The 238,361-nt window shown below is 34.9% G+C and overlaps 2 protein-coding genes and 1 long non-coding RNA gene across 9 annotated transcripts; 2 read left to right on the top strand and 1 right to left on the bottom strand.

Annotated features, from left to right (window-relative positions):
* Window positions 1-16,166: 16,166 nt before the first annotated feature.
* Window positions 16,167-45,759, bottom strand: LOC149807894 (syntenin-1-like). Its single transcript, XM_089971756.1, has 8 exons — window positions 45,628-45,759; window positions 32,927-33,011; window positions 31,719-31,919; window positions 28,780-28,950; window positions 27,697-27,872; window positions 25,224-25,395; window positions 22,406-22,497; window positions 16,167-21,719 (listed from the first exon to the last, which is right to left on the bottom strand). Exons 2-8 carry the CDS (start codon window positions 32,975-32,977, stop codon window positions 21,665-21,667), a joined length of 918 nt encoding a protein of 305 aa, XP_089827882.1. The 5' UTR covers window positions 32,978-33,011; window positions 45,628-45,759; the 3' UTR covers window positions 16,167-21,664.
* A 175-nt stretch (window positions 45,760-45,934) lies between these two features.
* LOC149807893 (phosphatase and actin regulator 2-like) lies at window positions 45,935-221,138 on the top strand. 7 transcript variants are annotated; one of them, XM_089971703.1, is made up of 14 exons: window positions 45,935-46,061; window positions 124,494-124,658; window positions 127,745-127,936; window positions 152,808-153,002; window positions 159,335-159,412; window positions 161,024-161,368; window positions 180,006-180,282; window positions 191,552-191,703; window positions 198,376-198,532; window positions 201,795-201,850; window positions 203,408-203,469; window positions 205,393-205,530; window positions 208,023-208,099; window positions 213,283-221,138. In XM_089971703.1, the coding sequence occupies exons 1-14, from the start codon at window positions 45,959-45,961 to the stop codon at window positions 213,296-213,298; spliced, it is 2,013 nt and encodes a 670-aa protein (XP_089827829.1). In that variant the 5' UTR covers window positions 45,935-45,958; the 3' UTR covers window positions 213,299-221,138. The 7 variants fall into 7 exon arrangements, with proteins under 7 accessions (XP_089827829.1, XP_089827837.1, XP_089827833.1 ...); XM_089971707.1 differs by lacking the exon at window positions 45,935-46,061 and adding an exon at window positions 62,901-63,242; XM_089971727.1 differs by lacking the exon at window positions 45,935-46,061 and adding an exon at window positions 89,414-89,565.
* Window positions 221,139-228,238: 7,100 nt separating this feature from the next.
* LOC149807892 (uncharacterized) lies at window positions 228,239-230,745 on the top strand. Its single transcript, XR_016418069.1, has 2 exons — window positions 228,239-228,332; window positions 229,878-230,745. It is a non-coding gene; the product is annotated as an uncharacterized LOC149807892 (long non-coding RNA).
* Window positions 230,746-238,361: the final 7,616 nt, after the last annotated feature.

Genomic DNA, 238,361 nt, shown 5'->3' with positions numbered 1-238,361 from the left:
AAATCAGATTTCTCTAATCTGTGTGTCAATTTACCTATTGCCTGTGTAGAGAAAACCATGCCTATTAAATTAGCATAACACACTATATACCCTGTGTTCAATATTTTTGCTCTGTGTGTCAAATGACCTATTGCCAGTGTAGAGAAAACCATGCCTATTAAATTAGCATAACACACGATATACCCTGTGTGGATCATTTTAATATTTCTGCTCTGTGCATCAATTAACCTATTGCCAAAGTATAGTAAAACGTACATACTCATTCAGCGTAACACACGATATAAAGTCAGAGTATTTTGTATTTTGTTCTGACAACAATTATCCATCATATATTACTATAAATTTTGTGGTATATACTGAAAATTGCATGAAGAATATATATATATATATATATATATATATATATATATATATATATATATATATATATATATAGCCACTCACATAGATGATAGTCGCTAGGCTTTAATGTCCGAACTCTAAATGATTTCGATGGTGTTCAGGCTTGAATGTCTGATATCTGAATGAGTTGAATGATATTCATGACTGAATGTATGATATCTGAATGAGTTGTATGATATTCATTTTTGAATGTCTTATACCTGAACGAGTTGGATGATATTCTGGCTCGAATATCTGATATCTCAATCAGTTGGATATATTCAGGCTTTAGTGACTAATATCTGAATGAACTGCAGAGGCGTAGCTATGATATTTTGCGCCCGGGGACGAACTATAAAATTGGCGCCCCAGCCCCCTCCCCGTTTAATCACATTTTTGAATATTACCCTTGTTTACTTATTATAATGTAACGTTGTAAGCCTCATTTTGGCGCCCCTGTACCTTGGCACCCGGGGACATATGTACCCACCCCCCTGCCCCCCCCCCCCCCCCAGCTACGCCTCTGATGGGTTGGATGGTATTCAGAACTAAATTGTATATCTGAATGATTTGGATGATTTACAGGCTTGAATGTCCGATATCTGAATGAGTTGGATGATATTCATGCTTGAATGTCTGATATCTGAATGAGTTGGATGATATTCATGCTTGAATGTCCGATATCTGAATGAATTGGATGATATTCAGGCTTAAATGTCTTATATCTGAATGAACTGGATGGTGTTCAGACTTGAATGTCGATATCTGAATGAATTGGATGATATTCATGCTTGAATGTCTGATATCTGAATGAGTTGGATTATATTCAGGCTTGAATGTCCGATATCTGAATGAATTGGATGATATTCATGCTTGAATGCCTGATATCTGAATGAATTGGATGGTGTTCAGGCTTAAATGTCTTATATCTGAATGAACTGGATGGTGTTCAGGCTTGAATGTCGATATCTGAATGAGTTGGATGATATTCATGCTTGAATATATCATATCTCAATGAGTTGGATGGAATTCAGGCCTGAATGTGATTTCTGAATGAGTTGGATTACGTTCATGCTTGAATGTCTGATATCTCAATGAGTTGAATGATATTGAGCAAGAAAAACATTAGTCATGTTTCGAGCAATGCGATCTCGGCTAACTCTCTGTCTGTCTGTCTTAATGTAAACGAAAAACAGCTTTCTGTTTTAAATGTATTAGACTAACATAATTTATCTAAACGGAGAATCAGTATATTAACTTGACCGATTGTCCAGGCGATTTTCCTATATTTGTATCAGCCAATAATAGCCTTAGCATGGCTGAATGAATTAAGTATCTACTTCTTCATTCTCTGGCAGCGCATCGACACGACAATCAAAGCTGATCATTTCAAAATCTTTAAAAAGCATAAAGAACATGATTTTAATCAATTATGGAAATACCACGACAAGTCTCAAAAAGTATTAATATGTTCAAGTAAGGACACGTGAACTCCTTTAGAACCATAGTTGATATTATTGCTAACATTTCAACCACATACACAAACAATATAGAGAAAGCTAACCTGAAGTTTTCTTCTTAACGCTAAGGACATCATCCGCATACTAACTTAATCTCTACTGACTGTCAACATTGCTCGATGGAATGGTGAGCGATGTTAATAGATGGTCCCAGATATGCCGCAGGCTGTAACGGCCGCCGTCCCTGTTCAACGTCGTTTTGTGCGCATGGATGTAGATCGATTGATTTGCCCATAGCTCAGCCCAAGCCTTTTCTTGATCTAGGATTTTACTGAGTTCCAGGTTACAGAATGGCCGGGGTAAACATTGTGGATGTGTCGTGATACTTCAGACGAGCTTGAACTCCGAAGCGCATTTTCCAACGACACAAAATTAATGTGTTTCAAACCGCACCTGACCCTAAGACAGACGTTAGTTCACCTTAAGGATAAGTCCGATAAGAGACATATGTGTGGACCTATCTATCGCATTAAGTGTGAAGGACAGGGTGAACGTCAGTGCCAACACGACTACACTGGGGGAAACAGAAAGAACATTGAAAGAGAGATTTAATGAACATAGAAGACTAGGCTCAAGCTCATACTGGTTGCAAGAGACAAGGGTGTTGACGAAATACTGTTTGGACCGACTTCAGAAACAAACAAATCGGCTAACTCCACTTACACAATTTCCAAATCAAAACAGCACTGCAGCGCCACCGATTGACCAAGTGTTGGTACTGGATCAACACAATAATACATAAATAGACCTTATACATTTGAGGGGGCTTTATGGCGATGATCGACGAAGAGGTAACAAGCACGTGGGATATATACGAGACGAACATGTTATGTTCAGACAGTACGTATACGTTTTAAGCCAGTCTTTCCTATCGCTAACCTCAAAAGTCTTGCGAGTGACTTGGACAATGATCCAGTCATCGATACCTCTTTGTCAAACTTAGCAGCCACCCTTATTTTAGTTACGGTGCGGTACATGCAACTAATGCAGCTGGCATGATTACCTATAGACATGTCGATTCGAAAAGAAGCAACAATAAATAACAAATAATGCAGGTCACCAACGTTAAACACCCCGGTAGAGTTACTGATAAAATATTTGCCTTGAAAAGGAGATAACGTCGACAGAGACTGATGACGCGCAGGAGATGATGTCATCTTATGTCCTCTGGGGTTCTTCGGCTTTGGTAGCTGGCCTTCATTATACATCACCCAACACTGCACCAGCAGCATCAACGCAAGTATCAGTGCAAGAGCAATCAAAATATCAACATCTGGGGACCAGCCAGTACCACAGTTTCAGCAGCATGTCGTTGACATGCGCCTGACCCCTTCCATGAATATTGAATGGTAGTATGTTTGTTAAAATCAGCACCAACATGTTGACGTTGCATCACGGTTCAAAGCCGCAGTGTTACTGACAGGTAAATCAGCGGCACAAGTGGTGTCTGGGCTCCACGAGCGTGGACTGCTTAAGTGACCCTATCGCGAAGTACTGAAGAAAAGCACTGCTAGAGTCTGGCACAGTGAAGCCGCCAACCACCAAGAAATGTTGACTTCTGGCGTGTGTTAGTGGATGTGTCGTTCAGGCGGCTGCTTGAGGAAATCACCGCTCTTAATAAGGTGACAGACAAAAATCCCTCAATGCCATCAAAGAGCACGCAGCTTCGTATAGGTACTCATTGCCTGTAGTATTGAAAGATCCTCGGCTTCTGTCCAGTGTAGTTCTCCATTATTTGCAAGCTCCTGATGCGCTGTAAGGCAAGCAAAGCACCACGCCACCAACTCTGTTCAAGCACTTAATATCGGACAAATGTTTTGTACGCCCGATACAGCATTTTCAGCCCGTATTGTTCACGCAAGGCTAAACATCAGGCCATCTAGCATGCTTAGTTCTTTGTCGAGGACAGCTGGTAAATTAAGCGACATAACATTGAGAAATACAGAAGCGTTATTTTCGAGCCTGTGCTTTCTGACACAATGGCCTGATAATCTGTCGCAAACCTCATCGCTGTGCAAACACTGAAGCAAAACATCAGCATCAATTTCGTCATCTGGTACAACACTATCCTGCCTTAAAGACGTCACTGGTGTCAAACACAATCAGCCAAAGAGTGTATTGAGATTCATGGAAAATTACCGAGAGTCTTTTAGTCTAAAGAAGCCAAGATCGAGAACACATAAAACCAAAAAGTAAACTTTTGCACCAGCGAAATCAAAATGTGGAGGACTTGTCCGGTTGTTTCTCTAAAAAAAATGTCAAGTTAGTCTTATTTATTTATTGAGTTTGCGGCCGCTCTATCTCACACTTTTTCACAGATGCTGTTAATCAAAAATACAGTTTATTAATCAGTCTGAATTTTTATCACACCTTGTAGTGACGTTATTGTGTGTTTTCCCAATGCTGTAATTTATTTAGCGCAAGTTAGCTTATTGCAGTGATGGATCCAATTGAAATGAACATCCAATAAAAGTGCCCATACAGTCATTTTACATGGTATTTGAAACAATTAAGCAATACAAATTTGCGCACGTTAGACCACAGACGAATCAATAAAGTATACTAATTTGTACAGATTAAGGTGAAACGAGAAGGACAATTGCATCGGATATGACATAATAGTTTTAATCATTGATATCACAATGCTTTAAGAAAAACTGATTACTTTGAAGATGTTCAAATAGCCATGCCACAACTTCAGTCATCAGTATTACACCAAATTAAATAGAAGAAAGTGAACGACAGGGTTAAAGACTTAGCGGATTATCAAATTACAGCTATGACGAAGGTTTTCGTAGTACTTTATGAACTATTCATAATTAGCAAGAAGAATATGTGTGTGTGTGTGTGTGTGTGTGTGTGTGTGTGTGTGTGTTTTTCATAAAAGTAATAAATTGTATCCCATGCATCACAAAAATCTGAACGGACTTTGGGGTCTTCCGTTTAAATACAAATAATCTCTAGGAATCTTATCTTCATAGTAACCAGATTCGTTAGTTTTAAGAAAGGAATCAAATATTGTTGCCTTAGGCCCCGCCCCATCCACCCCCTCCGACTCTTCTCCAGCTCATAGGTAATATTTTCCCGCACCCGACTTCAATCCAAAGCAAAATTTGTGTAACAAATGACCTGATATTTGGATCAGACGTTGGACAGAATATGTTACCCAATTCTTACAAACTTTTAACACCTTACAGCGAGAATTGCGAAAAATGTTGAGACTGTTTTCTGAGAGCAGCATATCTGCGCTTGGCAAAGAAAGATTATGATACCCACTCAATTCAATCTTCTGCAGATTTTAAGAGAGCGGATTCCACACGACAATGCGATTCTTTTGAATTTTGGACGACATATCGCGTGTGTGTGTGTGTGTTTGTGTGTGTGTGTGTGCGAGTGGCTACTTTTCTTGGATTTGTTCTAATGAAATATCACTTTTGGTTAATGGTAGCAACTTTATGAAAATAACGTGAAAAAAGAAAAATTGTGACTGCAAGAAAACATACTACCTAGCCTTTTTCCAAAGTTAGACAAAGATAACTGTCGGTGGGCAATTATGGAGTAATTGATTCACGTGTAACCTGCGGTGAGATTCAGAGAACCCAGATCTGCATAACAATGTCTGACTATTTGAATAAAAACGTGTATAGATATAAAATTGAAAGCTCGTAAACATCATTTATTAAAATGAAGAAAAAAAAACAGTTTATCTCAGAGTGGCCATTGTGAGATCTGTTTTCATTGTCTTCAGCTTATTGCAAAGTAGATTTTCATAATGCATTTGGACCGAGACCTTGTTGTAAAGTGGAATATTTGAAGAGCATTGACTCTTCTTGGGAAAATGGGATGTACATCATCAAAGATCAAGGCAGGAATGGGCAAATAAAGCAGTCAAAGCCGCCCAGCACTTACTTATTTCCCAGTGGAATACGTCTACTTTTATATAAATCAGCGTGTTCTTTATGCTTTTTAAAATAGGTAGATTTATATCCACAGACAAACATTTAAACAACACACCCACTATTGGAGAGGGCATACCTTGTACAGCAGAAGTAGCAAAGATGGTGATGGGGTGTTGTGCCGAACACATATTAGACAGTGTAAATAAGTGTAAATATTCTTGCCAAGTTTATCGACTTTCCCCATGGGAGACAGACAGATTTTGATACGAGGACAATAAAGAAACGTTATGATTTTGTAATACACAAGAAAATGTTTGACTTTTTGAAGGATGTCAGTTTATATTTTATACTTGTGTGATATGTGTAAGGAATGTTACACGTTTAACCTTTATCTTGTATATTATTTACCCCTTACAGAATTTTAACATCTTTATTTTTGTATTTCATCTTGAAATACTTCATGTTTACATTTATTTCGTAGGGTTTATTGTCCTCAATGTTGGTGTTATTCTTTGTATGTTACTTTTTCGAACCATACTTTCAACTGTATTGTCCTGAGGTGTTGTTAAATGTTAATACATTATAATGCATAGATATATCAGTTTACATTTGTGACATTTTAACATCTTTTTTGGGGGTGGGGGGTTAAATCTTGCCGAAAATAATTCTCTACTATAAATAGGTTTCTCTATAGTGGTAAACCTTACGTGAGGAAAGCTAAAACTCACAGAAATCGTCACTATGTTATTGGAACTTACCACAATACATGTCCGACATCTCGCTACATCACTTAATGGGCTAAATCAGTCTGCAATATGAATTTAACGTGTGTGAGCTTTATTCAGTTTTATGATATTGAGAGAACTAAAGTAGAGAGCTCCTGACACATACAAAATGGAGATAATTTGTGTGTACACGAATAGTACGAGAATATCTTATATAATTAGACTAGTGTTCAGGTTTCATGATCGTTATAAAAAAAAATGGGGAAAGCTAGCCTCTGAAATGTGCTCATGTTGGAATGAATCCTGAAGATACTGTCGCCGATTCATATTTTATGATGCCAAATTTTGGAGTCAAAGTGTTCTCTTGCTGAAATTACTATCTATTGTTAGATTCGTTGGGTTTCTCAGATGTTGAGGTCGATTGTTAACTATTTTCCCTACAACCCGTGTCAGCATTATAACTTGCATGATGATTTAATAAAATCCAAAAGACAAAAGGTGTCCTTGTTGGGATTGCCAGGCAGAATGCTAAGTTCATTCGTTCTCATTGTACACTCGCCACAGTTTGGATAATAGTGACTATTAATTTACAATTTCAGTATTTATCTAAGGGTTAGATCAGATTAAGAATGTTGGGTTGAGTGACTCATGAAGGGAGAAGTAATAGAAAAAAGTGTGTGATCTGTTTGATGTCAAATTTTTTAATAACACTGGTATTTGTATAGATCTACTAGTCAAGTAGTTTTAAACGGCACACAAAACTCTTCAACTTTATGAAATTTCAAAAGCATTTGATCCATAAGCAGTACAGCTGCCAAATGAATTTATCAATAGCATAAAACAGTAACCAAAAAATAGTTAACAATTTCTCTTCAGAGGTAAATTAGCTCATTGTATATTTATGTGAAATGTGTGATAAAATACATTAACCTCCTCATTATATATTTTAGTTTCAAAACAATTTTAAAGAGAGTTTTGTGCATAAACAATTTTTTCAGTGTCTAACTTCCAAACATTTATCATAATGCAACCAAACTTGATACACATTCAGGGCCTTTTAGGATAAGGTACCTTATATGCTTAATAATTTTAATTGTTTAGAACATTTTATGTTAATATGGAATTATTATGATGCAATTATTTTATAAATTGGATGTATATGACAATAGGGTAATTTTGGTTGTAGTTTTGCATAACATTCCTATGTTGTTGCCTATATTACCGGTAATATAAATTGAGTGCATAGCACCATTGTGTACATGCTGTCGCAGTCTTTAATTTTTATAATGCTGCTTAATTCATGTAATGTTGGCTGAATAAACAAATACATTTTGTAGGCAGCACATCCTCTCTCTCATATTACGGAACTGTTGTGCAACATAATACATTGTTTTACTACATTACGTCTGCTACAGAAAAGCACATTCTCTACAAATCAAGAACACAATTATATAACTAATACTGGTTTACACTATACACAAATCATTTTAATATTAATGCTTTAGTCCCATATACAGGGGCATGAGAAAAAGACGCAACAAAAAGTACAGGAGTGATGAAAGATTGTAGGTGAGGAACACAAGAAGCATGAGTTACTAATTGCCAAAAAGTAGTTTTCCGCGATTTACGAATTTCCCAATTCTAAGAATCGGGTCCACAAAGGTATATCTGACGAAATCACTGCCGTGGTCCATGACAGAGAAAGATGGTTTTCGCACTATGCTACGTACTAGACGCAAAAGGATAGAATGATGATGATGCACTTCCAGCTCCCTTACAGGGTCAAGTTTATTCCATCCCAGAGATGACACGTAAAGAGAGGTTGCATTTTGTTTTCAATACGTTCAATAAATAATTTACAAATTCGGGTCATTTTTGTTCTTTGCAGACATTCCAGTGCAAAGGAATGCTCAGTTTATTGCTGTTTCATCGTATATCTAACTTGATTTTTCTACACCTGCACACAATTTCTAACAGCTCAAAAAGTTAGTACATTTAATATTAAAAACACAATTATTAATTCCATGTTCTGGCAGCATCCTTTTCTATGCTTGTGCGAAGGTTCATTTAAATATATAACATAGATATTCTCAATGTTTAGACTCTTCATCATCTGGATTATCAGCAAAATGGAAACCTGTCCCTAAAAGCAGAAAAGCTTCAATATTAGGAGTGGGTAAATTATTGAGGAAAGAATCTCGCCCGATCTGCCGATAAGGCGAAACTAAAAAGGGTTCACCTAAAAGTGAATAAGTCAGTCTGTGAGAATGAAAGGAACAGTGTTTTCATCAACACGTCTTTTTGTCTCATCGCTTTTAACTCATTCTCTACTAAGTCACCAGCAATACAGTATGGATAATATAACTGTTGCTGTATTCAGCTGGCATTATGATCATGGAAGCACGATGTAGCCTAAATAGTATAGAAATGGCCCAAATACGCTTATCACAAATAGAACAGTGTGGAGAAGAACGAAACAATTTTCTGATTTAAGTTTCTTTATTGCATCTTTATCTTTCATGCAATAATCTAAGCAGTTTGGCCCTTTCTTTTGGCAGATCCTGTTAGACAATGATGACTATAGTGGTGTCTTCGGAAGCAACAAGGCCAGTGTATATCTCCTTTACAGCAACATGAACATTTGCATCTCAGTTGCAGGGTGAATTCTTGTTTTAGAGCAAAGCAGTACCTAGCATATGCTAGTATAGCATTAATCTTAATATGTACACATTCGCATCTTTGTTTCTGTGAAGTATGAGGAATACACGGATATGTGTTCCTTGACAATGTGTTAACTGGTGATGTCGTACAGGTCAACATGATATTTTCACGTCACGCATTGTTTCCCATTAACTCCTTAAACTGACGCACCAACACTTTTCTCAACACTACATAATTTGATGTACACCCAGGAGAAGATTCGATATCATTAGTGACTCCCGCATCCGTGGTCCCTGTCAAAGGTAAAATGTGTAAAAGGTTTAGTCAGAAAGACAGTTTCAAATATTTCTGACCAAACTAAGCGTATGAAGCCACAGCAGAAAGACACAGCAAAATATGCAACGGATTTTACATCATGATCATGGTTCGCTGATAGTTATGTAGTGGTCGTGGGAAAAAGGGGGTGGAATATTCATGTTCCGGTTCGTCATCGCCTAAAAAGCTAGAGGCAGCTGCTCTCATTTTATTGTGCGTATTTTATCGTCTCTATCAGTAGTTTTTATTATATCCGTCATGTTTTACTCTTCATTTTAGCACATATTATTTTTCATTTACTTGTTTTGGAAGCGAGAACAATCTGAGAACACCGGAAGGCCGAGAAACAGTGGCTGTCATCTGATCTGACAAAACATAAGCAGACTGATGAAGCTACCAAAAGCATTGTTACAAATTATAGTTCATGAAACAAAATTCACCTTCTTAAGTACAAAAGGTACTGAGAGTACCAACTGCAAATAGGTATTCTGTATCATGGATAAATTATTGGCGAGGAATAAGTCTACACCACTTCCAGACACAATATCCCCTGACAGTCAACGAGATAAGTTTGCTAATTTCTTCCGTGATAAGCGAAACCTATCAAAAATCAACTTGACCGGATCATACAACCATACCAATCTTCACCTTGCTACCAAGATACAGAATTCGACAACTCACATTCACAACATTACAGCCTATATTTACGGATTGTCTTCAAACAGTTCAAAAGAAAGTGTGCCGCCAAGTTATGTGAACTGGATCCAATTCATACATCACTGCTGTTTTACTGTTTGAATGCTACATTGCCTGCTTTGACTGACGTCATAAATACATATTTTTCAACTGTTTTCTTCTGCATCACGTTTTAAAATTGCTATTGTAAAGCCACTTTTCAAAATACCGATATTTGACCCCAACGACATTTTAAAAAAATGTCGCACTGTCTCTAGCCTAATATTTACGTTAAAAGTCTTAGAAAAGGTTGTTCTGTACCTAATAGCATATCAATTAAATTTACATAATCTCTTCAGCAATTTCCAGTCGGATTATTTCCCCTGTCACAGCACTGAAACTGCGCTAATGACCTTCTCTCTGATTTGGATGATGTTAAGATTTCAATTCTTACACTCCTGTACTTATCCACGGCCTTTAATAAAATTTCCTCACATATCTTCACTGTCTGCAGTTTGTTTTTGGGCATCCGCAGTACTGCTTTATCAAGGTTCAACTCATCCTTAACTGAAAGAAGACAAATTATTTCAATAAATGGTAAATATTACAACCCAGTTAGTCTTTGTTATGGTACCGACAGGGTTCTGTTCTGGGACCAATTCTATTTATTCTATACACACATCCCCTATTAAGTATTATAAACCGCCATCCTGTGTCCCATCAGTTTTATGCTGACGACACTCAACTATACAAATCTAGCTGACCAAAAGAAGTTGCTTCCACCATTCAAAGCATAGAGAAGTGCGCCTCTGATGTTAAGTCTAGGATGATGTTTAATAAGCTACAAATGAACGATGATAAAACTAAAGCCATGCAAGTTGCCTGACAAAAAATGTTTTCAAGCCCAGCATTTACCAGAATCAAATTAATATCAGTGACACACCCATTAAATTGAGGCAATCAATTAGAAATATAGGTGTTACTTTTGATAACTTTCAGCCACAGTATCATTATGTCCTGAACACTTATTGAGCATCATACCTGGAGCTGAGACGCAACGGCTCTATTCACAATCTTCTCACAGCTGATGACACAAAAATACTTTTTGTGTTCATCGGTGCTCTCTAGACATGATTATTGTAACAGTTTTCTTCTGGTCTGCCACGGTATCTTCCGCAGAAACTTTGAAAGGTCCAAATCACTGCAGTTAGGACCATTCTTCGAGCACAAAGAACTGCCATAACCAGCCACTTCTTCACAAACTCCGCTGGAGGCCTGTTGGTAGTAGAATGAAACACAAAATATCTTCCCCTCTGTTACAGTTCATTGGTCCTAAATACCTATCTGATCTCACCCATGTGTATATATCTGCTAGAAGCTTGCACTCATCATCTGACACTCGTATTCTTCGTGTTCCCAAGGTAAAATATTAAATCCTATGGACAATGTGCATTTACATGTCAGGGCCCAGCTACTGGAATTGAAATGCTTTTTTATTTCAGAGATAAAGAATCCATGATTACATTCAAGAGTGCTCTCAAGACATATTTTCCAACAGCAAGAACATATTTGACATTCATCCATATTGTCATTATTTTTCGACGGAAACTGTATTGTAAACTCATCTTTTGTTTTTAGATTATTTTTGTAAACCATTGATATGTTTTATGTTGTTATTTTGTGTAATATTTTATGTTTTTATAGTGTTTTTGAGATAGTTTCATGTGTTTTTGTTGCCTATATGCAAACTGTTCTTTTGCCCTTATGTGTGAACTTGATGTTGTAGAGCGCTTAGAGTTTTTCATACGATTAAGTGCTCCATTAAGTGATGATGATGATTATTATTATCATTATTATTATTATTAATTTTCGGGGTTACTGTGAATGGTGATTCTTTGCAATTGCTTCTATTGAGCGCTTGTATGTTTAACAATAATTTCATGTTTATACCATTGCTAACCGTTTTATCTCATCACCATCCGGCTCCGAAGGTAAAACACATGACCACAATAGAACTGTCCGTTCGGTGATGAAAATATTCAGTGACCTTTGGGGTAAGGAACATAATCGTTTTATAAGTGTGGGCAGACACATGGGCTTACGTTACGAGGCTAAATACATAATGTACATTTCAAATTAAATATTCATAATGCACCTTTAGATTTGTTGCATTTCCCAGCTGATTTCTGACTGGCATCCAGCTTTAAATAGCTTCCATACTGATATGTGAGCAGCATCACTAAACCCCAGAAGTTACCATTGGCCTAAGATAAATAATTATATGGTTTAACAAATTAATTGTGAAAAAGTTGTATATTTCAAAGTGAGATGAATGGTGACAATGCTTGTCCATCTAAAAGATAGAATATGTAATGCACCATGTATCTTGCACATGTCCTATAGTAAATTCAGATATAAATGGTTGTCACGTGCAGAATCATTCAGAAAATAGAAACCTCCATATGTGTAGTTGATATGTATTAAACTTACATTTTGTTTCCTTTTGAGTCAATTTTTCCATTGCTAGAACCGCATATATTTTGTCCAAATGCTACCTTATGTTTATCTTCCGGGGGGGGGGGGGGGGGGGGGCACGTATGGCCGGTTGATCTAAAGCGTTCACCGTTACGGATCACTGCCATCTCACCTCTGTCTGATTGGGTTCGAGTCTCAAGTTCGGCCAATGTGGGTATGTGAGAAAGGTTGCCAGTACCTTATCGTGGGTGGGTGTTTTTTTCTGGGGTTCGAAATGGTTCTTCCTCCACCATTAATACTGGCCGCTATGTATAGCTTATCTTGTGCTGAAAATAATGGCGTTATACCCTACAACAACAACAATCTTCGATTAGAACAAATTTTAAAATACCCTACAGATTACAGACCGTGCCATAATCCTTGTGCATGTCATAATTTGGTACTCAAAAGTTTTCTTTTCTATACAGATTTGCTCAAAGATTAATACAGACGGAGGAATTAATTGAAAACCATTAACAAAAGTTGCAATGTGTAAAGACAGGTCTCGAAGATTTATAGTATCTCGTTTGTAGCCTTCGTACATTGCAAGACAATATTGCAAACAATTTTGATCATTTTTACGCTAGTATGCAAATGAAATGTGCTTTACTTAACAGCGGCGTTACGTTTTGTATTACTCATTGTGGAGTTATATTTGTATCTTGCATTTAATTGTACATTACAAGTTTGTTTACCTTTAAAAGCAGATGTTGATTTACAACTTTCAAGCTGAAAAGAATCTTTAACCTTACAGGGATCCTAGCTGCATAGATTGTCACACTGAAGAAAGGCATCAGTGTAAAGATATTGAAATCATTGTATTAAGTTGAATATTCTTGCCTTCATCAAATACCATAAGTTCTCTTCCCTTAATGTTTTACTTTGTAGTCTAGGGATTTCAATCATTTGCTAAATTTTACAAAGCTTGTTGTCTTCACTCTTTTCTGTAACTTATTTTAAGAGCATTGATTCGTAACATAAACTTGGGGTGCTCGTCCTTGGGATACGAACCTTTGCTAAAATATTTCAGAAAACTTTGCTTTTGAAATTTAAATTCCCCAAGTTTCTGAAAAAAATTTAATCCCAAGTATTATTTCACATTTTAGAAATCTTTAGTGAAATCAACAGGCCTTTTTTACAATGTCATCAAAGATGGAGATCATTCTTTCAAATCCTACCCAAGAGCAGTCAGACTGTTTGAAAAGAGATAAATTGATTCAGCTTGCCAGAAAATATAGTCTTTCTGTGGCAAAAGCTTCTTTAACGAAGCAAGAAATAAAAAACATTTTGGTCCAGTATTTTGTAGAAAAGAATGTTTAGGATCAAAGTGCCTTGGTTTCGATCAGTAAGCTTGTATCAGACTCTGACATAAAAGTAAAGGAATTAAAATTAAAATACAAGATGGAATTAGAGTTAGGAAAGCTGGAACTTCAGAAAGAAAAAGAGGAGAAACAGATAAAAATGCAGTTACATAAAGAACAAATGCAGTTACAAGCGGAGAAACAGGAGACAGAAAGACAAATGCAGTTACAGAAAGAACAAATGCAGTGACAGAAAGAAGAGAAACAAATGCAGCTGCAGTTGGATAAAGAGGAGAGAGAAAAACAAATGATGTTACAATCGGAGAAAGATGAAAGAGAGAGGGATGCAAATGCAAATGCAAAGAGAGGAGGAAGAGAGGGAATATCAATTTAGAATAAAAGAAGTAGAGGTGGCAAGTAAAATGCACGTTCCCACTTCACGTACAAATTCAAGTTTTGATGTTACTAAGAATAGGAGGTTAATGTCCCCTTTTAGAGAAAAAAGTAGACAAATTCTTTCCTTATTTTGAAACAATTGCTGAAAATTTGAAATGGCCAAGGGAGCATTGGACTCCATTATTAGTGTGCATTTTTTGGCAAAGCCCAAGACATCTATGCATCCCTGTTAGTACAGTAGAGTGCTGGCTATGATCTGGTGAAGGAATGCATTTTAAAGGGTTATGAGTTAGTCACTGAGGCTTATCGGCAAAATGTCAGGAAATATAAAAAAGAAGCAGGACAAACTTATGTCGAATTTGCAAGAGAAAAAGAGCAGTTATTTGATAGGTGGTACTTAGCCAAGAAAGTTGATGGAGAATATGAAAATCTAAGACAACTTATATTACTGGAAGAGTTCAAGAACTGAGTCCATACTTAAATTAAGACTTATCCTGATGACCATAAGGTCGAAACCATAGAAAAAGCTGCTAGTGCTGCTGACGAGTATACCTTAATTCATAAAGTAAGCAAGTCTTCCACTCAGCAGACTTCTGGCAGAAAAGTATTTAAGCCTAATACAAGCCCTTCTAAATTTCAATCTGGCACAACTCATAGAATTCAAGTTTCTGATAAGAATGATCAAAAATCCTTATCTCGTCTTACGTCTACCTATTGCAAGAAGAAAGGACACGTTATTTCTGATTGCAACAAAGTGAAAAAATAGCAACATAATCAAGACAGAAATATTCCAAATGCTCTTATTTCTAAGAGGTCAAGGTCACGGTCGGGTATTGACAGTAATACATTTGTTGGGTCTAATAAACCCCCGTCTGATTTTATTATGGGGATTTATGAACCATTCATGTCGGATGGTTATATATCACTCTTGGGCGATTTGGCCATTCTCATCCCTATTAAAATTTTAGGGGACGCAGAAGCTTCTCAAGAGTCTTTCATTATCAGGTACTTTGCCTTCTTCTGAGAAGTCTTCTTCTAATGAGAGTGTTCTTATTCAGGGGGTAGAGTGCGACTTTACTAATGTTCCTCTCCATTGTGTAAATTTGTCATTAGGCTTAATCTCAGGACCAGTGACAGTCCGAGCAGTGTTTGCTTTACCCGTCGATGGCAATAATTTATTACTAGGCAACGACCTAGTTGGAGACTAGGTTGTTTAATCCACTTATAATGGCAAACCTTATTTTGATCAGAAAGTCGATCCTATTGAAAAGGAATTTCCTGATTTATACCCAATTTGTGCAATCACTAGAGCTATGGCAAAGAAAGTTCATGAGAATGATGTTGATCACGAAAGTATTCCTTTTGCTGACAAATGTATTGGTCAGGCTTTTGATGAGGTCACTTTCATTTCATGTTTGGATCAATCAGGATACATCACCACCTTCCATTTTGGATTTTTTGTCGGGACTCGAATTCAAATTTCATTAAACATTTTGTTACTAGGAGTTTCTAAAATTTAATTTGTGGATTATTTTTGGATTTGATTCTTAAATCCGTAACTTCTTATTTTTTCATTTATATAGTGTTTTCCAGAGAAACAAATTATGTTACATTTTTCAAAGCTTGTTGTTTTCACTCTTTCTTTTGTTACTGTTTATTAGAGCCTAAACATGTAACATAAGACCATACAAATATAATCTGGATCTGAACAGAGGCCAAATTTTACTCTTACACAACCTAATCCTATTGTTTGAATAAACTGAACAAAGAACCCAAAGCTGTGACAATCCATAAGAAAATGGATTTTATTGAGCCAATAATGAATGTAACAAATACAAACAAAAACAATAAAATCATTGACGAGACCTTTAGTACATGAACGTACTTGAGGATATGGGCTATCGTTTAAACTTTCGTAAAGGAATTATTCTGTGATGTAACAGTTCTTGCCCAGTGGTGGAAATATCTATTGTCTGGCAATTTGTGGTAGATATTATGTGAGAAAAATAAATGTATAATCAAATGCTGATCAGTTAGCAGAAAGTAAAAATCTTTCATGAAGATTTTATTCAATTTCAAACACGTTATCAAAAATTGACTTACAAGTATTCACTTATTTTATTTACACGAGATTTCCAATAATATAAAGAATAGAAAAATCTATTACCTGAAATTGACAGTGGAGAAAACTTATTTTTCAAAGTTGACTGTGGAATAAAAACTTGAGTAAGCAATAATATGACCATAATAGTGGTGTAATAGTTTTCAACAGTGAGAAGCTTGTGCACTTCATGATAAGGATCTATATAAAGTGACCATATGCAAGGTACAACTAGGGCAGTCACGTGTACCATTACTAAGGAGCTTATAATTAAGCCACTTCAAGCCCTGGAGAATTAAGGCCAGGTTGAAAGATTGTTCAAGGGAGTTTGTGCTTGCCAGGAATCCTGCCACAAGGTTGGACAAAATCGGGATGAGAGCCCCAGTCACATGAAGTACCAATAATTTACTATACAGTGAAGAAGCTACTGGATGGTATAACTATACAGTGAATAAGCCAAAAGAGGGTGTACATATGTAGTGAGAAATCCATTCAAGGGCATACCATTCAAGGGCATACATATATAGAGGGAGAAAGCCATTCGAGGGTAATCTAAGAGAGTGCCATTAGAGGGAAAATAATTTAATGCAAGGAGTATCAGTGAACCATAAAGTGCTCTTAAGAACTTTAAGAACAGACAATAACATTTATGAATGGTTTACCTGCTGTTATTTTCTTTTACTATTGTGCAATAAAAAAATTTAAATCATCATAAACATTTTATTAAATCATCTCTATTTTTTTGAGTGTTGTCTCTATGTATTTCAAAAGTAGCAATCCAACCATTCTATTGATCCATTCTGTCACACGCATCATTTCTTTTGGAAATGCGTTCATAGAGGGTAAAATAAATACTTTTAATAAAAAATATCTCATTATTAAAAGATGTCTCTGAGGGCTAAATTTATAAGCTGTACAAATATGGCAAAAACAAGATTCCTTTTTTTTTTAATACAGTAAACATGCAGGTTATATGTTAATTGCTACAATATTATTATTCTAAATCTTCTGCCTTGTACATTATCATCTTAAGTATTATTTGAAGAATGACTGCCAAATTTCCTTGGAAAATATTTGTTTACTCTTGTTAGAACTTTTACCATCACTACAAAAAAAATCCATGGTAGATAACTGATGTATGGTCAAATAATTTACCTGGCTGTGTTGCTTCCCTTAGCCTACTATTTTACCTGATATACGTAAAATTGGATTTTATACTGAAATTAAATGGCATAATATGAATCAATTACATCTTGAAATTTGGCAAACTAAGATCACATTAAATGACCAAATTAGCAGTACAAGTGGCACAATGTATTTTAACTTCTGTAACATAATCAAGTGGCCACATTTACTAATCAAGAAAGACCTGTCTCCGACCCTTGATCAATATATACTTATTTTAGATCTGATTCACCTCTGACTGATCAAACCAAGCTTTTTAAGAAATCATTTATAACTAAAATGGATATTTTTTTCAGTGCTCTTACAATGTAATCAAAAATGCCAAAAGTTCACAATATTACAAATGTGGATAAAATTTAGGTTTATTTAAACTGACAATTTCGGACATTTACTATGTTTAAGGTTTTTAATTTCACAAGCTTGGTGGCACACGTTTTCATTACTAACATTTACACTAGTTAAATTTTTACAATTTAAACATGCTTGTTTTGTATCAACTGCAGCAATGGTGAAAATAAAACCATGTGGAAATTACCCTGGTATACAATATATAATGAACGCAAGAAAATATAACTTGTCTTTTCCATACAATCTGAACCCAAATTTTCAGTTTGGTTGCTGCTAAAAAATATATTTATTCTTTTTACAATATTTGATTACATTCAAATTTATATTTTATTGAGCTGACAAGCACAATTACTAGTCCAAATTCCAAAAATAAGAATGTAAAGCAGTCACCTGACTACAGAGGACCACATGGTTTTCTTTAAGAGGCCAGTACCTAAACTGATGGCAAATCATAGATTGGATTGCTCTTAGCAAACTGTACATGTTTAACCACTTCATGTATTTCAAGTCTTCTTTTAACTGTTATGGTAACTATCAAACAATATGAGGTTTTGACTAGAGATGAAAACTATCTACATGTTGAATAGTTATAAATACTTTGGCAAAATTTACACTGAATGACTAAGTCGCAAGATGTTTAGTTCATTGAGTTTTATTGCTTTGCTAACCAAACAAATAGGTAAGAAAAGAAAAATGAAAAGAACCCATTTTGTTAAGAATCACTACAATGGTTGCAGTTTCTTTTGTCACTGCTTTAACAATATATAATGAACTCATGCAATGACAAATGGTACTCTAAAACACAATGGTCCATTTTTGGAAAGAATTCTATGGTATCCAAAATTATTTATTTTTACTGGCTATGTGTGATAATAATAAACTATTTTACAAAACCTGATAAAGTTGCGATAAAACCAGAATGGTGCATCCATGAGTCACTGTCTGTAATGAATAACATCCCAAAATGTTAAGAGAATAGTAAACAATATGATCATTTTGTGTATGAGACAAAAGATTATTTTCTTTTATCAAATAACACTGAAGCAAAAGCTTGAAACAGGAAAAATATATTTCCTTAAAGATGAACAGATAGTATTGGGTTGAAATTAATTATAAATATGAAGGTATGGGTATGATTCCAGATGTTCACTGTGGAAAAAAAACCAAAAAAAAAAACATGATAAGCATGACAATCAAGAAAATAAAATAGCATATAAAACTAAATGAAAAAGACATTTTAACAAAATAATATTTTGTGGTTAAAGATAATGCTTTTTCAAAAAATACTACCTGAAAAGCTGGAAAAACACAATTACAAGACAATGATTTATCCCATAAAATTAACAATGGCTCTAAAGAAAAATATATCTGGCTATTTTGTGCAGGTGTACAAGATAAATGAAAGTGAAACGAACAGACATATCCTAAAAAAGATTTCTTTCATGTCAAATTTATACTTTACACACTTTCAGACATCTAGTAAAATCGAGAACAAAAATATTCACATTTAATTTGAAATGACTTTAGAAACTGAAATACTAAAATATTTAGAAAATATATTTTCCAAATTCTCGCATGAAAATCTTTACATTGTATTTACCTCAAAGTTATATGAACATACATAAACCATAAAAATAAAGACAAATATAAATAGTAAACAATCACAAACTCAATTATTTTCTTTGCATCTTTTGTAATTAAATGTATCCTAAAATTACTCAATTCTAGGGCAAGCTAATCTGTAATTAGAAATCATGTTCACAGAAATCGTGTTCATTTTGTGCAGGAATGGAAAATAAAACCTGATAACAAGGAAATTATGAAAGACGTTCCTCAACTTTTCTAGATTAATATGAATTTCCACCCATCAAACCTTAAGCTGTAATAAATAAAGACCAATTATTTTCAGTGCTGTAATTAATCATGGTCTATGGTAATTTCTTGGAAACATCTAATGACTGCAGCATCATGCCAACCCCTGGCAATGAAAAAGTGTAATCCAAGTGGACAAAAAGAGTAATCCAAGAAGAAAAAGAGTAATCCACATATAACATGATATAAATTCAATTAGCATATGTACAAATTGATTTTTTACCCCTATTGTCTATTAAAATCAATTACTGCTTCAAGTTTTCATAGTAACGTTTTTAGATTTAAAAAGCAACAGACTCTCATGTTGCATTTCAAAACACTTTGTGTTAGCTAAGACTATCAATGTTTTGCACACCAGTAGAGCACTAAGTGCTGGGTTACAGAGTCTGGATCTGAATTCAGTTTTATTTTTGTTAACAATACTGAACAATCTCTCACAGTCAGCATTAGAATGATAAAGAACCATTATTCCTTTGATAACCTGACAAAAAAGAGGAAATTTATATCTTCCAGTTATTCGGTTGTTTAGCTCGGAAATAAGATGAAAAAAATCAACTTTGTCTGCATGAATTGCATTGTCAGGTAGAATGCCAACTTGATACATCAGGCATTCTCCTTATAATTAATTGGCAGCCTTTCATGCAGCAAGGTGCATCAAATGACAGAGACAACCTGTGATGTACACTGATGATACATTTTTCAAAATATAGAATGCAACTCCTTTATGAATTCCACTTATCACTGATGCATTATCAGCTGAAAACCCCCATACAGTTCTGCCAATTAATATCATGTTCATTCAAAATATTATTATGCAAATCAAAATGTTTTCTACAGTGGAATTTACTGTTAATTCTGGTAATGAAATAAGAAAACGGACTTTGCCCATTTGGTTGTCAAAGTCTCTTACGCAGAGTAAAAGAGCTTAACTTTCTGTCATCGTATTTGCTACTCCCATCTGTGGCAATACTAAATAGCCCAATTTTCATGGCTTCTGCATAATGAAGTGAAGTACCTTCAGCTAAACACAGAACAATATTAGATGATTTTGCTCTTGCACATGCATGTATTATGCAATTTTGGAATCAGGAATCACCCATTTGATTAAAGGACCAAAGAAGTCTTCTACCACTAGGGGCAGTCCATGTTCTATTAAGAACTCTGTAAATAACACCTCTGCATGTATTATTACTGATAGGAAAGTACATGCAAGTTAATGGACAAGCTTACTCTTTTATCTTAGTTACGTAGAAGCAGTCTTTTCTAGAATACGGTCTTTGGGATTAACGAGATGTTAATAAAAATGAGAAAACAAATTATTGATTTTTCTGGAAGGGGGATATACCGAAATCTCATAATCCATATATGTTTATGTGCAAGGCGTAATTTAGTGAAAAACGCATAATGGCTGGCATGTATGCTGCAGGATTCATGGTCCAACTAGGTAAGTAACCATCTCCAAAAAAAAGACCACACATTTATGAAGCCCAAGTTTTTAGATCATTTATACAAAACCAATAAATATTTACATGGATAATCACAAACTCTGTTCATAAGACCACTTCTAGATGTCCACCCCAAGTGGCAATTATACACAGGCGTGGCTGAATGACATATACATAAAAATCATGTGTCATCTGCTAAAAGGTCACCAAAGTTATCTTCAAATCCACTGAATTAGGCATGCCAATTATTTGAACTTTTATACATCTTATGTCATTAAGCAGGTCTTTCCTTAATGAAGGTTTACTGTATCACATGTAAGTCCCCTTTACACATCTGGAATGGAATGATCCATCAACTTCTTCACTATGCTATTTCCCATGCTGAAATTAAATATAAAAGAGAGATGAATACATAAAGTTGAAAAAAGAAAGAAGCTTTCTGAACCAGAAATGTGTTTACAGAAAATGACTGCCTGAAAATTGATACAAATACAAAACTTAATCAAGTTATGGCCAAATGATGAATCAAAAGATAAGGGTACAATTATATATCTCTTCCACTGTCGTGGTGATGTGTAGTAAGTGACTGAACTTGACGTTATCATGAATAATTTAACAGCATCTACATTATATATACACAGCCATTAAATTTACACAAGTTCTATCAAATATAATCATATGCTTATTAAAATTAAAACACTGTGCCTGCTATTCTCTAACATAAGAAGATATAATCAAATTAAAAGTACTGCCTCACCTTGTGCCAGACCACGTTGAATCTATTCCCATTTCACTAAAACAAGTGCTGTTTACAATGTACCAATTACAATCCTCACTTTTAAAATCAGCTTACTACATATACCAAAATAACGTGCAACCAAATCTGAATGCAGTTTGTTACAAATAATCAGCAAAACAAAGACCTTGATCTGCAGAAGCATTATGCGACGGCAAATCTGGGACTACGTTGTTTGCAGTTGGACCTAACTGATGAGTATATACATAAATAGGATCTACGCTAGTGAACCACTATTGGAATAATATTTGTGACGCGGTGCTACACTTACCATTTGACAATGTGGTCGTAAAGGAAGCTAGGCATAACTGTGACTGTAACAGTTCTCCCGCCAGCATCTATGATAGCACTAATCTGTTCATCCTGGAATTAAAATTATAAATGTTGTAATTAAATGCAAGAGAATATCTAGGAGCAAAGTTATTCATTTCAACATCTCACATTTTGTGAATTAAGGAGTCAGTCTAGACACTAACTCTAGCCATTTTTACAAAACTTTATTTCTTTGGTAAGATATCACTGTCTCATATTTCTATATGACATTAAAGCCCAACCAACAAGTGCCATTATAAAAATTTGGATTTAACAGATTATTATTGACCTTTCAAGTGATGACTGTATCAACAGACCTGCCAACCCTGACAAGTCCATCTCAGTAAGGCAGTTTATTTTTTCCCTTAAGTTTGACTAGTTTTCAGTAAGATTTAAAAAAAAAAACATGAACTGCTATTGTAAAGCTCAAAAACGTAATTAAAAGTTCAGCATTCAAAACATGCTGAAAATAAACATTATGTGCAACTTAAAAGTTTGAAAAGTAAGCGTAGACTTTATTTACCTCTAGTACAGTTGCACAAACCCAAGTTCCAAACCCTACACAGCTCAATGGCTTGTTGCTATCTCTCAACTTGACGTAATTCTCAACTTTTTCCATTTCACATGATGATGACAATTATATCTTGCCACGAGTCATATAAAAAATGGCATGTGATGTCAAATAAACTGAATCCCTTCCAGCTTTTATTCACAAGAATCTGAATATTCATATTTATTCTTCAGTGTTGATTATTAACACTTTTCAAGAGGCTTATTTTCCCTTTCGTCTTAAATATGCAGCACTTGCTGGACGCCATTTAAAAAAAATCTTAAATCAAGTTTTATCATGCAGACGCTTCACATGAACAAACAGGTGCAGTTTCAAGCATCTGAGGTGCTGCTGTAAAGTTAGTCTGGTTCCCTGACTAATTTCACTAATTCTAATATGATATCCAAATCAATCACGGATGAACAAATTTTCCGGATTTATCGGCAATGATCATTTCTCCATAGTTTTTTGCTTTTATGCCTTAAGTCTGTATTTTACGGGTAATTTTCGTAATACTTACGGCAAAATCTTAAGGGTTGGCAGGTCTGTATCAACAGTGAATGCATTTAATAAAAGGTGCGTCAAGAGTAACTGCAAATGAAACTCGAGAAGTACTAAAAATCTTGTCATATCCAGACAATAAATCTTCTGTTCAAGAAGCCATGTGCTCACAGACTGAACCTTTTTCATACATTTCACTGCTTTCATTTGCATAATTGCTTTATGGCATAGCAATACTTTTAATGTTATACTGTGCTAAGGCAAGTAGAGAAATGTGTCTTACCCAAGGTTACACTACAGCAGATAGCTATGTGGAGTAGCAACTACTATATTTTCAAAATGGCCACCACAGAAGCCATAGTGAGAGGTCAGACAGACACCATTTTAATTTAGAATTGACTTGATATCATAATAAATCTTCAGGTAAAAATCCCATGACATTATGACTTTCTGTTGAGAAGTAGCAATAAGTAGATATCAAAAGAAGTCTTGGGGAAAATCCTATAACAATATGACCATCCATATAGGAAGAGATGTGATAACAAACATTTTCAAGATGACCATACTGGAGGTCAGATCATTTTTATTTTGTGAAAAACATGTCAACATTACTTTCCATTCAGGAGGAACAGAAACAACAACAAAAATAATTTCAAGATGGCTACTGTGGTGGCCATACTGGATGTTAGATTGGTACCATTTTCATTTCAAACATACTAGATATCATCTGAAGTCTTTTATTGAAACAAAAAAAAATGTCAATATGACCATCTCTTTTGGAATTACTGATATCAAAATTTTCATAACAGCCTTATTGGATGTCAAAGCAGCATCATTTTCATTCTGCATCAACTACACATCACATGAAGTCTTTTGGTGAAAAACCCATATCGATATGACCATCCATTTAGGTGTGGTAGCAAGAACAAGATGGCCACTGAGTCATATTTAATACCAATGCAGCGTTTTCACTTGGGATCAACATGACATCATACGAAGTCTTTAGTGAAAACCCTGGGTCAGATTACCATCATTTTCATTTGGTTCAAACTCCATGATGATAAGACATCTAGTCAGGAGGCATAACACTAAAATTTTCAAGATAACTGCTATGGCTGCCATACTGGACATCAGATCAGCACCAATTTTATTTAGATACCATTCAAAGTCTTATATTGAAAATGCCATGCTGATATGCCTAGCCATTCAGTAGGAGTAATATTACCAAATTTTCAAGATAACCACTGTGTCTGCCATATAGTCTGAGTGGCACCATTTTAATTTATAGCCAATTAGACATTCTGAGAAGCCTTCAGGTAAAATCCCACATCAATATGACCATCTGTTTAGTTGTAGTGAAAACGATATTTTCAAGACAGCTGCCATACTGAATGTTAGATTGGCACTATTTTCATTTAGGACATCATACAAGTCTTTTCGTGAAAACCCCATGCAGATATGACCATCCACTAAAGGCAAGTAGCAATAAGATATTCAAGATGGCCACAATGGAAGTCTAAGCAGCACCATTTTCATTTCAGACCAACCAGATCTGGAATGAATGTGTGTGTACGCCTCCGAGCAGTGTAGGAGTAGCAATAACAAACTTGTGATAATGGGCAAACCCAAGTCAGATGATGATGACTGTCCATCCCTTAAGCTTTTCTGGTCTATGACCTGTACCGCTAATGTGACTCAGGTTTTTATATCTGCCAGCAGAGCATACCTTTAGTCCAACAACATTCTGTCCATTGACCTCAATCAACTGATGCTCAGTAAGAAGGCCATTTCGGCAGGCTGAAGAGTCTTTGACCAGGGACTTGATGCGGCCATCTTTGAAAATGAATCCAATATATCCATGGCTGTCCTTCTGCAATGTGATGGTCCTCTCAAATGGTCTGAAAGGAGGAAATGAAGCTCTTTGTTTACAATGGCTAATGTTATCACACACAGCTTTGTATTCAACTTTTTTCAGCTAATACCAATTTTTTTCCTCCTTGAGATTCAATTACACTTGAACTCATTCCACAGCCGTATTGTGATTCAATTACTTGAAACTCATTCCACAGCCTAACTGTGATTCATTTACACTTAAACCTCATTTCCCAGCCTAATTGTAATTCAATTTTACACTTAAACCTCATTTTACAACCAGACTCTGATTCAATTAAACTTAAACCTCATTTTACAACTTGACTGTGATTCAGTTACAATCTCATTTCACAGCCTAATTGTGATTCTTTTAAACTTGAACATCATTTCACTGACTGATTGTCATTCAGTTATACTTAAAACCTCATTTCAGAGCCCGATTGTGATTCAGTTACACTTAAGCTGCATTTTACAGCCTGCTTGTTGAATTACACTTGAACCTCATTTCCCAGCCTGAATGTGATTCAGTTCCACTTGAACCTCATTTTACAGCCTGAATGTGATTCAGTTACACTCGAACCTCATTTCCCAGCCTGAATGTGATTCAGTTACACTTGAACCTCATTTTACAGCCTGAATGTGATTCAATTACACTTGAACCTCATTTCGCATCCTGATTGTGATTCAGTTACACTTGACCATCATTTCCCAGCCTGAATGTGATTCAGTTACACATGAACCTCATTTTACGGCCTGAATGTGATTCAATTACACTTGAACCTCATTTTGCATCCTGACTGATTCAATTAAACTTGATTGCAAGTTCATATAAATAAATTTGAATGTTTATTGGTAGTTATAATACAAGTAGTTTTGCAAATCAACCAAGACTGTATGGCTCTCTTCAGGAGAATTTACTCAACAGTTTAGATATATTCAAACGTCATGTTCATTGACAAGCATAAATGATGGCTTTTATAAAGAGACTTTGTTTGCATATATCATGCCAATAATTTATATGTACATGTATTTAGGTGCAGACATAATGTTTTGACAGTGTTGCATAAGATGAACTACATTCTTGTCCATTAAGAAGTTGTAGAATTTCACAAAAAGCACTAATTTGTCAACAGCTGTTCAAGTATTAAACAAAAACCCTTTCACGTACTGTAATATTGTTTATTTTCATGGGCTCAGTCTTCGTGGTTTTGTAAATAAAAGACACGTTTGTGGGAGCATAAATCTGTGCTTTTGCCTGTCTAGTATGCATATTTGTAGGCATTTATTTTTGTGGTTTAACTTCTATAAATACCCAAAATAAAGAATACAAAAGAATAAAACTATGCCGATGTGAATGGAGGTCACCTGAATGTATAAAACAATACTACCACATGTATGAGCACAAATGAAAGACCTGACAAGTTCAATACTTACTTGCTTTCATCCAAGTGAATATCAATGGAAGCCCACGCAGCCAACAACAACACTAAAACAATACTACCACGTCTATGAGCACAAATAAAATACGTCTTGAACAATTAGTTAACACTATGTTTTTGTCCGAGTGCTCAACATCAAAGGAAGTGAACACCACAAAAGTGCAAAGATGCTAAATAAATTTTAAGTAAATTTTAAGACAGTGGAATCACGCCTTTGCTTGTGCCTGACATATGTACAAACTTCAACCACTCCACTTGACAATAAGTAAAAAGTACAAAGAAGACTTAAAATCCTGCTTCCACAGCTGGTATGTTAAACAGGTCATGGAGACCATCACGGAAATGAAAGATGTTTTTGGTGACGATCAGTGCTATGTATTAGTGAACACTGAAACCATCATCAAGCTAATTCATTCTGAATGGAAAACTGCAGCTCACACAACAGAAGAGTGAAATATTGGACTTAAAAGGTATCAGTGGTTTTTGATAAAACTGGACTTGTTTAATTATGCAACTTGTGGATTATTTACCTGACAAGCATTTGTGTTTAAAATGAGATTTAACTGAAAGGATGCAGTGACTCTGTCCTAAAATCAGTAAAGTGCGAGCATGAATACTCTGCTGTAACTAGTGAATATAGTGTTTTATTAGTAATTAGTGATTAGACAAAGTGCTTCATTAGTACTCAGTGTATATGCAGTGTTTCATTAATAATTAGTGTCATTACAATAGTGTTTCATTTGTAATTTGTGTATATACATAGTATTTCATTAATAATTGTGTTTCAAGCAACAGTTCCAGTATTTGCAGGCTTGACTACCACAATTCAAACCCAGTATGTGACACAATGCTTGAATCCTTCTCTATCAAGACAATTTTGTCAGTTACCTGTCTCTGACAGCAAAAGTGATTCTGTCTCCACTGGCCTTCTTGAGAACCTTGTGGGCTTTGTCTGTGTCCCACCCTGCAACGTTTTCTCCATTTATCTGAAGAATCTGATCTCCAAACCTCAGACCAGCAAGGGCTGCCGGGGAATTGTTTTGTACCAAGGCTACAAATAACCCCTGAAAAATCAAAATGTTTTACTATATGTTATTTTCTTCTTTAGTTAGTGTTTAACTCATAATTTATCAGAGGTGAAGAAAAAAAACATTATGTTAACAATATATGTTGCAGACTAAGAGACTTTAGGGTGTCATTTATTTACAAGTTTTAGCTAATCAATGCCAACCAAATTTAAATAGATTCAATACATTTTGAAAATTTCATATGCACGTTAACAAAGTATAGAGGAACAGTAAGTATATCTTGACTCCAAACATCAATATAATGTAGGACTTAAAGTCATAACAACCACCACCATCACTACAATAAATGTGATATCTTTGTCTAAAGTGAAGCAACAATGATCTGCTATGAAAGTAAATAACCACAATATATTTGGTCTAATTTACCAAATTTAAAAATTACTTTAACAAAAATGACTATGACCTTCATGTTGGACCCAAGATTAAAGCACTGCTGGAAAACTTTAACCAAAATCTAAACGAAAACTGCTCACTACACTTCCACTGCTGTAAATGTGACTGCTATATCTCACTTGATAACAGCTGTACAAGAAATATAAAAAGAAACCTGCTAAAATGAAAGACCATACAAGAAAAACTAACTTTATAAAGTCCGGAAATGGATTCCTTGAGAGATTCCAACTCGAATGAATACAGTGGACAGTGTAAACCATGTAAATTTATGGAATTCTTCAACGTCATCATCATCATGAAAATTGCTGCTACTGCTAATATCTGAGATGCAGTTTTGTACAGGAGTTATGCAGGACATTATTTCTTTTCTAACAAACATTTTATTAGATATAAAACTTTCACAGAAAACTTTAACTCTCAATGATAATACTTAAGGTATTCTACAACAAAAGTTTACCTATCAGTTAGCACTGGCAAGAAACAAAATTACCTTGTTAACATCTCTTATTCTGAGACCAATCTTGCCCTCTTGATCTTTGCAGCACACAAGCTCTCGGATGCCCTGTTTGATCTCTGCCCTTTTTATACCCTTGTCACTACCTGACACTGGTGCCACTTGCATGTTATTGCTTCCTGTCCTTGAAGTTGCTACCTGCATATTCTGAAACAGATAAAAGGGAAAGATTACCGTATTTGAAGTTGCTACCTGCATATTCTGACACAGATAGCAGGGAAAGATGACCTTATTTGAAGTTTCAGGACTACTGGAATGGTATATAAACTGTTTATATAAAGGATGCATGGTTGAAGTCAACTGCGTGTTTTTAAAGTTAATAAAGTATGAACAAAGACAAGCATAAACTTGTATATTCATATCAAAAGTTTTCTACATACAATTACCAATTGTGATGTGTACATAAGACACAGCATTTAACTATCATCCAGATCACTAAAGAGTAGTCTGAGTAGAGAATGAAACATTATTTATTATTTACCAATTTCAACTTATATGCATGAATACTGTATTGTTTACAATTGTTTGTATACATCTGTTTTATTTTTGTAGTGTACATATCATTATGGGAATAAAAAAATAATTATAATTATCATGTGATACTTAAGTATATAAATATATATAACTTTCGAAGACCACAAACATATATTATATGAGAAAACAACAAATGCAAAATACTAAAATATTGTTTAATGATGAAATTCAAATTATAATTTCCTAAATTTGCTTTATAATGATGTGGAAGATAGATTGACATTTATTGTTATTTCAGAAATATGTAACTTACGCATCAGATTTAATATAAAATAAATTGTTCTCATAACAGACATCAGCACTGCTTTAAATGCATTATTATAGTTGCTGTTTTTCCTTTCAATCATTTTGGAAAGAGAAGCCACCGCTGTGATTATAGAATGAAATTAAAATGTTTGGATTTATTTCAATTTTCAAAGACTTTTAAAGACCTCAGGGTAATCTGCTCGAGTTTCCCAGTCCCTATCCAGATTAGTATCAGGAAGTGAATCAAACTGGCCAGGGGAAACTTTATATAATTTTGTTTAAAGATCATATAATTAGGTGTATTATGAACTACTTAGGGCAGTACGAATACTGTTCAAAATTATAAAATGATAAACTCGAGGGATGTGTATTCTAAATATAAAACTGGAATGACATATTATAATTCAAACTCTTATTTAGTTTGCAAATAAAACCACATCCCATTTACTAAAATTTTTAAGGTTTCCAGGCTTTTACTTCCAGTAAAATGAAGAAGATTACTGTAGCAATTACATTTTACCTTTACATTCATGTGATTGGCAGATCTTTCATGCGTGCATTATTACTGGCATAAATGTAAACCGACTTTAAACATCATTACTGCATGCATTATTACTGGCATAAATGTAAACCGACTTTAAACATCATTTCTGTATGCATTATCAATGGTATATATATAAACTTATAATCTCAATGTACAGCATAGAAAATAAGATTGGTTCTTTGGTGTCTTTGCTATCACACAAATACAACATGAGCTGGACATGTTCAATGACTTATAAAAATGTAGGACATTCGTGTCTTACATTAAATTTATAAACTTGTAAAAACACTGGTGTCTTACATTAAATCTTTTGCTGAACCAGTCACCTGTTTTTAATTAAAAGTGGCCTACGCAGTGTGACAAATTCAGCAAACAGGGAAAGATATTGTTTTCTTTTGGTAATTCAAATGAAAGTGTTTACATGATTATATTGCAATCTTGATAAATACTGGGAAGGGAAATCAGTCAAATTCATTATTTTACATAATTTTCATCATAATAACTGCCTGTGATAATGTCCATTAATTGCATTCTGGTACCATTTAGTCCCACTTAATAATTAAGATCTATTTTTTGGAACATCTATAAGATACAGGTACTTCTGCTCATTTATTTTCATACATATATTACATGATAACCAAATTAAATAGCAATCATATCAAAACACAATTGGTGGCAATTATTTGCTCTCTAACTTCAATATTATCCTTTAAAGTGCAGAATCAAGAATGACAACTACTTCTGTTCTTCATGGTACATTTTAAGGATTCAATGAAGCATGGATACCAGTTTTAACTCAAAAAAGCCACAAAGAATACCAGTATTTTACTGGTAACTGGTTAGCTGTTTATATAGGTACCATACATACCATATTGAGATTGGAAGCTTTGTGTCAAAGATGGTCAAATCCTGCTGAGCATATTTCAGTAACAAAGCATTTATGTGTTTTTCTTTTCTTTTTTTTCAATTTTGGAAAACAAGAAATAAAGTGAAATTGGGATGAATTATTAAAGAAAACAATACATGAAGGGTATAAACTCAAGATAAATTACAATAAACTTGTTAAATAAATGATCTTTTTGCTCATATTAAAACAATATATTATATTCAAGCTGTTCCTCTGATTCACTTGCAATCCATTTTATCTGATACTGCTCCTCCTTTTACTCCTTTTATTTTCTGATCCTCTGAAAAATAGACATGCTGTCACACTGTCCTCTGAAAAATAGACATGCTGTCACACTGACCTCTGAAAAATAGACATGCTGTCACACTGTCCTCTGAAAAATAGACATGCTGTCACACTGTCCTCTGAAAAATAGACATGCTGTCACACTGTCCTCTGAAAAATAGACATGCTGTCACACTGTCCTCTGAAAAATAGACATGCTGTCACACTGTCCTCTGAAAAATAGACATGCTGTCACACTGACCTCTGAAAAATAGACATGCTGTCACACTGACCTCTGAAAAATAGACATGCTGTCACACTGTCCTTCTGGAAAAATATATTGAGTGTCACACTGACCTCTGAAAAAACATATGCATGCATACGAGCTCTATACAACAATAGTTCATAGATTATAAATACCTGTGCAACTAATGGCATATTCTGGGAAACAAATTCAGGTGTGAGTTGTAGTCCCATGTATTCATCCAGTGCAGGATAAAGAGAACTTGTCATTGGTACCCCTGGGGCAGGAGCTGCGGGATAACCCTGGGGTGGGTACTGTGGTACCCCCTGTGTTGGGTACTGTATGGAATGTGCAGCCTGCTCATACTGACGCTGGGCCTGAAATTAAATCCAATACTTCAATGTAGTATTTGGCATATGGAACTCTGTGAAATCAAAATTTCCTAACATACATAATATCTTTTTAATTTAAACAAAATTAAGTCAATAAAGTATAATGCACTGACATCTCTTCCAGACGATAATCTGGCTTATATCAGCTGTACATTTTAAAGTTTAATTACTATGGCATAATTAATGCCCAATTCATCCAAAAGTACATTAATGATGGCAAACAAATAAATTTGCTGCCTATCTCTTAAGCCACACAGAAATCTCCATTATACCAAGTTGGCATATATATATATATATATATATATATATATATATATATATATATATATATATATATATATATAATATGTGGATGGAAAAAGACCCACAGTACTTGAGTCGAGAGGGCGTGGAAAAAAAATTCTTGAAATTAACAGTTCATTTTTTTCACAAGACTTACCCAGGTTCATTTATATAAGAATAGTGACTAATTTCCTGTTACATTTCATTCTCAAAGATATGATACATATTTAAGAAGACTATAACACAGTTATTATATAGTGGATATTTTGCTCTCAGGTTTTGTACTAGTTGCATTTTAAAATGTCGAGTTCTAGGTGAACACAAATCCATGACAGACTGAGTCTGAATCATCAAGATGCTAATCATATTTTTTTAAATGTATCAAACAGCTTAGTGATCAAGACCAATTCACAGCAAATTTTATATGAGTCTTTTCAAATCAGTGTTCTCCGAATTATCATATACAAATATTCCACAATGAATAATCTTCTGACTGCAGTAATATGCTGACAGAGATCAAATGCTTCAAATTGAAATACTTTGTTTTGCATGATCTGGATGCATAAAAAAGTCATTATTTGCTTTTAGTCAAACTGCTGGTGTAAAATAAGCAAGTAAATGATTGTTTCATGTTTTGTCTCTCAAAAATCTTGACAGACGAACCAGTTAACCATTTCCATCACATTAAAAGTTCAACTGGTTTTTATTACCTGCTGCATCTGGTCCACCTTCATATCTTCTAGTGATGGGTACAGCGACATCTTGGCAAATGTATTTAATAATTATTTTCTGTTTCTGAAAGAAAATAAGAATACTGTCAATCTTTCATGAAGATAAGCAGTCTGAATTTGATATCTTGTCTTCTAATATTAGTTTCCTGAAACTTGTCACCCCATTATTGATATTTGGACACTGTAGTTGGGGCCACCCCATGCCGACACCAAATGGTGTCGGTGAATTCCAACTTTTCGATAGGGAATGGACTCTGACCCTACAACACAACATAAATGTCCAAATATCAAAAATGGGGTGACAATAGTCAGAGGAAACTCATACTAGAAGATAAGAAATCATGAGACATATATATCTGAGCAACAGTCATATATATCCACAGGGTTAAGTCTAGAATTCAGGGTTATGGGGAAAATTGCCCTTGATGTTTTAAAGGGGAACAGGTCAGATTGTGGGGGGCCACAATTTCTTCTTTTACACTGTAAATACCTGTATAAAAAATATAATTTTAAGTTTTAGCAACTCTACACTTTGCAATTTTTTTATCACCAGCATAAATCAACATTACCAATCTTTTTCCATCAGTGTCCATTCTTTGCATGATAACATATGCATTCTTCATACAATTGACAAAAGGATCAAATCCACCACTTATTTCACAGCAACATTAGGTGTTTGTGATAGACTGCTTGTTGAAGACAGTAAAGCTGACCAAAAAAAAAAATTAAAATTTCTAGCGCTGATCCTAATAATCAGTTACCCAAGTACCTTAAGGGACCAAAGGGAATTTACATTAAATGTGTACAAACCTGAAGTCCAAATTTTTTTGTTCAGTGTTCAATAAATATCACTACCTAATGTTATCTGGTACAAAACCCAAGACTTATCCTCGTTGTTTGATAAAGTTTTGAAATCCTCCATCATCATATAGTAAATCTTCATCCTCCATCATCATCTAGTAAATCATCATTGTCATCATAAATATCATCTGACTCCCTTTCCTTTGGACTGTCATATATATGCAGATGATTATTTAGAGACTGAAACTGAGCCCTGTAAGTAACACTTTGATCATACAATTTGTGAAATCTATTCAAGGTTGCAACTGAACAGTCACTACTGCGGCAAGATCAAATAAACACCCTATGTTACTTGTCACTGTACCAATTGCGGCTCAATCAAAGAGTTGTCGGTGGGGAAACAAGGTACAGGATTAAGATCAATTATTTACTGGAAGACGCAGACCTCTACTTGGCACAGGTAAAAGTACATGTATTTGAGGCTCAATCAAAAGGATTATCAATCTGAAAACAAGGCCAGTGCTGCCTTTATAAGCACTTGCAAAACCTATATAATTACGGTAAACAGGTACCCTATGTTTATTTTACAACCCAGATTATTATCAATGGGCAGGTAGGTACCTGAGCACCAAGATACCCGTTGGCATCTTTGGAAGACAGTCTGGCCTTGTACAGAGAAGTTAAAGTTAATATTCAATTAAATTTACTTAGGGCACTAATACCAGCCATTATGCTGCATTCATTCTCATGTGTTCTTTTTGTGTAAGAAAGCATTCTAAATAGCAACTGAAGCCATTTTGCAAAGCAAACATCTCCTGCGAGTAAATAAGTATCGCTTCATGTATATCTATATATACACGTATAAATCTTTCGTTGTCGATGCCAGTTCCTTTCATAATTGTTCGGATTAACTCATTAACTCTTGCCACTATCTGAAAACTGACACCCCATTTGATTTACCGGTAGTTATGATCTACAGTGATAATGAATTTTTTCCCATCATCTTAAATGGCTCTGTAATATAAGTGTGCAGACAAATCGAAAAATTCAGTACCGTATACATCACCTTTAACACTGACCCTGATCACAAGATCCCAATGTGCTACACAATACGCCTGCTAATGGGTGCATATATATGTATATATGCCAAGGTGCATCCCTAACTCTCAAACAGCTCTATAGTTAACTGAGTGTAAATAAAATGTGGTGAAAAGTTTTTAAATAACTGAACCAAGACAATGAATTGAGGGTAGGAATCCCAAGATGCATCTTGTAAAGGTGATATATAAAAGTACACCAAATTTTATCCTTTAATCACAAAATGTTCACAATTATACAGTAGAAGGACCTTCGAGAAAGAACCCAAAATGGGGTATTTGACATACATTCCAATAATGCAGTAAAAAAAAGTTGCATAATTTAATCTAAAGAAGCTCTAAAGTTACACAACTGAATGGAATATGCTATGGAAAATACAAATACTCAGCAATGATCTTGGCCCTTAATTAAAAGACATGAAACCTACTCTTGAATAAAAGTGAGGATATTTATGTATAAAAAGTTATAGTCATTCATCTCCAACAGCTTGAAAGTTATAGAGCAGCTGGGGAAAGTGTAATGTACTATAAAAACTGAGTCTAATTACACTGGTCAACAGTGAAATCATTAATGACTTGAAAAGGCCCTAATCTGTAGTATTTTGGTGTGCCGAACACGAATATAACCGTGAAAAATTTGTATTGGCTCTCGTTTTGAAGATATTTATATACCTCATTTTCTATGTTTCACTGTGTAAATTTCTCCAGTAGGACTGCAGCAACATCCGGAATAATGATGTAACATTGCATAATACCATCATGCTCACATCATCCACAGTTGAATGCATCATTTTCTGATGCAATGCAATACTAATGCCATGCGGCTGCTGAAGTAAGTTGACGTCAGCAGTGTACTATACATGTGTAGGCCTATTATACTAATGCCAGGCGGCTGCTGAAGCTGACGTAAGCAGTGTACTATATAAAGCCCAATCAGATAGGTTCAGCATTTAAAATATTTTAGACGTTGTGCGAGACAGTTCAAGCTACTGTTACATAAAACTTATTATTTTATCCATTTACGTACAATAAAGAACAGTAATGCCTCGAAAGTGTGTTAATACCGCGGACAATTTTTGCTATATTTGTGGGGAAGTGACATTTGCCAACCAGAAGAAAAGTATCAATTCTCAAGTGAAGAAGGCATATCATCTTTACTTCGGATGCAAGGTTGGTGACCAAGACAAGCCTTGGGCTCCGCATATATGCTGTGCTACATGTACAACACAGCTTTCACAGTGGTTGAATTGCAAAAGGTCATCAATGCCGTTTGCAGTCCCAATGGTGTGGAGAGAGCCAAGCAACCACCTAAATGACTGTTACTTCTGCTTGGTTCCTCCTCTTTCCGGCGGAATAACGAAGCGAAAGAAGTCGAGAATAGTCTACCCAAACATTCTGTCTGCATTGAGACCAGTTCCACATGGTGAGGGACTTCCTATTCCAGAACCTCCAGCAGAATATTCTCTTGATTCATCTGACGAAGACAAAGGTGAGTCGACCTGTTCTTCTCCTGGTCCATCAGCATGCAGTGATCCAGATTTTCACTGTGGTGCATCATCAACCCCACACAGAATAACACAGGAAGAACTAAATGACCTGATTCGTGATTTGGACTTATCAAAGAACAAGGCAGAATTGCTAGGATCAAGACTCCAACAATGGAATCTTCTAGAAGAAGATGTCACAATTACTGCATATCGAACTCTTCTATGTGGACTCTTCGAAACTGAGTCTCAAGGCTGTGCTTTTGCACAATGGAAACATTCTTCCATCTATTCCAGTAGTGTATGCTGTCCACATGAAAGAGACATACGATAACTTAAGGCAGCTACTGAATTCCATTGAGTATAACAAGTACAGCTGGCACCTCTGTGGTGATTTGAAGGTAGTTGCCCTTTTAATGGGACTGCAGCAAGGATATACAAAATACATGTGTTTCTTATGCGAGTGGGATAGCCGAGCAAGGGAAATGCACTACATGAGGAAGGAATGGACTCACAGGCAGAATGTAGCCATTGGAGAGAAGAATATCCAACACCCAGCTCTGGTTGAGGCTCAGAAAATCTTGCTACCACCCCTTCACATCAAACTAGGTTTGATGAAGAACTTCGTGAAAGCCATTGACCGGACTTTGCCAGCATTCTGATACCTGCATGAAAAATTCCCTCGACTCAGCGAAGCAAAGATTAAAGAGGGAGTTTTTGTGGGTCCTCAGATTCGAGAGCTTTTCAAAGATGACCGGTTCAACAACTTGCTGGAAGGTGACGCGAAACAAGCATGGAATGCTTTTCGCCTAGTTTCTACAAACTTCCTCGGAAATGTTAGGTCAGAAAACTATAAGGAACTAGTAGAAGACATGTTGATGAAGTATAAGAAACTTGGCTGCAATATGTCTCTAAAGATTCACTTCCTTCATTCCCATTTGGATTTCTTTCCTAGCAACTGTGGTATTGTTAGTGATGAACACGGCGAACGTTTTCATCAAGATATCGCAACAATGGAACAAAGATACCAGGGAAAATGGTCCACTACAATGCTGGCTGACTACTGCTGGACACTCCTCAGAGATGCTCCCGAACAGCTGTACAAGTGACAGGCGAAGAAATCTAAGATGTAGTCAATGACTTGATTTTTTATAGGTAGGCTATTACAGTTGACCTTTTACTATTGGAATGCATTTCGTTATGTAAACATTAATTTCTTGCAGATTACAAAAAAACTAGAGCCAATTTTGCAATTTGACTGTCATATTCGTGTTCAGCACATAAAAATTGATAAGAATTGACTAATTTTATTTCAGTAACATGACTTTTGTAAAAATTTGTTGTCCAGTGTTATCTTGGCCTTGGAAGATAGGACACCATATACACATGCACTGTCACATATGACACCCATTCAAATGATTACGTACAAGTATACCAAGCTTCATCGTTTAATCTTAAAATGACTTTCAAACTGGAGTGGAAGGTAAAGTGTGATAGAGAACAAAGAATACTGAGCCATGACCTCAACTATGAAGGCATCACTACACACCTTCTAGTGATGATGTATGTGTGTGTGTGTGTGATTTGGATTTTTAACGTAGCTTTAACAATTTTTCAGTCACATCGCTATTATGTATGCAGTGTGAGTTTATAGTGATGCACTTGGGCATCATCCTGTCCCTCCCTGAGTCACAATATCCTGACACCAGGCCAACCAGTCCTAATACTAACCTCTAAATGCTGAGTGCCAAGCCAGGCAGCTGTTAGTGATGATGTATACAAAGAATCAATCTCAAATGACTTTAAAGAAGGAAGAGTGTAAAGAATATGTAAAAATATTGAAACATGACCTTGACACTGAAAATAGGACACCCAATGAGTTATGCAACACACCTTCTAAATACCATGCATTCAAATTCACCTTGTTTCATTCCAAGTCTTCAAAAGGGGATAAAAATAGCAAATTTAACCAAAACATCTTATTTCATTTATGTCCTGGTCATGCTCGTATTTGGTATTGTAAGGGCACTTACATGAAATGTTCCCCCAATACATACGTATTTTTAAACCTGTACTAATACAGACAAACATGAAACCTCTACATTGACAACCCATGCACAGAAGCTATCATGTACATACCTGATAACAGATTACAAAAAAATATTCATACAAAGGTAGGTAGGTAGGTCCTTGTGCAAACTGGTGATTCACGAACTAAAAGCATACTGGTAAACATATGGAGTCCATATTGAGACTTTGTCACATGTTTGATTTGCAGCAAAATGTTTCATTTGATCAAGAACATCAACATCTACATGTGTACTTTATGTCATTAAATGCAAGATGTTTGTGTTATTGATCGTTCATGTAAATATCATTTTAATATGAACAGTTTAAAGTCTGGACAGGTGACTAATATCCCATGATCACATTACTACCTGCATATCATATGACTGTATTCATCAGGATGTCAACAATTATGTACATATATATTTATCTAAATACTGGGCTAAAATGGGAGAGGGGATTTTATGGAGTGATATTCATGAATGAAAATATGAGGATTATGCTACTGTCTAACTGGGCTTATTTGACAATGATTGATTGATTACAATCACTCAATATTCATTTTGGCCTAAAAAAAACATGTTTCATTTTTTAACAATCAAACAAAAAACACATTTGACATTATTAAATTAAAGGCCTAAATAAAGGACTTGAAGATTAATACACAAACAACTGGGGAATCCACTTATTCATAGTACTTAACATTTTGAATGCTCTGATCATGTGACTTTAGAGTCCCTGGACTTTGACAACACCAACTTTCAAATGAGCGAATGAGAGAAGTCATATCTGACTGGTTGCTGTATCAGACAAAACAAACCGCATGTAGCCATGAAAATCCGAAATGGTCACAGTGGTAGGGCTGTGTTATTACACACAGAAGTTGTGAAATATAGAAGATATCCGGAAATATTATTTATATATCCAGGGCTCGTCATTAACACCAATCCACAATGTAGCGGTTGGTGATTCTGTGAATGGATCACTAAAACCCAGCTAGAATTAATCAACTGATGCATAGTGATACAGTAAAACCTGTCTTGAGAGACCACTGCTATGAGAGACCAGGTTCTCCATGTACAGATTTAGAGATTATATAGTGTTATAACCTGTTATGAGAGACCACCTGTCATGAGAGACCATTATGTTTTGGCAGAAGGGGTGGTCTTTCAAGACAGGTTCCACTGTAGTTCTAATTTAACTCATTACCTTCTGCTAACAATATATGCATAGATTAAAAATAGCCTTGTTCCCCCTGACATATATACATGTTGCTCGCAATATTTTCTAAGTACTCGTTGACTAATATGCATGTTTTTCCATCATGGATTGGGAAACTTCATTGATGCATATATGCATTCTATATTAAACTCTGCAATAGATGAAACTGCAAACATTCAGTCTCTTTACAAATATCTGGCTAATGAAAGTTGTCCTTACATACAATTATGAAAGTGTTCTATTAATAGTTTTACAGCCTATAAGCAGGAATTAGCACTGAAAATGAGGTCGATTGTAGAAAGTAAACAAAATGGCCTCCTTCATGTATATTTGAAGATTGTGAGGCAAGTTTTGAAGGATCTGAATGTGATAAAAGTGCAATTAAATCGACTTCAATAATCAAGTTCCGTGTCTAAAATAGACATTTTAGTTTTATCTACATCTGAGGACGAAACAATCTAATTAAAATTAGATCTCCATTGCCCTAGGTGAAGATCTGATGGTGACCACTTAGGGGTAATGTTTCAGTGACCTTTGATTGAGCCAACAGAAATGGAACTTTCAAAAACCCAAAAGTAAATCAAAAATTTTGAAACACACTGTTGAGCTTTAACACTGACTGCAAAGATATCAGACTTATCTGATTCGCTGATAAAATTTGCAATTATAATAACATAGGTCACTAGAACAAAACCCCTAAGCGGTCCCTGTCAGAACTTAACCTATATCAGTGGAGATCTCATTTTAATCAGACTGAGGATGAAACATATGACAATCTTTTATGGTCAGAGCACATGAGGCCAGTACATGACAATGACTTTATAGTGGCTTCAAGCCCAACATTTCATTTATTACTTGCAATGCATCAATATTTTCCAAACAGAAAAAAATATAAAAAATGTACCGGTAGACTGTGGCCATTGATGGTTGTTTCACAAAATAAATGTCAGTAGTTTTTTGAAAAAAAAAAGAATCTTGTTTTGTCGTGAATCACCAACAACAAAAGGAAGTAATGTAATAACGTTGAAACCTCTGAGTACCGTAATATTGTCAACAGTCTTTCAGAGTTTAGGTATCTTGAAAATAAAGATAATTTATCAATTACAAAAACAAATTTATTTGAAAAAGTTCTGGATTGACAATTATTCCCAATGTGATTATAAAACAAGTATTCAACCATAAAATAGCCCCATCACACATCAGGTTTACTCAATGTCCAGAGGGAATGGCATCCCCTTCTTAATTTTACCAATGGCACTCCATAACTTGTGCCCTCGCTTACAGTGCAGTCTACGTTTCTGGACAGTGTTGTTTGCGATCTATTGAGGCATGTGTGTACTTTAAATTAGCAAAACTGTAAAGGATTTAATATTGAATTCTAGTGTAAAAGCCTGTGGTGATCCTGTAAATTTGCACAAACTGTAAAGGGTGCTGATTTAATAGTGAAATCTACTGTAAAAGCATGTGTTGATTTTGTAAATTTGCACAAACTGTAATAACAAAGAGCCAACTCTTATTATCAATAATGTGAGATCCACATAAAACTTTTCAGACATACACTTTTCTGAATAATGTTACTGGTACAAGTTACCAGCAGTGAGCGTTGCTATCGCATGCTGAGCAACAGATCGAATTCCTATTATGGCAGGAAGTTGAATTTTGATCTACCAAAATTGTTATAGGATTTATGGTGAAAGGGGCTAGTTTCATAAATTGGCCCCTGGTGAATTTCTTAACAGTTGTAAGTGAATTGGTGTCAGAGAAGAAATTTCTGTTAAACTGTATTAAGTAATTATATATATGTATGGTCAATTTCTGTGGCTATGTATCAATGAATTTATTTGATATGTCACTTTGTAAGTTTACCAGGGTCCCACACATTAGTATATCAATATTTCAGCATGGTCTAATGTTAATTGATTAAACTTTGATCTCTCCAGATAAGCTAGACTGTTGTTGTGATTACCCACCCCACCCCACCAACACATACACACAACACAGATGCTGTTATTAGCATCTCCAGAATAATAATGAAAGGTTAGGAACTGTTCGTTTTAAAAGTACTTCTAAAACGCATTATTTACTTGGATGTATGATTCCTTTGCTAGAAGAGTTTATACAAACTTTTCACTTCTGTCACTGACAACTAACATAGCATTTATCTCATTCACTCTTAAAACTGATAACTTCCAAATCTCTTCTTGACATTCATGAAACATTGTAAAGGAATTTTGATTCTGTCCAGATGCTAAAACAAAGACCAAAAGCATATGAGGTTGCAAACAATTTGAAATCTTTCAAGAAATGCAGTCAGTCATAACTCACAATGTTAACAATGCAATGCTTTTTGCCACAAAGTTTAACTTTTCTAAAAGCATAATACTGTACCATTTTAAGTTTTGCACACAAAAAGTTTTTTTAAATACCATTTTACTAGATAATGTCTAAATATGTGATATGTACACAACTTTTGACATAAACCATTTCATTTTCAGCCAAATTCTTAAGGTGGCATAGGGCTAATTTTGTAAATTGGACCCAAGCAAATTTCTTAACTTAAGGCTATGGTGTGACTTTTTCAGCAATTTATTTTTACTAAAGCTATGGATATATTTGTTATCTATGTGTTTTGGGCTTGTGTTGTTCTTGAAATTGATGTCAGGCATGTTATACCTTCCACAGTAACTCTGTAGTATGTATGTAATGAAATACCAATACTGTAGTTGGCTAGGAAGAAGATCTAGCTTCCCATAGCACTAAACACTGGTTTGGGGCAAGCAGAATATCTCAAAACGGGCTTGGATGACAACTATTTTCAACTGCATCAGCCAGTTTAGTACACACAGTTTTCCAGAAATATCATATAGCAAAAGGGCTTGTGTATGCACTGTGAGCATAACATGGTGTCAAAAATGACCTTCAGACATGAAAACTGCAAGTATAAATTTGGGATAGGTGTGCATAAACTTCTTCTGCTATGAACTGCCATTGATTTCCCTGGTCAAGTTGATAATATAGGTAATCAAATACAAGGTGTACAATCACAACAAACAGATAATAATAATAATAACAATAATAATGAGGACTTTGTATAGCGCTTAATCTTTAGAAGCTCTAAGCGCTTTACAACATTAGACAACACCTATAACATAAAAAACATATAATGATATGATTACAAAAAACAAACACCATGAAATTGGAAAACATAAAAAACAAAAAAACATGCTGAGAATATTTCAGGTAGGAAACATTATTAGGTCTTTAAGTTTGTTCTTGCAGTTGAAATAAGTGAGTTTTGAGAGCCCTCTTGAATGGGATCACTGTGTCTTTGTGTTTAAGTTCACTGGGCAATTCATTCCACACTGCTGGACCCTGGTATGCAAAAGAACGCTGTCCATATGACTTTGTTTTTAGAGTGGGAATAACGAGTATATGATTGTCACAAGAGGAGCATAAGTATCTTGCTGTTGTGTACACACAGGTGAGGTCAGATAGGTATGTTGGACTAGAGAGAGACACTGAAATGGAGCACAGAGAACAAATTTTGTGTTTGATTCTGGAATGAATGGATAGCCAGTGTAGGGTACAGAGCAGAGGGGAGGTGTGCTCTGATCGTGGTACTATAAGTATGATCCGAGCAGCTGTGTTTTGAACTTTATGAAGTTTCTGGAGTAGATATTGAGATGAACCAGACAGAATTGAGTTACAATAGTCCAGTCTTGAAAGTACTAATGAACACACAAGTGTTTGAGTGGCATCAACTGAAAGATATTTGCAAATGGAGCTGATGCATCTCAGCTCAAGATATGCAGCCTTGCATATGTTCATGACATGTTGGTGCAATGTGAGAGTACTGTCCAGAGTAGCACCTAGGTTTGTGCTGATTGTGTGAATTTAATGATGGTGTTGCTGATATTTATTGTTTGAGGTAAAGGATGTGAATAAGAAAGTCTTTGTGTTGTGATCAGAATGGCCTCAGTTTTAACATCATTCATCTGCAGCTTGTTACATGTCATTCATGATTTCACATCAGAAATGCACCCCTCTACACCTTTGATGGTAGCATCAACTTCAATTGGGTGGCTAGATTTGTATATTTGGGTGTCATCAACGTACAATTGGTTAGACACTGGATGATGATCTATGACATTTGAGAGTGACTGAGTGTACAGAATGAAGAGAACAGGTCCAAGAACAGACCCCTTTGGAACACCACAACACAGATCAACTGGGCTGGAGTGTATTCCATTTGCAGATACAATTTGTGTCCTGTTAACCAAGTAGAACTTGAACCACAGTAAGGCTGTTACCATGAATGCCAAATAGATGCTACATGCTGGGGACGGTGAAGTAATATATCATGGTCTATTGTGTCAAATGCTGCACACAAATCAAGGAGGCTGAGGACTGTAATCTTTCTGCTATCCAATGCAGAAAATGTCATTAACTACTTTTAGAAGAGCAGTTTCAGTACTGTGGCAAGGGCGATTTGCAGATTGTACATTGCTAAAAAGACTGTTTGAATTCAGATGAGATACAAGCTGGGATAGAACAACCTTTTCTAAGATTTTTTATATGAATGGGAGATTAGAAACTGGTCGGTAGTTCTTTAAATCGTTATGGTCTAGTGATGGTTTCTTCAGCAGAGGCTTTACAATGGCAGTTTTGAAAAATGATGGGAATTCCCCTGATGAGAGAGAGGTATTAATAACATCAGTTAGTGAAGGCAATACTGGATCTAAGCACTCAAGCAGCAGTGATGCTGGAATTGGATCAAGTTCACATGACTTTGGTGCACTCTTCATCAGGATTGTGCGTATGAAATCCATAGAGACAGGTTCAAATGCTGCTAATGGCTGCCGCTCAAATTCTGTATCCCAACTGTATGGTGATGACGAGTCAACTGAAATTGTGGTGTCAAGCTTATCTCTAATGGTTTGTACTTTGTCACGGAAGAAATTTGCAAACATGTCCGGAAGGTCCACTGGAGAGAAGGTAGTTGGAATTGGTGTTGATTTGTTCCTTGACATTAGCTTGTTAGTAATCTCGAAGAGCTCTTTGCAGCTGGAACTTTCCATGATCTTAGTACTGTAGTGTGCTGATTTCGCTGCATGGGCTATATTTGTGTCATTCTTCTTAGTGGCTTCATAGATTTGCTTATGAATAGTGAGTCTGGTGGAAAGCCAAAGCCTCTCAGCTTTACGGCGGTCTCTTTTAGCAGTGCGAAGCTGGTCCCTAACACTGCTTTACCATGGAGAACACTTTTGAATTGATACTCTGCACTTGTTAGTGGGGCATGTTTGTCGCACAATGAACGCAGGCAGTTATCGAGTTGTTCTGCTGTAGGAGGTAAGCAAGTTGTTGGGTTTGCTTGGAACTGGATCTAAAATACTTATCCTAAACTCAACGGTTTCAATAAGTATAAAGCCCAAATATTGCATCCGCTGATTGTGGATTCCATCTTTCATTTTGAATCGAAGGAAGAGCGTTTCTTGACCAGATAAGTTAATATAATAACATTTAGCATATTTGTCTTCGTTGTAACATGACATGATCAACCAACAAACAAACAAAAACTGCCCATACAATATCTACACAAGACCAATACTTTACTGATAATATTGTGATATTCCAGTGCCTACTCCTACAATGTAAGACGTATCACATGTTATTTATGTTTTATTGCTACGCCCAAAACATGAATATCAGCGTCGAGGTCTTACCACACGAGTCTCACGTTTGATCTCTCTGACAACATGAAATCACCTTATTGGTAATATACATTTACATTACCGATTAGGTGATTTTATGTTTTCAGAGATTTCGCCGTACTTTACTGATAAAACGTCAGACTCCTGTGGTCTTACATTAGGACTATTCCAGTGCCATGTTAATTTGTCGAGATAAGTCAGCTGACCAGACAGTTAGATGCGTTAATATGAAAGTACGATGCAATTTCATCGTATATTTATATTGGACATAAAATAGTATCATCTGTACAAAATCTTACCTGTATCGTTGGCAAATTGCGAATTTCACAAATAACTGAATAAGTACTCAAGTATCTTCGTTGTTTTTATACTGTATACTTTCCTGAATCACCAACAACTGGTTATGACGTCAACAGTCATGGGGCTCTGATATCATTACAATGTCTATTTTTAGCAACAAAACTCTCGAATGCAAAACATGCTCCAGCAAATGTTGTAAATATATTTTAGTAAAATATATCCTATCAACTTTTTTTAGTAAATAAATGAACCTCCAATACAAATAATTATCAATAAAACGTTCGCTATAAATGAAAATACCAGGTAACCGGAAGTGAGAGCAATTGAGCAATGGACACCAAAACAGAGGAATCAACTAATACGGTTTTTCCTCGGCACAGAAGTAACAGCGATCCACAACCAAGACTGGACGAGGCAGTAATCCCTCGTAAAGGTGAGGCAGTTTGCCTAATATTGATATTTAATATTAGACACGATATACAATATATTAAGCGACTGGTACAGCCCCAATAAAAACTTGAAAAAGCGCCTTTCTCCTACGATAAAAACCTGTCTCGATATCGAATTTTTATTTCGATGGTCGATGAATCGGACTATGGACTATATTTTATCTTGTCAGCGGAACGAATTCCATTTTGCCATTAATTCTGGTCTTTCTATTGCTGTTTAAGCACTGCAGTTGGTGGCATGTAATATAATACCGGCATTTTTCTTCCATTAATTGTGTAGATTATTTGAGCTATGATTTAAGCCCCAATGCCACCGTTTATCATAAATTTCAGAATTCTTCCAATGTAACTAAAGTTTGGAAGGAAGAAAATGATTTGGTAAAAAGGCTATCTGACATAAAACGTTCCTTGAAATAATCAAGATTTTAGGTTTATAGTAGTCCTACATGTAAGACCTGATGCTGATATTTATGTTATGGGCGTCAGTGTCTTGCAGCCTAACTAACGGCGCTGTGTAGCGTGTTTTGATGTCGACTAACATCGTTACGAAAGTCAGATTTTCAGGAATAAACAACTGACCTAAAATAACGACACTTTTCTACAAAGTGAAGTCATAATGTTTTAGTCGGACTTGACTTACTCTGATGTCTTGTCTCTAATAAATTCAAATTCTGACAAAAGAAATGGACCTATTTTCAAGTTTTGTTGGCCTACATTTCATTTGGCTGGAAAGGGATGAAAACCTGGAATGCCGAAATCAGGTTAAGTTGAAGTATTATTCTTTAATGAAACGAATAAAAAATATATTATGCCTATTGGAACTGTAAGTAATGGTTCGTTTCATTCAAGAAACTTATCCCAAACATGTACCTACATGAACTTACTTCGGCATACCTCAACTACTGTCGCATTGCAACAAATTCAAATGTATGTCAATGGAAAGTGAAAATGCATCCATTTGCTAGTATCATATTTTCATTCCGCCAGGATAAAGACTGCACAGTAAGTATATTAATTACATAAAATTAGTGGAAGAGTGTCGACATAGGCTGGCAGGTTTGTGAGATGTTCCTGAAACTTTGATTACTCATTCCGATGTCAACGACATCGGAACACGCTGTACAAGGCCGTTATTTGGATAGTAAGACATAGCACCTAAACAAAGTCAACATGTGCTAGCCTATGTAGGACTAGGTTTATATGTGCTTTTAAGAAGTTTCAGTTATTTCACTATGTCCGCAGTTTTTTTGTACCCCCTATTGATTTCAGATACGGTAATCTTTAATGTGATAAAACATGCACATAACTTAGTCAATTCATTCATTGATTTATAATTTCTAACCTGAATTTGACAATAACGCTGGCGTCCTCTTAGCCTTTTCATGCTTAACAGACTTTTTATACTAACACGTCACCATGTTACGTACACAATGGGCAAGTTGATTTCCTCAGACAGTGTTGTGACATAGCTCATCCTATTCGGTAACTGCCGGATATTTCCTTAAATTGCCATAATGTTGCGAGTTTAGAGGTATATCCTTTGCACACATGTACAAAGAAATTACACCTCTTGTTAAATTCATGTGGACAGGTCGTGTTTTGCACTGAAAAGTTCCATTTGGAATTAAACTCGCAGATGATAATGGTCTTAGGGTCCCACCTGGGCATAATCAGGTTTGAAATTATGAATCAATAAATGAACTGAGTTCTTTGCATCTTTTATCTCATTTGTGTTTTTCATCTTTTAAATCAGTAGGGGGGATACAAACAAACGGGTGGTATATTCAGACTTTACCACTGTGACATGATGCCAAAGACATGTAGCGTCATGTACCACCCAGTCACATTATCTTGATACAAGGCCTACTGGTCCGAACACAAACCTCTTAATGCTGAGCACAAAGTGAGGCAGATGCTAGTACCAATTTATGTATCTTTTTAGCATGACTTCATTGAGGTTTGAACCTGCGACCTCCTGCATCCGAGGTAGATGCTCGTACCACTTAGGCCACATGTTGGGTTTAATCGACGTTCAGATATTAAGTTTAGATTTAAGATGTTGCACCCGTTCATTCAGTCAGTGAACTTGCTTGTAATTCTGATCTTTTCCTGGAATGCTTCAAAAGTAGTAATATGATACGTTTGACAAATTCTGTTAGTGATGAATCTGATAACAACAACATTTGCACATGGGACAAACATTGGATGAAGAGCAAATAAAGAAAGGTATACGTGCCTATTTTAAGCAGATTCGAGATGAAAAAGCATGCATTAGATATTAATAAAACTGTGAATATTGGTGATCAGCTAGGGAGCTGGAATATACATTGATGTGTGCACTTGGGATAAAGGCAATTCGACATAGTTTGGTTTTAGCTTCATATGTTTACAATGGTAATGTCATCATATCTTGTGTTGAGTTTTCAAATGATATTGGTTCACCCATGAATGTCACTGATCAACATTGGATTAATTTGTACACATTAGAAAAATGGCCACGTTGCGCAGTTAGAAGGAAAAATTACATAGTTCATAATAAAATGAAACAAAAATATCTGGTTTTAATGGAATGATGTTTAGAACTGATATCTGTTAAGATTCCTTATAATTCAGATAATTTGGAACATACGCCTTTTTGCGCATAATGGTAGCATTGGGGCTTTAAAAAAACATCAGATATACAATGATCAATTCACTGATTAATAACTTGGAATATCTTGTTAGAATTATACCACAGTTATTATAGTATGTGAAACAAAGAAATGGATGGCAATCATATCCAAGTTGGTGTAGAAATTTCAGGGACTTTTACAACTGTAAAATGTTCAGGCCTCATCCCTTTATATGCAGTATCATATCACTTAGCAATTACATTTTGGAATTTTTAACACAGAGGATTCCGATGTGTCTTTATAACTCCTATCCTTCAACATGGCTATTGTTGCAATTTTTTCAAATGTCCTATTATAGTTGCAATGGTGGCGGGGGGGGATTTTTTTCAGAATTATAGAATGTATGAAAATGGTTGTTTTCTGTGTAATTTGAATGTGCAGAATTTAAAAATGAATTGAACTTTGTGATATCTTTTGAAAAAAATTGCAGGAAGCATTTGAGCACCATCCATGATTTTTAATATTGGTCTTTGGTCACTTTTTACAAAGTCTTGACCTCATATATTTCATGCGGAAATTTGCACGTCTCATACATATGGCTGCAGAGAAATGTTTTGTGAACATCCAGCTTAGGAATATATTGACCTTTTATTTTATCTTCCAGGTATTTTTGAAGTCTCTCTTTGTCTTTTTATCAAGTGCCCTCCTGTAACATTTTTTATTGTACAAAATGGTTGAACTTTTACTTCTTATTTCTTATTATTTGCCTATACTAAATATGAAAATTTTAATTTGAATATCAGTGTCTCTAAAGGAAGAATCTTGCATATAGTTGATGGCCTAAGAATGATATCATAGCAATTCGCAAATGCACATACAGTGTATGTCAAGTCTAACCTCTAAAATACATTTCACAACAAAAGTTTTACTAAACTTTTGTTAATAAACTTAGCATAATTACTAACATTACATTTGTATAATCAGATTCCTTCCTATAAATGTCTACTTTTTTAACTGAATCAAGATTTTGTTATCATTGTCATTGTTTACATTTCTATATAGCCACATGCCAGAAAGAGTTATTATTCTTGCTGTCATGGTGACCTTTAAAAAAGACATAATTTGGAGGTCTTGCATAATATTCAGAAACATTTTACCATTATTCTATTGAGAAAAAAAAGTATTTTAAAAGGTTAGCATATATATTCGTTTTATGAATTTTTCATCATTTTGAAAAATTCTGTTGTCATTTATTTCTACCAAATGTGTTCTGGAAATTCCCAGATATAAGATAAGCAAAATATAGACAGTTAATCTTTGAAGTATTAATACATTCAGTTATAATAATGTTGGCTTTTTACATATAAAAGTGGAAAAAATATGAGGTGTAGTTTGATCACCAGCTCTGTCTAGCAGTTGCACCTGTTGCTAATTATAGCAGATTTTTAAAAAAAATTCATTACAAAGTGAAGGTGGGGGGAATAGTGTAAAGCAAACTTAGTTATATAATTTCTATCTTTTTTTTCATATAAAAGTTCAATTTTGGTATAGTTTTAATGGTATTAGTTGTGTTCTTTGTTATGAAACAGCTTTTTTAGAACATGTCGTTGATATTATAAGCTATCAAATGTATCTCTTGTCAAGTAGGCATTCAGTACCAACTGTTTCACTAATGTAATTTTGTTTAGAATTTTCTGACATACCTTTAAATTGTAATTATTTACTTTATTTGGCTCCTCATTCTTCCATATTTATTTGGAAGGTTATTATTTACACACATACACACACACCGAAAAATACTTAAGGCATAATCAACATTAAACTTCTTTTTGCATATTTGGACGCGATCTACCAATAAGTGTGATCTGGTACAGATTGGAGTGATTCATACACTGTGATGTCACAATGAAAGCATTATGTACTGAATATCAAATTGTATTGCCCTGTTCTTTGTTATGATAGACCTTGTGTCCTCTTTTTGTGACCCAGTTTCGCACATTACCACCATTGTAAAAGTCCAGTGTGATCAATAATTTTCACCTGGAATGTTATGGATCACATTTAAGGTGTAGAGCATTCAACAATCAGGACTGAATAGACTTTAGTTAAACTATATTAATTGGTATTAATTTTAGCAAAAATAATTAACATTTAATTTATGTAAATTCACCTGCATGACCATATTTTGACAATGCAGCATCAATTTAGGCTGCATTGTAACAATTGTGTGTTGCTTAAACATGTGTTATTAAAAATGAGAGTGCTCTATAATCATATGGTAACTTTAGCTAGCTTTGCATTGAATAAAGTTTTGTTTTGTTCTAAAGGATTTAAGTATAGTGCAGCATGTTTACCAAGCAGTCCTGGGTCAACAAACTAGAATTAAGACCTAGGTCAACATACTATACTAGAATTAAGACCTAGGTCAACATACTAGAATTAAGACCTAGGTCAACATGCTATACTAGAATTAAGACCTCAGTCAACATACTATACTAGAATTAAGACCTAGGTCAACATACTAGAATTAAGACTTAGGTCAACATACTAGAATTAAGACCTAGGTCAACATACTAGAACTAAAGCATTGGTCAGCATAGTAGAATAATGAACACTTTTAAAAATTATTTTCTTTTCAATAAAAAACATTAAATAGAATGTCATAAAAAATATTATTCATTTCAACAGAAGTAAAGTTGTTGAAAATGTAATTTAGCATTTCACACTAAATCATATGGTTCCATGTGTATCTTGACAGATAAGTAATTCAGAGCACAAAATGTATAGTTATTACCAGAATATATTGTCAACTATCCAAACAGTATAAAAGATGTGCTGATCAAGGAAGTAATACATATCCATCTGAGTGAAAATGAAGAGCTGTCTGTTGTTCACTTGTCTGATCATTGATGATGCACATAATACCCAGCTGTTCTGGTGGTCTAGTGGTTAGAACATCCACCTCAAATTTGGAGGTTGTGGGTTCGATCCCTGGCTGACACGTACCAAAGGCTTACTTAAATGGTACTAACAGCTGAATCGCTTGGCGCTCAGCATCAAGAGGTTGGTGTTAGGACTGGTCGACCTGGTGTCAGGATAATGTGACTGGGTGGGACATCATGCTACATGTCTGCAGCATGATGACCCAGTGCTGGACATCACTATAAACTGTCACACTGCAGACATCATAGCAATATAACTAAAAAATTGTTAAAGCTACATTAAAAAAAATCTAAATCACAGACACACATAATACCCAAAATGAGCTTAGAAAAGCAAGCTTGTGTATGGTGATGGTCACTTCCAGTGAGGATAAAAGTAAAATCAGTGTTTGATCCAGTAACATGTGTTACAGATATTAATGGAATAAGAGAAAATGCCAGCAAGCAAATTTTTCTAACATTAGATTGTAGTATTTATAAAAAAAATTCTGAGGCTACCAATGAAATATGGTCAGGCAGCCCAAATTAATTACAGCAGAATCATCTCGGGGGCTGCAGTAGTCTTTGCATGATTGTATGGAAGGATGTTTTAAAAAATAATTCAAAATATTTAAAAGAAATAAATTATTTTCATGTAAATGTTGGCATTATTGTAATTATTGTGTTTTTTTATCAATGTAGATATAGGTACTTCAGAGCATTTGTTCTAAAATTACAAAAAGGAAAGCAGGCAGTCTAAAATAATTCAGTTGGAATAATAGAATGTGCATGGGTAAAACAAGAAGAATATCCAAACATCATAAACATTTGTATTGTGGATACCAGTACAATCTTAGTGTAAGGAACAATGACTGTACAAAAAAAATCATGATTATCACAGTGTTTTATACAATGTTGTTATCTGTTGGCCTTGTAGAGTTAAGGCCACTATCCTCTGAGATTCTAGTTGGCAAAGTAAGATAACCCTAATGTATTTGGTATTAAATGTTGCTTTATTTTTTATGAAGTAAGGTTTTCTGTCATCCTTATCCTTATGTTCATTCAATATGTAGAGCTGATTTGAAATTGCTGAAATAGGGATAGTTTCATGAAAAATCAGATTTGTGTTGTTAGTCATTGGTGGTTTGGGATCCTGTGGGTAAGCATGGTACAAGCAGGTATATCCTGTTCAGTATCTAAGAGTACATATGGGCCTAAAGAGAGATATAGTTACATTTTCAATAACTATGTTTATCTGAAAGGCAATACAGTCTGGAATTTTCTGTTTTTAATTTTACTCTCATTTGCTTTTATTCTTAGGTATTATTAAACCACGGTCTTTTGGCAATTTCTCAGAAGCTTTTTTATGGAATGGATAACTAAATTACTTTCATTAATCTTTAAATGATGTTATCCTGTAGGTTTGTATAAAGAAATTCTCTTGTGTCATTAACACAATTTCAAAAGGCATTCCTCTTGTCTTTGCCAATAACATTCTGGACCAGAACTGCACTGCAGTTGAAATGTTCACTTCTGTTTCATGTAGATTTGCTTTAGGATGTGTGCAATAATCTTTTAGTGAGCTATGATGAAAAAACGTGATGATATAAAATACCTTTAAAAAAATTTAGTTGCTGAATAGGAATTTGGAGGAAATTAATAGCCATATAAGAAGTATGTTCATCTTTGGGAATTTTTTAAATCACTAATGCCAGCCTACTACACTGTTATGTTCCAAATAAAAATTTACATAATTAGCCAAAGTTGTTTTAAAAAGATCAAAATTTTATTGGTAAAACAATAGATGTCTTGCTTTTTCAATGGATAAAGAATATAAAATTGGTATGCAAAATAGACTGCCACAAAATGTATCAACTAACTAGCCTAATTTTCAGCCAATTAGTATTTCGAATACCACTAATGGAAACAGAGAATTAGACAGATAGCCCGCAAAATAAATGCCAGTGAAAGTTTAGCTGATCAGTCATGTTTAAAATAGAGTTAAAGCACAGTTGGAAAATGTGAGAATTGGAATAGTCATAATTAGAAACCATAATATCTTTTGTTCCATAAAGAATGATGATGTCCATCTGGTGTTATTTCCCTTGGTATTTCTGCATACTATGCCTCTCTTAGAAAACGTTAATTTTGTCAACCTTACTGTTGTGTTTGCACGAGACAGGCATATCTTAGTGCTACCAGGTGATCAGTGTGATTAAAGATCAAATAATAACCCTCAGCATTTCATATCTTGATCATTTGTCATTATTAAACTGCGACCTTTAAGTGTTGTGCTCCCTGTCAATACTGTATTGATTGTTGTAAAGATATAAATCAATATATCAACCTAACTTACCTTTAGTGAACAACATTAGAGGCTCATTTGTGCAACGTCAACAGCATTAACATTCAGGCTTTCTTCATTACATTTTTAATGTGCCATTGTGATCAGAACATTAATAAGGTACAAGTTAATTTGATTGTTAATTGTTTTCGCCTTGCACATTGCAAGCTTGGCATGCTGTCTGCCCGCTACAGACAGCTGATGCAAGTCGTCCAGTAGCACTGATATTGGAGTATACATACCTCCGAATAGCAGTTTTCAATGGTCAGAAAATTAGATTAAATTGTCTCTTCTGGTGTAGAAAACAAATTATTATGAAATTGTATCTTGTCTTTTATTTCCATTTTTAAAATATTAGAAAGTTGTTCAAAATTAAGCTTGTCAGACAGATTTTTCTTTTCACTTTTCATAATTTGCAGAAATATTTTTTTATTTTATTTCTTTGGTTTGCAGTATTGTGTTTTAAACTATATTGGTCTAAATGGGGCTGCTGTGGCTAGGGTGCAGGTTCCAGTTGTATGCAGTCAGTCTGAATCAGTTGCCATGTTATGCCTTGGGCAAGGCACTTTACTCTAATTGTTTTGACACTAAATTATGTGTTACTGTGCCATAAAACATCAAATCCTTTTAGCTTTCCTAGCCATAAGGACAGGTGAATGTGTGGCATTGCCCTCCATTTGTTGTGCATCATCCATTGTGCATCTTCTGTCCCATAAAACTCTGGAGTCCCTATTTGTGATCTAGTTTCAATAAAACTTGGAATGTGTTTGTTTGTTTCTTTATTTATATGATCACAGTCTCAGGGAAGTTTGATAATGAGTGTTATTGAGATAATTTTGCATCTGATTGTCGAAAATTGTTGCCACCCTGGAGGTCATATTTCTGATCTGAATTAGATCAAACTTGAATGATTGGCTGATATCGAGATCTTGGATTTATAGTTTTTACACACAGGCTACAGCAAGCTTGATGCCCATATCTGATGGACAAAAATATTTGATTTACTCAGGTCTTATCCTTCATAATTCCTAATTTTGCCATAAAAGAATTTCTCAAACTGAATGTAGCAAAATCTTGGGAATGCATATCAGCATGTTATTGGATATAAATATTTAGTACTAAAACAAAACAAAAATAGCATGCTAGAAGGATTTTTTCCTTGCTATCAAACAAAAAGGTCTGAATGGATCAAAACAGTCAATTACATACTTATATGGGTCAGTAGTGTTTGATTGGTTGAATGCCAGTGATGATGTCTGTTCAAAATGATCAAAAGGTTCAATGACTGAGATCTACACAGACTAAAGATTTGAGTATCAGATTGACAGATCTAGTTAATACTCAGGAAGTTGAATTTCTGATCTGATTTTCATCAAGCTTGGAATACATGTATATCCTTTTATGATCACGTTCTTGACTTAGCTCAGTAATTATAGGTTACTGCATTTGTATGGGAAAATATGAACGAGTTTTTCAGATGGAAATACTGCACAACCTTGGGGCTGCAGTATATCCATCCGACAAAATGAATTCATATTTTACCTTACAAATGCAGTAACCTTTTTATTATATGCTAATTTTTTTAATTCTACCAAATGCTTAATTATATTAACAAAATAAACTACACAAAACAAAGTAACCGAATGTATGCCGCATTCCAAACTAAATACACAAGCTCATATTCATCATTACACAACAACAACATTATTACTGTGCACATAACTCTGATTGATTCTACAAAATTTCCTGATCATGGACTGGATTTATATGTGACAATTCCACATGAAATACATGGGATTGAAGAAGCTAGGGAGGAGCTTGTTGACATCTGCAAATGTGTTTCTCTTTCTGTCATTGAATGTTTGAAATCATAATGTGGGAAAAATATGAACTCTTTCAACTGCAATTATCAAAAAGACACTATAGAATTTAATCCTTATTTCATTTTGAGTGCAGTAACGAGGATGTAATTGCACTTATCATCGAAATTACAGTACAATTTTGAAATGTGTAATGAAGATTGAGAACCTATGACATGGCTCATGTAATTCAGATTTGCAGAACTAAAGTACATTTTGAGGAAATTCAGGATGTAAAACTGTAAGTATATATTTTTTTGCCATTCTTATCACCAGCTAAAGAAGACAGTATTTGACTTGTCACTTGTATGTTATTTGTAAGGACCCTTTCTTAGGTCTGTTGTATACTGTAGCTAGCCTAAATCAGAAACATTATATCAATGTGGAATGTGCCAAAGCAGCTGGTATGTGGCAGTCCACGAAACATCTGTTTTAGTTCATTCAGAAACAAATTTAAACAACTACAACATAAAGCACCTCTTATGCAAGTGTACATGATTTGTTTACAATAGAATGTAGTTCCTTTATACACGTGAATGCTGTATTTATTTCTCATCCAGTTTCAGTAAAATTAGGGAAATTTATATACATCATCTTGTACTTGGATTGTGAGCAGGAGACTGCATGCATGTATTACTCACCATTAATAGTATGTTTAGAGCAAATTTGTATTGGGCAGTTGTCATTCCAGAAAAGGGAAAAATGGGACCCAATGGGCCCTACCCATCTGCTATGAATATTCAGTTTTGAATCAGCCATTATGGAGTCTAACCACAGCATGGTTTTCTGTAATTTCCTTGTCTGCTAAAATAACCATGTCCACCATTCATGATAAGATTGCTTTCATTGACAACAAAACCGTAGCAAACCATGCTTTAGTCTGAAACAACAGTGACTGATTCAAGATGCATGATGCAGGAAAGGTGAAAATTTACTTAATCCACGACTTAAGCACCTGTGATCATCATCAGCCTCCTCAATTGTGAACATTCCTTACTGGGATTTCAATTCCTCATGCTCAAGTAACTATTCCCCTGTATTTGTTTTTTCCTGCCCATATACTACATGCAAGCTGAAGATTTTATCTTCACATCTTTACAGGGAGCCAGAATAGCTCAGTTGGTACAACATCAGATTCTTAAAGCTAGGGTTGTGGGTTCAGTGCCTGCTTAGGTCAGCCCTGTTGGCCCCACAGGTTTGCCCTTGGGAAAGGCACTTGGCTCCAAATTCTTTTCCATTATATACTGGTAGCCAGTAATTTATTCAATTTGCCATTTAAACAAAGAAACAAAAAAAAAATCCATCTTCTTTACATATTCTATCAATGACCTGGAATATGCACTCCCCTTGCATCAAACTAATCAAAAGACATTTCTGTCAACCAATTATATAGATTAGTTTATGATTATTTGGCGATAAGTGGATTCTGTTCAATAAACTTGGTAAGCGCTCAATTCAGTCTGATGTATGCCATAACATTTATTATTCTTTATGTTATTTTGTTTGTTTTCTCCGTCTGTGAGTGCCATCTAGGTAAATTTTATGTCCAAGATGAAAATTAAGGGTCATTTGCGCAAAGGAGCAGCCTAGAATAGACCATGATCAGGATATGCAAAAAAATGATAAAATTAACAGTATATAAAATTTTGGAGTTAGTTTACTTAGTTTACGCTACTACATACATGTGAGCCTGCTTTGTGAAATGGTAAACTCAAGTTATGCATGTTGTGTTTGTGATACTGAGTCCATTGGTTTCTCATGTTTATTAACTCTGTATATTTTCCATGTATAGTATTTTTGAAGACATGACAAATGCAATGAAAATTAAAGCAAGCAAGCTCAGTTCTTTATATGAACACATATTAGATCTCAAAAATGGTGAATGCAATTGAGTTTAGTTAATGTTAAGTACTAGTTCTGAGTAGGTAAGATATGGGCCTTGATAGGGGAGGTAACTATCCTATGCTTGTTAGGTATCCAGGCATAAAGAATTATCTAACTTTCATTGAGTCGGGTAATAGTTGTCAGTTTACAGTCTACTTTGGCAAAGACACTAGTAGAATTTTCAGTTATATTTACATGAAGGATGTGTATACTAAGCACAGTGGTCATCATGCATGATGATTGAGTGACTACAGCACATGATTTTAAATACAAAAACTCTTACAAGCATTTCTGAATACATTTTTAACAGTACATGTAAGGTGATCTACAGCCTGCAACCATATGATTTGTTAGTGGGAGATTTTAATAAACAGAATCGTATATTTTTTCTGATTTTATAATTTGCAAATAATCTGGTGAAACAAACAGACTTTAGTTTTTAATGCATATTGAGTTTTGATGAGTTAAGATGATAACGTGTCACAGAAGGGGAAGAAAATTTACAGAAATACATTGTGGACATATGATTTTGTATTCTACCACCTCACAAAAGAGTCAAGGTTATTTTGATGTTCCATGTTTGTCTCCATGTACATTAGCACATTTGCCAAATCACTGGTTGGAAATTCAGAAAACTTGGTCGTTTCCTTGATGCTGTTCATGTGGTAACATCTGCATGACTGGTATCATCTGTGCCTCCATGTCACTTGGTTCCATGTGAGAAGATTAAGTGGATGAAAGAAACAAAAATCAGTTACAAGAACATTTTCAAATCTTTTCTGACAAAACTCAAAACCTTAACAACTGTTACCTGGATTAATCAGAAAGAATTTGGTAATCATAACATCAGTCATATGATTGATATATATATATATATATATATATATATATATATATATATATATATATATATATATATATATATATATACTAAAAAGCTGTAGCCAGCATTGATTATTTCATCAAATTTAGTAGTCATTTACAGACATTGTAATCATCTGGGGACATTAGAAGCCATTGGCTGTTTTGATTATCACAAATAGAACGATGAAAAATTTCAAACGATATATACTGGCATGTTAGTTGGACCAAAACTGCATATACTGAGATCTTTTCTCACATGAAGCACTGATAGACTGGTGTCTTTCCAGTTTGTCAGGCCTAATCAGTAGAACAAACAACATAGGTCCGGATCTGCCAATGCATTATGTATGATGGTTAAATAAGGTTCAGTGTTCTTTGCAGTTAGGTCATTGTCTGGGAATGAGGCAGAGTAAAAGAGGTGAGTGAGTTTAGAATATACTGCACAAAAATAATCATGGGAATTCGTGACGGTAGGCCATTGTACCCATTTTATGTCTCACCAGGTGGTAAGGTCAAGTGAGGTTATGGTATCGAACTTCATATACCATGTATTAGCAGTTGTCTTTTTCAACTTTTTCCCTGAAAATTGCCAGACCGTTTTCAACCGAACTTGGCATGGTGCATCATGGCCTAGAGTTGCTTCAGGTTGTACAGATGATGCAGATTTATCATAAAACATGGCCACTGTCAGTAAAACTGCAAATACTTTTAAATGATTTCTTCCTCAAAACAGCTTTTCTCAGAGAGCATCCTGGTAGGAGTTCTTTCAAATTTTTATAAATGATGCTGCTAAGCCATCATATGCTAACGACCTAAAGTTCCTTTTAACAACTCGATAGCTGAATAGTATTTTATCAAATTTAACATAAATTACTAGCTGAACAGTGTCGGTCGACACATGCCCATTTTCCTCGATTAAGTGAATTCACAACTTAATTACACAAATGAAGTAATGGACTTAATGTCATGTCTTACCTATGTTACTTGCTAACTCTCATAGACATGTGAAAAGTCAATTCTTATCATTCATAGTACATATCATTTAAGACAGATAAATTAATTCTCACAGTTCGTATTAGAGTAGTGCCTGAATCTCCTACAATACATGATTTCAGTTACATACAAACCACTAAATCTGAACACATTCATATCAATGAAATATTTTGCGACATTCTTACAATACATGAATTGTATAACATTAATGACAATGAATGCATGATTAACTTCTGAACTGAAGAAAAATTGAAGTATGTGTTTAAAATGAATAAATTCAACAAATAATTACAAACTTACATCAATGAGCATATTATATATGATTGAAACAATACCTTTGTGCCTTCTCAAGACTTGTTCATTCTGTGCAAATGAATCTCTCTCTCTGGTTCCTGGTCTCTTAGATTCTTCCAGACCCCATCCCTTGGACGATTTAACAAGAAATGCTAATTATTTCCCAGAGCTAAATTCTGGCTTCCCACAGAAACTTTGACTAAATTTGTGAGGTGAGATTACATAAAACCTTGAATTTTGTCTGGGAATACACCCCACCTTGTTTAGCAAAGCCAGACAGGATTAACTTTATCTAAATGACAAAATTTTAACACTCCCATCAAAGTCAGAATAATTCTGTTGGTCAGCTGTTCTTGCATTTAGCTGTTGGAAAGACGTTTGTAAGATGTCAGGCCCCAGTGGACCTCTAACATATATTGATGATTTGGTCCTTGTATACTGTCTTAGGTTGGACATGGTTTATTGATTGTGAACAAGAGACTAATTATACATATTGACTTTGCTTTGATATTTGGAAATGATTTTGTTCAAACCTGAAATAGGTATAATCGACTTGATGCAAAGTTTGAGATATAGTTTACATACATTATGTTGCAATCCTACAATACTACATAAGCCTGCTGATTAAAATGTTAAGCTGTTATGTCAGTAATGTCACGTCCACTTACGCCTCTCGTTTAAAATAGTACTCGTTTTGAATTTCGCCAAGCATCAAAGAGTTTTTGGAACCATTTATATTCAGTGGTCATATCAAATTTAACGAATGTGTTTTTCAGTAGGAGTTGGCAGATGTTAAGTCCAGGGCCTTATTTTTTCAAAATTGTTGACAATATTTTGAAAACTGAGTCTGGAAGCAGCAGCTTGAGGTCTTGAGAGCAGGGAGTCTTCATAGAGCTTTGGTAATCTTTTCATTTCAGTCACAAATAACTCGTTGACAACTTTGAGGTGAATCCCATGAATCATACCTTAAATGTATGTTGATACCTGCCATTCTGATGAGTTGTTATTTATGAATTGACAAAGTTACCAATGATATGTTGGTTTTTGGAGGATTTGTTTTATTCATGCCTTCTTGGTCAATCCAATCATAGAGATAGCCAAAGTGGTCTAAATTGATTGGGGGTGGGGGTTCCAAAGAAATTTCTGGTGAACGACAAATATGATTTTCATTAAATTACTGCATCAGCATACATCTGAGATGTATGTTTGCCTTAGGCAGAAGTAGCCAAACTAGTTCTGAATGACAAATATGTAAGTCTGCCATCTAGTTACACATTTCCAAATGGAAGATTCCATACTAAGTTTAAATATTGTATTGACATGTTCGTAACACTTGCAGTGCCCTGGATAAGAAGCTTATACACATATATCACTCAATTGCAGCGGTAGAATAACTAAAAAAATTCTTCCAGTATGCATACCAGATATATATATCCAGTTTATTGTCAGTCAAAACATAAATGTTTCTGTGCGTAATAGTGTCAACAGTTTTAAATTTCCAGTCTGATTTTATTGTCTGGTGCCACTTACATTATAGATGAAATAATCTATAAAAAAAGCACATTTTAATTTTTAAATAATCATGGTAAAACAGTCTAACTTTTATTATCAAAAGTGGCAAGGTGCTTGTTTGCTCATTAATTGCATTGAATTGAGCATTCAGATAATATCAGACACTCAAAATGTCAGGACTATGACAGAAAATCTTCCATTCCTGAATTACTTTTGAAAAATTCAACAAAAAAATCAGCCTTTTACCAATCAAGTGACAGTTCATTTTCAACATCAGTAGTATGATGCATTGTCTAAGATACAACTGATACATATGTTGAAACATACTCTTATTAAAATATCCTAAAAAGACATACTCTATTAAAATATCCTAAAAAAACATACTCTATTAAAATATCCTAAAAAACATACTCTATTAAAATATCCTAAAAAACATACTCTATTAAGATATCCTAAAAAACATACTCTATTAAAATATCCTTAAAAACACATACTCTATTAAAATATCCAAAAAAAACATTATTAAAATATCCTTAAAAAACATACTCTATTAAAGTATCCTTAAAAAAAACATACTCTATTAAAATATCCTAGAAAAACATACTCTATTAAAATATCCGAAAAACCTAGTGGATATGAGATCTCATAAAAAACATGATTTGCAGGGTCATTGACTTCAAAGTAATAAAACTGCGATCCATCAAAAACAAGGCAGTAAATGTGACATGAAAAGATAATGTTGAATTAATCGTTTTGGTGTTTGCTTGAAGAATTAAAACTGAAAATTACACAATTATTTTTTGTAAAATCAAATTATACTCAATTAATTTTGATTTTTTAGTGAAATACCCATAGGTCCAAAAGTTTGTCTTGGGCACTGATTTGGTATTGTGCCAGTCAGAACAAAATGCAAACCATACCAATGTCCACTGACAGTAGAACACATTCCTGTCAAGTGTGACAACTTCCTCCTTGTCAGACAGAAGCATTTTACATGTGTTACCTTTATCTTTTATTCTATATACAATTTACAGACTTGTAATATTTTTATATTTTATATTTCATCTTGCACTTTATGTTTACATTTATTTGGTGGGTGTTATCTTTCGAATTTTTTTATGTAATTCATGTGTTCATATATTTTACATTTACCTATAGTTGTATGATGCTTCCTTATGTATACCTAATACTTGATAGTATGTAAATTATTGTGTTGATGGTGGTGGTGGTGTTAGTGATAGTCTTGTTTGGGATGTCTATGCATAAATTGATTTTTTTTTTAAACCATCATTTGAACGGTTTTTATTTTTCTCTTAAGTGTTTACATTTAATTAATTATGAATTGAAAATTTCTTTCTTTTCTTTGTTTTATTGGTTGGTAGAGAGGCAGAAAAATAAAATGAGTAACAAATGTATTCTGGTTGAAATTATCTCACTGCTTCTTGGGGTCATTTGAAACTCTTTAATTACATTACATTATTCTGGATAACCTACAAGGCTGGAACTTTAAAACTTTGTTACAATATTCATCTTGCACAGACTACGATGTTGATATCGGGATGTATCAGGTTCCTTTCCAATTTTCAGAGCAGTCACGTGACTCTGGCATATCCAACCATTGAGTTAGAGAAAAAAATTCCTATGTAGTTTATCTTCGTCGGACAGGGGATGTGTATTGAACTGTATACAATGTGAAATGTACAACATAGGCACAGTGGGTGAAAATCAGCCAACCGTACAGTAGAGACTAGTGTTAGGTTCCTCTTGTGACGTTCTTGAAGTAGAAAGGAACATCTGCCTTTAAAACTTAAAAAGGGTTTGGGATTAATCATCACATAGGAGTAATAGAAAAATATGAGGCTACGGAGAAAAAAGGGAAAAAGTAAGTGTGCCAGTTAATAGACAAGTTAAACATTAGCTTGTTTTGTATTCTCAGTTTCTTGTTCATTGCAGAGATGGATAATGGCAAACGTAATGATATGTTAGGTGTGTTGCTATCTCGGTAGTACGAGAGATAATTATTTGTACATTATTTAAATCTAGTTTTGGAGCTGGTAACTTGTGTCTGCTGCACTGTCAGATATAAATAGAATTACTGTTTTGTAGGCAAATGTTTACTGGTTGGAAAATTAGACCCAGCTATAGAAAATGGCTAAATATAGTGTACATTTCGGTTGTGGAATTTAATATTGAGGATCTTTGCTCATCATACCATTGGAACCTACGTGATTTTCTTTTGTTTCGTTGAATCTACGCAGCGGAGCTGATTTTTTTTTATTAAAAAATGATTTCATTGTTTACCTTTTTGTCCTTACGTGGATTAACAGACTCTGGTCAATTTTATTGATTTCCTTGTCCTCATTTAAAGGCCCACCGACCGAAGTCTAAATAAATAACTTTGAACTACACAGGTTTCGTTAACTTGTTTGTCATCTATCTTTGAGGATGTGAAGTGAAAGATAACTTCTCAATGTTAACTTGATACTCTCAATGTTAACGTGATACACACTAGAGTTGCGAGTCCAGCTGCAAACTGCACAGACCTAGATCTGCAATCCCAGAATCCACCAGCAGATCTGGGTCTGAACAGTTTGTTTGGAGTAATCAACTACATACGCCCTGATCAGCTGGCACAGTATGTGATGGCATCGACTTTTAAAGCACGTGTATACAGTAAATGGATTGCACAACTCATTCTAATAATTTGTAAATCAGTCAGTACCATGATTGACTTGCATAGACCTCTATAGTGGACAATTCTTACATCATTACTTCCCCTTTGTCCCCTTTGTGTCTCTTCACAAGTCCCCAATGAAAGTACTTATTACAAGTGCAGATTCTTTATGCCAGACATAATGAAGACAAAAACTGGATATTCATTAACAAATGCCTGCATTTTTCCATTTCACTTATGCACACAGACTTAAGGTCCATATTATGTACAGGTTTTATGATTATGTTTCCCCTTTTCTGGAAAATTTAAAGAACACTGTCTATAATAGACTATTTTGAAATGTCTACATATTTTTTATGATTTTATAATATAAGTTGGTGTGAAGAAATATCATCTTTCTTTCATATTGTTTGTGATAAGTTAATAAGTAAATAATTACCTGTATAACTTCATAGGAAAGGATCATACAGGTTTAACTGATGTTCCTGATAAGCACAATTATCGATACTTTTTATGTCTGAAAATTTTCTAATTTGACATTCACTGATGTAGTGAATCAAATTTTTGTTATTTTTGCAGTTATTTGTTGAAATTAATAACTATTTATTTATTTATTTGTTTGTTTATTTATCGGTATATGTAATTTAATTATGCACATATATTAAATATGAGAAGTGGTAAATGAAGAAATACATTAACAAAAGTGAAGACACAAAAAGTATAACCATTTTTAGCTTGCGTAATTATTTGGGGCCCATAAATTTAAACAAATATTTACTTTTAAACAGTTTGATAAAATTTGTTAAATAATTCAAAATTTTAAGCTACAAAATAGAAAACTGAGGAAAATATTAACGATTCCATGAATTGTATCCCAGATTTAAAAAAATAAATAATTATTCAAAATTGAATGTAAAACGTTTAAATTGAAACAAAAATGAAGTTTTACTCTATTCACCAGATATTTTTGGTGACCGCTCTGTTGGCCCAGTGGTTAGAGCATCCGCCTCGGATGTGGGAGGTTGTGGATTCAATCCCCAGCCACATCATACCAAAGACTTACAAAAATGGTACTAACAGCTGCCTCGCTTGGTGCTTGGCATTAAGAGGTTAGCGTTAGGACTGGTTGGCCTGGTGTCAGGATAACGTGACTGGGTGGGACATCATGCTACATGTCTGCGGCATGATGCCCCAGTGCTAGACATCACTATAAATTGTCACGCTGCACACATCATAGCGATATGACTGAAAAATTGTTAAAGCTACGTTAAAAATCCAAATCGCACACACACACCGAATCTTTTTGTCACATTTGTGTGTCATTTCCCTAAATACTTGTGAAGCTGATTGACAGTTACATTAAATGAGTATAAATATTGATTACACAGTACTTATCACCGTGCAAAAAGTACTATAATGGAGGATTGTCACTTGATACAAGCATGGCACAGCCCATGAAAAATGTAATGGAAAGATCTATGTGGACCTTCTGGTTTTCATGACAACATACTTTCAGAACTTGTAATAATTTTCAATACAGTGTAGCAGATGAATTTTCTGGATGCCAAGTACTTTGTTTTAAGCCTATGGAAAGAAATCAGATTGGAATGTAAGCTGAGGAATGATTTCCCCATACTAAAAAAACATGATTGAATAGGTGACTGTCAAACCTTTGAAATCACTTTGAAGAGCCTATTTATAATTGAAGGTTTTCTGCCCATCCCAGTTGTTATTTGTAATTTTTCTTTTCTTTCTACAGGCTTATAGTGTCATAGCCCCCCTCCCCCCCCCCCCCCCCCCATTTTCCCAGACCATTCCCACAAAATATTTGGATTTTTGGACTTATGTTGCGGCATGAGGTCAAACTGTATTCCATACCAAAACCATTAAATTCATCAAAACCATTTGCTGGAAGCAAGGGGTACTTGCTTTATACAGGTTTGCCAAATTAATTGAACCATACCTGCATGATATCAGTAAGTAGAACTTTTCTCAGACATATAGCAATTAACACACAAATTGTAACTTTGAGAAGTAAAAAAAATGAGCCCAGTATCAGGCATTTTCTAACAGTCTACATTTCTGCACATCATTTCTTGTCACAAGATAACAGAATCTTGTGGCATTTGTATCTGTTCATGATCTGCCTGGACTGTCACGATGGTGTGAGGTCAGGCTGTATTTCTTGTGGGAAACATTGAATTCACCAAATCCACACAGTGGAGTATTGGGTGGTCACTTTAAACAGGCAATTCAGAATGGTGAATCCCACTAGCCTGATGATCAATAAGATATCATTCATTCCCTGGCAACACCTTGATTGTCACATTTTCCATTTACAGTTCTGCAACTTGGATACTGATGAGTGAGGGGTTGGATACTGGTGAGATGGGGAGTTGGATAATGTGGAATTGTGAGGGGTTGGATACTGGGGAGTAGGGGAGTTTGATACTTGGTAGTGAGAGGTTGGATGCTGGGAGTAGGGGAGTTTGATACTGAGGAGTGGGGAAGTTGGATACTGGGGAGTAGGGGAATTTGATACTGGGGAGTTGTTGAGTGAGGGAGTTGGATACAGAAGAGTGAGGGGACGGATACTGGGGAGTGGGGGAGTTGGATACTGAGGAGTGGGAGATTGCTTATTGCATGTATGCAGGTGACAAACCAGGTTGTGCTAAACACTCTTTGTTTTTTCTTTTTTTTATTTATTTGATCATAAACCACTTAAATAGATACACATGTCTTAATTGACAAAATCATTGTAGGAATTGGGTGGATCAGATAGTATTTGGAAGCAAATGTGTTGGCCAAAAAACATTAGGTAAAAAACCATGATATGCTGTATGGTGTGTTGTTTGAGCATGAGAAAATGTTAGTTGCTTTTAGTCTGTCACTTACAAAAATACAAAATGATGAAGAAAAAAATTATGGAACTTACCAGTTGGTCTTAGCCACTATGAGACATTATTTTACTTCAGATGTAGAAGGTATGTTTTTGTGTGTGTGTGTATGTGTAATAGAGGGGGTTATGACTATGACTGACAAATTAGGCTTTATGGGAGTTAACTCAGCCACTTGTATATTATAATAATGAAAACATAGATTTACTTTAAGGCTATAGTCTGTATGATTTATTAAATCAAAAATTTATTTACAGGTAGTTACACAAGGTTTAAAACTTTAAAGTTTATAACAAAAATCAAGAAGAGAGATTACTGGAGAGAGAGAAGGGGTGGGGTGGAGGTATTCATGACAATAGTAAATTTGTAGCTCTCATCTAAAACTGCATACTTTCACAGTGTCTCCCTCTCAGTCAGTTACACAAAAGAGTTCACACTTTGATTGTTTGATAATATTTGTTCCATCAGATGGCTTTATGCTGACAAATTGAGGGGTTAATAAGTACATTTTACTGCATGTTGTCATGTAAAACATGCCCATCTGCAACAGCGTAGATCCCTGCCACTACATCAGAGTCCAATCATACGTTGAACAAATAGTATGGATCTACACCATTTGTTACATGTATTGACTGATCAGGGTTGACATATATGCAGTTTGATGCATGTTATATATGTGAACTGGGCCAGACAAATCCGCTTGTCTGAAATGTGGCACAAGCACAAATTCAGCTTGGGCAAGCTTAATTTTTCAAGGTATATATTCTTGCCCATAGGGCAAATAAAAAATTAAGAGGATTATATCGAAGTTTTTAATACCTTATATTGTCTACTCTGGGATCTAATTGCCTCAGTACATGTACTAAACACCTTTATATAGTGATTATATGTAGGACATGCTTCTACTTCATACATGTAAATGCGTTCAGTTTCCTTCATCTGTTGACCCATTCTTTCACACAAAGTCTGTCACATCTTTTTGTCCAGGTCAGCCTCTTATTTTCTTGTGCAAATGTGATAATAGATACCATGCTAAGTTTTGAAACAGGCGTTAACATACAGTGCATAGGGAACAAATATCTATATTTTAACTTGTTATCAGTTACATTTTAAATGCGCTATGTATGAGTATACAGGATTCACCTAGCAGGGGTTAGTGGTTGAGTAGGTTATCCCAAATCATTATGTTGGTAAGCGCAACTACAAATAAAATTTGCAGAGTTTTGACTCTAAAAAGTTGGCTTTTGTTGGTGATTTGTTCGATACATATCGCCCATTTCAAGATGACTTAGAGATTATTGTTAATGTGATAACTTGCAAGATTTTCTTATGTGTGTGTTTTGAAGTAAAATGATTAGACACATGGATTTCTCTAAATGCATTTTTGATGTCTTGAAACATAATCACACATGAGTAGTGTTTATCATCTTGTGTTTACAAAGTAATTGTGCACAAACAGGGCCTTCCATTAGATTTAAAATTGGAGGGTGAGTTACCACATTAGGCAGAGGTTTGGGGGATACATTTTTTTTAAAAAGGTAGCCAAGTATAAAGTGTATGACTGATTTGCTTTTTTAACTTAACTGTAACAAGCTTTCAGGTGTATCACTATGATGTCTGCATTGTGGCAGTTTATAGCATGTCTATCACTGGGACATCATGTTGCAGATGTGGCATCATGTCCCACCCAATTACATTATCTTGACACCAGGCTGACCAGTCCTAACACTAACCTGTTAACTCATTACCCCCTAGAGGATTTTGTCGTTTTTTGCCTGAAATGCGAGTAGGAAACACATTCTGGGGGCTATTTCTGAATACATCCAAATACATCGACCTCTAAGAGATTTCCCATTAACCTAATGCCTAGGTGTGTTAGAAACATTGTTTTTCATTGGCTGTTTTGCTCACGCATGAACATAAGGGTAAAAGTTAGAGTTCTTTTTTATCTTTTCTTTTGCTTAATAGACCCATCATTTTCATATCGAGACCACTCTTTATTCCAAATGTCCATCTTATCCAACTTTTTTCAGAGGTGCATCTATCTGTGTGTAGTTGAGACCGGTCTGCCTTAGATCTGAGACCAAGAGGTCTAAAATCCAGACACAAAATTGGATTCCAACCACGGGCGATTTTCAGATGGAAAAAAATTGGATCCAAAAAATTAGGTTTTCCCCTCTGTATTTTGTAGTGCAACTAGAACTTCCAAATTATTTGATATCATTGTAGAGCTACATCTGTCTACCTTTCTATAATACCACCCACTTTACCGTATCATACATAATTGTGAAGAACATGAGACATATCCAGCCATTTTATTCATCCTGCTGCTTGAATGAAAAAACTTCAACTATCAAAATTTTTTAGAAACCTATTTACATTTGCTGCTGCTGGATATTATTGAAGTATTTGACTGTTTATTTACAATATCACAAACAATCAATAGTTTATGCTCTCCCCCCCTCTACTTGGAATAAACCCTAAAACCCAACAAATGTTCTGATTGGAGTATTTTTAATACAGGTATGTTGAGATTAGCTGAAATAAACAGCCGAATATTGAATCAAAATACCATTTTGCAAATATTCGAATAGGAAATTGGTATTAGGATATTATTTTGTTTACCTTGTGAACAGCAGGATATAAAATCATGCCTAGCACTCGGCTGCTTTGTGATGAATGAGAAAAATATCCTGGTTGAAAGGTCAACCCCAGGAAAGTTTCATATGATGATTGAGATCCATTGTCAAGAACAGTCTATTAAAAAAAACTAATGACTTTCACAAGTCTGTGTTGTTTTTCAGCCCTACTTCAGACCTGTATTGTGTGCATCAGAATGCGGATATGATACATTTTCTCGTTCTGTATTGATGATAGTATGAGACATGCTTGGAAACCTATCATTGCAACATTAAAAGAAAATTCTTCATTAACATTTCATCAAGCTCCATGAATTACTGACTCTCTATTGTCAACTACTTAGAAGTTGTATTTGCAATCATGCATTTCTGCCCCATATTAAATGTCTTGAAAATATGGGTGTTGCTCTAGACAAAACATAAATCCACTTTTAGGTGACATACTGAGGTACGGTTGAAGTATTGTAAAGGTTGCAATTAAATTTCAGTATTCATAGTTATTGTTCTTTGCTTCTGTATTAGGAGCCTATCTTCCTACACATAATTAAGTGCCATTTCTTGCATTACACTATGCAGCCGACTTGCAGGAAGAATGAAAGCAGTATTGTTTAAGAGGTCTCACCTAATATGGGGACATAGGCAAAAGTTCCTTTATTCCTGTTACCATATATATGCGTGTGTGTGTGATTTAGATTTTTAATGTAGCTTTAACAATTAGGCTAACATGCATTGAACAGATGGATCTTCCTTGTGCAGGAAAAGGATTGGGTTCTTGAGGTGATACTGCAGTGAATGTCAAGTACAATTTAAAAATTTTTTAAAATAAAATTTAAGTTTGTGTTTATATTATAATGTGTACATTGTTCCCATGCTACTGGAAAATCGTGAAAAAGTCAGGAGAAATGATAATTTTTTCTGACCGTGAAAAGTCCTTGAATTTTGCAAATATTGATGAAAGTCTGGAAAAATCCGGAAATTTTCTGCCACCACTTGACACTCAAAACAATCACTTAATTGAGTCGTAACTAAACTGATCATGAGTTAAATTTATCAAGTTCTAACCAGAATATTCAGAGGGTGCAGTATGGATCATTTGGGTGCTTGCAATAAACATACATGCTGAGTCAATCCAAATGCTCAATGGATTACATTCATCTAGTAGACATTTATTTTCAAACTCGGCTTGATACCATATCTTTCATTACATAGAAAGTATAAAAACCAGTCTAGCATCACAAGAGGATAACATGGTCGTGGCAAAGCGCAAACTTAAACGTTGTTAGATCGAGTGATACATGCATGAAATCGATATGAAAATTACTCATTTTCTCAGAAATTGAGAGTATTAAAATCGTTATGTCTTTAATCTGCTGAAAGACAAGATAAAACTATGGCATCGATGAAATATTACCTGGTACTCGCGATTTATACTGTTTAAGTCGCATGAGTACACATATCTAACAACCCACATTTTCGAATGTAGAGAAAAAAATATTGAATTAAAGTCGTATGCTGGTTGTAATAAAAATACATAAATGAAATTACACAAAACTCTCCATATTTATATATTCCAAGAACAATTTCAAGAGTTTTGTTGTATCACATGACTACCATGTTGACATGTGCTCTCTGATTGATAAATCAGACTGACCAGATTGCTGGATTTTACAAAAAGTGTATGACTTTCATTTAATATAATTGAATTTCTGTACAACAACATTAAAAAGGAGTTTGTTATTGATATCATGTGACTATTAAACTTCTGATGTTGTCTTTGAGATTTGTGAAGTCATGTGACTAGTAATGCAGATGGCGAGTACAGGGTCAGGTTTCATCTATGCCATAGTTTCACCTAGTCTGTCAGCAGGTCAAAGATGTAACATAATACTTGCCATTTTCCTATCGATTTCATGCAGGTATGAGTCAGTACAAGTTTAAATTTGCTAAGCCCACTGGTAAGCAACTACCATATGTCGCTACGCATGGTGGCAGCAAATTCCAAATTTTCAATATGCAATTGCAATGACCTCACACCCCAACCTAAATGTCCAAATATGAAAAATGGGGAGGGAATATTCGGAGGAAACCCGGATTAGAAAATGGACTGCTATTCGTTTGAAGCCAAAGTTGTAGTCCAAATTCTTGACTGAGTCGCAGAGCTGAAATTAGATATTGTCATCCATTGTATTATATATTAAAAAATTATTTGAGCCCCTGTATCAATACAGGTTTGGGGACTGGTTTAACGAATTACAAGAAGACAAGTTGATTTTACAGAAAATTCAGTCCTTGTTTATGCAACAGTATATAATTTTGAAGGTCTTTTGTCAAAATTTAAATTGACCCATTTCAAATGTTTTTTAAATGATGGATTTTTAACCAGATCATCTTAAGAAGATTGGTTGTTTGAAAAATCTTGTTTGGGATTTTATTGGCGCAGATAAATTTGGGGTTAAACTCTTTTCTTTACAAGACAAGATTTTAATTATTTGTGTTTATTGTTTTTTATACTGTAATAAGAAGTGTTTACTTTCTATAAGATGCATTTATATATATATATATATATATATATATATATATATATATATATATATATATATATATATATATATATATATATATATATAAATTCTTTATATTTAAAAGTTTGAAAGGAAACAAAACTAATTTATGTTCATTATGTTGTTCCTACTTGGCAACATAATGCAGGTCAGCAAAATAATGTTAAAATTTGTATTCTGTACGTTGAAATGACTTTACATGCCAATTTAATGGAATTTAATCAAACTTGTTTCATGTGATACATTTTGTGGTTTTGTACATGATCATCTTTTGCGACTTAGATGTTTTGGAGAGTCTTTAAAGAGAAACATCTTTAGATTTAGAAAATGCATGTTTTACAATTTAAAATGTTCTTTAGTTCCATTCAGCAATTATCACATGTGAACCTTGAAAAATATAATTTCATCCTGGAAATGACCTGGAAATTTATCTTTAGAAAGCATGAGAACCATGTATGTAATTTTCAAGCGATTTGAAAGGTTCTTCACAACTTATGACTCCAAAAAAAATCTGAGGTATCCCAGAACATACAAATACACACAAAAAAATGTACTTTAAAAATTCATTTATGTTGTCCCCATATATATATATATATATATATATAGTAGGTTTCTTAAAAATTATGTATATTTTAATAATTAGTATATATAATGTAATAGGCACTTAAAGTACTGAGCAAAACCAGCTCAGATGAACAAATCATTTTTTGGAATTACTTTTCATTAAAAAAAATTTTACTCGGGTGGAAAGAAAAGGTGCTATGGTCAGGAATTAAAAAAACTGGGACACTCGGATGACCAGAAACACGTTATTGAGGTGGAGGGGGCCTAATCCAGATTTCTTGACCAACTTCATTTTATTGTCAGCCATGTGGGCAATCATAGATTTGCATGAGCCTCTTGTTTCTCCAGTTTTTATGCTTTTACTTAGGTGTCCTGTGATACGGAACAATTAGACTTGTTTGTTTTTTCTTTACTGTCAAGGAATTCTACAGGTTTTTCACAAGTGTCAGAGATAGATTTTATTATTGTTTCTTCACCATGGATTGGTGTGGTGGGGATCTATGTACACAGTTCATTAGCATATTGCTGTATATTTGATTGGGTGCAAAGATTTGCTGCTCTTTATACTGGCAGCCCTGTCTAATTGTGACAGATTTAGCAGGAACTGGCTGTCAGAAGGTCAGCTCAGCTCATGAAAGGGACAACTTGGTTACAATGTGCTCTTAGTTCTGTCATTATCTGACAGTGCATAGGTACAGGTGACCAAGTGCAAGGTGTAATTATGGGGAGAGGGATTGGTTTTCCTCACATTTCTATCAGCAAGATGCATGTTTATTGAACTTGCCCTGCCCATCTTACCAAGGGCATTTGCCATCCATTCAGCAAATATCAAGTAAATATGGTTTGGAGCGATTACACAAGTGACTTGGGATGCAGAAACAACAAGAAGAACTTGTGCAGTCATTGTTTTGATTTTCTCATTTTTAATTGGCAGTACATGTGTATAGCATTTTCGCTGGCAGCAGTGGCATTGTAAGTGTGAAAAGTGATAAAGTACATACTATGGTGAAGTTTTCAGCTGTCATATCTTCTTCACGAATGGCTGTATTAAAACTTCAACTTGGACCAATATTAATGTCAGCAGGGCCCCAGGTGGCTGAATGGTCAAAAGCACTTGCGTTTTAAGATCGCTGACATCTCATCCCTATTCACGTTGTTCAAGTCTCGGGCTCTGCCATCACTAGTGCGAGAAAGCTTGCTAGTTGTTTCTTGTGGGTTGGTGTTTTTTCCAGGGTTTTCCTAGGTTCTTCCTCCACCAGATATACTAGATGTCATTTATAGCCTGTCATGGGCTGAAAATAGCATTTAAGCAATGACAGCTTTATGTCTGGAGTTTGTACCATAATGTAATGTGTTTCTGTTTCACTTGCATAAGCAGAATTCTGTTTACAGGTAATAAATGCATTCAGTGGAATAAATTTGTAACTTGTATGTAGATCATAAGCAGAATTATAAAATTATTCAGAGACAAGACTGTATTCTGTGGAACAAATTTTTTTTGCACCTAACTGTACATCATTGTTGGTTTTAACTGCAATTTTAAGACATTGTCATCATCCAGAGAAAATTGGGGCTAATTGAATTTCCTCAATGACAAAGAGAGAGGGAACCGACATAGGCTCAGACCTGGGCCATGTATTGAACTCACGACTCTTGAATCACAAGTCTGGTGCTCTACTAAGTGAGCTACTGTGGCTCCATTATGTACAACATAAACTAAATTATAATACCTCTCATGCAAAATATGACATTCAGTGGACAGCATTGACTATGTCATTGGCCTTGATTTATAAACAAGAAAAAAAGTAACTACACTATATATGCTCTTTTATACTAAAATGAGAAAAGTGATTTAGTTTTCCTAAATTTAAACCTACCTGTAATAGTCTTTGATGAATGAGTGTTTAGATTCATCAGTACTAAACAATGAAAAATATCCTTTCTGTTAACATACACACAATTTGCTGTATAATAACTTGGCAAAATAATACAAATGTTATGCACGAAAAATAACATACAATTCAAAAAATATTTTGATAAAGTCAGGAAAAAAGTGTTCAGAATCTATTTGGGCTTGAATGTTTTAGGAAATCATGTACTGCACCTAAGTACAAGTCAGCTACTGAATATTCCTCTGTCAATTTTATTAAATCAGGGACTGATATTTTATCTTCCCCTGAAACCAAACGATTTTCCTGTTCAAGGTCAGATGTCATCTTGATCCATTTTTTACCCTACTGGTCATAGCTCAGCCAAACAAAACAAACAATAGTGATTCATCATCAGGTTCATATCAACATCAGACCTTAAACATGGTGGCATAATGCTTTATTGTGCACCTGTCTGGGCACTCATTTTCTCCTCTTTTTGTGAAGATTATCATTTTTTAGCTCGTCTGGCCTTAAGGTCAAATGGGCTTATGTTGTGGCCCAGCATGTCATCTATTGTCAACATTTACTTTTTACCACTCACAAGTCCATATTCTGATGCCATTTTAATAAAACTTGGAATATGGGTTTATAATCAGAATATTTTACAAGTTTGATAACAAGCAAGGTCTGTGCATATTGATGAATTGATTTTGTATCTGATTGGTTATACTTGTTACTAATCAAAAGGCTATATTTCTGATCCAATTTTGATAAAACTTGGATTGTATGCTTATCTCATTAAATTCGCAAATGAGTTACGTAATGAGCATAATTCATGTGTACAAATGGGTGACATTGCATCAGAGTCACTGAGCTTGTTACCACTACTGTATGTAGACATCATTTCTGATCTGATTTTGATCAAACATGGTGTTTCAGTTTATCTTAGGGGTTTAACTATGTAACAAGACAAAAATAAAACCCAAGAAGCATTCAGTTTTCCAAAATATACATTTATTTCCCTAAAATATAAGATAAAACAAAGCAAAAGAATTAAAATAACTTAGAATATGGTATGAATTGATGTGTTTCCTGAATGTACTATCAATTTCACATTAACCCAGAAACAATCCATAGGTATTCCAAATGAAAGTACTAACGTGCTTATGTGCTAGCACCAAAGAGAATAAATGTTCTAAAGCTTTTTCTTTGAAGTGACTCCAATGAACTTTGAATATCAAAAAGTCCATGAATGTTTCATATTATCCAATGAAATTATTAAATATCCAAGTTCATGAATGTTTCATGTTATCCAGTGAAATTAAGAAATATCCAACTCCATGAATGTTTCTTGTTATCCAGTGAAATAAGAAATATCCAACTCCATGAATGTTTCATGTTATCCAGTGAAATTAAGAAATATCCAAGTCCATGAATGTTTCATGTTATCCAATGAAATTATTAAATATTCAAGTCCATGAATGTTTTTCACAATAATCCAGCAAGGTGCTGTCTGTTTAGATTAAATGATTTTCTGCTCTGCGGTTTCAATGAACAAATTATTAATAAGTCACAATTCCTCTCTTCACTCTTACAAAATTGGAATACAACTTAAGAATGAAACACTGTGCATTTAATTCTAGTCTATAGCCACTATACACACATTGAATCAACAGTTCTGAATCACTAGAAAAGATACCAGATATTTAATTATTCAGTATTTATAGGTTACTTCATTTGTATGGGAAAATATGAATGAGTTTTTCGAATGGAAATACTGCATGACCTTGGGAGTGCAGTATATCCATCCGACAAAACGAGTTCATGTTTTCCCATACAAATGCAGTAACCTTTTTATTATATTCTATTTTTTTTAATTCTACCTAATGCTTAATTAAATTAACAAAATATACTACACGAAACAAAGTTAATGAATGTATGCCACATTCCAAACTAAATACACAAGTGTATATTCATCATTACCCTGTCACAAAAGGATTATTCACTTTTGCAGTCTTCACAACCACGCTATCAGAAGTCACACTGGTAATCCTAATGTATGTGCCATATTCCAGTCAAGGGAATTATTTTCTCCATTTTCCATTAAAGTTAGATCCACAGTTAGGGGGCGCTCACCAATTAATATCTACTTTACAGAGAGTGACATATGTAAGGTGAAGTAGTTTGCATTTAAAACATGCACAATGGAGAGAATGTTGGCATACCTATATGCTGCAGTAATGTAATGTGGATGATATTTCTTTGGATATTGTACTTTTGGAAATTTTACATGATTTAAGCACACTGCTAACTAAAATGACTGCTCCCTTGTGTTAAAAATCAGCCTGAATTAGTCTAAAGTACACTATACATAGCAGCTATTAAAATAGGGAAAATGAATTTTGCCAGACTAGACAATACCAGCTTCTGAAAGTGCAATGAATGAATTACCAAATATGTAAAATGTAAAAAAAGTTATCAGCTCTTTTTTATACAATTTACCTCTGAAGTTCAGGAAGTGAAAATGACCAAGTAGAGCTAGCACTTTTTTGAAAGGTTCACATTTAAAGTAAGGCCAAGCTGTATACTCTATAACCCATAGTACACCCATCAATCATACATCAAAATAAAGGGAATTAAAGGTTCTTTTAATTATACGTAAGATATACAAGGTCTTTTTTAAATAGCCAGTATAACCAGTGAGGAAGGCTCAGGAAATTCTTTTTCTTTAAAATCTTAACCCTATGGAAATTGTGAAACTGTATAGCACCACCTTACTCTCTTGTGTTCTGCTTCTTTCACTTTCTTCGCTAATGATTTTTAGTGCACGACGTTTTAATCTGGAGATCACTTTCTAGTGCAACAAGCATTGAGGTTAAACATCAAGATGACATCTTGCTGAGCCCAATGGAAATCGCATGAGAGCTTGAGAGATTACGAGAAGCTACTCCGTCATAACATTGCCTGTGCTAGCCTGGTTTCATTATTTCGTATGTTCCCTGCGTTCCACTCCGCTATACAAATAGAGGAGCCCAACGCAGGGAGTAAACAAGGTGGGGAACCAGTCAGTGCCTATGCTCGAAGTATACATGATGCCACCCTTCGTCCAACGTATTGGATATTAAATAAATCCTGATCGCATTATGTGAATCCCTTGTGTCAAGAAAACGCACGGCAACAAAATGTGTGCTTCAGTTTTCAACAGCGTGCGTCCCTGACGCACAAATGTGCGTAAAGGGAAACACTGATAATATTAAAATAATATATGATATAAATCTATAAAGTAACAGTTGGAATATATTTGCTTTTATCATAAGGATCTGAGATGAGCTTGATAATGAGTGAGATTGACACGTGCTACTTCGATGATTTGCATTTGGTGCTAGTTTGATGATTTGCGTCTGGTGCTAGTTTGATGATTTGCGTCTGGTGCTAGTTTGATGATTTGTTCTTGTGCTAGTTTGATGATTTGAATTTAAAAACCAGGCAGATACTTTTAGTGGGATTTTGATGCATACCAGAGAAGCGTGATGGCATAGTGTATAGCTTGCTGGCTTCTGTAAATCCCTATTTTTGCCAGACTTGACAACCAGTTCAAAGTTTCGACTGGGGCACATTCTAAGCAACTGGTCATTGGTCATAGTGTATCCTAAATATCATAATGAGAAAAAACTTGTAATGTCACTGTATCCAGTTTACAGATTATTTCTTTGCTGAACAGTCAATGTGTTGTTGGGTAAGCTCAGTTCAACTGGGTTGAGTTAACACATTGTTGCTTCTTAGGCAATCAATAGAGATGTCATCAAGTATTGTTACAACTCAACTTCCCGAAGGCTATCCTGCTCACAGTTAGCTGTTTACATCGAGGTAGAGAATGGCAACGTAATATTTAGGTGAACAGTAGTGCAGTAAAATTCAAATAACGGTTTCTCACTGGAAGACAAATAAAATGCCTAGATGAGACAGTGATAAGTATGAGTTTTACTGCTTGAGAGAGCTCTAGCCACCATGTGAAACTACTAACGTATAACTAACCACCACCCCACCCCCTTAGCTGGTGGTATTTGCAGAAAAGAGATTTGCCATACATTGCTGTGAAGCAACATGTCTTTGACATTATACACAGGTACTTAACACATTAACCCTAGGAGGTTTTTGTCATTTTTGTCTGAAATTCGAGTAGGAAACACATTTTGAAAGCTATTTCTGGATAAATCCTAAAACACCAGTAACATACTGCCTAGTTGTGTTAGAAACATCATTTTTCATTGGCTATTTGGCTCATGCATGAGCAGAAGGGTAAAAGTTCTTTTTTCTTTTCTTTTTGAGACCACTGTTTATTCCAAATGGAGCCCCGAGTGGTCTAAAGTGCTCTCCGTTACGGATCACTACCATCTCACCTCCGTCTGCATGGGTTCGAGACTAGAATTCGGCCAATGTGGGTATGTGAGAAAGCTTGCCAGTAGCTTCTCATGGGTCGGTGGTTCTTCCTGGGGTTTTCCCGGGTTCTTCCTCCACCATTAATACTGGCCGCCATGCATAGCCTATCATGTGCTGAAAAATGGTGTTAAACCCCACAACAACAACAACAACAACAACTTTATTCCAAATGGCCATCTTGTCCTACTTTTTGTCATGCAACTAGAAATTCCAGATTTTTTGTTATCATTGTAGAGCTACATCTGTCTACCTTTCTATAATACAACCCACTTTAGTGTATCATACATGACCTTGATGCTACAGAGATGGCAGTAGGCTACTTACTACCTCCTGCATCTTAAACTCATCATCAGAGCTTAATGTATTAATGGAAACTGTATACATCAGAGATGCACCCCATTTGGGGCTCCTGTGCAATGAGAGTCTAGCCACATTCAATATTGGTCACTTCAGAGGGATAGAACTGAAGTGTTTGCTACATGACAGTGACTTTCCAGCTAAAGCAGTACAGTTTATATGGATTATACATGCAGACATATGTGATAGATTCCTGAACATGCAAATGTGAATGATTCACATTGTTTGGGATTACCACTTTTCCAGCAAATGTGAATGATTCACAATATTTGGGCTTGCCACTTTTCCAGCAAATGTTTGTGATCACTCACTAGAAAACAATAGTGAGAATTATCAGTGCTGATAATAGAGTTGGAGGTTTTCATTTACTGTCTGTACTCGCTTACAAGTCGAGTCAAACCGCAAACAACAAAGATCCTGATCTGCCATAGCATAATTTGCCTGTAGATCAGGGTCTATGCTGTTTGTTCTACTGATTACTCCCAAAAATCTGCACAGCCCCAGATCTATCAGCACATTATGCGATGGGAGATTTGGGTTTGTGCAGTTTGCAGTTGAATTTGACTTAAAAGTGAGAATACGTGGTACCTTGTGTAGAACAGTTATAGAGGACTGTCAGCAGCAGAATTACTCACAAAAATATTTCCAATGAAAGTACAGTACCTAATGTTTTTGTTTGACAGAAATTTCACAGGAACCTCTGGTGTAAAGTATGGAGGGTGAGCACAGAATTCTGAGCTTCAGTTTATCAAAAGAAAGCAGTCTGTATTTATATCTTGAGAAATGTGTGTGAGAATGAATCTTGTAGGTGTTGATATAAAAGACTGATCCACTGCCAGCAGTCAGGAAGTGGAAAGAAAATGAAACAAACATCTGTATAAATAAAATAAAGATAATAATTTCGCCCAACTGATGAACTTTGATGTGTGGATTTACCATTGTGCAGTGTGGCAACCTTATCATTGATGACAAGAATGCTGTGTAAAAAAAACGCAAAAAAACTTGTGCAGAAATATGTAGCAAAGCATAGGGACAAACTTCTGGTTGGCTGATATCACCAGATGAGACTTATGGAGGTGTCAGCACATCTTGTTTTAGGGAATATATGTTGCAGTATTCATGTGTATCTATGTGAGGTGTCTCAAACACGTGTCATGCAGACCACACATAGCGTGCGAAGCCATATCCTGTAGCATGCAAAATGATTGGCATCACAAGGTGTCATGAGAGATAACATCGGTGGTGCAGCATTTGGGCCATCGAAAATACCCTCATGTGGCCCTTGGGATGGTTTGAGTTTGAGACCCCTGGTCAATGGAGTCTGTCAAAATGTTTGGTTGAACTTGGGAAACCGTAAGAATCCCTTATATATGTGGTATACTCCTTGGTTTCCATGGACAGTGTTATGGTGATGGAGTTACTGTAATTTAGCATCAGGATACATGTTACTCCTACAATGTAAGATGTATCACATATTTTTGTTTTGGTGCAACAAAAACATAACATGATACTTCTTACATTGTTGGACTATATACTTGTGCTAATTGGCAGGTATTGTGAATTAATTATTTGCAAATGGTTGGGGTTTTTTTGCATTATAGAGGTATCTTTTACCATAAAAAAATAATATCATGAAATTGCTATCCAGGCTAAATTCACAAAATATTTTTTCCCATTGAAAATGTTTGCATTTTCAGTTATTACCCAAAAGAGAAATATTGGAGTCTTGTAGCTTGCAGTTTCATGCTAAATTAGAGTTAGCCTACCAAGTTCTTTTACAAATGGCCTGTGTTGGATCCCAGTGATGAAGCCAATGATGACCTTTGTGCTTTACACCTGGACTTTTCTCATGTTTACTCTGTGGAAAACATTCATGCATGTTTTTCATTATTGACCAGATTAAAACAGAAGACACTGAGTTAGCCTGAATTTTATGAAGGAAAAAAATAATTCTTGTTGGACATTCATAAAATTGGCAGTCTTGCCAGCTCTCTCTCTCTCTCTATGTGTATGTGTGTGTGTGTGTGTGTATATATATATATATATATACACACACACACACACACACTTCATTTAAAGGCGACCCAGACTTCAAACAACAAAGATCCTGATCTGCCACAGCATAATTTGCCTGCAGAACAGGGTATTGGGGGCAGGGGACAGTTTGATGCACAAATTTGATATTGCATACACCTGCCTAATATGAAATCAAAAAGGTCCATATTTTTGGATAGGCATAATAAAACAACACATAAGAATATTATTCACTTGATCTCATAAGTCAGTGGAAATTCATATAATAAAAAGTTGATGTACCACACCCCCAAATTTATACATGGTGCTCACAGTGCAAACACAAGCACCTTCCCTGGGTAATAATTCTGAAAAATAATATGTACTTATTATTTTGCTGCTATTCAAAATAGTTGTCATCCAGTCAGGTTTTGAGATATTCTGCTTGCCTTGAATCAACATGTCTGCTGCTAAAGTAGTTGGTTGAGCTTTCTTGCTGACTTGGTATTTCTCTGTCTACATACTATGCAGTGACTACGTGAGGTGTAAATGCCTAACATCAGTTTCAAGAACAACACAAGGCGGAAGGACCAAAGTCACAAATATGTCCATATCTTTAATTATTTCACAATAATAGCCCAAAAAGTCACACTATATATACCCTTAAGTTAAGAAATTTGCCTAGGGGTCAATAGGCAAAACTGTCCCCTGTCACCTTAAACATTTTGTGCAAAATAATTTCTATTAAAAGTTTTGTACATATCACATATTTAGACATTATCTAGCAAAATGGTATGAAGGAAATTATATTTTATGCAAAAATAATAATGTTATTTAGAAAAGTGATCACATTGCACCAAAAAGCATTTCATTGTATATATTGTGTGCTAAGACTGCCTTGAAAATCAAAATTGTGTGCAATGGAAGATGTTTTCTGTGTTTTCTTTTGCCGTCATAGTCAGGAAAATACTAAAATTCCTTGACAATGTTGACTGAATGCTAAGAATTGATTTTACATTTCCAAAAGGTGACCGACTATGAGACAGGCTCATTATAAGTTATCCATGATAGAACTTCTCTAATCTGGAAGCAAATATTTGTTGAATATTTTTTTCAAAAAGATGTGTCCGAAGTAAGAAAAATGGCACCAGACATTTACACTTATAATGGACTGTAAAAGTAATTTTAATCTGACACACACACAAAAATTCCTGACCTGTTATTCTTGCTCTAGTGATGATGATATGAAGGGGTGGGTGGTACACCATGGCCTAGCTAACTTAGAAACCGGGCAAAAATGGACAGAGAAAGGAAATATAATGAAGCTAATGTATAATAATTACTTGCATATGTATAACGAACAAGAAACTAATAACAAATGTGGTTCACTGCACCAATAAAAAATAGTTTTTCTTAAGGGGGCAGGCATTGGACAGTTTTTATGCACAAATTTAATGTTGCATACACCTGCCTAATATGAAAGTTCATAACAAATAAAATGCACAAGTGAGGTAAAGAAAAAAGGTCCATATTTTTGGATAGGTATAATAGAGCAACACATAAGATTATCATTCACAAGTCAATGGAAATTCATAGAATAAAAAGTTTATGCATCCCACCCCCAAATTTATTCATGCATTTTTTCATGTCCGAAAACCATTTCTGAGAGCACATGGTGCTCACAGCGCAAACACAAGCCCTTTCCCTGGGTGATCATTTGAAAAACATCGTGTACTTAATAGTTTGTTGTTCAAAATAGTTGTCATCCAATCAGCTTTTGAGATATTCTACTTGCCTTGAATCAGCATGTCTACTGCTATAAGTAGCTAGCTCTGCTTCCTTCTTGTTCAAGAACAACACAAGCCGGAAAGACCAAATTCACAAATATTTCCATATCTTTATTACACAATAATAGCTCAAAAAGTCACACCATACCCATAAGAAGGCCAACATGCATAACTGTCTCATGCCACCTATTGTTTGTCCTTTTGATTTCTCCTTGCAAACTGCACAGACCCAGATCTGCCATTGCATTAGTTGACGTCAGATCTGAGTCTCTGCAGTTTGCATTTTGACTTATAAGCAGTTATAGATGGTATATTTGATAAATGACAGGAAATTCTGTTGAGAGTCAAAGTTTTGGTGCCATGATGCCTAGTCCTGAATTAGCTCAGTTTAGACCCTTAGGAGCAATATTGTTGTCCTTGGACGATGGGTAACAAGGAAAGTAAAGTGAGATACCAGAGACATTGCAGGGTGTGTGATGAAAAGGATATATTGGTAGAGAAATTTAAACACCCAGTTTTTCTCAGCCAACACCCAATTTTGAGACCCTGCCCTTTAATATCAGTGGATAATATTATATAATTGATGCATTGTAAGATTTCAGATTTCTTTTGATATTTGTATGATCCACTCACTTTTTTTCCTCACCAAGGTCATATATTTCCCTTGTAAGCTTGTTTCCATGCTTCCCTTTTTGTGTCATTAGAAAGTTACAATGTTACAAAAAGCTACATTTAAAAGCCAATCATTTTCAACAGCTTATATGATCATACTTGTGTCTCTTTCCAGCTGCTAATATTATCCTTTGAACATGGACTATTTTGATGGCAGGGCAAGAAGTGAAGACATTTATACTTAGAAATCTTCTTCACTGGAAAAAGGGAACATTTGCAGATGCCTTGACTTGTAAATATGATTGGTTCTTGATAACTTATGCTGCGGAAGACAAATTGCCATTATTGTGTTTACTGAAGACTTGAAAGTACAAAACTTTCTAACAGTCCAGTCAAAATTTACCTGGAAATGTTACATTGCATGTATTTTCATATATTAGAATGTGTGGAATTTATACCTGTAGCATAATGCCAAGTTTTCAAACTGCACATGTGGACAATATTGTTATGATATATTTCATGATTTCATTCATGGAACAGTGATAAAGTAGGTTTGTGTTTTTCATTATATTTTTTGGGCATTGATCCATTAAAGCTTTTTTACAATTCAGTGGGATTTTTTTGTTCACTTACACATTGGCACAGTAAATGCAGTCAGTTTTTATTGTCCATCATTTTATTTTTTCTTAGCATTTAGATTTCAAGAATTCACTCACTCTCTTACCTTCTTCACCTTTTGTTGTAATCTAGATTTGTAATCTTAATACGGAGGTTGGCCTAGTGGTCTAAAGTGCTCTCTTTTACCAGTCACTGCTATCACCTCTGTCCATGTGGGTTCGAGGCTCAGGCTTTAGCTTATGTGGTTATATGAGAAAGCTTGCTAGGAGCTTTCTGTGGTTCTTACTGGGGTTTTCCTTGGTTCTTCCTCCACTAGTTATATTGGCCGTCATGTATAGCCAATCCTGCTTTGAAAAATGGTAAACAACAGCAACAGTTGTGATAGATAATGGAACAACAGGTCTACTGGTATTTGACCAGATACAGGAAATAGCATCTGACATCATTAATCAATATTCCACTTGATAACGACCATCCATGGAATACTAGTTACTAGTACCCCATATTGTAGCCATGGTTTACCAGAATTTAGAACTTGGGAATGATCCGATAAGAAAACCACTATCATAAAATAATCTGGGGATAAAGTGATGGTTCATTTACTTCATCTTTCTAAAAGAGATGATCTAAATTCTCCTAAGAAAGTACCCAAGAAGTCCAAGCCACTCATTATATATCACATCTGCAAGTAAGATTTACAAATTGATTTGTACTCCATCAAGCCATACTAATGTTTAGGTTTTACTTAGGGGTTCTGAGTGGTCTAAGGCACTCACCTTTGCAAATCACTGGCATCACACCTAACTCTCCAGTAGGTTCTAATCTCTGGCTTGGGTGATGAGGGAATGTGAAAAAGCTTACCAGTAGCTTGGGTCAGTCATTCATCCTTGAGTTTTCTTCCTCCACAAGATATATTGGCTGCCCTGTATAGCCTGTCATATGTTGAAAAACGGTGCTATTAGCCCACAACAATAGATCTTATGTCCTTCCTGTACAACAGGAGTAAAAACTTTACAGGCAGATCCATCCCACAGTGTTGCCACAACTATTAAAATCCAGAGCCTTTTTGTCATATATCCCAGAAGTATCTAAAATAGTCCTGAAATTTTGCTCTCCTCCACGCTAGGGATAAAAGAACTGTTGAGGTAGTTTTAGGTCATCATGAATTTATTTCAGTGGCAGAAGTGCAAACTAACAATTTTAAATTTCAAAATTTTGAACCCATTTTCTACTACAATTTCTGAATTCTGTTTAACCATATCAATAGTTGATGCTGAATACCATGCACTCTTTGACCTAAAGCATCTCGAAAATTTGTTGACCTTTAATGGAGTCTTTTGCTAGAATAAAGCATTTCACCATGTTATTATTTAGGCCAATGACTTGTATGAGAGATAATGCATAGGTTTCTTTGTGTAGGAAGAATTTGTTCTATTAGATGATAGGACAAGGGACAGAAAGGTAAACAATTTTTTTGTTTTTATTGGTTTTAATGGCGCTTAGTCCCAAGGACACACTGAGGCAGTGGCCTGGACTAGTCTAAGCGAGTTTCATACCCACAACCATTGTATTATGAGTCCAGTATTTTACAAACGGTCCAGTTTAATAGAATGTTGACTTAATTGTTTTTGTATTGTTAATTTGCTACTTTTCATGGAAACCAGAATTAATTTTCACATATCAAGTTATTACATACCAACTAAAATGATAAGGACCCAGAAACTGAGATGCTTTAGTGGATTAAATAGGATCATTTCCCATATCCACAAATTTATGTTCAAAATGGCCATTTCGACCCTTAAACCACCCCCCAAACAAAAAAGATGGTTCCTAAACCCAATAGAGTCAATTTTAATGACTCCAACCCCATAACTAGTTATGATGTGACCTGAACATTGACTGCTACACATAGGATAAAATTCTCAGTGCTGTGTGAAATGAACTTTGAAAGAAAATACTGATCCATGCACATAGACTATACACTTCATAGCCTCCCAACTCTCTTAACAACTACGGAAAACTTAGTAACAGCCAGAAATGTGTTATGTCAAACATGCTTTATTCTAATTGGAACCAAAACTGTACCTACAATATTTAATGACAGAAGATAATGCACTTACCAGCCAGAAGAAACCATTTATCCATCAACACATTAATCCATAAGCAAATTTCACTGTAGCACTTTCCATATTTCCAAGACAGAAAAATAAATTTTCAAAGAATCCGTGAACTTCAAAGTTTAGTGCCGTATTTGGAGGGTCTTTTATACACGGGGGGGGTCTGTGTTGTTCTAATTGAATTGAGTCTTTACAAACTGCACTGACCGTGATCTGTCAGTGCATTATGTGATTGCAGATCAGGTCTATACAATTTGCAGTTGGATCCAGCTTGTATGTCAATATAAATACAGTAACTTCTTTATTATTTGTCTGAACTTTTTAAGCATAGTGGCTCAGTTCACAATATGAGATCAGTCTAACAGTGTGAAATTATATAAGCCAGACAATGAACAATTCAAACAATTCAAAGGTTCTGTCCAGTACACTGGTACAGTAATACAAATTTCTCTGCCAATGAGCATAACATCAACAAGATCAGCAGAAAAAGAGGTGTCCAAAAGATATTTGATAAGATTAGAACACAAGATCAGCAGAGACAGTAAAGGCGTTCAAACAGATGTTTGATGTGTGATAAGGTTAGAACACAAGATCAGAGACAGTAGATGTCTTCAAACATGTATCTCGATAAGGTTAGAACACAAAATCAGAGACAGTAGAGGTCTTCAGACAGGTATCTTGATAAGGTTAGAACACAAAATCAGAGACAGTAGAGGTCTTCAGACAGGTATCTCGATAAGGTTAGAACACAATATCAGCAGAGACAGAAGAGGCGTTCAATCAGATGTATCCAGATACAGTTAGAACACAAAAAATTTAGCAAGGAAATCTTTCACTCAACATGTGATATTTTCTGCTTTTAAAAACCATGGACCAGTTTAACTCATTCATGGGAGGGAGTATTCTGGCATACAGGGTTTCCAGGTTTATACAAATAATGCTGATCCAGAATCATATATGGCCACCATTACTAAAAAATAGCTTACCTCTGTCTGTGAAGGTTCGAGTCTCATATTCAGCCAATGTGGGTATGTGAGAAAGCTTGCCAGTAGCTTCTCGAAGGTTGGTGGTTCTTTCCGGGGATTTCCCGGGTTCTTCCTCCACCATTAATACTGGCCACCATGTATAGCCAATCGTGTGCTGAAAAATGGCGTTAAACCCTACAACAACAACAACAACAACTAAAAAATAGAAAAATATTTAGATGGTGTCTATTCAAACACCAATCTTCAGAATTTGAGCAAGTTTGAGAAGCATCATGGGTTGAATTTTAAGTATTAATTTTGTTAAACCTTTATATCAGGACACCATTACTAAATCCATTTTACTTCTCAAAAACTGACAAACAGAATTTAATCAAAGTTTACCGAAAGCATCCCACATGAAGGGCTGTAACATTTTTACCAATGATGATGATTTGTACACAGATATGGCTGCTGTTACTGACCACTCACCCAAAATCTGACCACATTTAACAGATAGCATCCTTGTAAAAATGGCTTTCAGTTTTATACAAATCATGCCAATCCACCACCATACATGATTACCAGTTAGAAGTAAAAAAATAATCATCTTACCAATAAAGGCCTTTAAGTATGACCAATATCATGCTGATTCACTATCAAATATTGATGAAGATACAAAAAATAGTGAAATCTTGTAACAGTTATTTTCACTACATATGCAGTTAATATCAGCAAAATCATCCTACTGACCCAAGTTATTTGGCTAGTAGCCAGATACCAGATAGGCAAGTTATCTCATGCCCAATTGGGACGTTTTATGTTCAGCTCTTCCTGTCTGCAGGATAAATGAGCTTTTGTGTGGTCCTTTCTGTATTGTTCCCCATACATCTTTTGTCATCGATTTATAAGTTCTTTTTACAATGTCTCACAAATTGCTTGACCATTTTGCACATGACTTTACAGAAAGATCAGATTAAATGATGACAATCTATCATCAAATATGGCCACCATTACTAAAACGTTTTTTTTTTTTTTAAATCCATAACTTTGTGGAAAAACACTTTTATAATTTGAGCAAATTTGAAATAAAGCATCCTGGTGTGAACATCTTTTTCAGATTTTCTCAAATTATGCCAATCTGTCATCAAATATGGCCAAAATTTCTAATAATAGAAAACTTTTAAATAACTTGTAAAACAGCGCTCACCAAAATTTGACCAGATATTACAGAAATGATCCTAGCTAAATGGCTCTTTGGATTTACTAAACAAAATGTGAATAAATTTGACAGAAAGTACTCCTGGCTTCAGGGGCTTTGAAAATTTGTACAAGCAATGCCTATCTTTCATCTAATTTGTCCACTCTTACAACAGATACAAATCTGTTAACAAAAGTTTTTTTAAAAATGCAAATGGATTAAAAGAATTTTGTATAGAAAACATCCTGTTGACCCAGGTGTCATAGCAAAATGCTCATGTATTTGGATATTAATCTGATAGGTGAATGATCTCAGACCCACATGAGCCTCTATTTTCAGAAAGTACTTATTTTGTTGTATGACATTTCCATTACGTCTTCATTTCCTGTCTTCAGCGTCTTTACCAAATTAATCTAGGACAATACACATATAACAAATTGCATGTTAAGAAATAGAAGTTTCCCATGCAAGTTGCCTTTTCGTTTATAGCAGGACCATTTATAGACAACATTGTGACACAAATCGGCAGTTCGTTAGCAATCATTTCATCACCAATTAAAATCGGGTATTGACTTCAAATAAAACGTTGATGTTTTTCGTCCTGGACGTGCGTACCGCAAGATATGTAAGCACAATATCTCATCGCCCTGTCAGGTCCAGTATACCATAATATTTCACTAGCTAGCGACCTGGGACAACTCGGTTGAAACTTGATCAGTTAATATCGCAGAGGACTTGGTTTTGTGTGACACCATTGGTACTAGCCCAATTGTATCTTGGCATTGTCCGTAAAATCAGTCATTTCTTTCATAACCCACAGCTTGTGTGGAATGTGATGTGCTGTGTGATGTGAACCATACGGAAAATGCATCATGCTTTTTACACTTAATATGTAAGTATTTACCAGTAAGAAAGGGCTAAAAATAGATGCAAACTTTTGCGTGAATTAGGTTTTCAGCAGACGTCAACTCTAGCAACTGCACATATCAATTCGCAGTGTAGGGTAGACTATTCATAAGAAATATACGTATATACATATATTTTGATATACCTGTAATAACGTTCATAGATAAAAGTAATAAATTTCGTGATTTTAGAGATCTGGGTTTGTTAAAGTTTGTACTATAAGCAGACTTCATTGTCTTTGTCTTAATATAGGCTATATGCCTACATGTTTGCGTTGGCCTTTGTCTCTTCTTTGTAGTCATATTTTTCAAAGAATACGGACGACGGTACGAACCTTTGTGTTCACGTGGATGCATGTATGTAATGGTAATTGTGCCTTTAATTTAATATATATATATATATATATATATATATATATATATATATATATATATATATATGCGCGCTACCGATGTTTATTGTAATTGTTGAATAATGACGACAGGATTGGTTCTATTTGTGCATGCTAAATACTGTCTACTTTAATTTGTATCTCTGTTAATATTTTTTGTAAAAAGTCATACTTTCAAAAGAATATATATATATATATATATATATATATATATATATATATATATATATATATATATATATACACACACACACATATATGTATATATACACACACACACACAGTTGTATTGATAGAAGAATTGTTAACTTTATCTTTGTGCAGTAAAGTTGTAAACTTGATCTTAATTTTATAGTTGTAAAGCACATCATGGCAATCATTTTGATTAGTCCTCCAATGTAAGACATAGCACATGTTGTTTTTGTTTTAGGGCTTGACGCCCACAACATTAATATCAGCATTGAGGTCTTACATGTAGGACTACCATTTTGGTTAAAAGGTTAAAAACTGCTAGTTCAGGCCGAAAAAGTAACATACATTTGTCTAGCCTTGTGGCACTTTGTCTAGTCTTGTTACAATTTGCATGCATAATTAGTTTGAAGGGCAGTGAGAAAAAAAAATAACGGGGCCAATTATGCAGTACGTGCAGCCTTGAAAACAGTTGGGTTGAGCATTTACTATGCAATGCTTGAGATCTGTATTTTATATCCAATTACATGTACACTGTGGTTACCAATAGTTTTGTGTGCACCTTTCTAGGTAAAAAAATCTGTACAATTACTATAAATAAATGCTTGTAATTTTTGTGTTAGTGGATCTTCATACTACTTGTAATTCGTTTCTCTTTCATTGATTGCCCGGGCAACTGTTGTAGTTGTGTGGGGTGGGCAACAGCTACATTGGGGAATTTGCTGGTAGAGCCAACAAACAAACATCAAGGTTACATATTTATTTAATTCAAATTGAAAAGCTCCCGTTCACTTGCTTAGTTAATTAAAGAGGCTTGCACACAAAAGTGTATGTGCCTCTAGATTAGCATATCTTTTGGTAATTTTTTGGCTCTTTGGTCCCACAGGTGATAAATCAACCCATCTAATATGATATACTGTTGGCTTTCTGCAACAGTTTTAATTGTTGTTTGTCTTGTGGTAGCTACCCTAATTCCAAGTACTGTTTGATAGGGGCCAACTCAGGACACAGTGACTGTTGTTCTTTGACCTCTTGCAGTCTGTTAGAAAGAAAATTGATCACTTGCTGAGAGTCATTAGCTTGATCCCTGATGCTGTAAACAGCTGTATGGATGTTGGTCTCCATTTCTGGAATGTGTTCTGTATATTCCAGTGTAGCCATAACAGGTTTCAATTCTTCTATTTCATTGCAAAAATAGCTCTATATTCCAGTCAGCGTCATTATCCTTAGGTTGTTGATCATATGGCATTCTAGATAATACATCTGCATTTTGGTGAATTCTTCCAGCTTTATGAATTATGTCATAATGAAATCCTTGCAACAGCAAGCACCATCTGCTAAGTGGCCTGTATTTTGTTTTATATTTTATAGCCATTTCAATGCAACATGGTCCGTTATGATAGTACATTTTTTATACTCGAGAAAGTGTCTTTAATATCGTATTCCTTCCACTAATGCTAAGCATTCACGCTCTGTTATTGTACATTTGTTTTCCACTTCGCATAGTTCTCTCCCTGCATAAGCTATTGGATGTTCTCTTCCCATCTGATCTTTCTGTGCAAGTATATAGCTAATTGCATTTCCTGAGGCATCGTTAGATAGTATGAATGGCTTTCTGCAATGACAACAGCAACTGTTCTGGCATATCATGTTTGGATATGCCAGAACAGGTGCTGTTATCATTGCAGTTTTTAGTTTTTGAAATGCACTTTCACAATCAGGTGTCAATGTAAATTTTACATCCTTTTTTAAGAGCTTGTTTAGAGGAGCACTGATTTCGCTGTAGCATCTAATAAACCATCTATAATAATTGCATAGTCCTAAGAAGCTCCTCACATCGTGGTCATTTTTTGGTGTAGGAAAGTTTGTCACAGCTTTTAGTTTGTCCTTGTCAAGTTTGATTCCATCCTTGGATATCACATGTCCCAAATATTTCACCTTTCTAGTGGCAAATTTACATTTTGATGGTTTTAGTTTTAGATTTGCATACTTGAGTCGGTAAAAAAAAAATTGTAGGTGTATTAGATGTTGCTCAAAACTTGGACTAAAGACAAGAATATCATCTATGTAACACATAGCGTTTTTCCATGTAAGCCCCTGTAACACCTGTCTAAGAACCATTTGAAAACTCATGGGTGCCGATACCAAGCCAAATGGAAGTTTCTTAAATTGATATAATCCATTAAGCGTTACAAAAGCTGACTTGTGTTTTGTGTCTGGATCAAGAGGAATCTCCCAAAATCTTAAAGCCAAGTCCACAACACTCATATAGTTCACTTCCGATTCACCAATTGTTTCTAGAATGTCACTTAAAAATGACAAAGGAAAGATTTCTGGCTTTGTTACTTTGCTGAGGTGTTGATAGACCACTGCAAATCTGAACTCTCCAGATTTCTTTTTCACAACAACTGGACTATGCCATAGGGAAATTTGATGGTTTGATAATATCATGCTTCAGCATTTCCTCTACTTGGTGTTCAATCTCTGCTTTCTGAATAGGGTTAGTCTTGTAGAATCTTTGACGAACTGGTGGGGCATCTGTTTCAATTCTATGCTTGTACACATCTGTACATCCAAGTTCAGAAAGGTCTTTTGCAAATACATCATGATTTTTACCAAGAAAAGCTAGATTTTGTTTTTATCTTTATCTCTTAGATTTGTTTCAGCTAGATTAAATCCAAGTTTTTGGCAATTTTAATGTAATGGTCATCTTTGCTATCAGTAGCACATACGTTAACAGTTTTATGTCCATTTGTTCGATCACTTTCTGTGCTAGAAATGTCTGCATCATTGATCGGATACACAGTAGCTATTGCTTTTCCAGGTCGTATTTGAATGTCCTTATTTGTTGGATTCATAAGTGTAACTGTAGCTTTGCATGCAGAAATCTTGCTGATTGTTCTAGTTCCAATAACATTTGTTGTGGATAGAAGGTGAGCAAGTGGTTGCAGTAAGTTTGACAGTCATGTTTATGATAGTGCTTAATAGTCACAGTTATACTGCATTCTGATTGTGCAGGAACAATTACTCATGCTACTGTCCATGCTATTGCTACATTTTTGTCTGTAGGTAATTCTAACTCTGAGGCTGTCATTCCATCATAAAGAGATAAAGTTTTGTTGTACAAAATCAGTTTTTGCATGTTTTTCCTCAAGAAAATCGATCCCCAAAATCATGTTGCAGTGCAGATTAGAAAACACATTAAAAGTATGAATCACTTTAGGCGATTTATCCAAAGCTGAAGGGTTACAGTTCCAAGTGGTTTCTGGTGATCATCATTAACTCCAATGATGAATGGAATTATAGGAGGATTTAAATGTTCCTGGCACTCGACTTGCTCAAATTGATTGAGTGAAATTATTGATACTGCAGCTCCTGTATCCACAAGGGCATCAACTCTTTTATTGTTGATTTTAACTCTAACAGCGTTCTTTTGCAAGTTAGAAATTGTAGCCATGTTATTACTTGCTCTTTCTTCATGTGCTGCTTTTTCTGAGAAAAGGGATTGATATTTTCTGGCGTCATTGTCCTGTACATGGTGATGACTTGCAAACACATGCGAAATGGTTTGGTTTTCCACACTTCATGCACTGTTTCCAATAAGCTGGACATTTAGACTTCTGGTGAAGTGGAGATCTTCCACAAAAGTTGCAGTTGTGCTGCACGATTCAGTTGATCTGTACGGTGGCATGGCAATTCATGACTTTGAGAGTGGTAAGTTGCACTGTTGTTGGGAATCTTTGTTGCATACTGGGTGGCAGTCATTTGCACACTTAAAGCATTAAGTTTTTCTTCAAGTCTACCTATTGCTGCTACTGTTGCCTCTTGTTGCTGGGTGCTATCAGTTGTTGTGGTTTCAGCTAGCTTTGCACTTTGGATCAGGCTTTCTAAGGTTTCAGGATTCTGCTGTAGCACAAACTGGTGTATGGTAGGGCGGAGTCCATTGATGATAATTGACTGGATCTGTGCAGCTGGTAAACCCAGATCAGATGCCTGCAGAGTAACTGAAGCAATGTAATCTTCTACATTTGATGACCCTTGTGCAGTTTGGAAGAGAGATGCAGTTCGTTGTTATTTGGTTCTCTCATCGGGTCCATAGCACTGAATGAATGTTGTTTTTAATAGTTCGTAATCATTTGTAGTGTCTTCAGGTAGAGCTATGTACCAGCATAAGGAATTGTCTGTTGGAAGCAGAAGCAATGTTGTTTTAGCTTTATTGTCGTTGAAACCTTTTGGTTTGCACTAGAAGTTGAAAGCGTGTACTTAGCTTAGCATCTGTACCATTTCCTGTAAAACCTGGAATGAGGTTGAAGTCATCTCCATTATTATGTGCCATGTTGGTATTCTTTCTGTCTCACAGAACAAAGTTTAAAGAGCTTGAAATCCTTGTAGAAGTAATTTGATGTATGTGAAATCCTGGCCCTTAAATTTCTTCTGCATAGGTCCAAATGATAAATCTCAAATTAGGGAGCAGTTGCATCTATCAGGTGACTTTCATCAGTGGTTATGATTCCATGAATTAGGCTGTAAAATCTAAATGAAATCCAATCATACTGCAATTAAATCCAGATTTCATAGTAAATCTAGAACTACCCAGATTCTCCACCAAACTTTTGTAGTTGTGTGGGGTGGGCGACACCTACATTGGGGAATTTGCTGGTAGAGCAAACAAACATACATCTTGGTTACATATTTATTTAATTCAAATTCAAAAGCTCCCTCTAACCATTTCTGCTTCTGTATATATTAGTGTTGTTCCGATTATCGATTATAATCAATCATCAGTTGGTTGAGCGAACCAATAAGATAATCGATTGTGAAACTCCATAATGTGTAAAGGGAGATTACTTTTTAGTTGTATGCAAAGGGAGACTACTTTTTAGTTGTATGCAAAGCACAAAGGTTAGAAAAACTCCCAGCCACTAAAGTTGACCTGAAATTTATTAATTCCCTTCACAACTACAAATATAAAACCATATGATATTTCATAGGTGCAAAATTTCATAATTAGGAACATATAGCCATTATTACATGATCAAGTTGTTAAATAGTTGAGTTTGTAAATTTAAACACATTTTGATGATTTGTTTCAGTTTTAAATGCAACATTATTTGTAGTATTTGTAAACAGTGACAAACAAGAAAACCATGTCCTTCTACACTTAAAATTATCAACACATCACATATGAATGAAAGGATTTATGGGGATCGTAGCAGTATTTCAGTTGCATATGACTTATCAACCATAAAAAGTTGCGTTCATTTAACAAAGATATAGAACAAAAATAACACACAACACAATAGACAAAAATGTAATATTATTGTCAGGTTAAAGTATACATGTCATTAAAAGAGATTACTCCTGTACATTTACTAACATCATGAACTATTGATAAAAGATATAACTGAATAACAAACAAAAATTAAAATTTGCTGTTAGTAACCAATTATAATCGATTATCAGTTGGTTAAGTGGAACCGATTATCGATTATGAATTTCTGACCGATTCCCATCACAAGTATATATATATTACCCTAGTGGACTCCACAGGAGACATCCTCATATCATATTTCTATAGCTGGCTCAATAGTTTCTGGTACACAGATCTGTTTCCTACATTAAACTAAACATTTGATATCTCACTAATGAGTTGTCTAGAAGTTGATTTCAAAACATAAATGATTATAATACATCTGATCAGACTCGCACTCACTTTTAACCTCTTCCTCAAAATATAAATGTTAAATGTAGTTTATGTGTAAGGGTTGGCAAAGATTGTCAGAGTTCAAGTATAAAATATATATTTCTTTAAAATCTATATATAAGATACTCTTGCTAATTAGAAAAACTTAATCTCCTATCTTGTCTCTAATATCATCATTTTCAAATCTAAAACTAATTTTAAGTCTTGTAAATAATCATTTAATTAATTTGCATAAACAAATGCCTGTTCTCGTAGACCACAGAGCTAGACCTGTTACCACAAATGAGTAATGTCCATAAGGCCATGGGGTGAGTGTGCTGTAAAGATTCTGCTTGTATTGTTTTGGAAGATGTGGATTCTATTCAACATGACTATGTACAAACTAGAAAATTGGAAAACATTTAAATCACATTAAAAGTCTCTGCTACACAACCATGCATGCAACAGCATTTACATTAGCACAAGTCAGGATCCAAAAAGTGGGTTAAAACTTTAATTTCATCTAAGCACTAGACCCTTGATAAAGTACACTTTAAAGTGATTAATTATCACAAAGCCAGTCTTCATTGTAGTATGTATGGAAATATAGGTCATTTTCTGTATAGTTTTCAGTGTAAAATTAAATTAAAGAGGTAAATTCCATTTCAGGTTTTGTATAAATTTCAGATACAGGTGTTAAAGCTTAAATCCATTAAATGAATTTGTTCATTAATAACAAAGATGTGTCTTCCCATCTTGTTTTAAATTATTGTATTAAAGGGGTGTTCGACATGTACTGAGTTTATTATATGCTTACATGAACATTCTTATAACACAGTTATGCATAAATATCTTTATTATACCGTAACTCTTTGTTGTTTATATTTAAATGTACTGACTAGTTCACCATCTTCGTAGTGTCTACATAATGAGAAATAAGGATTAATGAAATGGATAAATGACTAGAGTGTGTTATTTGGTGGTTTGCTTATCATTATTAGAAGATTATTGCCCACAGTGTTATTGCCCATCTTGAGTAATAATCAATAAAATATGAAATTTATAGCTGGAGTAAATGGAGACCTGAGCATAGATATAGAATAGAACGACACAAACTCCATATGCAGAATATAACAATTAATTCAGTTATATAAGCAAAGTGAAATTGAACATCACATTTGAAGGATACACTTCTCTTATAAATAATTGCCAAGTTTATAAAAATGCAGTTAGCCATTCTGTTTCTACTGATAAGACAAATTTCATCATGATGTTGATGGGGAGGTTCCAACTCGATTACCCAGCATGCCTGTGCAACCTGGTTGCTTGCCTGTCACTCAAATTTAACATTGGTGGCAAGTTTGATTAGTATTCCTTTTCCTCTCTCTCCCTCAACCTCTTTTGGGTCATCAACCATAAATTAGTTGTTTGCTTCCAGCTCTCTCTCTCTCTCTCTCACTCGGGGACTATATGGAGCTGTTTCCTTTGAAAGTTACATATATAGCTGACCTAAATATTTTGTCAGTCTTTCCTTGTGGGTTTATAGAACAATATCCCCACTCTCATTACATCAGATAATGTCTTCTGGGAATTCAGGCATACTATATGGTTTTGCAGGTCACAGCCGGACAGGTTATAAACACTATCTATTACTGACAATTAATGTAACTCCCTACTATGACATTAATCCATACATTCTGCCTGTGAACTACATCTAATCATTGGCTGGATTAATGTCATCAAAATTTCAGATATGGATAGCCAGCCCTTTTTTAATTATGGAACAGTATAAGTTGTCATTGTTACAGGGATAAAATAAAGGTCAGTGGAGTTTATCCCCATTTTTGTGACACGGTCATTCATAGTTTGTCAAAATGCATATTTTGCCAAGACATCTTGGTTGCTGGTTGCGTTCAGCCGGTGGTTGCTCATGGCAGCACTTATAATAAAATCTATCTTTGCATTATGAGTTTGGTCAGAAATGACAGGTGGTCATTCATAGTAGAGGTCACTCATAACAGGTTTTACTGTAATTCATTTAATTTATAGCATAAATTCACACAGTTCTCACAAATTTGTATAAAAAGTAATGCAAGAAATTCCTAGAAATATGATTCCTATAACAATCAAGACAACAAATTGAAACAATTTGATTCAGGCTCATATCAGGACGATGTACAAATTGAAAAAGATTAAATTCAAACAAATAGTTACAGAATCATATCAGTAAGAAATTGTCTGAGATTGATGCAAACACCTTGTTCTTTTCAAGATTTGATTGCTCCTACATCTCAGAATCACCTCAGTAACCATTTTGGTACCGGGTTTCTCATTTACATCCAGACCCTCATCCCTCAGACAATTTATATAATGAGAGAATATGTGCTACTCTCCTGGAGCTAAAGACTTCTCTTCCACAGAAACTCGTAATAATTTTGTGATGTACAATACACAGAATTTCATCTGGGAAACATTCACCCCTTTTTTTAACTTGGCCAATCAGAATTAAATTTATATAGCTGCCATTATTAATACATGTCCATTAAAGTTAGAATAATTCTCTCTATTCTACCCTTACTGTTGACAATTTCTGGAAAATCTCGTTCTATAACTTATTTCAAATGACACAAAATTGTTTCCGCATTGTCTCAACTTAAAAGCCTTTTCTGATGCTTAAATCCCAAATTCATCTTACCTCATCCATGTTTCTAACTGTAATAAAAATGGATTTTCATTAAAAATCAATCCTGCCCCAAGCATTTTTGCATGACTCGCTGACCACAGTTTATGTTCTACTTAACTCTACATAAATTTGCAATATTATGGAGAGATTTCTGCTATTTTCCATTATAAGGCATTGCTGGAAGTGTTGTTGAAAACTTGGAGCATGGTTTGGGATGGATTGGTGCTTCATTGCATAGCAACTCAAGAAGTTAAATCCAACTCCAGATTAAGATAGACCCTGATCCGCTATTGCATAATGTGCTGGCAAATAATGGTTTATGTTGCTTATTCTACTGATTACTTCTTACATATTGCATAGATCAGAATCTGCCAGCACATTGTGATGGCAGATCTGGGTCACTGCTGTTTTCAGGTAAACTCTACTTGCGAGTATGTTTTGGCCATTTTTTTTATGGAACCTGTTGACTGATAATATTGTGACCCTTTAGAATTTTCTTATTTTCAGGTTCCATCTTTCTTTGAAAATAATGACACCCCAGCATTTAGATAAAACGAACCCAAATTAGTGTTGACCACTATTGGAGTATCGTACTATTTGAAAAATTCATACTTATACATAGCTAAGGGTATAAACAATCCAAATCTCTGAACATTTTATAGGTTGGTGTGTAATTTCTTACACTACTCTTTGTTGAAATGTATTCCTGAAAAAAAGAGTCATTACATAAAAAAAAGTATGGGGAAATGTACATGTGCCATCTCAGTAACTGTGCATCAAGCAATAGCTATATGTATATTTATAAAATTTGCACAGGTTATAGATTATAGTTGAAATACACAAGAAAAGTATGCTGGAAAGTTGTGTTTTGTTAATTACAGTTTGCACTGTTGATTTTTCAGCAGGCCATAAATTGCTTGAGGTTTCCCAAGGACTCTAAACTTTTGGTGACATCATTTTCTTTCTAAATTTTATGTAACATTTTTCTTTTACATTATTTGATAAAACAGAAGTTACAGTCATGTTAGGTCCAATCTGTCCAAGAGTGCTATAATGCAAATAGCTCACAGTGCTATAATGCAAATAGGTCATCAGCAACATTCCCTCTAAGCAAATTGTAGATGTGTGCGTTATTTGTGCTGCATTGTGCATGCATTACGGTGACTTGAGCGGAGAACAATTCACCTGCATTGTGCAAGTATTACGGTCTATGGTGACTTGAGCGGAGAACATTTCAGCTGCGCGGGGATGTCTAAGTTTCTGCGCGGTCGCTTGCGTGTGCAGCTTAGTGGGAACGTTGGTCACCAGTGATGTCATGTTATGTTATCATGTAATGATCACATCATATCAAGCTGTGAAGTAAGCATTGATTTTTAAAAAAAGTGTACATTTTTAGAAGGTATTGTTGTATTTGTAGCTTGTTGGATGCAGGTGCTCGAGGACATGGCTGGTGGTGATAAATAGTTTGTAGTGTGTGCCTCCGACATCACTTGTCAGAGGAGTCATGTCAACAGAAAAGTCTGGTGATTGTATTAGAACCACACCCTTACAACAAAGGAAGGTCTTTCATTTAATAATAATAGCTGATGACTGCATTGATTATTTTTCTTCCATCCTGTAAAACATACTGCACTTTTAGTCCTGGAATCTTAAAACTCAGGGTGGTACAACTTGATAAATACCACACCCATATCAACGAAATAGGTACTGGGAATCATATTTTATGCAACACTGACATTAGGTATCAAACATGTATCACAGGGACCTCATTTTGCAGAAAGGGTACAGTAGATATCAGCTGCATTCACTTTACAAAGTTGCATGTACAGAGCATGCAGAATACTTGTTGGATCATCATGCAATGAGTAAGACATGCAGCTCATTATTAATTTTATAAGTCTGGCATAAACAGTGCCTGAGATACCTCAAATACAACATTAAACCTAAGTCAATGAAGGGTGATGGCAAGGCATTGATATTAAGAAGAAAAAGAAAAAATTACTCCTTTGTTTTTTATATCTTAGACTAAGCAGAATGTTCTTGTTTTTAATTGCTTATTAACTTTTTATGCCATGTCACAGTATACATGTATATGGTTTAATGGCATTTAAGTACCATACAACCTGCTACTATATGTACTCTCTTATAAGTAGAGTCAAACAGCAAAAAAATCCTGATCTGCCATAGCATAAAATGCATCTGAATATCAGGGTGTGTGTTGTTCTACTGATTACTCCGCAAAACCTTTCCACATCTGCCAGTGCATTATGTAACAGTAGATCTAGCCTGTGCAGTTGTCGTCTTATAACCTACTGGTAGCAAATTCATTAGTTCTAAGGCGGGCATGGTTTTTTTAAAAATTGAAAGAAAAACATTTAGTTAAAAATAGTGGCTAACATGACATTTTCAGCATCACTTTAGACTGAATTTATATTTGCATGTAAATTAATGTTTAAAATGGCTGGTAGAGACTTCTGAAATCTTTAAAGAAATGATTTGCATGATAGATGATTACATTCTGTTTTGACTACAACCAATGTTCTGAATGTCAGAATTGTATTTTAATGAAAGATTACATTTATATGGGACAAAAAAAAGTGAAACAGCATTAAGAAAGTTTACATGAAGATAAATAATCAAGTTATCAACCTGCATGCCACACATTTTCAATGATCCTTGATTACGAAAAATAGGTCAGACCATACTGCACCATTTTTGGGTTGTCCAAGCTTGGACTTTCAAGTAGGCATTTCTTCTGACATCACAGATTCACAGAGTGACAACAGCAACCCTACTGGCAGTTATCATGAAGGCTGTTTAATTTATATTTTCATGAGGGGCAGTATCAGTGTTGGAACTTAGATGGTGCATGTGATGAATAACTTAAAAAGGACAATGAGTGTTGAAACATGTTTCTTTGTTACTGATATCTAGTCATTTATAATTTACACTGAACATGGCTCATTTGCATATACAGATGGTAATTTTGATGTCTTGGCTTTGAGTGTCACTTACAATTTAAATAACAAATATTTTAGCATCTTTAATTTTAGCATATTGACAACCAATTTTTTGTGGTATTGATTTGATGTTATTAAAAAAGAAACTTATGTGTATTTTTCTTCAGCTATGCTGCAGTGAAAACACAAAGTAAAAGTTGATTGCTTTATTCCTTCACAAAGATGTTTCACTTCTGCCAACATTTAACAATATTCAAATAACATTACTGTTGGATTGGATTGGGTTGGGTTGAGTTGGGTTAGTTTAGGTTAGGCAAAGTTGGATTGGATTGGGTTGGGTTGGGTTGGTGCTTTACAGCACAGGAACACTTTAAGGAAACCAGGTATATTGTGCAAAGGGAAGATAAGTTCCTTTCCCAAGGACACTCCATTTTAGCCCATGCAGGCAGATCCGATTAATGGGAATCAAACTTGCACCATTCAGGTCACGAATCTAAAACCCATCCATGCTGATTGAATGATGGGAATCAAACTATTTACTGTAAACATATACTGGATTGGGATGGCTATTGTTTTGTAACCATCACATGCTGATTATAAAATGGTAGCTGCCAGTATATTCCATTTCATTAGTCATCAGGCATTATTGCATATACATTATGATTGATAATACATGTACTTAAATGTTGGCATGGCAACACATTAGAGATGGACGAAACTAATAAAATAACTGATAGGAAAGTATAGATTCATTTACCACAACACTGGTGGCCTGATTGGTAGAAGCACCCACTTCAGCTGTGGGAGATTTTGTGTTCAAACTCAGGCCCAGTCATGCCAAAGACTTATATAAATCATACTAGCAGCAGCCTCACTTGGTGTTCAGCATTAAGAGGTTTGTGCTAGGACTGGTCAGCCTGGTGTCAGAATGATGTGACTGGGTAGGACAAGATGTCTTTAGAATGATGCCCCAATGCTAGACATCACTGTAAACTGCCACGCTGCAGACGTCAAAGCAATAAGACTAAAACTCTTAAACCTACGTTAAAATCGAAATCAGAATCGCACACACAGACACTCAGTCCCTTTACCCATATGCATGTCATTCAGTGAACATAAGGACCAAAGGAATTAACTTGTTGACAGACCTTTGTCAAACTAAGACTGCAATGTTTTCCAAAGTTTCTAAACTTATATGCTATATAATCAACCAAAATAATGCTGTATAACAGAGCTGATTTGAAATTCAAATCTTCTTTCTTCCCAATCTGCACAATAAGGATACATCTTTCAGGTCTTTATTTGAAAGTTGTTGACAAAATGTACAATGTATGTCCCACAGCTTGTATTCATTTTCATGATGTCTTCTACTTCTTATTTTGCCAAAAAATCAGTTTGTAAAATGTCAAGATTATTTGTGACAGTTTAGGGAAACATTTTTTCTAGAATATATGTAACAGTTTAGGGAGAATGTATTACGTCTCTGTGATTTTGAACTAAGTAACAGAAAAGAGCAAAAATCAATAGTTTTTGTAAAATTTAAAAGGAATTTACATTATTGTGAATTAAATACCTAAAAGTCCTAAAAGTTCTATTACAAGTCTTAAAGTATAGTGTTCTAAATAAATGCCAGTGGTGTTCCAAATGATCTCAAATCTTGAATGTGAAGCTGTGCCAGTTTTAAATCTACAGATTTGCTAACCATCTAGATGTATCACAATGAGATAGTCCAGAATGTCCTAGAAGGAATTAACAATAATTCAAAAATAGTGATTTAGTTCTAAATACAAGCACTTTCTAATTTCCAGTGAATACTTTTTAAAAGAGATACCTCTCAGATTAAATCTGAATGCAACTGAACTTATAGGTATGAATAATTCTGTGCTGTATGTGTTATTAGGATTTTTTAATATAGCTTTAACAATTTTTCAGTCATTTCGCTACAGTATCTGCAGTGTGGCAGTTTATAGTGAAGTCTAGTTCTGGAGCATCATGCTGCAGACATGTAGCATGATTTCCTACCCAGTCACATTATCCTGACACCAGGCCGACCAGTCCTAACACTAACCTCTTAATGCTGAGCGTCTAGCAAGGCAGCTGTTGGTACCTTTTTTTTAAGTCTTTGGTATGAATCGGCCAGGGTTTGAACCCAATCCCCCCCACCCCCTACACCCCCACCCCCCATCCCAATTCAGTGGCGGATGCTCTGAACACTAGGCCTTCGGAGCAGTATGAATAATTCTGATGTAAACAAACTTAATATAAAAACCTAAGACATCATAAGAGGACCAGGATGAGGGTCAAAAGTTTTTTGCTTAAACTTTAGTTGTTGTTGTTGTTGTTTTGGGGTTTAACGCCATTTTTCAGCACGATAGGCTATACATGGCGGCCAGTATTAATGGTGGAGGAAGAACTCGGAAAACCCCGGAAAGAACCACCGACCCACGAGAAGCTACTGGCAAGCTTTCTCACATGCCCACATTGGCTGAATCTTAGACTCGAACCGCCGCAGACAGAGGTGAGATGGCAGTGATCCGTAACGAAGAGCGCTTTAGACCACTCGGCCACTCGGGGCCCCTCTTAAACTTTAGTAAAGAATGTGACAGACACCAGGTAGACCAGAATTTTAAAAGGTCCTGAACTCAAATTGAAGTAAGCATGTTTAGCTACAAATGATAATTATCTTGAAATATAATTTACACTCTTAGACAAATATTAGCTATGTAATGATTTGTTTACAAAATGACCTTTACAATCTGCAGTCGTGGTCAGAAAATTAAACAAAAAATATAGATACACATGACTTTCTAGAATGTATGTGATAACTTAGGTAAAACATGCCTAGGATCCTTGTGATATTGTTTCATATTGCTACATATAAAACCAATATATACATGGTTTAAAAAAAAGTAAATATCTCCAAAACATGATGCCTGCTTTAACATACGCATTGGCTAACACCAGATGTACCAGATGCGTGTTCTTTTACATGATTCTCAGTTTTGTAAATGTGTAGAGAGAGCAAATTAAACTCGACCGTTCACATGTAAATGTTACAGCCTTATGTCAAACCTTACATTTTCTCAGTGATGGACTGCTGTCTAATATTGTTGGCAAGGTGTGAGCCATTATGTATTCACAGGTATAAAGGTAGCACGTTTTGGAACATTCATACTGTTGGTCAACACTTAGGTGGCTAGCACTGTATGTGTTACACATTCAAATCAGTATAACTTCACTATATTGTGTTCAATTCTGTTTGAATTTTCAGTCAGTTAAAAATGTCTCTTTGATAAGGTATTGGTGAAATTATCAAAGGAAAATTATTTTTATGGAATATGATAAGCTACTGTAATCAGTATTGTATGTATCTGCAAACTGCAGAGACCCAGATCTGCCATCTTCTAATGTGCTGGTAAATCGTGTCTGTGCAGTTTGTTAGGAGTCATCAGTACAACACAACATAGACCCTGATCTGCAGGAATGTTATGCTAATTGGCGGATTAGAATCTTGTTGTTTTGCAGTTTGACTTTATGTGTAAGCAGATATTTGTGGTAGGTGTAATTGTTTTCAATCCAATGATTGGTCCAGGTAAAGCAAACCAGCACTCTTCAAACTCACCATCTTTCTACTTTTTATAATTGTCATGCAACATTTTTCTTATACCCAAGTCCAGAATACCTTCTGGCTACCTGTAGACCATACTGCTTGTATATAAATAATGTATAAATAATGGAAGTGGTAAGGCATTAAAGCTGAAGTACAGTCTGGAATGAATGACAACTGTCATGGACTGTATGACATGATACATGTACATACATTGGCCTGATAGCCATTTTGAGAAAAGGAAATTGGCCCAAGGGGTCTTTTTTCATTATGTCTGAATTTGATATATTGTTATAGTTTGGAGGAACGTCTTCAGGTTGAGACCAGTATGCTTGCTCAGTGGTTTAAGATGACTCTCGGCATATTCAGCATTGATTTGTGTATTGCATCAGAATACAATATGTGAGTATTTCGTCGATAGTAATCCCATTCTTGATGGTAAGGTTGTTCTAAACTTTTATGAAATTATGACAAATTTTTATGGCTGTCATGAATGTGATCATGGGACAGTAAGTTGTGATGACATTGGTTGACATGAAATAAGTAAAAGACATTTTTTTTATTTTTTCATACTGTTTTTGTAAAGCCAGGAAATAGGTGTAATGTGTTGCCATGATGCAGTTACAATTCTAAAAGGACTATTTGTAAACCATGCATGACACAATCTTCAAACCATGCATGACACAACCTTCAAATGATATATACGTACCATGTGTACTCATTTATGAGTTGAATCAAATTGTAAGAACAAAGATACTGATCAGCCATTACATAATGCACCTGCAGATCAGAATCTATGTTGTTTATTCTGCTGGCTATTCTTAGCAAACTGCACAGACCTTGATCTGTTGGCAAATAATGGACGTAGGTCTATATCTGTTCAGTTTCCAGTTACGTACAGTATATTTATTTTTAAATATTCAATTTACTCAACATTTACATGATAGATATTTGGTTTTCTTGGTTCTAAATGACTGGCAGTATGTTGTTTTTTATAGTCTTTACATTACAGAGTGGGTGTACTCAGTGTCCCATACTTTCATCAAAGTATTTGTTTTATATTTTAATCAAGAACACAGTATCATTCATATAGTTTAGATCATTATTCTAAATTGAATTAAGAGATTTAACACATTTCAATAAAATTTCATTCTATGCCATTTAAACAGAAATTTTGTTCAGTTACAACTCTAACTTATTTTGCCCAGTATATGCAAGCCCACTAGGCCAGGATCACTCTGCCTCTGTTTTATTTATTTATTTATTTTTTTGTTACAAACAATTACCTTGCTATTGCTTATGCTTCTCCACACGTGATTGTTCTGTTTGCAGTATTTGAATGTTTTTACCTGGCATGGTAGATGTCTTGTGTCAAGAAAGAATTCACCAAAGAATTTAATGGAATCATCTTGCTGATCAAATACATAAAGAGACATTTTTATTTAATGTGTTCCAAGATAGAATGCTCCTGTCCAACAGACACACATACACACACACACACACACACACACACACACATTGCTTATGCTGCTCCACATATGATCTGTTTGCAATATATGAATGTCATCAAAGGTGCAAGTACCTGGCATGGTAGATGTCCTCTGGTTGTCGAATCTGTTTTGCAGGGATACGATATGGGGTGGGGTGAGGGAGCTGTCTGCAAATGTCAGTTTGATTTGCATTTAAATGATAAAATAATATTTAATACCTAATTAGTTACAAAACAATGAGATAAAAAGGGAGACCATGAAAGTGCATGCCCATTGATGTCATGCCTTGTCAGTGATATTATACATTGCAAAATAATGCAGTATATGTGTAGATATATGCAAACTTTTTTGTTGATTGTTGTTCTTTATGTTCTTTTGTATCATTCTTTCCTTCTTTCTTTTCATTTCATACTATCTAAAAGAATGTTTAAAAAACAAATCAAATGCAGTAGGCATCAGTAACTTTACCCAGATTGTTGGACTTTGTGGATTCTTATGATGTGAACCTTGTTCCTATAATACTTTATATACATCTGAATCGCCTCCATTTCCACTTTGCTTACCAAATTTACATAGTCAAAGTAGCCATCATTGAGATATCAACAACCTTGCTGTCTGGAATTTAGCGTGATTTCAGTACCTTGCAGGTAATTTTCTGATCCTGTAGTTTCATAGTATGCCCAATGATCTCCATCTATTGAGTAAATGTGCCAGGCTTAGAAACAGTTGCTATGGCTTCCAAAGTAGGCATTGCTTCAGAAAAGTTGCTGTGGCTTCTTAACACATTAACCCCTGGAGGTTTTTGTCATTTTTGCCTGAAAATCGAGTAGGAAACACATTTTGAAAGCTATTTCTGAATAGACTTGAAAACTCCAAATCCTCGGTCATCTTTCAATAACATACTGCCTAGTTGTGTTAGAAACATTGTTTTTCATTATTGGCTATTAGACTCGCGCATGAGCCGAAGGGTAAAAGTTGGACTTGTTTTGTTTTTTTTGTTTTTTTTTTGCTAAACAGAGCCATTATTTTCGTATGGAGACTACTCTTTATTCCAAATGCCCATCTTATCCTACTTTTTGCAAAGGCTCATCTGTCTGCTTGCAGTTGATACCGGTTTGCCTTAGATCTGAGACCAAAAAAAGTCTAAAATCCGGACACAAAATGGGATTCCGACCACGGGTGAATTTTGCATATAAAAAAGTCAGGTCCAAAAGATGAGGTTTTTCTATCTGTATTTTGTAGTGCAACTAGATATCCCAGATTATTTGGTATCATTGTAGAACTACATCTGTCTGCCTTTCTATAATACATCCACGTTAGTGTATCATGCATGACCATGATGCTACAGAGCTCGGCAGCAGGCTACTACCTCCTGCCCCATAAAGTCGTTGCTAGGGGTTAATGTGTTAAAGTAGGCATTACTATGCTTCACATGGCAGTTCAGGATGTATCCTTTTAAAACTAATTATGTGATTTTGACATCTATGGAGAGTTAAATATCTTATCCTGGATTGAATTGCTTAGTGTGTGCTTTGGAAATTTTAAAAATTACTCTTCCTGGTGGAGTGCAATGAATAGTTTCTTGAATTTCGTTGTAGCAGTTTAATTGTGTAAGCATGTGTGGTCCCCCCCCCACCTTTCAAGTTTTGTACACCAAAATTACTTCTTTTAAAGTCACTTTTTCTTTTTGATTGCCACATTAATTCCTTAAACAGAGTTGCTATGTCAGATGATGACGGCATCAGGGATAATATATTGTTTCAACTCTATGGTCATTAACTAAAGACCCAAAAGAAGCAAAATGCAACAAGTTTCATAAAACATAACAATTTAATTATCAGTGTCATAGAATGAAAATTTTTGAGGAATTTACAGGACGTATATTATGAATCAAGAACAAAATAATCCTGAAAAAGTTATATTCAAGTAAAAAAAAAGAATGAAAAATTCAGTATAAATTTCAGATCCATGAATATACTGGTATGCCATCAGTCCTGACATGTCAAAAGGATGTTGTCCATAACTGCTTTAAATAATTACTATAGTTCCAAAATAATATTATAAGTACTTTCTGTTTCCACTGAATAATCCAAACATGTTTTTCCTCTCAGATAATATTTAAATACAACATAAAATACTTACGCAGGCTTGATGTTACAATAAGAACAGAGAAATTTAGGATCAGAAAACAGATCAGTCTGAACTACTTATATACAGGTGGAAGTTTAAAAAAAAAAACACATTATCACTACTGCTATGTGAGAAATTGCAAATCTCCAACTTGACCCATCCAGTAGGTATTGACTTAATTCTTCTAAAGATGTCACCTGACTGACCTGTCCAATGGAAAAAGCCACAAACTTGTAAACATATTTACTCATAATTCTGTTATTAGTAACTGTCAACATGTACATAAACATCTATTTATAGATCTTGTGCAATTTGATGTTCTTTAATATTTTAAAATAGACCCCATGCACCTAGAAATTACACTAGATCACTACAATTTACAGCCATGAATAAAAATTACAAAAATTATAGATATGCATAACAATATGTAACACACTGTTGTATTTTGTTTTTCTAATAATTCTTGACAATTTTCCCAATATTCACATATATGTAATCCTTTATGATGTATCATATATTTGCATTATAGATGAGTATTATGATCTCCCTGGTGATATATATTTAATCCCTTTTAGCAAAGCTACTTTTATTTAGTTAGAACTACAGATACAGTGTACATAAATGCACACTCCATTTCATATTACTGGGAGCACACACCAAGAATTTTGTCATTAAAGTAAGTGTTGTCAGATAGTATTGTCCATTAAATGCCCATTCACTAGCTGAATGTTTTTACCATATTTCTTTTTTTTTAAAAACAAATCTGAACCAGTACATTAATTTTGAAATTACTTACAAGTCTAAAGTTACCACACCTAAATATGGTCAGTATGGTAATGTAATTTTAAAATTATTTACAAGTCTCAAGTTAACACATTAAATATGGTCAGTATGGTAATATAACTTTAAAATTGTGTACAAGTCTTAAATTACCACAATGAGTATGGTCAGTACTGCAACACATTTTTTTTTAAATGTATACAGTAATGCAATTTTAACATGGTGCACAAACCTTGCACCTGTACAAGTCTACAAGCATATAGTCTCAAATGAGCAGTACATATAACATTCAAATTTTCTTTATACAAGTAACTATTACAACCAGGTGGTATATTAAAGGCCAACAGATATTAACGTAAGGAAGGACATTAGTACCCCTTTGAAGCAAGGTATATCTGGATATCAGCTACCATATATCTGACCTAAGCAATGCTCAGTTGTTAGACTGGATTCACCCTGAACTACAAAATTTGATTTTGGGTTTATCTTGTATGTGAGCAGTTTAAGGTCCAAGTTCATGGCAACAGTATTTTAAATATACGATAAACCAAGAGTCAAACTGCATTGACAGTGAGTGGAAACCGTTAACAAAGTCTGATGATGGTCAGTTTTGGTCAGTACTGTTGACATATATGGCAGGTAAATATACAGTTCCGTCAAACAATTTAATGTACCTCTTACTGGCTTTGGATATGATTTAACCAGGCATATACAAATTAGCTATGGTAATATGTCATCACAATTATCATAAGTTTGAAATGGATTTGACTACAGTCAGTGACTGTGATAATTTATAATGTTTGATAAGTACAGTTATGTTTACAATTTTTGAAACACTTCAAAGAGATTTACACAGTATTTCTATGTACTTGCTTGTAAGTTGATTCAAACTGCAAACTGCACAGATCCAGAACTGCCATTTCATAATGCACTGGCACATCTGAGTCTATGCTGTTTGTAGAACAAACACAATAGACTTATTTCTGCTGGTACATAATGTGCCTGCCAATAAAGGTCTAAGTTTTATTCAGTTGGACTGGATTTGTACATGATTATATACAGTAAATGTCAAATGATAAATTACTGGGAAATTTTACAGTGAGTGTGATTTGGATTTTCAATGAAGCTTTAACAATTTTAGTCATATTGCTATGGTATCTCCAGTTTGGCAGTTTATAGTGATGTTGAGTACTGGTGCATCATGATGTCCCACCCAGTCACATTATCCTGGCACAAGGCCAACCATTTCTAACACTAACCTTAATGCTGAATGCCAAGCGAGGTAGCTAGTACAATTTTTATAACTCTTTAATATGACTCGTGAGGCATCAAATCTGCGACCTCCTGCCTCCATGTCAGATGCACTAACCACTTAGGCCACTGAAGCAGTCTTTTATGGTTTAAAAGGCCAAGAATAATTTGTTTTGATTTTTTAATAACATGGTTATGCTTTAAAGTAATATTTTACTCTATAAATGTGGACTGTTTACTTTCTTTCCCCTTGGGGCCCCAAGTTGCTGAGTGGTATAAAGTGCCTACCATTCAGGATCACTGCCATCTCACCTCTGTCTGCATGGGTTCGAGTCTCAGGCTCAGCTAACATGGGTACATGAAAAAGTTTGCGTCGGTGGTTCTTCCAGGGGTTTTCCCTGGGTCTTCCTCCACCAGTTATACTGGCTGCCATGTATAGCCTATCTTGTGCTGAAAAATGGCATTATAACCCTACAACAACAACAACTTTCTCATCTCTGTACTGCTGATCAGAATATCTTAATTTCATTATCAGAAGAGTCAATTCAGTACATTGATATGAAATTATAGCAAAGTACATAATTAATAATAGCTTAATAATTACATAATAATTCATAATAATAAGTATGCACAATGCTTGTGTTTAATGCTTAACATAATACATTATCATTTTGGGAAAATAATTATTTCATCACTGAAATACCAAAACATTTGTGCTTACCCAGACTTTGTAACATAGAAAGAGCTGTTCTAACATTTCTTGAACTGTTAGAGCTTTGCTTTCATAATCCAAAAAGAATTGTTCTTATTCCTTGTTAAATTTATATCACTTTATAATCTGATGTGTTGTCATACTGGATTTTCCATGGCCATCTTAATATTGATGTGTGTGTGTGTGTGTGCGCACATTTAGATGAGTGTCCATTCTGTTCCTGTTTTGTTTGGTTTGTGCCTATTTACGGAGGAAAGCTAATAATGCTGTAGGTGTAGAGTTAAATTATTGGCAGAGGACACTTCAGTTTTCAATCGCTGGTATCCTAATTTTATTAAATAGCGGTTTGAACATGCTTTAGTTTGAATTCCTAGAGGCAGTCCCTGAGGGTATAGACTCGCCCAGGGGAGTAAGTTAGGTGTGTACATTTGTCTTTTCATGCCCAAGAGGTATGGATATATGGAAGGATGCTGAGGTCAAAGTTGGTTACATATAAAATACCAAGTTAGTACATATATTGTTATAGGGTGGGACCTAGGTAATTTATGTTATGACCTTTGGGTGGGGATAGGCAGAGAGTAAGGAAAGCCACCTTGAAATCCCCACAATTCTTTGTTGTTGTTTTGGGTTTAATGCCATTTTGCAGCACATGATATGCAAAACATGACAGTCAGTATAACTGGTGGAGGAAAGAATCAGAGAAAACAGTGGTAATAACCACCAACCAATTCATGTGAAGCTACTGGCGGGTTTTCTCACACCTACTTTGGCTGAACCCAATAGTCAAACACACATGGACAGAGGTGAGATGGCCATGATTTGTAAAGGTGAGCACTTTATTACCACTCAGCCAACCAGGGACCCATGCCCACATCTTTATGAGTGTTGGGATACTCATTTTTCAAAGGAAAATTCCTAATGTTATTTGTGATCACCTTTCATTGCAAGAACTTAAGTTACCAGCAACAACAAAAAATAAATAATTCACCATGTAATAAAAGCGAAATTGCCACATGACACCTAATTGACTGATCAGGGAATATTATTTAGTGATGGTGCAAAAGAATACTTAAGAAAAAGCAGGCCAAACCAAGGAAGGTGACTTTGCTACATCACATCTGCTTTATGCCAAGGTCCATTAGAATGTACATGAAGATTTTGGAAGGATGATCTTCTAATAGTAGCTTCATAGTTGTTTTAAGTTTATACACAACTGAGAGAAAGCTTGCCAGTAGCTTCCTGTTGGTCAGTCATTTTTACCAATGTTTTCCCAGGTTCTTCCTCCACCAGGTATATTGACTGCCATGTATATCCTATCATGTACTGAAAAATGGTGTTAAACCCACAATAACAACAAAATGTACAAGTCTAAATGTTCTAATGTCAAGGTCATGTGGAAAGTACTGTAAATATTAATAATGGAATGACAGTAGCCCCTTTGATAGATGTATAGTGGTCAGTCATGTTTGTCTTTGCATCCATCTACACTGTTTGGGAGAGAGAGAACATGGTAGGGTTGTTACATCTGAAGGATTTAGATATGGATTCCAAGTACAGGGTTTGATGGAGGATTGGATGGGGTGAGAGTTAAGAACATATGTTTGGGGAGGATTGGATGGGGTGAGAGTTTGCAGACTGGATTTTGGGGAGGATTGGATAGAGCGAGAGTTTGCAGACTGGATTTTGGGGAGGATTGGATAGAATGAATTTAAAACATGGGTTGGGGGATGAGGATTGGATGAGGTGAGAGTTTAAAGCATGGGTTTATGGAGGATTGGATAGAGTGAGAGCTTGCAGACTGGATTTTGGGGAGGATTGGATAGAGTGAGAGTTTCCAGACTGGATTTTGGGTAGGATTGGATAGAGTGAGTTTAAAACATGGGTTGGGGGAGGAGGATTGGATGAAGTGAGATTTTAAAGCATGTGTTTAAGGAGGATTGGAGAGAGTGAGAGCTTGCGGACTGGATTTTGGGGCAGATTGGATAGAGTGAGAGTTTCCAGACTGGATTTTGGGGAGGATTGGATGGGGTGAGAGTTAAACGCATTGGTTATTGGAGGATTGGATATGGTGAGAGTTTACAGCATGGGTTGGGGAGGATAAGATAGGGTGAGAGTTTAAAGCAACATTTTGGGGTAAAATTGTGCTGACACAACTCACTGATGATAATGATCAGGATTTACATCTACTTTCCTCGTATCACGTCTATATCTTTGTATTTACTACACTTGTGTACACTGTATTTATTTAAATATTAAATAAAATCCCAAAATTGGTAATGCACAAGAATTTTCCATTCTTTAGTGCAAAATCACTTATTTGTGCATAGGTAAATTACATAACATCCACACAATATCCACTTTTCTCCATCAAAGTCCTGAAAATGGCAGCAAATGATTAAAAAGCAAATTAGAAATAGATTAATTCTTGTATACATGTAAACATATTTTGTAAATGCAATATTTCTTTTAGTTGCTGTGTAAGTTAGTGTGAGAAGGCTTTTGAACAAAGACGAATCACATTTCACAAACCCAGTAAAGGACTGATGAAAGGTAAAATGGGTCATTTTATATGGTTTACTGGTCTCTTCACAAATTAACACAACAAATGACGCCTTTATTTTTTAGTTATCATGGGCGTCTAGTATTATATGAAATTTGGGATACATGTCTGTAATAAACTGCATCATGTTTTTATTTTATAAAACCACCTATCAGTTCATTTGCAGTCAGAAATGAAGTGAAGTCAGTTTTCACACACACAATGGTACATCTGATACTGAATATTAACCAGGAGTGTGAGTCACACCTGAATCATCATCTCTGTGAGAAAATATCAAACCTTCTGTGAGAAAAATAAGAAATTTAAGACTAATATGTTCTAAAGAGTTTACAGTTATACTATATAAAATGAACTCTTTCGACTTACAACACATTATACCTTAGAATGGATTTTTCCCATTAATTTGTCGACATTGACTCTTGCTAAAAGGAGGGTGGATTATGTTTATTAAATGGCATCAAGTCTGAAGCAGCTGGAATGGTTCAGAACTGAATTTCGATCACATAAATCGTATTCATTTTATTATTAATTTTATTTAAAGTGTCAGATGCCGAACCCAAATGAATAATAAAAAATGTCAAGGTTCATCCATATCTATTTCAGTTTTTGTAAATTTAGTAAATGTGGTTTAGTTGGAACTTCCCTAAATACTAAAGCAAGTCTTTGTGTCAAAGGCAATGGTGGCAGTCATTGGTTCCAACTCATGGAGCCCTTTTAGCCTTTTTGTTTAGGTTCGGTAGTTTTGTGTACATTGAGTCCTCTGTTTAATTCCTGCCACAGTCAGATCTTTTTTCACAGTACTGAAACCAACCCATAATGCAGTTTTTGCAGAAAACTTGTGTGACCTTTTCACCTATTTAGAATGTTGAGACATATGGGGAGATGGGGATGGGGTGTCGCCTTGAGAAACAAGGGATGTGCACATCTCAGTGATAAGGGTAAGTGAATTGGCAGTCAGGATATGTATGGTCACTTCCTAACCAGTCCAGCTGTTCCAGCGCTTATGCGTATACATGTATTTTGGAGACAAAAACAAGTGCACACAAGTTTTGCATGAAAGAGCCTTGCCCAAGGACATACCACAATACCCAAACCAAAATTGCAAGCTTGTTTTAAAGCTTGCAGCAAGCTTGCCACAAGCTTATTTATAAAGCTTGCGGCAAGCTTGTATTTGGAACATTGCAGCAAGTTTGCGCAAGCTTATTTATAAAGCTTGCGGCAAGCTTGTATTTGGAACACTGCAGCAAGCTTGCGCAAGCTTATTTACAAAGCTTGTGGCAAGCTTGCATTTGGAACATTGCAGCAAGCTTATTTATAAAGCTTGCGGCAAGCTTGTATTTGGAACATTGCAGCAAGCTTATTTATAAAGCTTGCGGCAAGCTTGTATTTGGAACATTGCAGCAAGCTTGCGAAAGCTTAAGCTTATAGTTGCAATGCAGTGGAAAACAAGTCTGTTCCGCCAAAACATTAAGTTTAATTCCATTGTTCAAGTTTATTCATTCACTGCAAGCTTACCCAAGGCTGCAGAAGCTTTATGTGTTTCCCTAGCTGCAAGTGTCACGCCCCTATGAAATGATCATGAATAATGAATGAACTGTTCATGAACTTGGTTCAAGAACCATTCATGAAAGTTCATCAGAAGGTTCATGAATTATTCTAGAATGTGCATGAATTGAAAACAGTCCACAAATTGGATCATCATCATTCATGAACAAGTGCATGAACATATTCATGAACTATGATGAACAAAGTTTCTCAATGATTCATGACTTCATGAACAGTGCCTATAAAACAAAATATGATTACCTGACAAGTCACAAATACCTATTCATCCTGAATCATACAATAACCTTAGATGGGGGATGGGGTTAATACAGTATAAAATGCAACATATTATCTTAAAAACTGTATTTGATTTCAGATAAATTTAAACTGACAAGTGATATTCTTTTTTTTTGCCCTTAGCAACACTTTTGGTATGTTCTGTAATTTTTCTTTGAAAAATGTTCAAGAGATATTGGGGCAGTTGCCTGCAATCAACTGTTGAAGCATATTTCATCGTCATGGGGCTGTCTTTCAGCTGGGGTTTCTCCTGACCAATCTTCTTCCAGAGACTGACCTGTCTGATAATTCTTTTGTGAAGATGTTCAGGGTCTATAATTTAATCAAATCCTGTCCATTGTCACTACTGAATGTCTCCTTCTGCAACTTAAGCTGTTCCATCCAATTACTGCTTGGATCTTTAACATTGTTGCAGCAGTCACAATTTAATGTCTCTTCCATCTTGAATCCTCCAGTTTTAAAATTTTCCTCCTTAACCTACAAACTTCACCCTCTAACAATTTTACTTTTCTGCTGTCTGGTCTGAAAAAAGGTAAAGTTAGTTAATTACAGATAATCTCTGATCAACATTGTTTTTAGCTTTTAGAACATTATCATTGTACCCCACTTTACTTACTGGAATAATATGATCCGACTCAAAAATGATTTAATCCCTTACACATAATACTGAGCATTTATATTATTGCAGAATTTTGTCACTGTTTTATATTAACTGAATCTGTCTAGCCAATAGGTATAGTCACAGGAGATGGATGTTTTATTCAGTAAAATATGACATTTTTTTTGACAACATCGTTACACTAAATGTATATATTACAGATAACGGTTATTTCATGCTTTCAAATATTTTCGCCATTTTTTATTGATAAAACGCCAGACTTGTGTGGTATAGGCCCTTAGTATGTCACTAATGCATCCACTCCGACTCCACATGTTGCGTATAGCTGCTTCCGGTTTCATCACGTTGTTATTTGCACTTTTATTGTGAACAGTTTCACGCATTAACTATTTTCTTAAGGTTTTTTTTTAAAATTACCAAATTACATCAGATTATAGAAATAGTGATGTCATGTAAAAGAAAACGATCTCGAACATCTCAACTCCTACCGATATCGAACCACGTCTGGTATCGAGAACTGGGGGGTGGGGGTGATAATGTTTAGTGATTTTCAAAACTTCGATGAGCAAGTTTAAATTAGGTCTGAACAAAATCGTGTCATTAGCTTGGTTATAAATAATATGATAACATATATAAACCAATAAAATATCCATATAACTTCTACTGAAATAATCACGAATGACCAAGAAAAAGATACTCACCGTAATTCTGGTCATCCGGGCTTGGTATGCTTTTCTGCCTAATTTTGCTCTCACCAAATCATTTCCTTCATATTCTTCAAAATCGCTTCTCTGCTCTTCTACTTACTTTAAAAAAATGATATTGAAAATATTCTCATCTGTCCATCCCATGGAGTCCACGGTTTTTGTTCGAGGTTTTTGTCTAACCATCTGCATGATCTTTGGTTTCTGAGAAAGCTTAACTGTTCAAATCGCGCGCGTATATTAACCAATCATATCACGTCTTTTTTCAAAGTCATCCAATCAGAATAATCGTTGTTAATATATTTCGTTTTTACTGCAAATTGGCAACTAGTGACTAAGTCAGTAGAATATGCAGTTTATAACAGTAATGGAGATTAGAAAAAAAACGTTAGGACAAAGTCATTGAAAGCTTTTTAAAGCAAATACATTTTGTTGATGCTGGCCAGAAAATATTTTCCCATATTAAACCAGAAATACTCAGGTTAAGTAAACAAGTATTGAATTAAAGATCTGTATGAACATTTATACAGTATATCATTTTAAAAAAAAGAAGAAAAAATTCACCTTTATTTAAATTTCACTAATATTGTGAGAAGTTTGTATGATAAATTTTCATGAACATTTTATGAATATAATGATATAGATATTTAATATACATTTTTTTAAGAAATATCATGGTATTGCATCAAAGTACTTGAATTGTTCATGAACCATTAGTTCATGACATTTCAGGAACTTCAAAGATATTATAATAGTTCATAAAAATTCATCAGTGTGTTCATGAACTTCAAGTACATGATTCATCAAAATTCTTGAAGTTCATGAACTTACTATAGGAACTTTCGTGAACATTTCATGATTGTTCATCAAGTCATGAATTTGTTTTCGTAGGGGCATAACAGTGATGGTGCCTGCTACTTGGATACATGGTCTCAAACTTTCACAAGCAATGGATATATATATATATATATATATGAAGAAACTTGTTGCAAGCTAGTTTAAATTTACTTTCTGAAACATACAAGAAAGCTTGCGCAAGCTAGTTTTACTTTCTGAAGAAAACAAGCTTGCGCAAGCTAATTTTACTTTCTGAAGAAAACAAGTAAGCTTGCGCAAGCTAGTTTTACTTTACGAAACAAACAAGAAAGCTTGTGCAAGCTAGTTTTAATTTCTGAAGCAAACAAGAAAGCTTGTACAAGCTTGCGCAAGCTTGTGCAAGCTTGCGGTTATATCCAGCTATCTTGCCTAAGCCTGCACTTGCTTGTACAAGCTTGCTTATAAACATCAAACTAGCTTATCGCAAGCTTGCCACAAGCTTTCAGCAAGGATGCATTTTGGTTTGGGTAGCTGACAAAGGGTGGTCTGATGATACGATTCGAACCTGCACCCTTTTTTATCACAAGTCCAGCATTCTAACCACTAAGACACTGCAGCTTCCTCCTAGGTTCTGTTCATAGTAGATAGTATTGTCCAGAGGTGGGCAAACTTTCCAGTGCAAGTGCCGCATACACAAATGTACACCTTGTCGCGGGCCGCATAGTTCATTAAGTAAAATAATTAATATTTGAAATAGCAAAAACAAAATGTTTTTCTAAATAACATGATAATTAATTTTCAATTGTTAATATGTTGTTAATATTTGAAAACTGAAACTTAAATTTCAAAACATTTATTTGATAAACAGAGTAACATAAACAGAGTCAGTGCAAATGATGACTTGTTCCAAAGCCGCATGAAAACCCTTGGCAGGCCGCATGTGGCCCACAGGCCGTAGTTTGCCCACCCCTGGTATATTGTCTATGCTTTACTTCACTTTTATGTACTAACATAATATCCATTAGTGAGCCCAATGGTGGATATGTTGTTGTTATGTGTAAACAATAAAATTGAAATGTGTTTTGTGAAAGTAAATCAGTACGAGTGTTGGTTTGGGAAGCTGAAGTAGCTCAGTTGTCAGAACTTCTGACTCGCAATTCAAAGTTTCTCGCCAACCAATTCACCAAAGGGACCCGAGTGGTCTAAAGAGCTCTCTGTTATGGATCACTGCCATCTCACCTGTCTGCGTGGGTTTGAGTCTCAGAATCGGCCAATGTGGGTATGTGAGAAAGCTTGCCAGTAGCTTCTCAAGGGTCGGTGGTTCTTTCTTTCCTCCACCATTAATACTGGCCGCCATGTATATGTGTGCTGAAACATAAAATGTCTTTGCAGTAGTTGTTGTTTAGATGTCATCTCAGGAGAGACAAGCACCAGTGAAATATAATATTGTGAAACCACAAAAAATTATTTCATAGTTGTCAGCAATTCATTATTAAGCTAATATATTTTGTATTTGTTAAGTTAATTGGATTGAGATTTGGGGGGGGTACATATATTTCATTTGCTGTATCTGTTAGTGCAATAGACAGTCTGGTGTTTATCAGCAGGGTTGTGAAATGATGTACCTGTTATCTTCTGTTTATTTAACTTACTGTATACAGTTTACAGGTGGTGGATAATTTATTAAACATACAAGCACACATGTAGAATACAGGGGCAGAGTACACTCAGCAACTGGATCTCAGCAATTCTCTATCTTATGCTGCTAAACGGTGATAATATAAAAAAATAGACCTCCAGAAGCTACAGCACCAACCTGATAGGTCTCTCATTTAGTATGGGTCTTGTGCCTGGAGAAATTAACTAAATTTGAAACAAGTGTAAGTGAATAATACCCCCCCCCCCCTTTCCAATTAAACAAGTAAGAGGATATAGGAACAAGACTGAGTATACATTATTAGGTGGTGAGATTAAATTTACTCCAGTTTCAGTTACATAGTGATTTTAATTGTCTGCATACATTATCCAATTTTAATGGACCCAGCTCTTTAACTCTTTATCAAATACACAACACCCACCAAAAAATGTGTACTGATTGTAACTCTTTGTTCAGTTCTGTGACATAAACTAACACAACCCAGATTTTTAAAAAGTAATAAAAAATGGTATCAACCTTCCTATTATCTTTCATTTGTCATCTGTCCATCCATTGTAGTTTTGTTATTGATGCTCCTAAACTTTCATGATCGTAATGAAACTTTACACACATTCATTCCATGATCTAGTTGCTCTGGTTGGCTCTAAATGAAAATGTTGCTGCATGGACATTCATTATGGCCACTACAATGGTGATCTCGATTGTGTTTGAGAAAAGCCAAATTAATGTACAGGATATCTCATAATAGTGCTTCTGAATATTTACAGTGACTATTCCAGTATAGGCTAACTGGTAATACTCCCCACCTGCAATCCATGTCAACCAAATAGTATAAAATTCCCAAACCAAATAAGGAGTTATTTAAAAAAAGTTTCCAATACTCTGGAACTCTGCTCTGGAATAGTATTCCAGTTGAGATTAGAAATGCCCACTCTATTTCCTTCTTCCAAACCCAATATATCCAGTGGCTTCAGAGATGCAGCTAAAATAAATAAATTCCTTTGTATGAGGGCCTCAGGGTAGATCAGTTTTTAGCTAATTGTGTTTTCTCTTTAAATAAGGTTCATTATTATTATTATCTTGAAATTTTTGTCACTTCTTCTTCTGAATACCAACATTTTAGTTTAATTAGTGACATGATGTTGGGTTGTTCTTAAATGAAAATGGTGCTGTCCTAATGTCCTATTTGGATACAGTCTTGAAAATCTTGTTATTGCTACTTCTGAGTGGATGGGATTTTCACTGTAAGATGTCTTATATTGTCTAGTTGGTCTCAAAATGAAAATGGTACCAATCTGACTTCCAATATAGCTACTACAATGACTATACTGAAAATGGTGTCACTACTTTTCTTACATAATGCATGATGCCAAATAAAAATGATCCTGATCCAGTGTCCAATATGGCCACCATGGCAGTCATCTTAAACATCATGTTATTGCAATTCTTTATGAACAGAAAGTCATCCAATATGGCCATAACACAGAGATCATCTTGAAAATATGGTTATCACTATTGCTACACCTCCTCAAATGGATGGTCATATCAACATGAGGTTTTCACTAAAAGGCTTCTTATGATGTCCAGTTGGGCCTAAATGAAAATGGGCCTAATCTGTTCTCTTATCTACATAAATAAAGATTTTTTTATTGTAACTTATAAGCACACGTAACATCTTTGGTAAATATCTCAGTATTTAATAAAGTGGATAATATAAATTTCTTCCTCTACCAGGATTTGCAGTTATTTAGGTGGTAGAGCCTCAGACTTGTATTTCAGTGATGATGGGTTCAATACTTTGCCCAAGCCAGTCCAGGTTGGCTTGCTCATTGTGTCCTTAGAAGAAGCACTTACATGTAGCTCCCATTTCCACAGCTCTCATTTCCACAGCATTATATAGCTACTAATGTGTCCAAAGTGCCATTAAAACCAAATTTAAATTTCTCAAACCATTTCTGTGTATTCACAGTAGTACAAAAGCATAAGATGTCCCCATATACATATATAGAGAGAACATTGACACATTTGTCATGTTTTCCTCTACCTGTGGCATCATCATTTCACGTGAAAATCACAGGAAAAACTTTTACCCAATTGTTCTATGAATTAAATAACAATATGGTACATACATTATGGAAAAAAAATAAAGTCTGACATAGGGACGATTTTAGTCCCAAGTGATGCAACATCATGATGCCTGTGATTTGACCTTTTGCTCACTATGATGTTATGTTTTAAACTTGTTATAATTATGGTTGGTGCATCCACAATGTTGAAGCATCTTTACAATATTATATTTTTCCAATCACAAGTAATGCAAGGAAAAGTATGAATTTAATATTTCATAATACTCTATACATAATAAACAAAAATAATATGTTTAATATGTAAGTCTCTAATGTTTCGTTAACTGCTCTGCTCTTCTGAGAGTTCCATGATCCTCAATTATGAAAACAAAATCCATATGTATTATCATCTTGAGTTGAGATATTAGACTCGGCATTTAGTCAACCCTGTGCAGAATGACCACTTATATCATTCAGACATAATGTCTATTTGCAAGTGGTCATTATATTCAGGTAAATATGTATTTATATAAGTATTATTGAAACCTATAGAACTGGGCCTTAATAAAAAGAATCATTATATAAAGGTGATCATTCTATACAGGTGAACATATATTGATACAAGTATTGAAACTATTATACACAAATCACATTATACTATGTACAGGTGGTCACTATAGCAGATACGTATACCATTTCAGTTCAGTGTCAGTAGCATACAAGCATATATATTTTTTGTACAAGACTACTGAGAAAGAATAAATATCGTAAAATATGAACAAGCATAGTCATGAAAATAAACATGTATGGAAAGTCAGTGCATACAGACTTTCTTTTATTTTTGTACTTGCATATATGTATGAAAGAAGAAAGTAAGCACTGTGTGGTAAGATTTGCTCATCTGTTGATTGTCCTGTTTCAAAGCGATAATATTTATTTACCTTGTTTTGATTCTGCGGTATACTGCTTTCTTCATTATGCAGTTAAATCTTGCAAAAAAAGATAATCAAACAATTTATTTTATTAATAGTGTTTTGTAGTCTGATAAATCAGGCACTAAATGTATAATAGTATTATTGGGTCAACAGACATAGCTTCTTGTTGTAGAAGGGCTTTCTAGTAGCTGACCAAAACAAACCAGTCTATATTTAATGTTTGCCCTGCTCAAGTTACCCAGAGTTAATGATTAAAATGTTTGTCATCTTGGAAAAATATATAAAATTCCATTATGATTTTTAACATCATTATGTCAATGTAATATATTTTTGGCTCCCCAACTGGATCAACAGATTTGGGGGGAAATGGTTGCTCACATTAAATTTTTGGTTGTCCCAGGCAGTGTAGATTTTTGTTCCCCTAGTAAAGGGACACACAGGTCAAGTTCCGAGAGGAAGTAATTGTTTGATGGTTATCTACATTGATATAGTTTGAAAGCTTCTATATAGCACTTCAAACAGTATAGAATTATTTCAGTGGCAATTACTTATACAAAGTAATTGCATAAATATTTTCTGAAAGTATTTTATGATTTATATAAAATCAGTTCTCAGTTAAAAAAGAAAGAGAATTAAAAAAAACTTAAAAGTTATTTATAATTAAGATTACAAGTTGTAGAGGGATATTTGTATTTGCTTATGATCATAAAACAGAATACGATTATTAATAGATTCTGGTTATGTTCATATAATTGTAACTGTTTAATGTAGTAATATCTGCACCTGACAAACTATCAATATTTTTGTTCTTTGGATTCATTAACATCATGATTGTAAAAGGTACGGAACATGATTCCAAGTGACATAACGCAGGCTCCAAGCATTTCTTCTTTTCATAATCAGTGCCTAAATGGATGAAATCTTAAGACAATCTGACAGGTCTAAGTAATGTAAATACCTCCTGCTTTCATCTGCTAATATTATACGTTCTTTTTACAAATGAATTTTTCAATACAAGATGATATTTATTTTATGTGCCTGCCAATGCTTGTCTATTACAAGCTTGAAACCTTATTTGATTTTCAAAGTAACTTGCTTCTTCAGTCAAATTGTTTTCATATTGTGATGTGTATAGTGTATATATTGTATACAACATCATCATATTACAGAAGGCCTCAAGGAAGATCAGTTCCTGTAACTGTTATATTTTGTAAATAAAGTCATTATTATTAGTAGTAGTACAGCAGTTAAGTATTTTTGTTGTTTACAGTGACTAGATCATTGTTTACTTAAAGGATTAATGTTACAATATTATACAGTATTATTGATCCAGATTCCACTCAAGGTTATATTTCAATATTATTGATTAGCTATGGAATAATATGATAAAGAGGAGGGAAAAAAATCAATGCACTCCTTGTTTTCCACTGGGAGTAATCAGGCTTGATATTGAGGTTTGACCATTTGCATGGAGTGTCTAGTAATGGTTCTCAGGCAGCTAAAAAAAGATATATATTTTGTCTTCCACATGGTAAATATCAGAGTCTTATAGAAACATGGTATGTCGTTACATTATGGCAGATCTCTGTATATGCTGCTTACAGTTGTGTGCATGTTACAGACACATAAATATACTGTATCCAGATTTACAAGAAGTCATTCATTTTCTTGGGAAATGATCAGGTATCTGGAAGTACATTTTAAGCCTACAGGACATTCCATTGGTCCAGATAAATACAAATCCTGGATAATTTATGATCATTGTTTTATTGTGTAAATATTTGTTGTGTTCAGTTTATAATGTGTACCTAACTTGTTTTTTTTCCTTCTTTTTTACAGAGAAGAAGAAAAATGGTGACTTAAAAAACACATCCATGGGCAATAGTATGACAGTTACCCCATCTCATGAGAGGAAAAGTAAATTCTCAGCCTTCGGGAAGTTGTTCAAACCCTGGAAATGGAAGCGGAAGAAAAAGAGTGAAAAAATAGAGAAAACTGTACATGGTAAATTCCTTTCGTAAAAATGTTAGCAAAACTAAAAAGTCAGGTCAGCATGACATTGAGGTATTTTGTGGCAATGTCATGTATAACATCGCCCTCTTAGTAAGAGGGGTGGTTAATTAGATTTGGCTGGCATTAATCTAGGGAATGACCTCCCTCGATTTTATTGCCCAGTGGGAGTGGGGAGATAGAATATCAACAGAACTGAGCAAGACTATAGGGATGAAATAATGCAATATGCAGCCCCTTAGACAAGAAAAATAACAAAATTTAAACAATAGCAATTAATATCAACAGCTCTGCTTCAATCAAAGTTATGTCAACAGAATATAATAGCAGTGTCTAATTTGGATTTATTTTATCATAAGAACAAGTGGTGAAAAGAGCACAATGTCCATGACTAATTGCATCACCTTCCTCTCATGACCCATGTTATCACATCTTGCTATTCTCTAGTCTTCCTATTCTGAATACTTCATCTGTTCCTGGACTTAACTGTTTTTTATTCCAAACATTTCATCTATTTACGGACAACCGACTTCTGTCTTTGGACTGAACTGTCTCTCCCAGAAAGCTGTTCCTTAAAGGACAAAATTTCCCCATAACCTCTTTACGTACCACTTTCTATATGTACATAAAATTCCCTCACTTAAGTTACTCAGAAGCAGAAAATACTATCCAAGCACTTTATAAATTCTGAACTAATCCGATGGATTATCACTCTCGCTTCACTGCGACTGACCATAAATTAATACATGAGCAGTGTGTGTAACATTACCGTATCGCTTTACCTACACTACCACATGCTTAATTACTATTGCATAAAATTCACAAAGGTGTAGCTCACAGCAATCCCTAACTACAACATTATTTAAATATTACAAAATCAGATATAAATATGCGATTATCGTCCTTACAAAGGAAATTATTTCATATAACCCTATGAAATCCTACACATATGAAAACTTGGATAGCATGTAGTTGTCATTTCTATCAATAAACTAGTAACTGTAAAATTAAAGAGATAAATTGCATTAAAACTCTGGCATCAACAGTTTTCCATGAAATTGAATAAAAGATACGTGATATGGATCCAAGTCATATCAAACACATTTGCACAAAATAAACAAGCAAAAATAGAAAATTATTTGAAAAATTAAAATTGGTTACCTTATTGTTGTTCTCTTTCAGAAATTGTGTGTCCTAGCATTAAACCCTGTCTTTTTTTTTACAAGACAGCCACCTGGTCCCTTTTTCTTGTTAAACGAGGAAAGCCCTATTCTTTTTAGGCTTCATTGGAGCCAAACTTCTCTCTCAGTATTTCAGACTAAAGAAATTTGATTAAGGTCGTCACTTTAAATTCACATTACTTATAAAGTGTACGTTTTAATTTACTCTAGCCAATTGTACGCAGCGGTTCCTAAATTTTTCCCAAGATAATCATTTCTTCCATCAGATTTTAGACAGTCTAGAATCTCTGAACTACGGTGCATATCAATTTCCCTTTAAAAATGATAATTTTGCACGAGTTCCTATCAAGCTGTTATGGTTGTTGCTCAGATGTTTACTTTCTCAGATCAGTGTTGCAATGCCCTGGTCAAATCTCAATGAGTCATAGATGTTAGCCATTCAGGTTTTAACTCTGACATGGGGGGAGAAAAAAGAAAGGTCAAAGTTCAATGCATTCAAATTTAAGGTTCACTACAATTCAGAATTCGACACTTTACATCATGATTAATTCAAAAAAATAAAGATCGAAAAAATGAAAAATCAAGCAAACAAGAGTATAGTTATAATTTTCCATGATCAAATAGAAACTGCTTTTCCTTTTTAGGTTCATTGTTTGGAAAAAATGTTCCTAATAAATGTAAACCATGTGAATAAAAGCTTCCATTTAATATATACCTTTGTAAAATTTAGTACAACTCTAAAAAATGGCACATGTGGAAGTAAACCGTCCGACTTTCTGGAATACAAGCAACTTATCCATAACCATGGTTGCTAAATGGAAATGTATACAGAAAATATCATGAATTATTTAAATTCATTGGTTGATCAATTATGATAGATATGGTACAGATCTTTAATTTTGAGCCACTTCCTAATACAAGTATTTTGCATGTACAGAATTGTTTTTAGAGGTCACCGTGAGTGATGGAACCATGATCTGTAAAAACAACTGACGATTTCACATGTGAAATGATTAATATGAATACTTGTGATATAAGTATATTAATTTTAAAACATGTTCTCAGAGCTCTATATGTGCTTCAAACACATCCTAGTCATTTAGATGAAAGTTGAATAGCAGCACTGGCTTTCCCATCATTATTCTTGTTAGAAACTCTCCTCCATTCACTGCAAATACATCCTCTCAGAATGGAGAATTGTCAACAAGACACAATCCACTCGTTCACATCCTGAATGGACAGTTACATCAACGTGAGATTTCCACTAAAAGACACAATCTACTCGTTCACATCCTGAATGGACAGTTACATCAACATGAGATTTCCACTAAAAGACACAATCCACTCGTTCACATCCTGAATGGACAGTTACATCAACCTCACACACAAAAATTTAAGAGCAAGCCAGTACTAAATACCTCGCACACAAAATAAATTAGAAGCAGGCCAGTGCTAAATACCTAACACACAAAAAAGTCAGGAGCAGGCCAGTACTAAATACTTCACACACAAAATATGTTAGGAGTAGGCCAGTACTAAATACCTCACACTCAAAAACAAAGTTAGGAGAAGGCTAGTACTAAATACCTCTCACAAAAAAAAAAGTTAGGAGCAGGCCAGATATGATCCTCCTTAACATTAGCTCAAAAAATAAAGTGTCTGAAAAAATATTGATTTGGCAGGAGTTTAGAAGGGTCAGTCAGGTTATACAATATTTATTTGACTTGACCTGATACATGTGAGCAGGAATTGGAACTATCACATTTTGAACACTGATCTAGTTAACAATATATAAATCTCTCCTCTCTCTCTCTTTCCCATTTAGTCAGCAATATATAACTAGCTGTCTCTCAGACATGTGCCTAATTGTTACAGTATTTTTCTACTTTATTCTATCAGAACTTGAAAGGAAGATCTCTGTACGTTCCACTAGGGATGAACTGATAAAGAAAGGTGTTCTTAAGGAAAGATTTGAGGACCCAGTCCATGAAGTGCCCAGTGAACACCACAGCCATAACCAGTCTGAAATAACTGCTAATGAGCAGATGGTACAAAAGTCTGACGCAGATATTAAGCATGTTAATGGACAAGGTATGTAGCAGTGAAGTGATCTTGAAGAATTTTTTCACAATGTCGACTCCAATATTTATTGCATTGCAAGTCTTTTTTATAGTCAGAAATCTTGACCGTCTTGTAAAAGCTTTGTTTACAATTGATAGACTGAATAGAAGCCAGTGTTGCATTTTGTTGTTTACATATTGCATTATGACCATGCTTAACATGCTCTGTTATAACACAAATTCAGATATGGCATGATTGTGGTGTGGCTCCCAGAAGTTTCATATACATGTATTTTTCTCATATGCAAAAAAAAAAATTCTTCTTAAAAGAGCAAAAGTTTACTATCATTTAGGGGAAGAGATGAATATGTGAATTCTAATGTAAGATGATCGTGTTATGGCACATGAAACTTCATATACATGTATTTTTCTTGTACATGAAAAGTATATTTTCTTAAAAGTGTGACAAATAACATGTAAAATATTTATTCGGGGATTGTGCTGGTCTTTGCCAATGTTGCAAATTGTGATATTGTCGCTGTATTGGTGACAAAATATACCATTTGCCAATATTTTTTATATATTTAACTTTCTTTTGCAATAACATTGATAGCTGTTTAAACTTGTATTCACAATCTTGGGTGTGGAGTGGAGAAATTAAAATGCCTTATGAAAGGAAGCCGCATAGAATGCACTGGAATCTATTTATTATTACATAAACAAATCCTTTGTTCAGATTGATATACCATCTTAACAGTGCATTGTTATATCATAATCCACTTAGCTAACATCTGGCCTGCTGTATGCTATGATGTACTCAAATAGTCATGCTACTGAACTAGCTACAACCAACCAACCTTTGATGGCAGGAACAGGAATGACTACAACCAGTGTTTCCCTTTACGCACATTTGTGCATCAGGGACGCACGCTGAAGAAAATTGACACATTTTGTTGCAGTGCGTTTTTTTTATATGCAAAGGATTTGCATAATGCAATCAGAATTTATTTAATATCCAATGCTTTGGACGAGGGATGGCACGTTTATACTTCTAAACATAGGCATTGACTGGTTCCCTGCTTTGTTTGCTCCCTGCATTACACTCCTATTCATATAGTGGAGTGCAATGCAGGGAGCATGAGAAACAGGGAACCAGACTACATAGGCAATGTTATGACTGAGTAGCTTCCCCATATCTCGCGAGCTCTCATGCGATTTCCATCAAACTCAGCAAGATGCCAGGTCTCAATGCTTGTTGCACTAGAAAGTGATCTCCAACTTAAAACGGCATGCACTAAGAATTATTAGCGAAGAAAATGAAAGAAGCAGAACACAAAAGAGTAACTGTAGACCTAACTTTAATGAAAAATGGAGACAATAATTCTCTTGACTGGAATACAGCACATCCATTAGGATTACCAGTGTGACTTCTAATCGTGTGATTGCGAAGACTGCAAAAGTGAATAATCCTTTAGTGACAGGGTTTTAAAAAAAAAATTTTAAATCTGCCCTCCTTTGCCACAAGATAGCTGGAGAACACATTATAACCCAAGACATTCTTTCACAACAAAGAAATCAGTAAACTGGCCGAGACAAATGTGTTATTTGGATTACAAAGGGTAATTGCAAATTTGGATGGTTTTTTTTTTTTTAGCTTTTTTTAGCTTTGCTGCAATAAAAGAAAGATCTTCAAGTTCAAGTGTAACTTCTTAGAAAGAAGATGAATCATTATCCTCCTTGATTTCTGGATAAATTTTTTCTTGGACGAAGTACAATGAAACCAATGATAGTACACATTTTATGACAGGCAGTAAATTAACTGCCATTTGGTTAAAAAGATTTATTTGGCTGTTTGTATTGGCTTATATGTAATGTGTTGGTCTATAATATTGCTTCAGAAAAATTATAAGGAGTCTGTTAAAAGTACGACTTCAAAAGAAAAACTAATACAATTAACCTTTGAATGGATGATGCATTTGCTTGTTAAAAGTGCATGTTGGTTTATTTATATGATTAGAGAGAGAGAAAGAGAGAGTATGTTGTGGAAGTTGCAATATCCTATTTCAAGCTGAAAACATACGGGTCAGATGAAAAATTTTCGATACATTTTTGACCCCCACTATTTTTATTTGACCCCCAGTTTTGACACCAAGGTTTTTTTTAAACCCTCAATTTTATGCCCCTGGGGGATACACTGCTACAACCAACCCCAAACAACTGCTAATGTTTTTTACCTACCCAGAAAAACAGTTTTGCTGAAACTTCAAAGAAAGCTGATTACCTTGGAAGCACTGTTAGTTCTGTATAAATACTAAGCCAATAAAATGTAGTCTTAATCAATGTTCTACAGATATTTGATGTTGCCCACGAGGATAACAAATGGGCATTTGTGAGATCTTACAAATTTGTTCTTTAGTTGTAATTTCAGTAGCACATGCACGCATCATCCAAGCCAGCCAACTACAATCTTCAATAAAAAATAAAGCAGCTTTCATCAAAGGAAGTCATCACCAAACTTAAATGCAATGGAATCTGATGGATCGTTACATTTTTCCAAATGAAGGAAGACTTTTATAGTCCATTAAAGTTTCCTTTTTGCAGGCAAAATGTTTATGCTTAAGATCACAACAAAAGGCAACATAAAAAGCAAATTAAATTTCCAGTCTTTTGAAACATTAGATATCTGAGTATCAAGTTACTTTTTAATTTGTTCAAGTTTTCATTTCCGTATAAATGGCCTCATCCCCTGGGTAGCCTCAGCAAGATAATAGCTGTCCCCAGCTGACTGAAATCTAGGTCAGTTAAGTACTTAGCATGTGAACAACTATGACCACTTTGATACTGGCAAAAATATAGTGAATTTGTTTGGTGACAAATTTGTTGACAATGGGATATAGATCGCTCGAACTGTTCTGAATATATTGATGTATTCTAATGGTATGTGACTGAAACATCAGTTTTATAATGTCTATACTCGAATTCATGGATTTTTCATATACAGTGGAACCCCGCTATAACGCGATGATCGGGGTCCATAAAATCGGATCGCGTTAAAAGCGGGGTCGCGTTAATGCGGGGTTTTACAATATTTAACTTTTTTTCCGAGAACATATACGTGTATACATGTACAATGATCAAAAGTCGGCTTATCATCAGATGAATATTAACTGGAATGCATTAATTAAGATATATTCAAAATAATCGAAGGCTAATATATTTATAGGTTATTACTGTGCATTAAAAACATTTACTAATTTTTATTTGTTTGAACGATATTACAGATTGACCGATAATACCAGACTATCGCTATATCATGAAAAGTGTATCAACACCGTATGCTACCGTGCCGTCGTGGCATGCAGTTCATCCATAATGGATGTAATTTCATTGAAAATCGTACAGATTTAAAATATTCAATAATTTTGTAATAGTCTGAATTCGTCGTGTAAAATATAGGATGAACAAAATATTGAAACCATTTACTTGCCGTCTGATATCATACGGTCATTGCATGCAGCTATTCCCGGGTCTACATACGGTGTCTGTACAAATTTCATACCGCTAAAATTTTATCATATGCGACAACTGCAAGAATAATTAACAATCAACGCATGATTTCAGCGTGCAAATAACTTTTATTTCAGATTTTGTGAACATCAAAAGAAACATGTGAAAACTGCTAAATTAATACTTCTTTTAAGTTGAGTAATGCCAATGATGTGTCGACGGATGCGTTATTATCTGCTACCATTCCCTTTATCATTTCACGGCGATAATTTTGTTTAAATACGGAAATTATGCCTTGGTCAAGTGGCTGGATTTCTGACGTAGTGTTTTTCGGGAGGTACGAAACTTTGATCTTGCCATCACTGCTGACAAGATTTTCCGCTGGGGGGTGGGCAGGGCAATTATTCAGCAGGAGGAGAGCTTTTTCCTCCAGCTTGAGTTTTCGTAAATGAGCCCGAACATCTGGAACGAATGTTTTGTGAAACCAGTCGTCAAATATGGAGCTATTCATCCAAGCATTCTTGCTGTTAGTGTACTGAAATGGAAGTGCCTTCATATTTACATGATGAAAACATCTGGGAGCTTTCGATTTTCCAATCATCAGAGGTCTGACTTTGTGGCTGCCAGACTTGTTAACACAAAATAAGAGAGTCACTCTGTCCTTCCTCTTCTTGAAACCTTCTCGTTTGTGACTGTCAGTCTTGGTTGCAAGGGTGCGATCGGGTAACATTTTATAACATAAACCAGTCTCATCGCAGTTGTAAACTTGGTCGGCTGTGTAGCAACCGTCCTCCAGCAACTTTTTAAGCCCAATCGGGTAGGAATTGGCAGCCTCTTTGTCAGCGGAGCGGATTTCCCCAGACACAAGAACTTGGCTGATAGCGTGCCTTTTCTTGAATCTGTCTAGCCAGCCATTACTCGCCTTAAATTTGGAATCATCTCCATTGATACGGCGATCAAATTTCTCTGCTTGGGCTTTCAGAATTGGGCCAGAAATTAGAACACCTTCTGAGCGAGCTTGTACAAACCATTGGTACAAAGCTGAATCTAGGACATTGTCATTAGCTAACTTAACCCTTTTACGCTGTAAACCAGTTTCCTCTTCAAGAATGTTGGGTAGACTACGGAGCTTTCCTTCATCTGTTTTCCACCCTCGCAAAGTGGACTCGCCAATTCCTAGATCTCTGGCAAGCTGAGTTTGTTGTTTGCCCTTCTTTAGTTGATCTAGGGCATACAGTTTCTCTTTAGCAGAAAACGACTTGCGTTTTTGAACTTGCTTTTCCATAACAGTAAAATATTTTTTATATAAGCAAACAACGTACACAGATAAAGCTCAATAACTAAGTAATGAAGGCCTGCAATGGTTACGAATCACTTTTTATATAAAACAAAATTAAGCTGAACGGATGTACAATTTCATACCCTTTTAATTTACAGATAATAAAGTGGATATTATTTACTTTCAACTGTTTGTTGTTTGATCACACCGCCAAGCACAGCATACATGTTGGCGGCTTTCGTCCTTTGATGTTTATTAAATTGTGCGACTCTTGTATCAACCACAACTTTGTCTGCTGCTTGGCTGTGATTGCAGTTAAATAAGAAGCCCATGTCAGCTATTGTTTGAGCAACGACTGTATACAGAATTCATGGAAGACAATCACAAAGACGATTTACTGGCTTTACTCATGGATCCGTAATAAGTAACACTTCCGATAATGTTTACTTCGGCTTAACAATTCAAAAACCTAATGAAACCAGTTTTCTCTTCTAGAGTAGAATACGGAGCTTCACCACAACCTGTTCAAATTGATAAATTTCAGAAGCCAAGCGTTGTACACACTATTTCTCGTACGTTATATATATCGTATTATTTTAGAATTCATACACGATCACTTCTCCAAAATCACTTAAAGAACCAGGATAAATTGTTAAGTTCCGATCGTTTATTATTAAAAGTCATGCGCGAATTCTTCCACCAAATTATAATAAACGTTTTACACACTATTTCTCGTACGTTAAACAAATATTTTCACGGTCCGATAAAAATACACGTAAATGAATTTCAAATTTCAGGAACCATGCCACGATCATATTATTTTAAAAGTCACAACTAATCTCATGCCCAAAATGAAGTTAATTTCTTGTTTTGTTTTTTTTTACTTTTCTCCAAATTTTTTTTCTCCATGTGTGAATGAATATACGAAATTTCGGGAGCCATGCTACGACCGCGTTATATCCGAATTCGCGTTATGGCGGGGCGCGTTATAGCGGGGTTCCACTGTACATGTAGAGTACTTAACACATTATGAACTGTACTGCACAGATTAAGTTGTCAATATGCAAGTGTATTTCAGGCTAGTTTTATCCTCATTTAATCAAAAGCACGTATTTTTTGTGCACACTTGTAGCACCCACTTGCCCCACATCATTTTTTGGTTTATGCAACATTTTCTTTAGCTAACAGACTTGGTTGGTTATAGCATGGTTCGGTCTAGAACACATTTGGGTTCTGTGGACCTCAACCACCATGTTATAGCAGGGTCACACTGTGTTTTACATAACCTCCATGCAATTTCAGTTTTGTTCACAGTGACTGTGCTTTGCAGTTCAAATTCTTGAGCACAGCACTTCCATGCTGAACATAAAAAGTACATATTTACTAGCCAGACATTCCTTATGCGGAATCAAGAGGGCTTGATATTATTGGTGAAGTGCAGTGTATACTCTGGGAAAGGTTTATCATGGGGCAGACTCATTTCAGGAAAACAGTATAATGAAGCGTAAACTAAATGATATAAACTGTTCAAAAATAAGCATTATAGCATTGTCTTTCAATCCTTTAAATGAAATAAACAACAAGGTCATGTTCAATTGTGTACCAGCTGTATCCTGGTACCTGCTGAATCTGCCTAATTTCAGCATCCACAATTTGTAAATTTCAAAGAATTTTAGTCTTTAATAATAATAATAATTGTTGTTCCTTGACAGTATTAAAACCAGCCCTAAAAATGCATACCATCCAATAATGGCATTCAAAGAAAACACAATCTGCATCCCTTAACACATTAACCACTCGCGACGACTTTACGGGACAGGAGGTAGTAGCCTACTGCTGAGCTCTGTAGCGTCATGGTCATGCATGATACACTAAAGTGGATCGTGTTATAGAAAGGTAAACAGATGTAGCTCTACCATGATACCAAATAATCTGGAATATCTAGTTGCACTACAAAATACAGAGAGAAAAACCTCATTTTTTTGGACCCAACTTTTTTTTAACCCAAAATTCCCCCTTGGTCAGAATCCGATTTTGTTTCCAGATTTTAAACTTTTGGGTCTCAGATCTAAGGCAAACCGGTATGAACTGCAAACAGACAGATGTGCCTTTGTAAAAAGTAGGATAAGATGGGCATTTGGAATGAAGAGTGGTCTCCATACAAAAATAATGGCTCCGTTTAGCAAAAAAACAAAAAACTCCAACTTTTACCTTTCTTCTCATGTGCGAGTCAAATAGCCAATGAAAAATGATGTTTCTAACACAACTAGGCAGTATGTTATTGAAAGATGACCGAGGATTTGGTGTTTTCGAGTCTGTTAAGAAATAGCTTTCAAAATGAGTTTCCTACTCGATTTTCAGGTGAAAATGTCAAAAAAGTTAATGTGTTCAGTGTTGAATTTCACATGTAAGATTTTCAAGAAAACACAGATTCAGAACAAAAAGATTAATATGATCTTGAAGGTGCCATGCCATTTTGACCCTTTGATGTTCTACTCAATGTAAATATACATTGTATTCTCTAATTAGCACTTTCAGAATTTGGGGTGTTTATTACAGCACAATAATGAAGTAATGAAACTAAAGTGGTTCTTTTAATGTACTCTTATAATGCAAATATACCTTATATTCTCTAATTAGCACACACAGGGGCACTTGTTAGAGCACAATAATGAAAGCTAAAGTTGTTCTTTCAATGTACTCATATAATGACCACATATACATCTGGGGGGTCTTTATGTCACTGAATTCAGTCATTGTAAATATCAGCATAGTTAAAATGATCAATCCATGAACACATTTTCCCACTCAGCAGCTGGCTGAAATAGAACTTGCCTCCTAGCTATTGCAGCATGTTTAACACTACACCAGTGCCTGTGACATTTGTAATTTATACATTGATATATACATTGTAACAGTGTAATCAAAAGAGACTGCTGTAGCATTTTGTTGTAACCATAGGTCTGCAGCAGATGGTATTGAAAAGCACAGGTCTTACACAGCATTTTTAAAATTTTGTTCTTAGAAAGAAAGCAGTTATTAATTAGGGAATATATGGTATATATTGGCTATACATGGCAGCCAGTATAACTCAGAGTGTTCATTAATTTTACAAGTACAAGGGTTTTCCACAAATCGGAGGGGGGTGATACTCTTTTCTTCAAAAATGTTTGTCAATTTACTGTATATAGGAGGTGTGTTAGCAGCAAAGTTGCTGGAGTAAATCCCCGGACCTGGCAACTAATGACACCACTGATAACTGGTGGAGGAAGTATCTGGGGAACCCTGGTAAGAAAGGCCAACTGACAGGAAGATACCCATATTGGCCAAGATGAGATAGCAGTGAGTGTTAAAGGCAGTGGCTTTGGTGAGTGGTAAAGGCAGTGGCTTTGGACCACTCAGCCACAGGTGGCTGACCAGTATGATTGGTGGTGGTGGTGGGATTTCCAGAGTGTGTAGAACCCCCAACTTTTAAAAGAAAAACACAACAAAAAAAACCCAGTCACTTGTCTTTTGAAATTTGGCTATTGTTTTATTCTTGCTCACATTTAATTGGTATTTTGCACACTTTGAGTAAATAGACACACTTGACTTTTGCTTTGGTGCCATTAAAGGAAGTCATTGCTCTTTTGAAAGTTTGGAAACCCAACCCCTTTCCTTGAATCACTTGACCTGATCCAGCCCTTGAACCCTTGAAAGAAAGAGAGAAAAAAGAAATGGAAGACACAGATTTTGATTGTTCCAGGAATTTAGCATATCCTACAATGGATTTATACAATCATCCAATCAATGTTCGGTTTGTTGAAGCTAAATATGGAAACCAGTGCTTTTAATTTTTGGCAGATAAAGCATGGTGCATGTGTTTACAGGTGATGGTTCCTGTGATCAGAGTACCATCCTTTTACTTTCATTCAGGTCGGAAATCATCACAAACTTAAGTCCAATGCTAAACCCATGCTTACTGCTCCAGTGGCCTAGTGGTTAGAGTGTCCTCCTCAGATGCGGGAAGTCGTGGGTTCGATCCCCGGCCAAGTCATACCAAAGACTTACAGAAATGGTACTAACAGCTGCCTCGCTTTGCGCTCAACATTAAGAGGTTCGTGTTAGGACTGGTCTGCCTGGTGTCAGGATAATTTGACTAAGTGGGACATTGTGCTACATGTCTGCGGCATGATGCCCCAGTGCTAGACATCACTATAAACTGTCACACTGCAGACATAGTGATATGATTGAAAAATTGTTAAAGCTATGTTAAAAATCCAAATCACACACACACACGCACAAACCATTGCTTAAATTATAAGCTCACCCTAAAGTTTGCAAAAGTTTGGAAATAATTAGTAAGGATATCCAGGTATAATTATGAGACCACCTGTTTTTTGACAAATTTATTATGCTTGTCTCCAGGTCTTGTCATGGGATAAATTCAGTTTTTAAATTGATATATGATACAAGTTGGTTTGTAGAAATAAGTGAAGCATTTATAATGCAGACAGTATCCTTAGAGGTTGTAGCCATTGGTTTTGGCTTCTGTCTACCTGAAGGTGTGCAGGCAAGCTTCTGTCCACCTAAAAGTGTGCAGGCAAGCTTCTGGGTCTGCGCCAGTAAATACACTGCTAAAATATCAACTTTTGTGAGACTTTTTTGTCTTTCAAAGATTTCATAACTGCTAAGAGCCAAGTTGTAATACATTGTTTTAAAAAAGGTCAGTTTTGGTTGTGCAGGATGGATGTTTGTTTATATGCCCACTGTAAGGTGGAGCATTTTATGCCATGATATGGTCAGTATGCCTTTCAGTCAACCGGTCTCACTGTCTGTTACCAATTTTGTTTCTCCACAATAACTTCAGTTGTCCACCATCTATAGTTACTAGACTTTGTGGATAGCTTGCACTTGGGCTAAAGAAGAATCCTATTGAAACTGGGGTCTGAAGGTCAAAGGTTGAGGTCACTGTAACTGAAAGAAGAAAAATGGTTTTAGCACAATAACTCGAGTTGTTCACTACCTGCAGTTACCAGAATTTGTTCATAGCTTGCACTTGGGGTAAGGGAGAACCTATTCTTTTTAAGATCAAAAGGTCAATCATCAAGGTCACTGATGTTGTTATTATGGATTAATGCCATTTTTCTGTATAAGATAGGCTATACATGGCAGCCAGTATATTTGGTAAAGAAAGAACCTAGAAAAAATCTAGGAAGAACCACCAACCCACAGGAAGCTATTGGCAAGTTTTCTCACATACGTTGGCCACACCCATATGTCACTGATCAGTAAAGGTGAGTGCCTTTGATCACTCTACCAATTAAGGTCACTGACTGAAAGAATAAAAATAGTTTTTTCACAGTTGGTTCTGCATCACATAGATGGACCAAACTTAGTGGATGTTTGTACTTGGGGTAAGGAAAAAGCCTATTGATTCTGGAGTCAGAAGATCAGTGGTCAAGGTCATTGAACAAATTTAAAAAATCCACAGAATAACTTTTGTTCTAGAACATTTTCCTTGATGAAATTTTTGTGGATGACTTGCACCTAAGGTAAGGATGAGGCCCCTTGATTTAGGGGTCAAAAGTTTAAAGGTCATGATCAATGTGACTATATAATAAAAACATGTTTTTCAGAACAACTTCTATGATCATACTTTATGGATGACTTCCCTCAAAGATAATAAAGAAACCTATTGATTCTGGGGCCAGAAGGTCAGAGGTCACAGTCATGGTATGTCTGATAACAAACAAATGGTTTCTGCTGATTAAGTTTAATTAAAGACCCTTTTGGTCAGTAATCTCCAGAGCCAACAACATCCTTCTAGGATTATTGAACATGGGGCCTGGCATAAACTGTGCCATTTCTCTGTACCTTTGTTCAAATAATACCTTCCATCTGCTTTGTATAGGTGGTATTTATAATGATATTCCTGTACATATGCATCCAAGGAAAGAGAAAGTGGCTTTATGTTTTTACTTTTTTGTGGCATTTGTTGTAAATAGAGAAAAGGGGTTCTTGATTTCAGCCAATCTCCTAGCTTGTAATTGCAAGTAAACCAAAGAAATTAACATTTATTTTGATTTCTTGACAGGCTTTTGGCATACATTTTACTGAATGGATGGCACCAATAAGATAATAGGCTTTTGGCAAGCTCATGGCTTTTTAGTCTGAACCTTGAGTACTTGTTATGTATACAGGACTTGGCCTTTGACCTCATTGTTCTTCTGTAATACCATATTTATCCTAGTCATATACTGCATATGAAGCAGAATGTGATTACTTGTTATGGAGCTGATCAGGGGAGACAATGTCATGCTACCTTATGGACTAGCTCAATTAGGGTAACGTAATATGATTGTTGCATCTTGCAACATAATTGAATATACTGTAATGTGGTTTAACAGCACATCATCACAGTCTTGGTTATGTACTGCCGAGTAAGTTCATGTATCGTTACAAAGGCATACAAAGGAAAGATAATGACAACATGGGTAAAAATCCTTTAAATAGACAAAAAAATATTATATAAATAGTACACTTTTAAAAAGTCCAGGACCTTCTCAGCAGAAACCTGATCATGGGATGCATCTCTGGGGCAAGATGGTTGCTTCCATCAATTGTCTCTTTCGATTTGCAGAGGCTGCATTGGACCTATTGTACTTCCCCAAGTATGCACTGGTGGTCTTGACATTGACTGCATTTAATGTACAGTCCATAGTCAGATTACATTGAAAATAGATGTTAGGACAGCAACAAGACATAAGCAGAACTTGTGGAAACCACTTGTTTTTTATCCCGACAGCGTAAAATTGGCTGTGCCAAGGGAAATGTTTGTACTTGTCCCTGGGCCGAGTGGATGCAGATTTGCACCTTGAGAATATTTGTATGAATTTTTTCAACTCTTAGCAAGCTCTGTAGCTCATGTTTGCTTAACATCAAGCATATGTCAATTATCAATTACTTTTGTCAGTTTTAGCCTACTGTTCAGTCCAGAATATGTCACAAAGGAAAAAAGCTCACTTGGCTTTGTTACACAGATAAGTGATGCAAACTTAATATTAAAATGGGTTCATATGATGTAAACAGTACATTCAGACCAAAAATGGCAGATTTAAACCCGTTATATCAAACTTGCATTGGGTGCCAGTGAATTATTTTTTAAAGCACTGTTAGTATAGCATCCTATTTTTATACAAACGTAAACAATCTTTTAGGACTCCTGCTATAAACATAAAACAGAACGTTCTTCATACCAACATTTGTAGTTAAGCAGAGTAAAGTTAACATTTTTATCTGTAAATTAAAGTAAATTTCGTGCAAACCTATATGAAGTTCAGTAGTTATAGTGACTTGTTTCGATTGATGCATCCTTTGTTTCAGTAAATGGGCGAATGTCTAAGTCAGATTTAACAGTGGAGCTTCAAAGTTGATACTGCTTTTGATTTTAAACATGCACTTTTCTTAACCCCTTGTATTAAGTAAGGATCAAATGAATCTTGAAAACAGTCAGTTTCATCTTGGGAAAAACCTGGAGTGGGAACCTGATAATTATAGGGTTTTTGTTTTTATGTGTAATCACCTGAAAATGGTTTATAGTCAGTCAAGAACAAGAATTGACCTCTTGGATCAAGGCAGATCACTCTGCCCACCTTGCTGTCAATTTTGTATTGGAAGCTTATCAGAACGAAATTGAGTTTTATCATGCATCATTTTAAGTTAAATCTCAAAAGAAATTATCAGTATTCAAGTGCACCTTTATGGAATAAACTTTGAAAGGAAATAAAACAAGCAAAAATTGTCAGATCCTATTGTGAAAGTATGGTTGCTTAGATGAAATATAACAGTTAAGTATTGTGTCCACCATTTCCTGTGAGTACCAGTAGTTCAATTAAGTTTGCAGATTCAGTAAACTGTCACATGTTTATCCTTGTATTTTGTAATGTTATCATATGGCCTCAAGGTAGATTAGATCTTCCTAATTTAGTCATATTTAGAACCTTAAGGACATCATTAATATTATTATTATTATTATTATTATTATCCTGCATTATGCTGTTCATGATTCTGGCCACTTTATACAAGTAATGCTGAGATGTTGCACATTGTTGTAGGTTAGAATGGTATTGTGTATGAAAATTTCATTAGATTGTGTTAGTCCAAGTATGTAACATTTGGCCAGATGGATTTTGCATGTAAAATGAGGAAGGAAGTGTGCTTATAATAGTGTTATTTGAGTATACAGTGCAGTTGATAATTAAAAAGGAGAATACCGTATTGAAACTGAAGCGGTAGTGATGTGTGCAAAATTGGGAAATGAAGTCTTATGATTGGTGGTACATCTTTCAGGAAGGATACTAGGGCTGGATTATTGCAGAGTAAGGGGTAATTTATAGGTCAAATACAGTATTCAAACTGAAGCACATAGCAGCTGACCGTTCGGAATGATAATGGAGGTGTGCAGATGTTGCTCAATTATCTTTTTCTTCAGTATATCTATTGTTAAAGATGCTTACGGAGAAACAAAGGGGATCAAAAAAAATTAATTGCTACTAATCATGCTGGATGAAAGAGTATGTGAATTTTTCTGTTTATACAGAAAAAATAGTATATGAAATGTGTGGCATATGTATTTTACGAGATCTGCAAGGCAATTATTATGTGGAATATGGTACTGAAAGTGAAGCCACAGCAGCATCTACCTACTGGCCTCAGTGTTATAATATGGGGAAGGAGGTGTTGTGTTTGTGATGTATCACATTAGGACTGGTAATAGTTTCATTGTCGTTAGCTTAGCAGCCAGTATTCACTTGGAACTAGTCCCAAGTTAAACTTGTATTGAAAGCAAAATTATCAGACCTATGGAGCGTTTTATTCTGAATGGATGTTGGGGATAGATTGATATGTGTACTAGGAATGGGATTAGCTTGCTCAAATGCAGGTAAAGGTATGCATGTGCATAAATCTGTGCTTTGGAAAGGTCATGCCTGTTAAGGACTGTAGTTGCAAGATTTCCATTCATTATGAAATGGCAGATGAATGTCAAACTGGTTGGTGGGGGGGGGGGGAATAAAATATTTTGTCAGGTACTCAAGGCAGATTGATTTCAGCAAGTTGTGAGACAATTTTAGAAATGAGCACAACTGAACTCTGCTCAAAAGAGACTCACTTTGCAAGTGAGACTGAAAGTGTGGACTTATGAAAGATGGTTCTCTTTTTTTGGTGGTTGTTTGCCATTTGGGGTTTAATGCAATTTCTCAGCACAGGATAGGCTATTCATGGCAGCCAGTATAACTAGTGGAGGAAGAACCTATGGGAAACCCTGGAAAGAACCATGGAAACATGGGAAACTACTAGCAAACTTTCTCATATACCCATATTGGCAGAGCCAGAGACTAGAATCCACGTAGACATGGGTGAGATGGCAGTGATCAGTAAAGATGAACATTAGATAACTCAGCCACACAGGACCCCTTGGTTGCATGAAAACTATTTTCTCACAGAAACTAAACAGACTTGGTAATTATTATGGTCATCATCTAAAGATGTGCATTTCAACAAATCACTTTGCTTCTGTGATGTTTGTTAGAGATATTGCCCTTTTTGTCATATAGCTAAATGCGATGTATAACAGAATCATGTGTAGTTATTGTAGGGTTTGATGCCATTTTTCAGCACACAATAGGCTATACATGGCGGCCAGTATTAATGGTGGAGAAAGAACCCGGGAAAATCCAGAAAGAACCACAGACCCACGAGAAGCTACTGGCAAGCTTTCTCACATACCCACATCAGCTGAATCGGAGACTCAAACCCACGCAGACAGAGGTGAGATGGCAGTGATCCATAATGGAGAGTGCTTTAGACCACTCTGCCACTTGGGGCCCCCAGAATCATGTGAATGCAAGTCTCAGAAATTTAAGTGGATTGCAGTGAAATCTGTGAAATATTATCTTCCAAAGATGCACATATTAACAGATACATGGGGTTCAAACCCGCGACCTCCTGCATCCAAGGCAGATGCTCTAACCACTAGAACTCTTTTTACTACTACTCCTGAATTGAAAGTTATTTTGATTTGGGGTTTTGACCAAAAGGCTTCATATGATGTCTAGTTTGTCTGAAATAAAAAATTGTGCCCATTTGATATCCAGGATGGCCACCGCAGTGGCATCTTGAAAATTGTACTGCTACTTCTAGACAGAAAAACATATTGACATTGGTTTTCACCATAAGTCTTCTGATGGTGTCCAGTTGGTACTAAGTGGTGTCAAATTCATGTCTGATATGGCCATTTTGGCAGCAATCTTGAAAATTGTTTTGCTACTCCTGACTGGAAAGTCATATTGACATTAGGCTTTCACCAGTAGACTAAAAATGATGCCTAGTTGGTCGTGAATGAAAATGCTGAAAGTCTGACTTTTTATCAACTTGGGGTTTTCCCAAAAGACCTCTTATGAAGTCTGACTGGTCCAGAATGAAAATAGTGCCAGTCTGATATCCAGTATGGCCTGCATGGCGGTCCTGTAGAAATTATGTTACTACTATTCCTCCTAAATTGAAGTCGTATCAACATTAGGTTTTTCACTGGAAGACTTCTGATATTATCCAGATGGTCCATATTGAAAATGATTCCGATCTGATATCTTATGTAGATTCTTGGAAATTCATTTCAGATAATAGAGTGTCTGTTCCTTCAAGGAACTCTTATTTATGGTGAAATTATGCTTCTCTATCAACAACAGTGATCCTGAAATCCCTGTGTTTGCCAGACATGTCCTGTTATCTAAGGTTTTGATTGGAACACCATATATTGGTCATTGGAGTTCTCAGGGAACATTATATCACCTAAGGGGTGTCCAAGTGGTCTTAAGCACTCACCATTATGGATCATTACCATCTCACCTCTATCTGCGTGGGTTCGAGTCTCGGGTTCGCCCAGTGTGGGTATTTGAGAAAGCTTGCCAATAGCTTCTCGTGGGTTGGTGGTTCTTTCTGGGGTTTTCCCAGTTCTTCCTGCTCCATTTATACTGGCTGCCATGTATAGCCTATGTTGTGCTGAAAAATGGCATTAAACCCTACAACAACAACAGCAACAAAAAATATCACCCAGAATTTGATTTGTTTGTCCATTAAACTGCTGAAAAAGCACCTAACCAAAGTGATATTCAAAGGTCATTAGGTCCAGTTTACATCAAAGATATGTATGGGACTAAGCTTGTTTGGAAAATACAATAGTATGTGTAGAAATCACTCCCTCCACCTTGCTCGAATTTCTTTAAACATATTATCATTTAATCATATTTTCTTAAAAGTGCATGGTAAGAAAGGACATGTAAACTCGGTCTATTTTATGAGTCCAGGCCCTTGAGTTATTGTTTTTAATTCCTTAACATAATGGCAATTAACATGGAAAAAAACACATTCTTACTGTCAATTAAAGATCACAAAATTTTTCCACAGGGTGTGGGGGCATTTAAGTTGAAAGGGTTTGTTTTAATCTGTTTAAATTGGGCATATTGAAACAATTTTTATTATTAAAATGTACTTTATTCTGGTAATTCACTTCCAAGGATTTGCAACTGAATCATATAAAGTTCAGATTATAAAAACAAAAACAATAATAGTACTACTACTAATAATAATAATTATCATTATTATTATTATTATTATTATTATTATTATTATTATTCCATATACATCTCTCCAGCTTCCATAACAACATTTCACAACAATTATTAAAATTCCCTTGTTCAAAACATGCAAAAATTACATCTCAGATAAAGATAAAAGTGACAATAATGTTCACTGAACACTTTGTCATATGTTTGTTTGAATAGAATATGACCTAGTGGGTAAATGACATTCAGCATTTACACTCTGCACCATAGCCACTAAATAAGTGACTGGGATCTGGCAATTTACTATCAAATTTTGGATATATCAATCAACCTGGAGGTCACGTCTATGTGTTAGAGGAACAGATTAGTTCCAAATATGTGGCCCCATTACTTCGTCAATTTTTGTGACTTACTGAAGTCAGTTTAACATATCTCTTCTAAGCAATTTTAAACTAAGCCCAATTCTTTCAAAAACATTTGTTAATATGTGTTTTGCAAAGTTTAAAATTGGCCAAACTTAATTGGAGCTTTCCTATTAGTGTGGACCAACAAGGGATGCAACTCCTTCCATCCTAAAGAAAAAAGAGCCTCACTTTCATGTCCACGCTGACTGGCCTTTCATGGGTGTTCCATTACACTGTTTCTTAAGTTTATTTTCATTTATTGTTTAAAATTAGCATCCAGTATAAAATCTTGATACATTAAATTTGTAGTGCCATCACATTAAGTTCCAAAAACATGCTGGAATTTAGGATTATGATTGTTTTGAAAATTTCAGAAACTTGAGTTCCATAGTAGTAGCTTCTGCACTAGTCCACTATGATCATAATTTTGAAGCACAATCAGTAAACAATATAAACCTTCAAGGATTTTAAGTGTAATGGCTGTAAATGTTTGAACTTCATCCGATTTCAACTGAGGCATTATTTACATGCAAACCGGAAGTTGATATTTTAAAGATGGTGACCGCCTAAGAAGTTTTTTATTTTGGACACTGACTTTATAAGTTTCTGCATCAAACGCTTCTGAATGATATTTGATTGGTTGATTATTCCATGGTGATGGAAAGGTTAAACGGTCTAATTTCATTTCAGTAGGGTCTGTTCATAATTACTCACTCCTGATGATGTCAGGGTGTCGGGTCAGAGAGGACTGATATGGAAAAGGCACGGTCCAGAAAAGCCAGTAACAGGTCAATAAGGACCATCATGGAAGAAAACCATTATAAAGATTCAGTAATAGTAACAATAATAATAATATTTTATTATTATATTCTTATTACAATTTCAGAATTTTTCATCCTTGTTTTTAAATAAGCCTCTAATCAGTTTCCTTTTCTTTTTTTTCTTTTTTTGGGAATTGTAACCTGCATTTTATACTGAGAATATTTTCAAAGTCATATTAGCAATAGGGGGTCAACATCATTTGCCCTACAATTTTCCACGCTTATCCTGTTTTCTTTCTCGAATTAATAACAACTTTTCTGTAAACCTGTGTCAATTCACTTACATTTTTATTTCTATTACTGAATCCAGAGATGATTTTTTTAACTGTTTTAAAGTGGAATTTCGCTTTTCTCCTGAATTGAATCAGATATTTCTTGATATAGACCTTTTTTTTTTTTATATCATCTCCGATCCAGTTTTTTAAAACGGTCTTACCAGTCCTATTCCGCAGCAACCTTTGTAAATTATTTGTTTTATATATTAGTGAACACATGACTGTTGTAAAGAGTATTCTGATTGGTCACAGGTTTAAATTCAGCCAGTGAAACTTCGTGTAATGGAAATTGATGACAATGGAAAGAAGAAGCATGCTTGCAAAACATGGTGTCCTGAGTTGTTGAGAGAGACCATGACACGAAAAGTTTATTTAAAAAACGTATGGAAATGGGAATGGCTGAAGCGAAAAGAAATTTAGTTGGTCCATTTATAATAATAATAATAATAATAATAAATAACAATAACGATGTTGTATAGCGCCTAATCATTAGAAGCTCTAAGTGCTTTACAGCATCAGACAACACCTGTAACATAAAAAGCATATATAATGATATGATTACAAAAAACAAAGACCATGAAATTTGAAAACAAACAAAAACATGCTGAAAATATTTCCGGTAGGAAACATTATTAGGTCTTTAAGTTTGTTCTTGCAGTCGAAATAAGTGAGTTTTAAGGGCACTCTTGAATGGGATCACTGTGTCTTGTGTCTAAGTTCAGTGGGCAATTCATTCCACGTTGCACGGGACCTGGCATGCAAGAGAACGTTATCCATATGACTTTGTTTTCATAGTGGGAATAATGAGTATACGATTGTCAGAAGAGGAGCGTAAGTATCTTGCTGGTGTGTACACATGGGTGAGGTCGGATAGGTAAGTTGGACTGGAGTCTGTCATTGAAACATAGCGCAGAGAACAAATTTTGTGTTTGATTCTGGATCAGATGGATAGCCAGTATAGGGTACAGAACAGCGTGGAGGTGTGCTCTGATCAAGTATGGTCCGAGTAGCAGTGTTTTGAACTTTTTGAAGTTTCTGGAGTAGATATTGAGATGAACCAGACAGAACTGAGTTATAATAGTCCAGTCTTGAAAGTTCTAATGAACACATGAGTGCTTTAGTGGCATCAACTGAAAGATATTTGTTAATGGAGCTGATGCGTCTCAGCTCAAGATATGCAGCCTTGTTCATGACATGTTGATGCAATGTGAGAGTACTGTCCAGAGTAACACCTAGGCTTCGCAATGGCTGTGTGAATTTAATGTTGGTGTTGCTGATATTTATTGTTTGAGGTAAAGGATGTGAATGAGAAGTCTTTGTGTTGTGATCAGAATGGCCTCAGTTTTATCATCAATCATCTGCAGCTTGTTACATGTCATCCATGATTTCACATCAGAAATGCACCTCTCTACACCTTGGATGGTAGCATCAACTTCAGTTGGGTGGCTAGATTTGTATATTTGGGTGTCATCAGAAAACAGTAATCGTGGTTGGAAGAGTTTGGAACAGCACCTACAAAAGGAGCTGTATGTGGAAAAATTGAAGCTCAGAAGACATCTGGAAAAAGTGCAGTTAATTAATATCAAAAGAAAGATTTCTTGCATGAGAGTACAGATGTGGCCCTCTGCCAGAAGATGCACACTGCATGTTGCCAATACAAGCACCAGCTTGAAAGGAAAAAGGCTCTCATTGAGAAGGAAAAGAAATGATTGCACATTGAGCACAAAAAAAAAGTCACTGGTGACAAAAAGGAAGGCTAAAGAAATCTTTGCCAAAGCCGCAAAAAGAGCTCGACTGGCATATCAACAGGTTGTGTCCATTGGAGAAAAAAACGAATGTATGGGATTATTCATATATAGTTGATGTACTTGGGTGTTTATTTTACAGGTTTGTTATGAAAAGAGATAAGTATCACATATTTGCTGCAGAAATTGACAAATTATTGTGACTTAATGACAATGAGAACACTTACATGCACGTGAAATGGCGGGGTCTCAAGAGGCAGCACCCCTGATCTGGGGGTCCATTTTCAGAGTTGTGTTGTTTTGCATGTTGTAATGCTATTCAGTTTAAGAGGTAAATAAATCTTACTTGTAGTCCACAGTCCCATAATGCCTAAATGAAAGTGATCAGTTTTGAAAAACGCTGGAACATGGGAAGTTTGGGTCACACTGGACAGTTTATCTGGTGATAATTTTCATCCGACAATGACCTATTGCAGAAAAATGGGAATAATTTTACACTGAAGATACAAATAAAACAAACTAATGATTTTGTAGAAAGCATGCATGTGAGATTTTGATGGTGGCAATCAGGTTAATTTGCTTATACAACTGGCAGCTTTTATACTGAACCAACACTGCCACTAACCCTTCTTTGTTACATTCATTTTTGATAGCAAAGAGATATTTTGAATATTTTTCTGTCACAAGGCAGCTAAAAGAATCAGTATGTGCCTTATGCATGAAGAAAGTTCACTAGTACTATAACAAATTAGCATACTTTTCATCACCCCTCAACCATCTAGATTTTTAGATATTTACCTCTGTAGCAGACAGACATTGGCTGTTCATTTGCAGCCCCATTTATCACATTTGATCTCCAGTGCAAGTCTAACTGTGACAGGCAGTCACCAAACAAGCCAATCCATTTTCAAGCCTAACTCAAAGTTAATCTAAACCAAATTACAGATTTAGCTTCAGTGTGTATTTATAAATTCTAGGCTTATGATAATTAGGTTTTCTACCTTAAAAATTAGGGAGGTGTCAAAATATGAAGCTATCCATTGAGACCTTGACATTATTTATGGCTTGATAAACAACCCTTTTAAATGATTTCCCCCTAGTCCGCGCTGGAAACCTTTACACCAGTCCTTCACTCCATCAGGTTTGTATATCTGTGTATCAGCACATGTTTTTAAAACATTAGAATGGAATTAAATATTGTTGTTCTGTGAAATTCCATTATAATGTTTTCTGAGAGAAAAAATTAATTATTTAAATAAATAATTAGTTTGAGATTAAACTAGTTAATTAGGGAAGGATAATACAAAAACTATGGCAACAGCAAATCTGGAACTGAAAATGACACATTTCTTGTAATTTAATAATTACCTATTGTCAAACTTTAAATTGATTTATTTTTTAATTTTACTTTTCGCACATACATGGCCAAAACATTAATTTTTCTTGCGTGTCGCTTCCTGTTGGCGGGTGGTTCTTAGGAGGGTTTTCCCTGGTTCTTCCTTCACCAGTTATTCTTGCCACCATGTATGGCTAGCCTATCTGTCACTGAGAAATAGTGTTTAACCCCAAAAATAAACAATTATGTTAATTTTCAATACAAAAATGTCAGTAAGAGCCATTAGAATTTTATGATCAATGATATGCCATCTATTCCCTAATTAATTCTTCACTCTAAATTATGGACCCATTCTTGAGAACAGAAAATTTAAAATATCCAGTTTAAGACATGTGGTCTGCTTTGAAATTCATAATTAAAATGAAATACTACAGCAGTCTCAGTTGATCACACTGTCAGTGTATAAATTACTGATGTCACATACTCACATCTAGTGTTAAACATGATGCAATAGCTGGGAGTTAAGTTCAAAGGCTTACAGGTCATACTTCATCCAGCTGCTGAGTGGCAAATGTGTTCATGGATTGATCATTTTAACTGTGCTGATATTAACAGTGACTAAATTCAGTGGCATAAAGACCCCCAGATGTACATGTGGTCATTATAAGAGTACATTGAAAGAACAACTTTAGCTTTCGTTATTGTGTTCTAACAAGTGCCCCTGTGTGTGCTAATTAGAGAATATAAGGTATATTTGCATTATAGGAGTACATTAAAAGAACCACTTTAGCTTTCATTACTTCATTATTGTGCTCTAATAAACACCCCAAATTTTGAAAAAGTAATGCCCCCCACCCCCATGGTGTGAGAGAGAGGGGCCAGTTTAACCCAATAGGTGAATTGGTAGCCACCTAGTGTGCCAAGATTTGTGGTGTCAAAGATGAGTACAGTCAGGTTATTAATTTATTACTTTAGTAGACTGAATAATTAAATTGATAAATTCTCAACTGAACATGTGTTAACACATTAGCCCCTAGAGCTTTTTGTCATTTTCGCATGAAAATCAAGTTGGAAACACATTTTGAAAGCTATTTCTGAATAGACTCGAAAACACCAAACCCCTGGTCATCTTTCAATAACATACTGCCTACTTGTATTAGAAACATCGTTTTTCGTTGGCTATTTGACTCGCGCATGAGCCGAAGGGTCAAAGTTGGAGTTCTTATTTCTTTTGTTTTTTTTTTTGCTAAACGAAGCCATTATTTTTGAATGGAGACCACTCTTTATTCCAAATGCCCATCTTATCCTACTTTTTGCAAAGGCTTATCTATTTGCACCAGTTTGCTTTAGATCTGAGACCAAAAAGTCTAAAATCCAAACACAAAATCGGATTTCCACCATGGGCGAATTTTGGGTTAAAAACACTCCGGTCCAAAATATGAGGTTTTTCTATCTGTATTTTGTAGTGCAACTAGATATTCCAGATTATTTGGTATCATTGTAGAGCTACATCTGTCTACCTTTCTATAATACCACTCACTTTAGTGTATCGTGCATGACCATGATGCTACAGAGCTTGGCAGTAGGTTACTACCTCCTGCCCTGTAAAGTCGTCGCTAGGGGTTAATGTGTTAATACTAATGAACAGTTTATAATATGCAATGCCCCAAGAGGGGGGATGCAAGGTGGAAGGTTCACCTAGGGTGCTTAATGCCCTTGCACTAGCATATATATATATATATATATATATATATATATATATATATATATATATATATATATACACACACACACACACACACACACATACACATACACACACACACACACACCAGACAGAACGGAAAGTGCTATCTCTGGATTCCTATAGAAGAATGCTTGATGATAATAGGCAGAATTAATATTTAGTACAGATGATACTATCATACATGTTAGAGAATTTTAATTTGTACTCGACAGAGATTCGAACCTAGGTCCACGGGTAAATGGCACACATTGCCTTGCCTGCACACACGAGCCTATATTCACTCTCAATTAAGCACACATCACCAAAAAAATTAATACTAATGAACAGTTTATAACATGCAATGCCCCAAGAGGGGGGACGCAAGGTGGAAGGTTCACCTAGGGTGCCAAATGCCCTTGCACTAGTGTATATATATATATATATATATATATATATATATATATATATATATATATATATACACACACACACACACACACATATATATACACATACATCAGACAGAACGGAAAGTGATTTCTTTCCCTGGATTCCTATAGAAGAATGCTTGATAATAGTGGGCAGAATTAATATTTAGTACAGATGATACTATCATACATGTTAGAGAATTTTAATTTGTTCTCTACAGAGATTCAAACCTAGATCCACGGGTAAACGGCACACATTGCCTTGCCTGCACACATGAGCCTATATTCACTCTCGACTAAGCACGCATCACCAAAAAAATGATGTTACTCAGTCTGTGTCATATGCACTCGTATGTAGCAGACACTCGCATGACGACCTGGTAATTAATTCTCATGTATCTACACAGTCATTCAATTCCTATGAAAGAAATCAAGGTATGTAGAATTAATTATAGAGAATTATAAATATACACCCAACAGAATGGAAAGTGCTATCCCTGGATTCCTGTAGAAGAATGCTTGATAATAGTGGCAGAATTAATATTTTAATACAAATACTACTGTCATACAGGTTAGCAAATTTTAAAAGATTCTAACCCAGGTATATATATATATATATATATATATATATATATATATATATACACACACACACACACACACACACACGAGGATAAACAAGACCAACATTGAAAGACAATATAGCAACTATGTGTTCTAAGCTTCTTTTTTTTATCACCTACATTTTAGGCAATTTGTAATCATTGCTTTTATCTTCTAGTGGTACTAATCACCATCATGCCGAAGCATAAAACATGTTTCCTATTACACTGGTTTTAAATTTAGGCAGATGGGGTTTTTTAAATTTAAAAAAATTATTATTATTATTATTATTATTATTATTATTATTATTTATTTTTGTTTATTATATTTATTTTTTTTAAATGTAGGGGAAAATCACTTGGGTCAGCAGTGAGATCAGGGACAATAGGCTAACTGGAAACATGTTTCTTTGTTTGGCCTAGCCAGTAGCAAATCATAGTGTAATACTATTTATATTCCAGTGATTAAATGAAAATTCTGCATTTAGGTCAGTTTTTATGATAGGAGCCATGAAAGTTTTTAATATATTTATCTTAAGGGTTAGTTCACCACCAACAAAATTGTCACCTACTTTTCATGCACAAGTGGTTTGGTCAGTTTTACCATTAGCTTTATTTCTCCTTCGCTTTCTTAGGTACCTAAAACTTTATGGCCGTATTCATATGTACATAAAACTTAATGGTTGTAATCATCTTAAGGGAAGCTCGTAAGTTTAAGCACCAAAAAAAACAACTGACTGACCTATATTTTATGATCAAGATTATATTGAAATTTTGCATTTGCTTGCATTTTAATGACACATTTGTATGACACATTTCTCAAAACCTATGACATATGTCATACAAGATACCAATGAACATATGTACCCAGTATTAAAACAGTATTAAGACTAAATGCAAATTAAGTGAATCTTACCTAGTCTTGATGTCTTTGATGCCTCTACAGTAAAACCTACTTTAGTGGACACCTTCATATAAAGATGCTTGCTAAAATAGACCACGGGTGACCCCTTTCTTTATATTTGACTTCTATATATATATAGGACATTTGTATATAAAAGGAAGACATTTTTTTGTCACTCGTTTGTCCACTATTGGCAGGTTTCACTGCAATGTTAGAAGACTTTAGGAAGTATTGAATTAAAACTGTACATGGTAATTTGTCTTTCTTTTCAGTTGCATCTCAGGATTTGAGGAAAGGAGAAGGAGACCAGGCAGTCATAAGCATTAGTAAGGCTTCAGAAAATAACTGTGATACTTCAGAGATAAAGTTTCAGGATGATCTGGAACTCCCAGACAACTCAGATTCAGAACCTCCCAATACAATCACGACTAGGGCCGAAATTACTCCAGTTTATTCACATACAATAGGTATATATCAGTGATTGTGTACATTTGGTTTCAGATTTAATGTAAGTATGGCCTCTAGTAATTGCATGAACTCTGTTCATTTTGTGTTTGTTGTTGATGCACTTTTTTGAGTTTCAAAAGTGGGATGTAGTTACCCAAATCTGTCCTGCCTTTCTTTTTACAGTCTGTCTATCATTTTGACATACCTTGATACAGTTTTGCATCATGCAGTTGGCTACATGATCATACAGCTTGGTATGTTGACTTGTGAGTGGATTCCACTAAAAATCGACCATTGTGCTATATATTTGCAGTTGTTTCCTTATCAACAAAATGCATCAAATTCATGTCCCCAGTTTTATTGCCGTTAAAGTTTTCAGTTGGAGATTGGGTCGGGATATTTTAGATTCACCTTGATATAAGACCATTGAATGTATGGTTTGGCCCTGCTTTTGTCTTGGCATGCACGTCAATCAACAATTGTTTGCTGCCACTCAATTTGTCTCTCTCTTCAAGATCTTGAATGACTTCACTAATGAGCAAGAGCCATGCATATTACTGAAAAGTGTCCTTTCATCTGATTGGCTTGTTGTGGAAATCTGGAGAAGATAATATTTTGATTAAACTTGTGAATAGATTTTGGTGGTTTTATTAATCCTCTTTAGCATATTATTGGCTATATCATGCAGAGGAAATAAAAGCTGAATGCAGTTCCCAAGGAGACATTGAGGCAGGGAATTGGACTTGTAATTAAGATCACAAATGATATATGGCATTATATGTATAAGGTTTAACAGCCTATTTACACAGCATTAAGACTTGGTAATGTCATCCACGTCATATCATAATACACATCATGATAATTGTCTTTTAGACAATATTTAACAATAGTATTTTATACATAAATAAATTGTAAGTCTTATGAAAATTACCCCTAAAATATGCACTTAAGGCATACAAGCAAAAACTACGGGAAAATGATAATTGCTGAAAAATCCAGCTAATCAATTCATCCATGTTTGATATGGATCCGGGTTTCATATTAGGATTAGTGAAATAAGTCAGGGAACCAGACTAACTTTACAGCAGCATCCCAGGCACTTTAAACTTCACCTGTTTGTTCATGCAAAGCATCTGCATGATCAAACTGTTGATTATAGAAAAAAAAGTTAATGGCGTACAGAAAACAATGCATGTTTAAGACGAAAGGGAAAAGAAGCTTCTAAACAGGTGTTAATAATCAACACAGAAGAATAAAAAGGAGTACTCAGATTCTTGTGAATAAAAGCTAGAAAAGACACAATTACGTTCATTGGACATCACATGCCAATTTGAGTATGTCTTGCAGGGGGAGATATGATTGCCATCGTCATGTGAGATGGATAAAGAATTTCCAAGAATTACATCATGTTGAGAGATTGCAACAAGCCATTGAGTTACATAGGGTTTGGAACTAAAGTTTGGGCAACTGTACTTGTGGTAAATAAAGTCTACGCGTACTTTACAAACTTTTCAGCTAAACATAATGTTTATCATTATTGCGTCAAACTTTTCATTACATTTTCCAGCTTTGCAGTAGCAGTTATTGATATTTTGTTACACCTTACTGAAAACTGGTCAGTCTTACGGGGAAAAAATCAACTGCCTTACAGAGATGGACTTGTCAGGGTCAGCAGGTCTGTTATACATGCAGCTGCACTATATTTGTTGCTATGTGTGAAGTTTTTCTTCATAAACAACAGGCAACCACAGCCTTATGTGCATTCTTGTCCTGTTGTTGATTGTTCTTCCACCAAGAATGCAGTATATTGTTTGTTAAGCATAATAGTATGCTGTCTACTTTTTCATCTGTAAATATCAAAAACAGATTCTTAAACCCAGCATTGATGGCCTCTGCAATACAGGCCCCTTCTTGAGAGAAACAAATTCATTCACACCTCAGCAGAAAAGTTAAAGATTGTCTTTAAAGCAGAATCTTTTGTTTTATTCTAAAAGTGTAATTTATTTTATTGTTTGTTTAAAAATATGAAGAAAACAATAAATAAGGCAAAGAAGACTTGCTTAAAGACAGATTTATGAGCAAAGATTGCATACAAATAATAAATGTAAATGGACCAGTTTCCAAGAATTTTAATAGAACAGGTTATTTATTAAATAGTTATTCTTTCCTTTCAGTTGAATCTATAAGAGTCAAAAGAAAAGTCAGATGGGGAAAGTATTGGGATTAACGAGTTGCTGTTAATAACACTTCTGGTCTTAATTTACAAGAAAATAATATATCCCATTTATTACTGCTGCCAGAAGTAACACAAATAACTAAATTGGTTAATGGTTATCTACATGAAAATGAACACATGCTTTTGAAAATATTTCAGTATAAAACTTATGACTTCTTATTGTACAAAAAAGAATTGGTGTGATCTTCTAGTTAGGAACTGGTTAAAAAGTGCAATCAGTTCTATGTATGGTTGGTACATGTTCCAACATTTGGCATCATTGAGATGATTTTAATCGCTTTTTCTCAAAATTCAATAGAAATATGTTCATGAAACTTGATTTAGCTAGTACATTTCCCCCACAGTGCCAACCTTGCATAAAATATGACCACTATCATGATGTTTCTAAAAAAAAATTACCTTTCACATTTTGCCATACATCAATCAGATACATTATTTTTCACTTCTTATTATATAAAAGATACTAAATCTTAAACAGCTGGTATCAATATATGGGACAAAAAAATTATGACACATTTTGCTTACTTACTTTGTTTTATGTACAACCTTAACAAATGTACATGTGTGCACACACACACACACACACACACTGTAGCAAATACCGGTACCACATATACTTGATTTTAACAAGCACTGTCACAGTTGGTTTTCTTTTATCAAGTCATTAAAGTCAGATATTTACCTTTACTTAGAAGAAGATTTTGACTAGGAATATATTCTTCCTGGATCAGTTCCATATGAAATGAAAAAGAATGCCTTGTTTCCATTTTTGTTTATTTTTGATAAGGCAGGTCATAATCTATGAGTGGTAGTAACCATGTTAGTTTTCAAAAAAAGTTGATGACTGTGGAGTTCTCAAATATCAGTGTGACTTGGGTAAGAGAGGATTAATTATACAAATATCAGTGCGACTTGGGGTAAGAGAGGATTAATTATACAAATATCAGTGTGACTTGGGCAAGAGAGGGTTAATGATACAAATATCAGTGTGACTTGGGTAAGAGAGGATTAATTATATAAATATCAATGTGACTTGGGTAAGAGAGGATTAATTATACAAATATCAGTGTGACTTGGGCAGGAGAGGGTTAATGATACAACTATCAGTGTGACTTGGGTAAGAGGATTAATTATACAAATATCAATGTGACTTGGGTAAAAGAGGATTAATTATACAAATATCAGTGTAACCTGGGTAAGAGAGGATTAATTATACAAATATCAGTGTGACTTGGGTAAGAGAGGATTAATGATACAAAAAGTGCATTACATATTAAACTCTAGAGGTGAAAAGTTCAGGTATAAATTGAAAATAGTCATGTACATGGAAATAATGAAAAACATAGAGTAAATTTCATTTAATTTTGACAGTTATGGCAGTGTAATAGTAATAACAGTTGTGATGCAGTGTAATAGTAATAACAGTTGTGATGCAGTGTAATAGTAATAACAGTTGTGATACAGTGTAATAGTAATAACAGTTGTGATGCAGTGTAATAGTAATAACAGTTGTGATGCAGTGTAATAGTAATAACAGTTGTGATGCAGTGTAATAGTAATAACAGTTGTGATGCAGTGTAATAGTAATAACAGTTGTGATGCAGTGTAATAGTAATAACAGTTGTGATACAGTGTAATAGTAATAACAGTTGTGATGCAGTGTAATAGTAATAACAGTTGTGATGCAGTGTAATAGTAATAACAGTTGTGATACAGTGTAATAGTAATAACAGTTGTGATGCAGTGTAATAGTAATAACAGTTGTGATGCAGTGTAATAGTAATAACAGTTGTGATGCAGTGTAATAGTAATAACAGTTGTGATACAGTGTAATAGTAATAACAGTTGTGATGCAGTGTAATAGTAATAACAGTTGTGATGCAGTGTAATAGTAATAACAGTTGTGATGCAGTGTAATAGTAATAACAGTTGTGATACATGAGCTGTTGCATATACAGCAATTATATCCATATAAGCCCATTTTTGATTATAGGTTGATTCCTTAGTTTTACAAATTTTGACACATTTTTAATGCCAGGTGTGGAAGGGGCATTACTGTTGTCCATCTACTTGTATGTACAGCAGTACACAAGTGTGACTGGGTTTTGTATTTAGGTAATTGTTCAAAGGCATTTGTGTTGAATGAATACATTTCTAGATTCAGTTGACGTAACAATAGGCACACTACAAAGTAAAACACAATTTACAAGGCACACCCAAATATATTTATTATGGATGAAAGACTATAATATTAATAATAACCATAATAATAAAGACTTTATTTAGAGAAGGTAACTCAGTTGGTTACAAAACTCATCTACCTTGAGGCCTTCTATCAGTTATTTACAATATATACAGTATATACAACATGATGTGAAGAATCTGGCTGACATTAAATAATTAAGTAATTTAAAAATTCAAAGATTCAAGCCTGGAACACATGTGTGAAAACATAAACATTAAAAATATAAAATATCATTAAGCATTGAAAAAGTCAACTATGAAAATGCTGCAAAATTACAGAAAAGCAGGTGGTATTTTTTGTACTAGAACTGTTCCATTTTCTAAAGATTTCATCCATTTAAGACATTGATAATGAAAAGAAAAAATAGGAGCCTGCCTTGTGTCACTGGGAATGTTGTTCCATACCAGTAGACCCGTATGTTGAAAACTTTTTCTAAACAATACCTTCTGTGGCCTTGGTATAATGTAATTTTTACTTCCTATGGACCTTAAATTTGGAGTACCATCAGCAGCTCTTTGGTGAAAGATATTGCTTCGATAGACAGGAATGTCTTTTCTGGATACTTTATACATCAATTTGGCCTTTCTCAGGAATATTCTTTCATGTATTGTTAAAACCTTTTTCTTATTCATTGTATCCTGAAAATTATCAATACATTGATCTAGAATTAAATGGCAAGCCCTCTTTTGGAGTCGTAAAAGTTTTGTTATGTTTGAATTAGAGGTATTAGCCCAAATTAAATTACAGTAGTCCAGATATGGCTGAATATAACTTTTATAAAAGATGACCCTATACTAGAGAGGAATGTATGTTTTTATTTTCCTCAGTAGCCAAAGATAAGAATTAACCATTTTTAAAACATGTTTAATGTGAATAGACTAAGTAGGATTGTTATCTACAAATACACCAAGAATTCTATCTTGAGAGGTCATATTAAGGCTCATGTTGTCAAATAGAACCTGGAGTTTGTCACTATCTAGCCTTGCTCGTTTTTTGTGTGTTTTGTAACTTAGTAGGGCTTTTGTTTTTTCTGTATTTATGATCATACTGTCTTTCTTGCACCATACTTGAAGTCTGTTGAGAGCATCTTGTTTTTTTTGCGTACTGTTTTGGTTTTACCCATCTCCGACAGTGTAGTATCATCTGCATAGAGGTCAATGGAAGAAAGTGAAGTTCCAATCTTAAGAGGTAAATCAATGATAAATATAATGAATAACGGAGGCCCAAGGATAGAGCTATAATGGATGAGTTGATCAGCAATCATGCTTTTCATGGCTATGAGAGATTTCAGTTCCTCCATGTCTAGCGCATAGTACCCATTTTTATTTGCCAACTGTAATTTGCTTTACTAATAATAATAAAAGCTCCATGGTCCTTCTAAAATAAGTAGCAAAATTTAGATCATTTGGCAGATCAAGGCCATTTATATATGGGAGGCAACTCAAAATAAGGTAAATGATTCTATTTTGTAATAGTTATCTTCTTCAGATATTAATACTACAACCAATAGCAGAATTTTTGTAAAGGAAATTACCACAAAAGTTTCTCAAATAAATTTTAAAAAGTTAATATAAATTCTCAAGGGACATATAAAGAAAAGAAAATGTTGAATAATGTTATATATATTATAATAGACCAGGATATTTACAATAGTAAAAGGGAAGAGGATTAGCAATATCTAATATTCTTCCATCTGATCTTATATAAATTAGCATGCTTTTCAAGAATTAAGTGTTTTCAGTTGTTTGATTGTCACAGACCTTGATCAGCTCTTACATTATTTTGTAGTAGATCATGTTCTAAACAAGAATGTCCTTTAGCTAGCCAGTCTTCATACTAAGCTTATGTTATGTTACATTTCTGATGTTTAGATCTTCCTAGTGAGCCAACAGTAACAACACAAGATAACAGTTCAGCTACCACTGCATCTCAGGCCTTAACAACTACAGGTAAAGCTCTTCAAGCTTTATGTAGGAAATGGTGTAATATTGTACTATACTTATTAAAAGTCACGATATTGTATATATAAAAAAATTATGTTACAGTTCCATGTATATATCATGATAATCACAGAGAGTTTAATATCGAGTGTCGCACATGTACCTGATTTCAGAGCTGCTGCTTTTACTACTACTACTACTGTTTTCAGATGAATTCTTTGTATTCTTCATTTTTACAGACTCTTGCTGATAATTTCAGTGTGCAAGGAATGATGACTCCTATTTTGATGATTTTGCCTTGCAATTGTGATCCAGGAAAAATGATCACAAAACTTTAAAAATTGATTTTATTTTATATTAAAATTGAGCTACTGACTTCACTTGCTGAACAGTGGTTTTTATTTGTTCTGACCAGGTGGGCTTGGGAATTGCCCCATTATATGACTTTGAGCTGGGGAATAGAAATTCAGTTAGTATAATTTACAGTAAATTTGATTTAGACTGTCATTATCTGCATGCCTTTTGTATTCTTAAGTCCTTACAGTTTTTGTAATCTTTTTGATTTAATTTTTGGTATTTCCTTAAAAATGTTTTTTTACTTAACCCTCCTACCACCCCTATCACCATAAAGTTATCCATCATAGTTTATTATATGGCATGAATATTGTAACCACAGGTTATTGGTGCATGTTTGTTTTCTTTTCATAATTTAAATTTCAAAGAACCAAGCTGAAATTTAGGCTCGTCCAAGATGTGTATTGTTGAACAATATAGAAAATGGTTCACTTTCATTTGCAAAGTAGTCATCAATTTTCAAACATATTTCATATAGTATATTAAATACTAGCTTGTAAAATCGGAAATGGTTTTGAGTAACTTGAATTACTCCAATACATGGCATTACAGGAATAATATGCTAAGACCCTACATAAAGCTTTCTCCTATCTGCCACTTGAAAACTATAACAGACTTAAAATTTTCACAAAACATTTGTCGGATAGTTATTTGCCATTGGTCAAAATCAAAACATGAAGAGATGGGTAAATTTATACTTTAAGCTTCAGTACATAAGATGTGCAGCGTTGAAGCTGTTATCTGAAGTAGTTGCTTGGAGTTGAACACAGTTTAGATGTAGAGCCTTTGCCACTGTTAATTCACAAATTCTTGAATTTTTCAATAAATACAACATACATTCAGTTGAAATGCATTCATGGTGGTTCAAGATATTGTATTGTTTTCCAGTTGAATTTTAATTTGAATTGCTGACACAGTCTTTGTGGAAAATTGAAAATGCAACAGTATAGATAATGTCAGCACTTTTTGGATTCATTGTCAGTGAGTACTAGTTGAACATTTTTTAGTTTCATTTCAGTTATTAATGATAGTAAGACGTAAGAGTCACATCAACAGCTACCACTGAAACACTTTGTATGCCGGTTTAAAAGGGGGCATAACTCTTGCCAGAACTAAATGATGTGAAATCAGATCCATGGATGATGACTGTGTCTTACACTGAAACATTGAGAAATTTCTGTTTATGCACTTTGATTAATCTAGTTTTTATCATGGTCATGAATGATTTTGTATGTTTTCTTGACTTTAAAACACTCTTTGTTTCAGTCACTTCACAATCACGCCCTGTCATCATTTCCTCTCATCCACCACAAATCATTCCACATGAGCCCTTGCCGCAGCCTGAACCAGTCACACCTCAGAATACATCATTTGTAGACTCACCAAGCAAAACAGACTCACCACGACCAGGTGCAAGGGACTCGCCAAAATTTGCTATTAAAGAATCCGCAGGATCAGGAGCAGTCGAGTCACCAAACTTGGGTAACAGAGTAACAGACTCACCAAGATTGGGCCCAAAGGAGTCATCAAGAGCTGGTGTTTCGTTCGACAGTGTCGTCGTGATGATAGACCAAGACAAGCAGGAAGAATCAAATGAATTCAGTTCTGAAAGTAAGTTTTAATAAGAATCTTTTATTTCATAAAAAAAAATATGAAAAGTTGGTCCTGTATTTTCTCAGTACAATGTAGTTTTATTGATCCAGCATCTTTTTAAATGACACTTTTATATCATGCCACAAATTTGAATGACTTGTTAGAGAGATATGGATAGGCTGCCAGCAAAGGTAGCATAAATCAATGAAAATCAAACTTACATTGGATTAGGCTGCCAGCAAAGGTAGCATAAACCAATGAAAATCAAACCTACATTGGATTAGGTTGCAGGCAAAGGTAGTATAAACCAATGAAAATCAAACCTACATTGGATTAGGTTGCAGGCAAAGGTAGTATAAACCAATGAAAATCAAACCTACATTGGATTAGGTTGCAGGCAAAGGTAGTATAAACCAATGAAAATCAAACCTACATTGGATTAGGTTGCAGGCAAAGGTAGTATAAACCAATGAAAATCAAACCTACATTGGATTAGGTTGCAGGCAAAGGTAGTACAAACCAGTAAGTAAAGCTAACATACAGTGTATTAGGTTGCAGACCAAGGTCTTATGATTCAGTCAAAATCAAACATACATTGGATTAGGTTGTATCAGAGGTAGAATGAACCAGTAAAATATCAAACATACCATGGATTAGGTCGTAGTAAATGTAATATGAACCAATAAAAATCAAACATACAGTGGATTAGGTTGTAGGCTAAGGTAGTATGAACAAGTCAGAATCAAACATAAATTGGATTAGGTTGCAGGCCAAGGTTGAATGAACCAGTATTCTGCATATATGCATTCTGTGTTAGCATTGAACCTATTTAAAATGCCCACTGTGTTAGCATTGAACCAATTTAAAATGCACCCTGTGTTACCATTGAATCCATTTAAATGCTTTCTGTGTTAGCATTGAACCCAAATGCTTTCTGTGTTAGCATTGAACCCATTTAAATTGCACCCTGTGTTACCATTGAATTCATTTAAATGCTTTCTGTGTTAGCATTGAACCCATTTAAATTGCTTCCTGTGTTAGCATTGAACCCATTTAAATTGCTTTCTGTGTTAGCATTGAACCCATGTAAAATGCACCCTGTGTTACCATTGAACCTATTTAAATGCTTTCTGTGTTAGCATTGAACCCATTTAAAATGCACTCTCTTAGCATCGTGTACTAGATTTCAGTCTGCAGCTGACTATAACATAGAAAATTGATTGCAGTAGTTTACAAACAAGTATTTATTGAAGAAAGGGGTTATATTGTTGTTATGAATTTTACTTTTATTGCAAAACATGCATAAAGTATTTGTTTTTAAATTTTAATGGTAGAAGAGAATTTTTGTGATGTAATTGGTGTAAACCAAACAAACCTCACAAGGCAACATGCTATCTATATGATGTAATTTGCCAGTCACATTGCCATACAAACTGAGTGGCATAAAGGCAACATGCTATCTATTTGTAGTAATTTGCCAGTCACTTTGCCATACAAACTGAGTGGCATAAAGGCAAAATGCTATCTATTTGTAGTAATTTGCCAGTCACTTTGCCATATAAACTGAGTGGCATAAAGGCAACATGCTTGAGAGTAATCACCACTAAACATTAGAATTGACAGTTTGAGCTTAACTGTTAGTGATATTTTGAAGGTTTTAATTTGTATTTATTTTTTTCCTTTTTTTTTTTTTTATAGTTTTTTATGCAGTGATTCATGCTTGTTCATCTTGCAAAAGATTGGAATTAGCTTAAAAATCAAACAGCAATTTCTTTTTAAATACTGATATTTCATTTAGTTGCTTACATTTTGTTATTAACTAGCTCATTCTTGTTTATGATTCCAATGTTTCCTGAAGCTGATTTGTTATTTTGTTTATGATCATTTATGTGTGTGTGTGTTTGCATGCATGCGTGCATGTGTGAGACAGAGAGAAATAAAAGCTATACGAATGGCCATACCAAGAGAAGTGTACAGGTGACGGAGCATTTCACGATAAACAGCCTGCGATACAATACATATTAGTTATATTTCCAGTATGTTTACAGATTACAGATAGAGATACCGCTGTCATATATCTATACAATTCTCACTGATGACAAAAAATCAAAATACTTTCAAACCGGCTAGGTTGTCATTGAGATTTTATTCAGCTTTTTATGCCATTGAATGATGGATGGATCCATTTAACTCAATTTAGCAACCAGGCCAATTGTTTTGCATGGCATAAATGCTTTGAAAACATCTTATTACCAATTTCATGTCTCACTTAAACTTGGAAGGTATTATGATGTTATCTTCAAAAAGGAAGAAATAAAGCAATTTCCTAGTGCAAATAAAATCTTGTCTAGAACATGGAGAAGACTTCTCTGGCCACAGGTACTTGTAGTTAGTGAAGAAGGAAAACTTGACAACACCTGTTCTGTATTTTATTAAAATTATCACTAGATGACAAATTTAGCAGTTTAAAATCTGCCCCCTTGCTGATTCCATGCTAATTTTATTTTTTCCATCAGTACCTTCATTCACTGGTTAAATATATCTGTGTAAAAAGAGAAATTCCAGATCTGTTCCCCATGTACAATTTAAGGGAAGATGCTGCCATGATTTCATCTTAAAGGGGACTTCACCCTTTGTATTCTTGATGTTAAAATCATGGGGAGGGGAAGTAATGTGCACTTGAAGAAATACATTTGTATTATCTATCTTACTGTTTGATTTTTGTTTTATTCCATCCATTCTGGAGACCATTAGATATAAAATAAGACACCAGTGCCTGTTGACTCATTGTCTTGACAATAACTAATACTGTAACAGCTGATGTCCTCAGTCAGTGCAGCAATAAACCATGCTATGTATCATGTTTAATACTCACATTGTGTGCTTTACAGCTGTTTTACTGTCTTACTCTTTCTTTCTCTTAAAATTCATATCAAAGTATCGAATTTTAAGATTATTCATCATTATAAAAAATACGTTTATTGAATTACTAATAAAATAAATAAGCTTTTCCCCAGAATAATACATATTTAAAAAAAACACTTTTTGTTGCTGATGTTTTGAACATTTTTAATTCTCTGTGTACAGTAACAACAGTGCAAAGTATGTGCACTTCATTTTTGTGAAGAAAAAGATCAAAAAATACTAAATAAATCTTTTATGGGAAATTCTGGCAAGATTTTGACAGCAAGACAGTGTTAAAAAATAAACATGAGTGCAACATTTTACACGTAAATGAAAATAGATATCAGAGATAATCAACCGAACTTAAAAGAAATATACACAGCCTTTAAACAATATTGCAAAGCAACAATGAAGTTTTATAAGTAGGAATGAATCAGTATATTTATGTATCAATACTTTTGCCATATCAGTACAAGAGAAGAGTAATCTATACAAAACAATACTTGCCCCGTACAAGTTACTTCTAAAGCAGTAGTGAATAATTATTATTTGCCGGTCTTTTCAATCTTAAAATTGAGAATTCATCAGAGACAGCCATAGTGGGAACATGCAGTCATTTCTATCAGCAAGAAAGAAAAACTATCAACAATAACTAAACATCTTCCACAAATTAACAAACAGAAGGTGGCAAACTCACATGGTTTGAAATATGCCCCTGTGTCCCAACCCTGCCAATTCCGTGCTGATTATTTCATCCCATCAGTATGCACAGCTTCTGATAACTATATCACATAAAGAAGACGCCCTAAGTTTGTTCTCCATGTATGATTTAAATACTTTACTCATTATTTCATAACCAGATTGCGTTTCTCTGTTGCTTTGTATCGTGCAGAGAAATATGTCATATATATTTCTGATCGGTGGTTTTTGTTAATCAGATCCAGAGTAAAATTGTGGCTTATTCACTGTGTTGCCCACCAGAAGTGCTGGCATCCAAACTAGGTCAGTGTACATACAAAGAAACAAACATTGCAAAAAGTGTAAATTAAATCATCAGTAAAGTACTTAAACAAGTTTGTCTTGTTTCCTTTTACAGTGATATATGTAATCAGCAATGGAGCATGCCAACAGGATTTATAAAAAAAGATTAGCACAGAAGGCTAGAATCCCAAACTGGACAAGCTATAATCACCTTATTAATGTATAGAGAGGTATTGGGTGATGTCAGCAATTTCTATTTTCACTGGCAGAAATAAGTGTCTGTAGTTGTTTGGCAATTGCAGGAAGTACACTGTGAAGGATTTTGTTGTTAGTCATCTCCACTCTCTGAAAAGATTTCCTTTGCACGGGGCAATTGCATTTTCTTTCTGCTTTCTTTTTAAGATAGCACCAAAATGACTTCTACATTTAAGCGACGACACAAAATTGGTAAGATTATTTAAACACAGACATACACTGCAAAACAAAGGGTGTGGTGACCAAGATGAGTTCTTCACCTGATCTAACAGGTAGTTAATTTGGGAGTATTTTGTTTTATCATGTCGAGGATGATAATGGTATATGAACAGATGATAATTCTATGACCGTCTGTAATCTGCTTACTAGAAATACAACCAATATGACATAAAATGGCACCACCCCCACCACTGACAAACCTTTCAGGTATGAAGAGACCATCAAATTTTATATGTGTATCATATTGTAAGCTGTGTATCATGAATTGTGTTGATACACAGCATTTCATCCCTATTTATGAGCCTTGCCATTGACTGTTATGACTATTGTGTGCAAATACTCAATTTTGTGTGTATATACATGTATATAATTTTTGGAATAGGTGTGATGGGACCATTTTAACCAACGTATGTGTAATGCACAAATATAGGTGCCACATCTGATGAGAAACCCATTGGCAGTTTAATGGTTGCTTTCCTTTATCAGATCTAAAGATGAGAGAGGGATATCGTTTGTCACTCTGTTTATTAATTTGGATCTGTATGGGGCCAAAATTAAACATTACAGTTTTTTTTAATCAGATGTTTTTAATTTCTTGGACAAAAAAATGCCAATGGGTATGCAGGTACTCTGGTATCCATGTTGATAATAACTTGGGTAATAAAATGAGCCATAGGGTAGCTGTTTATCGTCTCCACCAGTACTTGTAATGACAGCACTCAGTTTGTTTTCAAGGCGACAATCCTTTTGATTGAGCCACAAATACATGTACTTTTTCAGTTCCAAGTAGAGGTCTGCCTCTTCAGTAAATATTTGACCATTATCCAATTCCTTGTTTTCCCATGTGACAGCGCTCTGATTGAGCTTTGAGTGTGGTTTAGTGTCGAGTAACAAAGGGAGGTTATTTGATCTCACTCACAATTGTCATGTGTTATAACCTTGAATAGATTTCACAAACTGTATATGTGCTTTTTGTTGTTGTTGTGGGGTTTAACGCCATATTTCAGCACACGATAGGCAATGCATGGCAGCCAGTATTAATGGTGGAGGAAGAACCCAGGAAGAACCACCGACCTATGAGAAGCTACTAGCGAGCTTTCTTACTGTATATGTGCAAAGTATTGCTTACAGAGCTGAAGCTCAGTCGCAAAACAAGCACCCATATATGACAATAGGCCAGTTAAAGGGAGTCGGATGATAGTTACGTGACTAGACCTCGAAGATGTACTAGACAACTTGGAGGATTTCAGAACTTTGTCAGACAATGAGGATGAATTCTTAGACTTTGTACCAGATCGCATTAGGATGCTGTGAATTTAACAAAATGTGTACTTAAGGTTTGTACACATTTAATAAGTCTCCCTTTGATCTGGTATCCGGGTAACGAATTATTGGGATCAACGGGCACCTGGCAGAAGTTTGCTAAAATTTTGACAGCTTTATCTACATATATCTTTCGATTTCAGAAACAAATCTCTTCTATTTTCACCACTATTCATGTATTTTTTTCAGATTTTTTTTACATTCAAGATCTCAAGTTTGTATTTAATTAGTTGGTAATATTTTCAGAAACGTCAATATGTTTGATAGAAATAGACTTGTAACAACTAAGTGGGCTCATTTCATACAAATGTATTTGACATTATCAAATGCTGTAGTCACTGGCAATTATGACTTTGTGCTACCACTCCTGGTGAACCCAGTCCAAATGAATTCCATAAATATTCTCATATTTATAAGGAAATATCACCAGCCTGATCTTTACACCTTTTAATCAAGGAAATATCTCTACAGTAGGGATTAAAATAGAGTGTAGATGGATTATTAATCATATTTGCTTTTAGCTGATGTTAGAGTTTTACAAATTAAATTTGTATTACATCACTTGGGTGTGGTTTTATTAGGGCAGTGTCATTTAGTAGATAATGCCAGTCAGCTAGTCACCAATAACGAGTGAATTTAATTGACTAGTTGTTTAGATATTGTATCATTCATTGTAAATTTTGGGCCCCCACCCAATCACTAATTTTTTTCAGATTGATCACAAAGTCACTGCAAAACTTGGGTAAAAGATTTTCAGTTTTTAGCAAATTGCAACAAAAACTCACTTGGCAAAGAGTTGCTGGGTAAGTAGGGCCAAAAACGACTTGGAGTTGCTGGGCTTGTATGGCCAGAACTTGAGATGGACTTGCCACATCATTAATGCCCAAAAACTCACTTTGTAAAGAGTTGCCAGGACTTGTTTGCCAAAACACTCTCTTGGCAAAACATTGTCATGTCAGTAGGGCCAAAAACTCACTTAGCAAAGAGTTGCCAGGCCAGGACCAAAAAGAAGGATCCTGCTGCCTCCTTATTTCTAGAGATTCTGATCTATCCCCAGGAGAAATACGTGACACCCATTGTAGAGAGGTCACAGCTTCTGTAGTTGTCCACTTTATGGCACTTAACGAAATAATTGCCAGCTCTTAGTAACAAGTCCAGCCTTCCTGACACAACAGAAGTGTGGTTATCAGCTCACTCAAGTATGCCTGGATTTAAAACTGAGAACTGACTTTGCAGAGAGTTGCCAGACCGATATGACCAAAAATCTCACTTGACAAGAAACTTGCTTGGCAAAGAGTTGCCATGCCATTTTTCATTTCAGCATAAAGTAGCATTTATGTGAATAGTTATTTATTTATTGATTTTTGCTTATGTTAGTGAACATCGTAATAGCTTATATTATGTATGTACACAATAGAGGGCCTCAGCTTAGATACATTTTTTTTTCTGACTCAACCTCTGAAAACAAAGTCTTTATTATTATTATTATTATTATTATTATTATTATTATTATTATTCGTAAGCTACTTGGAGGATTGCTATGAAATTTTAAGCATGCATTCATCCCATAGTCTAGTTGATGCCCAATGAAAGTGGTGCTGCTCAAAAATTCACATTGTCAAAAAAGTTTAAAAGTTGCTTCCATTCCTCCAGAATGGATGGTTTTGTTGACATGGGTTTTCACTGGAAGACTTCTTAAAAATGATGCTGATCTAATGTCCAGTATGGCCACCATGGCAGCCATCTTGAAAGACTTATTACTGCTTCTGTTACTGAACAGAAAGATATACCAGTACCACATTGCTACTCCTGTATTAATGATCATATCAATATTGGGTTCTCACTGAAAGACTTCATATGTCTGGCTGGTCCTAAGTGAAAATGAAGCAGTCTGACATTCAATATAGCCACCATAGCAGTTATCTTGTAAATCTTGTTCACTCTACTCCTCATGAATGGATGATCGTATTGACGTGGGCTTTTCACCAGAAGACTTGTTATGATGTGTGGTAGTTCCCAATTGCATATGGTGCTGATATGGCCTTCAGTATGGCCACCACAGAAGCCATCATGAAGATGGCTGATCTGACATCCAGTATGGCTGTCGTCATTTCTAACATCCAGTATGGCTGCCATCATTGCCATGAAAATGTTTTTATTGCTACTCCTAGATGGATGATCATATCAGCAGAGGGTTTAAACAAAGAGTGTTCTTGTTATGTTTAGTTGGACCAAAATGAAAATGGGCTGATCTGACTATTCAGTATGGCTGCCATCATTTCTTCCCTTCTCAACAGAAATTCATGGGCTTCCCCAGAACGCTACTTATGCAGTCTAGTTGGTTCTTATCTAAAATGGATCTGATCTGGCCACAAAACTCTTCTTATTGCTACTCCTTCAGATGGATGGTCATCATGACATAGGATTTTCACCAAAAGACATTTTATGACATTAGTCATGAATGAAAATGGTGCTGATCTGATTTTCAGTATGGCGATCATAACAGCCATCTGTGCGTTTTCACCAAAAGACTTGCACTGATTAATTTTTCCTAAAGGAGAATTGTGCTGATCTTGCATTCAGTGTGTTTGCCACAATGGCTGTTTTGAAACTCTTGTTATTGCCTAACAATATGAGAGATGATTTCAACATTCATCAGTTAGAAAGAAGAAATGGTCTTGAGTTCCTGGACATTCCTTCTGTAGCAGAGCTTCAGTCCCTTCATTTCAAACAAGCATTTGTGATATTATGATATCCTATTTTTCAACCTGTCCATTATCCATCTGTTCAATATCACATGACATAAATGCTGGCTGGAATTTCACCAAACTCTGTAGTTATCTTGCCCCTGTGGCAACTGTCCACAAGAGTAGTATCATCCATGGCATTGGCATTGGATCCAAGGGAGACAATCAAAGGGCAAATGTACAAAATTCCAATTACAGTTACATTTTTTGATGCCTTCTGACCCAAAAATTTATATGCATTCATTGCTGGAAGATGCATCACGTATGTGATAGATTTATCATTATGAGCCCTGGGTTATTGTCTAATGGTGGTGGTGCAGAGTTTGTAATGCCTTGAAAAATCCCAGAATTCTATGGTTTGCTGTGAAAATATCTCGTTGCATTTATATGGGGGAATATAAAAGGTTAAAACTTAATTCAAAATTTTTGTTAGATGTGGAGAAAAATCAGCAAATTCCACAAACCAAATTATCCAGTTGGTTTAAACCATGTAACATGCACACTGCAAACTAACTACGCCCATTTTCCTTTAAGTAATCATAGAAATCATGGGTGAAATGAGCCTTTTGGGGGTTAATTTTGACAAAGTTAACTGCATCAGATAGATGTGTAAACATATTGCCACTAATCAAGGACAAGTGATGTAGGACAAGTGACTTGTCCTGATCATTTTCTTACTTGTCCCATTATTGTCTGACATACAAATTTCTGTAAGCTTGACACCATTCTAGCACACCATCAGTCAGAACATGGCTGCCTTTTCCATCACATGCTTGAAGAAACCTTGGATGTAAATAATGAGCAATTTGAGCAAACTGTCCTTTGGCGTATGCAAGTTATTAATTGATAACTTGTTACATCACACTGACTTGATTAGTTTGTCATTAAAGTAATATAGGCAACCATTTAAAGCTATTGAAACCAAATGATTTCTACAATTTTATCTTTAAAAAACTGCAGAAATCACATTAAAATTTAAAAGTGTTGATACTTCATTAATTGTTTAAACATTGTCCATTGTTATTTGCAGCATCTATTAATTTGGGAGAAACTCTTCTTCACACATTTTGCCTGTGCAAAAATCTTAACAATTTGGGATATATACATGCAATTTTCTCAGTCTCTTTCAGAGAGTTGAAGTTAATCAACACACATCAGAAAGCAATGCATCTCTGCATTTGTTTTAGGAAATTTTAGTCAAAAGATTCTAAAATAAAATGAGTGCACTGAGAGTTATTAAGGACGAGTTTTATTATTTATTATTTTAATTTACATTCATCATTTACTCATCTACATTCTAAGTTGAGTACCATAAATTCTTCGAGACACAACTAAGAAGCAGCTGAAAAAAATTGGTCAGAGTTGATGTTTTGGTTAGTTTTTAGAAAGTTATTAGTGAATAAACTGTTTCAAGTATGAATAGTTACCATGTGATGGTATTGATCAATGAATTTTAAAATAGTAATCATAAATAATTATATCTATACAAAATTAAACTTTATGACATGTGACCCTGACATTCTGCTCTCCTATAATCCTGTACAGAGTGCTTGATTTACAAGCAAAGCACATAAACAACTTCTAATGCTTCAAGTATCAGCTTACTAGTAGTAAATTTTGCTACACAACAGTTGCCCAAACAGAAGAATCGGAGAAAACATGGTATATTTAAGCAATCAAGCCCACTGCACAACAGTTCACATTTTAACTGGGTAAACTAATCATACCAAAAGGGGGGAACACATCTGCTTAGTAGGAAACACTCACTAACCAATCCAGGTTCTCATGCAGCTGCAAGTGATGGGGTGTTAAGCAGACCCTGTCAGTTGTTTGTAAGTGATGGGATGTTAAGCAGACCCTGTCAGTTGCTTGTAAGGGATGGGGTGTTAAGCAGACCCTGTCAGTTGCTTGTAAGGGATGGGGTGTTAAGCAGACCCTGTCAGTTGCTTGCAAGTGATGGGGTGTTAAGCAGACCCTGTCAGTTGCTTGTAAGAGATGGGGTGTTAAGCAGACCTTGTCAGTTGCTTGTAAGTGATGGCATGTTAAGCAGGCCCTGTCAGTTGCTTTTAAGGGATGGGGTGTTAAGCAGACTCTTTTAGCTGCTTGTAAGTGATGGGGTGTTAAGCAGACCCTGTCAGTTGCTTGTAAGGGATAGGGTGTTGAGCAGACCTGTCAGTTGCTTGTAAGGGATGGGGTGTTAAGCAGACCTTGTCAGTTGCTTGTAAGTGATGGAGTGTTAAGCAGACCCTGTCAGTTGCTTGCAAGTGATGGAGTGTTAAGCAGACCCTGTCAGTTGCTTGTAAGGGATGGGGTGTTAAGCAGACCCTGTCAGTTGCTTGTAAGGGATGGGGTGTTAAGCAGACCCTGTCAGTTGCTTTTAAGGGATGGGGTGTTAAGCAGACTCTGTCAGTTGCTTGTAAGGAATGGGGTGTTAAGCAGACCCTGTCAGTTGCTTGTAAGGGATGGGGTGTTAAGCAGACCCTGTCAGTTGCTTGTAAGGGATGGGGTGTTAAGCAGACCCTGTCAGTTGCTTGTAAGGGATGTACTCATCATAATCCTTTGTAATTTGTCCCTTTGTCCTGCTCTGTATGAAGGGTAAATTAACAAATGTTCTTTATAAGTTGTGAGTGAATTTATTACTTGGGGGAGATGCAATTTTCATTTTTGAAGGAATATGCACTTCCCAGGGACTAAATTCTTGCTTTACAGCAGTTGCCTGACTGTGACATTGGACTAGTCCTATACATCAGGCTATCCACTTTGTACAACGCTACCAAATATTTCCTTATGCTCCATGATCAAGCTGGAATCGTGTGAAATCCTTCAAATCTATTCCTGATCTCTTTTTAGCTCTAACAGTCATAGACCAGGAGAGCTTATGAATTGATTTATTGATGTTCATCATTTGTCCATCAATTAACTCGTTAACCCCTGGAGGTTTTTGTCATTTTCGCCTGAAATGCGAGTAGCAGACCTGCCAACTCTGACAATTTTGTGTAGTCTTACGAAAATTACACTTAAAATACGGAAATAAAGTCTACGCATACTTTACAAACTTTTCAGTTGAACATAATGTTTATCGTCGATGCGTTGAACTTTTAATTACGTTTTCTAGCTTTAAATTAGCAATTATTGATATTTTGTTACACCTTACTGAAAACTAGTCAATCTTATGGAAAAAATCAACTGACTTATTGGGACGGATTTGTCAGGGTTGGCAGGTCTGGAGTAGGAAACACATTTTGTGGGCTATTTCTGAATACATCCTAATACCTCGACTTCCAAGTGATATCCCATTAACCTAATGCCTAGTTGTGTTAGAAACATTGTTTTTCATTGTATTTTGGGGGGTTTTTTGTGCATAACATACCCATCATTTTTGTCTCAAGACTACTCTTTATTCCAAATGCCCATCTTATCCTACTTTTTGCAAAGGTTCATATGTCTGTGTGCAGTTCAGACCAGTCTGCCTTAGATCTGAGGCTAAAAAGTCTAAATCGGATTCCGACCATGGGCAAATTTTATGTGAGAAAAAAAATCGGTCCAAAACATTAGGTTTTTCTCTCTGTATTTTGTAATGCAACTAGAACTTCCAGATTATTTATCATTTTAGAGCTACATCTGTCTACCTCTCTATAATACCAACCACTTTGGTGTATCATACATGACCTTGACACTACAGAGCTCGGCAGTAGGCTACTACCTCCTGCCACGTAAACGCGGCACCAGGGGTTAAGGAGTTAACAGATGCTTATTATTGCTTCACTTGGATGATTGCCTTGAAACTTTACACACACATTCATCCTTTGGTTGAGCTGAATCTGGATGAAAATGGCGCCATTCTGCAGCATGATTGAGCTAAATAAAATCTTGAATGAACTGTTAAGAACTGGCCTTCAGTAGGACAATACTCGTTTTCAAATGACTCTGTTTTGTATCCTAGCATCTCACAGCCAAGTCAGCAACAAAAAAAAAAGAAGGTAAATGATGCCAACATAAATACACTATCTGGCAAAGCTGGGTGAGTGATAGCAGGCCCACTTGGGCTACTAATGATGAGTGATTGAGCCTAGCTTCATGTCCAACAATGTTTGATGAATTGCAAGAGACAATGGCATAAGGGGAAAAATCAATAACATTGATGTGTGCTGCTTGTAGTAAACTGTGGCTAAATACATACTTATTGACACAAGTTAGACTGGTGCAGTGTTATCATCATAGTACTTCTCAAATGACAGAACTGTCAGAAAAATTCAGGAACATCTATCATTTCAGAAATACAAACATCATCATGAGAATGTTAGATGATATGGACTGATACACCTTTTATTTTAGTCATTTTTAAAGAACATTTCTGTGTGTGTTTACAATTTAATTGCATTCCATTTTAGTGGGTGTTCAGAATTCTATCAAGTATTGGGAATTAACTGAAGAGTCGATTGGCGAACTGTAGGTCTCTATACTGTCTCCAGATTCAACCTGTAATGAAATGTGATTAATACTCGGAGCTGATTATTGATGTTGTGATGGGACCAGTGTCCTGAAGATGAGATTGGAAAACAGTCTGTTATCACAATTTTTCAAATGTAATCCAGTTGTCTTCAGTTCATTTTCTGCATTGGAGTCATGAGCAGATGTGTGGGCAATGTTATGCTCATAAACTTGGTTCTGGAACAAATTGATTACTTTGAGATGACAAGTTCATGAGCAAAAACAGGAATATGTTATATTTTCACAGGTTAGGATTGCTTAAAATACTCAACGTTGACATGGCACTGTCACAGGTTATTCCTAATTGCAGGAATATATTCTAAGCTTCTTCTGAGGTTATTATTTCTTAAAGTATATTCTGGATAAAAAAAATTACATTTGGAATTTGTTTATGGATGAACACTTTACAATGTCAGTTTCTCTAACTCCGAACTAGTCCTTCATTGTGATATTTTAAGTTATTTGTATCAGTTATGTAAAGCATAGTTCATTTGTCAGAGTATAGAGGTGATGATGTTCATTTTTTAAAAATCTGCTTAAATTTTCGTACAACATTGGAAATTTAAAACGGAAAATAAAACAGTGTACAAGAATTGACAGATCAACCATCACAGATTTGGAGACGATTCAGATATTTTGTTTGAAAGGCATTTACTTTAATTCATATAATTGCGGCATATGGAATTCTTTGTCATGTGGGGATAGGATCACGTCGATAAATTCAAGGATGCAGCATCCAAAACTGAAGAAGATTCAGAGACAAAATCATATTAGCGGTAAGGAACTTAAATTCAATAGAGGATAAGACATAGTTTGCTCATTAATTATGTTTAATGATTCACAGGTGCGTAATGGAACTCTTCATTGGGCTTGGCAAATGGGCGAGTTCCTTGGTCTTGGACACACACGAATTATAAAACATAATCGCTACATTGACCAGAAATATTCAGTTTATAATGTACATCAAGAAAAACATTATCCCTACTTTACTGGGTCGTAGCATGGAAGATAAAATAATTGTGAAATAGTTCCATATACAGCAAGTGAATACACTGCAGTAACCAAAATAGCTGCACACAAAGATATGGATCATAAAACATTAAATACTGAATCACATGCATCATGCAGTGAAATGTTATACAAACATCGTATGTAAATAAATCCTTCCTATATTTCAGATAGTTATTGACAGAACCTAAATGGATATAATAGACGTTATGTGACTCTTGATTTAATAGTGAATTATTTCCAGTAATTTTTTAATTGAAACTTAGAGAAATGATGGAGAATTGCCAAGTAAATTGGTCTCACATTCATTATGTCACTGTAAATTTATTTTAATGGATATCAAATTTCATATTTATGTGAAAAATGATATTTTACTCCAAACATAAATTATTATGGTTTTTGAGAGGTCTTATTGTTTTCACTGAATGATTACTATCCAAATTTTAGCAACCACTTGAATAATAGTGATTTCACAGTATTTTTTTTATCCAGTTTCTACAAGTTGTTGATTTTGAAAATATTATTTTGTAAATGTTTGCAATGTTTGTCTTGCATGCGAAAAAAAGAGCGAATGAGACATGACACAGTTATTAAGGGACTGGCCATTTCATTTTCTGAGGTGGGGGGTCATGGAATATTTTAGAGAAAAAAGTTCAGGTCCCCATATTGCTTCAAAAATTATTTTGGCCTGATTTGTAAGCAGAAAGAACTATTTCTTTCCATTGTATTAGTTCAAAGAAATTATCTTGTGATAAAAGAAAAAAAAGAACATAACCTAGTTGGAAGGAAAATCCCCTCCCCTCCACCTCCACCCGATCGCCACTCTCATCTTCAAGATGAAATGGTTGGTTACTTCTGTTCTGCTGGTACTATCTACACACACATTAGGATCAAAACATTCACATTCAACCTTCTCACTGTTGATAGCTGATCTACATATAGAGTTAATTTTGTTACTGTAAAATTCAGTGGGGGGGTTTAAAAAAAAAATGCTAAACAGAATTTAATAAATTTTACATCATCCTGGCATGAAGACCTTGATGTTTTTTCAAATGATATTCATCCACCGTCCACCATTGCTACAATTTATAAAACCTTTAAATGGTTTCCAGACCAAAATGAAATAGAAAGTTACAAAACTTGACAGTAAGCATCCAGGCAAAAACAAATGACATATCCCATCAAATGGGGCTGCCATTCCTAAAATACAACTAAACTTCTTTTCACAATTTTACCAAATGGCAGAAAGTGCTTGGTATTTATTGTTTCAGATTTATAAAAATATAAAAGTTCACCATCAGATATGGCCACCATTACTAAATGTGGAAAATCTTTTAAATTATGTTTTATTTTTTAAAAATAACACTTGAAAGAGTTTTGATGGAATTTTACAGAAAGCTGTCTGGTATGGTGGGTTTTTAAGTTTGTAAAAAAATTAGGTCAATCTGCAAATCAAATATGGCTACTGTTGTTAAAAATAGAACAACCTTATATAATATAATTTGTCCTGGCATATGGGCCTTTCAATTTGTAACAGATAATGCTTATATGCCTTCCAAAATGGATGAAAATATTAAAACTGTTTTCATAACATATGTAAACAACACTACTGGAAAGCGTTTTACTATCCCAGATTTATTGTCCAACTGCCAACCCTTGCATTTGGCTGCAGGCACATGTCACTCAGGTCAATGATCTCGGGTCCACTTGGGCCTTTCTTCTGTAAACCTGACTTAAAAGTTGACCTTTTTCTGCATTTTTTTGTTGTTATCTTTTCAAAATTTGAACTTGTAAATAAAAATAATGATGATGATCATAAAAATCACAGCTCTCAACCATTATAATACACTTCATTATAATGCAATTTCAGATATAATGCTGTACTACTTTGGACTCTGACCAAAATTATACCAATGTATAACTATATGGATTTAAAGAAGACAAGGTGAAATTTTGTTTTTTATATTCATTTCCTTTTCAAAACATCGTTATTTAAAAACTTTTAATAGTGCCCACTATAATGTGTCCGGTATATTACACTATACACAATATATTGAAGTGACGTACATATCGTGTTTCTTACTTTAACGCTGTTCTGTACATATCATGGCTGTTGGTTATGACTTATAGTAAGCTAATCTGTATTTGAATAGAATTCTGGATGGTGTATGAAAAGGTCATTTTAGGATAACTCTTGTTGCCATTTTGGGGGTTTTTTCTTTACGATTTTGGATTGTTACAATATTGCTATTGTTCTATTTCTCTCAATTGTTCAGCACTTGAGGAAGAATGATTGCATTATAAAGTAATATCCGATAGTCAAGCAATACAACTTTTTATTGTCTGTAAAAAAAATACATTCTTCAGCTTTAATTATGCTTATATCAGTCTAAATTCTTATCCACATGAACTCCAAAAAGTTATTTCTGTTCAATGATAATCTTACCAGTTCTGAGAAACTTTGCGTTGAATTTTAGGTGATTGATCAGCGGGTTATTTAGTTAGCACTAATATTCATCTTGGTATCAGTATTCACCCACTGTTAGGTTCATATTCAAAGCTGAACTCTGTAAGTAATATACACATATTAGCGATTTACTGATGAGCGTTCCCCCACCCACCCACAATAATGTGTGTTTCATATTGCACTGGTTTTAAAATTTGGGTAAGTGTGTATTTTTTTTTTTTAACATTATGTATATATTATAATGATTAGTATATAAATATAATGTACATAACACTTAGTAGTGACTTGCCTCCAATTACTAGGAACACATTCTCCATTATTTTAGTGATTGGCTCATCGACAGTTTTCAGGTTCAGTCCCTTCATCAGGATCTTTTCCACTGTTTAAGGTAACTCAATTAGGCCTTTTGCCCAACCTGTAAAAATCAGAACTCATTCCAGTGCAAGACTTTGTTTACATTGGGATGAATTTCCTTACAAGCCAGAGTTCCACCGGATCAGATAGATTCAATCCTGGCTCTTTTAGAGGCAATGTGAGCAAAAACTTCTTTATCTCCTGTTATCTGCCCCTCCTGGGAACCTTGAACACCACTGTCAGCTTGGTTCTATTATAACATCTTCATTTACAACTCTACCTCTACAGTTCTTCCTTCTTGCAAAGTGAAAACATCACAGAGATTCTCTTTCAACTCCGATCCTTTTAGAACCAGCATTACTTCACTATTTGTAATGGTGGATGAACCAGGAAAGATGCATAATTGGAGTCCCCATGCTTGCACCCAACCCCTGATCATATCTGTTTGCCAATGCATCAGATCCCAGTTGGGGTGCTCATTTAGAACTGGAGGGCAATATTTTACAGACTTTGGACCTAGCTGAATCATCCCTCCACATAAAAAACCTAGAAATGAAAGTGGTACACCTAGTATTGCAAAGGTGCATCAACAGAGTAAGAGGTCGATGTGTTATGATCTCCTTTGACAACATGCCTGTCATAGTTTATCTCCACATCAAGGAGGCACACGTGCCCCTTCTCATTGTGTGGAAGTGTGGAACCTCCTCCACTGGGCCGCCTATGAGAACATAAGACTCCTGAGTTCACTATATTCTGGGCAAGAAGAACATTTTGGCAGACAGTCGGTCCAAAACTGGCAGAGCCATCCTCACAGGATGGACTCTACACCACTCTGTTAGAGACTCCCTTTTCACAATGGGGCAGACCCCTTGTGGATCACTTTGCAACCAGGTTCAACAGACTTTCCTTTTACATTGCCCCTGTCCCAGATCAAGAAGCATAGGTAGTGGATGCCTTCAGTCTGTAGTGGGATAAGCTGTTCGCATATGCCTTCCCACAGTTCTCTCTGCCACCTGCAAAAAGTCAAATCTTCACTGCTCAGGTCATTCTTAAAGCCCCACTGTGGCCCCAGCACTCATGGTTCAATGGTCTTATTGACCTTGACCTGTGGATTGCTCTACCCAGGTCTCTTCCTTGTAGCAGGAATATTGTGTTATAACACAACAGTCCACAAATTCTCCACCTTCATGCTTGCCTCATCTCAGGTGATCTCTCTACCAGAACAAGTTCTTGGGCAAAGTTGCCAGTTGCATCATTCAGGTTGGGAGATCTTCAACATCCAAAGTTGATGATGCCATTAACACAGCAAAGTGCTGGCATTTTTTTTTTTAGGTCTCATCATTGCAGCGCAACACGTGGCGCTGAGAAACGCCAACATTCCATAACGTGCACATCATCAAGTGGTGAGGACAATCCGTTTTCTCAGGGTATTTTTTAAATTCTTTTTAGCAGAACATCAGCTAACCATTCTTGCCGACAAATTCAGCTATGGGTAAGCTATTGCTGCTATTAAGATATAATTTTGGGGGAGGGTAAAACTAGTTTTAAGTATGCAATACTTAGCCATAGCTGTTGTCAGATGCCCTCCTCCCACCAAGCTCTGATGTTCTGATGTAATCTTCATCTATCAAAAAGATGAACTATCTATACTTGTTTTGTACATGACATACCAAGGACAGGGCGAGTTGCATGAATGGGATTGCCTCATACTAACAGTTCTTTGCACTAGAGGACAATGTATTCATATCTAACAGATGTATTTTCAGCATGGAAAAGAATGCAAAACAATGGCTGTTGATAAGTATTGTATAATTAAAATTAGCCTTCCTATTCAAAACCATGGTAAGTTTCTTTTCAGCTCTGTTGTACTATAGCATCATGTTTCTTTCATTTTCTTGTTTTGCAGGTGATGAGGAAGATGAAGAAGTGTCTAGTTTTTCAAACCTTCCAAATCCTTTTGAAACCATCCCTGCCAAAGAGCCCGACCTAACCTTGCAGCCAAAAAAGAGTGCACTCAAGATGCGCCCTGATGATTCAGCCAAGATGAACACAACAACTCGAGAGTCGGGTTCAGCACCAACTTTGCCAGCAGGATCAACATCTGGCCCTCCTCCTGTTCCATCACCAAGAACTACACCAATCAGTGCTCCCGTACCCAAGCCAAGACCTCGACTTATATTCAAGTAAGTTTTAGTACACCATCATTAAGATTGTCAGCAAATGGTTTCTTGCTGTACCATGGATTCACTTTTATTTATGGACCAAAGATAGTAATGGCTTTCATGGTCACCACAAATTGAGCTTAGTCTAAAAAAAACTAACACGTGTGCTATAATCTAGGGTGTGGACAGATGTATAGACAAATGGGTGTCAGAGTTATTCTTTTATCAAGCTTCCACCAAGGTGTGTTCAACCGCAAATGTAAAGAGACCAACTCCAATCCCCAATCCCATATTTTTTTGTTCAGGAGCACGTCCACAAATAAAGTGCCAACAAAATGTTTAGCAACAGAAACAAATGCTTCACCATTATTTGGCAAGTACAAAACTACAACAGTATGCTGCCCATCTGGTAAGATTCACACATAAGAACTTTCTCTTTAAAGTTTCAGGCATAAGTTCAGCTAATTTTAGGACAGCGCTAGTGCCAAAGCAGGGAATTCCTGTTAGATTGTAATTTTGTCATTAAGGGTAAAAACATGAATTCTGCTAGAAACTCCTTACTTTTGTCTGCATATTTTATTGACTGTCCACAGTTATGCAAATCTGTATCAATGTCAGGAGATAAAAGACAAATTGTGGAGAATATTGATAATATTTTCAGGCCAAAAAATATGTACTGCTTTTAAAATTAGGGTAGATAGGTAGGGTTCGATTTTTATTTTTTTTAAACATATATATTAATGATTATTATATATAAGGGGCTAAACATGCTCAGTGAGATGCAAAAATCAATTTCAGGAAGAAAGAGGAAAAAAATAATTTACTGGCAGTGGGAGGGCTAGGGTTAGCAACGAAAAAACAAGGATGGTCGGCTGACCAGAAACACGTTTGTTTTTTGGCCTCATGGTATTGTTCCTTGATTCATCCCTCATCTTTTACCTTTTCAAATACCAAAAAATAATTATAAAATTAATTAGGTAGTAGATACAGAAATTCAAAAGAAATTAGTCATCACTGGATTATCCATCTGCACCTCGGCATCATGAGAAATCTGCTCTGTAAAAAAACAACCTCTGTTGTCAGAACATACTCTTATGTGCATTTATTTGTTGGGGTAGGGCATTGCAAAAGTATGTGTGACAGATTTGGATTGGTGCATTGCTAAGGCAGTTGGAGCCTTGCCCAACGACACACCAAAGTAGCTGACAAAAACTGATCAAATGGTAGGATTTGCACCTTTTCAGTCACGAGTCCAGCACAATGACCACTGAACCACTGCAGCATTCTGTGTGAGAGAGAGACAGAGAAATGGAGAATAATAAACATTACTGGCGAGGTGGGTTTTTTCTTTTCTTTCTAAGGACAGGATCAACAAGCATCTTAAGCTTGTATCAAATAGAGCAAACATTTAAATTTTCAGTGAGCATTTATTCTCATGAATCAGGAGGTGGAGGGCTGATGCGAAAACTCTTGTGAACCGAACAGACTATTTGATAAGTTCCATCAATCCTTGTAGATTTATGAAGTTATAAACAGAATCACATCAACAATTACTTGAAAGTAAAAAAAAAAAAATTAAATTTCAAATCTTTATGCACAATTTAATAGCATATTTCTTCTGTAACTAGCAACCTTACAACCTGAAGAATAAGTCACTTGAGCGGATGGTCAAAATGATAAATAAGGAATACAGCCGTGTTTCACTGAAACAACATTACCAGGGGCTGAATATACACACATGTGAGTCAACCACTGTATCTGTGGCTTTTTGTTAACTGTCACCGATGTGGTTTGTTTGATGCCTTTCTAACCTTTTGCAATGGTTTCTTCTTTTTTCTAACACTTCAGAAAATTATATTTGTGATCTGGTTCTAGGTTTACTTTCATGGAAGTAATACCCATAGGCATTTATATGTATATTGGTGCAGTAGTACAGCTGTAAAAGCAATTACTTCATCACAGATAACATGAATAGACATAATTACTGAGAAATTGATGGTTGTGCTACACACTTTCCATTATTTTGCATTATCAGATACGTATGACTGCAAAGGAAAAATATTGTTGGAGTTGAGAAACTAATTAATGTCAATATAAGATAAAATATGACAGAAGCTGGTGGTCCAAGAATCAGATTATAATCTCTCTCTTTCAATTATTGTATTAAAAATAATGGTTGCCAGATGAAATGGAAATTTGGTGGCATCAGTAAGGTATGTTAGCATGAAAAAGTTTTGGTACTTCAGCAGCATTATAAATAGTATTATTCTCTCTCTCTCTCTCTCTCTCTCTCTCTCAAATTTTTACACAGGCAGTGGATTCATTTTTCCAATTTATCAATTAATGTTAAGATTTTGTTCCATTTACTTGCATATTGGTAATTGTCGTTAGTTCACAGTGGTCATCTGGTGATGTCATTTCCCTCTGTAAAAATAACCAGAGTCTGTCAAGGTACTAGGTGCAGCAGTTCTTTGACTTGATACTTGTACATGGATGCTGCCAGTTTCTTAGTTGGATTTGTATTGAAGATTGCTCAACACACTGAAGCAAGCCATGAGTGCTGTCAGTACAGTGAGCTGGCAACTTTTCAAGACATTGTGATTCAAGTCAGGATCAGACAGTGTGAAGTCTGTATTAAAATTTCAGTTTTCAGCCTAACAGTTTTGTTGATATGTGCCTCTCAAGTTGGTTGTATTGTGATATGGCTTTGCCTACCCATTAATTAATGTTGCTTATCTGGCCCATAACTCCACAAGCCCTGGAGGGATTAGGATTAAACTGACCCAGTTACGTACCACAACTAGCATACAATAGCCAGGTCTCTAGCACAAAGGTCAAGGTCACAAGAGAAAATTGTAACTGATCTTTTCATACATAAACTTTTATCTGTGTCTGGTTATTAACATTTACACTAAAGGAGATCTTATGATGAAACTTGACATCATAATTAGACATTGTCAGACACATTAGATTCTTTGTTCAAATCAGGTCATTGGAAATATCACAGAAGTAGCCAATTGTGCCTTTGTGGTACTCTTAACTTGTTAATTCTATTTTTTCTTGATTATTCAGTTAGCTGTAAATTAAGGCAGACTGAAAAATTTATAATTTTCAAGAGTTTTACAAGTCTTCCAGCTCAAAACCTTAAAACCATTCACATTCTTCGTCACTAGAAAGACTTTCCAATGGAGCTTCATTGTCACTCCTTATGCGGAGGTCCTCTTGACAATTTATTGCATTTGAAATGCCAATAACTTTGAAACTACTGATTATCATGTCCTTTTTCTTCTTCAACTCTTCACTGGCTTCAAAATTCCAGTCAATCTGCTGCTTTGAAGGGGCTGGAATTTTTTTGGTCGCCTCCTCACCAGCTTCCCAGGTTGTAATATTTTTGGAAGCCTGGTCCTTCACGTACGTTGACCATTTTTTCCACAGCAGTCCCTTGAAAAGTCGATTTACATATACATCCAGTGGCTGCAGTTTACTTGTGCATCCACCAGGGATTACTGCCATTGCTGTTCTGGATTTTCTCATGGATTTTTGAACTCCATCAGTCACATGGCCACAGAATGAATCCAACACTAGGAGAGAAGGTGTGCGCTTCATGTAATACACTGGCATTTCATCCATATTTACAATTAATTGTTCATCAAATTTCTCCTCCTCCCGCAGCCTTCTTATATATCTGGTAAAGTATTCTATTTTTCTAGATCTCAAGGTAATTTTTGAGATATTGTAGTCCTGCATGTCAGCGAAAGTCCATTTCGCTTAAAAAAGCTATCACCCCCTCCTCTTGAGCCCTGAAACTTTGGATTTTCCTTCTGAATAACTGCAGTATAATAATTTTTTAACATCACACTTGTTATTGATGGTCCCCGCATACAGAGTAATCAGGATAAAATTTCCTGCTCCTTCTCGTGTGAATATGTCAAGGGTCGGCCAGCACCTGTGATTGATCCTTTTTTTTTCCGTTGAATATTTTTCACAGAGTCAGTGACTTTTGCATTTATAATTAAAACTAACTGGGTTTTTTTAGTTTTTACTGCATTACTGTATTGAAACAATAAGATTAATTGCCCAGTGGTCTATGGTCTTCACTTCATCCTGTACTGAGATATTATTTTTACTGGATAAATAAACTCAAATTGTTTCTGAACTCATTTTTTTTTTAAATTGTGTGTTTCTTTGTTAACTGACTGACATAATAAAAGAGGCTCATTAACAATGTTGTCCAGCTATTAAAGAACAGCAGTATATAATGTAATAACAATAGAACAAAAACATCAATCATTATATTTTCTGGCTGCCAATACAAAAGAGAAAGAAGGGCAATGTGATGAATTTGAATAGATTCTCAGCTAACAAAACAGTTGCTCTTTCCAAGTAAGCTGAGCAAAGGGCTTTCTGCACACTTATGATTGGTGAATATATCTTTAGTTTTTTTTGGGGGGGGGGTGATTATTAAATGCCTCAGTTACACATTTACGTGAAGAAAACAGATAATTCGGGTTTGTTTTTCACAGAGGAAATAAATATTTATGTTTCTCATATGGGATTATGCCAAATATTCTCTGCAAAGAATTAGTTGTTTTGCATATCCAAGTGATACATCAATATTTTTTCTGACACCATTTAAAACATGAATAAAATAAAAAGCATAAAAATATGTAGTGAAATACAATAATAAAAGAAATAAATTATCAATGACCTACATGCATGATTATAAACGATGATTATTATATTGTGTGAATCTCATGTTTCACCATTTGATGCCTTTTTTAAGAACATGCCCAAAGTTAGTCACTATTCATAACATGCTTAGCAAAACAATACCCTAGTCATTTGATGTACCTAAATCAATCTTTGGTATATTTTTTAAGCCGTTTGAAATGGGAGCCTGTCTTCAATTTTAATAAAATGAAAAAAAATAATTCATAAATAAAAAAGCAACAAAACAATGATTTTTACCTATGTTTAGCTGTAAAATTTAAAGGGCAGTACTTTTTTATCACTTTGGCAAAAGTAAATCTTCACAGTAGATCGGGTTTTTTTTACAAAAAATAATAGGACGACCAAAAAAATATGAAGTTTTGTGTACAAAAAAATATGACATATTAATTAATTATTATTTTTATGGCTTGATGGTGTACGAAAGATTAAAGGGTACAAAAAACAACATGAAATACAGTAACATTGGTTCTGGTGGCTTAGTCGTTAGAGTGTCTGCGTTTGAACCCCAGCCAAGTCATACCAAAGACTTATAAAAATGGTATTTAGGATAATTAATATTATCAATTGCAGCAGGATAATTAATAACAACAATAGGTGCGAGATAATTATTACAGTGGCTGCAATATAATTAATAATAATGGCTGAAGGATAATTAATAATACCAGTAACTGCATGATAATTATTAATAATAATAATAATAATAACTGCAGGATGATTAATGATAACTGTAGCAGGATAATTAATAATAACAATAGCAGCAGGATAATTAATAATAATAATAATAATAACTGCAAGATTAATGATAATTGTAGCAGCATAATTAATAATAACAATAAATGCAAGATAATTATTACAATGGCTGCAGTATAATTAATAATAATGGCTGAAGGATAATTAATAATACCAATAGCTGCATGATAATTATTATTATTAATAATAATAATAATAACTGCAGGATGATTAATGATAATCGTAGCAGGATAATTAAAAATAATAATAATAATAACTGCAAGATGATTAATGATGGTTATAGCAGGATAATTAAAAATAATAGCAGCAGGATAATTAGCATTAACACTGGCTGCAATATAATTAATAACAGTGGCAGAAGGATAATTAATAATACCAATAGCTGCAGGATAATTAATAATAATAACAATAGATGCAGGATAATTAACAGCATTGGCTGCTGGAGCCTTCTGAAAGCTTCATAGAACTAAAGTATTGACTAGATGATTGCATCCTGTTTTTACAGTTATTTGTCTCGTATGATTGGATACAAGATCTGGCACATTATTTTAATCCTTTTTTTGAAATGCAAAAATACTTGAAAGGTGTCTGCAGCTCTCAATGCAAAAGCTAATTAGTGAGTCCACCATTTTGTTGTATATCAGCATGAACAAACAATATTAATTCCCCTTTTATGTTGGCGTGCATGTTTTAGAAGCGGCAGCAGTGTATTGGCCTTAAATAGTCATTGGTCAGTTTACACAGAATTTGTGACATAAATAAAAAGCAGTTCGATTACAAATTACAAAAGGGATTTTATATATATATATATATATATATATATATATATATATATATATGGAGTTAAAACCATGCATTCTTTTACAAGTTTAGGTGCACTGTGCCATTTGAGGAGGAAACTGACATACATTATATACACACTGCAAACAACAAAGATCCTGATCTGCCACAGCATAATGTGCCTGCAGATCAGGATCTGTGTTCTATGTTTTACTGATTACTCCTAACAAACTGCACAGACCCAGATCTGCTGGGGCATTATGCAGTGGCAGATCTGGGTCTGTGCATTTGGCAGTTACTCGTCTTATAAGCAAGTACATACAGGAGGTAAGATGTAGGGATTTTTGATATGATTTAACTGTTTTCCAATTGTCTAGTCATGTTAAATAGAATCCACATTTCAAGAAATGTTCTGCTTCTGCAGTCCCAAACAATACAAGCAGAATCTTTACAGCACACTCACCCTATGGCCTTATGGACATTAATCATTTTGGTTTAACAGGTCTAGCTCTATGGTCTATATAAGTGAGAACAGCAGGAATTTGTGTTTATGCAAATTAAGTAAATGATTATTTACAGGACTTATTAGTTTTAGACTTTGAAAATGATGATATTAGAAACAAGATAGTAGATTAAGTTTCTCTAATTAGCAAGAGTATCTTATATAAAGATTTTAAAGAAATAGATATTTTTGTACTTGAACTCTGACAATCTTTGCCAACCCTTACACATAAACTACATTTATTTAGCATTTATATTTTGAGGAAGAGGTTGTAGGTGAGTGTGAGTCTGATCAGATGTATTATAATCATTTATATGTTTTCAAAATCAACTTCTAGACAACTCATTAGTGAGATATCAAATGTTTAGTTTAATGTAGGAAACAGATCTGTGAACAAGAAACAATAAAGCCAGTTATAGAATATATCAGGATGTCTCCTATGAAGTCTGCTAGGCTGAGATATATATATATATATATATATATATATATATATATATATATATATATATGTATCCACACAGAGGCAGAAATCGTTAGAAAGCTTTTGAATTTGAATTGGGTACAGTGTAAAGAAATCATTAAAGAACTATGTAGCCTCAGACATTTGTTTGTTGGCTCTACCAGCTAATTCCCCAAAGTAGCTGCCGCCCACCCTACACAGCTACAACAAAGACTTGGCTGTTTCTTTTTATAAACAGACAACTAACAATATGTAAGCTTATTCAAATAACAGAAATTGCATATATACATACATGTAACAACATAGCAACATTACATTGCAGTAGTCAATCTAGTAAATAAGAATATAGTATTCTTAACTAAATAACTTTAAAAGTATTACTCTGTATAATCTTATATTAAGTTGGGTCTAGCCACAGACTGTTAGTACCAAGATCTGCTCTTGTTGTTGGCTCTACAGGTTACTCCTGACAAACTGCATAGATCCAGATCTTGTAGCACATAATGCAATGGCAGATCAGGGTCTGTGCAGTTTGCATTTGAATCAATATGTGGAACCCTTTTTTTGGATTTTGGCTGAGACATTAGAAAGTGGATAATAAAATCATTCATTCTCAAATGGGAACAGGTAAACAAATTCCAGAGCAACTTGTCTTGGTTGGGAAACAAATTTGTACAACCCAGATCACTGCTACAAATGTAAAAATTTGGCAATTTCATTTAAATACAGGAGATTGTAATTTTTCTTTGGTAAATAGCTATTGCAAGATTCTAGGCCGAGCACCACCTATAAATTAGGTGTTCTTTTTCCCTTGTAAATTTCAATCTTTCTTTACCAGTAAGCGCTAAATGGCTGACATTTTTTATATCAACATTAATGAGATAAAAAAATAATGTTAATTTCACAGCTAAGTGTTATTTTGAGGTCTTGAAGGGGGCAGTTCACATGACCTAAAATAGCAACTTTGTCCAGTTGGGAATAAGTTATATTTTTATATAAGCCTGCATAAAATTACTGGAAATTCAGATCTGATTTTTAAAAATGAAAGTATTTCTTTGAAGCATTTAATATAGTTAAAAACAAAACTTATTTGGTAGACTTAAGTTTTCGTTGTCATACAAAATATAATAAAATGTCTGTCTTTTAAGTCCATTGGACAGTGGGATGCTTTCTTAATTTGATGCAGTATTTGCTGCTCTTCATAGTTCAGACGTGAGGGTTAAATTTAAGGTAATAAAGATATGCTCATGTCCCTCTTGGCACTTGTTTCAGACTGGATGGTACTGTGTTCAAACTTCCCCAAAGGTCTTGTTGAATTTTTCTCCGCATTAAAAATTGTCTTTCTGTATATGCATTGCTGTTGAGGAGTGCTAAACAATCAGGGTGGTTTTGCTGTGCAAAAATTAAAATGCTACCTCGCACTGCTGTGCTTCTATAGCAGCCATTTTGAAAATCTTGTTATCGTTACTTGTTTAAAACAACAGCCTGGTGTGTTCTCCAGAAGGCGTCTTAAGATGTCTTGATGATCCTAAATTAAAACCATGCCTGACTTAATGGCCACCTTGTTGGCCATCTTGAAGATGTTGTTATTGCTAGTCCTTTAAGATAGTCAGAGATTTTAACTTTGGTCTTTGATCAGAAAAGTTCTTATGGTATCTAATTTGTCGTAAATGAAATTGAGGCAATCTGTCCCTCACTATGACTAACGTTTTGGCCATCTTGAAAATACTGTTATCTCTACTTATTCCAAATGGATGGCCATATTGACATGGAGTTTTCACCAATAGACTTTTTATGATACCTTGTCATAAATGAAAATTGTGGGAATGGTACGTCTAATATGGCTGCTTTGATGGCTATTTGAAAATCCTTTTACTACTTCTGAATGGATGGTCATATTTACATTTTCACCAAAGGACTTCAGCTAATGTCTGCTTGGTCTTTTGTGAAAATAGTGACAATCTAACACCCAGTATGCCACCACATCGGTCAATTTTGAAAATCTTGTTATTGCTGAGGAATCTTGAATTCCTGGAAATTTTTTTCAGTCAGTAGAGCATCAGTCCCTTCGAGGGACTCTTGTCATAAATAAAAAGTTTTAAATCAAACTTGTAAAGCATGGGTGGATAATAACAAAACAGAAGCAACAGCAAATTTGGAAGCAAAAATGAGTACTTCAATGTTTTTCATTTTGTTACAAATTTGTATACCTCCTTTGAGATATTTTTATTGTATAAAACAAAACAGTGGTGTGTGTATGTGTGAGTGTGTTTACATGAATTTATTGTGACCTTATGTTTGTAATAGTCTATAGTTAAAATATAAATATAAAGATTTCATTAATACCTCGTCCCAAAGAAAGATGTCAGATGTCACTTAACTTAGAAAATAAACAGTCTGCATGAATAAGTTATCTCTTTGTACATATGTTATTTTAATAGGTTATTATTTCCTCTATGCAGAAGTTTTACATTGCAGGAATTGTCAAAGAAGCAATTTGCCAGTATCTTCATGATTGTCATAAAATTCCATGTAATCATGATTGTCATAAAATTACATGTAATCATGATTGTCATATGATTACATGTATTCTCATGATTGTCATACAATGACATGTATTATCATGATTGTCATACAGTTGCATGTGATCATGATTATCATAAAATTTTATTATCATGATTGTCATACAGTTGTATTCTCATGATTGTCATACAATTGTATTATCATGATTGTCATAGAATGACATATTATCATGATTGTCTTACGATTGCATGTAATCATGATTGTCATACAATTACATATATTCTCATTATCTTAAAATTACATTTATTCTCATGATTGTCTTAGTTACATGTATTCTCACAATTATCTTAGTTACATGTATTCTCATGATTCTCATACAATTACATGTTTTCTGATGATTCTCATACAATTACATGTTTTCTGATGATCCTGATACAATTACATGTTTTCTGATGATTCTCATACATGTTTTCTGATGATTCTCATACAATTACTTGTTTTCTGATGATTCTCATACATGATTTCTGATGATTCTCATACAGTTACATGGATTCTCATGATTGTCTTACAATTATATGTATTCTCATAATTGTCATACAATTACTATTCCTGCATTAGCAAAGATAATGCTGGATTCATATGTGACTGCCAGTCTGTCAGTGTCTGTGTGTGACATCATGAAGTTCCTCAAGTAAATAACAAAGTTGTTTATTTATGCATAAAAAGTAAGTCAATGTGACATGTCTTCCCCTTAGCAGTCATTGATGTAAGGAATATTCTGACCCAGTTGTATAAAGATGCCATATCTACCAATGAAGATAAGCCAGGAAAGCCAAACATTAATGATGAGGACAACCTTCTACAACAGAATAATTCCTGTAAGATAAATATGTCACTGTGATATACTTTCCATTTGGGAATGATACTTTGAAGCAAGCGCTGCACAGACATATTTCTATGCATATAACATACCAATTTGCCAGGTTGATGGTAGGAACAGCTTAAGTTCCAAGAATATATATAGCATACCTACAACTGGAGATTTGCACACAAAAGAAACGACAAAAAACAACTTTAAACAACAGTAATTAGTGGAAGAAAATTAGTTCACTGTGATCTAAATTCCCCTGGCTCATGGGTGGTTGAGATTATGATGCAAGGAATGCATGCACCATTTCTCGTGTAGATACCATGCGTACATCAGAAGATTTGCAAGGAGGTACACATTTTTACACTAAGTATCATGTAAATAACAAAGTTGTTTGTGGAAGACAAGTAGATCACTGTCACCTTCTTTCCTTAGGAGTGGTTCAGAACAAGGCAAGCAATGCTATTTAAGTTCATGAAAATCGCATTGATAAAGCTATCATCTTTTACAGTGAAACATGACCCATTGGCATCCCCTCGACTCCTGTATGGATCATAGGTCCAGTTATTGTGTTTCATGTTTAGATCACTAGTAGGGGTGTTGATCTTTTCAAAGGACTCTTCTTTTCTTTATGAAATTATCCCAAAAAATGACATGGTTTTAATTTGTTCTTCAGCCGGGGTACGGGTGAGAACAAAGAAAATATTCCTGTTCAGCCCGTTTATACATCTGAACTGCCAGAACCACCCAAGTATACATCAACGCATGATGATGACTCCTCATCAGATGATGAGGAAATAAAGTACAGGGATGAAGAAGAGCACTTAAGTAAGATACCATTACTACATTTGTTGTAATATTAGTACACTTTAATATTTTGAACTCAATCTTGTCATAAAATAATAATAATTAAAAGTATCGTTTGTTTTATATAGCACTTTTTATTTTTCATTAAATACTTAAACTTTTCTTACATGAAGGTTCCACTAAGAAGATTTATGTTTGCAAGAAAAAACAGACTGAAAATATTGGCATTTTGTTTTTATTACAAAACTAAATAAGAGATTAAAGTCATGTACGATTAAGGTGAGGTTTGGGGGAGGGATTGTCTTTCTATGTATTATTTGTAACCTTTGTTACCTTTGTACTGTGTTGTCTTGAAATTGAAAAGAGGTTCCCATTTCAAATGGCTTTGAAAGTATACCAAGGCAAGATTTACATATAGCCAATGACCAAAGTATTGTTTTGAATATGTTGTAAATCATGACTAACTTTGGGTAAGTTTTTAAGTGAAGCATCAAATAATGAAACAGAAGATTAAGAAGTAAAAGAATCACCTTTTATAATCCACAAAAAGGTCACCGATCATTTCAATATTATTATTTTTTAATCATATTCAAATCTTTTTATTTGAATCAAGAAGAGAAGTTCACAATTCAGATGGCTTCTAAACACAATACTGATTTATGATTTAAATAAAGCAGGTGACCAATGTATTGTTTGCTGAGTATGTTTCATCAGAAAAGAATCCCATATGAAAAACATAACTTTCTGTTGCCTTTGAAATAAATACTTTCCTGAATTGTCAACTTCCCATACATTTTTAACTGAGGCATGGTATGATGAAACAGGAGATTAGGAAATAAAAGAATCAATATTCTAATCAGGCAGAAAGCTTATGGATCATTTCATTCTTTCAATAATTTTTATAACCAAGTACTTTTGTATTTTTATTTAAACGAAGAAGATAAGTTCACATTTCAAACAGGTTTGAAAAAAACAGTGAAGTATGATTTACATCAGGGTCTCAAACTCAAACCACCCTGAAGGCCAACATGAGGGCATTTTCGATGACCCATGGGCCACACCACATTTGTTATCATGACACCTTGTGACACCAATCATTTTGCAGGCCACAGGATACAGCTTGGTGGGCCACAGGTGGTGTGTTTGAGACCTCTGGTTTAGATATATTAAGCAACTAAACAATTAATCATTGTTTGCTGAGTAAATTTTTCATATAGTCCCATATGAAAATACTATTTAAATTTTCATAATCTTATAAGTCCAATTTTGATGAATTGACTGCATTTCTACAATGTGATTGGAACTTTTTTTAACACATCAATAAATTCTATGGACTATTTGTGGTTCCCTGTTTCCAGGTCATTTTATGTGAAGCTTTATATCTACGCTTTGCACCATAATAATAACAAGTCAACCAACCAACCACCCCTGTGATTTCCGATCAAAATTTACAAACAGATTAAAATCGCCCATTAGAAGTTAAAACATTGTACTTGCACAGACCTTCCTGCACTCCAATGCTCTCTCCTTTTGCCAAAGAAGGCATATGGCAGGCTTTACAAGACAATCATCAGAATTTATTGCATTTCACTTCGATAACATGTTCCAGTATCTGTTAAAGGTCGAGGTCATATCATGAGTTGGGGATCTCACTAAATCGGACACAAGTTTACTTTTGACAGATTGAAATGCGCAGAAAGCAAGAATGCTTGCTATGACAACACTGGCCAGACACAAACATATTTTTAAAAACTGGAATAGCCTGATTTAAACATAATCAACCATTTTTTTAAATTAAAAAATCGATCATAACAGGCTCCTCAGATAACTGTTATGACCCGCTCTGACACAGCCATATATTACTGCATACAAATTGATCACTTTCAGCTGACGAAGATGGGGCTATGTATTATGTTCCAGTGATGAGGCTAATGAAAGAAAACTTTCATCTACCTAAAAGTGAACACTTTGTTAATGAAATCTGTTGATATGATGACAGAAAGATTGTAAATTGGAATTATAAGGATTAAATGATCATGGTTGTGTGTTTATCGATGTGTAAATTGTTACCTGATCACTCATAAAATTAACATAAAGTTCTTCAGACTGTATCTACTTTATGAGTGTTCAGGTAAAATGTACATGTGTTTAAATACCCAACTATGATTATTTAATCCTATATTGATTGAGGCATCAAATAATAAAAGAGGAGATTTAGAAATTAAGAAATAATCACCGTTTATAATTGTGCACAAAGACCTTTGATGAGCTCACATTGAAAGGGAAATTGAGAATCGACTCACATTCATCAATCTAGCCATTGTTCATTTGTCAGCGAGAAAATAGAATGGTTGTTGTGTATCTCTTAATATCATTACAGTATGTATTGTTGTTCAATAACAATTGGACAGTGGCCTTTGCAGCACATAATCCAAGAACTATCGTTAACAGGTGCTCTTTATTAAGTCGGTTGCTGTGACAACACATCGCACACATTTCAATACTAGTTCAGAATTCATTGGATGTTTTCTTATCCAGCAAACGTTATATAACAGTACATGCTAAAGTGAAGACCACAAAACATGGGTTGGAGAATGTTATTGTTCCCCTATAGTAATGCAAAAATAAAATAAAAATGCGTAAGTTCTTGACTCGTTGAATTTGATTCTTATACATCGTCTTTTAATTCGTTCCGCTGTTTTTATTTGGGTATGTTTTCATCACAAAGTTCTTGCTTTCAGTCCTTAAACAGCATGGTTAATGATTACTCTTTACTAAAGCCATCACTGTCACAGACTGTTGCCATTACTGTCAAAAATTGTTGTTGTCACTGTCACAAATTGTCTCAAAAATTCAGAATATAGCTCGTACATTTTAAAATAAGTTATGATGACATATTAGTTTTCTCATCAAATTAACATTTTAATGAGAATCTAATGTTCAGTACACCCTTCTATTGTTATTTTTATCAGTGATTACAAATAGTAAGTGATGTGTGTGATGACTTTCATAGCTCATTGACAAATGTTCATTTTCCTCTGGAGAGCCACAATGCACTATTTTGTTCACTCATTTGTTCTGTTCTGTCAGATTTTGCCCTTACTTGTCTTGTAACTGAAAAATGGAGATTATATTCTCCTGTAACCTCTGTTTCTCTCCAAAAGCTGCAAATAAAAACTGCTCTGAATACACATGATCCTGTTGCTGGAGGAACAGAGGTTGCACTTTAATAAGGTGGGCTTATATCTTTGTGTACATGTTCTGATCAATAATACATATAAATAATTAATGCACAGACCATCTTAATCATTTTGCCAATATAACACACCATAACAGCAATGAATAAGTATGTTCTGAATGTATGTGTTTTTGCACACGGTTATAAAATTATCATTTCAGCCATCAGTCTCTCTGACACATACACACACACACACACACCAAGAACAAAGTCTTTTCGAGTACTTTTATTTCTGTCTTAATTGGATTTTTCTGCTGAGAGCAGAACGAGACAACATTTTTATGTTTATTTTGGACATTAATACTGTTAGGTTGTTGTGGATTGTGTGTCATAACCATTTTTGTGTAATGATCCCTTTATTTTTCATGCATAGTACTTCAAATTATTATTTGAATTAATTTTTCATATTCTGAATTAAATGTTTTTTTCATTTGCGAAATATACATGAAAGACAGAACATTATTTATAACATGGTATTTGCAACTTCCATTGAGCTAAAATTCATGAATTCCAATTATTAACTAGACCTTCTGACCTAAAATGCTCAGGAGCCAAGTTACATTTGTTCCATTTTGGCTACCATACATTTTTTCCAAGTAACATGCTCCTAAATGTGAATAACACAGACCCTGGATTTGTTATTGCGTCATGCCATGGCAGATCAAAGTCAGTACAGCTTGTTCTTCTGGAGATTAATGTAAATCAATTTATTACTAATTTTCAGCTGGGCTCATTCAGGCTGTAGACAAATTATTCCAGCAAGGGGTTCTTCTATTGATACCAGTATATTTCAATAATTGAGTCAATCAGCTGTTATTGCTTCTGATTGTAGTCCCTAAGAAAATCATATTTTTTTCTCATTATTCCTGTGCTGACCAGTGAAGAATGTTGCTTGCATTAAATGGAAAACAGCTTTAAAGCCTAAAAAGAACAAATGTTTATTGACCACTTGGTCCAAAACGAAAATGAAGCCACTCAGACATCCAAATCGTCTTGAATGGATGGGCATATCAACTTTGGGTTTTCACTAAAAGACTTTTTATGATGTCTAGTTTTGGTCCTAAAGTAAAAATGGTGCCAATCTGTTATCCAATATGGCCAATACATTGACCATCTTGAAAATCATGTTATTGCAACTCCATTTGAATGGATGATCATATCAACATTTAGTTTTCACTGAAAGATTTACGATGTCTAATTAGTCTAATAGTTACAACAAAGCAGCCATCTTGAAAATCCAGTTTTTGCTACTCCATCTGAATGGAAAGTCGTTGACAGGGTTTTCACCAGAAGAATGATGTCTTCTTGCTTCTAAATGAAAATGATGCCAATCTGGTGTCCAGTATTGTTACCCCCGTAACCATCTTGAAAATCTTCTTTTTGCTACTTCTGAATTAGGGAAATGTAATAATTGCCATGGGGTTTTCACCAGAAGACTTCTTGTCATGTCTGTTTGGACCTAATTGAAAATGGTGATCTGATGTCCAATATCACTGTCACAGTAGTTATCTTGGTTATTGTTTACCAGCCTGAATGAACGTAATTATGCCCTGCAGTTTTTACCGGCAGACTTTTTGTGATCTGTAGTTGGTCCTGAATAAATAAAGGTTTTTGATCTGTTATCCAAAATGGTCAAATCAGTGGCCATCTAAAAAATATTTTCACTACTCCTGAATGGATGGTTGTATCAGCATGGGGGTTTCACTGAAAGACTTCTTATGATGTCAGGTTGGTCATAAATGAAAACTGTGCTAATCTGATTTCCAATATGACTGCCATAATGGCCATCTTGAAAATCCTATCACTACTTCATAGATGGCTGCTCATATTGACATTGCACTTCTACCAAACAACTTTTAAATGATGACCTCCCACATCCGAGGCGGATGCTCTAACCACTAGGCCACTGGAGCAGTAATGATGACTAGATGGTACTAGATAGAAATGGTTTCAGTTTGAGATCAAATCTGGCTACCATGGTATCCATGTTGAAAATATTGCTCTTGTTGCTTCTTCAAAAATCAAAAATCATAGCATGAAAATGGAGCCAAGTTTACTTGCAGTACATCCACAATAGCAGTTAATTTGAATAAATTGTCTTCCCTGAAGAAGATAAAAGATGTTTTCAACACTGTACAGTTAATAGAAAGAAATGGTATTGTCTTGAACTCCTGGAAATTCTTTTCAGCCAGTAAAGCATAAGTGCCTTCAAGGGACTCTTGTTGATAGCTCTACTGGTCATAAACCAGAAGAGCTTGTGTGATATCCTTTTGGGGTGTCAAAAATCTCTCATTCATTAGCACAAGTTTATTATTGTTCTGCTCCTGAACAGCTGGGAATATTGCAGTATCCAAACTCATTCAGCCCAAGGTGTACTTTGTCAAAAATGCATTTGACTGTTAGCCAGCTGATGGCCATCATTGTCTGTATTTGACTTTTAGCCAGATGATGGCCATCCTTGCTTGCATTTGACTGTTAGCCAGCTGATGGCCATCATTGTCTGCATTTGACTTTTAGCCAGATGATGGCTATCCTTGCTTACATTTGATTGTTAGCCAGCTGATGGCCATCATTGTCTGCATTTAACTATTAGCCAGGTGGTGGTCATCTTTGCTTGCATTTGACTTTTAACCAGGCGATAGCCATCTTTGCTTGTATTTGACTGTTAACCAATTGATGGCCATCTTTGCTTGCATTTGATTGATGTGCCATCTCTGTATTTGATTGTTAGTCAGCTGATGGCTCTCTTTGCTTGCATTTGACTGATAGCCATCTTTGCGTGCATTTGACTGATAGCCAGGTGATGGCCGTCTTTGCATGTATTTGACTGATAGACATCTTTGAGTGCATTTGACTGTCAGCTAGGTGATGGCCATCTTTACATGCATTTGAATGTTAGCCTGGTGATGGCCACCTTTACTTGCATTTGACTCCTGGCCATCTTTGACTGTAAACCAGGTGAGCAATCACAGGCCTCATGTTACATTATAGTATCAAATTTTGCAAGGATGATATCGAAAATAAGAAAATAAAATTTTAAATGCAGAATCACTTTTCCAAATTGGAGATATGCAATTATGAACCTAATTTTGCCTGAAAACCTGCATGCATAATCTACAGTCTTTTTTTAATTATTCAGCATCAACATAATTAAAACAATGAAACACATGATCTTTGTTTTGTCACCCCAATTTTTACCCTTCTCATGTATGAAGGGTGTTTCATTTATAAGTTGAAGTATGAATAAAAATTTCATAGTGTACATATTATGAAACAATAATGTCACGTATATAAATGAATTTAAATTACATTATTAACTTGTTCTGAAGGAAAAAAAAATTATTACTGAATGAGTCAATTGTTACATTTTTTGCTCAACAAAATGCTGCTGGAGTCGGAGTAAGATAAGAGAGTTTGGTTTTTAATACTATTGTTTACTTAATTTTTTTCTACAGGTTCATTGGCAACTAAAGTAGCACGACAGGACAGTTTGGCTCGATTCCTTAGTAACAGACCATCTCATCAAGAGTTGGTAGAAAAAAATATTATCCCTGCTAAGACCGAACAAGAGATCCATGAAGATAGGCAGGCCATAGGATCAAAATTGATAAGGTAACAAAATTACAGACCATGCTTACAACATATGCTGGCATTTTTAATTACAGACCATGCATACAACATAGGCTGGCATTGTTGATTACAGACCATGCATACAACATAGGCTGGCATCGTTAATTACAGACCATGTATGCAACATAGGCTGGCATTGTTAATTACAGACCATGCATACAACATAGGCTGGCATTGATTAATTACAGACCATGTATACAACATACGCTGACATTGTTAATTACAGACCATGTATACAACATAGGCTGGCATTGTTAATTACAGACCATGCATACAACATAGGCTGGCATCGTTAATTACAGACCATGTATACAACATAGGCTGGCATTGTTAATTACAGACCATGTATACAACATAGGCTGGCATCGTTAATTGCAGACCATGCATACAATATAGGATGGCATTGATTAATTACAGAAAATGCATACAACATAGACTGGCATTGTTAATTACAGACTATGCATATAGCATAAGCTGGCATTGTTAATTACATACTGTGCATACAACATAGGCTGGCATTGATCAATTACAGACCAGGCATACAACAGAGGCTGGCATTGATAACTACAGACCATGCATACAAAATAGGCTGTCATTTTTAATCTTAATACATTACACCCTCACAATAGGGCCTGCCATTAAAACAGAGACCTGCCAACCCTTACGATTTTGCAATTAGTCTTACAAAAATTACGCTTAAAATATGAACTTATAGCATAAAAGCAAAAACTACAGAAAAATGATCATTGCCAAAAAATCTGGAAAATTTGTTCATCCATGTGTGATTTGGATCTGGGTTTTGTATTAGAAGCAGGAAAATTAGTCAGGAAATGAGACCAACTTTACAGCAGCACCTCAGATGCTTTAAACTGTACCTGTTTGTTCATGCCAAGCATCTGCATGATCAAACTGTTGATTATAGAATTTGTTTAAAAATGGCATCCAGCAAGCAGTGCATGTTTAAGATGAAAGAGAAAATAAGCCTTTTGAAAAGTGGTAATAATTAACACAGAAGAATAAAAAAGGAATATTCAGATTCTTGTGAATAAAAGCTGGAAGGGACACAATTACGTTTATTGGACATCTCTTGCCAATTTTAGTACGACTCTTGGTGGGAGACAGGGGTTCATTACAAAGAAAATTAGGAGCATCCATCAATGAATCAAGGGATGGGAGGTCTAACCTGTAACAATATAGCACTGGTTAGACCTCCCATCCCTTGATTCATTGATGGATGCTCCTAATTTTCTTTGTAACGAACCCATGTGGCGGGAGATATGATGCTGTCGTCATGTGAAATGGAAAAAGAATTTCCAAGAATTACGTCAAGTTGAGAGAGCAACAGGCCATTGAGCTACATAGGGTTTGAAAATTTTTGTGCAACAGTACTAGTGGGAAATAAAGTCTGCATACTTTACAAACTTTTTCAGTTGAACATAATGTTTATCTTCGCTGCATGTTTCAAATACCGAACTTTTAATTATGTTTTCCAGCTTTACAGTAGCAGTTTGATATTTTTTTTCACTTTACTTAAAACTGGTTAAATTTATGGGGAAAAAATAAACTGTCTTACTGAGACGGACACATCAGGGTTGGCAGGTCGGAAAACATAGTTCCTTTTTTTTTGTTGTGTCTAGTCATAATCGATCCAGTTATTATATAACTGCCACAAGGTAGAGCATGTTATATTACAATGTCCATCTGTCTATCTGTTACAACATTGGTTTGAGCACCTTAACTTTTGTTGTACACCTTCCACAGTTTTGTGGAGGGCAAAATGAAAGATTAATTTCAACTGCAGAAATGTGGATTTTCCAAACACATATCAGTGTGTATGGTGTAGAAGAATATTAAATATGAATCAGGTATATTATAACTGGTACATTTGTATTCTGTTGTAGTTAAATTATGTGTTTTGTACTTAATGATAACATGGTTTCACTGTAATGTGGTATACAACAGGACTTTAAGCATTATAAAGAGAGAATGCTGTAAATCATTGATGCTTCAGTGCACATTTCTGAGGTATTTGTTCAATTCCTTGGTCCCTACCTTTCAACATAGTTCGTACAGCCTTGAAAATACCTTGAACTTTTTAATGTTGGTTTTATCCTTAAGAAAAAACTTGAATTTTTCGGACAAACACTTTGAATTTTGCCTGAAACTCCTTTAATTTATTGAAGCAAATACAAAACATTAAAACTTAATAAAATACTCAGTTTTTAAATTCAGAGTCTTATGGGGTTTTTTTTACATGTTTTTCAAAACTAATCAATAAACAAAATGGAATAAAATCAAGTAGTTCAAATTACACACAAGCACTGGCAGTTAACAGAGTAATATATAGCAAAGGTTCAATTTCTGTAAGACAAAATATTCCATCAGAATATTGGAAAGTCCATGAAAATGTCCAGAAAAGAGCTCTCCTGGATTGTACTATATAGTTTTAGTACACCCTCTTGTTCGTTAGTAACCCCTACTGATTTTAAAAATGAAAAGCATCAAGAACATAAAAAATGTACATAAAATCAGGTTATAAATTATAAATCAATGAAGGAAGTGACTAAGCTTTGTGCATTTTTCATATTCTTGATGTTTTTTTGTTTTTAAATTGGTAGAGGATACAAACAAATGGAATGGTGGGAAAATACTTTAACCATGTTCAGATATATTAGCCTGATATAAAAGAATGAACCATTTTCAAATGAAATTAAAAACAATCATGAAAGAAGTTGTGCTGATATTTTCTTTTTACTTCAGTGACCTGAATATTCATTTGTCATAGGTGGAGCAGGAAATGTAAAATTGGTTTGTTTCTTCTTAATAAATGTAATTGATTTGTGCAGGGAAAAAAATATGAACCTTGATTTATTTGGGTTAAAATTTTTATGACTTGTGGCTAGACAACTCTGGTGATCTTTATGAAATTTATAGCACTTTACATGAGCTAATTCTTACAAGTATCAAGTTTTCTTTATTTTAATGAGAAATAATCTTTAAACAATTGCAAACATTTTTTTTTTGTTCATGTTTCTGATTATGAGGCAGGATCTTAATTATCTAATGAAACTATGATGGAAATAAGTCACCAGTACAAAATTCACAAAATAATACAATATACAGCATTTGCACTCAGTGTTCTTCGTGCCTTTTTTAACCTTTCATTCAGAAACATAGATTTGTATGATTATACAAGATTAATTTCTATTTCATTGCATCCAATTTTATTTCAATTTTGTTTCAGACGTTTGAGCCTTAGACCAACGCCAGAAGAATTGCAGCAGAGACATATTTTGCTTTGTAAGTAACTTGACAGTGTTTTTCCCTCCTGTTACTTCTCTTTTATTTTCATGGATTTTTTCAGTTTCTACAGACCATGAATTCAACCAACCGATATAAGATGTCTTATCATAAATGCCAATATTCTTAAATTCAGGTATTGATGAAATTGATGATCACAAAAATATGAGATGTAGATAGCAATGAATATTTCCATTGATAAGTCATTTAATAGTGTTTGCATGCATTAAGTTGATGCTGACATAAATTAAAGAGATTAAATCTTTTAAAATTCTTACAGAACCAGTTTATAGTTGGAATGTTCCTAACTTTTTATAGCAGCATTTTCATCAAGTACTGCAGAGCTAATTGAGTTGCCTCGTAAATGGAACTTTATAACTTGTAGTAACATACTTGCATAGATGTAATGTTGTTTTCAGACTTGTTACTTGATTTAAACCTATCAATGGAAGCTTTAGCCGTAAATGTATATTTTAATTAATTTTGGTAGTTCCATTTCCACATTTTAATCATAAGAATAAGTAGTAAAATCCATAGGACAATTGCATATTTTTTATTATCAGTGTTCAGCTTTCACATGTTAGAATTGAAATTATCAGAAAATCATGCATTTAGTCTTATCTTCCATAGAAAATATATTCATTTTCACTCCTGAACACCTTTTGTTTAAGTCGTTTTAGTTAAAACTGGTAAACTATTACACTCCATCATTTCACAGGTGCTTGTTACCAATGTAGTTAATAGTATCGACTCATGGATGGAACATTTTGGGAGGTCCAAACCTGTTATAATGTCATTACATGTTTGTACCCCCCCCCATCCCCATTCCATTACCTTTATTATAATGTCATTACATGTTTGTACCTCCCCCCCCCCCATCCCCATTCCATTACCTTTGTTCATTGGATGATTTCATGTAACATCTTCCACAGCATTTACAAGTCAACATTTCAAGTCTTTTTCTACATTGCGTACACATCTATCATATGAATAGACACCTTCATTTTCTGTTAGAAGAATGGGACTAACACCAGCTCCCATGTTATAAGCAAGTCTGCAGATTATCTGGACATGCGAAAATGAGGGAGTTGTGTATATGCATTAAAGGATTTAAGGTTATGACCCCTGGATCAGTTTCTTGAGGAGAGGGTCATCGAGGAGGGGGACGCAATATAAAGTATGTAGAGTTTCTATTGTGAGTCATGGAAGCATCTTTAGTTACAGCTTTCCTACACCATGCAAATCTGTATTCAGTATTCAAACTCCACTACATCATTAAGTTTGTTAGATTTTTAAACAGTCAAAAGCTGCTGTCACATTTTTCAGACTTTGCAGATTTATAGACAAAAAGACCAATTGACTTGTGCCAGCAACAAAAAAATATGTAGTGAAAAAGAAAAGACCCAGCTACTTAGAGGCAGTGAGCTGTTTCTTCAATGTTTGAAAGTTATTTTATGTTTATTTGAGCAGTATGACCCCCAGACTTAAATGAAGTTCAAAGCAGATTTTCAGTGATTGAAATGCATACAGATAATTTTTTTAAACTTTTTTCTCCAGCTCAAACAAATGAAGATCGTGAAAAGGAAAAAGAAGAAAAGAAGAGATATCTTATAAGAAAAGTAAGTATATCTTTGAAGCATTCCAAGTATGGACAGCAATCAATTTTTAGTTCACCTGCTGTAAAACCAGGTGTGCTTATAGTGTGCCCTTCCATTCAATGTGCATTTTTTTTATTGATCAAATTTTTTAGTTTGAACGAAATTTGGCATGTGGCATTCTGGCAACAAGATCTTAATATTTGTACAAGTGAGGATTATTCACCATGAGATAAAACCAAGATTGTTTAAAAAACATCTCAGCAATAAGATCTCTGTTATCACTCAACAGTGAGATCTATGTAATCACACAACAATGAGATCTCTGTAATCACTCAACAATGAGATCTATGTAATCACTCAACAATGAGATCTCTGTAATCACTCAACAATGAGATCTCTAATCACTCAACAATGAGATCTATGTAATCACACAACAATGAGATCTATGTAATCACTCAACAATGAGATCTCTGTAATCACTCAACAATGAGATCTCTAATCACTCAACGAGATCTCTAGTCACTCAACAATGTGATCTATGTAATCACTCAACAATGAGATATCTAATCACTCAACAATGAGATCTATGTAATCACTCAACAATGAGATCTCTGTAATCACTCAACAGTGAGATCTCTAATCACTCAATGAGATCTATGTAATCACTCAACAATGAGATCTATGTAATCACTCAACAATGAGATCTCTGTAATCACTCAACAATGAGATCTCTAATCACTCAACAATGAGATCTATGTAATCACTCAACAATGAGATCTATGTAATCACTCAACAATGAGATCTCTGTAATCACTCAACAATGAGATCTCTAATCACTCAACAATGAGATCTCTGTAATCACTTAACCATGAGATCTCTGTAATCTCACACAGAAGAATTTAACTAAGATAAAAGCATCAATGCATAAATTGCTTGTATATTTGTACAAATGATGCAAATCTACAATAAAATATGGCTGCCATTACAATAAAGAAAACAGTAGAAAACCTTCATGAATTTATTGAGTTTCCACCACCTAAGAGACCACGTAACACCACATATGCTGCAGAGATTAAAAACTTAAGATTTGAATGCATGGTCTTCAATGACTTTTTGGCTTGGAAGGATTCAAGTCCCTCTGTCCTTCTGGCATAGTGTCCATTCTCTTTTGCCAAATACAGCTTTTGTTACTAATAATGGCAACAGACTTTATGGTCTTACTAAAATTAGTAATAAAGTATAGATCCACTGGGCTTTACTGCTCAAGTGTCCTAGTGGTTAGAGTGTCTGCCTCGGATGTGGGAAGTCGAGGGTTTGATCCTCGGCAGAGTCATACCAAAGACTTATAAAAATGGTACTAACAGCTGTATCACTTGGCGCTCAGCGTTAAGAGGTTAGTGTTAGGACTAGTCAGCCAGGTGTCAGGATAATGTGACTAGGTGGGACATGATGATACATGTCTGTGGCATGATGCCCCAGTGCTAAACATTACTATAAACTGCCACACTGCAGACATCGTAGCGATATGACTGAAAAATTGTTAAAGCTACGTAAAAATATCCAAATCACAAACACACACCACTGGCCTTTCATGTCAATTTTATAATGCCAATAGAGCCAACTTAAATTTAGGTCAATGATTAGTCTTTGATAGTAGTTCTATGCCCTGGATTTCATTCCATTATAGATAATACTTGAAACAATAGTAGAAAATGCTTTTTTAACAGGAAGTCGCAGTAATTTCTTAATGTTTCAGGTGTTAATATAAATTCTAGTGACATATCAAGAAAACATTTATAAAAATATTATAAAGATTAGTAATAATAGTATGTTTATGATAGTAAAAATGGCCATGCATAGCAAATATCTATTGAAGTATATTCTTCCATCCATGTAAATTAATATCGCATCAGTTTTCAATATACTGAATATATTTTTTTCCAGTTGAGTTTTAGACCAACAATAGAGGAACTGAAAGAGAGGAAGATTATAAAGTTTAATGACTATATTGAGGTGACAGATGCGGAGGAGTATGACAGGAGGGCAGACAAACCCTGGACCAGACTTACACCTAGGGATAAGGTATGCATCCTGATAAACTTCAGGAGTTGCAATGGCTCAGTGTTTAGCATTTGAGACTTGCAGCTGAAATTGTTCACATCATGTCATTACATCAGCTCGGATCAGCTACTGTGGAGCATCCTTGGGCAAATCACTTTTCTCCGGTTGGCTCAACTCTAAATTAAATGTTGTTGTGCCATCAAACACCAAATTGGACCAAATCCAAACCTGGTCATTTGCAAAGAATGTGGGAAATTCTTTATGTAGTATGTCATTTCCAAAATACCTTATAATGCAAAATTACAGACTTGGTACACGAAAGGTGCATTGACCTTATAATCAAGTCCAAGGTTATGCTTGCATTTTTGTACTTCATTGAGCTCTTGAACACAGGTACTTGTACAATTAAAAGTGAATTGTGACCAAACTTTGTGTTTAGTTGCATTTAGTGAGCAATATTATAGCCTGCACTCTTACATTGGTTTTACGGTCCAAGATCTTGACCAAGTTGTTAAGCTGTACTGGCTTGAGAGCATGATAACACAAACAAGTATGAATGCATTTTTGTCTGTTCCATTTCTGGATATGTCATGATCATGTTAAATGATGCTAATTGCTTGACTTTTTATTTATTTTATTTATTTTTTCTCCAAAAAAATGTGTTAATTGTAGATTTAAGCAAACTTAGCATATGGGTTTTTCTTGACATTGTCTAAGATAAGTTGAATGGTTTTCAATGATATGAGGTTCAAGGTCACTGGCCATTACAAAGAAGTTCGTCATGCACTTAAATGTATCTTGTGTATGTGTTAAATCTAACATGGAAGAAAATATTGTTTTACAAAATTTGATATTTTAGACTTTCTTCATCAATGCTTAATCACATTACATAAGGATACCTTTATGCTACCTATGAATCCAGCCAACAAAAAGGTACAAAATATCTGTCTATATTATTATATATAGAAAAAGGAAAGCAACTCCTACAGGTTAACTCCCCTTTCTACCCAGATGTGCCAGTTTTTACCTTCACTGGCATATGCTAAGATGTCCTCCAGACAATCTAGTTAAATTTCATAAAAATGTTATAACTTTACTCATCCACGTTTCATTTTCTGTTGAATAGTATGTCAGAATGTTGGTTTTTACAGTGCATACATCATTTTGTAAAATCCAGTGAATTTGGTTTATATTTTTGCAATTATCACGCCATTTATCATTGTCACGGGATTTTGATCTGTAACATTCAGTTTCAGTGGAGAAATTTTCATGTCCTGTACTTATAAACTATTATATTTCTAAGCCATTTTGATAACACAGTTTACATTTTTTTTTTCTTTTTTTCTCTTTCATTTATTTATGTATATTTGGTGTATTCACTTGTTTATTCCTCCTCGTCGTCACCGAGATGACTACAAAGTGTGAGAAGTGTACATGATACATGGTTGTGGAGAAGACATGCCTACAGATACATTTGCTCATTACTATGAAAATGCTTGGTCCAGCGTTTTGAAAAAGCAGCTCAAGGGCTGCAAAAACAACCATGTTTAACTACACCTCATTGATTAGTCTCATGGGGGATGTTGAGTCTTATTTTTTTCAATATATGACCTTGACTTTGTAGAATCAAGAGCATTTGGAATAGCTGTCTTTATTCTGCTGCCTAAATTTCATCCTATAGCAATCAGAAATAACATGTCCTTTCTTAAATAGGAAGAGATAAGGATTTCTGATTAATGTTATCAGAAATTTTATTTCAATAGTTGTACCAGTTTGAGATTTAGAAGTGCTTGCATGAGACTGAAATGGGATATTTGAAACAAAAGCCTGCTGAGAGGAAGATTTATGTGCAAATGAAACTTTGTGAGTCAAAGAATAGTTGTCAGCTTTACTAGCTATCCTCTCCAAAAAATCAACCTTTTATTCATTAAGGTAGGTTGTGACATCACTATTGATACAATTCCTGAAGTCTTGAAATGGCTTCCTAAGAAGAGAAAATGAATCTTGATGGGTTAGTGGTAGCTGCACAGACAGTGACCACTCCCCATTCTTGAATGCACAACCTTTGACCCAGACATGAGTTTGCCATTTTCGCTGGATTCGCCTGGGAATTTTTTTTATGTAAGACAAAAAACAAGTATATAATCCCACTGAGATCTCCCATGCACATGTATAAGCACATTAGAAGTTCGTCCATTTAGTAAAGCAATCATGCTGCTACAGGATGACACAGGTAGAGTTAGGATACTCAATATTTCCTCTTCCTCTTACCTATTTTTATAATGTAATATGATGCGGTAATGTATATAATGGAGGAAGCAAATTTTATTGTGCAAATAATCCCACCCACCCTTCCCCACAAGGCAAGCATCCTATGAGGTCTTGATCCAAAAAGAAGACGTCAGGTATAACGGTATATATTTTATTCACTGACGTTATTGGGTATCTCGTTATTTTATATTGAAAAGAGAACAGACTTTGCATCAAGTGTTACTGAAATTTTTTCTTTTCAGGCTGCCATAAGAAAAGAATTAAATGAATTTAAAAGCAAAGAGATGGCTGTGCATGAAGAGAGTAAACATTTAACAAGGTAATGTATAATTAATGCTGTTTCTGTTATGTCCATGCTTCCATGACAATAACAGTAATAGGTCATATAGCTACTGTTAGTCCATCATTATGTCCAACCATCAAATCATGGTTACAATTATGTTTAGATGAGTTTGCAGGCACAATGCTCAGTCATCCATGATCCATAAAAATATTTATTGTTTCACCTGAAGTTAGTATATCAAAAGTAAAACATATAGACTACAATGCCATCTCTGGTCTGACTGGCTTCTATTCTGTACAGAGTTTGTTAAAAATTGCTGCATTTTGTTTACTTATTTAAAGTCTTTTTCCTGGATTCTCTTTTGTTTTAGTAAGGTCATATTGACATCAGTGTTAAGATTCACTGATAAGTTGTGCATTGAAGCTTTTGCAAGTTGGATTTAAAAATAATACAGCTGCAGCACTTGCAGATCAGACACTGTGTTCTTCAGAAGCCTTGTTGATTCAAACTCTGTTGTATTGAGGATTCTTATTAATCCACACATCAGTTGTATGGCAAGTTCTGTGAATTTCAGTTTATTACTCTCTATAGTATAGGGGCTGATGCAGTGGTCATTGAAGAAGATAAAATTAGACTGGACAAGGAACAGACCTGCCAACCCTTACAATCTTGCTGCAAGTCTTCAGAAAATTACCCTTAAAATACAGACTTATGGAACAAAAAAACAAACGACGGAAATATGATTGCAGTAAAGTCCAGATACTGGCTTGTCCATGTTTGATTCAGATCTAAGTTTTATATTAGATTTAGTGGAATTGGTCAGGGAACCAGACTAACTTTACTGGAGTACCTCAGATGCTTTAAACAGTGTGTATTTTGTGATGCACAACATCTGCATGATCAAGGGGGCGCTCACCAGTTATTATGTACTTTTGAGAGAGTGACGTATGTAAGATGAAGTTGTTTGCATTTAAAAGATGCACAAAGGAGAGAATGTTGGAATACCTCTATGCTACATTAATGTAATATGGATATTGTGCTTTTGGAAATTGTATATGATCTAAGCACACTGCTAACTAAAATGACTGCTCCATTGTGCTAAAAAAAAATCAGCCTGAATTAGTCTAAAGTACACTCTCCATAGCTACTATTAAAATAGGGAAAATGAATTTTGCCAGACTAGACAATACCAGCTTCAGAAAGTGCAATGTATGAATTACCAAATATATAAAATGTTTTTAAAAATTTATCTGCTCTTTTTTATACAATTTACCTTTGAAGTTCAGGAAGTGAAAATGACCAAGTGGAGCTAGCACTTTTTTGAAAGGTGCATATCTGGAGTAAGCCCAGGCTGTATACACTATAACCCATATTACACCCATCAGTCAGACACCAAAATAAAGGGAATGAAAGGTTCTTCAGACTATACCTAAGATATACAAGGTCTTTTTTAAATAGCCAGTATAACCAGTGAAGAAAGCCGAGATAATTCTTTTTCTTTAAAATTCTAACCCTCTGCAAAATACGAAACTATAGAGCACCACCCAAGCTGCTGCTTACCCTTTTTAAGATGGTGTCCAACAAGGAATATGTAAGAATGAAAGGGACAATAAACCCCTTTAAAAGTTGTAATAATACAAGGGAATATTCAGATTCTTTTGGGGAAAAGTCTGGAAAGGAAATAGTTACATTTAGTGGATATAATGTGTTGATTTGATTATGTCACAAGGATAGAAAGCTGATTGCTGTTGCTACATGAATTTTGTTTTAAGGATTATGTCAGGTTGAGAGATATAAAAAAGTCATTGAGCTCCGTAGTCTTTAGAATTGCAGTTTGTGAAACTATACTGTAGATAATTAAATATCAAGTAAATGTTACAAACTTTTGAATGCAGTGTTTTCCATCACTGCATCAATCTTGAATCACACTTTCTGGACTTTTGAATGCAATGTTTTCCATCACTGCATCAATCTTGAATCACACTTTCTGGACTTTTGAATGCAATGTTTTCCATCACTGCATCAATCTTGAATCACACTTTCTGGACTTTTGAATGCAATGTTTTCCATCACTGCATCAATCTTGAATCACACTTTCTGGACTTTTGAATGCAGTGTTTTCCATCACTGCATCAATCTTGAATCACACTTTCTGGACTTTTAAATGCAGTGTTTTCCATCACTGCATCAATTATCAATCACACTTTCTGGACTTTTGAATGCAGTGTTTTCCATCACTGCATCAATTATCAGTCACACTTTCTGGACTTTTCAATGCACGTTTTCCAGCTTGACAGTAGCAGTACATGATATTTTGTTGCACCCTACTGAAAACTGGTCCAACTGCCTTATTGAGGAGGTCTTATTAGGGTTGTAAGGTCTGAAGAAATGTGAAGTGTATCATGTCCCAAACTATTAAACAGTCTTCTGAAATTACAATAGAGGTCGAGTCTTTTGTTTGTGATATTTTAATAGTACTGATGTAATGATGCCAACATGTCTGGTATTCATAAAGAAAGGCTATATCCATGTGGTTTGGGCTTACAAGATATTGGTATTCATAAATAACTAGGCTATATCCATGTGATGTTGGTAACAATCTGTCTGGGATTTATCAGTAACAAGGCTTTTTCTATGTGGTGTGGAGTAACAGCATGCATGGTATTCATAAATAACAAGGGTGTGTACACATAGTTTGAGGGGTATGGCATGTAAATCCATTTTATCATATGTTAGTCCATGAATGAGTGGATTTTCCAATAGAAATAATTTTGTTAATTCACTGTAGAGAATTACGAAAATAAAAGTTTTGTTTACTGTGCTCATTGGTAAAATTTTGACCAAGAAATTTGATCAACCTTACTGTCACTTGCTTGGTCAGTGGTAATTATGACCCCCTGTCATGCTGAGTCACAGGTTCAAATTTCACAGTATGCTTTATTTTTTTTTTTTTTTTTATTTTGTGGTTTATGTACTTTTTTGCCTTGGGTAAAAAACTCAATGGCTTCATCACTTATGAAATGCTTTTTCTTATCACGGAAGATTTTCCATAATATACTTGTATATATGTGACCCAGTGTAAAATATTAGAATTTCAATGACAATTGAACGTAGTTGGGTTTTTCCCCCCATACTTATTTTAGGTGTTGTAAGCATTCTATCTGCTGTTGCCATGCAGGGTCTCAAACAATGCATATGTAAATTGGTGAATGTTAGGATTTAAAAATGTTTCTTTTGCTTTATTTAATATCTTTGTAGATAACTTATTAATTAAGTGATGGTGCGTGTAAAAATAGCATAGCATGTAAAAATAGCAAGCAGATACGGTTTTCCTTGCAAATTCATGTCCTTGAAGACATTTAAACCAGCAATTTAGTCTTTTTCATCCATTGCCATCAAAGTTTCGAGATGTAGCATTTTATCTATTTGTTGGTTGGTGTATTCATTCATTATTCATTCATTCATTTGTTTTTATGTTTCTTTATTCAATCATTATCCCTTCAGTATCATGGACACTATTTCAGTGACACCTGAGAAAAATGGTACATGGATGCATTGCAAAAAGAGTAACTTTATCTTACACAAATTAGGTCACTGTGACATAATATTCATGTTTGAGTTACTTTTGTATATTCATCTAGTCATTTTTTGCACCCTCAGTATAATGGATCCTTTTTCACCTAAATTGATGGTAAATTGATGCATCTTAAGGACATTAATTCGGTAATTCTAAAACCTGGTCACAGTGACCTAATTTTCACACTTGAATGACATCTATATTTTGTGATTTTCCTTTGTTACATCCTCAGCATTTTGGACCCAATTTCACCTTCGCTCATGAAATATACATCTTAATGTGACTCAACCACACCAAAAATAGACTTTGGATGCCTATCGAGGGATGTCACCATACCAGTGACAAGTCACTCTGACCCTGACCTAATTTTCAGCTTGAGTAATGTTTATATTTTTAGCCATTTGTTTATTAGGTTATCTTTACATTTGATGAGGCCACATACCCTAATATTTAGTTACAAAAATGAATTTTAAAATTGTACAAGTGAATAGCATTGATCACAACCAGATAAAGTTGATCTTTCTTAAATGGAATACCTACAGGCATTTAGTTATTAAATGGAACACCTACAGGCATTTAGTTATTAAATGGAATACCTACAGGCATTTAGTTATAAAATGGAATACCTACAGGCATTTAGTTATTAAATGGAATACCTACAGGCATTTATTTATTAAATGGAATACCTACAGGCATTTAGTTATAAAATGTAATACCTACAGGCATTTAGTTATTAAATGGAATACCTACAGGCATTTAGTTATAAAATGTAATATCTACAGGCATTTAGTTATTAAATGGAATACCTACAGGCATTTAGTTATTAAATGGATGCACTGCAGGCATTTAGTTATGAAATGGAATACGTGCAGGCATTTAGTTATTAATAATTGACCTTAAAAGCTGACTCTTTTGATAGTGCAAAGACATTAGATAAGTTTTTGTGAGACGTAATCTGTGTTGTTGTGCATCTCAAGTATTGCTTTAAACATGCATGCCCTAGGGTCTTTTCCCAGTCTTTGACTCGCATATAAACCTATTACAGTACTTGCTGACCATAATTAATCTGTTCATCATGTCAGAAATTTTAGCAGCTAAAATACATTTGAAGCAAGTTTTGGTTTTATGGAAGTTTTTAAGTGTAAATGTGAAATTTGGGATCACGGTTTAGATTTGGTATCAGGAGTTGAGGGATTTCAGTTTACTAGGAAGAAAGGATGATATTAAAGAAGGAAAAATTCTGAAATTACAAAAATGTCGGTCTTGAGCATATTCTGGTTTTGAGGACTTACTGTACATACATACATACACACACACATATGCATATATACATACATACATGAACACACACACATACCTACGTATGTACATATACATACACACACACATATGCATACATACATGCATTTGTAGTAGCCTGGTTGTCATGATGTATCTCTGTGCAAGGCACATAATTCGCATTGTCTTGGCAGCAAGTCCTCCATGATGGTCTGCATGTTTTTAGATATTCTAAATTTGCTTCTTTTGGTGAAGAGAATTTGTGTTTATGAGTAAACACCTTATTCAGAATTTGCTTTCACATCTGATAGATTACATTATTTGAAAAGTTTTCTTATCTTTGCTTTTTCTTTTTTTTTTACAGGTTTCACAGACCGTGACACTTGAATAATCATATCATGGTATAGACATCTCTAGGAGAATCAATTACAGGCAGGCCCTATTGTGGAAATGGGAGTCCTGGAATATGCACCCAAGGTGGGGCAGGTCCCACACCACTGTCACTTCACATTTCCTATGGGCCTGGACTTTAGACTGGCAAATTTAATCTTGGAGGTCATCACATCAAAATTACTAATTTTCCTGTGAGTGCTGTTCTTAGTTACGAATGTTGTACTTTGAACTTGGATAAAGACTATCATTCTAGACTTGAGGCCAGTCCACTTGGATCATATGGAAATCATCTTCATTAGCTGTTTCTTTCATTGGAATATGCATCAAGTCAGGGGATTTCATAATGTGCTTTAAATCTATTTTGCAAATCATCATGGAAAGAACTGTTCTTTAAAACATTCATCCTGTGATAATCCTAGCACCATTTTTACACAACTCATTTTCTTGATTCACATACTTTAATTGTGCGTAAACATTTTTTTCTGAAATGTTATGCATTAAGTGTATGTAAAATAACGTGAGAAAGACAGTATGAAACTGATTTTCTTACACAGCACTGGAATAGTATGAAACTGACAACAAATGCTACAAAAAGTATTCTGAATTGACATAATTTAGCCATGTCAGAAATAATGTGTACTGATCGTATCTCTTAAAAACTTTCCCAATCCAGCCCATAACATTTACTAGAATAAAGCTAGGTGCACCCAGAGAGTCACATCTGATGTTAGAATTTTGACCTCATTGCTTGAATGTTTCAAGAATACAGGTCCTAGTATCACACCTGTTTGGTTATGTAATATTACTGTTTATACTCAATTATGTGAGTCAGGCTGCAAACAGTATAGATCCTGATCTTCTGTTAGCATAATGCACCTGCAGATCAGGGTCTGTGTTGTTTGTTCTACTGGTTATTCCTAACAAACTGCATAGACTCAGATCTGTTGATGCATAATATGAGGACAAATCTGGGTCTGTGCAGTTGGACTCGAATTGTAGGGAGTATATATGGTATGCAGTACTCCCCCGTCAACTGCCTTGAATGACCCACCTGGATTGTATCAGGTTACAGGTAGGGAATATTTTCTTGAAGAGACTGGTATGATAAATTTGAACCTGCCTTAGAAGACCACTCCTTCTGCCAAATTCATTCATGACAGTTCACAAAACAATATAATAAATCTGCAAGGAGAACCTGGTCTCATGATAGGTGGTCTCTTGTAGCAATGGTCTCTCAGGACAGGTTTTTCTGTATTGTTTTCTGCTGCTACTACTACTACAGCTGCTGCTACTGCTGCTGCTATTATTGTCATTATTATTATTATTATTATTTTATGTTCGGTACCAATTTCAAATGAAATATGTGAAACAGTTAAGTCAAGGAAACATCAGGGTGCCTTTGCAAGAATGAAAATGATATATAAATGTGTGTATTATTTCATTAATTTAATGGAAAAAAATACAAGTTGATAAAAATAATACACATAAAAATTATTTAATGTTTTCAATAAGCCTACGTATATATGCCCAGAAATGACTTTGCAGTACGTTGCTGTGGGTACTTGCATTGTTTCTGTATTGTATGACTTTTATGTCTGTTTGTTTATGTGACAAGTTTCAGAATTAAAAGAAGAAAAGGGTAATTTTTAAATTAGGAATCTGCAAAGTTATTGTGAACTTTGAGAGTATTAGCCTGTAAAACAAAGGTCTGAAAAATAAATATTAACCGAAATTATGGTTGATAGTCATCCTTTCAGTACTATCCTCTATGTTACAAAAGAGCAAGCTGTGAATACATTTGTTTAGCTTAACTAAGGCTAAATATTAGAACATTTGATTCAGAAGCATTGTATTCCATCCTGGTGTTTTTCATTCTGTTCATGGAGGTCTGTGTTCGAATGGAAAAAATATTGTAGATTAGATCATAATTACACACATATATGACAGTTAAGTCTGAGACAAAATTTACTCCATTATATAAGTGATATTAGGAGTAATCTCATTTTATTTAGACGGATTTTAAAAAGGAGGGGGTAACCTTGAAAAGTTAGGAACTTGTCTCTTTTGGTCCTGACCCTGAAGTGGCTGTTAGACTGTTTTGGGTACTGACATTGCATACATGATGAATAACCTGAAATGTATGGATATTACATGATTGAGAAAGTTACACATGAATACTTGCTGGTTAATGGACAATTATGTAACTACTTGGCCTAAAGCAATCACCCAGGGACCTTAAAGCCTATTGTCTGGCAGTCATGACTACATAATGTCACTAACTGTGAAAAATCAGGAATCAAATATGTCGCTTTCTGTTGTTTCTGTTAAAGCAAAGCTTTTGAATAAGGTGGTAGTTATGAATGGATTTTTTCATAAATATTTATAATTTTACTGCAAATCATTTTTGCTTGGAGGGATTCAGTCCTTCCATTCCCAGTGGCATAGAGTCCATGGAACCTAACTACCACATAGCATCAGTCTTCTCCCTTATATGAAATCCCTTTGTAAAATGTATTGATTTAACAAATTTCAATTTTAACTTAAGTACCTTCTTTTCATGTGGTCTTCATTGTTAATGGAGATTTTGAAATGTACAACTAGCTGCTGGGGTATACAAATATACCACAAACAGCTCTAAACTTTTTGGAAGGGGCAAAACATCATTTATTACTATGTTTGTTGTACATATGCCTGTACATTAATATATAAAATGAAACTTATTTCCCTGCTAAATATGCAAGTCTCAGATCTAGTTGAAACCATGGTTACTACTGATTTGCCAATTGCAGACCGTTTACAGTGCAGGCTATCAATTTGTAACCAAAGCTAACAGGTTGGGTAGGGGATGCAACTCTTAATATTTCAAAATCTTCTGTTGATAGTATTCAGAATATGTATAACATGTAAAGTATTCACCAGAAAAGCACAATTTTTAGTTGACGCCAAAAAGATATTTTTGGTACAAAGTGCTTTTCTTATATCAGTTTAAGATTTAATATTGAATTTTTATGAATATCATAATTAGCACACCTAACCATAAGGCCGAATGAGCTTTTTGTATGGCCCCGCATATATCAAATATTGTCTGTCCATCAGTACTTGCTTGTTACCACTCTGGAGACCATGTTTATTTCTTGATTTTAATCAGACTTAGAATAGAGGTTTGTGTTATCAGTTTTGTGGACTTGTTCTGATGTGAGCAGCATCCAGTGATCCTAATGAGGTGTTTTTGAATCTGATCGGCTGACAGTGTTACCACTTTGGAGACCATATTTATGATTCAGTTTGGATCAGACTTGGAATATGGGCTTATATTATAAATGTCTCGGATGAGTTCAATAAGAAATGAGCTATGCATTATAATTTGGTGATCTTTTGTTTGATTGGCTGAGGTTTTCTACCATGCTGGAAACAATATTTCCAATCCAGTTTTAATAAAATTTGGAATACAGGACTATGTATTATCAAGATAGTGCATAATTTCAGTAATAAGCAAGGTGCAATCAATATTATCGAGGTGATCCTGCATTTAGATGGACTTATTACCATTCTAAACACTGTCTGGTCTGATTTGGAGTAAACTTATTAATATACGTAAATCTGCAGGGTCTTGGATAAACAAGTTGGAGCAGGTTCCACACATATTTATGAAACGATCTTGCCTCTGATTACCCACTCTAGGTCAGATCCAAGTTTTATCAAATTTGATAAAATAAGCTTGTCATTAAGATAGCCATAGACTTTTATTGTGAACAAGACATTGGATACTTAGGAGTTGATCTTGATTGACTATACTTCTTATCACTGGAGAAGGGTGTCTCTGACCCAATTAGTACCTAGCAACTGTATTGTCAGATTTGGATCAGTCAGGCTTGTTAAATGTTCTTACATTATGAAGATAATGGAGGAATTGATTATGAGCAAACTCTACATGCTTATAAGGTAATGTTATATTGAATTGGCTGAGACTGTTTCCACTCTGGAGACCAAATTTGAGTGAGATTTCTTCTCCAGGTTGGTAAATCATTGTTTTAAGATCTGCCATGTAATAAGTTAGGATCAGCACATGTTACTGAGATGATCTTGCATTAGACTGGGCGAGTGTGTTACCATTTTTGGCACAGAGGCTATACTTCTCATCCAGTTATGATAAAACATGGTAAGTGATTTATGTCATAAAGATCTTGGATGAATTCTGAGCAAGAGACCGTGCATACTGTTTATACCTTTGGAAATAATTTTTATCAGACTAATGTAAAATAGGTCAAATCAGTCTGATATAAATTTTAGGAGATCGTTTAGATAGGGTTGTGTCCTTATACTAAATAGCCCTGATTTGTCAGCCGTTACGATAGAACATGGGTGATATCAGGTCGATTTTGGCCTAATTTTGTCTGTACCAAATAATATGCACACAGTGCTGTTAAAAGTTGTGATTATGTATTATAATAATGTATTACATATACAATATATGTTTATCTGTAATAATGGTTAAAGAGAGCACACCTGTAGATACTTGTATTTCCAAATTATACATGATGTCATTTTGCATTCATGCTGTTGTAGAGTATGGCCTAACTGCTTGTGCTTTTGTCATAGAGTTTTGTTGGAAAATATGTTTTTTACTAGCTAATGCAGGCATCATGCTAATGAAGCATTCAATGCTAATTATCTAAATTAATATTTATTTTTCATAGCTGTGGGTTTTTTCTTCGAATTAATCACTTTTTATACTAGCTTGAAAATATTCAGAGTCTCATATAATGAAGTATTTTAATAAACCTTCAGGCCTTCCCCTGCCAGTTTCATTTGTTGAAAATATTTAAGTGGTTGCCAAAACTTACTCAGTATCTATATTTACATGGTGGTCAAAATGGACAGATTTATACAGGGTTCATGCTGGACTAAAGTGTTTTAGTGTCTAAGTCCAAAGTGATGGGAAAAGGAAGAGAAGTGAGGAGGTCAAATTCTGAAATGGCAAAATAAGTTTGTCAGCAATTGTGTGTTGTACAGGTCGGCAAGTGAAGTAATATTAAAATGCACAAGTAACTCATCATACATCGTGAATATTTTTAAGACTTTCTTTAGTGAATCTGAAAAACTTGTAGTTCATTAGCATGACGTGGTAACCTCAAAAATCGATAACTTTTCCCAAAAATAGAAGACAAATCAGGTCATCCAGCTTGACTTCCAGGTGAAATATTATATAAATTTGTTAATCCGTTTTGGTTTTGGGGGTTGAAAAAGCAAGAAATTTTACACACATAATAGAGTTTTGTATTAGTATGGTCAGCAGTAAAATTGTAACTCTTTGTATACATGACGATACTGGAAACTAATAAATTAACATGAAAGTATATTTTGAAGCATGTTTCCACTGTCTTTTGCCCATAAACATAAGTGTTATAACTAAAGAACATGAACAATTTGCTGTATTGGGCAGATTATCAGTGGGATAGACTGAAGAAAGAGAGCTGGGTGATAGGTGTCACTTAATGGTAATCCAAACTTAACTTTGCTTTCTTGGCACATTGAAGGAAAATTTCTTGGACAACCATCACACACTTCTTCCACAAGAATGGCCCCTACCGCTAATGAGATGATTACTTAGCTTGTCAGTGTACTGGCTGCACAGATACAGCTGTTATAGCATGTGAATATCTGAAGATGTGCTTCAACAAAGTATAGGGATATACTTTCCTGCTTATTCTATGTTAAAGATTGCATTCAAGTACAAAGGCCTGTTCAATTTGTTGGATAAGAAGTTGGGAGTACTTACCAGACTGGTGAACTGACCTAAAACGGACAACCATGCATAATAATTTACATTCACCATGTGATTGGTATTTTTTATTGCTAACACTTGTTAACACAAACTCTCTTGTGTTCCTTTATGCCAGCAGATTGGCCACCATTATACTTAAAGGCTTCTGATTGGCACAGCATTGCATGTAAAAATCCATGCTTGTTTTGTGGACATTTTACCTTTCTATTAGATATTTATTCTCTGTTTATATGAAAATGTCATGCATTGTGGAGTAATATGAAAAATAAGCTATTGCAAATTGATTTTATACAGATTATGTGATAGAACCTGTCCAGGTGTTTACCATTATGCATCATTTTAGTCAGACAAACATAGCTAAAGAGGCATCATGATATAACATTTCCCTGAATATGATTTGCTAGAGACCCATAGGAATTTTAGGTAGATGATATTGATTGACAGCTGGTATTATAATGGTGTATTTTTCTTGAAAATGAATCGCTCGAGATTGACAAACACAACAGTGAGTTTCTAGAATTAACAAGGAATATTTCATACACTTCATACTACTGGTGTTTTCAGGATGTAAGGAGGAAATGTAACTGTAAAGATTAGTGGTCAGCAAGTTCGATGCAGATTCATCACAAATTCTATAAAGTCAGTACTCATTTATAAGGGGAATCCTACTGTAAATATCATAGACCCTGATCTACTGTCACATAAAATATGGGCAGATTAGGGTCTGTGTTCTACTGATAACTGATAACAAACGGCATGTAATTTACAATTAATTGAAAAATATAACCAAAAAGTAAAAGTAAATACTTATTCCTTTTCCTTTGTTTTGATAGCAAAAGGTATATTATATGTTGGTATCACACATAATGTTAACAGTGTTTTTCTTACATATAACGTATTGCTACTATTGCGTCACAGAATATTTGTGTCCAAAACTCTAGTCAGTATTGTTTAGCACTGAGATCTAAAGCAATAAAACAAAGGGCTCATCTGAATTGGTTTTGTTTCCTTGAAGTTTAATGAAATGCTTAAACAAAATGTCTTTTTTTATTTTGTCATGATTTTTTTGTTTAAGCCAATCTTTATCATAGAAGTGCCATCACAGAAGTGCCATTTTGCTTTTGTCCTGTCTGACAGTATATGCATTAATTAGTCAATGGAAGACAACAAAACTCAATGTAGCAACAACAACAAAAAACATTTTTTTCTTCATTTGCATATATAGTTTGTATTTTTTATATCTGATACTTAACACATCAGCTGTACAAAATTACATTTCATCTTGTATTGGTTATTATTAATTTTTATGAAAAAATTTTCAGGCTGATAGATTTAAATAAATATTAGCTTACAAATTTTACATATTTTTAAGATGTATTTAGGCAACCATATTTCTATCCCTGCTGGCTTAAGGGCAAAGTATTATAAGGCCTGTATTGTTTGTCCTTTAATCCTGTTTTCCACCAATTTTATGCTGCTTTGTTGAAGAGGTACTGCAAGCCAGTTGAGTACTATCAGGAGTTCTTGGGCCTCTTGGTTGATAAATTATACCCTCATCTTCATTTGTCCATAATTCACAATAAATGTATCATTTATAAACTATACAATTTTCCAATATCATATGATCATAAAAGATGTGAATATTTTATTTAAGGTGAAGATATGTTTACGTTAAATGTCTAAATTACACATACTTGATTAGAAGTCAAGCCCCACAGCAAACTGCACAGACCGAGATCTGTCATCACACATAATGTGCCAGCAGATCTGGGTCTATGCAGCTTGCTAAGAATAATCAGTAGAACAAACAACATAGACCCGGAACTCTCAGTGGATTTTGTAACAGCCAATCCGGGTCTTTGTTGATTGCAGCTGATATCAGCTCATAAAAATGAGTATATCAAGTTTGTTCATGAAATACACTGTTTTTAAATATTTTCTCTCGTCACTTACATGTATTGTATGATCATATTATGTAACTCAGGTTGCTGCCTGGTCTCCTCTCTGCAAGATTATTGATTAAACAATTTTCCATGCTCTCATTTATGTCTGTCTGGTTGACTTGATATCTTCCCATTTGCTCTGTCAACACTTTTATTAATTTATGACAATTTGGCCTAAATTGGGTAATTGGAATTCATTTTTAATAGTAATCTGTCAATTATTCACAAAAGTGTGCTTTGAAAGGGGAGGGGTAGAAACATTGTGTAATTTGTGAACCATGGATTTTTGATCTTACCATCGTAAACTGTTCATGCTCTTTTCCCTAACAAATGCAGTTTTATTTTATGTCATCTCATTTCATTATATACCCTTTTTCGTGAAGCTTTTTGTAAACATTTTAGAAAAATATATTTTTCTGATATATTTATATGTATTTTTAGCTCTACTGGTCATAAACCAGAATATCTTTTAGGATGGTCTTGAGTCCATTGTCCACTTGTCATCCATCTGCCCATCTGTTAGCACATCTTGTGATGTCTAGTTGGTCCTAAATGAAAATGGTTCCAGTCTGATTCCAATATGGCCACCATGGCAGCCATCTTGAAAATCTTATTACTACTCCTCCTGAATGGTTAGACCACAATGCACACAGATCTTTGTCAAGTCAAAATATTCTGATAAGTATAATTGGTAACTCCACTTTTTACAGTGCCAATCTGATATTGAATATGGCCACCATGGCAGCCATCTTGAAAAACAAGTAATTGTTACTCCTCCAAAATTTCGTTTTATCAGCACGGGGTTTCCACCAGAAGACTTGTCATCATGCGTTGTTGGAACTAAATGAATCTCATTCCAAGCTGACATCTAGCAGCTAGTTATAAAGTCCTATCATTGAAGGATGACAGAAATGGTTTGAACACTCTACAGCTCAAAGAAAGAAATCCAATCTTAAATTCCTTTAAGTACTTTTCTGCCAGTAGAGTGTCAGTCATTTGAGGAACTGTTATGGTGGATCATCAGTGTGTCAAATTACAAAATGGATGGATTAAGTGACACTTTTTTTAGCAATTTCGGTTATAATGTTTAAACGAAAATTAAAAACTGATCAGTCCAATTCGAGATATTCATCATGTGAGTCAAATAACATGAACAGAGGCTATAGTCATATGATCAAAGTGGTCATTTCAAAGGGCAAACTTGCATTAATATTAACTGAACAGCTGATTATTTGCCAATGGAGGAAGGTAATTTAAAATGGTGACTACAGAAGGTAGGGTTGTATTATACCACATGAATTTACAAGTTGTCAAATGTCGGATTTGATATGGAATCTTGAGCTGCAAGAGATACCAGCAAGAGACCAACCATTTAATTTTCATGCATTTTTTTAAAAAAATAATTTTGGCCCTCAAATTGTGTGAAATAATTATTCTCCCTATGATTTATATACAAAGAACCTTTTATACCCATTACATTATTTAATAAAAAATTTTTTATCTGAAGTTAAAGATCTCTTAGCAGAAACAAATATCCAGTATCAAAAGTTAATCCCAAATCCCCTTCCCCCACAAAACAAGTGGTTACAGTCCCTGCAGCGTTTTATGAATAAGTGAAATCGGACCCCAAACCACCCCATCAGTAGCAATATGGTGGGGGGAGGCTGTTTTATTAGACTATCATATCTTCAGTTATCAAGCATAATGAGAAGATGCATCTGTTTAAATACTACGCTCTTAACAAGAATCTTACATTTCATGCTTCATTGGCTTAGATTCTGCCTTAAGTTTATTTCTTGTGTACAATGCGTGTTAGAGTTGATAAACCAATTAAACGGATGCATCTCCATCAGTATTACACCCTCTAAACTAAAGTCCAGGTGACCTTCATTTTATGGTTTATTGACTTGGGTTAAATATTTGTGTTTAGCTCGTGACCTTGTAGAGCTCTTGCATGCCTGATACAGACTACTTAGAAGAGCATTTCCGACTACAGTAGTTCAGTTAAAAGTAGAAATAAAGATCTTTATTCAGTGGTATAATGTTCATATTAATGACTACATTTAACTGTTTGATAGGTTGCTTTCAACAGGTTTACTATTTACATGGGGGGGGTGTATTTCCCCCAGGCACTGTTGAAAGGGGTACCATTGGGAGTTCTTTTTTTAATCTGAAATGTTCATAGAATTTCACCTGTAACAAAGTAGGGGCACCACTGAAGAACATTGGCATGAGTGCCTTGACATCTCAGTTGACTGTGCATATGAGTAGCAGTTAGCATGCAATTAAAAACAGTGGAGTGCATGCTTGTCATGTAAAGCAGCAGCATTAGAGGTTAATATTACCATGTTCATTATTTAAATACAGTGTATACACTGCTGCACAAACATCATCAGTCAGAACCATCTATCATGAGGTAAAACACCTTATCCCAGAACACCCACCTGATGGTAGGGCACATGTGTTGATCAGTCGCTACATGTTGGTGGTAGGCAGCCAGATCTTGTCATTGAACTTCATTCATAGCCAGCTGGATGCTCATTCAGCAGATTTGCCCAGAGTTTGAACTGCCAATTTTTGCAGTTCGTCCCTGCTATCCCTGGAACACTGAACACCTTCCATACTGATTGAGCTGTAAACCCTATATTTCCCAGCTCTACTTGTAAAACCAAGTATTCCATCCCCTACTCTTGCATGCTTCCATCAGCCCCACATACTTTATCAACATCTTTTCATGAACCTCATCACAACTCTCCTTCCAGGGTACAGTCAACTCAATGACCATCTGCTTCTTGCTAGACTTGGACCAAATCGGTACATCTAAATACAGAGATGTCATCAAGAAAACCACTTTCTTCCCGAGATCTACACACTTCTCAGCTCTGCTTCATTGAGGAATCCCCTGTTTGGTGAGGTATTATTTGTTTCTCCCTCTTTGATAAAGTTGATAAAACTTGGGCTAGTGATTGGTGTTGGTCTTTTCTTTTTTCTCTCCCTCTCCAAGATGTTTGTTAGCTCTTGGAGGACTTTGTCATGCCTTTGTCAATGAGGTTTGACATGTTAACAGGGTGTACTCTGGGCTACGTCTTTTACCACAGAAGACATGCAGGATTCTCAGTGAGGCCCCATCTTTGCAAGTTTTTTGGAGATGGCAAAAGATCATACACTGATATCAGCAGAAACTGGACTCCAGAGAAGCTCATAATTCCAAATAAGACCTTGTACTGGAATCTACGTTCTGGAGATTCATCTGCACAGGAAACTGACCACTTTCTACGAGTTAGAACATCCAGTGCCTGCAGAAGTGATAGTCTTATTGTGCAAGTGCTTCATCATCATAAGTACTCTTGCTTTGGTTATCTTGTACTCTTCCACACGGATGACATTGGTATAGCTAGATCATTCCAGACCTGGGTGGTGTAGAGCCCAGCAACCATGAATGATGGTTTGACTCCAAGCCAACTGCACATGTTCTTGCTGATAGTTCTCTCGCTCTCTACAGTAGCCCATTCTGGTACGTCCATGCATTGAATTTCCTGGGAAGTTATGATGTCAATCTTGTACATTCCTTTTTCTACCCAGTTCTTTAGCCGTTTGATTCCATTTGTGCCTTTAAATGTCGCATCAAACCACTTGTCAAGGCACTTGATAGAATTATCAAGAATATATAGGATCTCTGCATCTTGGATCTTCATCACAAACTTGAAAGTGACCCGATCATTTCTTGTCACCACGCTCCTGGACTTCCTTGGATGTTTGTCAGTAGTAACTGTCAGGTCATCCATGAATCCGCTATTGGCCGGTACACTTATCCCTGACATTGTTTTTGGCCCTCTTGTCCCCCATGTACTATGATTATTAGGTACATGCCCTTGGTATATGGTATAACAGAGATTGTACAACCTGTGATGAAAGCTATTTCCAACATGAAGTGGTGAACTTCTCTGCCATAAATCTTAGCTGGATGTTGCTGTAATACCTGCTGATTAACTTTCCTCACACCTTATAGGGTATACCACCAGTACTTGGGGCTTGCTAGATCTAGCTTTCCTCACACCTTACATGGAATACCACAAGTACTTGGGGCTAGCTAGATCTAGCTTTCCTCACACCTTGTAGGGAATACCACAAGTACTTGGGGCTAGCTAGATCTAGCTTTCCTCACGCCTTGTAGGGAATACCACAAGTACTTGGGACTGGCTAGATCTAGCTTTCCTCACGCCTTGTATGGAATACCACAAGTACTTGGGACTAGCTAGATCTAGCTTTCCTCGCACCTTGTATGGAATACCATAAGTAATTGGGGCTAGCTAGATCTAGCTTTCCTCATGCCTTGTATGGAATACCACAGGTACTTGGGTCTAGCTAGATCTAGCTTTCCTCGCACCTTGTATGGAATACCATAAGTAATTGGGGCTAGCTAGATCTAGCTTTCCTCGCACCTTGTATGGAATACCATAAGTAATTGGGGCTAGCTAGATCTAGCTTTCCTCACGCCTTGTATGGAATACCACAGGTACTTGGGTCTAGCTAGATCTAGCTTTCCTCGCACCTTGTAGGGAATACCACAAGTACTTGACCTAGCTTTCCTCACAACTTCACATACTTTTTTCCAAGTAGCCCCTGTTTCATGGGCATAAGATGTTGGCTCAACAGGTTGGATCCTCTGATACTCTCCCTCATAATCCTCTTAGAGTGTCAGAATGTGTGTTTCTGTGAACAGTGATGGAGGGGATACAACTTAATGCAATATTGTACCTCTACAATGATATTGTAGAAAAAAATGTTATATATTATTGTTTTCAGGTTCTTTTTTACGTTTATGCCCTGTCACGGGGGCTAACGTGCAAGATCAACGTTGCCTTAGAATTTAATTTTTGCATTTTAATAATGTTTTCAGTGGCTGATGGAGAATAGTCAAAGCTTCATAAAGGTGGTTTGCATAATCAGTACTTGCATTCTGTCACTCATAATTGGAATATTGCCCTACTTGCAGTTCTGCCTGTCTTCATGTCAAAAAGTAAAATGCAGTGAGTTCAAAGACTGGATAACTAAACAGTCTACCTATACATTTTACAAAATCAAGTGATGAAAAGAGTTCTATGCAAAATTGTGTGTAAGTTGAGTGGATGATCAGTTGCAGATAGGCATATAGTTGACACGCAAGCATATGAAAATATAACAATTGATAGATGTTCATTTTCACAGTGAAATATCTTTTATAACAACAGCAAAAACAGTTTCAAAAGCAGTATCCTGAAAAGATGCATTTTGGTAAAGGAATTGACTTTTCGTCAGGAACGTTGAGGACTTGCTATTTAAAAAAAAATGAACACTTTTCAATTTGGACAAAAATATTTGTAGAAGATTGATTCAACAGAACCTTAAAGACTATGACATGGGTTTATTTCACTCAAAATTAAACCACAAAAATCGGTCGACGTTTTTACTAATGATAACTGATGAATGCAACAGTACTCATCCGAGATCAATAGATGTGACTCCAGTAGCAATATATTACAATTTCAACAGAGAAAAACTAGTAGAGAATAACTGAGATGTAAAGAACTTACAAATTCAACGAGATTAAGACGTTATTACATAGGAGACAGTTTTATAAAAAATGGAGAATCGACAAAGAATGTGAATGTGGAAGTAAATAGAGAGCTTTAATCTATATGCGCAAGAAAAGCCGATTTTGCATGAATTATTTAAACTTAAATAGTAGAGTTTATTAGGTTTACAAATAGACGCAGACACTATACTACTTTTGTGTACCCTAGAGAAAAGGCAACATGATTGGAGGACCTAGTCCTAAAGTAATATGCACTGCCTCCAGCACTCCTTGGCTCCGATATGATGGATTTAAATTGTAAGCAAAGAAAACAAAACGAAGAAATAAAGACCAGTCCAAATAGTACCGTAACTTAGTTAATTTAGCAAATGATGAAACAAAATTAAAGTTGTTGTTGTTGTGGGGTTTAACGCCATTTTTCAGCACACGATAGGCTATGCATGGCGGCCAGTATTAATGGTGGAGGAAGAACCCGGGGAAAACCCCGAGAAGAACCACCGACCCACGAGAAAAAATTAAAGTTACTACACCGAAACTAAATTTGTCATATACAAACTGTTAAACACTTTAGGTAACTAAACGGGGCCCCGAGTGGCCGAGTGGTCTAAAGCGCTGTCCGTTACGGATCACTGCCATCTCACCTCTGTCTGCGTGGGATCGAGTCTCGGATTCGGCCAATGTGGGTATGTGAGAAAGCTTGCCAGTAGCTTCTCGAGAGTCGGTGGTTCTTTCCGGGGATTTCCCGGTGTAACAGGCAATAGTATACCCCCAGTCCGCAGTATACCTGGGGTTAAAGCGGCCTAGGCTAGATTATACCCGGGTATATTATGGCCTGGGCCAATTTATACCCCTGGGGTATATTATAGCCTAGGCCAATTCATACCCCTCAGGCTAAATTATACCCCCATGATATCAATAGTGTTGAGCGATATACACAAGAATTACTTAATTTTTTAACATTTTATTGAGGATTCAGCTTTGTCATGTAAGTTAAGTGTCAGGTTTCAGTCGTACTCGTAATCTGTCAAGGTATATACATTATATACATACAAGATAAGATTATATATATATATATATATATATATATATATATATATATATATATATATATATATATATATACACACTCTTCATGTCCAGAGACGGTGTTAGTTTGTGGTACACTATCGTGGTTGTGTCAATGCACAACAATTTGAGCTTTCTGTGGAAAACTTGAAGAAGGAATCAAGAATCATGATGCAATATATACCTCACATTCTTCCAGTCCAATTGTATTGATTAACTATTATATTTCCAACACTCCCATCAATATGTTCTAGTTTTTAAATCGCAATGGTATTCTTATTTTTTTAACCTGAAGCTAAAACATACCTCAATAAACTCAGAAAAGGCGGTGATGATTGTTGTTCATGTTTTTCTGCTACAAGTAAAGACCAGAACGATAAGTAAATATTAATTTAATATACAATGCTGGCCTGAAGGGGTATGGTCTGGCCCAGGCTATTTTACACCCCCTGGGCATAGCTTAGCCTAGGACACTTTATCCCCCGGAGTATACTCTGACCTGGGCCAAACTATACCCGGGTTTAATCTGGGCAGGGGTTAATTTGACCTGCTACACCGGGTTCTTCCTCCACCATTAATAATGGCCGCCATGTGTAGCCTATCGTGTGCTGAAAAATGGCTTTAAACCCTACAACATCAACAACAACAATCAGGTAACTATACAGTGACGGGATCTAACTGTTACAGAACATGGTGTGGCATGCGGGTTTGGAAAAAATCAAACAACGCCAGGTTGCAGTACATGACACTGGCATTTAGAAGATAAAGTATTATCGAGCTGGATAAATCAGTGTACAAATGTCATGTTTATTTCCATGCTCAAAACGTAAATTAAAATACCTGTGTTTTGAGACCACGTAAGAAAGTAAATTAAAAACAGCACATACATGAAACTATTTGTTCTGTAACATTATAATTTGATCTGCAATATTTAATCATACTGTCAATAATGATAGCAAATAACTGCCAAAAGTTCATGAAGCCTTCAATAAACTATTCATCTCTGCCCCCCCCCCCCATGAGACGCTATCGCCACTTGTTCCACCGGTTACTAAACCTTCTGAAAAATATGCAGTAGATAAAGCAATATGGTAAAGGCTGTAGCATTGGCTAAAAGCAGTTATTGTTGACCTTTTAATTAATACTTAGCAATGATTTTACCTTCAGACAACAGTCGAATAAATCTGACTGAAACGAAAAACATCTCAACACAATTTATCATAAAACAATAAACTGTTCTTACTATTGCCTACAGTATTTCCTTCGAAAAGATTTACATTTGGTCCACCGTCAAGCATAGATTTAGAAGAAATTGTAAAGCTAACCGTTTGAGTGTTTTTCAGTTCTCAAATAACTACCTAATACAATATGGACGTTTGCCTGACCAAATGATTACTCAATAAACGGCGTATTATCTACAAAGCAGAATGTGAACTTATGGACCCAAGAATAGATGCGTTTCTGTTTTAAGAGGTGAGCGAAAGAAAACTTAAAATCCCATCCTCAGCAGTCATAAATACAGCAACTTTGCGTAAAACAAAAGTAGAAAAATTATAAACCGCTTACCACTTCCAAGTCCAGGGTGTCTCTTTCATTCAAAATAATAAGATAAAAGAGACCAAGTGATCCACTTTTAAATCTTACATTGCTGTCGTCAATATTCGATTAGGCATGTCCGTCCGTGACAATGACAATAGTACTATGAACTTCAGTTTGCAAAAAAAGATATTAAAAATTATATGGTCAGAGATATCTAACACTACAGAGATGCTATATAAAAGCATATACAGTTTTTAACTAAATAGAAGGTGGACTAACAACAATCTTATGTCATATGGGTATAACAGCAGCTGAATTAGTTGTTTCAGAAACAGCAGCGGTTTTTGTGGTGTTGCAGAAATAACAACTGGTGTAGTTGTCCATGTTTTCATTTTTAGTGTGTTTGATGCAACATTAATGGGATAAAATCATAAGGAAAAATTGATCTGTAAAAAAAGAATTTATAACGACGAACTGATATACTGGTAACTCTGGATATATGTTACGTGGGTTTTTGTTGATGTTGGTGGTAGAGCTTTAAGCCACCAAAGAGTACGACACAGAGAGAATATCGCAATCATTAAGACAATAAAACGTAGCTGAGCCTTATTGAAGGTGGACATTGAAGACCATTTTTTAAAAATCTCTTTTTATTGCAGTGGAAGAAATTGAAGAAACAATAGACTCGGAAAGCATTAGAGATAGTCTCCATTTGGAAATAGTAACTGCAATAAATATAAATTCAATGGTTCGACTTTAATGGCGAGAACCTGCACCTTTGGCACTACTCTTGACTCCTAATTTCTCCTATACAAATGGAAAATTATATTACAATCGATCACTTGACGCAAGACCTCGCCTACAGTGAGAACAGTCTACCTCATAAAGAATCGTATTTAGCAATCCATGTAACGAAACAAGGAAAACCATCGTTATGGTTGCAATGAATATAATGTGTTGTCTGTTGCCAAATAATTTCAATGAACTCGAAAAGAATGTATTTTACTATATGAACAATTAAAATGAAACTGTTTTAAATCATCGTGGATTTTACAAGCTTGAGATATACATGAGTAAAGCCAAAAGAAGGAACGATTGAAAATGAGGACAAAAAGGAAGATTGAATATGAATGTATGAAACACAACTGAAATCACTCTAATTAACAATTACTAACAACATTGCCAGATTGTTAGGATTCACTATCCAGAGAACTTCATAGACATCTACTCAGTGTGATACAATTCGTGGATGTTTGGAAATAAAAGCAAATCTGTACATTTGTCTCGGCTAGCTCATTAACACAAACAACTATTTCAACAGCTATCGCTCGTTCAGCCTGTTTAAGAGGTTTTCACGCGACTTTATTTCAAACAAAGTTAATAGTTATTATAAACAATTACAGATGGGTACCATATATGTATTGAGCATCCACGTAATAGATGAGGATAGGAAACTCGTATACTTTCATTTTGTACATGTGAAGTATATATTTCAAGCAAAATAAACGGAGATATTTCTAATACGTACTAGTGAACTTAACGTTTTCCTTTGATCATTGAGACAAGAAGAGTATACAGATCTTACACACGAACAGACAATTATCACTAATAGCCTATCAAGAGTTTCCGTGAGCCTGTTAAATTAACCGACGTATCTACAAGTCGGTTTACACAAAAACATGCCTATACCAAAATACCTAAGACAATAGAAGATAGTTAAAAGATATCAAGACACAAAGTTAATAATTCAAAATAAATCAACATCTATTGAACGGATCAGCATTGAAAGATCTAATAAATCTCACAGCTACAAAAGGACTTAGCAAAATAAAGGTTGACGAGAACAGAAAAAGATTGCATGATGTTATTAAAACGTTGCAATATGCGAGAGAAAGAGTGGAGGGAGGAAAATAAGTACCGAACATTAAAAATATTTACAACCAATTGAGCAGATAATAAAGATTGATGCAAAATGTATTGGATGACTAATATTGGGGAAATACAAAAAAGTATATTGCAGACAAATAGTTCTTTACAATCACACAATAAGATTTGTTTAATGAAATGCAAAGGGACAAGAAATAAAAAAAAAACATGATTATTGATTTTAGCACAAAGTTGCTGACTTCAACAAGAAGATAAGTGCTAACAATAATAGCGTTGTAGAAAAACAAATGACTTTACGGGGAATATGTTCTTTAATGAAAATTAACAGAATGGACATAATTTTGTATCAGAAGACGCTATAAGATATGGAAACAACTGTTTGGGTTTTAATAGAACAAAGAGAAAACTTTGAAGCAAAGACTTTAATTAATAGAATACACGCTGTTTGGGTAATAGTACAAAGAGAAAATTTTGTAATCAAAGACTTCCATTAAAAGAATCCTTGCTGTTTGGGTAATAGTACAAAGAGAAAACTTTGTAATCAAAGACTTCAATTAAAATAATATATCCTGTTTGGGTGATAGTACAAAGAGAAAACTTTGTAAGCAAAGACTTCCATTAAAAGAATGCATGATGTTTGGGTAATAGTAGAAAGAGAAAACTTTGTAAGCAAAGACTTCAATTAATAGAATACATACTGTTTGGGTAATAGTACAAAGAGAAAACTGTAAGCAAAGACTTAAATTAAAAGAATACATGCTGTTTGGGTAATAGTACAAAGAGAAAACTTTGCAAGCAAAGACTTCAATTAAAAGAATACATGCTGTTTGGGTGATAGTACAAAGAGAAAACTTTGTAATCAAAGACAAATGAAAAGAACACATGATGTTTGGGTAATAGTACAAAGAGAAAACTTTGTAAGCAAAGACTTCAATTAATAGAATACATGCTGTTTGGGTAATAGTACAAAGAGAAAACTTTGTAAGCAAAGACTTCAATTAATAGAATACATGATGTTTGAGTAATAGTACAAAGAGAAAACTTTGCAAGCAAAGACTTCAATTAAAAGAATACATGCTGTTTGGGTGATAGTACAAAGAGAAAACTTTGTAATCAAAGACAAATGAAAAGAACACATGATGTTTGGGTAATAGTACAAAGAGAAAACTTTGCAAGCAAAGACTTCAATTAAAAGAATACATGCTGTTTGGGTGATAGTACAAAGAGAAAACTTTGTAATCAAAGACAAATGAAAAGAACACATGATGTTTGGGTAATAGTACAAAGAGAAAACTTTGCAAGCAAAGACTTCAATTAAAAGAATACATGCTGTTTGGGTGATAGTACAAAGAGAAAACTTTGTAATCAAAGACAAATGAAAAGAACACATGATGTTTGGGTAATAGTACAAAGAGAAAACTTTGTAAGCAAAGACTTCAATTAATAGAATACATGCTGTTTGGGTAATAGTACAAAGAGAAAACTTTGTAAGCAAAGACTTCAATTAATAGAATACATGATGTTTGAGTAATAGTACAAAGAGAAAACTTTGCAAGCAAAGACTTCAATTAAAAGAATACATGCTGTTTGGGTGATAGTACAAAGAGAAAACTTTGTAATCAAAGACAAATGAAAAGAACACATGATGTTTGGGTAATAGTACAAAGAGAAAACTTTGTAAGCAAAGACTTCAATTAATAGAATACATGATGTTTGGGTAATAGTACAAAGAAAAAACTTTGTAAGCAAAGACTTAAATTAAAAGAATACATACTGTTTGGGTAATAGTACAAAGAGAAAACTTTGTAATCAAAGACTTCAATTAATAGAATACATGCTGTTTGAGTAATAGTACAAAGATAAAACTTTGTCAGCAAAGACTTAAATTAAAAGAATACATGCTGTTTGGGTAATAGTACAAAGATTAAACTTTGTAAGCAAAGACTTCCATTAAAAGAATACATGATGTTTGGGTAATAGAACAAATAGAAAACTTTGTAATCAAAGACTTCAATTAATAGAACACATGCTGTTTGAGTAATAGTACAAAGATAAAACTTTGTCAGCAAAGACTTAAATTAAAAGAATACACGCTGTTTCGGTAATAGTACAAAGAGAAAACTTTGTAATCAAAGACTTCAAAGAAAAGAATACATGCTGTTTAGGGGATAGTACAAAGAGAAAACTTTGTAATCAAAGACTTCAAATAAAAGAATACATGCTGTTTGGATGGCTTCTGCGGCACGGAAAATGACCAATGAAAAATTGCTTGAAGAGAACCATATTATTCTTGACTAAATAAAAGGAGAAATTTCAGATTATACTCTCAAGCAGAACAATATAACAATCGAGACGAGTATCCATTTTGCTATTAAGTGTTTGTTGTTTTTATTATTGTAGGGTTTAACGCCATATTTTAGCACACGATAGGCTATACATGGCGGCCAGTATTAATGGTAGAAGAAGAACCCGGGAAAAGCCCGGAAAGAACCACCGACTCACGAGAAGCTACTTGCAAGCTTTCTCACATACCCACATTGGCCGAATCCGAGACTCGAACCCACGCAGACAGAGGTGAGATGGCAGTGATCCGTAACGCAGAGCGCTTTAGACCACTCGGCCACTCAGGGCCCCTTAAGTGTTTTAATGTTCATAAATTGACATATTCATGTTGTTAAGAAAAAAGAAAACGCGCGCCATGCATAGAAAATGCAACTTTATTGATTCTGATTCGATAGTCTTTCAGACATAGACATGCTACTTATTTGAGCCTGATTCGATTATCTCATACATAGACACTTATACTTTATTCATCTGATTCGATTATCTCATACACAGACTTCTACTTTATTCATCTGATTCGATTGTCTCCTACATAGACACTTCTACTTTATTCATATGATTCGATTATCTCATACATAGACTTCTACTTTATTCATCTGATTCGATTGTCTCCTACATAGACACTTCTACTTTATTCATATGATTCGATTATCTCATACATAGACTTCTACTTTATTCATCTGATTCCATTATCTCATACATATACACTTCTACTGTATTCATCTGATTGGATTATCTCATACATAGACTTCTACTTTATTCATCTGATTCGATTGTCTCCTACATAGACACTTCTACTTTATTCATATGATTCGATTATCTCATACATAGACTTCTACTTTATTCATCTGATTCCATTATCTCATACATATACACTTCTACTTTATTCATCCGATTCGACTATCTCATACATAGACTTCTACTTTATTCATCTGATTCGATTATCTCATACATAGACTTCTACTTTATTCATCTGATTCGATTATCTCATACATAGACACTTCTAGTTTATTCATCTGATTCGATTATCTCATACATAGACACTTCTACTTTATTCATCTAATTCGATTATCTCATACATAGACACTTATACTTTATTCAACCGATTCGATTATCTCATACATAGACTTCTACTTTATTCATCCGATTCGACAAGCTCATATATTAACAATGCTATTTTATTTTCTGATCAGATAATCTCATAAGTGCGACATAAGTAAATTCATCTCTGTAGAATTTCCCTTTTGACTGATTGAGCAACCTTTGTGCATTTTGAATTTTAAATTCTATTTATTAGTTTTTAAAAAAAATTCCTTTACAGACCTTTTTGTCTATGTCAGTTGTCAACGAATTGAGTTTTGTCATTAACCCACAAAACTCTAAATGGCAATGCCATTCAACTCATTTTGAAAACTTAGGAACTTTCTTATTCATTAGTCTGATATTAAATATATTGTTCTTGGGAGTGTCACTTTTGCCATAAAACGTATGTTTATTCTTTCTTATGTAACTGTTAAAGTTCTCTTGCACATAATAGGTATACATTGAATCTGTGTCACTAATATATGGTCTCATTCTATCACAGTTTTGTATTTCCTAAACTTCAGATTTTTTCTTTTTTTGTCTGAAGAGCATCAATGATTCACTATGTGGAATCATGCTAATTCCACCTAGCATTTCACTCTAAATAATCAGGAACATATGCTCCGTTTAGTTACAGTTCTACGCTTGATACCTTTAAACTTGTATCATCAGCTGGTACTGGTACAATATAAAAATGAGCAGTGTGTTGTGTCTTGTTTGTAATTTGTGATGCACACACTCCTAATTTCTCACAAATGTCACGTGACAAAATAGTAATATAGCTCTCCAAGCGTTTGAAAGTTAACATATTTCATGACATTATAAGCATACTGGTAATCGTAATATGATACGTGTGAATGGATCAGCGATGAGTGTAACTGTTCCGTTGGTGGTATAACCCTTTCATTAAACCTTTCAAAGCTGTCTGTGTATTCACATGGGTAATTATCATTCCTCAAACATTTAGCTCTCATGTCACCCAATATTTTTCAGGGTTTCGGTACATTTTTCATTGTAACTAATTTTTCTTCAAATTGTTCTATATACTGTTCCGTTAATCTAAAGCTTGCTACAAACCTAACTGCCATTTTATTTTCTTCCTTCTTTCATGAACATATCAGCTCTGAAATCCTTGTTGAATGACATGTATTTATCGTCCTTGTTCAATATAGTTTTTTTCTCCTGTTAATTTGACTTATTCTTAACCAGTATCTTTATTAGCACTTTTGCTGCAATGACCAGACAAGTTACGAAAGAATAACAGTATATAATTCTATATTTAACATTCAAATCGCGTTCCCTGTGTGCTGGACCTCTACGTCAAGGCAACTTACCTTGGATCTGCTCTGTTTCTCTCACAAACATAACACATCTCTGTTGACTTAAAATATCATTCATTATCCTCTTTGAATAACAGGATTGCATTTTTTGTTGGTCTTACTTCTTCATACTCTAGCAGTGGCACGCTACTAAACTCGGCGTAAGATACTTCAATAGAATTTGCTGCGCTAGTAACTAATGGTTTGTATCTTTGTGAATTGATTTTAGGTAAAAACAAAACTTTGAATATGTTTCGCTTTTCAAAATATTCAAAATGCGTCAGATGATTGACTGTACATCTGATACACGTTGCCTTCAGCACCATCAAATGTTAATGCATCTAGCACGAATATATTGTCAAAATCACAATAATAACAATCGGAACTTTATGTTGGTGGAGGCTTTGAATTTTATAGCAGAATTCTCCTGAGACATTAATCTACGCAACTATCTTTATTGTCACGCAGCATTGTTACATATTTGCTTCTTTTCGTAATGTTTATTTAATTGTGATGACACTACTTCGGACACATCTTGTATTCTAACGTAATGGTACCTTCCATCTCTGTAGCCATTAGAACCAACGTATTGAAATATGATTAATAAATCTCTCTTTCTCTCTCTCTCTCTCTCTCTCTCTTAATTCCACATATTTAATAGTTATCATTTCCTTCAGGCACATATACCGCCTCCCACTTCCAATATCAAACACATTTATGGATATATGAAATTCATTTTTATGTTTAATATGTCCTATTTTTACCGGATGTCGTTTAATTTTTCATAGTTCTATTTATATAGCATTTTGTTTTTGTTGATAGTCTTTATTTTGTATAAATTGGATTTTAATCCTCTATACTCCTGATCACATGAGATATTGAATACAGATTCACAACATAATGCAAATATGTATTATCTATGTTTTATACGTTAATGCAATCTTTTCTTCTTAATACAATCTTTGCATGAATATTACTTAACGGATGTTACAACTCTATGTTCAATATTAATTATTGATATTTTGTTTAAAAATCCATCACACGTCCAAATTCGGCCTGCAGAAAGAAAAAGAAAACCAAACAAAAGCATTCAATGAAAATATCTATTTCAGCTTATTTAATTTTACTTCGAGACTTCTTGGCTCCATGGCAAAGAAAATACTATACTCAACTTGTTCTTTAATGGGTCTTTTCGTAAGTCAGATAATTAAATTCTAACTGACCTTTCACAAAACCAAATTGCGCAATATATCCATCGATGATCTTTTTCATATATATATATATATATATATATATATATATATATATATATATATATATATATATATATATATATATATATATATATATATATATATATATATGTGTGTGTGTGGGTGGGTGGGTGGGTATTTATATTATCTTACGAGTCTGTGCTCTTCAAAAATAAAAATAAAAAAACAGAAAAGAGTGAAGAGCAACAAGCTTTGTAAAATTCAACAAATAATTAATTTCTCTAGAACATAAAGCGAAAATGAGAGAAAAAGAACTTACGGTATTTCGAATTAAATCCCAAAATAATCTAAGAATTACAAACACAAATCCTAGTCATTTAAAGACCTGAATATAATTCAGTACAAGTCCAGAAAATATAAAAAGAATGAAGGCAAGGATGTGTCTTTGGTAGCTTATAGAGTGTTTATGTGTCAACATTCTTTTGTTCAATCACAGTAATATAATTCCATGTTTGAATTTACCATAAATTCCAGTGAATGTCTCCATCCAAGAATTTTAACAGAACACTTTGTATTTCAAGACAAAATAATCAGTTGAATTCAATAATTTGAAGAAATAAAATATAGCCAAACTGGACACAACATATAATAAAACTTGAAAGTGCTAGATCTTAAAGCACGACTTTCGGAATTTGCTATTAGTTTTAGTAAAGGCCATCTTGATAAAATAGTTTATTCCATTTTTTTTTTAGTCTGCGCCAAACTCCTTGTCAGTTTCGTGATTTTAATGTTACTTTATACTGGGCTCTTTTAATTAAACAGTCCGGAGTATCTTTCAGTCTGCGCTAAATTATGTCAGTTTCGGAATTTTGTATTAGATTTATACTTACCCATAGTTTTTAGTATGATGTACACACTTGTTAGTCTACTCTAATGTGCATATTAGTGTTAGGATTTTAGTCAAACTTTTAGTATGTAGCCATTAGACAAAATTTAATTTATTAATGGGATATATCATTTGCTAATACGGTTGATAATGCTCACGAGTCGGACCCCTTCAGTGGAAAATTTCGAGAATTGTTAAGGGAACACGGAGGGATCGAAAATTTGAAAGAAGCCAAAACCATTGCTAAAGCGTGTTCTTTAGTGCACTGCCAACGATTCATGCCCGAAAACACCCTGGCTGTCATCAGCCCTCAAACGACGAACTTTGTCAAACGTCAGTACTCGGTCAAAGCCCAAGGCTGGCTACATTACGTGTGCGACAAGGAAGACAAATGGATCCAACATGCCCGCA

The sequence above is a fragment of the Sinohyriopsis cumingii genome, chromosome 1, assembly GCF_028554795.1.
Source record: "Sinohyriopsis cumingii isolate HCF-2022 chromosome 1, ASM2855479v2, whole genome shotgun sequence".
Classification (NCBI taxonomy): domain Eukaryota; kingdom Metazoa; phylum Mollusca; class Bivalvia; order Unionida; family Unionidae; genus Sinohyriopsis; species Sinohyriopsis cumingii.
The sequence above is the reverse complement of the archived record's forward strand: the minus strand, read 5'-3'. Positions and strand labels throughout refer to the sequence as shown.

Bases quoted from the DNA above. Each gene is read 5' to 3' on its own strand.
- LOC149807894 (XM_089971756.1), bottom strand. From the start codon at position 32,977: ATGTCGCTGTACCCATCACTAGAAGATATGAAGGTGGACCAGATGCAG. The intron at 25,396-27,696 runs GTAACTGACAAA...TCCTCCTTTCAG, and splicing joins ACTTTTGCTGTCAGAGACAG to ACCATTTGAGAGGACCATCA. The intron at 22,498-25,223 runs GTATGCTCTGCT...TTTTAATTCCAG, and splicing joins AGAATGTTGTTGGACTAAAG to GATGAACAGATTAGTGCTAT.
- LOC149807893 (XM_089971703.1), top strand. From the start codon at position 45,959: ATGGACACCAAAACAGAGGAATCAACTAATACGGTTTTTCCTCGGCAC. The intron at 127,937-152,807 runs GTATGTAGCAGT...CTTTCTTTTCAG, and splicing joins TAAGCATGTTAATGGACAAG to TTGCATCTCAGGATTTGAGG. The intron at 201,851-203,407 runs GTAAGTAACTTG...TTTTTTCTCCAG, and splicing joins GCAGAGACATATTTTGCTTT to CTCAAACAAATGAAGATCGT.